Source organism: Apus apus, chromosome 4, assembly GCF_020740795.1.
Source record: "Apus apus isolate bApuApu2 chromosome 4, bApuApu2.pri.cur, whole genome shotgun sequence".
Taxonomy (NCBI): Eukaryota; Metazoa; Chordata; class Aves; order Apodiformes; family Apodidae; genus Apus; species Apus apus.
This window is the reverse complement of record NC_067285.1, coordinates 96,134,899-96,390,753: the sequence shown is the minus strand read 5'-3', so window position 1 is coordinate 96,390,753 and position 255,855 is coordinate 96,134,899. Positions and strand designations below refer to the sequence as shown.

Here is a 255,855-nt window from a genome sequence, read left to right as displayed (position 1 = left end):
GATGACTTATTTTTTTGGTCATTCTACCCCCATACATATTAGGCTCAAAATCACACCATTTTAAGGCATTACCAACCTCCATAAGTTTATTTGTTCATTATACCCATTTGTTTTAGTTATTACATTAGTTCCATTTCCACAGTCATAGTTACACTGGTGTATCAGCATTTTCCACTTCAGTTGTTTCAGTGCATTAAAAATTAGTCATAAATACTATTTCATTATCAAATTTGGCATAACTTGCTTTACAGGTCAAGCAAATATATTTGTCTTTCATAGATTAAAAGCAAAATCTGTTTTATTGTATTCAAGATGTTTTGCTAGTTGAAAAACATTTACATTTATTAATGTAGAAATACTGTGACAAGTTCTGTTGTTATTTATACCACTGTCAATCCAGAGTAACCCAGTGGTATTCAGTAGATTAGTCTGAATTTACACCTGTTTTTATAAACACAGTCAAAAAATGGCCCCTTTTAGCTTCAATAAATGGTGATAGGGAAAAAGATAAAGGAAAGAAAATAAGCAGATGGATTAAAAGAAAAATGTGCCTGCTCACTGAATGGTCAAAATGACTGTATAATGCTTTGTTGCTGCAATACTTGCCCAGGAAAGCAGGCAGGCAACTGCAAATGCAATTCCCACTGATAGTTCTGTATTTCCAGTTCAGCAGGGGCTTTAATTTATTTGTATTGGAATTACTGAATGGCAAGAGGAAACCGGTGTCTCAAGGAGCAAAGCTGCTTTTCCTGAGTAAACATTAACGCCTTTCATGTATGGGAACAGAGAGTTCCTGCACTATTTCCAGTTGCAAACAATTTAGATGAACAGAAAACCTCAAAGATAAGTATTCTGAAGCCTGATAACCTTTCTCTAGTATTAAAAGTACTTTCAAGATCAAGACCTGCCACTGAGATGCCTTCTCAAACAAATCTATGGCTCAAGAATAGTGTTGTAACAGCTACAGTGATGTTTTAGATTATTTTGATCCAGATTGTGTATTTTGGAGTGAAGATTTCTGAAAAAGGTGGATCAAACACATCATGTTGGAATAGCTCCTTTATAAGTTTTTAATGTTGTAAATACTGAAGAGCCATTCCCAGGGAGGTCTCAGTCTATTGCACATTACTCAGAGGATTTCAGGATTCCACAGCTTTATAAATCCTTTAATTAAAATTCCTCTGTGCATGTTTTCAGGTAAGCTATGGTGTTCTTGATGTAGGTGGGCTGGTTCACTGCACTTTCCACCTCCTTCTCAAAACCCAACAGCTTTGCCAGGTGACAGTAGCCACCTCTGCTACTGAGCTGCATTTCTTGGCACCTTTTTGCATTTCTGCATAGTGATACATCTCTCTGACAAGGATATACCTGCTGCCTTCTCCAGCAAGAAAACCCTTCCAACCCAAATGAAGATCAATTGCACCGCACCTGAAGCTTTGATAAATACTTTTGATCATCCAATAATGACTAATTGCTTCATGAGAGCACCGTAATTCTGATGACACTCATTTATTAAACAAGGGAGAAGAGAAACTTGGACCTTTACAGCAAAGTCAGCCATCCCATTTTAGCAACTGTATTTTATTTTATATAGTATAGGTCAGCAAAGAGAGCCTCTCCCAGCCTGTTCAGATTAATAGGTAAGCCTCTCTGAAGTCTAAGAGTGAGCAGTGTGAATGTTACTGCAAATGATGCTCTTTGTCTACACCAGTCTCTGTCCTTATCCAGTTCGTTTCATGTCTGAAGGAGATTATCAATAGACATGGATAAGAAATGGCCAAAGAATGTTGTCAGTTATAGAAATGGTTTATGCATCTGCAAATGGTGAGCTTCTAGGCTTTTTGCTGTCTTCTGAAATCCACCTGGCTAAAATAACCATGAACACTTCATGTTTTCCCTATGGGAAGATGAATCCTGACATGTGGAATACAGAGCCAGTAGCTGCACTTCTCTCATGCACTGCAATGTCTGTGACTCAGATACGGGCCCTCTTGCCAGCTGTCCCTGACTTTGGGAGACCTTGCCAAAGTAAAGCCAGTTATCCCTGCTTTCTGCAGGGAACGTGGGACCCACCTGCTGTTCTAGCCGGTTTTGCCTCACAGTGCAGGTCACCGCTAAATTGCAGTATCCAGGCTGACCTGCGGGTGGAAGTCCTGCAGAAGGGAAAGAGAGTCACAGAGGCAAGTTTCTGAAACACCGAAAAAACCCAGGAAGGGTTACCAACACCCAAATATGGTGCCACTCTGGAGGACTTTCTGGAGAGATTACCATGCTGTCCTCTTCCAGTGACACATGGCAATTGTGCTTCCATCTTCTCTCAAGGTGTTGGTGAACAGAAAGTGAGTATCAGCGGCACTATGGGGGTTGAGGAAAATGTCTGGTACAACTCGTCTCTCCTTCAGATGCAAACAGTGGTGGCTGAAGTTAATCCATCAGTCCATAAGCTACTGCTTTACTTCCAGCTGTAGATTATTGTTTCACAATGAGTTCTAGCTATGGGAGCTAAGAAGTAAATCCACTGCCTTTTCTGCCACATTCATAAAAAATGGTAACTTATTTCCAAAGGGACTGCAGACAGTGAGGTGATAACCTTTTAGTTACCACAGAAAAACTGAGTAGGACTAGATGATCAGAACCTTTGGATATAAAAAGGAACCAGTGATTGTCTCTTTGGTCAGCTCACCACTGAACTTCATGCTGTCTCCTTGCACATCTTTATGTAGCTTTCAGTCAAGAAAGGACTTAGCTGATACCTACAGGATTTCATGCTATGCACAGGCATAGGTAAAATGCTGTAAATTTTAGTGTGATAGAGGTTGGAAGCCTCAGAGACAAACCTACTTTGCTTTGAAGGGAAAAAAGATTGCATTTGACCTCTTTCTTTGCATAGAAACTGCCTCTGGAACCAGCTGGCCATAGTATCCAATACTCCATCTTCATTTAAGCAATCTCCATGGAGTGTTGAACTGACACCTGCACTTAGAAAATCCAGGTCAGAATTCAGATGCTGTGGATTGTTGTTACCCTGGAGGTCAAATGCCTAGAAGAGAGGGGCATCTATAGCAGGGATGCTGTAAAGGTGTGCACATGCATCACATGCAGTGCTATCTTTGTTACATCTTGATAATGTATTGGCCACTTTTACTTTTAGCAGTAGCTGATGGGAACTTAAGTTGTCCCAAAGCAGCTCTCTAATTGAGCTCTGGATTCATAGGTATATAACTATTAGTTATAGCTACCATTAGTGCAAGAGAGCATACTGATAAATGCATTCAGGTTCCAAGACTAGGGTTTTACTTTCTGAGGTTGCGGGTTATTATTCTGGCAAATCTTCATGGCATTAAGAATACTGCTTCTCAAAGGGCAATCTACAAAAAACCAAACCTCACCCCTTGTTAACACGATGTTGATGCTATAGGAAGCATAGTGGGAAACAAAGAAGAAAAAAACACATGCATGCATGTATATTCCTTTTATAATTCTTATATAATTCCCATCTTAATGATAGATAAGTAAATAGATAATACTGATTGAGCTAGCAAGCCAGGAGCTCTAAAGGATTCTTGGTAGAATGGCAACAGCCTCATCTGCTGGCTCAAAGGAACCGAGTGGCTGTTAAGTTCTTGGCCACCCTTGTTCTCTGGACAGAGAGGGAGACAGTACAAACCTGGTTCTTTCTTAGTTTGGCCAACATAAGAAAACCTGCTAAGTCAGACAGCAAGGCTGAGGAAACCAGTTAAAGATTTGGGTGAGAACATGGTGTGAGGGATGTTTCTTTCTTAGGCTGCCCTTGCTTGCTGATGCCAGTTTTACCTTGGAAATCAGCAACTTTCGGGTACTGACAGTTACCACATACTGAAGTGATTAATTCAGTACGTAGGATCTAGACCATCCAGCTCCTTGGATGTGAACAAATATCCTTTGTTTATGACAAATGAAATTACAATGGAAACTATTGTCCCTGCATCATGGTTTAACCTTGGCTAGCAACTAAGCACCACATGGCTGCTCCTCACTGCTCCCACCAGTGGGATGGGGGAAGCATCGGAAGGGGTGAAAGTGAGAAAGAAACTCATGGGTTAAGATAAAAAAACATTTAATAATTTAAAAGATAACATAAACATAATTTTTTAAAGTAAGGAAAAGGGAGGGGAAGTAACAAAGAGAGTAAAATAAACCCCAAGAAAGACAAAAGATGCAAATGAAAACAATTGTTCACCACCAGCCGACCAAAGCCCAGCCAGCCCACAAGCAGCTGTCTCCCCCCTACCCCCCAGCCTTCACCCCCGAGATGACATCGTATGATATGGAATATCCCTCTGGTCAGTTGGGGTCAGCTCTCCTGCTGTGTCCTCTCCCAACTTATTGTGCACCCTCAGCCTACTCACTGGTAGGGTGGTGTGAGGAGCAGAAAAGGCCTTGATTCTGTAAGACCTGCTCAGCAGTAACTCAAACATCCCTGTATTATCAACACTGTTTCTAGCAAAAATCCAAAACACAGCCCCATAACAGCCACTATGAGGAAAAATAACTCTACTCCAGCCAAAACTTGTACCACCCTGGTGCATTTTTTTAGAATGCTTCCCTTCTCTGTACTTCATGACCCTGCTTCATGTACATAAATGTTCCAATATTTCTGCATTCCTATTACCACAAACTTATGGCAATGTGAGCTGCAACTAAAAAAATACAGGTTTTACACTGTACAATGTAATTTTTTTTTTAAATTTATTTTTTTTTACCCCTACAGCACATTAAAACAGTGTTAGTGGACCAAAGCGGATCCATTTGGATACTCTTCTTTGTGGTGGATGTATTAGGAATTTGCACTGGCTGGTACTTCACTGTCTTAATTCACTGTAATCAAGTATACAGAAACTTTTTCTCTTCCCAAACGCCTACAAACAAGAAGCAAGAGTTTAAACTAAGAGAAGTCAGTTAGTGCTCTTTAGGTAGGATAGGGAAGTGGTTAACACTTGGAAGCCGGTTTCATGGTTTTGTGGTAACTTATACTAACATTGCACCTCCTACTAAGAATTTCAGTGTGAAAAGAGGAGGAAAAACTTTGAATAGTGAAGCAAAACTTGTCAGTTATTTGGTTGGGTTTTTTTAAGTGCTGTGTTGGAGTGAAAGAGAAGCAGAAAAGGATTACAGCTGGAGTACTGCATCCAGTTCTGGGCTCCACAGTTCAAGAGAGACAAGGAGCTACTGGAGAGAGTCCAGAGGAGGGTGACGAAGATGATTGGGGGATTGGAGCATCTCTCTTATGAGGAAAGGCTGAAAGAGCTGGGACTCTCTAGCCTGGAGATGAGGAGGCTGAGGGGAGACCTTATCAATATATGTAAGTATCCAAAGGGTGGGTGCAAGGAAGATGGAGACAGGCTCTTCTCAGTAGTTCCCAGTGTCAGAAGGAGGAGCAACGGGTACAAATTGGAACATAGGAAGTTCCATTTAAATATGAGGAAAAACTTATTTACAGTGAGGATGATGGAGCATTGGAACAGGCTGCCGAGGGAGGTTGTGGAGTCTCCATCTCTGGAGATATTCAAAATCCATCTGGATACAGTCCTGTGTAAAGTGCTCTAGGTTATCCTACTTCAGTGGGAGAGTTGAACTAGATGATCTCTAGAGGTCACTTCCAACTCCAGCAATTCTGTTATTAGCTGGACCCTACCTAAAAGTGCCCAATGTTTTTTGCTAGCATTGTGGTAGTTTGCTCCCTTTCTGCAACAGTGCTTTCCTGTTGCAGTAGCAGCTGTAGCTGTCATGTGTCTGTAATACAGTGACCAGCAGGTAACAGTGTAAGGAGCTATGAGAGAAGCAGAGGGATTTCTGACTCTGTCAGGCTGCTAACACCAATCCCAAACAGCTAGTCTGTGCCAAGATACCATACCAGGAACACGACAGTTCAGTACAGTCACTGAAGGGTTGCTCATCTTTATCTCTCCCTCTTCCAAAGGGAAAGGACAAAGTATAGACTGTGGGGCGCCATACCTTATATTCCCAGTTTGTGAGTCAGTTTGCCCAGTCATTGCATTGTTCTTCTCACTCTTTCCTTGTAAAGATGTCAGGGTCTTCCATACCTTCTGATCCTGGGATTCTGCACCCAAATCCCTCTCCTCCTCTGAAGGCATTTCCTCTTCATTTTATTAGTCTGTTCAGGCTTGAAAACAAAAACACAACTTCAAAAAAACCCACCCAAGAGACACTTTTTCACCTATATTTACTCTGATATTAATATGTATATTGTCTGCCACAGCACAGACTGTAGCTTGTGCTTTGTGGTTCCTGTGTTTTATGTGTGCTTCCTTCTAGTGTTTAAAAGACTCCACAACTGCCTGTTTTTAGCTTCAACAGGCAGGTTTTTTGGTGATGACCTTTCTATTAAACACTACTTCCTGCAGGTGACAGCTCTGCATGCAAGGGTATAACATTCGTTAGTTTTTTATTTAAAACATTATTTTAACCATATCAGTGTTACCTCCAGTGGAACCGTTGGCTGTTCTGGTCTCAGAGGAGAGTGCTTTTTTCTGTTCTGTGTTCTTCTGATACATATTTTAAACACGTAACTATCAAGTTACATCTCACTATTTCCTGCTACAAGTGGTTTCTGGCAATGCGCTGGACATTACCCATTTTGTAGCTGCCTTCACAAACAATGTAACCCTGGCCAATGATGGCAATAATCCAAACCAAATATTTATTTGTCTGCAGTGCAAAGAAACAAATCTGTGCCAACTTTAGACCACAGTCTTCCAATTTTGGGAACTGTCCTTCCAGATTTTTGATTCAGCTATTTTTGATATTTATTTTTTTTTTAATCTGTTGATTTTTTTTTTTCTACTTGGGTCAATTTATTCCTGCATAGCACGGTTCTGATCTGTGATCTAGATTTTTCTATATCTAGGTATCCCATATAGTAGATGTAACACTTCTTGCTTCAAGGATTTAGGAACAATCGGCCCATTCCATCCCATCAGAACTCCAACAAGATTATTACAGGTATGATATATATGTAGCATAGAACAACCAGTATTAAAGGTGGTGTTACTTTTGGAACGTCTCTTTACATTGTGGTGTTAGCAATGACTGGCCACCTGTTCCTAAAGGCTGAAAACCTCCTCTTGAACACTGGTGCAGAGAAATGGCTGCACTGAGCCAGATTACAAGACAAAACAGTCAGCATCCTCTGCTGATGATGGCTGGTAGCATATGAGTAAGGAGAAATTGCAAGAATAGGATAAATATGGCAGCCAACATTCCTGAAAATACCCTCAAAGCCTTCTGCAGTCAACAGCCTGTTTCCTGAGACAACCACAGAGCTTGCATTCTCCACATTTTATTTGATCATGCACCACAGGAACCAGATTCACCACGCAGTCTGATGCAGTCTCACAGAGCTGCCAGTGCAGTTGTCTTTGTGCAGCACATGCTCTCCAGGCTACGCAGAGTTGGGCTTTCTACCGTTTCATTGCCCTCACCAGCAAACTCCTGCGAAATGGATTTTCTTCTCCCAGTTATGGCTATGGGTGGAAGAGCACTGCTTAGAACTCTGTGTGTCCCCAGTCTGCACATAATCATTCAGCTCCTGGCATACTCAGAAAGTTTACATTTTATGCGCTTTTCTTTGTTGTGCTTTTTTTCCCCCCAGATACTGCATGTTTCCATGAGTTCAAGACTTCAATACCATCATCTACTGTGGCACTCAGGCTTCTCTTCCAAATGTGCAGCTGCTTTGATGACAGGTTCTGCCAGCTTTTTTTAAAGACTGTTTTCCTATGATTTGGCTCTCTGATGGATGGAAGTAAAGGCCTTGAGAACAAATTTTCAAGGTATGCTCCTATGCCAAGACTCTTATAGACACTGCTAATGACAAATAAACAATAACTCTGGATCTTGATACTTCAGGGAAATTGCTGCACTCTGAATCACATCCCTTCAAGGGCCATGCATCCTCTCCATCATCACTTTCTGCCTATTCTGCAGCTACTCCTACTTCTGCCTGTAACATAATGTACAAATAAACAAGAATTGAAAAAAATTATTCAGGAAGATATATTGCACCTCTGTCCTGGTTTGAGCCAGGATGAAACCAATTTTTGTTTTACTGATTTTTTTTTTCTCCAGTATATTATTGTCATTTGTTTAATTGCCACCTGTGCGTTAAACTGTGGCGACTTCAGAATACTTTATTTTTTAAATAAAGCTATATAATCTGCCATCTCCATACATATCTAATGCTAATCCCTGTCAGCAACATTTGCCATTAGCTAACATATTGGTATTGCTATACAAAAAAAAAAACCCAAAACCACAGAAAAAGCAGCTCAGTATTGAGCTGTAGACCAGGAAGAAAAGTCTCATGTAACCTATGTGTGCCTTGGCTTTCCTTCCTGCAAAATGTGGATTGCAAAACTGAACCCTACTTGAAAATTATGAGTTTATATGCTATAAAAATATACATATTATTATTTATATTTGTATTGTGTTTAATTAATTCAGAGTAATTTACCAATAGTAATACAAAAAAGGGGAAATAGGGTGACAACACTATATAATCTACATTGTTATTAACATTATATTTATATTATCTTATTAATTGTTGTGCTTATTCAGATAGCACCCTTAGCAGAAGATAATCTCTGACAGTCAGTATATAAATGCATGATAAAAAGGGAGTCCAAGCTTCTCTAGAGCTGTTGCTCTCAATTGGAGCAGGGCTCCTTTATCCTCTCTGTCACCAGCTCCTACCAGCCTGGGTGACAGGCTTTCCCATGAAACTCCTTTCTTCCTTCCCCCTCCTCTGCCCATAATACAGCTCTTTATATATTTTACTGTTGCTATAGTTATTCAAAAGACCAATTCTTAAGGTTTCTGTGACCCAGTTATGGTTGAAGTCCACTTGTCTACTCACCAAAGGAACATGCTGAGAAGTCAGTCTACAGGATGCAAACATTTGTTTTAAAGAAGACCCTGCATGGGTGCAGTTAGAGACCGCCAAGGCAAAAGCAAAGACAAAACTCCCTCTGTTCAGTATTTTGATACAGAAAAGCTTAGGGAGAGTGACACGCGGGAGAGAGCTATGATAAATTGTCTTTAAGTTTGCACTCTCACTCTGCATGCTGCATAGCCCTCAGGAGCATAAGTTAATGTTCCAGTAAGATGAAAAAGAGATAAGAGTTTTGGGAGCTGGTGCCACCTATATACACACTGAGTATCAATGTCATTTATTTCACCTGACATGCTTACACAAATATGTTAAACTTCAGGAAAATTAGCTTTTCATCTTACTCTACAAAGCTGAATTTAAAGCTTTGGAAAGAAACGACAGAGCAATTCTTTATTTGTTAGAAAGCTAGCTGCTTTCCAAAATAAGACACTTCTGAGAATAGATGCATTGATCAAAGTTGTTTTGATCAAGGGGGCTGAGCGCTTCAGTTTTTGCATGGGTTTCCTGCTTGTGTTTGTTCTTTCAGATTTTATTAGTTTGTTTCCCCCAGTCTTTTTCCTTCCCCTCCCTCTCACCTAGGTTTTTGGGGTTTATTTTAATGCTGATGGGAGACAGCAGACCCTCCCTCCCTTTCCCTTCCCAACCCGAGCCCCGCACTGCTGCTCGGCCTGCGCCTTCCAGCCACGTGCCAGGACAGCCGCCACACGTAGCACGGAGGACGTGCGGTGCCTGAGCCTCCATCTCGGGCGGCTGCTCTGAGTGGAAGCAGAATCGGGGCCTTCATTCTCTGGGAACTGGGCTGTGGTTTCCAGTCTGATTTAGCATGGCCCACACCAGCCAGCAAACAGCCGGGGCCGTGCAGCCCTCGCCAGCCTCAGCCGTGTGCCTCACCGATGAAGCGTCCGCAGCCCCAGCCCCTGGGCCATCCCATCCCCAGCTAGACGGCCTTTCAAAATTCAAGCACTTTTTCCCCTCAGCAGCAGGTGAGATGCCAGATCAAACAGCCGCTTTAAAGCCGCCTTTCAAATAACTGGAGAAATCTCTGGCGGTTAATCCTCCTTCTCCCTCCCCTCACACTTCTGCAATTAGTTGCCAAGTCCCTCTAGTCCCACCTGTCGCGCTCCGAGCCCTGGCAGCTGGTTGGGCCGGGGCCGGTGCCACCGCCGTGTCCCCCGGGCGGGGCAGCAGGACGGGCCCCGCGCCCAGGCCTGCCGACCGCGCAGCAAGGCGGGAGTCTGGGAGACCCGGAAAGCTCCCGGGAACTGCCGCCCGGCCCCGCAGGCTGTGGCGAGGGAGAAGCCCTGCTTCTGAGAAACGGGCAACTTGGTCCCCAGGTGGAAATTTTGTCCCAGGAACAGAAACAGGATCAAAAGCCAGAGGCAGGGACAGTTGTTAGTGGGATGTGGGGTTTGGCACAGCTGGCCTCTTGGCACCGGATTGTGGAACTGTCCAGAAAAATTAAAGCAGGCCTTCCCTGGCCATGACGGAGGGATGTTGAGCTGCGTCTGCCTTTGGACACTAAGCAGTTAATACAAAGTGTTCATAATTAGACTTCATATTAGCTCTCAATTAAGGTGAACGAGGAGCGTTCACACCTCTCTCAGTGCTATTATTTCAGCCTTGCTGGCTGGCAGACTCCACAAGACAGCAATGTATCCTTGTCATAGGGACCAGCTGTCCCTGCTTAGGCGAAACAGTCCCTTTTTTGTCATTCTGTCCCATTAAAATAATTCATCAACTCCGATGCATTTTAGCAGGGGCTAATGCTGCGACCCTGTTTTCCCTTCAAATGTCCCTATTAATTACTTCTACATATTGTTGTTTGTCTTATATGGTAAAATACTTTGCAACTTTTCTTTTTTCTTAATTTTTGCAAATTGAGAGTAAAACAGCTGAAAAAAATCCACAATAAACAACAAGTCCGTTTCTGATACAAACCCTTTCTGGAGGCAGTATATTACCATTGGATTATTATGTCTCTCCAAATACCTTGCAGTTAATGGTTTTTGGGGCAGATGTCTATCACCACCCTCCACTGGATGGAATCCAAACAATCCAGTCATATATCACAGACCCTATGTTCTGAGCACCCTGCCTCCATCTTTTTGGACAGCAGGTAAAGAGACAAAAAAGGAAGGTTAGGAATCAGTAACTTTAAAATAAATCCCATAGAGTTGAATAACACATGTTGAAAATAATTTAAGGTATAGAATACAGCAATGTAGGTAATTTGTGGAAGGGTACACAATTATACCAAGCCAGGTTGCATGAAGGATTGTACAAAGTTTTCAGATCACTGAAATACAGTATTTTTTTTCAAAAGTTAGCAAGCTAAATTTGGAGAGATTTTTTTTTTTGTGTATGGCCCTGGATCCTCTCCTACAGGTCTGTATCTTTCCTGTGCTGTTTATTATGGATAGATATTTACATTACTCTCCTCTTACCACCTTCTCCTCTCTTGGAAAGTGCCTTTATCAAATATAAGGACCTGGAAAGATATGATGAGTGGGACATTTACATCAGGACAGGAGTTTCAAGCAGATACTCACTAAAAAAAGGACGCAGAACAGATTCCTTAGCCCAGCCAGCATTAATCTCTGTTGGACAAGTACTGAAGCTTCCTGTGGCATTCCTCTTGATAAAAGGGGAGCAGACATCAAGGAGTGCAAGACTCACTAAGTCTGTGCTTACTTTAACTGAATACCAAGGCTTCCTCCAACCAGCTTTCCTCAAAAGGCAGCAATTTCCCGCCTCCAGCAGAGGGGACGGCAAGCAAGAGAGACATGGCTGGGTCTCCAGCTGATTTCTTCACATCCCATATGTTTCTCAGCAAAAGGGAAGGACTGGCTCATTATTCAGAAAAATTGAAAGATGCCCAAATTCATCAGTCAGTTCTTCATGAAAGGCTTTATTATCACTGCTGCTAAGGGGGCTGAGCTCTAGCGTGGTTCTTCTGTTTCTTTCAAAGGGATAGTTCTCTCATCCTCCCTTCATTTCTTTTAAGTTCACATGAGTGAGTCCAGCCAGCTTGGTAACAATGGTACTAGATCTACACCTACGGGAGGTCTCCGGAATTTGCCTTTCATATGACCTCTTGTGCCATATCCTTACATAAGTCTAATGCTTAGAAACTTTGGTGTGAAACTACTCAGCTAAGATGCAGGCTCAATGAACAAGAGCCTGGCTTTCACTTGGTTGATAAGCATTCACCCAGGCTCATATCAAACTAAAGGCATAGCTATAATATCTCAAGTGATAAAAAATCATCAGGATTATACAAAAGAAGCTGAAAATTGAGATGGACTTCCTGAAGTGAATCACACGTGTACAGGCTAGGGCAACAAATTTTTCCTGGCATTATTATTTTCTGATTTTCTCCAAGCTGTTTCTTCTTGGAAGTTACACATGTAGATGTGCATGTCTACTTATTAAGCATAATAAGTAGGCACATGCAAACATATATGATTTGTTCTTTTTGACCACAATTTTTGTTAATGATGAGAATGAAGCACTTTTCTGTGTTGTACATTCCCAAAATCCCAAGGTTCTTTTGAAGTCCAACAGTCATACTGTGACCTTGCTCTCACTAAAACAAGAGAACTTTCCCCATTTTCCTCATGGATAGGAAAACTGTAATTTTGCTTTATGACATTCAACTCATACACAGCCTTGACTACTTTAATTTTTAAATTTATTGTATTTATTTACAGGGAAAGTAATACCATTTGGGGTTGGATATTTTCTGTGGTTGGTTTTAGTGAAATGCCACAGTCTTTAACTTCCACCTGGACAGCCACCAGAGACAAACAGAAAGGACCTTGGGTTTAATGTCTCATCTAAAGGATATTATAATGTGTTGGCCTCATTATTCACAGCAGAAAAGGCCTTTGTCATGGTCAGATGGCTTTAATGTGTTTCGTATGCTACATAAATTCAAACTTGATGGCTCATTTATTTGTTGGATTGCAGCGTTATTCAACCTAAATGAAGCCTTGGTATTTACTAATAATTTGGGTTATGGCTGTTGTTTACTTAAGCAAGCAGTGTCCACTGTCTCCTCTGTTGTCTGCATTACGTTTGGACTCTACTAATTCAAAGAATATTATAGAAGGGGCCAAAAAACTGCAGAGAAAATAGCTTTTCATTTGTGGACAATTATTTATCTAAGCCTCGAATGATTAGTATTCCAATATTGCAATTTCTGACATCAATTTTCTCAGGGTCAGAAACAACTTCTCAGACTTCATCTAAGCCTCAAAGTACCCCCATGAGGAAGTGAGTCATCATTAGCAACATTCTGAAGAAGGGCAAATTGGAGGCAAGAGGAGGTTAAATGGCTTATTCTGTGTCAAGAAAAAGACATTGACTAAAATGCATCCGGAATCCAAACCTGCCTTTTAATCTTAGGACCGTATTTCCTGTTGTGATGTGGCAATATACTTTGATGAAGCTAAATACAGCAATTATCATACTACGTGGTCACACCACACCAGAAGTGTTCAGAACACAGAGATGCTCTTCTATTGTTTGAAAAATGAGGCTATATGGCTATAATGAGGAACTATGTTACTATGTAGTTACATATATTGTGCATCCTCCATCTTACAGAGAAATTCACCTTTAGATGTGATGTTTTTTAAAATCTGACTTTCACAGTGGAATTGTAGCTGAAGTATCCCAAAGCTGATTTGAAAATCCTCACTCGGATAATGTGAGAGCAATCTTGAAATTAAAAATGTTCCATTAAATCAAAAGAATCCTACTGTGCCATCTTAGATCTAGTCAGAAACACAAGTAAATATCCATAACCATGGCAAAAGATACTTATTCTTCCTGCAGAAACATACAACTGGATTTTAATAAACTGAATAACCACAACAATTTAAAATGATTACTAGATTCAGAGTGGGACAGGGTCTGTATGACTAATTCACAGCTAGGACATACAGAAATATAGTGTAAATACCAAACATTAATTTATGTCACTAATTACACTTTTAACTTACATATATGGATCCAAATTTTCCCTTTCCCTGTGGATACAAGTGGGGAATAACTTTGAAATTTAAAACATCATGGTGCTAGCACTGAACTTGGGTATTCTTGGGCCAGTTCTTGCAGACAAGTTTCTAGTATGAAACAGCTGCTGCTTGCTGGTTCTCCAGCCAGTTAATAATTTGCCACTCCACCAAATAACTTTTCAAGTGATTTATTAAGTGATGAGGAGTGTGCTCAGAGAAATCCAGCGGACTTTATTGTCACAGCAGCAGAAATTCAGCCCTATAGCATTAGGACCAATAATTTTGCTTAAGGACCTAGTGCCAGGTACTAGGGATATGTAATACAATACAAAAAGTGTTTATTACTATATTTAAAACTAATATTGAAGGACAAATCTCACATGTTGATTTTATTTTGTTGCCTATAATGTGTTCCAGCACTGGAAATGGATTCTAAAGTGAACAAGACACTGGGATAGATGGCATTTTATGGTATGTGAGATATTTTCTGCCGTGGCCACTATTTTTGTTTTCCTGTGAAAAATGTATTATACATTATTTACAATGATCCAGCTTTACACATCACAACCATGACCTATCCTCAGCATGGTTAGAAAACTGGACCTTGCTGAGGTGCAGCTCTGCTTCCAGATCAGATGTTTCATAACAAGCACAGCAGAGCTTCCAGTGGAATTACTTGGGCACACTCCTGTTAACAAAATATGGTAATCCTCCAGTAAAAACATCCAGCCTGTATCTGGCTTCTACCACCAACTACATAACCTTATAATCCACAGTTTTAATAACATCTGCAGGTTTTGGGAATAAAGTCTTGCAAGTGACAAAAGAGATGACAGCTCATGGGAGGGAAACCTGGAGGCTGAAGATGGAAAGGTTTGTAACAAAATAAAAGGACAAAGAAAATAGATTTTTCTCTTGCCACCCCCCTGCTGCCATCTATTAAAACAATTTCTGATGCATTCAAAGGATTGATTTCCCTTCAAGAAGGCCACAGTGAAATATTTCTGTGTTTTTATTCTTTTTTTAGCAGGCATCCTAATGCTGAGAGTAGGAACAATAACCGATCCAAGGATTTCTCCATATGCCCTAGAAAAAGGCTAGTTATCCTATTTAACCAGAACTGAAAGACTCCACATTCATAAAACACCCCAGCAGGAGCCTTAGTTTCTACAAATGTGTACTAACCTCATGGGGAAAACCTGCACCAGCACACCTCATTCTATCTAATGGGATATTATTAAGAACTCCATGCCCTGTGAGTAGAAAACCTTTTTGTAAGCAGGTGGCATTCTCAGCCTTGCTTATTAATGCATACATCAGAGCAGGTAAAAAACACAGCCCCTTCATGTGTTTTGCCTCCTATCTATCCTGTTTTACTAGAGCCAAACACTTGGATTCAGAGATGCTCAAATCCTTTGTGCTGCTGGGTTGGAACTAATGGGATTCACCTGGTCTGAAATCAGAATCAGCAGAACCACACTGCATTCCCATGGAGATCCTAAAACCTGACACTATCTGGGGAAACTTTGCTCCACTGTACAGTTACATGAAAAAAACCAAACCAAAACACCACCGAAAAACAGAAAGCAAATGCAAATGTAAACAATACTAAGAGTGTCTTCAGACAGAGGCAGTCATTCCTACTTTCTCTCCCTCAGATGGCCCCTGATTTTAATTATTTTCTTAATTGGGAATTAATCTTATTAAACTTCACAGGTGAAAATATTTACCTCAGATAGAAACTTCAGTGTGCAAAATATTCATGTTAAAATTCTTACAGGCAAGTAATTTAGAAATTAAAATGTTTTTATTGAATCTTCCTAAAAATGGTTCACCCATGCTGTGGCCCATTTGACAGTTCAAGAAAACAATCTTAATGACTTACACTAAAATGTCATTTTTTTTTTAACATGGTAAGAAACAATTTTGATCCTAATCCCCAAACACCTGATCTCCAAAACCATTCTCCGGGGCGGGGGAGGGGAACTTAAAAATGTACACAGGCTTACAAAAGCTGCGTGAAACTAAGAAATGTTAAGGTCAGATGAGGGGCTGGAACTTCTGAAATTTCAGATTGTAAATAGGATTTAGGATCCTGTGTTTTCACTTAGGCAGCAAAGGTGGATATAATTAACACACATTGTTACACTTCATTAGCCTCCCAGGGTTTCAGTCCTGCTAGCAAAAATCAACCCACTAGAATAAATATGGCAGAAAAGGTGAGGAGCCACTATACTATGAAAACAACTTTTACTCTACAAAAGCATGTTTATTTTTTTTTTCTCCTTTCTCTGCTGTTCTAAAAGGTACCAATACAGTGGTTTAAACCACAACCTGCTTTGAAAGCTATTCAGAGGGTCAGGCTCTGAACTACTCCACGCAATTTTCAAAGGAGATGGGTATCCAACAGTCAGCCATACATTATTAATTATTTTTTTTCTTTCAGTAGTGGTGATGTCAGTTGTTAATTGAAAGAAGTAAAATTTGGGGAAAAATCACATTTGGGAAAAAAAAAAATCACATAAAAGAGAACATAAAGGACACACAGAGTGAAAACGGGGCCTAGATAACAGTGAAACAGTGGGAATTGGACAAACCCAAAATTCCAATTAGAGAAAAACACTCCCCAAGTAGTGAACAGCCTGGCCTTGAGACAGGCCTGCCAGACAGATGAAAGGGATGGAATGCAGCACTCCCCACAGCTTATCTTGGTTACAGCCTTGAGCACTGGAGAAAAACACACTGAGTAACTGAAATCACCATATTGATATCTTAATGAGCCATTAGCATACTAAAATTCACACCCACAGGTTAGGACCCCTACTAACAACAAGCCCCCACTCTTTGAGCATGTACAGTGAAATTCCTGAACATTGCCACTTTAAATGGAAGCAAGGGATGTTAACAAATCGTGTGCAGGAGTGACAGAACATTAGAGATAAAGTTCTTTCTCACATTTTTGGTTTGGGCCCAACACGACAACAAAGTAACAGCCCCATGGCCGCTCACTCAACTCCCCCCCAACCCCCCTAGTCCCACTGGGATGAGGAGGACAAAGCTCATGGGCCGAGACAAGGACAAGGAGGGTTCTTCACCGATTAAGGTCCTGGGCAAAACAGACTCAACTTGGGGAAAAAATAGTAATATAATTTCACACTAATCAAACACACAGAGGACACAGACAACACAAAGAGCAGGGCTTGCATATGTTATCCCACCCTCCCTTCTTCCCAGGCCCAAATCACTTTGTTCCCGGTTTCTCTCCCTCCTTCCCCCCAGCAGCACAGGGGGACAGGGGATGGGGTTTGGAGTCAGTTCACAGGCTGGTGGTTCCTGCTGCTCCATCCTTCTCAGGAAGAAAGATTCCTTACAGTCCTGCCCTGTTTTCCCACGGGGTCCCTCCCATGGGAGAGAGTCCTCCACGGGTCCATCCCACGAGGTCCGGAGCTGCTCCAGCCTGGGGTCCCACAGAGTCACGGGCTGCTTCGGGAACAAACTCCCCTGGCGCTGGGGTCTTCCAAAGCTCCGTAATCAGAGCCTACAGGCAGCAAATCCTCTGGCCACAAAATCCAAGTCCAGTGGCCAAGTTCACCCCTCCTGGTGCCTTCAGGGAATGTTCCACCACGTTCCTCCATGAGTGCAGGGGGACAGCTGCCATCTCGCCATGGGTTGCAGGGAAACTTCTGCTAGGGCACCTTCTTCCCCACCAACCACCAGCACCACTCTCCTTCCCCAGCACTTCTCCCCCAGATCAGCTCTTCTCCCCCAAGCCCCTCTCTGCTCAGGTGTTACATCGGTTCTTTTGTATGTTAATCACTGAGGCGCACCTATTGTCCTTCTAATGGCTCTTTGGCTGGTTTTGGAGCTGGGGGAGCTTCTCATCTTCTTACTGGAACCACTCCTGGGGCCCTTGCCCCACTATCAAAAAACACACCAAACCAAACCAGCACAGGTATAAGCATAGCACTTGCATTTCAGGAAGCTGAGCTCGCTTTGTGGAATAGCCCCCTGCTCCTTTTCTGCTCAGAACTGGATATTAAAGCATTATCTCAAGTCTGTGTGGATCAGCTTCTTGCACACCGTGTAACAGACCCCAACTTTGGGACAACAGCAACACAACATCTGTGGTGAAATACCTGCTTTGAGAAAGCCTCTGGGAACTCAATCAGCTCTCCTGCATCCTGCAGCATTCAAGGTGAAGGAACCTCCTCAGGAGCATCCCAGATGCTGCTGAGCATTGACTTCAGCAAAAGCCCAGGGCTGTTGCCTTTCATAGCTGCTGGTCAGGAGTACCTGCCTCCACATCCAATGTTTGCAGTTGGGCCCTTGTCCAAGGGGAGAAGGAGCTGCTGTCTGCAATCAAAGCCAGGTGGGCTTTCATCTTCAGAAAACATGATTGCCCCCAGCTTCTGCTGAGCTCTAGCTTGCTCTTGTGCAAAGCAGAGCCTTTGGTGCCTACCCCTGTCAGCAAGAATTTAAGTGCTAATGGGAAGTTTCTTGCCTGTGGCCTGGTAGTACCAAGATCCTCCTGAGTTTGTAAATTTTCATCAATTTCCATTTTATTTACTAACTTGACATGCACATATGACTCTTATGTTAAAATGGGCACAGTCTTCCTGGTTTTGGAGGAGTGTGACTTACAGTATTGGCAACTGTAATGAAGGTGGTGGGGAACATGGACAAACTGGGAGATTTTACAAACAGGTGCTGCTTGCAAGAAGTAAGAGAGCCAGAAATGTGAATCTTTGAACATGTATTTTAATCTAGGTAGCATGAATTAACCTCATCTTTGATGTCACATAAATCTCATCAACTGGTGTAACATTAAAATACAATGGGTCCTCTCAACACTTTTAGCAGAAGAGGAGATAGAGCAATGTGGGGATGTGCACATAAAAGGTGGCTTTTAATTGGTTTTCAGATGCCTAAGGATTTGGACACCACTTAAGTGTCAGGCAGCACTTGAAAGACACTTTGCCTCTCCCAGAGAGAGCTAAGATAGGGACAGTAAATTATTTTGGTTTCTATGAAGTCTGAGGATTCAGGGAGGATCTGTGAGGCTCAATCCAGGAGTCACAGCTACAGAGAAACCACTTAAAATGGCAAACTTTTTGCTTTCACCTGAAAGCAAGAAAGGGAAATAAAATACATAAGGAACCTTTTCTTTCTATGAGGGAAAACAAGTCTTGCATATAGAGAAGTAGATGTTTATCTTACCTTTACTAAATATCTTAACTAATATCTTACATGACATTCCTGCACACAAGCTGAGGAAAAAAATGGTCTTCATCATACTCCTATAAAGCAGGTACAGAGAAATCTGTAAACCAGTCTGTAAACCAGTCAGTTGCCAGAGGGGAGGACAGCCTGCCCCGAGTGCAGAAGTTTGTCTGTGATTTGTTTTATTCAGCCCTTCTGTTAATGACTTGGATGATGGAACAAAAAATAAACTGATTAAATTCACAGCTGACGCCAAGCTGGAAGGGCTGTAAACACACTGTGGGAAATAATTAGAATTCAAAATGTTCGGGACAAGCTAGAGAGACAATAAGGGGGGGGAGTTAAATAAAAAAAGGAGGTAGCTCCAGTTAAGACAAAGGTAAAATCCTATACTTAGCAGGAATAGCCAACTAAAGAAATATAAAATGGAAACAATTACATAGACAACAGTTCTGCAGGAAAGAATTGGGAAAAGATCACATCATGGTATAGAGAGTAATACTGGGCAGCAGTAATCCATGCTGGTCAGCTGATGTGCTGAGATTTTGCACACTTCTCTTCCACAAAGAGGTGTGCAGTCCAAAGGAAAAGGCAATCTACTCAACATGGGAGCCTACAAAATTTAGAAGGAAGGCTTAAAAGAATTGGGACTGTTTAACTGAAAGAGGGAAGAGTCATTGGTGCAGTTAAGTTTTCAAGAGGTTGCAAAGAAGAGAATAATCTGTCCCCCATGTCTGTAGTGGGAACAACCAAAACAATGGGTCTGCTCTGCAGCAAGAACCAGGCTGGAGAGCAGGGAAGCCTGTAAGATAAAGGACAGTCAAGCCAGGGTGATGGTAGATTCAAGTTTTACAAACAGTTTTACAGCAGGATAGACAAGCTTAAGCCATGATTTATATTGGTATGGTTGGGTATAGTGTCTCTAAATCCCTCTCAGACTTTAGCACGGATGCAAAACAAGGGGTCACAAGTGGACACACTACCACTTCCCTAGTGCTCTTTTAAACAACTTGTATTTTACAGGTTTTTTTCCTCCTACTCTTTAACTGCACAGGGTATCCATGACAGCCCATAGCCTTTCAAATACATTTTGCAGGTTATTTAAAGAGTGCTAGGTTATGTTTTGTTGAAATGAAGCAAAGTGTATCTGTATTGCAATATGTAAATAAAAAGAACTTAAACTCTCTTACTTGAAATACCGTCTGCTGCTTAAGTGAAATTGGACCAATCCTTTTCATATAAACATAACAGAAGTAAAACTGAAATGTGTGAAGAAGGATAAGGCCAGTTTTGGGACTCTCCAACTTTCTGCCTGTAGAAGTACGTGTAATTCCTCCTTTCCTGCCTGCTTCCATCCCTAATTCTGGCAGTAGCTGTTACCTGTCCTCTCACCTTGCTGACATGCTCCTATTGACAGGCACAAGCCTGGCCCAGGACTGGGCTTAATCCTCTAGGAAGGGACCAAGCTTCCCGTTTTGGTCCTGGGAAGTTCTGCTGCTCCTACTTCAGTAGGAGGCCTCAAGTCCACCACTCCTGAGAAGCACCTGGCAGTGGTCAGTACCCACAAAGCCCCAACAGTTGACAAGAGACATGTGGCAGCATACACAAGCAAAATGCAGGGATTAATCTGTTATCACCAGTTCTGTTTCTTTAGTACACTAGAGGATAGAAGTAACTTAAATCATGCTCAGTTCATTTGTGATGATCATTAGACTCCCGAGACATCTGCTATTAACTGCCAGAAAACCAGACCATTTTGTATTTAGTTATTTTTGTGTAACTGCTGCTCATACATCTGACCTACTGGCCCAACCTTCCTGCAGCTCCTGAGCTTTGGCTTGAAGCTACACACACTGTTGGTTGTGTAAATATGCACAATGTGTGCAATGCATGCTTTGAAATTAAAAAAATAATCAAGATATTTCCATTTATGGCCATTGGACACTGATCTTGAGGGAAGTCTGGTGTTTATTTCTTGTCTCCTCTCGAACAGCAAACCGCTCGTCAGATTAATGCTACAGAGCAGAAAGGATAAACATTAAACAAAGGATCAGGGAATTAATGCAAACACAAATAATAACCTAAATTATCTAATAGCTGGGTTCCATCCCTACTTTTTACACTACATATTTGTATTTTATATCCACATCTGAAAATGAAATTCTGTTAAATTGGGTTGACAGACCTAAAATGAGTTTCTGAAGGCAGCTTTTTCAAGAAGCTTACTTACAGTTCATCCCTCCCTCATAAAATGATTTCTTCTCAAGTTATTAAAGAGAAGGAATTTAAAGAATTTTTCAAATTGGCTGATGTTTGACAGTTGCATGGTCTTCTATTTTCTAGAGAAATTATTCCCCAGAAAGAACAGTGTGGTTTGCCTTTGTACATTTGTTTAACTTGTTTTTTTACGGGCAATGCCCTGAAAAGTTTGAAATGCATATAGCTCTTTGGCAAGACTATTATAAATGGATGCTTATCGCAGGCACTAAATATCTTTATTTCTTTAAATGGAAACACCAAGTCAAGGAACACATACAAACAGGAAGAGTAAGCCTAGATCAGTGGCAGATTTTCCATTTGCTACAGCAAGATTTTTCATTTTCTTTTATTTTTTTTTTCTCCTGAGAGCAATTGCATGATTTCCACCATGATTTCTGCAGGCTGAGGTGCTGCTTGCAGCTCAGTGCCAGCCCCGTGCTCACCATGGAGGCCAACATCGCTCAGTCCAGGACAAATCCCCTCCCTCAGGAGCGCTGGAGCTCCACTGGGCATTAACAGCCTGTGCTGGTCACAAGCAGTAAATAGCCAAAGCCATTGCACCGTGCAGACACCCTGACAGCATTTCTGCTTTCTAAATCCTTCCTAACTTGGCAGCGCTGCTTGTCGCCCTGCAGATGAAAATCCACACTGCAGGCTCTACCCACAGACCCACAGGAAGGTACTGGGACACTCCAGATGTCACGCAAGGCTGGTGCTGTGCTCACAGGCCTTTGCTGTGCAGGGAACACCACACCAAACTGAACATCGGGAAGTTCTGGTGCCCTGCAGTCTCTGTACAGCAAGCAGGTAACTCTCACACACCAACAACTGCCAGAAGGCCCTGCTGCTACCTGATGACCCACCAGCGTAACTGGCTCCCAGGATGGGACCATGACTCAGAAATGGCAGAGAGTGCCCTGACTGAAGGAGCAGATTAGGTTCCAAAAGATCCTGACTCTGCTTTCCTCAGGCTGCACACAACCCCCTCTTTTAGTGGCTCCAGCCTCAGCCATACATAGAGGAAAGCAGTCAGTTCCATCACCCACTGCAGAAGATGTAAAACCTGCCTTCTCTGGATGTCATTTTTATGGAGAATCATTCTACCATAAAATCACTGAGAGAAGATCCAACTGCTGGAGACACAAAAAAATCCTCTTTCTTCAAAAGGATGCTCTCCTATGCAGCATTTCTTCATCACATTTAACTCCATGCTGGACAAACCAAAAGATGTTAAGCTGAACAACAGGGTGATGCAATGGGATGATGTCATGACAAACCAAACCCACCAAGCAACCAACCCTGAAGGTTATACCATGGACTAAGGACTTGTGAGCAGAGCTGCATATAAGTCCCTTGTAATGCCCATGAGTAAAGCTAAGCCTGGTTTTTCCATGTGGTCTAGAGAGACTTGCAGAAGTTTGTTTCGATTCATATGTCTTGTATAGCCCAGGAGATTGCAGGAAATTCAGGATAAGATAGATTCTGTACAACTGGGACAGAAGCAGAGGTCTCTTTTTTAAACAGGGATTGTAATGCAAGTACAAGTGCATGGTTAGGTCACTGTGGGCTTTCCTCCCATTAACCACTATTTGCTTCAAGGACTGTTAGCTCATTGTTCAGCACCTCTTTTTAACCAGAAAACTAAACCATAAGCCGTGGGTTACAATAGACTTTAACGATACACCTGGTTAGAACTTAGCAGCTTCCATCTTTCAGACCCAGACTGAATGCCAAATCACCCTGGCAATTGCATTTCTTGTAGTTATCAGCTCTTCTCCTTTTTCAAATACATCTTTCTGACAGCAGCCCACAGCTAGTATTTCCTTCTCACTCTCTGAAGTGCAGAGCACTACAAATACATGATTTAGTTTTGCTGCAGTCCTTTCTGTCCCTTTGATCATCTCCTTTACACCCTTCTGCATTTCTGCTTCATTCCCACATGTGCAGCACATAAATAAAGAGCTTTGCAGCAACCATCTTCAGTTTTTCAGGGTGTTTTTTTGGGGGGTACAGAATTCCAGCTGATTTAAAACACCACAGATGCCACTGAAGTCAGCAGCATTATTGTATTTAAATGAGCTAAAATTCTGATCCTAGTTCCTGCTTCAAAATGCCTTATAATTCAACTAAAGCTTTAAAATTCTTCTCTCAGAGCACTGACTGCTGGCTTGGAAATTTCCTTGCAGAAATGTTAAACTCAATTGCAGTCCATTACTTTGTGACTCAAGGAGTAAACCATGAGCAATGTTCCTTTTTTCCTTCCATTCATCATGTCCCCTTAAAAAATGGTTTATGATGCCAGGAAATAGTTTTCCTAATAGTACCTAGACTGGACAGTTGCTTCTTGCATTTTACAAACTTAAACCATTCCCCTTTGCATTTGGCTAGTTGTTAGCTGAATATTTTTTGCTAAGATTTATAAAACCTGATTATAAAATACTTCTTTTAAATGCATTAAACATTATCATGTTGCAAATGTGGATTTCCCCAGCTCAGAGACTGTGGATTTCCTCACTTTCCACTGAGCACTGGATGGTTCCCATGAGGACAGTGATCTGAACAACTCATAAATACCCTGAATAAAAGAAATACTAGTTGTGCTAAGTCACAGATTAGGAACTGAAGCTCAGAGCTAAAGTCACACGTTCAATATCCCAAGCAGAAGTTAACTCTGTACTACCAGTCCCTGACTAATGATGCAAGCAGTGGACACCCCTTTAGCTCTACTCTCCTTCATATAGGAAGAAAATCAGGTCTCAGATACCAGAGTATCTCAGATCTGATGTAGAATATGACAGCGTAAGATTCACACACACAGTTTTGCCATTCCAGAAACTGTCACCTTCCTTATCCAGCTGGCAGTAGATGTGAACCGAGAAAAAGGATTTTCTTTTGCAATATTCTTGCGTTGAGAATTGTTCGAGTAATAAGAGCTCCCCTTTTCTCTCTACAGAAATCTCAGCCTGAGTAATTGCTCTTGTGAGGGCTGAATCCACATTTCAGCTACTGCAGTGGAACTGTTGCAGGCAGGGCAATGCCCCCAAGGAGGAGGGCATTCCTCAGTTCACTCGATGATGAAACACTTATGAACTCTCCCTGCTCCAGACAGCTTCTGGGAAACAATTTCTCTCTGCTTCAGTCTGATGTTGCACTGCCTCACTACTGCTTACCTCTTTCTTTGGAAAGCAACCACTGCTGTCCCAAAAAAAGAAGAAAAAAATCACTGTGTTGGAGCAGATACATTTGCAAGTAAAGTAGCAGACAGTAGCCCTAAAACTTTACAGAGAAGCGTTGCTGCGATGTAGTTCAGTATCTGCCAGTTTGAATCATGCTTCAGGTTTTAAAACCACAGCAACATGTCCATGTGGAACAGTCTGTGTTGCTTAAGCATCACTTCAATTTGGTCTAATAAAGAAATAAAAATGTAAACCAGCTCCATGACAACCAGCACGTAAGTGAGCAAACTGCCCAACTGTGCCCTAATAAAGTTCCTTCCTCTCCCCTCACTGCATGTTGATGGTTGCTTGTTTTAGATAAGCACATGAAGTAATCAAAAGGAAGATTAATTTAAAAGCCTGATAACATTTTTTCCTTTTTTCTGGAATGTCAGCAAGGACTGAGAGCCAGACTAACTAACCGAGAAAAGACAAAGTGTTCACCCTGCCCAGAATTAAAATGCCTAAAACTTTTTCCCCCTCCCTCCCCTGCTCCCCTCCCACGGGAGGCGGTGACGCCTCCCCTGAGCCAGTGTTACCTAACTTTTACACAAACACGCAGTTCCCGAAAACATCAACTTCCAACAGCTCGGGGATTCTGTCTGATCACATCTTGGATTAGGGGAGCAGAGGCAAGGAGCTATTTCTGAAGGGTTCTGCAGCAACTCTGCAAGGTAATCGACTTGCTGGATTTTTACTTCTAATTTGTAATGCCTAATTACTGGTTAAGTAGATGGACCAAAAAAAGCCTGCTGGAAAACTGCCTTGCTGGAATTTGTAGTAGGAGAAAACTCTTGATTCAAACTCAAGAAAGCTCCAAAAAGCTTATTTGCTTCCTGCAGGGAAAACAGGGCAGTTTTTAAGATCAAGATCTAGTGTAAAATACAAAATCACAAGTATTTATTTTAGTCATGGGTGTCAGCTGTGTTTATAAACATGCTTATACATTCTGATTTACTTTCAATTCATCACAAGACAGATTCAGAAAGGAGCAGTCCACCAGGACCATGCTCCAGCTCTTTTGCTCAGCCTGCCACAGGCTGCCTGCCTTTCTCTCCAGCTATGCTGCTGCAAAACGCCCTTAATTCTTTCTAGCTTCTTGTACCTTTTGCAGGCTCTGAATTGCGAAGATGCTTCTGCTTCTTTCCCTGGTCAGTGGGGTTGCCCTATTTGCCCCTTGTGTCATGACAGACAAAGAGCTGGATCCAAGCCAAGAGCCAATTCCTGACATACAGAAAAAAGTTAATGACCTCTGGCAGAATTTGCTCTATCCAGTAGTACCTGGTAATGAGACTGATGGGATGATTTATGCCACTTGTGAAATGAAACCCAGCTCCAAAATAGATGCTGACAAGCCACAAGTGACTGGACAAGTCTTATTCAGGCAGTACTACCCATATGGAAGATTAGAAGCCATTTTTTACTTGGATGGGTTTCTGTTGGATAATAATCAATCTGCTAGAGCTATACACATCCACGAGCTTGGGGACCTCAGCAACGGGTGTGATTCTACAGGAGGACACTATAACCCTTTCAGAGTGAATCACCCCCGTCACCCAGGGGACTTTGGCAACTTTTCTCCTAAGGAAGGCAAAATCAGAAAATACAAGACCAATCTCTTTGCCACTATGTTTGGTCCGTATTCCATCATGGGTAGATCGGTTGTGATCCATGAGCAGGAAGATGATATGGGCAAGGGCAACAATAAGGCCAGTTTGGAAAATGGAAATGCTGGGAAACGTCTGGCTTGCTGTGTGATTGGGATATGCAACAAGAACTTGTGGGAAGAGAAACTGTCTGAGGTTACAGACAAGAAGAAGAGAGGGCTCAACAAACGAACATAGAACCAGGCTTAAGTGAAGAACAAGAGGCCAGGAGGCCAGCCATGGCCTGGGCAGCACAAAGTACCTTAGGCTGTGCCCCAGGCCACGAAGATACACACCTAAAGAACTGTCATTTCCATTTGCTTGCTCCTCTAAGAAATGCATAGCACTCTCTAGAGTCTTCTTTCTGTAAGCCCATCAATAAAACCAGCATCAACTCAACACTGTGATGTATTTTCTTGAAGATAAAGGATTCCCTTTTATGCAGTTGGGGAGTTGAATGCATGCAAGTAAGAGGGGTAACAGATACAGCAGATAGTCTGTAAAAAAACTGTGTGCTGTAGAGGGCTCTTAAGGGATCATAGGTTTGATAATAATAACAATAATTAATACAAATAAGTAAGAAATTACCACTCACTAAATGCTATCCTGCATTTAGCTGCAAATCTGAAAGGTAAAAAGATCTCTGTGCTTTCAACAGTGTTGGGAGTTGTGTTGCAAGACCTGGATAATGGACTTCCCCTAAAAATAAGGGAAAGTACAGACATTTCTGTTTTAAACTTCAGATTCATTACATTCTTCTACTTGTTATTTCAGGTTGCCTCTTAACTATTTTAAATTGACCACATGGATATGGCTGACTCATACTGTTAACATCAGAAAGCAGACCATCACTCCCCAGCAAAATTTCCCTGAAGCCACTGGTTTGTGCCTGTTAGAAATTAGGTTGTGGATAAAAGTTTTTATGCTGGTTAGACCATGATGATAAAGATAGCAGATCAGAGATAAATATTCTTTTCAATGCCAAAAAATACTGAGTGTTTCTTCATACAATAAATGTAGGCAGTAAATCAGACAATTTAGACTGGGAGAAGAGATAGTGAAAAGACATAAATCAGATAATTTTCAAACCTATGACTCTCCCTCAGTAAAGCTTTACTTCTTAAATTTAACACAACTCACTGAAAATACTAAAATACAACCTTTGTGACTGTCATTCATCTGATACTGAGAAGAGAAAAGGCAACAAGCAGGTGGAACAAGCGTATCAGGACATGTTTTTATTAAAGATGACAAAATGTATTAATATAGTTGAACTATGTTGTGCAGTTAATCCAGGAGGCAACAAGAGAGGTTTGCAAATAAATTAAACTGCATAATTTAGGAAGTAAAACTACAAAACAGAAGCTGATAAACAAAATCCTATATTTTAGAAACATAGCAGACTTTCAACTTTATCTCAGTTAAGATTTTGAAATACATTCCTGAGCTCATATGGATTTAAGAAATTCCACTCTTTATTATACAAATTCCCATATCCTTAAAAATAGTCTCACTTAGAAAAGAAGCAGCATTCTAAAAGATGCTTCTTCATCTGTCATTTTCACACACTTATTTTACAAATTCAGTGAACATTTTTTTTCAAATAACCACAACATTGTACTTTCAAATGAAATCCTCCCCACAGACAATGCATGAATTCACTTTTAGACGAGACAACTTCCTTAAAATCAGTTTGTGAAATGCATCTTCTCCACACCCCTGCCACAACATTCCCTTCCCACTTTGCTTCCCCAGAGCCCAAAACCAAAAAGGCTCATATGTCTGGACGTGATATCTGAATTTCTAATTTTCTAGATAAGGGAACTCAAGTCTAAAGAAAAAAACCCACCAAAACCAACACCCCCCTGCCTTCCCCAGGCCCCAGAAAAACCTACAGTAGTTTTGATTCCAGAACAAAACACTAGTTAATTTACTGGGGGGGGGAATAAATATCAATTAAAGCAATATCCAAGGAAGATACTGACAAGCATATTCAATTAATTACCACATAGTGCAGCAAAGATGCCTTACTTTTACAAGTCTCCTGATTTTGAAGTCCTGTGTTCCTGGGAGAAGGCTAAAAACGTAGCTAGAATACACATTCACTAGGGCAGAAAGAAGAGGGGCAGTATTGCAGCAGTGATATAGCACTAAAAATTAGGCTTCCAGAGATCTAGATATCTCACTGGAATTTAGTAATTGCAAAGATATAACATTGGCATCTAAGAGGGAGAGGGTGTGAGGATAATTACCAAGATGTCCTAATTGTTGGGTTGTACATCACTATGATCTCAAAGAACAAACATATTAAAAAGAATCAACAAATGAGGTCCAGTGCTGCTTCTACCTGCTCGAATTTTCGCACCAAGCTCTTAATTAATAGCATTAAGTGACTATTAAAGGACCAGGAGCAAAATGCTAATTTACACAACTGTGGCTTAGGAAAGACACAGGGCAGGGAAACAATATAAACACCCCCAACATTTCTGAGCTCAGCTGTGTGAAATCCTGACCTTCTTATTTGCTTGCCTCAGTTCTGACTGCATTGATATTTAGCTCTGCGCAGGATTAGTCTGTGAAAGATGGAAAAGAATACATCTTGAATAAAATGCTGCTTCATGTGACATTCAAGCATTAAAGGAAAAAATCTTGCCACAATCTCCCAGAGATGCCAGTTTCTGCAGCTATTTCTCTTCCGACTTGTCAGTACTGTCATATAAATGAGTCAATAATGCAGTTGGTTACAATTAATGAGAACAGCCTAACAATCACTCAAATACTTAAGACTCTTCCTGGTTTTTCAGGTGATGACGAACTTAAATGGTGATCACGATAATTAAAGAAAACTTTTTACTGCTTCATGTCCTTAATATGCTTAAATATACAGATGTTGTTTTGTTCCTAAGGGCTGCTGCTTAATATCAGTGAAATCTGCAATGCCAAATTACCTTTAAAGAGGGAGGAAATACACTTGAGGAGCTCTGTGAGTATGGCTTTATTGCCTCCAGATAAGACACTGAATGGGTTACACGAATGCACCTGCTGGGGAAAACACATGAGAACAGAGACAAGCCACATTTTTCACCTTCCCCCTATCGTTCTTATATTTATATGTAATCATTTACATACAGCCTTTCTTCTGCTGAATACCAACTGTTCATGGACTCTGACACCTTGATTATGGCAGCACCTGCTAGCTCATCTTCCATATACAGAAGAGTTTGTCAGTATTGCTAATATAAGCTCTGTTTATTCAGTAGCTGACAAGTGGGCTGTAAAAATTTGCAGCTGGCAGTTATTTTTCAAAGAAGGACTCAATCTGGGAGGGATTTTCCTTTTTATTAGTAGTATTTTATTAAATTTACTTTAATTCTCTCTGATTGGTTTCAAGTTCTAGGAGTGAGAAATGAACATTTACAGACAATTAGGTCCCAGGCCAGCAGAAAAATTGCCTTAATGGCTGCTGGCCCATAGAAGCTCCACAGCTGCAGGGACTATTCCTCATGTTACAAGCAGGAGAGGAAGGACGTGCCTCCTCTTCTCCAACAGCTGCTAACTTAAATGTTAAGTATTCCCTTGTTGCTGCCTTCTTAGGAGCAGAGTGGCACAGCTCCAGCATCAGGAGTGAGCTAGGGAATGACACAGCAGCCTCCCTTTTCCTCAGTTATTATAGGAATGTTTTCCTATGACTAAACATCACCAAGGGAAGAAGTTTAAGAAAGAAGCAGCAATGCAAGTAAACCTTCACTACACCACAGATGGGTGAAATGAGGAGAAAAGGAAGAGTTACCCTGAATTCCAAAACATACGAAAATAAAAAAGACAGATTCCTTTAAAAAGGAGGGCACAGATGCATTAGGCTGCCATCTACCACCAGTTATTCAGCCTGAGGGCTGTTACATCTCCTGTAGGTTGAGGAATGCAATTCCAGCAACTGAGAATACCAAGCAGGTGGACAGCACATCACTGGTTCTTCTCTTGCTGTTCTCCTTGCTTTGGAACAGCATTGCCACTTCTCACAGAAAGACTTCTGGCTTCTCTGACGATATGCTTCCTTCAGAGCTTCATTAAATTAGGTTCTCAGGATGTGGTGAAACAACTCCCTGCATTTTCATGAGATGAGCTGGGAGAGGCAAGGAAAAATTTCATACAGTTGAGAAGATATAGAGGTTTCTAATCAGAGAACTGTATACATGCAGGGATGGTTTTCAGAAAGTAGCTATATGGGAATGGTGATTTCCTTCTAAGGATGTCCTTACAGTCACTATATGTAAAGAGAAATAGAATGCAGTCTGAGAAACAAGCAAAAGTTTGCAGATGCTTCTCAATTTATCACTCCAAATTTTTCGTCCTAGGAAGATATTTCTAATCATTTAAATACAGTCCAGTAGTAGGACCATACAAATTACAGAAGCCTAGTGATAATCATTATCACTAGTCTCTTTGCTACACTAATGTAAATTACACCAATCTATGTAGAAACTTAAAACAATTACAGATAAGACTCAAAATTATTAAACCTCTCCTAAGGTAATTTATATTTTTGGTACACTATAGCCAAAACTAACAGAGAAACACCTTTCTTAGACACATATTAGCAGATGGATGTAAAAATCAACCCTATGGCACACTGTTTCACCAGTCATGTTTGCAGCAGCAGTATCACTGCAAAACTAAAAACAGTAAAAGGATTACAATGAGATGTCTGAGAGCCTGGATTTCATACCTCAAGCCAAACTGTTATCCAAATATTCAGAGTTTTCAGCAGAATCAGATGACTTCTTGTTGTCAGATTCAGGGAGCTCCTCAAAGCTGTTACTTGTGTGTGCATCAAGCCCTCTGTGCCTTCCAGGGTCCTCAGTATGCACCACATCCACGATGCTGCTATTCTGATCCCCTCCTTCATTTGTAATTTCACAGTCACTCTCTGAGGTTTGGTCATTGTCTTTCAGGGCCTCAGTTTCAGCTGTCTGTTCGTTCTCTGAGTTTGAGGGATCTGTGGGGTCAAATGGGTCGGGGCTGGAAAGTGGGAACTCTCCCTCAGATGAACCATTAAGGTCTGTTCCATTGACTGTGTTCTGCTCCTCTGTGGAAGCGCCTGCTCTTTTCCCTTCCAGTTCTGCAACTGCCTGCTCTGTCAGTTTAATTATCTGACTTCCAAGCTTGTTTATTTCTTCTTTCTCAGAAGGTAACTGGGGTAACGAAGAATAAAAATGTTTATTTTGGTTTCTATTATTTAAGCTTGTTGCTTCTGGAGCCAGGAGTTCACTTGAAACAGCACAAGTTTCATCATGTTTTCCCTTCTGTTCTGCTGGAAGAGAAATGGAAAAGCAAAATGCTCTAGTCAGTCACAGGTATTTATTACATAACCGACCTGAAGACCATCACTACCACTACCAGATCACAGAGATGTTCACCTTGGTAAGGAGTTTTAAGAGTGATCCCCTATCCCATCTCAGGCCCATTTCTTAGATAGAAAGAAATCAACACTAAGTTTCTTGCTGCTTTTGCCACCTTTTGGAGCCTGTCTTACCCTAATACAAACAACTCCAAAAGAGACATAGTTGATATCATACAGGAGAACAAACAGCAGGGTGAGGCAAACTTTTTCAAAGGAATATCAAGTCTAAGCAAGGCACTCAGCTACAGAAACTTCTGGCACAGCTTAACATTAATCCCCACATCACTACCACTTTCAGTGGTTAACACAAGCTTCATTAATTTTGAGCTTTTCACAGGCTTTCATCCAATCATGAAGTTTTGGTTTTGGCCCTGTAACATTTCTCCTAACACAAAAAATTATTCTAATTTGGGTAACAGCATAACACAAAGCAGCAGTGAAAAAAATTTAAATAATACCATTATACCAAAAGGCAAACAACGAACAAAGTGTCACAATAGCAAAAACAGCAATGTGTAAACAAACGGCTTTATGAAAGAGAGAATCTGTCCTCATCTCAGTTAAGGACAAAAAGCCTCATTGAAAAGAAGCTTGCAAAGTCAAGTAAGAAAAATCAGGAAATGCTGGCTGCATCGACAGCTTAAAATGACTCCTGTCGTGCATATGCATCACCTTTCAGTGTATGAGCACTTACTCTATTTCTCTCACAGGAATCTAGCCTCACACACTGCACAGGCCAGCCTGGCTGCAGAGATTAGAGCTACACAACAGAGGAGCTTACTGTCTCTGTCAGACCCACCTCATTTGTAATTTGGGAGCCAACGAGTGAGTGAGACAAGGGGTTGGCATGAAGGGAACAACACTCTTATTACTATTAAGGATGCTAAGAATGCTACCCAGAAGAGCTGGAATTTAAGTCAGTGGAAAGGGCAGGGATAAATTAACTTTCAAAGACGTGATCACCCACTGGATCTAATCCTCATTATCTGAGTACTCAACTGGAAACCTGGGAGCTTGATTCACAGTACTGCAGTGCTCTTGTTGTGTATCTGAACATATACACTCAAAGTGCTCCAAAAAGAGCCAAAACTTACGTACCTCAAATTTGCACTCAAAATTAACAGAATCATAGAATCCTAGGGGTTGGAAGGGACCTCGAAAGATCATCCAGTCCAACCCACCTGCCAGAGCAGGGTCACCTAGAGTACATCACACAGGAAGGCGTCCAGGCGGGTTTTGAATGTCTCCAGTGAAGGAGACTCCACAACCTCTCTGGGCAGCCTGTTCCAGTGCTCTGTCACTCTCACAGTAAAAAATTTTTTTCTGATATTCACCTTGAACCTCCCATGCTCCAATTTGCACCCATTACTCCTTGTCCTATCACTGGTCATCACTGAAAAAAGCTTAACTCCATCTTCCTGACACAAACCCTTTATGTACTTGTAAACATTGATGAGGTCACCCCTCAGTCTCCTTTTCTCCAAACTAAAGAGACCCAGCTCCCTCAGCCTTTCCTCATAAGGGAGATGTTCCACTCCATCATCTTTGTGGCTCTGCGCTGGACTCTTTCAAGCAGTTCCCTGTCCTTCCTGAACTGAGGGGCCCAGAACTGGACACAATACTCCAGATGCGGCCTCACCAATGCAGAATAGAGGGGGAGGAGAACCTCTCTTGACCTACTAACCACACCCTTTCTAATACACCCCAGGATGCCATTGGCCTTCTTAGCCACAAGGGCACACTGCTGGCTCATGGTCATTCTCCTGTCCACCAGGACCCCCAGGTCCCTTTCACCTACACTGCTCTCCAGCAGGTCAGCCCCCGACCTGTACTGGTGCATGACATTTTTCTTCCCCAAATGCAAAACTCTACACTTGCCCTTGTTGAACTTCATCAGGTTTCTCCTCGCCCAAGTCTCCAGCCTGTCTAAGTCTCTCTGAATGGCAGCACAGCCTTCTGGTGTGTCAGCCACTCCTCCCAGCTTGGTGTCATCAGCAAACTTGCTGAGGGTACATTCTGTACCCTCATCCAGGTTGTTGATGAAGATGTTGAACAACATCGGTCCCAGTACTGACCCCTGAGGGACTCCACTAGTCGCAGACGTCCAACTAGATTCTGCCCCATTGACTACAACTCTCTGACTTCTTCCTTTCAACCAGTTCTTGATCCGTCTCACTGCCTTATTCTTTGCGTGCCTCAGTTTACTCCTTCTCCAGTGGGACAGTGATCCTGCCACCTTGCTGCAATTTTCTAAAGATACATTGTTTCAAAGCACTAGGACACCAGAGAAAAGTGCACTGAAAAACAGTACTTTTGTCTTCAGGAAATGCTTATAATAGCACACAGGCCATACAGCAGGAACAATGCACTCAACAATGAGGAGGAAAAAAACCTGAATTAGCAGCTGTTAAGCTCAAGTACAATCTATCCCATGACACTATCTATCCTGTGCACTGGATAAAGTGAGATTTGGTGGCACAAGACAGTCTTTAATTCATGTAATTGTACTGTGTCATTGTGCGTTTTCACACAGGAACTGCACAGTATATCCTACAGACTTCTAGCATGCAGCTAAACTGAAAGAACGATAACAAGTACAGACTAAAGCAGGCCTTGATGAGATCAGAGTAAGCAGATAGATTAGATTTTAAAAGCCAAAAAAAAGCCCTCCGATTATCTGTAGATCTAGTTAGACCAACATTCAGTATATTACAGGAAGTTCTGATAAAGAATGTACGTGAGTGCAAAAGCTAAAAATGTTTTCCTGGCCAAACAGGCTCCAAATACCAGTAGTACTATTTAAAGGACCACAGCTGACTGATGTGACATCAAGCCTAGTATTTAAATCTATATAAGAATTGCTATTCTGCTTATCAAATGTTTTAACTCAACTGATCATACAACTAATAGGATAATAAAAGTGGGTTTGGTTTTCTTTCTATGACACTTTTAAATTAAGGGCATACTTGCTTGGTAAGTGAAGGCAGAGGGTACACATTCCTGTGTTCTACCCAGCTACTAAGTTCCCCCTGATTTTGGAGGAACACTGTGTACATGAAAAATTGCAATACGTACCAAGCTCTTAAGATAGTCATTCCCTATGCAGAGGGCCACAAAAGGTGACTCAGGAGCTGTATGACTTCAAGCACAGGGACATGCCCTACAGCTGAAAACACACTGCTTCCTTTCCAGGCTTCAGAAGGTGGATGGCAGCTCCAAAATGTCCATGACTTTGGAGTCCTGATCTCAGCCTTCCTTTCCTCTCTGCTTTTTCCAACTGTTTTACATTATCTTGAAGGAATGGTGCATGCAGAGTGTTAACAGCATTGGCGGCATGAAGAAAGCTCATCAGAGTAACTGGTTTGTTTTTCATTGTTTTTAGCACATGGTATTTCATAGAATCACAGAACTATTCAGGTTGGAAAAGACCCTGGGGATCACCAAGTCCAACCATCATCCCTACTCTGCAAAGTTCTCCCCTAAACCATATCCACCAACACCACATCCAAACGACCCTTAAACACATGCAGGGATGGTGACTCAACCACCTCCCTGGGCAGCCTATTCCAGTGTCTTACCACTCTTTCTGTGAAAAAAATTTTCCTAATGTCCAGTCTAAACCTGCCCTGTTGCAGCTTGAAGTCATTCCCTCTTGTTCTGTCACTAATTACCTGTGAAAAGAGACCAGCACCAACCTCTCTACAATGACCTTGCAGGTAGTTGTAGAGACTGATGAGGTCTCCCTTCAGCCTCCTCTTCCTCATGCTAAACATTTCCAGCTCCTTCAAGCATTCTTCATGATTTATTCTCTAGGCCCTTCACCAGCTTCGTTGCCCTCCTCTGCTCCAGCACCTCAATATCTCTCTTGAATTGAGGTGCCCAAAACTGGACACAATACTCCAGGTGTGGCCTCACCAGTGCTGAGTACAGGGGGACAATCACCTCTCTACTTCTGCTGGTCACACTATTTCTAATACAAGCCAGGATGCCATTGGCTTTCTTGGCCACCTGGGCACACTGCTGGCTCATATTTAGCCACTTGCCAATTAGAACCCCAGGTCCTTTTCTGCCAGACACCTTCCAGCCACACTTTCCCAAACCTGTAGTGTTGCCTGGGGTTGTTGTGGCCCAAGTGCAGGACCACATTTGAAAGTGAATGGTTTAGAATGGGGTAAAAACTCCAGCCTGTTTTCTCAGGATGGAAGCCTTTTCCCCAGATTTCAAATTCCTTTCAATTACAGATATACTAAATGCTTGCATATTTAAAAAACAAGCCAAAACAAAACGACAAAGAAAGAAAGCCACAAAAAACCTGTGGTCATCAACATTTAACACAAAAAAGTTATTTGGCTGACATTAAAAAAGTCAGCTGAAGTAGAAAACCCAGCATGGAAAGCTTCAGCCCGGAGATGAAGTTTGGCAGTGTTACAAAGCAACAGTAACAGGGTCTGATGAGATTTGATAGGCAGGCTTTAATCAAAACTATACTACCAACCTCACCTAGAACAGGTAAAGGAAAGAGCATAATACCACCAAGCACAGACTTTCAGTAACTGCAGATTTAATAAAAAAATCAATGATTAAGCAGGCAAAAAAAATAATATTTATGAGTTATTATTACTCACTGGAGAACCATTCACTATAGTTTCACTTATTTTTAGCAAAAAACCCAGCTGATCAAGATTATAAAAATAATCAGTCTGGCTGTCAAGTTTTATCAGATGATGACATGGATAATAAAGTCAAAATTAAGCCACAATCTTTTTAGTTTCAGGACTAACAAATAAATTGTTTATGATGCTTCATGGTTAGCTGAGTAAGATCTGGGCATACCAAAATGTTTTACCCATTAAAGAGCTTATCCAAATGCCAATAGGCAAGCATAATAATCCATCTACCATCCACTATGAAAAACTAACAAAAAAAAAATCAAGGTTATCAGCAAAACACTATCTTTCTGCTACTGTCAAATAAAGTTAAGCTTGACTCTGGAGATGTTAAAGCTTGCTAGTGGGGAAGGATTTTTAATGAAACACATGCAAGACTATAAAAAAATCAGTAAATTTCTCTGGGAAAATGAGTAAGGTATTTCAATGTATTGGACACAATCAGGAACCCTTTCATCTAGATATCAGCTACCATGCAGGAATGTGCTCAGCCAGTTCCACAGACTGCTTTCCTACTGTGCATTTTAACTGAGGGAGAAAGGGCAAGAGGCAGTTAACTGTAACATAGATGGCATGAATAACTTTTCACAGAACCAAGTTATCTGGCAGGAGAATTCTTTGAGGTGTAAGACCCTATCCCTAGCCCTGTGCAATCTATTTAACAGCCATTTTTCAGTTGTTTTTTTGCTATTTGTACTGGGACCATCTATTTTACTTGTGGATGTTTCATTCAATTCCTGTGACCACTGAAACTTTGCCTTCTGCTATCCCAGCATGACAATTTATTACTTTTTATTTGGAAAGAAATGAGTGCTCAGCTCTCACCAAGTTGCTTACGTTCCAGGTGCTCACCTTGTACTTCTGTTTTCTCTGTCTTATCAGTAAATGCTAACAGAGGTGACCTGGACCGCTGTGTAACAGGCAAGGGTGGGTCACTGAATGTTATGGTATCCTTTCCACCTGAAACAATCAAAGTGTTAGAACTATTAACCCACCAATTACATCCATTGTGGACTAATGATATTAAAACATATCTTTAATTTTTTTTGCAATGCTATTGATTAGTACAGAACAGGAAAAGCATCTCAAATGATCCTTCTACAGCATGGAAAAAGATACACTGTACTGTAGCAGGAAGATGTAAGTAAAATAAAGAAAAGGCATATGTTTTTACGCACAGTATTGAGTAAAGGACAGATTTTGAAGGAAGACCATGTGCTGTATGCAGCAAATTCTATTCACAATTAGCTTTCAATTCAGAGTATTAATAATCAGATCATACCAAAAGCTTTACAAAGAGTAATGGATCATTTGCACGCTATTACCAGCAAGTGCTCAGCACTGACTCTTTATTCTCTACTACTCTGTCTCAGTGATGAAGCTGCTCGTACCATGTATGTAGTTTTACACTACAGACTCACACACGTATTATCCTACAATGCTCCCTTAAAAAAAAGCACAAGATTACTGTAACTAAGGACTGAGGGAGCACAAAAGCATACCTCCTGAAGAACAGGAGGGATTTTAATCTGAAAATTCCAGAAACATTTCTGAGCTTTTATTTTAAGCCAGATGGAAAAGGGCAATTTTCCAGCTCTTTGTAGATAAAATAGTGCAAGAAACTCTTCAACTGAGGACTCTGCTGTAGATGCCTAGTCTTTCCCATTTTACAAATGTTAGCAATACAGAAAGCAACACCTGCAGATCCTTTAGGAAGTCCTCCACTGTTCAGGATGCTCATGTTTTTAGTGACTGACACTACCTTAAACCTAGAAGGGAAATGGCAGGAAATGTGCAAGATCAGCTAAGCGTGATGTTTCTGTGGCCTCCAGAACAACTGCCAACTGGTAAGTAATGGCTGGGGAGGCAGCACGGTGCTGCTCTATTTATCTCCATAAGAATGGACATTTATGTAACAACCACTTCTCCCCTCTAAATCTGTTTGTACGTTTCACCTTAAGGCAACATCCTAAATCTAATCACCCATCCAAGACAAAGACTTTCAAAAGAGCACCAGGTCAGAAGATACCTGGAATAAATCCAGCTCTGAGAAAGTTCTGGTACAGACTAAGAAATAATGAAAGTCAAGCTGTTCCCATGGAGTCTAAGTGGACTATCCCAATCCCTAACTCATTTTGAAAGTACTGTCTGTAAGTACCTTGATCCTGAAAGTACTAATGACAGTTTTATATCCTTAACAGGCTGAGGTATATACTGCAGCAACACAAATGCATTAATACTTTTGAAACATGGATCTTGTCAACTTTTGATCCCCCTGTCAAGTATGTATCTGAACTCTGCCTTCAGCATAGCAAGTAATAAAAAAATAATATTAATTAACAGAAAAGTGGAGAACTCCTCCACTGTAAGGCAATATTAATTAAAATTAAAAAAAAAAAAAAAGGCAAAACCAATCTAATGGCTATTTCAAAATGCAAATCCCTTAGGAAGAATGCACTTTCCTGTAACAGGGAAGGAATTTTGTATTGGAAGAAGAACTAAATCATACAGGGAGCTAGCAGTACAAAAACATCCAATCAATATTAATACACAGCCAAAAGTAGCCACATATCAAAAAAGATACAAAAGAATCCAACAGAGGATGTAAAATTAAAAAATATTATGAATAAAGAAAGGGGGGTAGGGGGAGGGCTTTAACTGTAGAAAGCAAAGTTTTTTTTCTTTTTTCTTTTTTTTTGGAACAGAAAAAGTAAAGCCTGAGCTAAAATCCCTGAAGATTGCAAGACAAGCTTCAAAAAAGAAACTTCTTGACTTGCAGCCAGCATTCACACAGTAAACACATTCACTTTGACATTTTTCTCTGAAAATCAACTTGGTTACAGAAAATAGAGCTAAGCTCAGTATCCACACATCTAAGCAACAGAAGTGGCCCACAGGGTCTGATGCATAATTATTTATTAAGAATGACTCACATTACACTCATGAAGGAGGGCCATGGGGGTATTGCTGCACCATATTCTGTGAATCATGATCCAAAGCTGGATTGCACAGATGGAATTTCAATTAGCTGCCATGTACAGTCAATTTCATAACTTAAATAGATTTGTATTCCTCTGTTTAATGAATTTATGCAAGGACTTAGTGAAAAGTATACAGATCTCAAAATAACCAGACAAATAAGTTTTCAATAGTAGTAAATTCTTCATTTTCTACTCCAGGGTTAGGTATCCCTGCTGCACCCCACACTGCTGTAACTGGCTGTATTCACAGCAGCTGCTGAGCCCATTAATTCTACCTTGCCTCTGCTCCACACTCATTACTGCAGAGCAAGAGGCTGCACCGAAACTATATCATCCCAGACAAAAAAAGGCTGAGTCACGGTTAGCTCTCTTCTTAGGCTTTTTTTTTTTTTTCCAATGGAAACCTGGAATTTTCAGGAAATGACATTAAAAAAAAACCACAGAATTACTTATCTGAATGTCTAGTGACATCAGATTGTGAGAGGAGTAAGGTGGTGTTTACTATGTATTATTACTTAATTCCCTCAACATATGCATGCAGATTTGAATCACAATGTACCTAAGACAAAGAAAAGAACTAAATGCTTCTGTGAACATTACACTCTCTGTTGCCTTTTCAAGGCAAGTAGGCTCATAGAAAGAAAATCAAGAGCCAAATCTATGCCCAAGCTTGCTTTTTTCCCAGCAATGATCCTTGCAACAGGGTAGTTTAATTAAAGCCCATCTTCCAAACAGGGGAAGCTAAAGTTTGAGGCAGGCAAACTTCTACAGAAAACGAAGTATCCTACCAGTTTCACCTTTTCAGAAATTAAATGTTTCCTCTTGATTTAGATTACTATATTTAATTCGTACATTGCTCAAAAAGTAGATGACAAATGTCACCCAACCAAAAATTTGAAGTGGTTGAGCTCTTTCTTCAACAGGATAAAGTGTATTAACATCATTTATTAACACCATTAGGAAGATATTAATATCATGGTCACAACAGATGTTATTACATGGACAATAATGCCTAAGTAGGAACATTGACTTCAGATTAAAAATGTGCAATTCATAATGTGCATTTATTTCAGTGCTACAGTGAACACTAGTTTTCATGTACGTATTTTTTCCAAAGAAGAGAAGTTCAGCTCACAGCCAAATAGTAATTTTTCTCTCTGGATTTAAGACTGACTAGATGAGATACTCTCCATGTTCTGCCCCTTCACCCAAGCCAACATTCAGCTGGAAAGTCACTGTGATAGTTCCCACACTACTTGTTACACGCTGCTGTTTTATGGAGTGGAAGCTTTCTACATTCTGAAAAGAAAATTGGTGACCCACCAGGTGTTGCAAGGTTCCTTCTGACCACCTTGGGACTAGAGTGCACTTGGAAGCAAAACTGCACTCTTGATTTAAAAGGCAAGCAGCAAATCAAGAAGCCTTGGGGCTCAACTGAACTAGCAATCCAGTGTGAAATTCCTTTACAACTATTTAAGATCATATTTTCCTACTATTTTCCTCAATTAAAGCAATTCTCTTGTAGAGCAGTCTCTATTCTCTTACGGTCATTTAACTTGCTTGACCGAACATCCTTATCTGTCGGATATAAAAATGTTAAATAACATTTCCATTTATTTTCATGCAGTGACAATATTTAACATACTGCTAAAATCAGTTACTAAAAATATACATCAAGTAGAACCTACTCCCAAATCCCACTGAGACATTGTAGCTCAGGCCTTCAGGCAGCAAAAGAAAGGAAGGAAAGAGACAGTTGTTATTGTATACACATTAGTTTGATGTCTTACCTACACAGACCAACAATGGTGCAAGAAGTTCCCACCATTCCATTTCTTAAAATACATTTTGCAAAGATTAGAAATGCTGCATTTATTAGTGTATTAATTTCATGGAACACTGTTTCTGAAAAAAACCCTACAGTACTTCAAACTGGTGAGTTTATGATACATATTTGTACTAATGCACAAAAACGCATCAGTAGGGCCTTAGACAAGTATTTCACCTGCATCTTTTGGAGAATGTGGAGAGGGACAAATGCACTACGTATACTCTGTATGTTAGGTGACTAACCAAGCAGTAACACAGGGAAACAAATTTGGCACCTTCATTTCTGGAAAGCGTCAATAGGAGAGCTAGCTCCAGAAAGGTGACTGAGAATGCCAGCAACAGGCAAGCCAAAGTGGAAACACACCACATCAGGCCAAATGGCTGAACAGCATACATGTGTCAGGAGGTCCGGTCAGGTTTGTCATATTTTATTCTAGATGGAAAGGTTAGGCAGAAAAAACACAGAGCCAAAAAACTAGAAGCCTAAACCACGCTACATCCCCACCCCTAGCAGTACTGACAGGAAGCTTTAAACAACAAAGCCTAATGATGCGAACACCAACAATGGAGCAGCTTAATTTACAGCGGTTAAAGAAAACACAATTAGGTGCAGTGGGAAGAAAAGTAGGAAAAAGTAAATGTAAATTTTACATTGCATATTTTCCTAACAGTGAGGTCTATTAAGAAGCAGATTAGTCTGCCATTACTTGAGTAATTCAAAACCAAATAAAATACTTAAGATGCTACAGGGAGTAAGCCTGTTCTGGGAGATGAATTAGAAAATTCAAGATAATTTACATTTCCAATTTCTCAGAATTTATGATTCTACAGAAAAACATTAAAAATACAGCAATAAAAAAAAATGGAAGTTACAAGTACAAAACAAATAAATAAAACTTCTTGAAAAACAGAATGGCTAATATTTTGCGTATCCTTTTATACAACTGTTAAAATAAAATACTTCCTTCTTTTTGCCTCCAGACTATAAAGGCAATTTGATTATTTCCAGTATTTAAAACTTGTTTTTTTCCCCAGTATACATGTTTGACTTCAGAGTCTAGTGATTTTTGTTTTCAGCTTAACATTTATTAGAGGTTTTTAATTTTGCAAATGTGCTGAACAGCAAATTCCCAAAGCACCTGTCGTTAGAAAAATCATACCCAAGCTTTTCTTAAATGCAAATATATCCTTGAAAACTAAATAATGCAAGCTATTCTCTTGAATTTTCACTAACCTGGAAGACTCCACAAGCCAGCAATTTCCAAAGTTCTTAATTTCTTTTCTAGTTCTGCTACTCGGTTACCTAGAATTCTTTGGAAAAAGAAAAAAAAAGCCAGGGACAGTCAGCTGAGATGAGATTGCTTATTAGAGTAAGATAACCAAAGCCCAACTGCTTACATGACTACAGCTGAATTTTTAACTTGTTCCTTACCTAGTAGAGTAAACCTGTATACGGTAATCTCTTTTCACTAATGACAATCTCTCCCAGAGTGAAAAGAAAATTAAATATAGTTGTCTGATCTATCCTATGGTTTAAAAAAAACAAACAAGGTCTAGGGTATACTGGATGTTTAACGTTTGTCCTTCAGGAAAGGCGAAGAATAACAACTCACAGCATTTCTACTTCTTTGCATACAAATCTCTCTCCACAGTTCCTTTTACTTTCTCTGCAGCTAGAACCAAAATCTAAAAGCTATGCAGACAAAATATGGAAAACTCAAGAAAAAAATCGATCTTAAAGTTCTAAGACACAATTGTGGCCTAGTCCTTTATTTAAAGAGATTTCTCTATCACTAAAATTGCTTAAAGCGGCAAGGAGTATCTTTTCTGCTACATCTTTTCTTTCAGTGCTGAACTCTGTTTTCTACTTTGCTAAAAAGCTTCAAGCTCTTCAGCACCTTTATCATCCACTCTTAGTTTTCACTGCATTTCTTGGGTCATCTCTTCTTTTGTATCTGATTCCTACAAATACTATTTGCAGCTAGCTCTCCTGCATGATTAAACTTCTAGTCTTATTTCTCTCCCCAGATCAAACGAGAGATTTCTGTTTTGCAAAGAAAGGTCTTTTTTCCAATGAGTTTTTGAAAGTGTTTTGTCTCACAGGCACAGCAAGACTCCTAGAGTCAGAAGTCTTTAAATAAATCCCAAACAATACTCAGTAGACTGAGAAACCTAGACGAGGCAGCAATTCTAAACATGACAGCAGAGATAATGGCCAGCAAGTTTTACTCATCAAGTTACAGCAACAGGATAAGTCAGTTAAATTTGAACCGAATGCTGAGAAGTAGCATATCACAACACAGCAAGGCAATAGCATCTTACCATGCTCACCAGAGCTGTGTAATACTGCACTGTGTGCTCTCCAGCAAGGATTTTACACTGCAGACATTTGAGCATACTGGGAATGTCATTACTGACAAGATGGCAGAATCTGGGAAGGACATGATGAACAGCAAACCCAGCAAATATCAAAGAGGCTAGAAAAACTGATCAACAAGGACAGTATTTTTTAAATCTCTACTGTGAGAGCTCTGCCCTGACACAATGAAAGCCTGTAAGTATTTTGAAGATTACAAAAATATCAAGATGAGAGAAAGAATGTAAAAGAGAAAGAGAAAGCTTATAATAAATATCAAAGAAAGCACTGAGAGGAAGATTTTGGGAGCAGTTATATTTATTAACCTGTTGAAACTCAGTAACCAAACAGGTTACCATGGTTATGATGGGTCTATTACTGTCTTCTCCAATTACAATCAAAATTGTTCAAGTCCAGATTCCATTTTCAGAATGCTTCTGTCTGGTATAAGACTCAGACTCTATTTTAATTTCCCAGCGTATGGCCTGACATCCAACAGCTGTGCTCTGCAGTACAAAGCAATAGGTGATGGAGAAAGGCACAGAGCAACCTTCAAGAAGCTCTACCTCGCACACTCTCGTCACCCTAAATAAGGCCTCACCAAGTGTCAGATGAAGGATGTGGAGTTCCCCTAGCTTAGAGGGGCAGGGAACAAGCAGATACGATGCAAGACTTCTTCCACATCATGTTAGCTTGGCCAGGAAGATAACATAAAATTGATGTGACTAATGATTGTTACCACAAATGGGTCACAAGTTTAGCAATTCTGCCAGGAAAAGAAAAAGTCCTTACTATTTTCTTAAGTAGTTCACCAGTAGTTCCAGGACAGAAAAGGGGAGAAGGATAGTGCTCTCCCTGTTAGCTAACCTTACCACAGAAAGAAACTCAACCCTCCGCATCAAGTTCAGTTATTGCTACTGCTTTTGTTACTCAGTCAACAACAGCAGAGTCATTTCCTCTTGCTTCTCTTAAAATTTATAGTTCATTTATCAGCTGTACCACACTATTTCTAAAGGTTTTGTAGCAAATATATCCTGATAATTCCTACTCAATCCTCAGAAGAGGTGCTGAGCTATTTTGTAACCTTTGTTGCAGATTCTCACACAGAAGGATCATTCTACAGCTCAGAACAATGGCTGGCAAAAAGAGAAGACAATACTGAACCCTGCTCCTTTCATTTAGAAAGAGAGCAAAATACATTCAGTGAGGAGTGTGATTCTGGTAGCTCCAAACCACATTATCTGAAGACAGGTATGGGAGAAATGAACCTCACATAAAGCTGCGAATTATTATAGAAACATTTTTTGGAAAAGATATGTATAAACAATCCTGAACACAGCGTGGTTTATCACATTTCCTTCCTTCCCCCTGTGACCTCCAGATAATCTGCAACCTCTGCATGTGCTGTGGGAAGACTGAGTTGTGGAGGTCTGGAACTGCAGGTATTTTTAAAGGGGCCGCATGGGTTGGTAGCACCAAATTTCCTAATACATATTTTTATCTCTAGCCATAACGGACCAGATCCTTTGACTAAAAAAGAAGAATCATGGACAAAGGTGCCAATAGCTATTTTTGTTGTCCTCTGGTCATGTGTCTAATACAACAAGGAAATCAGTTTAAACCTCCCTCCAGCATAAGTTCTTACAGAAAACTGTTGTTCAGGTAACTGCAGCAATGCTCCCACCTGAATGTAGAAGCTCCATAATGTCTGTAGATAGGGTCTGTGAGGGTCACGTATCTAGTTCTATACATCACAAATATTCACTCAGTTACAGACTGACAAAATCCTTTTTGTAATTTTGGTCATGATCAAACTTGCCCAAATTAGAAATCTTAAAAGTAGTGCAACAAGTCTAAGCAGCAGAGCAACTTCTAAACTGATCTGGCTTGCACGGGTGTTGGCAATTTCAGGAACAAATTGCACTAGAAAGAACATCTAATAAACAGTTTATTGCTGGTAGAAGACAAAAAGATTTGTATCCACTTGCTAGGCAGGGTTAGGACTGTTTATTTTAGCATTTATGTAACTATTTAATCTTGCAACACATTACTGCATACAGAATTCATTTCCAGCTGCATTTTCAAATTAAGCTGATCTGCTTGTGAGGAAAAACACAGGACATTATTTAAACTTAGCAGCAGTAGCTACCAATCACCTGGGGAAAATGACCTGTTTTCTTTAAAAAAAAATATTTTTCCTTAAAGTGAGGCTAAAATAATTAAAGACTGGATTTAGCCCACTTGTTCCTAGGCACATAATCCCACAGTCTTTTATCATGCCACATAGGCAGGAAAGTGGCAATAATAATAGTCTGTCTGTTCCAAAAGCAAGTGGCAATGGACATTTTTGACAACAGTGTAACAGCAGAGTCGACTTCAACAGCACATCCAAATTCTGAGCTATGTAAAAAAATCCACTGTCTTGTTTTTGTGTCAGTTAATTGGAAAGCAAATCTACCATTCTTCTATTGTAAAGTTATGTAGCCATATCTCAATCTGCAAGCAACAAAAGAGGCTTTGATTTTAGAGTAGGTTAACCATTTGGAACCAAATAATTTCACATGATCTGAAAAGTCTAATTTAATGAGAACAGAATCACTAATAGGTCAATCATCTATCAAACATCAAAAACAGGACTTCCTCCCTGAATGAAACAACCAGCCCAAAATCTCATGCTCTTTACTCAAAAGAATCTCACCTTCTGCAAACAACAATCTGAAAGAGTAACTGTGTTCTCCAAACATGCTCTTTGCACAGAGAAAGACAGGCAAACAGGATGGAGGGGTGAAGGAGAAAACTTCTACCTTCTGATTTACATTAAACCCTTGTCTTTACAATTCTCTCTAGCCCCACATACTGCTCAACTTGGAATGTCTTCAACAGAAGAAGGCATTTTCAACAATCACCAGTTTATGGACCTGTCCATTTTACTTGTGCAGTGATCTCACTCTCACCTCTAACCTTCTCTGACAGGTGGGGTTTCTTCCCCATCTTTTGAAGTCAGCAGTCTTTACTTGTAACTTTTTCCATGGCAAATAAGTGCCCCCAACAACCAGCTAATGCATCTCAAATAAAGGATGTTTTTCCCTGATGTCCTGCCTGCATTCCCCTTTTTAATTTTAACCCTCTGTCTCTTCAGTGTTTCTATTTGAAGTAGCTCCCATCCCTCCTAGCTCCATAAGGACTTCTTATATCCAACCAAAGCCAAAGGTGACAAAAAGAATGAGCATACCACATAGGAGTCTTGCTGAGGCCCTTTAGTCAACTTGCCTAGGAGTTGTCTGTCTTTTTTTATCCCTGAAGCATTCTGAACTCAACACAATTCTTCAGCTCTGCGCACACTCATGACCTGGGAGAGACGTGGACTGTCACCTCCCTCTAAGATCTGATCTTCTATTAGGCACAGAATATGAGTTTGTGCGAACATCCCATCTCTACTCCTGTGGCTATATAAGACCAGTTGGGCAGGAAGGTAAGAGAATCGTATCTCTTTGTGAAGGCCTATCTCAAGAAAACCCATCTTCAGTAGTTGAAAGCAGAGACCGTGGTATCAGAAAGTAAGGCCACCATTGCAATGATACATTTGAGAGATGCCAAGAGAATGATGTGATCAAAGAGAGACACAAAATTATGCAAGAAGTTTGTTACAGCTATAGGCAAGTGTATGCAAATTAGAACATCAGGTAATTACACAGTACGAGGACGTAAAAGGCAAAGGTGGGTTATACCTGGAATAACAAAAGTTTTTTCTCTAGATGTTCTCCTTCTGATGTTGCATTAGCAGTAAGAGGGGAGTAAGCAGGTGTAAGCCCTTCACTAGCACTGCTCAGTGCAGGAACGCCTCTCGCACTACATGGCACACTTACAGGCACAAATTGGCTGAGCTGCCACCAGTTAGATCTGGGATACATTTGCACAGCTTTAGTCTCCCTTTAGCTGATTAGGCATTTGCTTTCTCAAGAGTATTAAGAGTGGCTATAAACTGCTCCTCCACTTCTGTTGCTACACCACTAAGAATTATGCAGTGGAGTCTGCCTTGTATCAGAGTTACCCATTTTCAAAATGAAACATCTAGTGCAATACAGTTTGCTTCAGTACTACTCCTTCCTCTCATGAAAGATGTCTGCCTGTTTTTGGCATCTGGTCCTGATGTGCTTTTGAGAAGCCTGAATAACCTCTGATTACCAGTCATGACTCAGTGTTAAGAAAAAAAAAAAAAAAAGAGGAAAAAAAATGGAATCAAGCAACACTCTCTAGCTCTGATTTTCATAGTGTGTAAGGACAATAATACCAGAATGTCAGAAAATGTGTCAAAAAATATTATATTCTGCCATGACAGGAGCTGTGCTAGACACAAAGAATTCTACTGATGAGTAGAACAGCTAAGAGTAAACAAAATCTCCTTGAAAGTTCAGTTCAGATTTAAAACAATAATAATACAGCTGCAATCCAGTGGTGTTTATCTCCTACAACTTTTGGAAAAGTAACTGTAGGAGCAACAGTTATCATTTGTATGACACACAAGCCTTAGCCTGTGAAAAACATTACACTGTATCTTTGTTAGATGCAACATTTACTATTCCCACCAGTGTTCATTAGCAAATTCCTACATTAGCAACCAATTATCACATAGCTTCTCCTTCAGTTCACTGATGTCCTTCCTCTTGGCAGCTCTTCTTTACCCTCCCTACAGACAGTTAACAAACACAGTGGATTTTCTGAGAAAATGAACCTTCCTTCCCATTTCTCTGAAACTCCCCCAAAACGATGACTTTTCCATAGATTGGCAATTTCTATTTTACTTAGAAGTCATGCTACCTACTTGTTGGTTTGTCGTTGGTGTTGTATGACAATGTTTTTTTCATGGATAGTCTCCAGCAATGCAGTGGCCAGTGATTTGAGATCTGAAATGGACTGTGGTGTGGCTGGTAGGCTACATCCATGATCCTCTGACAACAACTCTTGGACTATAATGTTAAAAAAAACAAATGAGTTTTGGTTTCTCACACACAGTAATGTGACACAAGCACTTATTTAGCATTAAAGAACTGTTCTCATTACTTAAATGAATACATATTTTTTTTTCCTTCAATTAACAAACAAAGCCTAAAGACCAGAAATATTATAATACAATAAATACAACATAACATAATATATATAAATATAGCTGGCACAAATACGGTGGCTTTCTCAGCTAGTTGTTACTCTACAGGGGTAGAGAAGATGGACTGTTCCCTACAACAGCAATTGCCAGAACAAGTATAGGCAGACCCATCTGCTAACTTAATTCTGCTTTTGGAAAATTATTTTTGTTCAGAAGGAAAGAAACTCATTATTCTACAGCTAAATCTGTATCTGTATGCAAGTACATGGAGAAGTGGTCAAAAGACAAGTAAAAAAAAAAAAAGTGAGTTTCAACCTGCCGTGACAAATACTACTGATCTCATGGGTGTGTTTGAATACATCAACACCTAACAGTAGAGTGATGGGTATACTGTTTGGCTCAAAGAATTTTCTCCTTACTTTCTGAATCCTGGTATTTTCTTTGGAGGGGGATAAAGAGATTGTTCCATTTTGCAGTTCCATGAAGAAACATGGGACAAAGGGATTTTGTGCAAAACATCTGAATGTAAAAGCTTCCAAGAGCAGACAACCTGACTTAGGGCCCTCTCTTCTACCACACAGTCTATTTTTCATTGTAATATGAATTGTGATTGCCATTGTTAGCAGAGCAAAGAGAGGAATAAAAAAGTGATTTGTCAGGGTCAGAGTTGCAGAGAGGTTTAGAGATTAAAAAAACTTGATAAAACTGATGGGGAAGGGAAAGAATGGCAAAAAGAGTAACAGAAGGAGAAGCATTACACAAGGGGAAATTTTATGTTGTCAAGTCAACTGAGAAAAGGATAAAAATCAGCACATAATAATAAACAAGAAAGAGAAGAAAGATTTTGGCTTGGTTGGCGAGGAAAGGGTTACTGAAATTAAGAGATAAGATGGAAGGAATTCAATGAGATATGCAACACCACGCTGCATTTATGCCTATACACTGCAATACCTTGCTTTGCAGAGAGGACTCCAGTCAGAGCACTGCTACTGGATCTACCATGAGTCTTTGAATTTTTTCGTCTTTCTAGTGCATTCTAAGGAAATAACAAATATCTTATTTAGAAAAACAGTAGCAAACAAATCCTTGCATTAGGAGTAAAGAATTTTGAACTTTGGATTTTGGTCTTAGCACAACTGTACAGGGCCTGGAGCTTATAACCATAGTAACCTATGGAAGTGTGACTCTTCTGTAGTATTATTCTCCACCCCAAACAGTCTTTGTAATGTTACAAAGACTCATTCTGTCTCATTGCAATCACTTTATCAAAGTCTCTCCCACCCACTCGCCCCAATAAGTTTTAAAGATGTGCCTACTTTTTAATGATTTAATGAGTACCGTTGAAGATACTGCAGTATCCTGTAGGGAGTATCAGTTGGGAACAAAATCAGACTTCCCCCAGCATTTCTTTGGATAGGCTTCAAAGCAAAAGCTCAAACTCTTCTGTCAGTTTCTAAAAGCCCTTTTAGCAGCAAATACTGACTTTCAGGAATTAGCAGCAGAACAACCTTGATACAGAATTACAAGTCTTCCAAACCACTTACAGTTCTGTGGAACCCACCAGACCACCAAGGTGCTCAGTTCTCACGCATAAACTAACTAGTGCTGTGAGAGACCCAAGTCATAAGCGTGAACAGACACTGAAATGAACTTGGTACTTTGAGAAGCTTTGCTCATGCACAAAAAGCAATTAGTGCTGTGACTGCTTTATAGTGATCTAAATGGTTAAGAAGTCCTATTGACCACTTTAAGACAACCCTTCTCATGCCCTGACAAACAGCCTTCCCACAGCCCAAAATCACTTGCAGAAGAAAAAAAAGAGTGTTTCACTTCAGGGAACAGCAAAAATATTTTGGTCTCATGATTTAGTCCTGAAGGTTTCATGCAAAACAGTGTATATCTTGACCCAGAAATGGAAGAACAATTAAGACTTAGCAGTCATTAAGACAGATACAGTTCGGCCATTACGGTACAAGGAGACAAGACCTGCTTGTGATGGCAACATAGTTGCAGTCATTCACAACACACAGTGTGACCTGCTCCATTTCACCTACCAGCAGGCTGGAAGGCTCATCACTCCCCTTGCAGAAGGAGGGTTCTCCCACAGAACTTAAAAAAGGTATTTAATTAATTTTTCAAAATACACTTTGTGAGTATCCCTTTGTACGACATCAGCTAAGAAGCCTACAAGTAAGACTAAGCATGTAGTATGTGTACATACTAATACTGTCAGAAAGTTAACGGTGGATTTTTCTTTGGAGACAAAAATTTGTATTTTAAATGCATATGAACATCAGAATGAACAATAACCTCCATGAACAATGAAGCACTGTTTAGATGATACACTGAGAGGATCCTACCTTATATTTAGTAATATTAGACTTAAGAAGGTTGACTTCCTCTTGAAGTTGTTTCAATCTCTCTTGGAGATACCTGAAAAAGAAATGTATTGCTGTACTTCATGTTATCTTCAAGTACTGCCTCAAGTGTCCCTCTTCACTATTTGCAGTGTCCTCTCTCTGAACTACGGAGAGTTCTTTTCCCTCTGCAGTTTTGTGAGGGATAAAATAACAAAATCTTACTGCTCTTGACCCCATAAAACTTTAAATAGGGAAACAAATTGCATCAGAAAAAGAGGCTGCCCTTCTGTTTTACTTGTTAAGCATGTTGTACAACCATTTTATATCGGTCCTCAGGTTTTTGGAGAGGGAAGCTAGAAGGATATATTTATGTCTAGAAGATATAGTAAGGAAGTATTTACTCATGTCCTCTGTACTTGAATGTTTGTGAGATGGACACATGAAGATTTGTAAATATGTCAACACAAGGCTCAACCATGCAGAACTTATGCATTGCAGTATCCATCACTTACATGACACATCTCATTAGCAATCACAAAGTAGAAATTTTAATAGTACACTTGAAAAATGGTACACAGTTAACTGAGATAGTACAGTTCTTCCTAACACAGTTTATGCACTTGGATTAGATGGCTATTTCCACATAGTAAAAATATTTTTCCTGTATAAAGAGTTTATAAAATATTCTCTTTCATGTAGTGCAATTGCAACTGTATTAGGGTTTGTGACAATTTAACTATCCTAGAGAAAAAAAAATGTATCACTGTCAGAGGAGCAGAGGGCTTAAATTGATACAGAACTCAGTAGGCCACACAAAACAGAAAAAAACCTGGAGCTGCTGGGAGGAAATAATGCCTTTGGTATTACACTTTGCTAGATGAAGCATAAGTCTCTGTAAATGGGAAGTGTCTTACAGGATCTATTTTTGTTGACATTAAGGGTGGTACCTGCTATAGCTCTGTCAGTGACTCCTCTCTGTCCATCTTAGCAGAGACCATAAACCACATTATTTTCCCAAGAAGTGGCAAGAATATCTACATGGGTGATTTCACCAGCAACTTTTTTTGGCAAATCACTCCATGTTGACAGCCTCTCCCTGTGGTGAGAATTATATCCAAAACTGTTAACTCAGGGTACTCAAAGTCCCTGTTTCCAATCCAAGATTAGCCTGTTACAGCTCACTATGGATTTCTGAAGACACCCATTTTTAATATTCTTGCTTTTTGTGTCATACTATGATGGGAATAAAAAGGTCTGCACTTCTCCTCTTTCTTGTTTAGCTCTATTTGGGAAGATCACTGACATCTCTGTAGCCAAATAAAACACTGGTAATGTCCTGCAGCCTAACTTTCTCAATATTATTTGATGGTTAGCTACAGTAGGAGCTAAACAGACAAAACAAATTACCTAAAGCTCTTGGACATCTTCTCTTTAAACTTTTGTTGTGACTGGCTTCCTGATGTCCTGTTAAAGCAATACACAGCTTGTTCTGGGGAAAGATTTGCAATGTACTCACCTGTTCTCCATACACAGAGCATCTATGTCAATTATACGGTTTTCATTCCCTCCTAAGACATGATTAAGTTCTTGGTTTAGTCTGTCAGCCTTATCTTGGTAAAAAGAGCGCTCCTCTTTCACATCCTGCAACTCATCCAGTGCAGCCTGAAGATCATATCTCAGAGTCTCTATCTGAGAAGAAAGAAGAGCTGTATGACAATTTTGAAGTTTAAACAAAATATTAGATATAGCACCCAAACTGACAACAGCAACAAGCACTGCATGTCTAAACAGGACTGATTTTGGACAGTCAAAAGTCTTCCCAAAGTTCATAACCCCCAGTACTTTTACTGTATTTTGGCATTAATTCATTAACTTGAAGTCAAGTAAACTTAGCAGCTAGACTTGTTTTACAAAATTTCTAGAAAATAACTCCAATGTTATGAACGTAAAAAAACCTTAATGCATTCTGTAATTCTGCTACAAACATATTAAGCTGGATTTAGCATATAATTTCTTGGACTGCAGGAATTAATTCAACTGAATAAGAATTTTGCAAATTTGGAGGATGAAGAAAAAGTCTGTAAGGGGGAATTTATACTAAATACAGGACTTAGAGCAATGAAGTTCCACAGAACAGGAACAACTGAGAAAGGTACAAAACAAGACAGTATGGAGTTGACAGGGTGAGCTGTGCTATTAAGCAGAAGGATGAAGGAGTCCAGTATGAAAGACACTAAAGTGCAAAGAGCTTCAAACTTCCAAGGAGAGAAAATAGAGTGTGACAGAAAAGTCTGCAATGTGTTGAGAAGTCTCCACTGGTTCCTCAGAAAATGCTAATAAGCCAGGAAGGATATTAGAAGACATTGTGAAAAGAGGCCAGGTGATGAAGAGAGAGAATATGAGCTTGGAAACAGAGATACCAGATACATTAGAGGAAGACCAAGTGCAGTCATCAGTCCTTCCAGTAAGCTAAAGTAGCACTACACCTGTGCTGAGACTGAAAAACAAGAAAACCACACTTCCTCCTGGATCACAGGGTGGAACTGTAGGAATGAGTGTGGGAACAAGAGAGAACACAAACCCCAAAAACTGTCCAGAAATCTATGTATCAGTATTAGGGGAAAAGTCTGATGAATTGGATGCTGCATGGTACATAGTATTAATGCAGAGCTGAGATAGGGAAAAGAGATCTGATGTAGCAATTTTTCAAAAGATAGGAACAAGTATCTAAGAGTCAGGAGGAAGAAGAGACTAACACCACTTCTACAGAAAACATGATTCAGATATTATCTGTAGGAAAAGCATCAGCTACCACATATTGTGTTAAATACTTGTAACAGCTTTCACTAATGCGTCTCTCTCACTGACATTCACTGACAATATTAAATTGTCACAAGTTGTGGCTCCACACTATAAAAAGAGAAGAATCAATAATCTAGAGAAGGAATTCCTGAGATTAGGAAAGTCACTCTAACCATGTATGTGTGTTTAAGTTAGTGCTCAATAAGAAATATTTCAGTAAAAATCCCAACACCTTCACAACTATTTGCAATATTAATCAGCTACCAGCCCTCCAAACACAACTGAAGCAGTCATTTACTTGCTACTGCATTAGCTCTGTAAAACATGACAGCATATGCCCATTTATTTATTACTTGTTCTCGAGCCTTCTCCAGTTGTTGAACAAGGTCCTCCCGTTCATGCGCTGCAAAGTGGCGAGCCCCAACTTCATCATCTCCAAGTCTTTGCTTTGCTATTGTCATTCGAAGGAGCTGCAATTACGAAAAGAGTCAGTAAGCAAGGGAACACAGGCTGTAGCATCATGTAGAAAACATCTGCATTATAAAGAGTAAAGCTGTCATAGATCTCATCTCTTCCATGCCAAAAAGCTGGTACTATTTAAGCCAGAGGGAATTTTCTGAGCTGAGGGCTCAGTCTTGTTCTCAGTGAAAAATTCCAGCCAAACACTCAGAGCACCAACAGGAGCTGAATGAGATCCTGCAACAAGCCACCAGAGTATACAATGACTAAAGACCAAGTAAACACAGACATGTGCTCATGTTTTTTAGGAGTGACAGGAACTAATTCCTAAAATGACAGAATTCTCAGAAAGCCATTTTTATATATAAAACTTACAATTCTCTGCAGCAGAGAACTCTTCCTACTTATGAATAAAAAGGCACAAAGTGGCTTGCCCAGATTAATTTTATTGATACCACTTAATATCCCAATGTGCAGAATTTGCATTAACTGCTGCTAATACATTTGCTTGTGCATTACTTTTTTCATCTGCTCACAAAAGTTAGGTGATGTTAAAAATTCAGGGCAACAACAAAAAGACTTGGTTAAAATGCTCAAACAGCTAATGAACTCATGAGCACTGTAACTGCTGAAAACAGTCTGACTTGAATTAATACACAGGTTTATTCAATATTGAAAGCACAAAGCAACTACCTTTCAAAAATCATGGAATATTAAAATAACAGTCAACAAGGCATTCATCATTTACACTGTTTATACTGAGTACAACTAGGCAAAAGTGTTGACTCCCCACAGCCTCATTGGTAGGAGTTCCACAGAGACTCAAGACACCCATTGCAATAACCAGCCTGATTTTCCCCATATCTTTTTACTGCACCAAGGAATTAACGTTCATCATTGTTCAGAGTTAGAAAAAATCAATCTTCTGAAGCAGAAGACTGTACATTAAAATGTATCTTTGGTATTTATGGGTTGCCAGTCACTATAGCTGCAATGTGCCAATTAAAATCCTGCTGATGCAAGACAGACTACCACAATCATCCTCCCCACTTATTTCAGCTCCAATTCAGTGCAAATCACTGAAGCTAATACAACTTGTTCTGATAAGCAGTTCACTTGTCGAGGGGAAGCTGTGCCCCCAAAAGTAACTGATTTTGGTGAACTACATTTCCCTATTCCCACAGGGAAAGTACAAACCACTGCACAGTTAGTCAGGCTGAATGGATCCTAGGATATATAATTCCTACTAATATCTTTGTCCAAACAAATAAGTCAAAAAGGCAACTAGCAAATCCCAGAATGGCTTCATAGCTATGGGACTTTTTTTTTTTTTTTTTTTTTAATAATGTTAAAAGGCATTGTAATGTGATTTAATTCAGTCAGAATAATTTAATTTCTAGAATCTCTCACTAGTGAGAAAGGCAGTAAGAAACAAATGAAATAATGTTTTGAGGACTCAGTTTTGTTTAGAAAAACTGGTAATGGGGAAATCACACTTTACCAATGTCTTCAATACCTGCAGCAGAGCAGAACTCCTGTGTAATGCTCAGTACCCGAATGGGAAGTGGATCAGAGCTTTGACTCATGCACTGTGACCAACCCTTCTCCAGCCCAGGAGGGGGTGAGGCATAAGATGTAATTATAACTGCCAGCAATTATTACTTGCAAGGGCAAACAGTCTGCCAAGAAAAGCAGCACTATTTACTACTAATTTTGAGGCAAAAAACCCCCCCAAAACATGAAGTCTTATAAAAAGAATGCTTCAGAAATCCAAATTCAGCCATTAAATGCAGCACTATAAACATATATAAAATAAATACCAATCCATGAAATGACAGAATGCTTCTTCCAGACAGCTGGCCAATCAGAGAGCTGACAGGGCAGAACAGGCCAAGTCCTTTAATTCTGCATTCCGAATGTCTCATGAGGCAGCACCACCTGCTATAAAATTCTTCCCCAAAAATGCTGTGACCCAAAGAGACACTAAGTGTTATGCCAGAGGGATAAGGGTTTACTTCGTATACTAGTACTTTGCAATAAACTTTATTTTGCAGCCACAGAACAGGTTAAGACTTCAGGATTCTGTAAACAACATTCACAGCAGTGTAGATTTAAATTAAAAGCATCTTACCAGAGATTACTGTTGGTCAAAAACCAATAGACTGTTAACCAATGTAATTCAGTGCTGCAAGCCACTAGCCTGTATTAACTTAATATCACAGATTTTTCTTAATAAGGGTTAGCTAAAACAATTATTCATAAAGTAGCAACTCTGTAGCAGCCTCACAATGCCCCAAACAGGCTTCACTGCGATAGCTGCTGCACAGGCTAGCAGTCCACAGACAATGCCTGCACCAAAGCTGAACACTCCTGATTACTGATAAAAGATATAGAAGAAAAAGAGAAACCAGCACAACCAGAAATTCTTAGTGGAAGGCAGAAACAATCATGTTTAGCCACAGTCACTGACAGTCTTCACCACATCGCCTACTATACTAAAAATACTAGAAAGCAGACCAGAACAACGCAAATTTGCTACCTCAAGTCCCAGTTCTGCCAAAACACATGCACCACGTTTAACATTTCGTACTGTTGCTGCATGACTGATTGTCTGCCTGTGAGAAACAGTCCATCTTCTCTCCCCCCACATAAGACTAAACAAAACGCCCCCGATACTGGCCCGCAACACTGCCTTACAACAACCAACTGTCATATTGCAGCCATTGTTTTCCATGCATCTTCCTCTAACTTAGCATTGCCTTTGATAGCTTACAAAACCATTTATTTGCATGGGTAGAAACTCAAGTGAATGCAACTAAGTCATCTAGTCTTCCAGAAGGCTCCAGTTTCTCTTATGCTTTACATTTTCACCCCTTTATACGAGAGAACTGTATTTCCTAACTATCCTCCTCAAAGTTTCAGTAATTGTTCTCCAAGCATTGCTGCAAGAAGGAAGGAAAAAACATTTACAAATTACTATCATAAGCATAGAAGAGTTTTCTTTTATCAGAGCTGGTAAGAATTTGTGATCAATCATAAAAATAGTCTTAGGTATCTGTTGCTGGAATGCTGCAGTCTAACTGTTGCTGTGTTTCAGAAACTGCAGCAACAAATCCTTCTAGAGACTGCCCGAAGACGTTTTATTATTTGTGCCAACAGAATTCTACCTGGAATTAAAGGAAAAAATTCGTCCAGTTAAACCAAATGCAATTCATTTGTTATTGCCTAACTAATGACATACCTAACATTATTTCAGCAACAAGTAAAATGTCACCAGTTGAAGGTGTTCTTGCTAATCCCAGTGACAGTATCTGACTAGCAGCAAACATTAAAGCTGTGAAAAACAAGTCAAGCCATCAAAACATTTATTTATCAATAGAGCTAATGTGTTATATTTAAAGAGGTTTTTTTCTTTTTTAGTCCTACAAAGCTCTTGCCACTGAGTGACAAAGCCTGAGTGAGTCACCCCTGCTCAGACACAGGCAGAATTGTTCATCCATAAGCAGCTTCACTTGCTGCAAAAGCAGCTGTTTGTTCGTCTCTTGCCAGAAGTAAGGTTGACGTAGACCAGCTGGGCAGGATGCCCTCCCTCACTTTGGAAAAAGCAGAGAGAAGAATGCAGGGGAAAAATGTAAGAACAAGCAAATTATTATAGTTCTTTGTTTTTGTATGTACCATGCATTATTTGGACTCCAGTGCCTGAAGGAACCCAGCTGCCAGTACAGGAGAACTGATGAGCAGAAAAAAATGACTTCAGGAACAAGCCTAGAATTTTATCACCAAAGCTACAAGGAAGCAAAATCTGACACAGGAGAGTGTTAAATCCCTCAGAGATATGGCAATGCTTTTTTAGGCACTTCAAAACCAGCAAACTGATTCTAAAATAAGCTCTATTTCTCATTTACTAGGAAAGTGAAGAATGTGTTCTAAAAATGAAAATCCTAGTCTAAATTAATCCCTGTCTGATGCAGTTCTTTCCTCCCCCTCTTTATTTAGTGATGCACTATTTTGCACCTTTTGGAGAGAAGCATGGTGGGCAGAACCACTCTTTTTTAAAATTATTTTTCCATTCATTATGAGGATCCTGACTTTAAATTAATGCTGAGAAAACAGACAACTACCTATTACGAAGTTAACCCACAAAGACAAATCTAAACAAAGCCAGCTCAAGCACAAAGAAGTTTTACTAAGATCATATTGTTCTAAGAAATTAAAATAGGTACATAACATTGATATTTAAATGCATTGCAGCTGTACTACTCTTGTGTTCTGTTTGTACTAACAAACCCTTGTCATCTGCTCAGGACTGGCTTGCGAAAGGCTGTATGGCATAATATTGGTACTGGAGAACTGCAAGGCAATACCTTCCATTCTGTAATATAGTTCAAACAATAACATGCCAATGAAAGAAACACTGGCAAAGCTGGTCTTTGAAGACTTGATCAAGTTATAATGAATGCAATGCATGCTGTAAGTTCAGGTCTCACTTGACCATTTCCCAGTCCCTCGCACACCTTCAGGGAAGTCCTTTGTGATAACAATGATAGAAACTTAATTATCACAATATATTTATGTTTAAAATAAAATAGGTAAAATCACATGAAACTAAAAGGAAAGAAAAAACCCGCATGAACGTAATTTTTATTCAAATTTTTAAATCCTGTAACTTTAAAACTGTAGTTGAGAGGGAAGTTATCATTCATTATCTGTTTCATTTTTTACTTCGTTAACCGCCCTCTCAAATTCCAACTCTCACTAGTTTGATCTCTGAATGTACTTCTGCATACAGCTCCAGCTGTGAATGTTACACACATTTGGCTTGAGTTTAAATATTTCAATTAACAGAGACAACAGGAGTTTGATTAATACCAAACGGCAGATTTTGAGCAATGTTCCATATAACTTGCTAAGTTTAGCAATAAAATAAATTGGTTATGTAAGAGTAGCAGGATAATAGCTTAATACAAAGCTCAATATATATATATATTTGTGATCAATGGCTCCATACTTTCGAAGAGAAAAATTATGCCTTGCCTGGTTTTATCATCTTCTAAAATTTTGCATTTTCATTGCAAAAAAATTGAAAATCACCACACAATGAAGATGACATGCTTATCCATACCTAATTGTAGGAAATACTACTACTAATACTATTTTTTTAAAATGAAATCTGACATGTTAAAGTAAAGCCAGGTGCAAAATACATAGTTGTCCTGGTTTGAGCCACGATGAGGCCGATTTTCTTTTCACCGATTTTTTTTTTTTTCTTCAGTGAACTCTCTTTTAAGCAGCACATTTGCTGAAAGTAGCAGCAAGTTTTCCAGTCACTTTGCTCTGCTTGTTGAATTTGCTGCTTTGGATACTAAAGGTGCAGCAGAGTCGTATCTACAAGCTTCCCATAGTGAGAAGCAGACTAGACAGGTGGGAAAATTGGTGAAACAATGTATTTAATCTTTATTATTCCACATTTACATGGCACTCGGTATAAATTCAGGGATCATGAAAGTCAAGCCCTTCTTTCTTTTTCCTTCTCTTCCGTCCATGGCCAGTACCCAGGGAGGACTCCATCTATCTATCTCCTTTGATCCCTAGGCCCGTGTATTCCTGACCCTCATAGCTCTCCCCTCAGCTCCCATCTGCTCTGCCGCTCTCTCCAGCAGCTCCGGGACATTTCAGAACTGCTCACAGCTCAGGAGATGCCCTGGGAGTTGCTGGGTGTGGGGGGAAGCAACAGGATTTTGCATATTCCTGTACATGCTTGTATATATTTGTACATATTTTCTTTTATCATTAGTGTTTAATTAAAGCTATCTAGTTTAGTTTTCAATTGGGAAAGTCTCTCTCTCTCCTTTCCCTACCTGGGTGGGGATCAAGAGCATTGTCGTCATTGGTTTAATTGCTGATCCCAAGTCAAACTGTGACAAAAGAGTTAAGGACAATAGATCAAAAGCAGCATACAAAAATATATCATACACTTTACTTCCTGGTACCAAGTACAAGCTTCTTTTGTTCTACTGTTTTGAGCATTTATTGTAATCCAAGTATTGTAGAAGTTCTGTAACCCACTGTTTTATTTGTTTTCTTAATACGTACATGGAAAACTCTGGCCTAGCTTTCACATTCCATGCTATTTAATGATAAGAAAAATTATAATACCTTATTGTCCCCTTGTACTTCTCCCAGTCTCTGTTGAAGCTCTCTAATTTCTTCTCCAAGATGTTTATTTCTATCTTGAGCCTCACTCAGTAGCTGAACAAGATTTGCCTAGAAAAGCAGCAAACAGTAACCAAAAGTTAGTGCCTATGGAGAGAAGTGTAAGTGGTTATTGAAAAGAAACCCTAGACTTACTCCTTACCTGCCAACAATCTTTACTTTTATTGTTGTGGATACCCAGACTTCATGCTTTATCAGAGAGACAACAACACAAGTCACTGGAGTTTCTTTAATAGCAGAAAATAAACGAAGCATGTGTGAACACACTCCCAAAGCAGCACACAAACCCCTAACAAGACAAACTGAAAACATCTGCTCTAGTTTTGCTATCTTAGCTGATGTGAAGAGCAAAATCCAGAGTACTTTGACAATATTTATACGAAGTTGCCAAGATTATAGTTTTAAAGTTGTATATAATTACATGATAGGTCCAGCTGAGGAATAATTATGATTTAACAGTGTTTAGAGTGGATTCCTAGTCAGTAAAGATAATGCCAGAGGCCCTGCCCCTATACGGAGCTGTACCACAGATATCTACTAGCACCAAATTTCAAATGTGACCTGACTTGTGGTGTTCACTAGTATACAGACTTCAAGAAAAATGGAGGTGAAAGCTAGAGATTAAAAACAAACACACACCTTCACCCAAATCATTCAGGTAAAAAGGTATAATTCATCTTCGCCAAAGAAATCAGCAGGGTGAGCAGTCAGGTCTATAATTATAAAATTAAATTCCATCAGCTTGATCACTAACCAAAAAATAATGCCATCTCCTCCTTTGCTATCTATGATATCTGAAAATAAGAAAATACTACAGATAACTTCATTTTATTTTTTCCACTATCACACAAATGCTGACCCAGCTCAGGAAAAGCCTACCAGTCTTCTGAGAGAGTTGTATTCATAGTGGATAATGTGCAGCCTTTCATGACATTGCTTTGGACAGCTAAGTGTGTCATCCATGGCCATAAATCTGAAGGGTATCAGAAGAAATGGAAAAAGAATTTTCAGACCTTCTAAGCACGACTTGGTAAAGTCCCATGAGTCAGTATTTCTAAACAACCCTTATATGTACTTGACAGGCATGAGGCCAAGCCATCAACTGACCATTCTAGTTCTCTCGTTATTTTAGATTTAGTTTCTGTTTCCCTACTTACTGTGGTTCTCTTCCAACTCCACAATTTCTCTATTTTGATGTTTTTCTCTTCCAGTCCTGCTCTTTTCCCCAGTCTCACTACCACCTGACATCCCACAGGATGTTTTTTTTGGGTTTTATCTTTAAAACTCATACATTACCAGACCAACAAGGCATCTGACAGCCATTCCAGCAATATTTCCCCTTGTTTACTAACAACTGCTATTTCCACACATCTTGTTTAATATTTAAGAGAACTATTAACACGAATATAGCTATGCATGCATCTGACCACCTGCTAGGTTAGACCACTTAACTATAATAATGTGGAACTTTTGTACACTACTGTATGAAGAAGCTGGCTCCAAACTCCAACTGGTCTAAAACAGCAACAGCTTCAAACTTTTAAACAGGAAAAATAATTTGAGAAACTGATTTATCTTCCTTGTTGAACAACAAGCCTGATTCACTACTACAGCTTCTGTACTTCTGCTGCTCTGAGATCATAGGTTCAGAAGAAGGTAAGTTTCCCACAGTTTTCAAAGAGATTAAAGCATTTTTTAGAACTACTGATAAATGTGAAGACTACAAATAAATATTTTGGGAAAAGAGTGTAACAGCAAAAACATAAATAGACTATTTTAGGGCCAAAATTAAGCTGACTCTTAATTTTATTTTCAAGACAGCAACCATTCAAGCAATGAAAAAAGTTCTTCAAGGATGCTTTGGTAAAATGATCTTTTTTTTTAAATACATGTTAAACAAATGTGAAATTCTCATTCATATATTAAATGAATCAAGGAGCTTCAGAATATATTCAGTTGACGTGTTGAGAGGTACCTAATGGCTGCTTCAAGGAAAGAAAACAAAGAACCTACGTTTGCAGGAAATTGCATTTAAACTGAAGTATCTATGGCTACTGCTCAGATGGCTTTTTTTCTTTTAAGAAAGCTGACTGTCAATAAAGGCTACCCAATCACCTAACTGCATTAGTTAAATGGAACATGATTTGCACAAACCTCTCTGAAACACTTATTTATAAAGCCCCTTTTTTATGATGAATTTGAACAACTTGTAATACTGTACAATAGCACATATAATTTCAACACCTGGGAAGAACTCAGTTTCACTAATCAGTGTTTACAGCCACACCACCAGGATTCTAGCAGTCTGCAGTCAAACCCCTGCTTCCAGTAACTGCAGGGAAGGCATTACTATGCCTATACTAAATTGTCCCGCTCAGATTTATTTCCTTTAAAACCATTTCTCTGGGATTGCAATTCTATGTTGAATTTTATTTGTCAGTCTTATAAACGACTTAATGTGACAAAATCCTTTATACTTCAGGCAGGGATCTTGGAAGACAATTTAAACAAATAATTTTAGACACCAAAATAAAACAGCCTCATTTAAGCATGCTAAAAGCATTACAATGAGCTAAGCATAGACTTGCTCCTTACTGCAAAGTTTCTATTATACCTCCCTCAAACTAAAACAACCAAGCTATGTCACAGATGTAGTCTCCCGTGATTATTCAGTTCCCTGGCTGACAGGTTTCACACGACATATAATTTGAATTTTTTCCAGTTTTAAAGGTTTTGGCAAGACCTCATCAAAGCTCTTGGTTAAATGTGGAGAGAAGGAGAAATCCCTGATTTTCAAAAGTGCTCTATTGGGCATAAAGACAGCCAGCCAAATAGGACACTTTGAGTGACAACATGGACTGCTACCACTTCTTTGGCATGTGTAAGAAAACGTACCATATGGTTGAAAGATGATAAAACTAACAATGGATGACTGGCTTTGTGAACCTGCAGGTATGTATTTTTTTAAGAAAGAAGAAGAAATCTATGCAAGGAGAAAAGTGATTCATTTTTCCACCTGGCAACTTCCTTTCAATATTCATAGAACAAACACAGAATTCACTTAGAAATTCAAGAGAAGTCACTTCAGCAGACAATAAAGCCCAATTTGTTCACCTGTGCAACACAGAAAAACTCTCTGAAAATTAGCCAAATTCAGCTTCTCTAGACTCAATTTCTTCAACAGTTTCTTCTGATTCTAGGTGAAGCCTTAAAAAGGCTCCTGTCACTGCCAGAGACTTTATTTCCTTTGCTCACACTATTTAAAACTGACTCCAAAGTGCTGATGAAGAGAGAATTCTGAGCCATGGGTAACAGGAGAGAAAGACGCAGAGGTCTATATATTTCTGCTGCCTCATCTTGTCTCACCTCTGCTACAACACGCAGCAAACTGTTTGTTTCTCCTACTCTCTCTCAATGGAACCATTTGTAACACTAAATAACATATAGTGCTTCCTTCAAGTCTTTAATTGACTGCCAACTATCAGACTCAAGAAGGGAAAAAGTAACTCCAAACAGTTATCCCTGGCATTATGCACAACACCTGAATTTGGCTCCTTTAACGATTTTGCAAATCTAGCCACATATACACACAGCGGTATTTTTCTTCACACTACTTAAAAAATGATGGATAGTAACATAGCCTTTAATATAGCTCTCAATTCTTATGCACATAAATCTTAGCCGACACTTAAATTTATTTTTTTTTAAAAAGGACTTTCTGCCTTTAGATACTGCTTGAGAAATAAATTTGGCAAAGAGGAAGAGGGGAAAACTTCCAAAATACCTTTACAGTTTACAAGTACTTTTAAATATAAACAAGCAATTTACAGTTTACAATCTTCTATGTTTCTTTCAGCCACACCTTCAAACAAAGAACACTGAACTATAGGGCTAACAGAAAAAAAGTTTGATGAAACATTAAGCACACTTGATTGGTGTGATTTATAGCAAATTTAATTGTAGCTTCTCCTCCAATACAATTGCAATGTCTGAATTGACAGAGAAAAACCTGCTTTGCTTACCAACTATCACTGTTCACTCCAAAGTAGAAGAGCTGATGACTTTCCTTAGCACTAGCTTTCTTATGATAAAAATGCAAAAATTTTTGTATTTTTATTGTTAAGTTGAAAAAACATGTAGGGGGAAGACTTTTAGAATTATAGGTCCCAGGCATTCTAAACACTACACACTTAGTATGGGTCATAACTCCCCACAGTAAAACAACAGCAAAAATCAAAGCCTTGCCAAGCAGTCATCTGACATAAAACAAGAGGAAAATCCTCTTCTCCTCTGAGTGTCTGCTACTCTGAGAATCAGACAGAAATCCCACCACAGAAGAACACCAGTTAAAATTTTACAAGGCTCTGCAAAACAAGAAAGACTTGCTCATGCTTACATACCTTCAAGACACTCAGCAGCAGGGATTTTTATGAAGCTGATTAGTAGAACCAAAAAGCCATTTTAGCAGTAGACGTGTAAAATTATTACTTTTCCCCTCCTTTTCAACCAGTCTTCTGTGTGTTAGCTTAGCATAGTGCTGTAAAGGACCAAACACCACCCAGCTGGACCTGACAAGAAGGCTGACAAAGTAAGTTCAGCATCAACTCTAGATTCCTTTATGAGATCAGTTTTTCCAAAGCAACTTACTAACATACATCATAAGCAGCAAATGAGGGTGTCAGTATGAACTACCAGTATCATGTGAAGTTACTTGGCAGGAATTCCTTCATTGTGAAGATTCAATAACATACTTCATACCCCCACTGTTCCATGTAGGTATCAAGTTTTCATTGAGAACAGATTAACACAATCAAAGAGAAATTATTAATCTGTACTTAGACAAACACACACTACACTAGAACAGAAGAAAAGATTGTCTCATTGGCTTGTATACTCAGAAATATTTTAGCTGCTTTGAGATTTTAAGGTCAAATTAACCTTTGAAATAACGCAGAAAAAGAATGAATCAAAATCTCATTTTGATCACATTTTGAGGATTGTGACTAATCAGCAGAATATTTATTGAGAGTATTCAGGTGCAGGAGTGTGAACAAGTGTCTATTTTCCATCAAGGTAAGACATGACAACCGGAGCAGGGGATGCTGTACACGTCAGAGGATGCTGTATACATCAGATATGAGCAGCACTCCGAATTTTAAAAAGAGATGGTCACATCTATTAGAATTAGCATTTCATCTGTCCTAACTTCATATCTATTAGAATTAGCATTTCATCTGTCCTAACTTCATGTTTACTTCAGAACCTACATGTTGAAGAAACAACAGTGTCACTTTACAAAGCATGATTCACAGTGCAGCTAGGAAGTTCTACCTTTCTGCATACTGCCACTTGCACCTATCAATGGAACAGCAGATTTCCGTGTGCAGAAGCGAAAATCTCTCCACTGGCTATGCTCTCAGTGCAGATACATTTTGAAATCCATAGGAATATTGTTCTCTGATGCATTGCAAGGGCAAATGATCTCACTGTTTTCCATCTGCTACCACACACTATGGGAGTAAGACGCACCTACAAAGCAGAACAGGGTACACAGCTCTCTATTTGGCACATACATCATGTTTTTCATCTTAAAAACCCTCTGAAGAGGGAAGGAAATCACAATATTCACTGCACCTTTGTGAGATAAATACAAAATTATTTCTGACCCTGTAGCGTACTTTACCTGAAGATTTTATCTCCCAGGACTCAGCATGCTGCTTTTGCAATTCAGCACAAGACCAGCAAAACTTCCCAAATTCGTTAGTTAACAAGAAACAGTCACACTCGTAATTGTTTCCAATTACGTCAAAAACAGTAAGGAAACCCATGAGATTTGTTTCAAAAGTGAATTGTGACAGCTTGACAGCTGAGTACATTTAGCTAGAAGCTGGAAGTGAAAGGGATCAAAACAGGTCAATTTGTAGCATGTCACGACATACCCTGTCTGGAACCTTCAGGACTTCTGATGTTCTGCTTGCCCCAAAATGCTATGCTCATTAACTTATTCATTAGCAGAAGACAAGCTGTCTGACCAATGTGTCAGTGACTGGGTAGCATGCTGCTGTGATGTCAATTAGCACTGAAGCAGTCAGAATCTTGGCTTGAATGAACCACCTTGAAACACATACAGACAACCACAACAGACTTAATGATCACAGCCTTCAGGAAAGATGCACACAGGTTCTCTGATGAGACTTTTTGCCTGGCAAAAACAGAAACTACCAAGCTGTGCCCTATACTAGGACTACGTCACCATTATTTTATGAGGTTCATCATTAGGAGCCTCAAAGAAGGTTCAGTGACCATGGGATCCTCTCTCAGGCTCAACAGCTGCAGGGAAGACACAGGATGCACTAGACTACATGAGGCAGAAGTATCTTTGCCAGCTGGACAGCCTCATAAAGACAGCTTTAAACTAGAAATTATGGAGGAGGGAAAAAGGACGTTTGGGATAGGGTAGACAAGCCTGGGATGATAGGAAGAGAAAGGGTGTAACAATTCACAAAACAACACAGCTGAAGTGTCATCCCTTTGAGCATAGGCAAGTAAAGAAGTTCCTTCAGAACAGCCTTGTAGGGAAAGCTCTCAAGCCTGTAGTGTGGAACTACCACTCTCCATCATTTTTGAAAGATCATGGAAAACAGGAGAGGTGCCTGAGGACTGGAGGAAAGCAAATGCCACTCCAGTCTTCAAAAAGGGCAAGAAGGATGATTCAGGAAACTATAGACCAGTCAGCCTCACCTTCATGCCTGGAAAAATGAGGAAGCAGCTCATTCTGGAGGTCATCTCTGAGCACATGAAGAGAAGAAGGTTATCAGGAGTAGCTAGTATGGATTTACCAAGGAGAAATCATGTTTGACTAACCTGATAGCCTTCTATTATAACGTGACTGAATGGGTAGATGCAGGGAGACCAGTGGATATTACCTACCTTGACCTTAGCAAGGTTTTTGACCCTGTCTCCTGTAAATTTCACATAAGCAAGCTCAGGAAGCGTGGGGTAGAAGAGTGGACACTGAGATGGATTAAGAACTGACTAAACAACAGAGCTCAGACGGTGGTGATCAATGGTGTGGATTCTAGCTGAGACATGTAACCAGTGGAGTTCCCCAGAGATCAATGCTGGGTCCGATCTTGTTTATCTTCATTGACCTGCATGAGGAGACAGAGTGTATCCTCAGCAAGTTTGCTGATGACACAAAGCTGGGAGGATTGGCTGATTCACTGGAAGGCTGTGCAGCCACTCAGTGAGATTTGGACAGTCTGGAGAGCTGGGCAAAGAGGAACCTAATCAGATTCAACAAGAGCAAGTGCAGAGTCCTGCACCTGGGAAGGAACACCAAAACGCACCAGTACAGGCTAGGAGGTGATCTGCTAGAGAGCAGCTCTGTGGAGAAGGACCTTGCAGTCCTGGTAGACAACAAGTTCTCCATGGGACAACAATGTGCCCTGTGGCCAAGAAGGCAAACGGTATCTTGGGGTGCATGAAGAGGAGTGTCTCCAGCAGACTTAGGGAGGTTCTCCTCCCCCTCTGCTCTGCTCTGCCCTGGTGAGACCTCACATGGAGTATTGTGCCTAGTTTTGGGCTCCCCAGTTCAAGAGGGAGGGGGATTTACTTAAAATAGTCCAACGGCGGACTATGAGGATGATTAAGGGACTGAAACACCTGTCTTACGAGGAAAGGCTGGAGCTGTTTAGTCTAGAGAAGACTGAGAGGGGATCTTATTAATGTCTACAAATACCTGAATGGTGGGGTATCAAGAAGGAGGGGACAATCTCTTTTCAGTCATGCCCTGTGACAGGATGAGGGGAAATGGATGCAAAGTAAAACATAGGAAGTTCCACCTCAACCTAAGAAAAAACTTCTTTACTGCCAGGGTTACAGAGCACTGGAAGAGGTTGCCAAGAGAGGTTGTGGAGTCCCCTTCTCTGGAGACTTTCAAGACCCATCTGGATACGTTTCTGTGTGACCTGCCTTAGGTGGTCCTACTCTGGCAAGAAGGCTGGACTCTCTGAGCTCCAGAGGTCCCTTCCAACCCCTAACATTCTGTGACTCTATGATTAGCAGGCAGACCAATGTGGATGGTCTTTTAAGTATCTGCTATAGATTATCTGATCTTCACACAACTTCATGTTCACAGGAAATTATTTTCATAAGGGACTTTAGATACCGCAACACCTACAGGTATCTGAACATCAAAAAAAAAATCCCACAATGCTTTTTTTACTGTGAGAGTGGTCAAATGCAGGAACAGGTTGACCAGAGAGGTTGTGAAGTCTACATGCTTGCAGATGGTCACAATCTGACAGGACAAGGTCCTAAGCAACCTGTTCCAGATGGCCCTGCTTGAACAGTGGGATAGGACTATGTGATCCCAGAGCTACCTTCCCACTTTAAACCTCCTGTGATCCTGTGATGTTTAACTCCATGTAATTTGATTCCTCATAAATTTAAAATACAAATATAAGCTCTCACCAGTGAACATATGCATTGCAGCTTTATTCTTGACACACAGCCCCACTGCAAACCCATTATCTCCAACTGAGTAGCCTCACTGAGATCAAATTAAGCAAAGCATATTTAGGACTGTGGCCCAGCACAGTAATTTTCCTAACTATGACTTTCACTTCACCTTTCTTTATTCAAAGGATCTAATTTGTATTAAAAGAACTTCCATTTCAGATAGAAAGTCAGAGGATTCACTGATCTGTTGTTCCAGTAACAAAGATTCTCCCAAACTGAAGTTACACTGAAAATTTAAGCAATGTACATGACAGTAATAGTATAAATCAAGCCAGAAATCCCATAAATGTTTTTTTCTTTAGGTTTCCCAGCATGGCAACACTGTCCAACAGCTATCCAGTATTTGCTTGCCAATGTCATAAACACATTCTGTATCACAGCAAATGCATATAAATGCACACCACTGTGGAATGGTAGAATTTCTATTTATAGAGGATGCACAACAGAGGCTCTGTAGACAGAACAACATTTTAACATGCCTTTCAAACTGGAGAGTGTCTATTGTTTACCATCTCTGGTGAATTTTAACATCAAAATCAGATCTTCATTATTCCTATCCTCTTTAAACATTTCACCCCTCCATTACTTCCCCAAAAATTACTCTCCTGACACCACATGACATTACAAAACTACCTTCAGTTGCAGCATTTCATTGTGAATGTTTGATAAGAGGGGCCAGGAAAGCACTTGACAGCTCACAGGCTGTGACAACAACACTAACATTAAAATACCTACTGCAGGAAAAGATATTTCACTTGCACAGTTTCTCATTTCCTGCCTTTGTTGGTTGTCCGAAGGTGACACACATGGAACAATCTTTGGATTATGTCAGAGATGTGTACCACTGCACACACAGCTGAGAGGGAAAACACTGCAGAGCACTGCACATTACAGCACCTTTAAGTAACACAAATTTTACAGAAACATATTCCAAGCTAACTACTTGCTGATAGAAATTGCCTGGTTACATGATATTTCCATACAAAACATGAAAAATTTGTGTTGTAAAACAGGGACAGAAATCATGGTGTGGCAAATATGATATTTTAAGAAGTTACTAAGTTTATTTGAGAATAATGGTGAAAAAATATGAGGGGGAGGAGAAAAAAGCAGCAATTTCAACTCATCTATTAAACTTCAGGTTCTAGATTGCAATTTCAACAATAAATTCTCAGTTGTAATAAAGAAACGTAACAGATAGCAAATTGTTCAGCACATCATGTTTTAATCCCATTTCTGCCCATGAGAACAGCATATACTACTGTGTCACACAAAATTTATTATACGATCAGGGTCTCTGTTTTTATAAAGTAACTAAGGTCACAAATTTCTCCCAGCAGGCAACCAGGCTTCTGGGCAAAAAGGGGATGGAAAAAGTCCAAAAGAGCAGAGAACCTGACTCTTTCTTAGATGAGAAAATGCTAATAAATATATGGACAGTAATAATAGAAAAATATTAATAACTATTTTTTTACTCTTTGATGCATTTCTCAGAGCAAAACTACACTATTCTTCAGAAAGGTTGCCCTAACTACTTGAGATTATCCACCTAGTATGCTACAGACACACTTCTCATGAAAATGAAGTCAAGAAGTACACTAACAGCCTATTACTGTACAACCTGAAGAATATATTGTCTTTGGGGGACTCCATTTGAGAACTAAATTTTCTTTCTTTTACTGCTACCTAGCATGAATACATAACTTCCTCAGACAAAATCTCCTAGCTAGATTATTAAATGGCTTTGCACCCACCTACCATGGTAAGATTAGCTAAAACTTAATACAATTGCAGCTTCTGAATTTATACTAAATTTTGCTAGATCTTAGAAACAAGTGTCAGATTTATTTGTTTTGAAAGATGGAAGGGGAATTAGAACAACACCCATGGAATGGCAAATCTTCCTTCCTACTTATCTCTGTACCCCATGTACTACATTGCTTTTTTTCCTTATAATTGTATATTCTTCAGCTCCCATTTTAATATTAAGAATACACAAACCTTTACGGTTACGAACTTTTATCTGTTGAAATAACAGAATTTCAAATACATTATGCTAAATAATGAGGAATTTGAAAGATTCTGTACTGAGCCACTGACTTCTTGGCAGCTATTTGCTTAAGTGCCTGAAAGAGTAATTTTATTGCTCCTGAAAGTTTAAAACAACAAAAATCCTAAGCCCCTAAGATTTTAGGAAAATAGCAAGAACTACATGCAGACTCCTAGAGAAAAGATCATTAGTAAAACTTCTGACCCATTAAGAGAATGCAATAACCATGTTTCAAACAGCCCAAGTCTGAGACTTTCAGGACTAGCAATTACAACAACAGTTTTTGGTCTTTTGGGTTCTCCTCTCTCTACTCACACACTTTGCTATGGGTGCCATTTTTCTTTAAAAATTAAGATAATTTTAAGACGTAACAACCAACACTCCACAATAGGAACACAATATGTGGATCTCTGGGGGCTGGGAGGGGAAAAGTGAACAGGCAAAAAGATTTTTCAGGGAAACCATACAATGCAATTTCCATTGTTCTTACAATTTATAACTCATAGAGCCCAAGTGACCTGGGAGAGTACCTAATGGCAAATAGTACTCACAACAATAAATTAACAATTGTGAGATGCAGACAACAGACTCCCAAATTGCTGCTGTGTGAGAAATCCTGTCACAAAACCATTTTATGACTAAATCCTAGAAGGATAAACAACAAGGAGAACGGTCTCATAACTCTGTACACTGACCAATTTCAGTCTCAGCTGAACATAAATGCAATAGCTATATATTCTAATTAACGTTAGTTGAGAGTGAAACACGTTTAGACAAAAGCACATGAAGCCACAGCTTGAAGACTGAACTTTTCAATATACAGACACCACAGAATCATGGAAATCTTTTAATCACAGAATGGTTTGGGTTGTAAGGGACCTACAAGAACATCTCGTTCCAACCCCCCTGTAAGGGCAGGGACACCTTCCACTAGACCAGACTGCACAAAGCCCTGTCCAACCTGGCCTTGAACACCTCCAGGAATAGGGTATCCACAACCTCCCTGGGCAACCTGTTCCAGTGTCTCACCATCCTAACAGTAAAGAATTTCTTCCTAACATCTAACCTAAATCTCCCCTCTTCCAGTTTAAAACCATTACCCCTTGTCCTATCACTACACACCCTGGTAAAAAATCCCTCCCCAAAAATACTTGTTTTTTACCATATTTATTAGTATTTTCACACTTTTGCAATGTACTTTTGTAGCAGGTAAACAATGTCAACTGAAAAATAAATCTTACCTGTTTCCTCTTCTCAGGTGGAAGAGATGGATCCCCATCCTGCAAATAAACAAACATACTTTATTGGCAACTCACTTCTGAAGCCATCAACTACATTAACTTAGTGGATCACATTTTAAAACACGTATTTAAACTTAAATATTATCAAAATTGTTTATAAAATATTGCAGCTTGATTAATACCAGAAATATTAGTTTCATCTCAAAAATCATCAAAGGCTGAATATTTGTTTACGTTCCTAGAACAGCAGGTCATTACAAATTTATGTTGCATTATTTTTCATAACGGTACATTAAGTTGCTGTGGAATACTAATATTGCAGTCAGTTTTTAAATGGAATTATGACTGAAACTAATTTCCTCAGAGCATGCATTGTCTTTCTGTGTCTTATATAACAGGCACTACCTCATCAACACAGAACAAATGAGTAATAATATAATAAGGGCTGTACAACTGCAGGACTACTGTAAACATGTCCCTAAATATTTTTACAGCATTGATTATGGACTTCGTTCCTTTTTCTTTTTTTTTTTTTTTTTTTTTTGAGGTTGATTCTTGCTCCCCAATTATACAGTATTAATAAAGAACAACCTACAATCAGCTCTCGGTACTTCTTTTTCAGAGACTGGTGTCGTTCCCGCAACTGGTTGGCCATAAGCTTGTACTGGTCTCTTTCTTGTTGACAAGTGTCCAGCTCTTTGGAAAGGATTAGCAATGCCTCCTTTTTACTTTCAAGCTTCCTTTTGCACACCAGATACTGCAGAAGAGAAAAACAGCATAATTGTAACAAGCCATTTCAACCACAGCCAGTCTGGATTCAAGAGATTCTAAGTTTTTCTCTGAGAAGATGGAAGAAGACTGCACAAGACCAAAGCCTACCAGAAGTAATCTTAGCTTATTAATAACAACCATGAGAAGGAAATCCATTGAATTAGAAACCTGACATTCATGTGTAAGGCCACACGCTCACCTGGCCACCATGAGTTGGAAAAAATCAGTAATTGTAGCTTCTCTTCTTTTTCCTAATAAACAACAGTATGAGAAGGTGCAAATTTTGACTTGCAGCCCTCAGAAGGCTGCTAGAAGGCAGAGCCTTTGCAAACTCCCTTTTCTACTTGTGTCCCCAATACACAGCCTACAGTTAGCAATTAGCATTTCCCACCTCATTCCCCCTTTCCTCCTCACTGCTACCAGCAATGTCCTCTGGGCTCAGCTGACAGTGAAAGAACACAATATTACTGCAAAAAGGGTAGCAGCATGAGCAGCAACCAGAGTCCAAAACAACTCCAGCGTGATACCCTATTGGCGCAAGTAAAATAAACTAATTCAGCTGTGATACTATACACACATGCTTGTTGAGTCAAAGAACAAGGAATAATCCAGGAATGCTGCAAACACCTGAATGGGGAGGGAAGGCAGAGGTGAACCTTCACCTCCAGCCACCACCTCTTAATCTAAGGGCTCATGCACAAAGCAAAGCAAAACTTGAAAATCTTTGCTATTCTGCATTAGTCTGATCTCCCTCATTGCCTTTCCCCCCTGAGAGGGAGAGAGAGCCACCTGTATGCCTTTTCCTGCAGTGGCTGAATGTTACCCATTAAAGTTTCAGGCAACTTTTCTCATTTAATGGGATATTTAATCAGCAGATTCTCCTTAACCATCACTTGACACTGCTCATGCTAAAGCATGTATTTCTAGTTCTGATGTTACTCACATAAGACGTGACACTAAATACTTTCTGAATGTGCTCTGCAAGAGACCAAATATCACAGCAGTCATGAAAACAATTTATAGTTTCATTATATACTCTGACAAGAATACTTTGTCATTATGGGCTCTTGCACAAAGCAAGAGCATCAGCACTTCCATCCTGTTCAAGTCAGTGCTGTTCTTTGGGACAAAAATCGTTACTCGTATGTACTAGTTGCTTGGAATTGACTTTGTTAACCTCAATTTCAAGTCAATGAGAAAGGGAAAACTAAGTTTGGTATATTAGTACAGCTAACATTTTCCAAAAATGGTAAATGCTTAGTTGCAAAAAAGTGGGAAGGGAATGAGAAAAGCAATTCCAAGAAGGATTTGGACTTTCAAAAAGGACACTTCCACCTTGGATTAATTTTATTTCTGGCAATACTGAAGTTGAAATCCTGCCATATATTTTCTGGATTATGATGCCTTGGCACCTACAAAGGCAACTGTACCTATGTACTTACGTCCTTACTGATACCTTACACAAATGTCAAGTTCCCAGATAAAGCACTGAAAGGTTTCAGAAGCTAAACTTCAATATTGTCAGCAAGTGATCACAGTGACATGGTAAATTGCTTCAAACTTGAGAAAATAATTCCTTCCCTTACAGTGAAATATTTGCCTCTGACAAGCTCTCTTCTTTTTTATTTTCCAGCTTCATCTCCTGTCTTAGTCAACTCTAAAATGCTTTCACTACATTGTTTTTAAATACTACCTATCTGATACAGTAATTGTAAATAAAAACACATAAAAGAAAACCTCACAATCACTTTAAAAAATCACAAGAAAAACAACAGCCCAAAACCAAGTAGCCTTTCCTGTTCCTTTAAACATTGGAAAGAATTAAGCTGACCCATCCAGCCAAGTCCTGCATGGACCAGAACAGCCTTTACAACATTCACAGTGGGCAGGGAGGAAAGATAAACATCTCGCCTCAGGAGACTCACACCATCACCAGGTCCCTTCAAGCTTTGCCACTAGTGTTGGTGTATGAAAACAGTGTACAAGACTCAGAAGCTAACTGGAGTATCTGGATAACTCTATGAAAAATACTTATTAAGCAGAAAATGCAGACCTAGGGCTAAAAAAATCTTGCTTCTGCCATGACTCACAGCTGTCGACAAAGGACACAGACAAAGCACAAAAAAAGGCTTCACCTTTCAAAGCAGCATTGCTAGGGGCAAGGGAATTCTCTACTATCTATTAGGTATAGAATATAGTAATTAAGGTTGGAAAAGATCTCTAAGATCATCAAGTCCAACCGTCAACCCAGCATCACCATGACTGCTATGTACCAAAGTGCCACATCTACACATTTTTTTAACAACTCCAGGGATGGTGACTCCACCAATTCCCTAGGCAGCCTGTTACAATGCTTGACCACTCTTTCAGTAAAGAATTTTTTCCTAATATCCAATCTGAACCTTCACTGGTGCAACTTGAGGCCACTTCCTCTCATCCCATCACTAAGTTACCTTAGGGAAGAGATCAACATCCGCCTCACTACAACCTCCTTTCAAGTAGTTGTAGAGAGCAATAAGGTCTCCCCTCGGCCTCTTCTTCTCCAGACTAAACAATTCCAGTTCCCTCAGCCTCTCCTCATAAGACTTGCTCTCCAGACCCTTCATCAACTTTGCTGCCCTTCTCTGAACATGCTCCGGCATCTCAATGTCCTTCTTATAGTGAAAGGCCCAGAACTGAACACAGTACTGGAGGTGCAGCCTCACCAGTGCCAAGTACAGGGGCACGATCACTTCCCTGCTCCTGCTGGCCATGCTACTTCTGATAAGAATAGGTTGAGGATAATGAAAAAAAAATAGATTGTGAGGACAGTTTGTTAGGGTCTAACTGAAAAGGAATAATGATCTCCTTGATTAAAGTATATTTTAACTTTATGAATTATATACTGATTATATATTTCCAGACAGAAGGAAGGGGCTTGGCATCTCTCATCAATGTACTGTTTTGATTTTACTATAAAAATGAACACCTAGAAGACTTTTTAAAGCCACTGTTAATTTTCCATATATTGACTTTTCCAAATAAATGGGATAAATATTGTAATAATGTATAATAATTGGTTTCCACGGGCTTATGATACAATAAACTAGAGCATTTCAGTGGAATTTGATTATTTGACACAGATGTTTCCAATTCCTACTAACATTTTTGAAGAAAAAAGAAATAATACAAAGACAGACCACAAAGAGGTTATTCAATATAGATGCATATCAGTATTAAAAAGAAGTATGAATAATGACCATAAACTGACCTAACAACTGTATACCATGAATGGATTCTACTCAGGGAAACTGAACTGAATCCCACTAACAATTTCCCCTATATGGATAAATTCAGTGCAGCAAAATTGGTATGCTGTTAAAAGCAACATGAGAGTTTAACAGTCTTTTTGGAGCAATGCATGCAATAAGGAAAATGTTCCGATATCATCTGAGGAGGAGCATTCAATAGATGCTTCTGGCATTCACAGAGATTTCTTGCTATGCAACTGAAGGAAAGCCTACACCTTACAGTTGTGTCTATCAGTGACAAACAAGTGAATTATGTTATGCACTGTAGTTACTATAAAATATTTTGTCTTTTGGTTTTTTTTAATTGATATTCCAAAGTATTTTTTGAGTTTAAAAAAGAAAGATCACTAAGAGCCATCTGCTAGACTTTGAATCTAACAGTTACAATGTGCAACTTTTCATATCTGTGTAGTGACTTTTATCTATCAATTTGCTGTTATCTGCAATAAAGCAAATTATAATTGCTACAAGGAAGATCATAATAATTAAAGGAATATATATGACATCCTACGTTACTGCCTGAATTGCTTTACAGCCAGATAACTACTTTAGTGAAATTGAGTAAAAAGACACTGACATTACAGGGAAGTGTAACTGCCTCAAGGTGACCCTCTACATCGAACACTTACTATTTGTCCGTTGCTATTTTTAGTGACAAATCCGGGTAGATCTCATTAACGATGTCGTAGCCATGGTCTAATAATCTGATGAAGCTGGGACACCGTCAAGGTTTTAGACTTTCCTTTTTTAAAACCAATAACACACCAAATTTCTATCACAAAATAATTTCTTTTTGATTTGTACAAATTACTGGCCTATACTTGGATATTTAATGGCAGTTAGTGCCAAAAAGGAAAACACCTAATTTTCCGAGGATAAAAGGATACTACCTCCAAACTGTGCTTTGGAATCTGTGGATCATATTCTGTGGCCTGTCAACACCCCAGGACCTAGTGTCCTCCTAAATGCTGATGGGTCATCACATTGTATGTGGGTCTGGAAACCTTTTGTCCACAATGCTCTCTCAGAGAAAACATGAACTTCACTCACCATCTTTTGGACAAGAGATCCAGCTGCTATTAAACTCCCTGAAGTTTTATTAAATTTCTCCTCACTGTACTCTTGGAGACAATTTTGCTGTGAAAACAACAAACTGCTGAGTCCCAAAATGCATTGCAACATCACTATTCAGGGTGCTTGTTGACTGTTTCAGTCTGTTCAACTGTTCAGCTTATCTGAAAGTCAAGCTCTCAAACCCAGAGAACTACACAGTTATTGGCCATTTGCCTGCCACCTCATATCATGTCCTCATCTCTGATAAAACCTGAGACAAAGCAGTGTCCTTTGTTTTATCCCACAATATCAACTCTGGTTCTTCTGCTGCCCAGCACTTCCTTCACTAGCTATCTCCTGTGCCTAAACACAAAGCAGGCTGGTACCACTCACATCATATAAGGGATATATGTAGCTCCCCAGAACACCAAGCCTTGACTTGATGGCAGTATTACAGCACATCATCTTCACCGGTCATTTAAGAATTACCATAGTTTGATTAGTCAAAATAACACTAACTTGCAATGTGGCCCAGCCCTTATAAATTTTGTATGGCATGCATCAGATTATTAATTTTTCCATGTTGGTTACTCAAAATCCCTGTGGGCATCTTAGTCCAACCTGGAACGTGGAAATACAAGAATCAACCACTTGAGTTTTATTACCTGAAAGCCCAGCAAGCAACTCTCCATAGCAGCTCTCCAATAGCTCCTGAGAACTCTGGAGAGCAGTAAGTCATAGCACCAGCTCTTTTACTGGCTCCACTTCCTTTTCCAAATGACAGAACTATTATGATGCTAACCCACTCACCTAGGGACCTCAGAGCATCCGCTCCACTTTGCTGTTCCCTACAGCCACTGGCATTCGCCTGGGTTTAGAAAAGCTCTGAACTTAGTGGCTCCAAAGCCTGTCAGGTCCCCTCGTATGGCTTTAGTGAATTACCTTCCATGCTCCGTTTGAAAAGGCAATGTGACTGAAAGTTAGATACTATAAACATGAACATGTCACTATTTTTCCTTCCTCTTCTCTTTTGTCCACGTTAAAAAAAAAAGTGCAACCAATAGAAAATATAAGCTTTGCCAAATACAAGCAGCTTATGATTCCGAAGCAGCTAAGGTTTATTCAGAATTCATGACTATTTCAACTAGAACTACTGCTCGGTAGTTGTGTGATAAATAATTCTCCAAAACTCTTTGTCAGAGTTTTAAGTTGGCAATGACTAGGCAAAGGAGTTCAAGAGCACAGGCACATCACTTCCTTCTCTGGTGAAAAGACCATACACAGTTAATAAACAAGAAATAGCCTCTTGAGAATGCAAAATTACATGGAGACTAAATTTCTTTAAATTGAGGTGGCACAGTCACATATGAGTAGCTGTAAACAGCATACAGTAAATGCTCTAATGTGTGGAAGGTGACAACCTCTCTAGTCTCACGGGTTTCCCAGGAAATCTTTCTTGCTTCCAGTGGAAAACACTGCCAAAAGTAGTGTTCTCCAAGCAGTATTAAATTAGGACTAGTGCCAACTCTCAATGAAGTCAGCACACCCACTGACTTCAGCAGAAAGGAGACTCAACCTGTGGGAGTCAGCTCTCTAAAGCAAGGACGGAAGTGGTCTTGCAGATTATGTTAAAGTTCTTTTTCCCTACCACACATGATCTCCCAGTACTGTTCAACTCATCTCACCACCCCAAGATCATGCTACCACCTACTCCTTTATCTGTCACTGATTCCATCATCATCATCCTTAGATCAAATTATTCCAAGAGAGATTACATGACATTCAGGCAAAACCTGAAATCACAGCCTTCTCCACAGCAGAACAGAGTTGGAAGCTTCTATAACCTTTCAAAAAGTCCTCAACTACCCTCAATCAAAGTTCATATATCAAGGTTTTTTCTTTCACATTAATGGGATTTACTTATGCTTCATCTTTCTTACGGAAGCAGCAAAACTGAGCCACTAGGGAGTTGACTCACATGAGCTTGTCAGTAGCTTAGCATCTCCATAAACATGGCTTGTCAGACTGAGAAGTAAGCATGGACATTGAAAAAAATGTAAAAGCAATCAAACAAAACTCTGCAACCAGTTACAGTTGCTTTGATGACTATTTCAATTACTCCTAGTTTTCAAAATTGGAGAACCAAGCTTGTGGAAATTAAAGCCAATGTGACCACAGATGTGAACCCACAAGCTTCTAGTCTTCAGAACACTAAGGTACTGAATCCCATTTAATGTTTTAACTGTCCAACATCAGCAATGTGAGAGTAATTGTGTAGAGCTACCATGTATTTTTCTGTTTTGTTATCTTGCATACGGAAAGACCTTAAAAATGTTTACAGAATGCTTAGGGAACAAAACTTAAACTACCTAGCACTGAAGCTAAGAAGTGTGGAGAAGTTCCATACCACTGAGAGATACAATAAACTGGAAAAAGGTATTGCAAGTAACTTCAGAAGCTAGAGACATTTTCTCACAGACCCATTAGGATCTTGGAGTTAATGGGCAAATTGCACAAAGTTAATTACAACCACCAAAGGAAGAGGAAGGAAGAAGAAGGAAGCCTATACCCTGACAGGGTGTGTTACGGGTGTGTTACGGAGTTCACACAGAAAAACAGGCTGTAAGCCTGCTGTGGGAACAGAGAGAAAGGAAGGAAAATTGGAATATAAATCACTAGGCCTCTAATTGTTCCTGAAAAAAATAAATTATCTGTATGCTTAAGTATTTTCAAGAATGTAGCTTAGCACATTAACTAAACCTTGCTACAATCAAGAATCCTCTAAACCAGAAATAAAGGTTTGATTTCAGGATTGAGCTTTTAGGTTCAATTATATCAAAAGTGGAAAAGTTGCAAAGTAATTCTGCATTATTTTTAAAGTTGAGAACAGGGAAATTTACTTTGAACACACAACATGAACTGTCTCTCTCACCCTTCCCTGCCACGCAGCACCACCCCTGCCCCCAAGTAAACTCCATTTTTTTATGAGATATATAATGAGATGTCAGATGCAACACTGCACATCAAGTAGTACTAAAAGTAAACTTTCAACTTTCTTCTGGGCTGTTTTGTGTGTTTGCAAGCACCATGTGCAGAGGTGGACTCCAATTCTGGAAGTCCTCTACTAGCATAGATATGGGGCCATACAAACTCCCACTGAAATGACCAGGAGATGTGACAGGTTCAGGACCCTGAACTCACACACCTTTTCCACAGGTCTGGGCCTTAAGCCATGCTCATGTAACACAACAGAGGCAAAGCCCTCCTGACCATACTCTGAGGTGGCAGACTCACTCCAGTTTATCTAGGCCCATGCCATTTGCACAGAAGTCTTGTTTGCTAGCTGTAAATATAACAATTTATTCTCTTACAGATATGCAAACTGTAAGATACAATGCAAAATGCAATGCAAAAATCAGCATGGCAACCTACTTCAAACTTCATGGTTCTGCCTACTAAAGAGACTTGCCTTTAAAGAAATTATACTGACCTCAAGTTGTTTTTGAGTTTGGTAACTTATCCTACATGAAAATGGGTATCTGTAAACACCGTGCATCTTTTAATATGGCCATACTACACAATAAGCTTTTTTACTCTTGTATTCTGAAAATCCTCACCTGTTGAAGCTTGCGGCCACGGTGCCGTTATAGATTTTCCTCCCATTTTACAAATGACACCGTGGGTCTCAAAACCCTTTCACCTGTGATTCAAGCGAAGCAAGAAAACAAAGCCTACACCGGAGAAGGCAACTCGGAGGGGCAGCCCCGGCCCGCACGCCGGCAGGGCTGCTGGGCCTCCCTCCCTCCCTCCCCGCCGCCAGCAGCGCCAGGCCGCACCGGCCACCGCCACAGGGGAGGCGCTGCCGGTTCCAAACCAGCAGCAGGCTCAGCCTCTCAAACCCCGCTTCCCGGCAGCAGTTACCACACGCCGGAGATTCGCAAACACTCCTCCGCCGTTTTAAGCCCCCGCGGGCCCGGGCCCGGCGGCGTGAGGCCGGGCCGCGACAGGGCTGCGCACACGGCAGACGCGGCCCCACAGCCCGGCTCCGCCAGGCTGCGGTTCAGCGGCCCCGCCCGCTCCACCTGCTGCCGCCCCAGCCGCGGGGCTCGGCTCCCTCCCGGGCCCGGGGGTCCCTCCCGGCGGCTGTGCCCACGCCCCGGCAGGCCTCCCCGGGGGAGCGGGCAGCCGCCGGGCGCGGCGGCAGGGCTGGCCCGCCCGTCTCCCCGGGCGACCCCGAAGCACCCGCGCCAGCCTGCAGGCCGCGCCGGGAGGGGCAGGGGCCCCGGCCGGGGGCTGCTCCCGCCCCGCCGCCTCACCTCGCTCACCAGCCCCTGCCAGTCGCTCTCGCTGCGGTGGGAGCTCATGGCTCCGGCGGGCCGCGGCAGCCAGCGGCTCCGCCCGCCCTCGCCCTCCGCCGAGGAACCTGCGGGGAGAGGCGGGGCCTGCGGCCGCCTCTCGCCTGCCGGCCGGGCCGCCCAGTGCCTTCCCGGGCACGGGCCTGCGGGGCCTGGGCCGCGGCCTGCCCGGACCTCCGCACCTCCAGGCACCAGCGGAGTCGGGCAGGGCCGCGGTGCCCGGGCAGGAGGGCCGGTCCCGCAGGGGTCACGCCACAGACACCTGCCTTCGCCTGTACAGAAGCGTCTGAGATGCGGTGCCCAGAGAAGAGTTCTTCTCTCGTTATATAGTCCTAAGTAACAGCAGAGCTCTGCTGCCGTCCCAGGCACCGAGCAGCCAGACATCTCTGCAGAGCAGTCAATGAGCTGGTGGGCACCAGGATACTGTGCTGCCATAGAGACTTTATAATACAGAACCCCAGAATGGTTTGGTGTAGAAGGGACCTTTGAAGACCATTCAGTCCAACCCCTATGCCAGGGGCAGGGACATCTTCAGCTGGACCAGGTAGCTCAAAGCCCCAAACCTGGGGAGCCCCAAACTTCCAGGGAGGGGGCAGCCACAACTTCAATGGGCAACCTGTGCCAGTGTCTCACCATCCTCATTGTAAAAAATTTCTTACTTAAGTCCAATGTAAATCTGCCCTCTGCTAGTTTGAAACTATTGCCCCTTGTCACTGCAGGCCTTGGGGAAAAGTCTTTCATGTAAGCCCCTCTTTATATGCTGAAAGGCTGCAATAAGGTCTCCCTTCTGAATGAACACCCCAACACACTTAGTCTTTCTTAACAGAAGCAGTGTTCTAGCCCCCTAATAATTTTCATGGCCCTCCTCTGGACTCACTTCAACAGCTCCACGTCCTTCTTAGGTTGAGGGTGGCCCAGAGCTGGACACACTACTCAAGGCAGGGTCTTAGGAGGGTGGAGTAGAAGGGGTCATCCTTCTTTTGATGCAGCCCAGGATATGATTGGCTTTCTGGGCTGCAAGCACACATTGCTGGGTCATGTCCAGTTATTCATCCACTGTAGATAATATTTGTACATAACAATACCCCTGCAAATTAGGAACACATATCTTATGTGTAAAGTAAGACACAGCAGGATGACAAAGAGGTAGAAAGCCATCTTCTCAAAACGTGATACTGGAACACTGCCCACTTTGGGCACAGGTCTCTAGTGTCACTCAGTTCACGGAAGTGTAAATAATGTAACAACCCATTACTTGATCTGTCTGCTTTTCTCCTTGCTAGTGCAGACCCTTCTCCATCAACACTGAAACCCAAGCACACTACTCACACAGTGCTCCATACCCTGTCAGATGCCTCTGCTCCAGCTGTACCCTCCACAGCCCTGCAGGCAGAGCCACTGCATGGTACATCCCCATGGGCCAGGTCTACTTTGAGGGACTTTGTTGTTGTACCCCTAACTCAGCGAGTGCTCCTGGGACATAGTTTTCCAGGCAGAGTCCCAGTGTAATTGATTGGAGTATTTGAGCAGCTTAACCCACAATTACTCTTTGTTTTAAATAACACAACAAACAGTACAAAACAACACATTAAAATATGCGTGCCTCATTCCTTACCGCAATTTCCTTACTGTTAAGATTTGTTTGTGATTTGGCATCTAGGCACAGTGTCATTCTGTTTTCTAAAATGGCTTAGAGATCCTCCTTCAACAACTTCACATCCCTTTGAGTGGGTCCCCTCAACCTTGCCACTGTTCCAGCTCCTTAATTAATGGCATATATAGGAAGAAACATGGGCCACATCTAAACCCAGCAGGAGCTCTCTTTGAATGTAAGATTATCAAGTTTAATAAATGCCTCTGGTTATCTCTGTATAAAAAGAAGTCCAGGAGAGCAGCAAGCTTCATCACGGAACTTTAGTTTGATAAATGCAGAGTATTTATACATATTAACTGTAAATTATAAATAAGACTTAGACATTTTCTCCAAATTATAGCCCATTTTGTCCTAAATTAGCTGTTCCTCATCTCTAGGCATTCTGTAACTTTAGTGCTCTAGTGGGTACATTTGTCTTTCCTCTTTGTTTCTATTTTTCTGTTTCCATTGTCTTTGTGTGATATATCACAGTCCTGCATTTCCTCGCAGGCTTCTCACAAACCATTGCTGAAAACAGCATTCTGTTTGCACAGGCAAAGAGCAAATAATGAAAATTAAATTAACAAGTACTAGAATTTAAATCCACTTATTAAAATAATCATTAACAATATTAGAAACTCCATCATTTTCATAGTGTTGTTAATAGTTGAAGCTGTACAACTACTGGCGTAGATGAACCAAACAATCTTTTTGCCAGTTCTGCTTCTAATTTGCAGAATTTCTGTCCTTTGTTATCTTACTCTTACAGTATTCCAGACTCAGAATGCTCTTGCAAAAAGAGCTCCACTTGTAAGAAAGATAACCCTGTAACAGCTCTCATTTTTGAGGGATGTCACTCATTTTAATCCCAAAGCTGCTCACAGTCCCCACAAACATAAGGTTTTAATTTATATTGATGATAAAATATTAAAATAAGAAGTAAATATTAATTAAAGAGAGGTTATTAAAACAAAAGGAACTCTCAATGTTTCCAGCTCTTACGATTTTATCAGATGTCACAAGAGAGCTGGTCTTTTTCAGAAAGCCCAAGCTCTTGGATGCAAAAAACCCAATTTATTTTAAAAGAAAAGAAAGATTAAAGGGAATAAATAAAAAATAAGCTGAAATGTGCCTTGAGTACACTTGATAGGATCAGAAAGGAAAAAAAAGGAACATGAATATGTATGTTAAGTAATCACTTCTAGTGCCTGATACCAAGCCTTTTGGCAGCTTCTTCAGATTTCCTGATCCTCTCTGCCTTACTTACCTGTGGTTAGTGTGACACTCCTGTGCCACAGTCCTAGCTGGGACAGGGTTACTCTGCTTGCTTCTAGGAAGACATATATTGAGATACAGCTCCTGCCTTTACTCAGACAAACAAGTCACGAAGGTGACAGAAAAAAAGTACAATCACCCTAGTTTATAAATAGGAAACCGAAGAGAGAAGTAGTTGCCTTGTCCAAGAATACTGAAGTTTCAAACATAACAAGGAAGTGAAACTGCAGGTTTCAGGAATGCCAATATGCTGTTTTAATTGCAAAACTAACAACCTGTCTTGGTTCTTCTCTTACATGTTGCAGGAACTGCTTCTGCACCATCACCTTGCCAACATCAGAAGAATACAGTATTGTCATTGAGCGCCTGAGGGGAAAAAAAATCTCTCAACCTTCCTCTTCAACTACCATACCATTTTCTTTGTCCTTAGATCTGTTATCTTCTTTTCTTTCTTCCTCTATACATTCACTAGATAAACTTATCTGCTTCTACTGTTTCATCTCCCTTCTCTGCAATTCTGCTTTGTGATCAATCTTTCCCTTGGTATCTTGAGTTCATCTGTCTTTTCACCAGATTACCCTCCACTTCTCTAAGCGTTTTCTACATTTCATTAGGAAAGCTCCAGACTTTCTAAAAAAACCTTATTTTATGCCTGGACAAGTTACACATTAAAAGTCAGATCTGAGCTACCGTGGCTCTTTGATGCAAGTATTCAGGTAAACATATGTAGGAGATTTAACCAACAGTTTTCACTTGTAGGAGATTTAATCAACAGTTCTAAACTACGGCTTTCAGAAATCAGAGTCCTTGTCTGAAAGAAAACAGCCCATATTTTATATCCATAGGTAAGCCAACAAATGGATTGCTTCAAATGCTGCTGCTTTTTTTTGTCAAGATTTGTTTACTGCTCTAACATCATAATTACATCCATGTCCAACTCTAAAGAAATGTATTATTAAAAACACAGTGTAAATCCTTAAGATCTGGACAGGCGACATAATTGAAATGTAATTAAAACATGTAGTGCCTGTCCCCTGAAGGATGATTCAGTCTGACTCTCCACAGATGTTTCATGTTTCCATTTAATCAGGGTTTAAATACCTCTGAATGAGGAGATAACCTATCATAGATAAAACATCCATTTTAGTACCTTTAGTAATTTATATCAGCATTATTTTATTTCATGTTCTTGCTAATTTAATGATAGATAAGTACATGCTCAAACCCTCATGCACACATTTTGAAGGAAGCATCCTATGTTTGTGGGGGTACTATGACTTTTAGCATTTATCTGTTCCTCTGTTTCTTTTCTTTCTTTTGCATTTGCCTTTCCTTTTTAAGGCTGCTTTTTGTCCATTTATATTCCAGCTGTGCGTTCTCAATTTTCTCAGGTTCATTGCTGGTTTCACTATCCTGTATCAGCTCTTCTACTTCACATGCATGATCTGTCAGCAGGACAATATGATCTGCAGATCAGAAGCAGTTTAGCAGTTATTAATTTATGTTGAATCCTTTTGTGCCCAGTCAGGTCCGTGAAGGACACATCTTAACAAACAACAAAGATCTTTAAAGTGATGGTGTTTCTTTTCTCCTCTTCAACAGTTTTGGACCTTCAATGTATTACACTCCTTGTGTATTAGGTGCTCCATGTAGCACGAAAATTTGAGACAGTCTTATTTTTTTTTAAGCTATTGTATAACTGTTAGCTGGTGTGACTAGATACTGTAGTTCAGAGTAGAGTAGTTCTCTCCTCTAGAGAGATAGTGTAAAAAGAAGATTTGAGGGAAAAGATCTGTGATCTGCACAAACCAGCTCTGGGAAGGAACTAGGTGTTAAGGTCTGGAAGATGGAGGGAAGGGAAAATGACACAAAGCAGCAACCAAGAGGGAGGAGTGCAGGTAGTGGGTGGGATACTCATGGTAAGAATTGAGTAGAAAGTTGTAAGTGGGTGGGGGAAAGGAGATAGTGCAAGTTTGAAAACAAACTGATTTTGAAAATGAATGAACACATATAAGCAAGAGAACTATCCTAGTGCCGAGATTTTCTGAGTAATTGAAAATCCGAAGTCAAGAGTGTTCTGTTGTATAGATTTTCTAGGAGACATATGTATATCTTTCTATGCAAGTGCTTTGAACAACTTTGTTTTAAAGGCTGGTTTCTGCAAGGCTAAGATGTTGCAGCATCTCTCATTCTTAGGCATTCTTGGGGATTGGGTCTCCTTTAAAGTTTGATGGCAATAGGGTGTGCTGTGCACTGCTGTTCACTAGAATCTTATAGTCCTTAATTTCTCGAGTTTCAGGGAATCAACCTCATCCTCCAACTGCTCACTTTCATCTGTCCAAGTCTTTCTCCTCCAAGATTTGTCATAGCATGTAGATTTCTTCTCCTTGTTGCACTGCTGCTGGCTGCTCTCCAGAGCTGACTCAGTCTCCATTGGGCACTCAGGATCCGGCTCAGCCCCGATGCTGGCGTTGAACCAGGTGGCTTCGGGCTTCTCTGCTCACCACCGGCCCCCTGTGCCATGCTGCTGCCACTGCTGTCTGCTATTTTGCTTAGCACCTTGCCCACTACTGTTCCAAAGTGATAAAAAATTACAGAAAAATTAATAACACCATACACTAGCACCAAACAACATAGCAAAGCATTACCTTTAACCCCGTGCCCAGAAGTGATACACTGCACAAAACCAAAACCAGATATCTATAAAGCATCCCACAGCTCCAAAAGCAACTCTGGAAAGAAATACCAGAGAACTCCACTCAGAGATCATTCTGCCCACACCAACATAATGAATGCTCATAATGAATCTGGTCACATCTGTTAAAGCTTCAGCCCTTTAAGACTCTCAAGTTAAAAGTGGTTCTCCCAGACAAGCTATTTGAGTTGGGTGCCAAATAATTGTTGGGCACCAAATAAACTGTCTTCATTTAGTCAGCTGTTCTATCACCCACTGACCCCTCTCCACCCAAGAAGGGGAACTGGGAAAAGGAAAGGAGACCTATGGGTTGAAATGAAAATGGATCTAAAATAATAATAAAACCCCTAAGATTAATATTAATGCTAATACTAATATAAAGCACACAAGGTTATACTCAGTGGTCATGAGCCACGCACTCCCAGCAGTGAATGCTGAGTATCAAGCACTGCGAGCACCACAGCTCCAGTGACCGCACGATAGTCACAACAAATGGGAAAGTAGGCCTTGGGAGCAGGATGATGGACAAGTCCTTCCAGACATGGTGACCACTGAGGAAAGTTCCATCCCCAGCAAACTTTCCAATTTATACTGAGTGTGACTTTTATGGCATGGAATGCTTCTGTTGGCCAGCTTGATTCAGCTGCCCTGGGTTTCACTTCTAGCCCTAACACCTGGCTAACTCAAAGCTGCTAAAGACCTAGATTTCTCTGGAAACCTGCATACCATGGCTGGCCATGAACTGAAACAAAGTCTCTTATCAAGTTTGTTCCCATTGAATCAGGTGCTGCAGTCTTCTCAAAAATGCAGCTTTTCTGAATAGAAATGTGGTTCTATGATTCTATCCCAGTGAAACCAGGACAACAACTGGGTTCAAACATGGTTTTGTGGGCATACTTAGCCTATGACACCAAGCATAGACTTCAGTGAATTCCCCCAAAAACACCAGGCTGTGGGTGAGGCTCTGGAAGGTGCTGGGGGCAGCTCAAATCCAACTCAGACAAGAAAGCTCTAAGTTCTTCAAAAGCATCTGTAAAATTAATTAGTTTGATCTAGGCTGTATTGGAAAAGTTTGGTAGTGTTGTCTGTGCTAGTGATAGTTGATAACTGTATAGGGATTATTAATAAGTTACCTTACTTTAACCAGTAGAATTCTTTCCTGCTTTTCTTTCCCTCATCCTAAGAATAAAGACACCTCAGTAGGAACTAGAAGACAGCAGTAAACAAAACCAGTATAAAATCTCAGATTTTGTTTTAAGGCCTTGTCATTACAGGTGAATATAGAGTTAGGATAAATGAATTCTGTTTTCCCAGACGCATCGAACTCCTCCTGTCAAGATAGTCTCTCAAGAGAGACTGGAAAGTCTCTACCTGCCCTCCTGCATTATTATTATTTCCCTTAGAATTTCTTGCTATTGATGTACCTAAAAATGCAATATAAGATCACAGAAAAATATTTTGTCAAGTGACTCAAACAGGCTCAACTGATGGGTACTAAGGAAACGTGCACTGCATTTTATGTTCCTCTGAGTGCACTTGAAAAATATAAGAAATAGTTCATTTTACTAAGAAATCCAGGTGGGGAATTCAGAATACTTTCTGCTACAATTAAATTGAAGAGTGGCCTAGTACTGTCATCAGATCGGACATATGAGTGGCTTCTCAGACTTGTAAGTTCATGTTTTGACTGGTGGGGTATATCAAATCCCTGAAAGCTGCCTGACCATTGCAAAGACATTTATTGTTGTGACCACACCAGACTCTTTGGCATGAATACCATCACTTTACATATGTGGTCAGTACTCAGCAGACTGTAAGTAAAGAAGGAGGCAGGGAACATAAAGGACAGCCAGCCTGATCCCGTGCTTTCGAGACAATTTAGAGGGAATAAAGTAAGAAAGCCCACTGACAAAGAGCACAAAAATTCAAGTGAAAGATAACTTGTTGAGAATACCACAGCAAAATAATTTTCCATTTGAAAATATCTGCCTGGAAAAAACAATGGTGAGCATTCTTCAATCTCCCTAGAAGTTTCTCCGCTTAGTATAAGCAGTTAAATGAAGGAACTGAAGCTTAGGTTTCTACATCCCAGATAAGACCACAACTGGAAGGATATAACCTCCTTCTCTTGACATAAATACTTAGTTATAGAAGTGCAACAATTTCAACAGAGGAGATTAAGAGATCTGTTTCTATGCTCCAGGTTTGAATCAGATGGAAATAAATTTAACCTTGTAATTATCACAGGAACCATTGGAGTAGATGCTATGCTACAGTGACCATCTCTTTTCTTCATAGAATCATAGAATCATAGAATGGTTTGGGTTGGAAGGGACCTTTAAGACCATCTAGTTCCAAACCCCCTGCATGGGCAGGGACACCTCCCACTAGAACAGGTTTCTCAAAGCCCCGTTCAACCTGGCCTTGAACATTTCCAGGGATGGGGCATCCACAACCTCCCTGGGCAGCCTGTTCTAGTGTCTCACCGACCTCACAGTAAAAAATTTCTACCTAATGTCTAACCTTCTTTGCCCCTGTTCCTTTCTTGTGTTGGTGAGATACCTGCTTCATTTCCTGTATGACTTATACTTGCTCAATGTTAACTTCTAATTGCTTGATGTATAACTTAATCTTATACCTTGTACTACCAGGGTTGTTAGGAGCTCATTTTAAGTATATGTCTCACCTTAAACTATTCTGAACAAGATGTAGGTATTACATAAAAGTTGCAAAATTATTCCAGAGTTTCACTTGGCGTATACATTTAACTGATGAGATTGTGATCCTATTAAATTATTATTATTTCAGGGAAAGCAGATCTATACCTTTATTTATTGCTTTTTGTTTTACCTTTGAGTTTCATACCTTTTTCTTGTTACTCTTGATTCCTGTTTATTTTAAAAATAAACTCTTTCCTTTCACCAAGAAAGTTTGGGGTTTTTTTCTTCATGCTTCTTGTTCATTGAATCAATTTAAAATATAATCTCCTGGTCCCAATGAGAGGTCATATGTGGATGGTATGTTTATTTATAGCCTTTGAAAATGGTGGAGGCACCAGTCAGTACCAAGCAGAGCTCCGTATAACCAGGGAAGATAAGGGCTGAGTGCTCTGACTTGGATTCAGCAATGGGCAGAAGTCACAGGCTGATGTGGGTACTCTTCCTGGCCCTTGGCTTGACCCCCAGAGGAAGCTTGTAGGGACAAATTAAAACAGCTTATGAATCACAAATTTAAGCCAAGTGTACTGAAATGAATGAAACTGGATTTTGATTACTTTGTGTATGCCATGTGTATCTGTAGTACTTTAGCCATCTGTTTTACATCAGTTTTCTTTTGCAAGTCAGATTTCTGAAACCTGCCAACAGAGCACAAGGGCTAGTTCTGAAGGTGTGTATTAGCAATTTGGTGTGGTTAGCTGTATCGAGAGATAAGGAGCCAAAGTTACACAGACCTCAGCTGAGTAGGTCAGATGCTATATATTTTTGCCAGAATTATTTCCTCCATGAAGGGACTTAAATGTTTTATATTAAGGTTTTTGTTAAGTAAAATCATCTTTGCTTTACAGAAGTACATCCATTAGTGTTTTAACCACCAGAGGTGTGGTCCAAGAGGATCACTATTTAAGCAACTTTAGGGCTAGAAGCTCTGAAGAGACCCATGAGACCCATCATGGAACTTTAAATGCTATGAGGAGCCTAATTCCCATGATGTCTGTCCCTTCTGCTTTAAAAGAAGCAATAACACTGTCTTCTAACAGAATGCTCTGAGTAATGTGGCTCCTTGGTGTTTCCACGTTTGAGTAGGATGGCAGCCAATTTGCATACACAAGGAATGAGACTTTGGTGGAACAAAGCTAGTTTTTAGGACCCTCCTATAAGCTTGCTATGCTCAGTCATAGCTCTGCTCAGTTCTAGACTGTTTATTGGTCTGTTCCTAAAATAAAGATGAAAAATCCACACAGTGAGAAAAAAGAAGTCAAAGCATGGCTAAGGCACCTCCTGGGACATTTTGCAGGTGGAGAGCACACTGTGCTCTCCAGCTCAGTGGGTTTTGCTAACACCACAATGTCATTTTTCTCAAATTTAGTGGTTGGGCAGGTCCTGACACACCAGGAAAATGTATCTGTTTCAATTTGGTATTTAACAAGGTGCACAGATGGTGTTAAAAAGCAGGTAGAAGTGGTTAATCACCTGTGAATTTGGGGCATTTTTCCGCTGTCCTTAGAGGACTTTAGAAGTGCATTTAGTGCATGGGTTTCTCCACAATGATTTGCATTTTCATGGTTGTTTTCAATCAATCACCCCAAAGAGGCTTGCAAATATTTTCATTCCAAAGCAGTGAAGACCTGCCCATGTCCACATTCCTACTGCAACAAATGATTAAAGACCTGAATCATGTGGTACTTAGTATTTGTGTTCAGGCATATCCATACTTCCTCGTACCCTGAATTGTTTCATTTTACTGACACCATCTGTTTCTTGTGCCTAAACCAATTTGTATTCCATTTCAAGAGTTGTCCCCTATGCTCAGCTTTCTGACCTTGTAAATCGATCTCCTGTACAGTCTGTAACAAATACTTTCCTGAAATCTGGATGAATTATGTCAACATTTTCATCTTTATCAATTCAGCAATGCATTGAAATGACCCTAATACATTTGTCATATGTGATCTTTTAACAGAACCATGCAGGTTTCCCTTTACTAAATCACATCTCTAACTGAATTGTAATCTCCCTTATAAATGTTTCCATTATCTTGCTCACTAGTACAGTCAGTCTTACAAGTCTGTATTTCATTGGGTCTTCCCAGTGTCTCTTTTTGGCATCTACTGAAGCCATTCAACTGTGAAGTGCATTTCAGGTAAATATCATTGATGGGCTCCTTAAAAGAAGAAGAAAAAAATTAAAATCTAGTAAAATATAACTTCTGGTGTTCAATTGCAGTTTTAAAAATTCACTGAAATGAATGGAGAATAAAGAAGGATTTCTTTATTGCTAGCAGTTGGTGGCATTGATGGATCGTGCCGCAGCCATTCTCAACATGGCCAAACAATTTCACTGTATAGAATTTTATATAGTTACAGCTAAAATTCAATTAACTGATTCAGAAGGTTCAGGATAAACTATAACAATAAGTTAAGCCCTTAAATCAATTGGGTATTTTAAAAGGACAGGGAGCAGCAAGATGTCATCTTCCTTCTCAGATGTAACTTTAACTGAAATTGTAAATTCAAAGCAGAGTACTGGGGGATAAGGGCATATAATGTGTGATTTAAGGCCCATCCTGGAAATCAGTGAGGATTTGAGTACACCAACTCTAAAACATAATTGGAGTGTTATAAGAGTCCATCCAGAAAGTTAGGAGGATATATTTTTTTAAGAATAAAGATAAGTTTCCTATCTTAAAGAGGCTATTTTTGAAGAGTGCTGGGCAAGATGAGAAAAGAAAATGACTGTGAAAAAAGCAGAGCAGCAGAGGCATAGATAACCACTCATTCTACTATCCTCTCCAGATATGAGCTGGGGATGATTTCTATCAACAACATTATTCAGCTTTCATTATATTGTCAATCTAATTTGAATGTAAGCTATTCAGAGCACATGGCTGTTTTGCCTTTGTGTTTGCCTATAAAGCACTTGCACCTCAAGCCAGGAAAAAAAAAAGAATTCTCGGATTAGAGGAGATAAGGTCCTCACTGAAAGTCCTGTGTGCAAATGCTTGTTTTCTAATCATCTTTGTGAAACCTATTCCTGCTACACCGCACAGCAATTCTTCTTCAAAGTAAGAATATATTTTTATACAGCTTATTTTATACTAACCCTGGGACAGCCTCTCCACTTACGTGGAATGGGAGAAACTCCAGCCAATTTACAGTAGTTTCAAGTGAAAAAACACCCGAACTCCCAAGATCTGGCTTTGGTGATAACCTGAAGTTCACAGGGCTCTCAGTATTGAACAAAATCTATGTTTGAGATGAAATCCTGAATTCACTCTGAAGTGAAATAGGGATTTTTTATTTATGTTAGAAAGGCCAAGGTTTCGATCTTTCCTTTTGAGATGGGAGTTGCTGAAGTTTTTGCATGCTGTGGCATGGTTACATCAGAATTAAGTGCTGTGGAGATAGCCCACAAGTAATACAGAAAATATTATCCCTAGGGCTGCAAGATCTAAGATAGTGACCTAAAATAGTAGCTCATTATGTGCTGTCAAGACCGTCTTCCATCTCTTAACTCTAAATAAAAGCATAAAAGTTCAACTGAAGAGACAATTAGAACCTGAGAATGTGCATCCACCTGCCCTTTATTAGCCTACTGGGTAATTTTCTAGCTTTCAGCTTCCTGTTCCCATTTTTTCCCTCTTTGCAATAAATCTATTCTAAATTTCCCTATTTTTGTTACATGGGTTCTTTTTCCTCCTTTTTGTATTTTATTATTTATCTCTTTTCTGCTCTTCAGCTCTAGATGGGCCCTTTTTCTCTCTGACTTCATTTTTTGCATGTCTTTGAGCATCTGTGCATGCTCTCCACCTCTGGACCCAGCTGAAGGTCTAGTTCACAATTAAAGAAGTCCAGATCAGAGGGGCTGTCCTCTCCTGAATCCTCAGATCTGTCACTGGCCCATTCATGGCTCCCATCTAATTCTCAGACAAGGCCAGAGCAAGGACTGCTGTCTCTGCTGTAACTCTGTCAGTTTAACTCCGTCAGTTACTTTGGAGCATGAAGTGCATTTGCAGTTTGATCAGAAGCCACTGCAGAGCATCATCAAGAAAGCACTTGCAAGGTCTTGCAGCACATCCTACCTAAGCCTCCAGTGAAGTGAGCCAAGGATAGTCAGCCCATTAGAGTAACTACCAGCAGCAGACTGAGCAGCACACTCATACCAGGCTGTGTGTGACAAACCTGGGTCTGTCAGTGTGCTGTTGGACTATTGCCTTGCCCAGGAGAACTTCAAACAATACACAAGAGCTGGGTCCAGTAGATGAGTCCGTACCTCTCACAGAGAGTTCACTCCACTGCCTGCGATGATGGGCTGGGTATGTGAGGCAGGACTTTGAAATATGCCAGCTAATGATGGAAAGCACAAGAATTAACCAAACAAGATGAATACCTACCATATAAAGCTAGGGATATAAAAGGCATGGGCTTAAGCTAAGCCAAGTGCATTGGATATTCAGCTGAGAGTATAATGGGAACAGTTTAGCATGTAAAGACAATACTGTTTTCATCTCAACAGCCGAAAAATAGAGAATGAATCACACAAAAAACAAACAAACAAACAAACAAAAGAGGCTGTTACTTGGGAAAAAGCTAGAGGCTGGTTCTTGCCTTCCTACAGGATGTACATACTGGTGGTGTGCTCTATTCCAGTTCTGGGAGCTGAGACACCCTTTGTTCACTGTGGTGAGAGGTATCTCCAGGCATGCAAAGCGTGGCAAATCTGAGTGTGGAGCAGGTCAGTGGGGAACATTTTCCTGCCAAGCAGCACAGGGAGTCAGCAGGAAAGACTGCCAAGGGATGAAGGACAGTCACAAGACAGAGGAAGAGGACTAGCAATGATGGGTTGCCACTGTGCTCCTTTCTGTGAAGGTAGAACCAGCACCTGAACAAAGGGCACAGGAACAACCTGGGCCACACTGAGCTGGGCTGAAAGTGCGTTCCCACAGCAGAGTCAAAGCCCTAGGCTGCCATGCACCAGGGAGGGAGTCTGGTTGCAGGGACTAAACACCCCCCAAAGGAACAGCAGAAGGTAGTACAGTAAAGCTGAGGAGAGGCAGATTCTCGGGAGAGCAATGGAGACTAAACTGCTCAGCTCCCAGCTGAAGAGGGTCCCCAGCACAGAAGAGTGAGCTGCACACTGTGCAAACTACACAGAAAATCAGCTGTGTTACATGATCCTACATGCAGGTAAGAATGGCATGATATTGTGACTTTTGGGTCTGACTTGTGATTTTTTTTGTCTTTGGGTGAGCAGCAGTAGCATAAGCAGTTCCATAATACATTCTCTGCTGCACGTACCATGCTTCTACTGAATTTTACAATAACTAGGCATATTTACAAACGATTCTGAAAAAAGTGAACAATGGTGAAAGGAGGGAAAAAATTCAGGAGTTTGAGCAGCCCATGGAATAGTGTTACCCTGTGGCTTATCTACGTAAGATGCAAAGAGCTGTCCATGCAGGCTGTACCAGAGGTGTCTCCCCACAGCCTCTTGTTGCCAACAGGGCTGTGGAGCTGCTTCTGTCACCTGGACCTCATGTATCGTGCCAGGAAGAGCCGACATGGGAGTGACCCCCCCACACTGCATTGCTGCCACTATAGCTACCATTTTTCTCTTTTGTTAAGAGAAGGATTTAAACCAGCTCCAAAGTTTTACAGGGATAAAATGTTAGGATGAAAGCAGTTAGTAACCAATGGCAAAAAAACCACTACACAAAAAATAAATAGAAATTAAGAAACAAGAACCAACAGTCTTAAAACCCCAGATAAAATCAAACAACACAAATCAGATCCCATGATAGATCTCAGGACCATGCTCCAGATCAGAGAGCATTTGATTCCATAAATAAAGTTGTTAAAGGTGAGCCCATATTACGATGAGAGTTTTGAACTTACCTCCCAAAATGTCTGAGGTGTTTGGAGAACAGGTTTCTTTTGGATTGTGCCCATCACTACATAAAGATGAAAGGTCTGCAAATACATTTTATTTGGAGAGCATGTAAAGGTTTGATTGATCCCAGAGCTCTATTGGCATAGAGAATTACCCAAGTTTGCTTTTAGGAAAACATAGTTGACTGTTCAATGCTACCACCATACAGGCTGCCATCATGCCCCACAAAAACTAACAGCACTTCTTCTGCTTAGCTGTGACCCCAAACAACATATAAAGTTGAACAATGAGAGGCAATACTTCCCGTAATTCCATTCTGAAAACATGTGAATCACCAAATACTGTAAAAAATAACAAAATTTAGACTAGTACAGAAGTAAGTAAATAGATAGATAAAAATCAAAGCTTCAGTTATAGAGAAAGCAATTGCAACAAAGATAAATCACTCTTGATAGCAACACCATTGGCAATCCAAATATCTGGTGCCTTGTCATCTGCTCACTGAATTATTTTCAGTCTCTTTGTCTCTGAACACTGTTTCCACTAGCTCAGACTTTCTAACTGTTTAGAGACATTATGAAAGGGAGGTGATGAAAAGAAAGAAGATTTTTCCTTGGTTACTTGAACCTTGGATTTGGAGATGTAATTTACCTATGTAATGGGAGTAAGCTACAAAGTTTAGTTGGAACCAGAATGGCTCTCAGTCTGTGAAAAGCATGCTTTGCACCTCACAGGGGATGTACAGTTCTATAGCAGAGGAATTCAGATTCAGCTCCTATCTGCAATAGCCATATTGGGACCTAGGTATCTTACCTTGCTTATCTGTCTTTAGAGGTCTTTGTTGAGCAAAAGAGCATCACTTTAGTCTTTCTGCAGGTTGTTAAGTTGTTTACGATCCTGCTCAGGCTGCTGTTGAAAACGTTTTTTTCCTCTTCCCAGGGTGAAGGTACAACATGCTGTTACTGTTTACAGCAAACAGGCCTAGTTCCAGAATATGTCTGTATATGTGTGTGAATTAAAATATGTTGCCCCCTCTTGGTGATATAAAATAACTTGTCAATTAACATACCAAAAGGACTTTGGAATCTGTCATAAAATCATATAATCATTGAGGCTAAAGGGACCTCTGGAGGTCATTTGGTCCAACATCTTTCTCAAAGCAGGGCAAACATCAAAGTTAGGTCAGGTTACTGAGGCTCTGTGCAGTCAAGTTCTGAGCATCTCCAAGGATGGAAATCCCACAACGTCCCTGGGTAACATGCTGCAGTGTTTGACTACACTCACTGTGATGAGTTTCTTTTCTTCTATCTAACCAGAATGTCCATTGCAGCAGCTTGTGTCTGTTGCCTCTTGTCCTTTTTCCTGTGCTATACTTAAACTTAGAAGAAAAATTGTTCTCTGTTCCATCTAACTCTGCCCAGACCTACCCATATTACAAGACAGGGAGAATGAAGGTATTTTCTGGCTATTACAGTTTCTTTTTGCAGACTGTCCTAAATTGAATTATACAGTCAATTCTCCATTATGAGAAGGTAATGGCTGAATTCAATGCTTTTATTGATGAATTGCATTGGTGTTCAGATATGGGATTTCCCATGCCTCAAGGCTGTCTTTACAAGGATCAACAAATCTTCATTTCTCTAGTGAATTACACTAGATTTTTCATGTTTATGAGAAATATGAGGAACTAGTGACATTCACTCACTCTTCTACTTTGTCCTTAAAACATATGTGGCAGACCTGTAAACACTGAAGCAGCTAGTTAACAGTTACAAATGTATTTATATTAGTGAACATCTGGATAGACCGTGTGGAAGGGAGATTACTGTACATCCTTAATCTAGATTGCTTTGCTTATTTTTTGTTTAATGGAGATAAAAAGAGAGTCTGACTTACAATCTTTTATTTGAAAATTAAGAATTCTATTCATCGTAATGATTTTTATACCCACAGGTAAATAATAAATTAGGTGGCGACCTCCAAGTTTTGGTCCAAATGTTGTGGACTGAGGTCAAATAGCACAAAACCAGCAGCTGGCCACATGTTGCCTTAAACATCACCGTGACCACGAGCACACTGCAATGATAACATGTTCAGAGATTCTTCTACGCCTTGAGGCTGAGGGCCCAAATCCCATTTAGAGTGGTGCAATGAGGAGATGAACTCCTCCCCAGGCTCCTGTGTCATGCTGGCTAGAGAAGCGTTCAGTCCACCAGTGGAGGTGTGGATTCACCATGGAAAGCAATTGGCACAGATCTTAACCAGGGGTACCACTGGTGGAGTGCACAGTTTAAAGGATTATGCGAGATGTGAAATGCTGTGTGGCCTTGTTTTTCTTCTCTTCTTTGTCCCACTGCTGCTGTCACTTCTGGTGTCTGAGGAAACACAGCCAGAGGTGCTGCAATGTAGGGAGATAAACAAGAGCTGGGGAACCACGGAGTGAGGCATCCTGTTAACTAGAAGGAAGAACAGGGTATAAATATCTTAATCTTAACATGGGTCACCATGCAAGTGGCTTGAATGCCATGGGATTCCCCTCCCCAGGGGCAGGGTGTACCTCTGCTGCATGGGTCAGGCATGGGAGAACATGACAAACTGGAGGTTCCTTGGGGGCTCAGGGCTGCCATCACTGCGTAAGCCTCCCATTAGTGCTGTTGGCCTGTTTCACTCATTTGCTGGGGCTCTTGCTATGCTTCCCTTTCCTGTTTGAAGAAGTTGTTTAATTTTGCTAATAACTCTGAATGAAGATAAGGCCCATGTGTATAATAACAGACTAAAATTAAACTTCAAACAAATTATCTGTTAGGATTTAGGAAAATCTTATCTGGGGAGGAATTAATCCCTACTGCTTGTTTTGGGGCTTTAGAAGCCCACTGGGAATTTGAGAGAACACTTTTCCATCTGGCGCATCCACAGCAACTAGAGCAATGTGCATAATTTTCTGCGTACGCTAAAAAAAACCCCAAACCCAACGACCAAAACAAAACAAAACAAAACACACAAAAAAACAAACCCCAAAAGACATCTAAATATCTGAAGTGTAGCCTGAACTGATTGCAAACCAAATGCAGGTGCTGTACATCATCAGCTGTCAATGTCAAAGCCTTAGTATCTTGTGACTAATGTCCCTGCTTCCTTCGTCATCACTTATCAGGACAATTCCATGAGCCATCTCTTAAGCCCTAGTGCTCCATGCTGCGTGGTTTGGAATCTAGCCATTGTACCCTCCTGCTGATGTGAGGTTGTTCTGAGAAGATGCTGCTCAATCCAGCCTATTAATCAAATTAACAGAGAGGGGGTAAGAAGTGCTTGTCAGGTTTACTTTGCTGAAAAATGCTGATTGGATGTGGCGCAGAGTGATGCTGGGATTGGGACTACATGTGGGGCTGGTGGAGGCTGGGCAAAGCCAGCCCCATTTGAATGCTACCACCCAATGACAATTCAAGCGATTTAGTACCAGGGACAATTTCACACTGACACTTCAGTTCTGCTTCTCTGACCTGAAAGTAATACCCATGGCAGACAATAAAGACAAAGACAGGAAGACCTCTGGAAACACCTTACCCTCTTAAAACAGAGATACCTCAAATTTCCATCAGCAAGATTCCTGGTGGAGGTCTTTCATCTGTTTCTATGCTGCCCATTTTTCTGTCTTTCAGCTCAGCTGCCCACACCAGCTGTAGGGTGAAAGAGCAGTACAAAGAGGGAACAAAAGGGAGAAGAAGGTTTAACAGCCAGGAGGAGATAAATGGGTGCTCTTTGGAAGCATTAACTAGACTGATAGTCAGGAAAATAATGTGGGAAAATCTCCAATATTTACTAAGTTTTGTGGTTTTCTTAAGCATTTTTTTCTTGCAATTCTGGGGGCACAGGTTTTGGAGGGTTCAGAGTAAAAAGCCCTCTCAGGACTGCACAACAGTACAAGAGGAGAAGCTGTCTAAAAACAGTCTCACATTTCCATTATCCTCAACCATACAATGGGGTAAGATGCAAGTCTTACGTGGAAATATTAGGTGCTTGAACTCTGTAGAGATTTCCACTGAATCTATTGTGTATTCCACTACTGTCTTGGGAACATTTGACCACAGTGCCATCCTATCAGATGGTTGTGGTTCAGGGTACTTAAAGCAATCTAATGAGTACTCGAATGGGCTAAACCTGCATCCTGAAACCCCAGAAGACTGAATGCACCCACTGTGGGTATCCAGAACATCTGACTGCATTCTCTGAAGCTGTGTACAAAGTGGGATATCTTGCCTCAGGGAAGTGAAAGCAGTCAGAAGCTCAGAACCCAGTAGGAAAGGTACAAATAAAGAGCAAAACATCCTTCCCCCCTCTTTGATAGCTGGGTTCAGGTCCTTCTCTCCCAGGTAGAAAATACTCTGGCCATTCTGTCTCCCCATCCACTCTTGTCTATGTGCAATTTACAGCACTAGTCCTTTGGTATTTGCAGGTCTGTTTCCTGTTTCAAGGGCACCAAGTCACTACTTTGTCTACTGTAATGATGCAATTTATTAAGAAGTTGAAGACATGACCACTCTGCTCTGCTACCCTCCTCCATCAGCACCATCTCTCACTGCAGAGGCACACTGCTGTGCCTGTATCATTGCTCCATACCATCTCTGGCTGTAGACTGCAGCAAGGAGACATGCTAAGAAGGCTCAGTTCAAGATGTGGTTTTCCTGGTTGAGAATCACCTCCCTCTCCAGAGCAGAGCTCTTTTCACTCACCGAGCTGCTCATAACCCCATACCCCTTACTATAAATCGCAGGTGTCAACAGAGAAATTGAGGATAGGTTGACTATACCAAGAAAGATCTTTGAAATACCCTTTTCCCCTTCATCATAAAGAGCCACAAGCAAAAAAGAGGACCTCCTCTTTACCTCTGAAGCTTCTGGCAAGGACACCAAATTTACAGCCACTGGAGCACATGGCAAACCTTCAGCAGTGCAGAGAGCAACAATGCCCAGTGCAATAAACCCATGCACAGTACAGAGACCTGAGGACCCACCAGACCAGAAGTGCGTGTTTGTGCAGGACTTTGCCTCAGCTATCCCCTGCTGTTGGATGGACAAACTTCCCTGCCCTCCTGTTCCTCCTGGTCCCCAGAGGTTCCGCAATTACACAGACGAAACACTGTGCTCTTGGTGTTTCTCTCACCTATGTAGCCATCTGCTAAGGAGCAAACCAAACAGAACTTGCAACAACTGAAGTCATTCCTCCATACCGTTTCTTGAAAGGCATCTGACAACCTGCTGGTAATCACTAACTGCACAATCTTTCTCAGCATTTGGCCAAGTAGGACGAGGCAGAAATCCCTAGAGACACATGGTCTTTTTTCAGTCCAGCCTCTCCGTGGGCAGAGGGGTCACTACTGAGTAATCTCTAGCCCATGCAAAAGGAGTATGTTATCTTGGCAACACTTCAGATGTCTGCTGACCTGAAGAGTGAAAGACTGGAGACTAGAGGTTAAGAAGTCTGCTGTGCTGAACACATGGCATAATAGCTCTTTTTGCACCTTTCTTCATTTTCCATCTTTATTTTCTGTACAGCTCTTGACAAGAAATGTCATATGTTTTATTGTAACAGCTATTACTAGCAAATGGCAAATATATTACCAAATAATAATAATTTGGAGTTAAACACAAAGAGACAAAAGAAAGCTCTTTTGTTAAAGTAAATACAATCTCATTGCTTTACATTCAGTTTTAGAAGGTTCATTAATATCCTTGTTTTCTGTAACCTTGCATGTTATTGAAAAAGATCTTTCATTTGCTTCTACTCTTTGCTGTTTCCTTAGATATTCTATTTCCTTGCATCTGCAGAAACTGAGCTGTTTTTGTTTGCTTGACAAGCCATCACCATCTGCAGGTGAAGGATTTCAGAGAGACAAGAAATAGTAGGGAAAAAAAAAAGATAGAAACCTTTTCTAATCATTTTTACTTTGATTTTCATACACTTGTGTAATAGGATGTATCAAACAGTGGATTTTTCTGAAAATACACTTAAATGGAGCAAATTCAGATTTGTTGACACTAGAGAACAAACTCAGTGAAAGAGATAAGTCTGTCTTGCTCAAAAGCTGCCTCAGACTGAAGCTCTGTACTCCTCTGAGAAGTATATTTGTATCTTCATAGACAACCCAGTTGGAAGACTGGTCTTGATTTGAGAACATGAAACAAAAATATTAGGCAGGTTTGCTACCTACTAGAGGTAGCACCTGTAACTGGAGGGTCACCAGCCAGCACACCAAGGTGGCACATTTGAGTACCTACTCACACGGCAAGAAGGGAGAGCTGAAAGCTGGCGTAAGCATCCAGATGTCCTTTCTGCTCTCCCACACAAGAGGGTTTGTAACTCTGAGCTGTGCCTTGTTTTCTTCATGACAACAATTATCAGTTTTTACCAAATGAGAGAAGGTCCAAACTCCACCCTTATGCAGTGGAGCAAACCTACTCCCAGCCTCTCTTGCTGAATTGTTCATATAAATCAGGTGCTTCTGACTGAAGCTTGCTTTGTACAAAGTAAGCTGTGGGAACAATTGCTACATGCTGTGCCCTCTCCAGGATCTCTGAGGAGCTCCCATCCCTATTTTCTGTTACTCAAAGAAATTCAAAGCCACTGCTTATAGCACTGTCTTTTGGCCAAAGATTCACACACCCTCCAATGATGTTGCTTATCTATACTTATTTCCAACAGCAGGCTCTTGTGAGACCTAGAACTGAGATACCAAACCCTGTCTCCCTCAGGATAGGGGAGGGTTGAGCTCTCCTACCACCAAAGCTCTTACAAATAAGAGAGGACCCAATAACCATTCTTCTCCTTAGCCAACCCGTGGGGAGACCCTGGGAGCAACTCCTGACCACAGAGTTTGCAGAAGACCATTTTATGACTTTAGATAATTTTTACAGTGTTACCCAAATGTCTCAGTATTCATGGATAACGACAGATGGTTTGTCTTCTTAGATTAAAAGAGAAGATCCGGAGCCAGTTGTCAGTGCAGACAAGTAAAGGTGAGGCACAGCAGGAAAGAAACCCTTGGATGAGCCTGTAGTGTTTTTAGTGCAGACAGACTTAAAGCCTTGGGCTGCAGTTGGGAGCAGTGGGAGCGACTCACTCTCTTCCCTAAATTATACCACTGTGTGGGGCATGCATCAGACATTAGCAAGCTCCCAGTTATTCCAGAAGTTAGTATGCTGTGCCAACTCATTACTTCCTAAATAGCTTCAGTGTCAGTGCTAAGTGGCAACTTAACTGACTGCTGACATTCACTACAAGGTCACTAAACTAAGTCTATACTTAGGAACACTTTGGTGCCATGAATGATATGGAAGTGATTTCATCTATACACATTTTGACAAGGATAAGAGGAATAGAGAATTAAATATTCTTAGAATGGCTGGATTTTCTGTTCCAAACAGTTATAAGTGGTATATTCTTTGCTTCCCTTCTATAGGAAGAACTTGGAACATAAGGAAAAAGAAAATATCAAAAGGAAAAACTTTCACTCTGAGGGTGACCAAGCACTGGCACAGGTTTCCCAGAGAGTTTGTAGAGTCTTCATCCTTGGACATACTCAAAAGCTGTCTGGACATGTTCCTGAGCAACTGGCGCTAGGTGACCCTGCTTAAGCAGGGGAGTTGGACTAGACAACATCCAGGGGTCCTTTCCAAACTCAATTGTTCTGTGATTCTGTGATTTTTTTCTCTTTTGGCTCAGGTCATGATCTGACGGCCTTTCCAATACCTGAATGTCTTGTCTCTGCTGATCTTCTCCTATCACAGGCCTGACCTACATGGACAGAATAGAAAAGAAGGTAGAAAATACAATTAATATTCAGCTCACTAAATAAAACCTGGAGGACTCTCAGGAAAGCAAACACTAAAGACAACACCAATAAGGAACTGAACAACAGCTGAAAAAGTGAGTATTTCTACAATGTTTCCTAAGGAGTCTAGCAGGTCTCTCCTGATGACTGCAGTAAACATGTATCATTTCTCAATGCAGAAAGCTCTTTTTGAATTGCACACCTCTCTTTACAGTCTGCAATGGATTCTTTCCTCCCAGTGCTCACTGAAGACAATCTCACCAAAAGGCCCAGTGCCTATGGTCAGACATCCACAACTCCACCCAGCAGCCTGGAGCTTTCAGCAACTTTATGAACACCAAAATTCAAAGGGTAATGCAGCAAGTAACATATTCCCATCTGCATCCCTCTCCTGTCCCTTACTACTAAATCTCTGCCTAACCCAAAGTTCCAGGTATTTTAGAAATAACTCCTGCATCTCCTGTGCCAAGCAACATCACAGTGGCTTCCAGTCCTAAGTTCAAAGTCCTGGTCACATTTGCCAAAATATTCCTGAGTAGAGCAGGACACTGAGGTAAATCTCTTTTTACAAGACATTTTTCTATTTAATTACTTTAATGGATAGGTAGTTCAGAATTTCCTTCCATACTTCCCATGGGGAAAAAAAAGGGTCCCACAGCTGCCTGATACCAAGCTACAACAACCTGTCTTTCTCTGCCCACCACACCAAAGGGCCTGAATTTGCACCAGCTGGCCCTCATTGACAGTCCATCAAATATATCAAATGATCCTCACCTGACCTGCAGGTGTTGGTATGAGTCTCCCTACAACAATAAAGATAAATATCTCAGCTTTCATTTAAGGGAAAATGGCACCTGGTTCTTCACATCTGATGATTCAGACATAATAATCTCTGAGCAATTAGGAAGACAGAAGAAAATAAATTGGGGGCAAAGGGAGAAGAAAGAAAGAAAATTGAAGGCAGATAAACTCTCTATTACCTTCCATTCTACCCCCAAATCTGTCTTGATCTGTATCTGAGAAAAGTAAAGGAACCAATCACTATTTGTTACTAGTGGGGTCTCATGGTATCAGTAAGTGTATCTGCACACGTGTGTGCTCTCTTTCAAGCCAAAGGTGCCAAGAAGGCATTAAAGTGCCAGTCAGTTTCATATTCCACTTTATTCTTGTGGCTTAGGTCAGGTACATCCTTAGTGCACATTGGGATAAACCAACTGGGAGCAGTGGAGCTTCCAAAGTGCTGGAGCAGGCTGGCTCAGGCATGCCAGATGCCTGCACTGCTGTATGGATTGGGACTGGGATTCACCATGGCCAGGAGCACAGCCATCTCCACACCACTGTCACCCAGGATTGCCTTATCATTTTCAAGCCCCAAAAGCAGAGAATGTTGGGTGTTTTTTTTTCCTGCCTGCACCCACTTTCAGCTAGTAGTGTGCTCCTGGCTTGTCCAGCCTGTGTAATGATGGGAAAGAAGAGCTACCCAGGCTCCGAGTCCCAATTGTGGGATTTTATAGGACAAACTCAGAATGTGAGATTTCATTTTTTAAAAATTGTAAAGATCAGGTGGTAGCTATTCCTATAATAGAAGCAGATGTCGTAAGTTGATGGAAAGTAACTGCAGGACTCTGTAGTTACTCAACTTCATTAAGTCTTAATTGTAACGATTTCAAGGTGTAACCCCAGCACTGTAATCAGATCTCCAGGTGACAGAAGCATAGATAATTGTAATGAGCCTTCCTCCAAAATGACAGGCCTGCAGTTTTCTCCCCAGCCACTACTGGTACACAGCAGAGCCAGAAAAAATGTTGTCAGCAGGAACCATGAGAAGCTGGGGATCCAAGGAGACCCCTGGGTTACAGAGTTTACAAACAAATAGTAGGCAGATGCCATTACCTAGAGTTGCTGATTTAACTTCTGTTTCCCCTTTTTATTTCTAGCTTGTACTTAGAAGCATCCTAAGTAAATCTGCACCATCCTGGCCTCACTGGCACCTTGGTTTCTGTTAAACTTTGGCAAAACCATTTGCCATACTGGCAAGAGCAGAAGATAGAGAATGAATAATCAACATGCAGAGAGCAGTGCTGCTCCCTCCTTCCATGTGCCAGCCCAGGCTCCATTCACACTTAACCCACCAGCTGTGGGTGGTGAGTACTTTCTTGACCCACTGGCCTTTCATTCACAGGACTAAAATGGAGAATTAATTGTCAGGGCACACCTGCAGCTGGAGGATGAGTCAGCCCCAAGGGGTTGCTGAATCAGAACTGAAACAGCCACTGAAGTTGGAAAATGAGCATTCTTGTACAATCCAGTGCTAATGTCCATGCAGAAAATAGACATGAACTTTGGAGTAAAAGTCAACAATAGCAAATGAATAAAAATGAGAGCAATGCTACCAGAAGCGCTTAATTCTGGTGATGTCACAGTTCCCAAATGTCCTTCAGAAATGCAAATTGCCTACAATGTAATAAAAAGGGCATTTTTTTAGAGTGTGCAGAGCTTGCATAGTTTAATTAAGCATAAGCTAGGGTGACTCTGGAAAGGAAAATGATGTGAATTGCATTCTCTGAATGACCTTGGAAAGGCACTTAAGATACTTTCTCTACACAGCAATTAAGTAAACTCACTCTTCATGTGCTGTCACTCCTATACCTTTCCTTTATTTAGAAACATAATTTTTGTTTTCCTTGATTCCCTGATCTCACATTGATTTATCTCTGTGCTGAGAAAATGTGATTTGTTTCCCTCAAGGTAACTAAACATTTGTCTACAGCCTCATCATCTCTAGTTTTCTAATTTATAATTCAGCATTACTTATATTAAACTTCTGCCACCTGCTTTCCTTGTTTTCCACCAAAGTCTGGCTAGGGGGATGGATTAAGTTTCTGAAGCTAACAGCTGAAGTGCTCTCACAGTATCAGTCACTTGTTTTGTGGAGTCTCTAACATGATGTGGCCAGTTTTTGTCAGATTTCAAAGGCCAATTTTTAAGCCCACTGGATCATCTAGCCTAGAATTTCTCAAAAAGGAGGCTGTGACTGTATGGAGAATGCAAGAGGGGTTAAGGGGCTGGTGCCTAGATACTGGGGTGGGGCAAGGAAATGGTGTTAGCAGCTTGTCTCCATTTCTTCTAGGCTAGGCTGTGGAAAAAAGTTGTGGTGTTCCTTGCTGGGAGTATTTGTGCCAAGAGGAAGCAGCAGTAGCACCTCAGGTCTGCGGGATATGGGGACAGCAGGATTTAGATGGGGTGTGTGCAGCTCTTATAGCTGTTTCTTACACACTTGCCTTCAGCTTGACCTTTCAGAGAGACCCTGCTCTTTCTTCCCTTTGAAATTTGCAGGAGTGACCATTCCCACTTTGCTCTTTGGATATGCTTTTCTTTTGGCATTGTACTGTGACTTTCCAGGAGGAACAAACTTTCTGAGGAAGGTTTGAAGAAGGGCAAAGACATTGGGGGAGGGCAGGTGGGGAAATGGTGCTGATTTGATGTTTGAGCTGTGATGGGGTTTTAGTGAACCACGCCACAAGGGCTGCCGACTCTTAAAAGGTGGAATACCCAAAAGGAAAGCAATGATCCTGGAGCAACTGCATCATTAAGGTATGTCAGAAGTGTCTTTGATTGCAGAAGCCTATAATTAGTTACAAAGGATTGCACTGTGTCTGAAGAAAGAAAACAAAAAAAGAATTATTCCCTGCATTAGTGACTAGCAGGATCAGTGAATAATGCTCCGGGATTGCTTTAAATAGAATGTATTCACTGTTGAATGCATCTGAATATAGATTTATATTTATTTTTACAACTTCAGAGTAAACGTAAATTATTCAGTAAAACTGAAGAAATCTTTTAAGACCCCACAGCAAAGATTTGAAAGTCTAAGGATTCATTTTAGGGCCTAGTTCGTGTCCACTCTGCTTGTAAGAAATCTGCTTGAGTATCTTTTGAAAACTTAAGATCCCTTTGGTTTTGTGGTAAGAAGGAACGAAAGGAAAAAATGGAGCAAATGCAGCAATAGCTGCATTACATACTTGCTAACACTAGATGGGGTGTAAGGAAAGAGTGAAGGGGAAAGTCGGGGAAAAGCGAGGGGGAAAGCAAAACCTTGGCGGTTCCAGATAACTCGGGCACAGAAACTGAGTTTAACTAAGCTGAGCACGGCTTCCTCCACGTTAAAGAAAGCCAAACGGGATCATAAATGGACAAGGGCCCGTTTGCCTACCTCTCTGGCAATGTGGATCATCACAGAATGGATCTTTTAACACACACAACCAACCGCTATTAGACTCATTAATTGCATTTTATTTGTACATGGAAAGAGTACATACAGGTGTCAGTAGCACAGACTGCATCAGCTCCTCTTTACTAAAAAAAGCTCAATATATATACAGGCTTAAAATGCTCCCCCTGTATCTAGTACACTGTATTAAAACTATGCTTATATAAACTACAGTTCTTTACATAGTTGTATGTATTTTAGAATATAATAAAAATTACCAGGTGGCATGTTCTGTTATCCTTTCTCACTGTCCTGATGATCTAACTGCTGTAGTAAACTACAGATATGCATATTTTATTTATTACTCAAAACAATTTCTATTAGAGAATATAGGCCATGGAGACAAAACTGTTGTGTTTGGAGAAGCAGGAAGTATTTTCGATGCTTAGTGATTTCTGTTGTTATGGCTGCATCCTGCAGCTTTTCCTTGGGAACAGCAAGAGCAAAAAAAGGCTCTTTTTGAGACACTGCCTGTTTAAACCTGAGAAATGTTCCATAACCCCTTTTGTTTATCAGCTGGGGCTTTTTTGCTCTGCCTCTTAGCTGCCTTGACCTCCTGTGCACTAACTCAGCAGGACAGGTGAGCTGGCCTCCCTGAGCCTCCGACTCCGGGCTCCTCCTGAAGCTGGGAGCAGTGCTGAGCTGGGCTTTCTGACCAATCAACATAGATACTCAGCAGAAGCAGCAGCCTGCACACAGAGTTAATTTCACTCACTTTCTTCTTCTTGTCCTGTATGAATGAGTTAGACTCCTGTGGATCACTTTATCCTCTTTATTAAGCCTGTCTCTGCAGAGACCACTTTAATTTATTTCAACTTGATAGCCAAGTCTCAAAATCCCCTTGGCTCTTGAAACAGTACAATCCACAGGTACTGGATACATAAGCTCTTTTCCTTCACCAGACAAATGAGAGGAAAAAAAATAGACTTCCCACAACACAGTTTAAAGAACCATCACTTGCCAGCCATACCCACTTCAAAAGTAAACTGGGAACGCTGTAGGACATTGCATTTGCTGGTAGACATAGGAAACATACCTTCATTTTTGTCAGATTTGTTAGCTTAATCCTAGGAGAGGTATTGCTAAAACATGCTGCAGAGGGTTGGTTTGCATTTACTGGTCTGATTGAACCAATGGGACTGACACAGCTTTGGGATTTGGAAGGCAGTGTGTAGTAATTCAGATGGCTGGCTGGGCTAAACTGCCAAAGTAACTAAAAATGAAACCAGGATGAGCACCTCTAGCAAAAAAAATCCCGTCATTTAAAAGCAGAATAAGATCAGTTATGTCTCTGACAGTAATCATTTTATTTCATAGCAGTGAAGCAAACACTGGGTAAGGCTGTGATGTTCCAGGTCACTGATGGGTTGACTCCTCAAGGGAGTCTTTATGAATAATTGTCTTCTGCAGCACTGTTCACACCTTGGATGTTGGAAAGCCTGTGGGAACATCTCTGTTTGTGACAAGAGACTGTGTTTCACATGTCCAAGGTAAAACCACAAAGCTCACTTGGCACAAAGACGGTGAGCTAGCCCTGAGTATGAAGTAATAAAGGACAGTTTCCTTTGTTTCGCCTGCTTTATGCAAAGCCTCCCTATTATCCAAGGCAGCAATGCAGCAACAAGACATGATAAAACAACCCAATACACTAAGTGGTATGAAAACTTACCAAAAAATACCATTTAAGTGAACAAACGGACCCTCTGATAGACAACTATGTTGGACAAGGACAGTGGAGAGCCTTTGCAGGAAAAAAGTCCCTGTTACCCTGACAGAGGCTCTGCATGCCAGGACTGCCCTATTTAGAATGACTGAATGCCTTAGTCTGTAGCCACCCAAAACATTAAGGCAGCACCCTCTGCTCATATCCTCCTGTTTAACCTTCAATGGCTTGGCAACTTGGCAAATGCCTGGAGCTACCAAGAGGAAACCCTTCTTGAAGCAAGGGCTGGCTGCAGCCTGAAACAGCTCCAGCTGCTTTGGTTCCAGAAGGTTCACTGGCACTGAGGTCATATTTAAACCTCAGCCCAAAAGGATTCTGCAGATTCAGCCTGTGGTGACCAAAACTGGAACTTACTGCTTGTGAGCTGTGCTGAGGGAAGAACACTGGAGGATAAATCATCTTATGGTGTACAGATGTGCTACAGCATATAACCCTTCTTGTGGGCTGGGCTATTTGGTAAGCACAATTTGTTGCTGAAATAGTGATTAATGTGAAAAAATGGCAATAGATGTTGACTTTCCCTTTAATCTGCAATAAATTAAAATTATGCCTCAGTCTTGCAGTAAACCACAAAGACAGATTTTTACAGACAGGCCTCAAGAAACCAAAATAAAGTGTATTCTGGAATGCCACTGGTCACCTTTACAATTCATCAGCAACCATGAAGAAGTAGCTGTAATCTTAAATAAACTACTAACATGTTAGTTTAAGAGTCAAGATAATTTCTATGCTTTGTATGGCTTACTCTTTGCTTTCTTTATGAGATGTTCAATTCAAGGTAGGTTTCTGGGTAAAACTTAGCTCATTCTCTTAGATGTCAACATTAATCCTAATGCAGTGCACTCTCATCTGAATGACTTCAAATTGAAGAGTCTCTTTGAAAAAGGATGAAATAGACATGTCATGCAGTAAGCAAGTAAATGCAATCCCTGATTAATATGCAAGTTTGAAAAGTTCAGAAAATGTCATCATACTTCATAGGTGCACCCTGTTTTTTGAAAGGTCTTTTCCTGTTTTGTTTGTATATAAATGCCATTCTACATGAATTTCACTCCAGCAGCTTTTCATAAACTCAAGTCGATGATGATATGTTCAAATATCTGAGTGTTTCCTTTAAAACTAGAGGCAAAGAAAAAATCTCTTCGATCGGTTGACACAGCTGTGAAAGACCGTGGTGCTTGCACATAGATTTCTTTAAATAATCTGAAGATCTTCTTTTCACCATCCCACTGGTAAATCTGGGAAAAGGTATAGTCACTGCCCAAGGCTAGGTAGTAGTTGTTCTTGAAGGAGAAAGGCTGCAGCGTCATGGCTCCTCGGGATGGAAGAGCCTGTATCTCCACAAACTGTTTGCTATTCCATTTCATAACTCTGGAGTCACCAATGTATCTTGTCAGCGTGAGGTACAGGTTGTCTTGCATCCTGAAACTCTTCACAGACAAGACATCTTCCATGCTGGGGATTTCACTGTGTGGGACAAACTTTTTGGAACTCTTGTTCCACTGCAGTATGATAGGAACCTGCGAGCGGCTAGAGAGGATTAAATGTGATTTCCCATCTATATCAAGAAACTCAGCATCGGTGTCCCTGAACCACTCGTGAAGGGACTGGTATGAGTAAAATCCTTTGTTATTCCACTTGTACACTGTTGACAAACCTGCTTTAGAACTATCTGCTATGACAAAAAACATTTCACTGTCTATCTCAAAAAACTCAATATCATTTGGCTTGGAAATGCGAGATACTTCGATGTCCTGGAATTTGACAAACTTTGTCCAGCTTTCATCATACTTGTAAATGTGTGAGCCACCAAAGAGCTGTGCCACCACCACAAAGACTTGCTCACCAACAAGAATGGCTTTACATCCCACTATGGACTGACCTATTGCCCAAAGGAAAAAGAAAAAAATAAAAGCACATATATTACAAAGTACTCTTTAAACCACAGAGAGATTATCAAATCACCCCTCCTTTTTTAAAAAGTCTGAACCATATTTTAATCTTGTCTTCTGCTACATGCCATCAGAGCTGCTTTTCATGCTTTTTTCCCCCCAATAACTGGCAAGATGACTTCAAATGTCGGAAATTACACACCCCTCAAGGTGTGCAAGTATGATAGACCCTAAAATGTTCATTCCTTTTAATCTGAAATACTTTTTCTTTCTCTATATGTTCAAACACATGCCCCATAATATACAAACCAATTATTTAAGCCAAACTTTATTATTCAAAAATAGCAAGAGCTGTTATGACTCAGCAGGAATCTGAAATTCTCTTACTCCTGGACCATCTGTCTTTCCAGCTTAACTAGAAAAATGAAATACAGTCTATTTTTCTTGCTCCGAAAGGGCCAGAGTCAGCTTTTTGCTACTGTAAATAGAAATATTGATATATCTTGTGGATGTATCACCTGACAGCAGGATAAAAAAGATAAATCTGTTGTTTCTGTTAAGTGTTCTTTAGATTATGTTAAACTAGAAATATTTAGGAATATTGCAGTTACCAGATTATATCAGATCGGTTTATGGTCCATTTTGAGAATGTCAAGTCACTATACAAGAAAGACATTAAAAAAATAGCAACCAGACTATTTATGCAATGTTTTGTTGGAAGAAGGGAGGAATTCCTCTCTGAAGCACATAGCTTAAGTAGAACTGTAACTGCAAAGCCTCCCCTGTGCGTGCTGGGTCACAGTCACTACAGGAGACTCACCCTGGCACCTCTGCTGCTCCCCTACCCGTAGTTGTTTCACAGCCAGCCTGGGATCATCTACCACCCTTCTGGTGTAGGAGGGGTGAGATTCATCTCAAGTACCAAAAGGTATCTGCAGCGTACACGTGATTGCTTGAGCTGATCATCCAGCCTCTTTCTGGTCTAATTTAGTCAAAAAGCACTCTGGAAGAGATTTCATCTGGCCTGTGGATGCCTCCTGTTGCAGAGGACAGTAATGCCTGGATGTTGACTGTAAAGGCAATCTTGACAACTAGCTCAGCTCCATGAGCCCATGAGGGCTAAACTCAGGCATTCAGATGCCAAGCACAGTTAGTAATGAAACTCCCCATTGAGCCCATAGCTGGCTCCTGAGCTCTACAAAACACTCCTTAGGCTGTGCAAGAGGCTCTTTCTGTGCCTGTGTCCCCTGGCAAACGTCTCTCACTCACGTACATTTCAGAATCCAGAATTCAAGCTCAGGCCTTCCAGGAACACAGGATGGCTGTTCACGAAACAAGTCTGGGCATGTAGGCAGGGTGTGGAGCTAGGACACAAGACCCCAGCAGAACTGTCTCCTAACCATGGAATTCACAGGAAGGTGAAATACATCCAGAAGACAGCTGTCTTTGGAAATGACCCAAACTCTCAACTTCATTTCCAGAGCTCTTCTAGACATCAACTTCTCAATTTACATCCACTGGTACATATTTCCCTCTAATCTAAACCACTATGAAACCTAAAAAAGCAAAAATTTTCATATCCAAAATTTCTTGATGGAGGAGTAGCATCTGGTAAACTTTCATTAGTGACACACACAGAGCTCATCTGAGGAGGTAGGTGCTTGCAGCCTTTGTGGACTTCAACACCAAATGAGAATGCAGAATCCTCTTTGTTTCCCAAAATGCAAGGTAAAAAATAATCCATCACATGTAGCAAAGAACAGGGTGCTCCACAGATAAATTTAGAACCAGTAGCTTGAAGTAGCTGGGAAAGCAGGAAGCATATAACAGCTCTGAAAACTGTCTCTGCTCTCATGGTGTGACTGAGCACCAGGAGTGTCCATCAGGGACAGAACAGTTGTTAGCATAGAAAATCCCCTGGTTTCCACATGGGGTTTTTGTTTGATGAGTAATCTGGCCAGCAAGCTAATTCAGCATGTTTGTAAATGGAAAGTAAACATGAAAGCTCTATGGCACATCTCTTTAGGTTACAACTATGGTTTTAATATTTCTGTGTCATCTTCAGCTGTGAAACACACCCTAGAAACATCCTTCAGACTTATTTCCTTCTACATGCAGTACAGTATTTTTATACTCTTTTGCAGGCAATTTGGCAAGAGCAAGGGCTCCTTCAACTTACACTTTAACTTGCAATGTAATCCAGGTAGTGAGTGCTAAGTTGGGCCACAACATGACACTGACAGCAAGTGTTTGTGCCTTCAGAACACAGGATCAGACAAAAAAAAAAAGCCTAGTTTGTGTGCTACAGCGAGGTTAAATATGCATGTACTAACAAGATGTACTACTCCATGAAGTCACTTATGTCAAAACATTACACAGTTTGATCTGCCAAATTCAACAGAGATTTGGGACAAAACCCACCAGCTGCTCCCACCTATGAATCTCATCCTTGTGAAATGCCAACAGTTCATCAACAACTGGAATTCCAGTATTCATATACCTGTGATATTGTCATAACTCCTGAAATTCATTTCAATGTGGTCCCACTCCAGCACCATGCAGTTCTCCATGCTGGGCTGTGCAATGGCTACAAACACATCATTCTTTGAGTTGAAAGTATCCACTGAAACGGACTGGTAGGGCAAAATCTGGTGAACAACAAAATCTAGAAACATACATTTACAACAGTTAGGATACATCCTTTCTGGAAACACAGGGTAAGTGACGGCTGATTATAATGATCTACACTGAAAAATGAGTGAAATACTCTGGATTTTGTATAACACTAGCATGGAAATGTCAGTGCTCAAGTCAGGCATGCAGCAACAAGGGAAACCATCTCCTGCTTGGGGCATCATAAACTGTCCTCTGGAAATACAGTTGCCAAGGAGATCAAGTAGGTAAATAGTAGCAGAAATCAGATTTTCCAGTTAGGCTGGCTGGTATCAATTAAATGAGGATATTGACAGCTAAGTCTCTTTCCCTTCAGCTGGGAGTTGTTTTCCCATCAAGTGAAATGGCCTTGCTAGAATCTCGTTCAAGCTGAGAGATACCAACTTCCAGCTGAAGTCCAATAGCTTCTTAAGACACGCAAATTTAATCACTAGCAATTTGTGTTATGCTAAACCAGGCAGAAAGTGAAATGGTGTCTGAAGTTAGCCTGGGGATAACCCCATTTCAAGCTAGTCCGTAGACAACATGGTGTAATCAAAAACTCAGTTAACATAACATTTTATGGGGCATTGTAAAGTAGTTTAGGCATAAAATACAACCAGCCTGCAAATTACTACCAGTGGAAAACTTATTCTAGAAAGTAAGACTGAGGAGTTGGAGCAATCTGTGAAGACTAGGAATGTAATTCCAAAAGTCAAGATTTCTTCTCAAAATCTAAAGTGCCTTTGTCAATTTAACTCTAAAATTCACTCTGGGCTAAGGCAGCAGTCAGCACAGAGCCAATATAGGGCAAAGTGACTTGGGTTTGACCTGGGATGGCTTGGGTCTGAATTTGATCTTCGGCCTGACAGGCAGGCAAGGTCATTACTACGAGAAAAAGAAACCAGTGTAGCAGAGATGCAAAAGAAATGCCAGGCCTTGGGTCTAGAACGTGGGAGAAGGCCTGTGCTGAAGTGATGTGTGGATATAGATATACAGAAAAAGAAATGCATCTTCCACTGCGACGGCACTTCTCTGTGGAAGCACTCAGTGCTCTGTTTCCAGCTCCATTTGCTCCATGCCTTCACCATGCGCTCCTATGCTGGAAGGGCCTGAGCATCCAGCGATTTTGGTGAAATGGTAATTAAGTCCTCACTCGAGTTCCTCATTTTGGTGCATTATGAAATAATTGTTTCTGAATGGAGAAGTCTCTGTCTCCGCGTGCTCGAAAGCTATGCCCTTGAGGAGTTACACTTCTGGAGAATAAAGACAGATGACTACCATTAAACAAACAGGGCAGATTCTACAGCTGCGAAAGAAATTACAGTTTCCATTCTTCCAAGGACTATTATAATAAGAGTTTGGGTTTGATTCATAAATGCTGGTAGGAAAACAAGAAAGTTATCTTCATTCTCACTGGGAAAATGAAAGGACTGGAGAAAACTGACACTTACTACGCAGAAAGTAGAAGTAAGTGATAAATCATGATAGGTAGCCGAGGATGGAACAATAGCAGATACAGTCACAGAAAATAAAACTGTTTTTTAAATCTTGAGAAAAAAAAACACAACAAAACAAATGCTGAAAAAGACATCCCTTGAAATCTGAACAGTTGTGAAACACCATGAGGGAATCTGTGAATTAAAACAAACCAGCCTGTGTGTTACAAGCTACTGCTCATTTAGAAATGATTCAGCATTAACACAGCTATTTTTATGTGTCCCTGTAATTGGACTCTTTATGTCACTGGATGAGTAGAAATGGGTAACAAAATCAGTCATACTCAGTAAAAAGCAAAAAACGTTGTTTTTAGCACCAGTTGGAAATACCAGATGCTAATGTGGAACAGGGCTTCACAGAAGAGACACTGCCACATCTGGCTTGAAAAAAATTTAGGTCTTGGGGGCTTGATTTAGTTTTACAAGGAGGTCCACATACCTTGCTTTAATGCTAGAAAGAGTTTGTACAGTAAATACAGGACTGGGGGTGGAGTGCTTCCCAACATTTTTCCCTTTTAAGCTGGATCAGCCTGCATGAGAGAGGACATGGCCTTCACTTCCCCCATCCCCACCCCTCCCACTGGCTGCACAGGCTGTCACTCTCTCCTTCTCACACTGATGCACAGTTTTACTCTCTCTGTCCCAAGACACATGGTTTTAACACTGTCTTCTGCAGGCTGAGGGCTGGGGTGGTTCCCCTGTCCTCTAGTCCTCCGCTCTGCCTCTGGTACTTTGGCTGTTGAACTGGCACGAGCCATTGTGGATGAAGGACCCAACACCTTTATTGCTGGGCTGATTCCCCTCCTGGCAGCCCTCACTCTGGCTGATCCCAGCACACAGAAGCTCTGATGCTGGCAGAGCTCAGGGAGAGTGTGGGGAATGCTGGAGGACACTCAAGAGAAAGAGGAGCGATGATCTGTTTGGACAGCAGCTCCTAAACTGCATCCTGTGACTGAGTCCCTCTCTCTTCATGTGTCTTCTTCCCCACAGTGGAGACTTTTGATCAGGTGAGGCTATCTGGGGATGCTAAGAGGGAGCATTAGCCAACCCACACTGGCACAGGATCTGCAGCACAGGAGCAAGTATGAAGCAAGTAACTTAATTTGCAAACTACTTTCCTTCAATCCAGCAGGGAAAGAGAGGAGGACCACCTCCAGAAGATAATCCCAGCTAGGTAAAGAAAGGGAAAACCAAGCTTCAAAGCTCAGTGAGATGATCCCTGCAGCTTTAGGCAAAGACCAGAGAGGTACTATCATAAAAAGAGTTAAAAGTGCAGATCACTGATACTGTGAACTGCTTATTCTGTGAAGAAGCAACAGGACCATTTTGTTCTTTGGCATTTTTTTTTTTTTAATTCGGCAGCACGTCTTCCCATCTCTCCTCCTGTTACCATTGTAGCATTTCAGTGGATGCAATGAACTGATAAAGCCACCCCAAGATGCACATTTTACCAAGCAAACTGCTTTGTTACCACATCCTACATCCAGTCATGCTCAACAGAGAGAGAGTACCAGTGACCACAAGTGATGGGAAGTCTGATCACAATTAGCAAAAGACAGAAATAGAACACTAGATGGGTTGGAACTAGAAGATCCAACCCAAATCATTCAGTGATACTAAAGACTAATATGAATGAAAGGGTATACTGCTTTACTTCAGAACATGGTATAAACCTAAGCCTGTGACTCATCAATCCTCAAGGAATGAACACGGGCATATTTACTCTCCCTTTGGATCCCTTTGGATCTGGGGAAGGCAATGGCAGAGGAAAAAGCAGCTGTGGCCTGATGCCACAGATCACCAAGGCCACCAGAGCATTACAGCTTGAGCAAGGCAGCTTGCAGCTCAATGCAGGAGACATGATGCCATCTCAAGGGTGATACATTTCTGAAGATTTGGATTTCTACTCATCACTGGTTTGTCTCTTATAGGTCATTTCGAGATACAGTTTGTCCCTCTCAGACACTCTCTAAGGATGCCAAAGCTCCAGTGTTTCTGCACCCTTCACCTTCTCTATGCACTGGAGCTCTGGGAAGCCTGCTGCCACCTGCCCCCCAGCCAGGGAGGTGAGGCACATAGCCTTCCCTCACAACAGGCAGAGAATGACTGCTTTGGAAATGTCCTTTACCATCAGAAAAGTCTATTAAAGCTACATGCTGTGCTCAAAGAGCACTTCTCTGATGGCATTTGAACAAACACTCAGCTGGGCAATGCTTGTACCATGTAACGTCTTAGCTTCCCAGCAAACTCTACAGCCTATGAAATTAGATTTATGCTTGGTGTAGTTTCACTTACAGCTGACAAAGGGTGAATTTTGCCTGTAGCAACTTTATAGTTAGCTTTCTAGATAACCAAGAGATGACAGAGAGCGGGTAGGTCAATACAGGCCTCAGGACCAGGTAGGCAGAGCTTGTTCTCACACACTGTTAGTACTGTGCAATTGCTTACATCAGATTGAGATGAAATGAAGCCTGCTTTTACTTGGTACTTTTGCATTTCTGTGGATTTGCAGACAGAGGAACTTAACTTTGATACCGTTCTAAGCTACACTGCTCTCCTGTTTCTGACATCCTTTTATGTAACAGATGATCATGCTTTACCTCAGCTGCTCTTCTGAGTAAATTCTCTTGTCGTTCGTATACTGCCCTTGGATTACCTTTCACATCTTGTCCTGAAACTTTCTTTTACATTCCTAGTAATCAACTTTTCTATTGCCTTTTAATAGTTATGACTGGCTTGATGACAGATGAGAACTTGAACACCTCTGATATTATGGTACAGAAAGAAGGCAGAGTGCTGACATTGTATCCATGAAAGATGAAAAACAAAACTTGCAGCTCGTACTCTCAGTTATATGATGTGACTACATTTAGAGATAGGTAACTGCGGCTGTTCGGTCATAAAATAAAAGCATAACCACATGCAAGTTTCTCTTCACTTCCTTCAGCATGCTTTATATTACCTAAAATAAAAATCAAGATGCTAAACAAGACAGTAGTCAGAATATTATTGGACATTTCTCTCCAACTTAATGGAGTTCCATGAGGAACTGCTGGCAGTATTGCTGCTACATTTGATGCTATTAAATCCTGGCCTATTGAATAAAGATAACAGATATAGCCACATTATTTGAACTTCTTTTCATTGCTTTCTGTGAAATACAGAGATTTTGGGAAGCTCATCTGCCATAACTATACGGCCTTATTTCAGATAATAGAAAGCATTCTGTGATGGAAATTAAGTCACAAAGTGAGTCATAATCAAATATTTTGGAATATGAACAGTCAGAGCTCTTCTCCCATTATCCCTTAATCCAAATAAAAACGCGGTACTTACTTTGCCTTCAAAATGCAATTTTCACATTTTATGCTTGCTCTACTACTCAGAAGTGCTCTGTATGTAACCCTTTCCTCCCCCCAGGTCATGCTTACAGAAGTGAAAGGGTAGAGTCTAAACTTCTGATATTTAACCATTTGTAGTGTGCTTAGAAATATACATTCTGAATACCTGTAGTGGTGCATTCATAATCAAAACTTGTCACATCATTTAACTTCTTATCCTGATATTCTGCTGGACCAATACACAGGACATCAGAAACAGTGGAATTTGTCATCTTTAACCACAAAAACAACCACTTGGCTTTGCAGTCACACTCAAATTTATTTCCCCTTAAATCTCTAAAAAAACACACAGAAATAAACATATTTGAAAAGACTGATAGCAATATGAATACTACAGAACTGTTATCACCTTGACATGCTGAATTTAAAAATATCTGAGTGGCCTCGAATTGCTTCTGAACTGAGAACAGGGAAGTTTCTTAGGCTTCTTTACTTGGACTCTTACTATTGACTCTCCTTCACTGAGCATTGCCCTTGGAAAAACTGTTTCAATCTAGGAAATATGCTCACATGTAATGGTGGCAATAGAGCACTTTGATTCACATGTAAAGTCACTCATGTTTATAAGGTTTCAAAGGATTAGGACTGTAACATAAGAAATGCTGACAGTCTGGTCTTCTGCTGCAAACCTCCATCCCACCACCTACTGCTGACACAGATAAATCGCATTTCTTAACTAAACAACTCCAGTACCACTGGCCTTGCTGGTATAATATCTGTGTTACATTAAAATACAGGTGTAAGGCTTGTATTTTTAGAGTCACTGCTAATGTGGAGTCAATTTAACTACGCCCTACTAATATATGCACAATTTCAAAACTGTACCTGGTCGATCCCTTGGCAATTTTTGTGGCTTACAGTTACACTTTGCTGTTTGGCAAAGCCAAGCCAAAAATAGGACTAGCAGGTCAGTTATACAAGAAACGACTGGCAGTAAATCAGCAATGTGCTACAACTGCACACAAGCAAAGAAAAAAAAGCTTTTTTTTTTTAATTAATGGCTTTTACTTAAATAATCTCAGAGAATACATGCAACAACAACAACAGGAAAGATATTTAGAGAAACTGTAGTTTTTAAATTAATTGTCTCCCTTTCACTACAAAGATAATTTATATGAAACACCAGAAAAAAGTACAATAAAGCAAACTACATACAGCATCATGAGAAGCAACAGTCATTTGAGAAATAGCAGTTATTTTAGACGAATCTACCAAGTCAACAATTTTAAAATGAGAAAAGCTAGAACAATAAAATGCACATTTCTTTTCTGTGCAGGTATCGGACACAGCTCCACACAAACCCAGAACATAAAACTCAGGAGTATCAGAGTGACAGAAGCAGGCAGTCAATAGAAAGATTCTCATTACTTACAGTTCAATTAAAGAATCTAAATCACTGAAGACATCCCTTGGCAGAGCTTTGAGATGGTTATTGGCCAAAGAACTAGAAAAGAAAGTTAGAGAGCTTAGTATCATTGCTGTCTCTTGTCTGGCTGACTCTAATTATGTCTGAGCTCACTTACAGGTTATTCATTATCTGGTACAGTCCAGCCACTGGCATTGTTAACAGTTATGAGGAATTATTCTAATTCAAGAATGGAGATTGCTTGAAGCTCATGTAAAAGTAAAAATACATAAAGCTTTTTTATTGCTCAGGTGCCAGTGTAACACACCAAGCAATCACTGAGCACACTGAGAAGAAACAGGAGCACGTTGTGTGTCGGTGCAGCGTCCGTGGGTCAGAGCTGCCGGTGTGCGCAGGCAGCCCAACAGGCCGCAGGGCTGCAGAGCAGGCACGTATTTAAGGCCAGTTTTTAATTTGTGGAAGGCACGTGGTTGACAGCAGGAGGAAGCTGATGCACAGAGGGAAAGAGAGGTTTTCTCTGCAGCAGGAAAAACAGTGGTCCCCCAGAAGAGGTTTATTCAGGTACAAATTACTCTGTAACTTACAGGTGAGTCAGGTCTCGAAGGCCACGAAACGCATTTCTTGAAATGGTTTCAATTTTGTTTCCTTCAATGAATCTAGGGAAAATAAAAAAAATAAAGTATTTTAAAATACTTCAGCTAACATTATTATTTGCATCACCGGTGCTTTAAGTTATTTCAGCAGGTTCCTGGGCAGCTCCTTCAGACTTACAGGTGGGGAAGTCTCGGTACCTCTGCTCACGTTCCCTCTTGCCCTTTCCTTGGGTGGATGGCAAGGAAGGATGCAGGTACCAGGCAGCACGAGGAACAGCATGTGACACAAACATCCAGCAGGAAAGGAACAAAGTGCACAAGCAAAACCCGTTATTCCTCTGTCAGTTAATCCTCCTGGGGTGTGTTGTGTGAGGCAAGAGACGTGCATGGAAGAGGCTTCAGAGATGGACTTTAGAAGCTAATGTCCTATCTTTCTCTCACAAACTATCTGCATTTTAAACCCCCAGGGCAGTACCATGGTGCCAGGGCTGCTCTGGCTGCAGACAAATACACTGATGGGGAGCAAGCTCCCATGGCTGCACACCACCTCTGCACCCACAGAGCCCTGACATGAACTGCAGACACCTGAAGGAACGGCAAGACTGCTGTCTTGTTTTCCTTTCTGCTGCTGCAGCTTCACTCTCTCCAGCCAGGACGCCACCTCTGCAGGGTGCCCAGCTGCACACAAGTCACAACCCCCAGCACTGGGGGAAGAATGACAGGCACGTATCGATTCCAGCTGGGTGCTGCTCATCCTGACTGCATGTCAGCATTTAAAGAAAGAGCTGATATTTGAGCATCCTGACCCCTGAGCACTTGAGGACGTATCCCTAAATACAACATCAGCCCTGCAAAGCAATTGCAGCCAGGTGGCCATCAAGATATTGCATGGTACAGCTGTATCTGGATGAAGACAACTGCATGCTGACTTTATAAAAGGCTTTATGAGATAAAAGTGTCTCACTTCCTCCTACACATCAGTGTTTGTCTTCAGGGAAAGAGAGGAAAAATGCTAGGAGCAAAGGTCTCTTTGAGATGGAGTCAGGATGGGGATGCAGATGACAAGTTCTCTGGGTTCTGCAGTTTAGACATAGCCAAAACTGCTCACAAAGTGACCAGCACCCTGGCTGCATGCAAAGGGTGCAGATTAGAAAGTCCACATGGAATATGTCAGAAGAGGGTCAGCTGTTATAAGGCTGCCTGCAGATACGAATTCAACCTGCAAAGCAGAGAGCCAAACAGCCTCCCGACACCCTCACCAGCACCTGGCATCCCTGCACAGTGCCAGCTCACTGGTCCATGCAAATAAAGACTGCTTCACTGCACACACTGCAGCAAGATGATGCAAATTTGGGCTGGGACTCAGGAATTTGCCAGACTCCTTAGTCACCAAACCTGGCCTCAAAGGGATGCTACCCTGAGAACGTCTCTGTTCACCAGCAAAGCTCCTGTCTTGATCAGACCTGTCTTATCCAGACACTGTACATGGAGCCAGTTAGTTTAAGGGTCCATTGAATGACATTTTCAGTGCTGCAAATGCAGTAGGACACAACTGCAGATATATGTATATACACATATATGTATGTATAGGTACAGGTATCTGCTGTGTGTCCTCCCCACCTGCTCTTCATCCAGAGGCTTTGCTTTGTACACAAATAAACTTGTCATTCTTGTTTGTCAGTGAAGTTTTCTTATTCTCTGTAAGGTCTGATGACTGGTAATTGAGAGACACGAGTTACTGAGTCTCTAACAGTGTTACTAGCTGTTTGGTGTAATGGTGTTTGGCTTGGCCATAAAAAGCCCCAGAAAAAGATCACTTGCAGCCAGTTCCCAAAAGGTGGAGATGTCTTTTGCTGGGAAGACGAAGAGCTCTGTGGACATGGCACAGAAGGCAACCACAACCATTAATCAAGACCGCTTTTTCAGCTGCTCTAAAGGAAATGGAATTTGTAAGGCATTCCCAGTCTTCATTGCTTTCCCTGGCTTGCAGCTGGCAACCAGGGACAGAGATTTTCCCTTTAACCAGCTGAGGAGGGGCAGGACTTGCTTCTTTCAGACAGAGGTCTGGCTGCAGTCCCCAGAGCAACTGCTATGACTGCATGTGCTGCTGGCACAAGCTCATCAGCACTTCAAAGCAAATAATTAATGAAAAACATTACATTTTTTGTCTTCTTTTTTACAAACATATCATATATTACATTTTTACTGTAGACACACAGCAGAAAGAACAATTACATAACTTGCTATCTCTGAAAAATCCAGATGCAGCCAAATAATGGATTTTAGCATATACCATTTACCATCCTCTGCTTTTTGGTCTGCAAATTCCATTGTTGGCTGCTCCACACGTAAGAGACTATTTATCCTGAATATACTCCACATTAGTATCTATTTGTTTGCAAGACTTAAGCAAGAGGCAGTTGTCTGAGCATTGGTCTTCCTTTAGACAAAGATAAAAAATGTTTTCCACAGCTACCTTTCAGCACAGGAAGGTGAGTGGAAAGAGGAATTTTTTTGAGATCATATTCAGAGTTTCAAACATACCAGCTCATGTCCAGAAATACAGTCTTTTGGAGTATGGAGGGAGTACAACCTGGTAACAGGGCTAATACTTTTTTTTATAAAGACAAAAGAGTGACCTAAAAAAAATAATCAGGAAATTAAAATAATGTAAAAATCAATTAAGTGAACTAAGAAAAGGAAAGTTGTTTTTTTTTAACAATAATATAAATAATTGAAATAATTAATAGCATAGGATACATATATTCATATATTAATTTATTTATAATTATTTATAATATAAATATAAAAGCTATGGGCATTAAACGAGATATCAGAAAAGAGGAGAAGGTGGAGAAGACAGCTGGGGGAAGAGACCAGTCTAGTAATCAGGGTTGTTCTGGGCAGTAGACGGACACTCTGCAACTCCTCCTTCAGACTGTCAGCAGGCCAGGAGAGGCTTTCCCACCTCTTTCCTGAGGTTCAAAGCCCCTTGATAGTGATAGCAGTGTTCTGGAAAGCCAGGACAAGCTCTTGCTAAGCAATGCCTTTTTGGTGTACTGTAATTGCAGAGAGCCACCTTGTATTCATGGCACATTTAAAAAACCCACTGCAACTTCTGAAAAAGGGTGAGCCACCATAAAGAACATTTGCACAGGAGTGGAACATAAATCCTCCATCTCCCCTGCTGGTGGGGATCACAGTAAAGACTAAGACTTCACAGCAGAAGTCTTGCCAACTTATCAAAACATCTTGATTTATTAAGGACAAGGAAGACATAAAATACCAAACTTACAGATACTCTAGATGGAAGAGACCAGCAAAGGCATCATCTCGTATAACAGTGAAGGAGTTGGAGTTCAGCAAGCTGAAAAATGGAGAGCAGGCATTAGGAAAGAGCATTAAAACTTGACACACTGGATGATGCCCGTTGTGTTTATTGCCCATGACCAAACTAATCTTACTGACTCAAGCCCATATTGCCCCATCAATGCAGCACACATAAAATACTGTGGAATGGTCTATTAAAAAAAATAAATCAAAGGCATAATGTGATGCTAGTTGATGCCCACCACTCCCCAGGAAAAAATGCTTCCTGTGTCATTCACCTTGTTTAAATGCAACCCAGCCCTTGACTCTCTGGTCCCCTGAGCAGGACAAGCCATCTTTAAAGAGGCAGGTCTGCTGAGTGAGGAACCCAGTTGCGTACCACCCCTCCAGCCACACTAACACTTTTAAAGTGACCATCTCAGCACCACTCCTGAGCCCTCAAGCACCAGCACCAGCTCTCCTTTATGCACTTGCAGTGGGTCAGGGCTTGCTCATTCTGCATTCCCAGAGGGATGCTCCAAGCTTGACCTGCAGATGGGCTACGGCCTATGGCATCGGAGAACAGCATGTGGCTCATGCAGCTGATTCACCAGCTGGATACACAGACATGTCCAAGCAACCAGAGAGAGTCCTGCTATCCTTGCAAAGCAAAGCCCTGTGTCCACAGGCAGTGAGTGGACAGTGGTTCACTGCCTGCAGTGCTGCCTGCTCCAGGCACTGCCTTGCCCTTCCATATGAACTTCAGGGACAAAAAGATTCACAGTTGTCACCTGAATGGCTGTCACCTGAGCCAGTACAGGACAGTCAGGAAGAAGGGCGCTAAGGAAGGGCTCTGCCAGCAAAACTCTTTCTTTGCTGTACCAAAGCACAACAGCAAACGATCTCCAATGTTGATGTTCAAAGGCACAGAGAGTGATGTCCTTTTAAGAAAACAGCAAAATTTCTTATTTGTTCTGAAAATCAAATGTACCCCAAAATAAATAAATTTTGGAAAATCTGAGAATTTTCCGCTACAAGTGAGTATGTCTGCAGTATTCCATTTATCAGAGTAATTTATTAATCCTCTTTTTGTATGGTTTCAGGCATTTTACTAAAATTAATTTAGAAGACTAACCAACATGAAATGCAAAGTTTCCCTGTGATTATCAGTTACTATGCTAATGCTAGACAAATGCTCCTTTGATTACCCCAAAGAAATCTTACAAAGATGCAGACCATCATCAAAAGTAAATCCTTGCATTACTATTTTACCACAGCTACCGCTACTGAAGACATAGTCCTGAGGCACCCAAGTGCTCAATTATGCATGTATCTCTTTTATTCTTTAATGACTCTTTTCCCTCATGTTTGAAGGGAAAAATCCCAAATTACACTAACCAACAAAATTTGTCAGGGCCCAAGGTGGTGGTAGTGACTAACCTCTCTCACTCCTACATTTGATCTACCACATAAACTGACATAGTCAACTTCTGACTTTCTCAACAACTGACCTCTGCCCCACCACCCCGTAGTATCTCCTCCTGGAAATCTGCTACAGCTAAGGAAATGGGATAACGTTCATCTGCTCTTTCTCCCTCTTCCCAGTACCACTATTCAAAACAAGACAGATTCCCCCCGTCTTCTCCCCATGGGGTGCTGCTTCCCACAGACAGTGAGACAGGCCTTTGAGGATGAGGTGGGGGTGCACGAGGAGACGAGCCTGGCCATCATGCTACCAAATGCTTTTAGAGACTATCTCTCGCTAAGACTAATTTTAACATCTAGCCCTGTGGCAACTCCTTAGCCTGGCGCACCTCGCATCTTTTTGCTGAACTTTCCATTGCAGTGTCTTTGCTTTGGGGGTAACCCCACCCTTACAGGGGGAGGCAAGGGAGTGCACCTGGTACTGGGTGTTACAGGCAGGCTGCACTGGGCCAGTCAGGGTACAGGCAGCAGCACAGCTTCCCTGCAGGCTCCCCAGGGACGGGAAGCGCACGCCGTACCTCTGTGCCTTCCCTGCTGCTGCCTCCCAGGACAGCTGTACTAAAGCAACTTTGGCTACAGGAGCTGCAGGCACACACCTGACTGCAACACCGGCACGACCAAGTGATTTGCCCGAGGTCAGGAAGAGGAGAGGATTGCAGAGTGCCCGTGGTTGGATCACTGTTCCCTGGGACAGAAGTCCATCCCACCTGGAGGTCCATCACCATCACATCAGGAGGCATCCAAGGGGCTGCCCTCCAAGTGGGATGCTGAAGCACAGCGTCATGCTGCAGACACCAATGCTTCACAAGCAGAGGTTTTCCTCCCAGGTGTGTCCTGGCAACCTCTGCTCGCCCATCATGCCTGCAACATCCCAAAGCCAACGTGAGACTCACGGGCACACAGTGAATGCAAGTGAGATCCAACCAGCACATGACTCCAGGGGAAAAACTGGAGTCATTAACTAAACTCATTAAAGCTGAAATCTTAAAAAAAAAGGAACTTAAGAATACCAGAAATCATTTGTTCTCCTTCAGTAACTCCATACACGGTTTATGGAGTGGTTTATGAGTGGGAAATGCATCCCCCTGTTACGAAACAGCAGCTCCAGCAGCAGGGCTGCCCAAGCTGGGGATTTATCCCTTAGCTCCCTTCTTCCAAGGGCAGCCGCAACTCTAGAAGGAACTGGCAAAGTGCTAATTGGCTTTTTTTTAATTATTATTATTATGTTAGTGCCATACTTACAGCAGCTGCAGGGAGGGCAGGTGAGAAAACATCCTGTCCTTCACTTCGGAGAAGGTCCCGTTCACCAGGCTCCTGGAAAAAAAAGAGAAGCCACCCGTCAAGCGGGACTGCCCCGCATCACACACACCCGCACACCGGCACACTCACACACACACACCCCCTCCCTCCTCCCCGGGGCCGGCCCCGCGCACCCCTCGCACTCACAGGGAGCCCAGGCCGGCGGGCAGGCTGCGCGGTGCTCCCGCCGCGCCCACGCACAGCGCCGACTCCCGCCAGCAGCTGCAGGGCGGCCCGCAGCGCGGCGGCCGGCGCGGGGCGGCGGGGGCGGGCGGCGGCAGGAGCAGCAGGATGGCGGCGGCGCCGCACAGCGCCAGCAGCCGCGCCGGGCCCGCCATGCCGCCGCTCCCCGCCGCTCCCCGCCGGCCGCTGCCCGCCGCCCCGCGCCCTGACATCAGCACCGCGGCGCCGCCCCGACGCGGGGCCGGCCCCGGGGAGGACGGGCGGGGGGGGTCCCGCCGGAGCCGGAGCCGGAGCCGGGCGGTGCGAGGGGCGGTGGCCCCCGGTCCCGACTCACCAGGGATGGTGCCCCGGGACGTGCTTATTTTCTCGCTAGATTGAATTCATAGCATCACAGAATGGTTTGGGTTGGAAGGGACCTTAAAGATCGGGTAGGTCCAGCCCCCCGGCATGGGCAGGGACACCTCCCGCTAGACCAGGGTGCTCAGAGCCCCGTCCAGCCTGCCTCGCACACTTCCAGGGAGGGGGCATCCATAACTCCCCTGGGCGACCTCCTTCCAGTGTCTCACCACCCTCGTAGTAACTAATTTCCTCCTAATGTTTACATCTTCCCTCTTCAAGTTTTAAACCATTACCCCTTGTCCTCTCGCTACATGCCCCTGTAAAAAGCCCCTCCCCAGCTTTCCTCTAGCCCCTTCAGGCACTGGAAGGCTGCTATAAGGCCTCCCCAGAGCCTTCTCTTCTCCGGGATGAACAGCCCCAACTTTCTCAGCCTGTCTTCATAGCAGAGATGCTCCAGCCTTCTGATCATCGCTGTGACCCTCCTATGGACTTGCTCCAACAGCTTTATGTCCTGCCTGTGTTAGGGGCCTCAGAACTCTAAACCTCCCCTGGCACAACTGGAGGCCATTACATGGGAGAAGGGACTGACCCCTACAACTACCTGAGAGAAGGCTGTAGCAAGGCATGTGGTGGTCTCTTCTCCCAAGTAAAAAGTGATAGAACAAGAGGAAATGGCCTTGAGTTATGCCAGGGGAGGCTTAGATTGGATATTAGGAAAAATGTCTTCACCAAAAGGGTTATCAAACATTGGAACAGGCTTCCCAGGAAGTGGTGGAGTTACCATCTCTGGAGGTATTGAAAAGATGGGTAGATTTTGTGCTTAGGCATGTGGTTTAATGGTGGACTTGGCAATGCTAATGGTTTGACTAGATGATCTTTTCCAACCAAAATGGTTCTATAATTCTGTTATTAGGGCCGTTTATGATAGGGCAAGGGGTAATGGTTTCAAACTAAAAGAGACTAGATTTAGACTAGATATAAGGGAGAATTTTTTTACAGTGAAACACTGGAACAGATTTCCCAGAGAGGTGGTAGATGCCGCATTCCTGGAAACATTCAAGGTCAGGTTGGACAGTGCTCTGGGCAACCTCACCTAGCTGAACATGTTCCTGCTCATTGCAGGGGGGTTGGACTAGATGACTAGATGACTAAAACAGCATTGGAGTGCTCCAATTTGATTGGGTTACCTCATGCACATGACTAAAAATCACTTTTGTCATTGTATACTCTGCATCCTTGCCTCTCTCCTTGGTTGAGACATGCCAGTTGTGAAATTGTTGTGACAATTTCCACTACTGTGACTTGTGTCTGCTGCCTCTCACCTTTGACTCCACAGCTCCAGCATAACCTCCCAGTAGGTACTTGACAGCAGTGAGACTCTTATTCTTCATGCTGAGCAGACCCATGTCTCATCATCTCCACCAATACAAAATTCAGGAAGCATGAACAACACCGGAATTAGTGGGCTAATTTTTTTCCATCTGATTAGGTAGAAACAAGACAGATAAATTATTGGAGGCCGGTGTAATTCCCTGTTTGCTTTGCTCGGTTTTATCTTTTCAGTGATTGTAACAATTCATGTAATACCCCTCTTCGCAGCTGCTATTATGCACCACATCTGCATCTTAATTCAACAGCCACAATAATCTCAGGATGCTTATTTCATTGGCAAGCTGACAGAAATGTGAATTGTGAGCCCTGCTGGATTTTCCTGTCATCCTCTTCCAGCTGGGTCACAGATGCTTTATCTTGAGATTCCCAAAACTCAACACAAGAAAGCTACCAGAAATCAAGAGCTTTTGACACTTTCACAGTATCCTTCTGGACAAAATGTCCAGCACACAGCTAGACAAGTCCATAACGTGGTGGGTGAGCAATTGGCTGATGGGTTGGGCTCAAAGTTATAGTACATGGGGTTATGTCAGGCTGGCAGCCAGTGGGGTTCCCTAGGACTCAGTTTCAGGGCCAGTGCTCTTTTATGTTTTTGTAAAGTATCTGGACATTGGAATTGAATGTAGATTAAGTCCGTTTGTTAATAATACCTAGGAGGAGTTATGGACTCCCTTGAGGGTAACAAGGCTTTACAGAGAGATCCAGATAGACTAGAGAGCTGGACAATCACCAACCGTGTGAATCACAGAATCACAGAATCTTAGGGGTTGGAAGGGACCTTGACAGATCATCTAGTCCAACTCCCCTGCCAGAGCAGGGTCACCTAGAGTACATCACACAGGAACACATCCAGGCAGGTTTTGAATGTCTCCAGTGAAGGAGACTCCACAACCTCTCTGGGCAGCCTGTTCCAGTGCTCTGTCACTCTCACAGGAAAGAAGTTTTTTCTGATGTTCACGTGGAACCTCCTGTGTTCCAGTTTGCACCCATTGCCCCTTGTCCTGTTACTGGACGTCACTGAAAAAAGCCTGGCTCAATCCTCCAGACACTTGCCCTTAACATATTTATAAACATTGATGGGGTCGCCCCTCAGTCTCCTCTTTTCCAATCTAAAGAGACCCAGCTCCCTCAGCCTTTCCTCATAAGGGAGATGTTCCACTCCCTTCATCATCTTTGTGGCTCTGTGCTGGACTCTTTCAAGCACTTCCCTGTCCTTCTTGAACTGAGGGGCCCAGAACTGGACACAATACTCCAGATGCAGCCTCAGCAAAGCAGAATAGAGGGGGAGGAGAACCTCCCTTGACCTACTAACCACCCCCTTTCTAATACACCCCAGGATGCCATTGGCCTTCTTGGCCACAAGGGCACATTGCTGGCTCATGGTCATCCTCCTGTCTACCAGGACCCCCAGGTCCCTTTCTCCTACACTGCTCTCCAGCAGGTCAGCCCCCAACCTGTACTGGTACATGGGGTTGTTCTTCCCCAGATGCAAGACTCTACACTTGCCCTTGTTGAGTTTCATGAAGTTTCTCCCCGCCCAACTCTCCAGCCTGTCCAGGTCTCACTGAGTGGCAGCACAGCCTTCTGGTGTGTCAGCCACTCCTCCCAGTTTAGTGTCATGAAGTACAACAAGACCAGGTGCCAGAGGTAATCCTGGTTATGGGTACAAACTGGAGAGGCTGGAGAGCAGCCCCACAGAAAGAGATCTGGGTGTCTGGGTTAATGGCAAGTTGAATATGAGTTACCAGTGTGCCCTGGCAGCCAAAAAGGCCAACCATGTCCTGGGGGACATCAAGCACCCCTAGCTAGCTGGTCAAGGGAGGTGATTTTCCCACCCTGCGCTGCACTGGCATAGTCCTACTTTGAGTACTGTGTGCCTCAATATAAGCAGGACATCAAACTATTAGAGTGTGTCCAGAGGTGACCAAGATGTTGAAAGGCCTCAAGGGCAAGACTTACTAGGAGCACTTTGTTCAGCTCACAGAAGAGAAGGCTGAGGTGTGTCCTTGCCTCACTCTACAACTTCCTCACAGGGGACAGAGGAGGGGCAGGTGCTGGTGACCAGTCATAGAACACAAGGAAATGGAATGAAGCCTTGTCAGAGGAAGTTGAGACTGGACATTAGGAAAAGGTTCTTTACTGAGAGAGTGGTTGGTCACTGGACCAGGATCCCCAGGGAAGTGGTCATGGCACCAACCTGTTAGAATTCAACGAATGTCCGGATGACACTCTTAGTCATATGGTTTAGTTTTAGGTAGTCCTGTGAGGAACAGGGAGCTGGACCCAATGCTCCTTATGGGTCCCTTTTAACTTGACATATTCTATGATTCTGTAAAATAAAAAAGGCACAATAATTTCCCAAAACGCTAGCAAAGTGGTGATATTCCCATCAACCAGACAAAACATTTCTCCATGAAGCCCAGCCACTGTGGCTATGCAGGGCCTCTTCAGAAAGCCTTTGGTGTGCCTGCCCTTTCCACACTGTCAGAAAACACAGTTTGGGGTCTTGGTATTGCAACAAGGTTTTGAATGTCTACAAATGCCATATTGGTATGTAAAGCAACTTCACTAAAAGATCCACACCTATTTCACCCCAAAGCCTTTAGATTTCCCAGTTCTGTGGCTCAGTTCTGTGGTACTGAGCCAGTTCATGCAGACATCTAAAAACCCCATGACACTTCTGAAGAGAAGCCTATTTACCTGCTGTCAGTGTCCACAATTAATTTTGCAGCCAAGGTGTTTCCTGATTTAACTGCCATTTATTTGGAGATTGTCTCCCTCTTCATGGAGAACAGGAAGGAGGATTTTATCCCCTTCCCCCCTTCTCCTGCTAAGCTGTTTTGTGCAGCTTTACCTGCAGTGACTCTGCTCCACTCAGCAAAGGGCTGGCCAGGCACAGACTGTAAGCTCTGGGGGTCTCAGAGACATCAAGGAGCCTTCCTGGAGAGCTAGAGGAGTATGAGGTGGAAGGGGAGGCAGGTGCAGCTGGCACTGCATGGGAGGAAGGCTGTGCAGAGAGCGAGGGCTTTGTGGGAGGCCAAGGAGAGAGCCTGAAGCACCAGCAGGACACAGTGAACAGCCTTGTCTTGCTGAAACTAAAAATGAATTATTGTTTCAGAACATTCAAATGACAGAAAACAGGTGTGTGGAGTGTTAAAAATATAAATATGCATAGGCATAGGCACATGTACACACCGCATATATACATTTCCTTAACAGAATATTTAAAATAATCTTGTTTTAAAAAGTGATGTCTATTGTGCCCATACCATACCCCTGCATAAAAACGAAATCCTCTCTCTTCTTTGAGAAGAAAAACAGCATTGAAATAGAGCTCCAAAGAAGGAGAAATAACAATGAAATGTGCGATCTGTTGCTTTGCTTCAAATTCCAGTTCATAGACTCAGGTGATTTTTTAAGTAGACTTCCAGGTACATCCTTTTAAATCATGCCACAACTAAATGCATTCAACTGCATATGAGTGATTGTGCTATCAGATACCCACAGATAAAATGGCATTTCAGATGGGTAACACAATCAAAGAAGCACTCAGACAGCATGTCAATGGGCACGATATAAAAATTGAAACAGGTAAGTGAGGTGCAAAGGATATGCCATGTCTTTAAACAGGCACAAAGGTGACTGCACCGAGTGTGCAGGGAAACACGTGGGTCCCATGTCACCACATGTACCCCGGGGCAGACATGTACAATGGTGCAGTGATCCTCCATGTGGACATTACATGGAAAACATTCTGATTCCCAAGTGAGTACAGCTCAGACATCTTGTCACTTTGATGTATTACATTAAGACCATAATTTCTGCTAACACAATGACTCTTTTCCAAAATTTCAGATATTTATCTTGAATTGCAAAGAGAAATGGAATCAGAAGAACATTTAGGAACACATAAATATTAAAATAAATACCCTGATATGAAAGTTGTCAGCTCTGTTTCTTTAAGATTAGGAATGTGTGTCTCACATGGTCTCATTATTGCTTCTTAAACCTTTTTTTTCATAAAACCCGTGCTTTGTTGAATATAATGTCAATGTAAAAGCAATGTAATTCAATGTATTAATGTATTTTTACAGTAGCTTGACAGAAGTGAACAGTAGTGGGCAGAAAGCTGCTAATTGGCTCAGCTCATACAAAATGAGAAGTATAGAAGGGAAGAACACTTCAGATTTTTGTTAGAGAAAATTTAATATCTAGGTTAATTTGCAAATAAAAAAGTTTTGTTGGATCACAACCGACCACCTGCCCAAAGTAAGAAATTTGAAAAAAATGGTGGGTGAGAGGAAATATGTCAGTAGAAGTGTTCTCGCTATGAGGAATCTTAATTGCTTGTGACCCTGCTGTGGAGGAAGGTATGGGAAAATTAATGCTCTGAGCAATATTCATCTTGCTGAGTGTTTTTCTTTCCTTCTGCACTCATGGTTGATGTGACCTTTTTGGACTCCAACTGCTAGAGGAGATGTACTGCAACATGCCGAGTACATTATTATTATCTTGAATATTCTCCAGCTTTCATACCAAATGTTTAGTCTGCTTGGTCAGGATTAAATGTCCTTTGCATTTGACTTCTGAAGATTCCTATTCCAGATTGCACACCTGGTATTTTACTGCAGTTTTCCTTTAAAGAAGCACAAAAGCAGTTTTCTTTGCTGGAATGCAGCACTACAAGATAGGCTTTTACAAAAACTATATATAAAAAAAATATTCTCAGAAACCAAACAATAGTACAGGTTGCCAAATCCTACTTTGGGAGAGCTGGCAAATCTTCTGCGATGACACCCTGCTCACCAGCCCTGATCTCGTACACCAGAGGTGTGCTGCGTGCCTTGTGTGGCAGAGGTGGCTATTCACATTACACCAGAGAAAGACTTGGTTACACATACTGTCCTTGCTTTCATGTTTTCCAAAAGACTCCTAGACAGGGATTCACAGTGGCTCCAAACCCCTAGATCTGGACAAGACTCACTATGGAAAAGAGGAACATGTAGAGCAAGTTTGGAGTGTCCCAGAGGTTTTCACATGTAGCTTCACCTCTGGTCCTACCCTGCAGTAACTCTTCTTGAGAAAAGGCATTAGTAGTATATAAGCACCTTGTATGGAATAAAAACTTAAAAGACTTAACCATCCACATGCCTTTCTCTTTCTTCACTTGTAAATGCCTAAGACACTAACAGAGATGCAAGTTGCTTCCTGAAGAGCAAAATAAATGGGTCTGACCTAGGGCTGTATATCTGCATCCCCCTGCACCTCCCTCCCTGCAGCACCCTCACCCACCTGGAATCTGCATTTCCCCACTACCTCAGTTCCAGCAGCCTTGGGCAATGGTTGCCCTCCTTCCTAAGAGCTCTGTGCCCCAGCACTGTGACTGCCAGGTGGGCAAGAAATTTGAAGCACCTCCAGCTGGCACAGTGCTCTGGGTGTGCCAGACCCAGCTGCTGCTGAGCAATGGGTGCTGCAAAGCGTGAGCAGAACAGGGAGCGGCTGAGTGCTCCTTACCTACCGCTCCTCTCTTCTCCACTGAGTGGGATCTCTGCGTCCTCTGTCCCCTTCTCCAAACTGGTTCAAGCCCAATGAGCTCAAAGTTATCAAAGGGTTCTGGTAAAAAGACAGTGCAGTAAAAAAACTCCATTTATTTAAGATGCTGGGCAAAAGAAAAACCCCAGAGAGAGGTTGATCTATGAGAAAAAGAGGTTTTCATATTTGCAGGATGACTACAACTCACTATTTCACTATGAGAAATTTGGTGTGCTTATTTGACCATCTAGGCCCCCAAGAAATGAATAAGAAGTTTTAATTTTTCTCTTTCCACCTTAAACTCTGAAAAAGATATTTATCAATTAGACTTGTAAATAGAAGTAAAATTTATAATCTTAAGGACAGAATATCTATAGAACTAGCTAAAGAAAAAATGGTCCACTCCTGGGCGGATTAAGTCTTTTGAAATAAATGGAAGGAAATTACTGCATTTTTTTCCATGTGTGGCCAAAGTGTGGATAACCTGAAGTCCCTCAAAAGCATAGAGACTTGAAAATAAGTCCTCAGATCATTACAGGTAACCCACAAAAATAGACAGGGAGGCTGTGGGAGAAAGAAAGCAGGTTTTGTGAGAATCATGTCAGGGGACTACTAAGACAAAGAAGGGTAGATTTTACCTTGTATATACATGTTTACTGACAAATTCTACCATCAGCTAATAAATTTTAATGCCATTTGATCAACTGCAGTTCCCTGACCATTTCACCCCAATTCCACTTATTGATTTTGTGTGCACTGAACTACGCCAAGCCTTGCCATTCAAAACAGGATTGCTGGGTATGGCAATCCTTTTCTTACAGAAAAAAACACAACAGTTAAAACAGTCACTAGGTTTTAGAAGAGGACTGGTTCTCTACAGTGCCAATTTCCCTGACCCCACACTTGCTTCTGCACATTTCAGATGAAGCTAAATACGATGTCCACCACACAACGGACTTTGTAGGTTGTAAGCACCAAGTTTATTCAAAGCAGTCAGACTTAATCTGACACAGCTTTATTTATGCTGGAAATTGCTATGGTATTTTCTTAATTTCAAGAAAGTCAAACCCCATTTTCTCAGCAAAGGAGAACATGCAGAACAGTTCAACACTACCCAAAGAAATGTGGAGCAGCTTGGGTATATTGGCAGCATTTGGTGCCATCTTTGCTAGATTTTTCTCATTTTACTTCTGATTTCTCTGTGGTCTCTGTCCATTGTGAGGCGCGGGCATGCTAAATGCTGCTGGAAGCATGAAGTGGGAGCACTGACTGAAGGGGAAGGGACTTTGTGAAGTCCTGCCTACTTCGTCTCCCTTGTAAGTCTGTCCTGCTACATTTCCACCCTGGTATTTATATGCTGGAATACTTGCAGATGTTTCTGCCCCTGCGCCAGCTCTTTCTTCATAAAACAGCTACCTGAAGGTGGTTTGCTCAGTGCTGGACAGCCTTCCACTTGCATTGCCCTCATGGAGGGCAACAGGATGGAAGGAGGCTCCTGTGACACTTTTTATACTAATTTCCATGTGAGAGCCCAGTAATTTTTTTTTATCCCCGTCCCATGAAAATCATGCATGGTAACCACTGAGCTACAGTGTAAGCAGTATTTTTACTAAGTGTGTTCTGTGTTAAAAAAATTACATTAAAATATGGTTATTAAAAAAGTGTATTTTACTGCAACATACAACCTAATCCAGTGGACTGAAAAGCTTATTCCAATATATGATAGACAGCAAATAAGGCAGGTTTAAAACTGCAAGAATGAAGTAGGTGGAAAAAATTATATGGAGACCACTAGCTTACAATAATCATAACATCATTTTGCATAATTTCACCAAGTATGTAACAGACTCTGTAATGTAATGTAAGCAAAGGATAAAATTGCAACTCTAGCTATATTACCTGTGTCAAACAGCTGAGCGAGACTCATTTAAATTGATTTGAGACAGTACAAATATTCGCCTGTCACAAGATCAGGCATATCCGTGTTTGTATTTTAGCAATCAAAGAAGTGGCACACACACAGGAAGGGCTGAGGAGCTCACAGCTTACACTGCTGTTCCCCTATGAAGGCAACACAAGGTCCCTGCTTGGGCTTTGAGTGAGGAAAAGCTAAAACTGAGTGATAACTTGGGTGATGACCAGGTGTATAACTCCAAGTGCACTTCTCCCACTGCTGCTCTGCCATGCCTAATTACCCAGCTTGGGGAAAGCTTCATGCTGTGGTTCAAAAAGTTTTTTAACTGTCCAGGCTTTTCACCCAAAATGTTCTTGACAAGACGTAAAGTTTTCCTCTTGGCTCTCCTAGCCTGTTCCCTTACCAGCAAAGGGAGCCTGCCTTCTCCATTCATCCCTATGCCGGAATGAGCCAGGAGTTACTTTTACCTTCTCCCTTTGCTCTAACAGTCTTCAGACCAGTCCTGGCACTTCCCAGCTACTACCATCACACTAGGCCTCAGAGCCAAGCAGTAGGGTTGGAGGAAGATATGAACAGCAGTGGGTGACAGTCAAGCCAGGGACCTTGAGAGAACTCAACCTGCAGATGTCTGTGGGACCTGATGGGCTGCATCCAGGGCTGCTCACAGTGCTGGCTGCTGCCCTTGTAAGGCCACCCTGTCCCCTTTGAAAGGTCTTTGAGGAGGTCATCAAGGAGGCAGGGCCAGGGTTTTCACTCACAGAGATGCATGCTAGGAGAATGAGAGACAACAGATGATGAAACAGGAGAGATTCAGACTGGGTATATGAAAAGTGGATACCTCAGGAGGACAATCAGACATCGGGACAGCTGCCCTGAGAGGCTGGGCAGTCTCCATCCTTGGGGGTTTCAAGAAACAACTGTATCAAGCCCTGAGAAATCTGGTCTGACCTTAGAGTTGGCCCTGCTCTGAGCAAACTTTGGACTAGTAACTTCCTGAGGTATCTTCCAACCTGAATCCATCCTGTGATCACATGGGTGTATGGCAATGAAGCCTTATTTATAGACTCCATAAAAAAGGATCCTGGTTGTAGGTGATGTCACTGAGAATAAGAAACACAACTTTAAATTTTGTTTCCTTCTCTATATTTAAATTCTCATTTAAAATTATGGATTTTTTCAGGGTTTGGTGTTTTTTTTTACATCTCCCAGATACATTAAAATACATGCACATCCATATATATAGAAACAGAGAGTGTCTATGCATTTTCCTCTGTGTATTTATCCACTAAATGCATGTTTTATAATCTTCAGTGTTTTGCAAGGCTATAGGGTAATCTGCTTCACTCAGTAGTTACTCTTGCTCAGGAAATGCACAACAGTCACAAATGCTCCACAGCTTGGTTGCTGGGTAAACCATAGCTCATTTGTATTCAGCACCCTGTGCAAAAGTGATAAGAAGCCAAATACTCCTAGGAAACAGCACAAATGAAATACAGCACACAGGAGGCAAAGTATTTATAGAAACAAAATATCAGCATTTTCCACACATTTACACAAAGCAATTTCAGTCTTTTCATTGGAAAAAAAAGAACATCTCTGGCACTCATTTACTCATTTCCCTGCAGTCATATCTTTTGGCCAAAAAGCACTGACTACATAGAAAACCTTCAGGTCACAGAAAATTAAAGATCAATGACAACCCAAAATAGATGCTGTCATATTGTCTCTCTTAACATGTCTTTGTAGTAAGAGCATTGTTTTAGTAGGTAAATAACGTGACATTTCTGCTTGAATGGGATCTTAGCGTTGTGGTTGAATCCTGCCCACAGATCCCCAGCCTGCTATGACAGAAAGAGTTATTCCTGCATTTAAGTCCTTGGGACCTCTGGATTGATTAGCTGAAGTCTGTTAAAGTGCAGGACAGAGGCTCGCTGATGAGAAAAGCAGCCGAGCACATCCTCCTCAGTGCGTGTTCATCAGCTGTGGCTCTGCTCAGGATGGTGAGGCCTTGCTGCCTTCAGGTGCGATGCCCACCTGCACCCCTGGGGACAAGGTCCCTGCAACCCAGCAGGCACCAGACCTGCTCCAGGCACGGGAGGTCCCGGCAGTTTGGCCAAAATGTTTCAGCCTTGCTCAACAGAAGCAAGGAGAGGACCACGACAGCCTTTTAAAGGACTAAAGACTAAACATTTGCAGCCCACTCAAGTCAAACCAGCTGCACTGGCATAGGGAGAAGTGGATTAGGCCAAGCCCCCATCACCTACTGGTACTTGTCCACCCATCCTATCCCATCCCAAGGCACCAAGAACAGCACCTGTGCCATTGCCTCTGCCACCCAGGTGACTGAGCAGCCTGCCCTCGGTCTTTGAATGAATAGGTAGGAATAGAGGACTATTTTTAAAATGTAGGTGGTCCATTCTGATGTCAAACAGTGGCATTTTCGGACTCTGATGTTGTTACATATACTCAGCCCTCCTTGTGTCTGTGTCTCATATAGGCTCATGGGTAGCATTAAGCCTATGCAATAGCACTTCTGGACTGGAGCAAAACCACGGTTGTTTAGTCATTCCACAGTAAAGTAACCAAATAGACAACAATTTTTGCAGCAAGTGTGGAAAATAAGCACCTACTCAGCTAATTCCAAGTGATATTCCCATTTGGCTAAGATGTGTGTAAAGGTTGGGAGATAAGATCAGCTGTACCTTCTACTATGATCCCTTGGCTTAAATAACAATTTCTTATTTGTGGATTTTGGGGTTGGGGATTTGGGAGTGCATGAAAAAGATATGATAAAATCCCAGACAAAGTGTACATGTATCTTTTATTGCTGGAGTATTTGTTAGGAACATTAAGAAACAGGAAAATTGAGAGAAAACATTGGAACTGTCTAATACAATGTAAATAAATAAAACAGTGAATAAAAGAAAGCGTCTAAACTGGGTAAGACCAGAAAGACATAAAAATGTCTTTTTTTTCTTTTTCTGCCATAGCTTTCAAGTGATTAAAAATATTTTAGACAGAAATTGTCTTGTCTATAGTAGAAAAGACTGTAAATATACTGCTACTACGTAATCTTATACACATCTGCATTTTAACCTTCATTCTCTTCAGTCTCTACCAAGGTTAAATAAGCGATGGAACATGTGGTGCTGTTGGTTGCACATAGTTTGACAAGGTATTTTCTTGAGATCTGTTTTCTGTCTGTATCTACATACACAGTGTGTGCAGGTAAAGCAAAGAAATTAAATAAAAAAATCAGAAAATTCTGCAGCACAGGTTTCTTGCTCAACAGGACAGCAACCCGCAAAGCTTCTCATCTGTTCCTGCCTGGCAGAGGAGTGATGGTATGTACCAGTCCTCCACCAACCTGATAAAATGGAATAAATTGGGGGGGAAAAAAGGATGCAATTATAAAATGTCTAAAAACCTGGTCCCACAGCAGCTGCAAAACAGTAAATCCAAGACTCTTTCTGGCCAAAAATGTGGAAGTTTTGCAAGCTGCTCTGCTTGGGACAAATGGATGCAATGCTGTTCCTCACAAAATTTCTGAGCCCTGGAGGGATTAAGAAAACAAAGACCGTTTCTGTGCTTCTACCAAGTCTTTCCCAGACAGTGTGTTTCCAAGTCTGCTCCTCTGGGCTTTTTCTCAGGGCCATGCTTATTTACAGTAGGTCTGACTTTCTGCTCAGTTCTGTGCTTTTCTTTTCCCTTGCCTGTATCCTGTGTCAGAAAATTTCCTCTTCTTAGATGAATCTGTTTCTTAAGTTAATTTACAGATGTCATATAGTGTGTCTGCTGCTGATACTAAGTGAAAGATGGTTGCTTCACCAACTTCTGTAACACTAGCTAGGCTAGTATAAAACCTATTGGAGACAAAGATGAATACTCAATCTCAGGACATCTGTTTCACGTTTCAAGATGCTGATTTAGTGAGGTCTTCAAAATTAATGTGCACACTCCATTATGTCTTGGATCATATGGTTAACCTGGTCCAGTTTCTCCAGAGCTGTAACAAGGATCTCAGCATTTCCAATTTGTGTACCCAAACAGCATATCTTTTCCTTGTATCAGGTTTCTATTTCCCCTGCTAGGATCTTTGTCCATGTTTCAATACTCATGAATCATACTGATTCAACAAAATAATTCCTTCTTTTGTAAAGTCTCTTCCAGGGTCAGCAAGATCTTATCGAGAGCGACGCACACATGTTAGAAGCTGCAGTTCAGGAGTTGTACCTTTCAGTAAAAGAAAAAAAAAGGAGGGGAAAAAAAAAAAGACAGACAGGCTGTGAAAGTAAGCTAATTGCTCTCTGTACAGGGTCCAGAAGCAGAAAACTGACACCTCAGCAAAGCATCAGACTGACATTGAAGGCCACATGAGGAAGGGCACAAGATTCTGCCCTTCCACAGGCAGGAGGATGGACCAGTAACAACAACTAACTCAGGGCAGGCTGAAGGCCCAAAAAAAGAAGAAAATCTGATGTAGAGGTGCTAGATTAAATGCTTGAGGCATGCCTTCTTGTGCTTTGACCCTTACAGAGAAAACTGACCATGTCTTAAGTCTAGCAGGCTGCATAGCTTGGGAATTTGGGCATCACCTACATAATATGTTTCTCGGTAGTGAAGTGGCCACCTCTCAAATGGCTTGATTTGTTGCTTCTCTCTGGTGCTACCAAGCTCAAAAGGTGCCCATAGCCAAAACTGCCCAAAATTTAGGGATACAGATCTGAGGTGCTTAAATTCAAAGGAGATGCCGAAGTGGGATATTCCTTTGCCTCTGTCCCCATAAAAGTCTTGAGCCGCTGTGTTTTCTTACAGCACATTAACACAGCATGGGATCAAGGCCCTCAAGAAATGCAGTCCCAGCCAAGAACTTTTAAAATACAATTTTAAGCACCACCTTCCCTCCACAGCTTTCTGATTACCATTCATCACAGAAATGACATGTCTATTCTCAGTTTTGCCCCAGGCGATTATGTAAGCTTCGAGGGAAGAGTCTTAGCCCAAGGCTTACTGTCTCCTCTGGAGAAAGGTGGGACAAGGAGCGGAAAAAACCCAGTCCCCTAAACATTCATAAAACTGAGCAGGAGGAACAAACAGGTTGATGACCTGTGGCCTCCTGACTCAGGAAGGAGGTGGCAATGCTCCAAGGATGCCACTGCTCTGTGAGTGAGTGATGTAGGTCCTCCAGCTGAGGCGCAGCAGGGAGTTCTCTGGGCTGCCCTCACCTCCCAGCCAGGCGCTCTGGTTCTTCAAATATGTCAGAGGCCTAAGAGTTTCAGTATTTTTAGGTCAAAAAAGGCTTTTGGAAGCTTCTTTATAAAGACTCTGGGGCTGTGGATGCCCTTCAAAGGCATTAGGGAGCACAACATTACACTTTGAGGCACCCATGGCTTTTTTTTGTTTCTGATTATTAGGAAATAGGCCTCCAAGGAGGCAGTGTCTTACCAAAAGTGTTCTGGTGTCATGGTTTGGGCCTAGCAAGACAACAAAGAACCAGCCATGTGGCTGCTCACACACCACCTCTCTCTCTCTCACACACACACACACACACACACTGTGGGGAGGACAAAGGCCAACTTGAAGCTCGTGGGTCAAGACAAGGAGGGTTCACTCACCGATTATGGTCACAGGCAAAACAGACTCAACTTGGGGAAAAAAAAAATTAATTTACCACTAATCAAATGTACACAGGACACAGTCAAAACAAAGAGCAGTGCTTAAGTACCTTATCCCCACCCCTCCCTTCTTTCCCCGGGACCAAATCACTTTGTTCCCGGTTTCTCTCCCTCCTTCCCCCCAGCAGCACAGGGGGCAGGGGATGGGGTTTAGAGTCAGTTCACAAGCTGGTGGTTCCTGCCGCTCCTTCCTCCTCGGGAAGAAGGATTCCTCACAGTTCTTCCCTGCTTCCCCACGGGGTCCTTCCCATGGGAGAGAGTCCTTCACGAACCTCTCCTTCATGAGTCCTTCCCACGAGGTCTGGAGCTGCTCCAGCCTGGGCCTCCCACAGGGTCACGGGCTCCTTCGGGAAAGGCCAACTCCCTTGGCACAGGGTCCTCCACAGCTGCAGATCCAAGTTCACAGGCTGCAAATCCACATTTGTCCCTCCTGGAGTCTTCAGGTAACGTTCCACTGTGCTCCTCCATGAGTGCAGGGGGCCAGCCTGCCATCTTGCCATGGGCTGCAGGGGAACTTCTACTCGGGCACCTCCTTTCTTCCCCTTCTTCCTCACCAGCCTCAGGATCTCAACCCCAGCACTGCTCTCACCTCTCCCGCACAGCTCTTTCTCCCCTGCTTGCTCTCTCCTCAGGTCTTATATCAGTTCTTTCATATGTTAATCGCGGAGGCGCATCTCTTGTCCTTCTAAAGGACCCGGCCTTGGCCACCTGAGCCGGGGGAGCTTTTAGTGGCTTCTTGGAGGAGCCACCCCTGGGGCCCCTCCCCGCTACCAAAACCAGGCGAGAACCAAACCAGCACAGCTGTCCTAGACATACCCCCTAGCAGGAATCAAGAGGGACCTGAAGCCATGAACTGGCCATGCTGTATGGCAGGGGTGCTGGAGATGGCAGCTGTGCTCTTCCTACAGTTTATGCCCCGCTCCAGGCCCAGGCTCCCAGACACAACCCAGAAGTTTCCCACTTAGCATATCCTCAGTGTTAAGTGTATTTTTATAAGCAGCACTGGAGAAGAAAAGAGGCTCAAAAAAGCTGTTACAAATGCAAATATGCACCCTGAGTATCACAGCTACATGAGGAGGGACTTGATCTTCAGCATGGAGCCTTGGCTCATGCAGCCCTGCTCTGGTCCAGGGCTCATTGGTACTTCTCAGCTCCCGCACAGGGCTTAGGACAACGTAGTCTGCAACGGTGACAGCTGAGTAGCCACAAGCCTGGTTCTCCCCACTGATGTAAATCTAACGTCATGACTTGCATCAGGGGAATTAGCACTGTCTGCTACTAGATATTAACAATATCTGCTGGCTGGAATAATGAGATGCTGCTCTGAACCAGACAGTCACTGAAAACAGAAAATACCCATCAGTTAGAATTCTGAAATCAATTGAGCTAAAAGAATATCCTTGCTTAAGATAAAAGACTGAAGTCACCAGAATAAGTCTATACCATTCAACTGACTTTGCTTTATATTTATATGACCTTTTCCTTTCTTTACATTTTCCCTTTTGCTTTCAAAAGCAGAATTTTAAATAAGTTCTACTAAAGATGAGTTTGAGTGTAATGAATTATTTGTTTTGAAGCAATGTTAAGTCCCATTTCCAGAAAGAATGGAAAAATACAGTAAAGATGAAAGAACTTTGAACAAAGACAAAGGTAAGCTCTTTGGGAGCGGAGCCAAAGTTCTGGGCCCAGGAATCATGCTCCTAAAAGTTTCTGATTCAGAGTTGGCTGCAACCAAGTGGAGCACAGGGAAAACCTAAAGACTAGCATACAAGAGCAACTAAAGGTCAAGGCAGCAAATAAGAAACATGAAAAGATGAGATTAATCTGTTGGGAATTGCATATTTATCAAGAATAGGCTTTGAGGAAGACTTGCGGGCAAGATGAGGCAGAAGAACTTGCTTGTGCAACAAAGGGGAAGAACTTTGTATTGAATTTGGAAATAGTTAGCACCACCTCTTGGTGACCATTTTAGATGGGAAGATTCTGGTGTATTCACCAAGCATGCTTATGCAGATAAAAAAGTGTTAGTTTTTATCCACTTGAAATATTTATAAAGATAGGATTCTTAGTCGCACTTCTTTTGACATACTTTACGTTGATTCTCCATAATGCACCAAGTGCTTGGAAAAATTCATATTATTGAGCTTAACAAGATATTATTAGGCCAGTGTTATTTCTGACCTCATTTCAATTAAACTAAGAGAAATTCCACTGTAAAGTCTTTCCTGTGTCTCTCACACTTATTAGTATTTAAAAATACATGAAAAAGAATCCATACACACTAACAACCAGCAGAGTGGAAAAGACTACAAGATAAATATCTGTAATAAAGAACTAGGTGCCTTCCCTCCAAAGCCAGTCTAATCAATCAAAATGTATTTTGCTCTGCATATTTGCCTATTACATTTGCTGACCTGTGCGAGTAAAGCTTACAAATATTGGCAGTCTTGTACTTTTCGGGAAAGGAGATGGGTAAGGTGCCATCCATCATAGCATTGGCACTCTTTGGAGCTGTTTAGAAATGAGCTAGGACTTCTAGGGTTAAGTGTTCTGGGGGCTTTCAGTTACAAATTGTCATTGCTGTAGGAATGGTTACTGAATGGTTACCAACAAGAAAGGCGTTTCTATAATGGCACATGTAACTTGGACACAGTTAAGAGTTGCTGCCCTAGTAAGCCTACAGTTTAACTGTACAAATCTGTGTATTCCCTGCCACCCATCTTCTTTTAATTGCCCTTTTTTAAGTTTGGGTTGTTTTGTTTGTTTTATCCTGTTTTTAGTTTTCAAGCCTGTTGGCTAGAAACCTCTACTCAGAGGAATCGGACTGATCTGGAGTTCAGACAGGTTAAACATTAGCAGGAAAAGCCTATGTGGAGAGACTCAATTAAGCTCCACCAGGAGCTGCGGTTGTTGCCCAGGCTGGTGCCAACTACCAGCAAGAGCCTCAGCTTTCCCTGAAGTTCACTTGGTGGTTGTCAGCAGCTGGCAGGATCAGGCAGCACTCCTGCAAGCTCTATTAACATCTAATTGGGTTTATCAAAGGCATTCCCAAACAGCATCATTTTATCTTGTGCCTTGGTTATCTTTCTTGCATTTAACTATCAGTTAAATAAAGGGCACAGGCAAGAGTGAAGAATTGTGATGGGACCTGCCTGTGCTTGGCCCACCCCATCAATAACCTACTGATGTTCCTGCCCTCGTACAAACACAAGCTGGTCTGAAACACAGAGTGCACAGCCTATGTCTCTCTCTACTGCACATGCCTATTACTTAATTATTTAATGTCTGACATTTCTGAATGCAGTCGTTCTTTCCATTAACTATTAAAAGTATTGGGATTTCACAAACGTCTTGGTAAGGAGTTTGTGTACTGAAAGCTTTCATGTAAAATGTGAACTCATGAGGAAAATTTGGTGTAGGTATGGATTAAGTGTGGCTAAGGTGAGCAGGATTTATGGCACTTATTTTTTATTAAGAGAACAGTTTAAATTAAACTATTAGGATTTTTAAAAATATATCTCAGAAATGACTGGTTTTGTTAATTTCTGCTTTTAATTTTAGGTATTTTTGTATGCCTTCTGTATATTTTATTGTTAAGACTTTGCAGTAAAATTGAAACCAGAGCTCAGTAATGCCCTAAATTTGGACAGAAATTATAAACTCATTGGAAAACAAAGCAAATCTCTATGTATAGTTGCAACATATGCTGCTGCTGTTCTGCCCTCTCTGCCTGTTAAAAATCAAAGAAAGATCTGCTCTGAGATAGAAGCAGAAAGAAAATGAATGTTTCCAACTAACTGATGGTGCTGAAATTTTTGCTGTCAAAATCTTACTTTAGACATATTGTTTTCTGGAAAGCTACACACAACAGCTTAAAAAAAAACCCCAACAAACGTTTTTTATAAAATGAATGGACTTCTATTGCATGGGGATAAGTTATTGGCTTAACTTTAAGGAAGCTGTATTAAACTTTCCTAAAACCAGACTTGAAAGGTAGGATTGGCAGCGTGCAAGAGGCTTTGTAAATATCATTGCTGAGGTACTTCAAATACTTAAGAAAAATATCTGTTGACAGGCCTGAAAACTGGCATTTTCTGGCAGTGCATATTCATTGAACTGAGAGCTATAGAAACAGTGATAGCTCAGTGTCACTTCCCTGCTCCTCCACTGTACCTCTGGAAGGAAATGAGAGGTCTTTCTTTTCTAAGCTCCTTTTATCTTAGGCCTTTTGAAATTATCAAAGGAGTCAGCTAGTCAAAGCCACCGCCCTGGAAAATGGGAGCTGCTGATTTTACCCCCATATATCCCATAATGCAGTATTTGGTCTCGTGAATCCCATAGCAAACCTTATTCAGGCAAAAATGTATTTATCCTTGTTTAAGTAGAAAACAGTTGAAAAGGGAAGAGGTCAACTAACCTGCACTTTAAAGACACAAGGACAGGGACATTACATGTCCTGAGCTACCTGTCATAGGCATCAGACTTTGACCTGCTATTCCAAGATAGAACCTAAGGGCACAACCAGCATCAACTAGCACAGCTACATGAAAGGCAATTAGCACTTGGAAGTGATCCTTCTGTCTTTACTTTCTCACCTATAAAATGGGAATGACACTTACTTGGCTCTATCTCACAGAATGATGGAGAAATAAATGCTTGCAATTTCAAGCTTTGTAGACCTCATACAAAACTGAAAAATACATACAAGTGTTGTACAACCAAGATCATAAAAAAAAGAATGAAATTACATTTTAAAATGAAAAGATTTAGGATTTGGTTGTGGTTTTTTTTTTATACATGTAAACGTTTCTCAGAGATCAGCTTTTCCTCTTTTTATGCCAGCTGCTAGTTTCTGCTGGTCTTTTTGAAAGGCCTTGAAGCAAGTCCTTAATGATGTATGTGCTCTTAGTCTGGATGAGTGACACAATCAATCTTCTGAGCCACTGTCGTCCCCTTCACTTCCATGACACAATGCTTACACTGCTATATTTTACTGAGGAAATGAGGTCACTCAAGACTCTCAGCTTCCTAAACACAAATAAATGCCTGTTACTGTAGAGCAAGGCAGAAGCACAGGAGCAACCTTAACCCCAGCATGACTGGATAGCAGAGCAGCCTGAACAGTCCTGTCATGTAGGACATATGATCAGGATATAGTTGTGCATGGGAACACATAGAAAGTCCCACAGCACAGGATTTGTGCCAAGGAAATCTGTTTATCTACACCCAACACAGGAGTGAGGAAGAGAGAAGAGCTTCAGGATCGCCCCTTACATGCAAATAACATCAGAATTCCTGTAGTGGAACAACAAAACTGGAGCAAACAATGTAGAGAGGAAAGGTGAAGCCACCTTATCATTTAATAAACTTATGCCTGATGAACAAAGAAGCAAAAGGAAATACAAAAACCATAGAGTCCTTCCTGTGCAAAGGACTGGGGTATGGCTTGAATTAGAAGCTCAGGAGTTAAAGCTCCTCTACTCCTCTCCGAGTTTCAAATCTATTTAAACCTTTTCTGAGCAATTCCCATCAGCACTTTAAGGACACCAGCTGCAGCCATGGCCCTGCCTGGAAGGCAGCACCATCTGTGTCTCCTCCATGGACAGGACCTACCTTGACCAAAGGATGCAGCAGGAGGTGGGATGCAGCAGGAGGTGGGATGCAGCAGGAGGTGGGATGCAGCAGGAGGTGAGATGCTGCCGCTGACATACAAGGCAGCAGCATGCAGAAAAACAAACCCACAAGGTAAAAGGCAAAAGGAGAACACACAGCCACTGCAAGAAAAGAGGCAAGGGGTGACAGCAACCTGGTAAATCAACAAAGGAGGGGGAAGGAGGAATTGTTAGCAGGGCAAGAGGATTTATCATTAAAAAATACCCTGCTCTTCCCAATGTGTTTATTTTGGGAGCACGTTCATTGTGCATGTGCAGCTTATCTCTGTAGCTCAGAGAGGAGTATAGATCAGCTCTCCGCTGTCACCTCGACTGACAGACAGCTGCTGCAGCAGCAGAGTGACAGCTGAAAGGCTGCACAATTGATTCCAATACTGTCTTGCTCCATTGCCTCTAAGGAGAGGCTTGTGTTCATTCTGCTTTTATTGAAGTGATTTCTCCTAATTGCCTATTTAACGCCTTAAAAAATACCGGGAGATACAGGTCAGTGCTCTGGTAAGCTGATGGTTGGGCAGTGTTTTCCAGGTAGAAATGAAGATTTGCTTACGCTCAACACAAAGGCTGCAGAGAAAAAAATTAATGATCTTATCAGGTAAAGCAGGTGTTGTGGTCACACCACCAAGGTCACTAGCATTAACAAAACACTCTGAAAACAGAACTGTGGCATGTTCCCAGCAAGGTGCTGGCATGTTGTAGAGATAATGTGCTCAGCCTCAAGGGGAAAAAAATATGATGCACCAACACTCACTAACAGCTGTTAATGGCAGAGCACTGTGGACAAGGAGAAGGATGTTTGACCCACCAGCCCTTTGGAGGAAGATGTAAACAACTGGCTTGATTCCCCACTGCCTTGCCCCTGCTATGGCCTTCTATGCTTGTGCCAAGTAAACACAGCATATGTGCTAAATGCTATCACATAAAAAGAGCTGAGTTTTACCACCACTCACACAGATGTAAAAACCTAACAGAAAATGCAAGGTAGGGGAAAATTAGGGCCTGTAAATGCAGGAAGAGGGGATTATGTAAGAACAAAGTGAACAGAGACTCAGAAATGTAGTCATATAGCAACTAAATGAAAACAGCATCTTTTAACTCTGCTAAATGGTGCCCCAGGAGCCTTGTGAGTCACAGCTACTTGCGTCCCTGACAAAAATATATTGTTATTGCCTCTTCTTTCTGAGCCCACTGCAGAGCCATCACATCTAGAAAAACTACAAACCCCTTCTGGATCAGCAGGCCAAACAACTCAAGGCCAGCTGCACAGTTCACTTCTGCCCAGCTCACACCCACAGAAGGGCCACCACATTACCTGCCACACTCAGTGGTGCAACAGTATTTCATTATTGGTAGCAGAAAGCTACCATAGCTGAGACACCCCCTGCCCGCCTTCGCTCCATTAGCAAACCCACACATGCCTGACAGTCTCGCTGATGGTGCCAGTAGTATTTCACTCACCACTACTTTTAATGGTAAGGGTGTAGGAGTAATAAAGTTTTCCAGCCCATCTCATTGTGAAAAGAGATCAGAAACTGTAAATGAGACCATGGATCCAGAAGTCACCGCATGAAGTCACAGCAAGGCACTGTGAACAGTGTATGTAGCCTACAAAGGCACAACAGACTCTGAAGACACAAAGTCAGTGAGGAATACCTCACTTCAAAAGCACTTGGAGCCAATGAGGCTGAAATTCCTAACCATGCCTTCAGAGAGAGAGAGAGGAACTGTGTGGTGTCGGTCAACAAGACTATCTATGGCTAGAAGATCAATATGGTGTGCAACTCTTCTGAAACCTCACACGCCCTGACACAGATTTAATACTCAGCTGAAATTTTTAGAAACAAAACTGAAGGGAAAACCAGAGCGTGACGGTTTGTGCCATCTGCATGGAATACGAGCTTGAGCTTTAATAGCATCAGTTATATCATTATTAAAATTTTTTTATATTCAAATCCATTTACTGATGATAAACCCTTCAACAAAAAAAGCCAATGGCATGTGTACTTGCACCTGCTGCCTTTGTGTGCTCCAGTCAACTTCTTGCATGTGAAGTTCTGCATCAGTGGGGATGGCAACACTGTGGTAGGCAATCCTTCCCCCTCCTCAGCCTTTTGCTGATGCATTAGCACAGTCTCCTTAAAAAACACCCAAAATACTCAGCAGGGTGAGGGAAGAACAGTGCACTGGAAATGATTACTATTAGAGGGCAGCCTACTATTGCGATGCCATGGAGCTGTATTTTGACAGTATTCTCTATCCTTGCACTGTGCAGTGGGCCAAGACTTTACTATGCCTACGCAGATTCTGCTGGACTCACTACCCCCCCAACTGCACAGCAAGCATCTCAAGCTATTTCTATTTTTATAAACTTCCTAGACTCTTTCCCTACCTTCCATTAAAAAAATGTGTATTGCACTGTATCCCAAGTCCTCCCACCCACTAAGCCAATGTCTCTACTGCTAATGAAATAAATGCTGTATAAAATCAGAAGCCAGAATCTGCATTATAGCTTAATTAGAGGGAGAACCAGAAGAAAACACAGAGTAGTATGACAACTTGTCTTTAAATCAAGAGTTTATACAATCTGTTGCAGGTTTTTGCTCTGTAGTTACACTTGAAAATTCTTCTTCTCTGAATAGCTACATTCCTTACTTGACATACTACAGATCAAACTAAGCACTCCTATCTGCAGTTCCTCAGGCTCCAGAAAACTGCTCAACAGTATTGGTGTCTGCAAGCTGGTTCTAGTTGTCACATCTACTTGGCAGTCCAGCATCCAAGCAAAGCAGGAATGCTTTCCCCCACTTGGGCATCACATTCTCCTCCTGCAGCCAGACCTTATTGCTACCTGAGAGTGGTGGGTCAGGTGCAGTGTTGGAGCAGCACACCCTGCCCCAGCACCTCCAGGGGTGGCCCTGCACTGAATTCAGTTCAGAAGCACCTTAGGTAAGGGATGGGAATGGCTGCAAACATTTTTTCAAGAGTTTACATAGCAATATAAGCTTCATACATAGCAAAAGCCAGACATGTATAGCCAAGCTAGAAACCTTCCAAAATGTTCCTTGTTCCTTTTCCCTGTATTTTGGCTATGTGCTCCTTGGGTACCCTTCAATCACAAGAAATGAGCCTGAGAAACAGCTTTTGGAGAGAAAGAATCAGTAGCAACACTACATGTTGGTCTTGAATTCCCATTGAAGTGGTGTATTCCTACCTGGGATGTCTAAAGACTAATAATGCACACAGCTCTGTTGCTATCATGTTATTTTTACAAGACTAACATCCTCCCCCCACAACTCACAGCAAGTGTCAGATGGTAGGTGGCCTAATGTTTGCAGCTCTTAGAAAATAAGTAACAGGAAAGGCAGCATCCAGCTGAAAGTACTGCATTTCTATTCATATTAGGTAAAAAAAATAGCAGTTATAATTTTGCTATAGCTGACTCAGCCTGTGTTTGAATCCAGGATCTAAAGGCAAATTAAATTTCCCCATCCATGTTAAGAAAGCAATTCAGCATCTGAACTGGATCAGCTTTGATGCCACACTAAAGAATTTAGTTGAAATGTGGTATGATGAAAGACTCCTGTTCAACAGCAGATATAATTATCACATCGATCTTAATTAGATAATGAATGTGACTTTAGGATCCCCAAAGGAGAACTGAAAGCTTGATCCAGTTACACTGAACTTAGTCCAGAACACTGAAGTTTATCCATCAAGATAAACATATTACTAGTACTTTGATATGACAGATGCTTGATGAGTGACAGAGTAAATGCCTTTTAACTATGATTTTAAAAAGAATTACTAAACTGCACTAAAGTGTATGCTGTTACCTTTGAAGGAAAAAGTATAATACATGAAGATCAATTATTACAGAGCACATAGAGCACAATTTTTCCAGCACTGGTTTCAGAATTCAAACTGTTTGAACTAAGGTTCTCTCTGTGGAGTGTCACTTTGTAACCCAACTGAAACATTTAAATAGCTATTGTTTAAAAAATTTGTCAGCTACAGAAAATGTTTCTCCTTCAGATTCCAAATCCTGTCAGGCCAGGTTGGTTAAAATGTTACATTTTTTTAAAAAGGCAATCTAATCACCCCTTATAAAAATCAAAAGAGGAACTCAGTTTTTAAAGCATCACAAACAAAAGGCTATAGCCCATCTATCATTCACATATGGATTAATGTAATGATTCTTCAATTAGAATTATTATCTACACAGCAGCTGAAGACTGAGAAGTGCTGATACACTGCAGATGAGAACATTTGCTAGTCTCTGGGCTCCAGCCTTTCTTAAAAAATGATGATAACACAATATAGATTGCTCGGTTTATATGTGTATTAAGCTGCAATGCCAGCATTTACATTTGCAACATTACAATTTTGCTTTCTTAGGCTCAAGAGAATTTGCTGCATCTGGTAGATTTTATTTGCTTTGTATCTTAGGCAATCATTATGAACAAAGTGTGGGTAGGCAGTATTATGCTCAAACAGTCCTCAGTTTTGCTCATTATCTCAGATACTACAAAAGAAGTAAACTAAGAGTGAGCCTGTGAGATGGGTCATTCTGTGTCAGTTTGCTTGCACTATATTATTCCAGTGCTATTTTTAAAGGCATGCTCATCTGCTCCTTCATTTCTTCCACATATATAGATCCAGATAACATAAGATCCAACATCAGAGGGACAGAAAAGCTCACCAAGCAGAGCAGTTACAGGCACCATAAGGGAGGAAAGTCACTTGGGTGATTCAGACTGAAGCAATTTGAGCAAGTATCTGTCGAATGCATGTTTTGCAGAAGCAGAGTGGGAAATGTCCTAGCTCTACAGCCACTGCTTCTCATACTTGCAATGCTCAAACAGACCCCAGTTTCAGTATCTGTCAATACTGTATTAACTGCAGTAGCTGCCACGCAAACAGGTCACTTTGCTACCTGTGCTATAGGGCGTTAACTTCAAGTAGCAGACCAGGCAGCAAGAATGGTAACCTCTTAAAACTTCTCTTTCTGTACCCTCAGCTCTTGCGGAATATTTGAAGTGCTTGCTTTTTCCTGTTTGCGACTGGTAACTACGTGCTGTGACCTAAAAGATGATGGAGACAGGTAGCTACATAAATAGCAGCTGTGAGATAGCCTTACTAAATGGGCATCTGTTCCTGGTGTTTCTACTAAGGATCCTTGCTGTATAAACCCCAAGGATGCTCTGAAGCCCAGGCAGCCTTCCTCCATGTCTCACTAATAATGTGAATGCTGGAGATGGCAAGTTGTCTCTTGCAGATTTCTGAGCTATGTGGAAGCCTTTAGTGACATGTGCTTATGTAGAGATTAGGAAAAGGGCTGCACAGTTAATTAAGATTCTTACTTCACTGTACAATCTTAGAACTTCATAGTAGGCAAATATTGTTGATATATTTGTTTTACTCTGCATTTTGTCAAATTTATGCCCATTACCATCTTGCAAATTACTGTTAGTGGGCAAGACCTGCTGTAGCCATGACATCTCCCCTTATCTGCTATACAAAGGAAATGAAAACTCTGCTCATAAGCTCTAGGTTCCGGTATTCTTTCACTACTTTATTATAGATATTAGTGAACAGAGAATAAGTGGTTTATACTTTTCCTTGAAAAATACTGTTAATCATCTACTGAATCTCCCATGTCATATATACCACAGATAACCAAGTCTCCATTTACTTGAAAGTATATTGCCATTTGAATTACTTAATGTCATTTTATTTATAGTGACATTATATAATGCTTCTGTCTCTAAAAAATTTGTATTAATTACAACTGAAGACATTTATGGGGACAAAGCAAGCAAATAAAACAGCAAACTGGCACAACAGCTGACTAAAGCAACATAACGAGAGTTCAAGAGTTTATACATCATGATTGGGAACATGTCTCAGACTATTTTAAATTTCCATACGTCAGGTGGCATCACCAAGATTTGTGGAGAACTTTAAAGACACAAATTTTTTTTTATTTTTTTTTTAAACTAAAGCCATCATCTTAAATTATTTTGTTCCATTTTTTGGGAGGTTTGTGGTTTTTATTAAGAAAATGTCAAAATCAAAGCAAACCACTTAATTCTTTCCCCGGATACTGGTTTGCAGAGACATTTCAAAGACAGACAAAACACTACCTGAGAAAGCAGTTCAGTCTACAGTAGAAGTGAGTGAATTATTTGCAGCAGACAATTTATTATGAGACCATAAAAAGCAGAGGCTTCTTCCTCTCAGGGAAGGCAACTGCGCTTTTCTTTATTCAGTTTCAAGTTATTATTCATCAAATGCTTATTTTAGTTGCTACCAGGCACCTCCCTAAACTCTCGTAACAATAGTTCTAATGTTCACATAATGTGACTAGTCATCTAAATCAGTAATTTATAGTCATCCAGGCACAGAACAGCAGTATTGAAAACCAGGAAGGAAGGTATCACTAAGGACTTTGTGGTTTTCACTGGCTGCTCCAATATACTGAATACTGAGGCAGTGAGCTGCAGAGCTTTGGCTCCCAAGCTTGGGGAAAAGCTTTACTGGCTGGAAAAACTGGTGAGGGGGAAAAAAAAAAAAAAAAAAAAAGGAGAGAAATTTACATATCCTTATAGCCACAAGGACTCAGTGGCCAAGTTAAATTACATTTCTCCTAGAATGTGTTTGTACAGCAAGAAACAACTGTGACTGTAGCCCAGGGGCCATACCTTGTCAAGCTTTAATCTCACGTGTCACTGTGGCAATACCAATGTAGAAGCAGCAATTCAATTTAAGCTTAAGATATAATGGACCTCACTAAGTGAGAGCAGCTTAATGATAATTAGCATTCTATTAACTTCTACATATTAACATCACCCCTTGTAACAACTAATTTGAACATGTTGGATAGACAATCCTTTCAAAAGCAGCACTATTTTGATTAAGCAATTTACAGAGGGCTCTGAAGGATAGATGTCTCAGATCCCACCAAAGTAGCTTGAATATTTCCTGACATTTAGAACTCATTAATTGTGGTGTCCCAAGTATTACTACATTAGAGAGAGACAAAGACAATGTCTTGGAACATTAAGCTCACTTTGAATAGTAAATGACATAAAAACTACATCCAATGTAGTAACTGGATTTAAGAGTAACTAAAAGTTTTGCAACCTATAGCACTGTCACTCCAGTGACACAGAACCTTTGTTTCAGGAACAGACTGAATCTATTGTTTGCTTAATGAACTCAAATCAGCAACTGCACACACAGCGACAGAAGCAACAGTGCCAATGGCAAGAGACATTTCAGAAATGGAAGTCTATAAATTTTAACAATGGACTAAAAATGCCAAAATACCCTCGGGTCTCACTGGCTCTTGAAAATACTGCATTAATCCCACAAGGCATTCCTCCTTTCAGTGGGTCTCTGACCTGATCACTCTATCACAGAAAAGATGAAATGGAAAAAAGGGGAGAACAAAAATAAGGAACAAAAAAAGATGATTGTACCTTTCCACTCCACAACTCCTTACTTTAATTATTAAAATTCCTTTGGGTTGCTCAACTATACAAATGTTTCCAAAAGCTGAGAACTGACAGGACATGAGGCATTCTGTTTTCCTTTGCCACTGAGGGCTGCTTTGTTCTAGGCAGTTCATCAGGGGTGAGAACACTACTGGTGAAAAGAAGTAGTGAAAACCACCACTATTCCATCTCTATCATTTCCTTGTGCAGTTTTAACATAGTATTTAGTAAGGGCTATTCCAACATTTATATAGATCTTTGAAAATAAATTAAAAGTGGCAAGTATGCTGGTGAGAAGCAAGAGAGGTTTTGAGAGCTGTGAAACATTTCTTGCTGGATAGTCTATACCCAGGAAAGAATGAAATCCCAGCCATGGGAAACCTTGTTAATCAAAAACACGTGAAAAAGCATTCTGTGATTTGCTGAACACTGGTCCACGTAGTCACCCACAGACTGAAAGGCCAGCTCAAGGTCTTTGTAAATGTTAAGCATCACTTTGGCAGATATTAAGTCAGATATTTATATACTGCAAAAACTTACGTCTGGCCCTGTCTTGGGGAGAGTATCACCTACTTTATTTAAAGCTGAGTTTCACCCAACTAATTTTTTGTTATTGTTTGCAGATCAGGAATAAATTTTCTGCACTGCAGATTCACAATGCTAACACAATACAAACCTGAGATACTTAAAAGCATTTCTTCCTGCATTACTGAAATGGTATCTTCTAGTCTTCAAGTTGTTCTGTGTCTGTGTTAGAATGACTTATTTCATTTACACTTTTTTCTTTCTTTGCTTCTTTTCTAGTAGTCTTCAAACACTTGTCGAGTCTTTTTAGGAATATATCTACATCTTGCTTTTTAATTCCAATTGCTGAAGCAGCATTAAGGTAAGCACAGGGATAGTCATTTGCATGTGACATAAAGCCTTTAAAAGTATAGTTATTCACTGTTTGCACAGATCCACACGGAACAACCCTGAAACAAACAATATTGTGATTCAGTTAAGGATGCCTTGGATGTTTAATGTGATACGCTATGATTAAGACATTTATACAAGTTCCTATACAGTGCAGTATCTGCTAACTCTTAACAAATTAATGTAAGGAGGCTTAACTAAGGCACTTTCCAGGTTATTGCCCAAGCATCACAATGAGTGACAGGAGTAGCAGACCCTGAATTAGATCAAGTCTGTCTGCATATGTGCATGTCCCTTCCTCTACTCAACGAAATGATGAAGGTCTTCACTACTGGTATTGATGAACTCTCCAGTGTGCGTGTGGGAAAAAATCTGCAGAAAAGTTTCCTATTCCATAACAAGCCCTAACTATCTGACCTAGCTAAGTTCACCCCTCCTTCAGCAACCTGGTGACCCTGACCTCCCTAGGATCACCCATCTTATTGACATCAGTGCAGACACCTTCTTGTCATAGTGTACTGCAGTCCAAAACATCTGGGTTCCAGTGATTCAGAAGGCTCTAGATCCCAACATCCTCCCACCCATTCCTCTCTACTGCATCTCCATTTTCCCCAATCCTATGACGTTAATCTCATACTCATTCCCTCCTTGTATTGGATACATTTTGCCACTGCTTTTATCTCTTCCTCATGCTAAGAACCTCTATCAATTGCACCCTATTTATTTCTCAGCACTTCCAGTACATATATATTCCCTGATGATAAATCAAGACCCTGATCCACATCCTTACTTGTTAAAGGAACAGCTCACCTGGTGGCTATAGTTAAAGCCCACACAAGCAGTTAACACCAATCTTTTGATAATAATTTAATACGACTATAGAGACATTCCCTGCAGTTCATGAAAGCAACTGTATTCAGACAAACACCACCAGGATGAGCAGATCCTTCCACTGCCCCAGTGCTCTCACCACAGGTCATGCAGAAGCCTGTATGCTAGTGAAGTGGGAAGTTGCTATTCCTACCACTGACACTCAGCACAAGCATAAAATTCAAAATCTGTTGAAACGCTGGGTAAAACAGTGTATATACTGCAAAAAGAACTACTCACATTAAAAAAAAATATGAAAAAACCTGAAACCTTTGTATCAGGCAAAGAACTGGAGAGTTTTAACTTTTCAAATATTGAACCTCTTGCGTATTTTCAGCCAGAGATGCTGAAATTGCAGGACAAACCAAGGTTAGGACAGACAAATTAAGAAGAGCATCTAACTACAGTACATATAGATTTACTGTCATTCATCTGTGCAAGAAGTGGAATAATCCAAGCTAATGAAGCATACCTTCTGATGGGGAAAAAATTATATTAAGTCTATGGCAGAAATTAACATGGCAGCAGTAATATTCAGATTAAGGAATCCTGTCAAAACAAATTTTAAATCGTTCTCTTCTTCTAAAAGGTTTAAACCAAAATCATTAAGAAGTATTTGGCATGTATTTCCATGTACCAATGGCTCTAAGAATAAATTAAAATCAGGTTGGCTGAGATTGTAGATTTTCACAATTAAAATAAATTTTTTTTAAACACAGTTCCAGAAAGCAGGATTTTGTTCTGTATGACAAAAAACTATGTAGAGTATTAAAAGCTTACGCCCTGGACACCAAGCACAGCCATATTTGTGCTGCAATAAACAAAACAAATATATTCCCTAAGCAGCTTACAACTTAACTGTAAGATGAGACAACAGCTGGAAACTAAATTAAGCCAAGGGGTACTATGGAATAATGCCACTATATCAAACAGGCACAGATTATGTTTAGCCTACCAAAGCTAACAAAGAAGGCCTCATTACTAACTCAGGTAGATAGACACTATTAGTAGATAATAGTGATGAAGAAGGGTACATTACTCTCTGACTTATTAATCTGTAATGATGAGACAAATGGTACAAAACAAATACTAGAGGATTCCATAAAGTATATGCTGTTACAACCCATCATTTTTTTCAAATTCATAGCATCCTCACCTTGCTCCAGAAACTTGTCTTGTGAAAAGCATAGATCCAAGCTCTGTAACAGCAGCACCATTATTTTCATCTAGATTCTTCAGTGACATGGCTAAAATAACAAAAGGTCAGGTTAAAACTACTAAAAACCTTCTTTTACTCCAAAGAACCCCCACAGAGGACAAGCTGTGGTTGTTTCCTAATTTATTTTAAAATCTACTTATTTATAAAATATTACTACATGCTAACATCTTGTGACTGTCTTGATTACAACAAACTAGTATGTTGGACAGGAGTAATTTCATAAAAAAAATAAAAGGCCTGAGTTATTACTCTACTTTTATAGCAGTTTACCTTATTATGTTAAATAATTTAATCTCAGCCTACGAACAATTTAATGGAATGTAGTGAACAAGGTAAATAAATAGGAACTGTATGTAGAAGTGCATTATGAATGCACAGTGTATTAAGAAAAAATTAAGACAAAAATCCGTGGTTACCTAAGGAAATGGGATTATGTGGTGTGTCTAACAGTCTCTCATTGTAGGTATCTGCCAGCTTCTTCAGCTCACTTGAAAGATAGGAAAACATCTCCTGGAAAAAAGGATGCAGTATTTTTAATAGCTATCAAACAGAGAAACTAACACCCATTTCACAAAGCCGCTAGGTCTTCATAATATCCTAAAGGTGCCCAGCTGATCATCTTTCCACGTGTACCAACTAAGTGGACCACACAATTCTCTGAAATCTATAAAGGAACAGACGCATTTCCTGAGCACTGTTCAGAATGCACAGTGCTTCTGTTCTCCCCCCTCAACCTGGTACAAAGCTGGGAGTCCTCCTCTCTGTGGCCCTGAAACCTAGGGAGTCAAAATCTTGAAGAGATTCCCACTGCACAGCAGGTCTTATCCCATCCCACTCCTGCAAGAGTTTCCCCCCACCCTAGCCCCCTGAGCCACAGAGAAGGAACTGTTCCAGTCACAGATGGCCATGTCATGGCAAACTGCTCCTTACTTTATTTTCTCTCTATTAATACAGTCCAGATTGAAAGCAGTGCATTTTGTTACCCTGCATCACACTACCACATTTACCACTAGTGCACAAACTTCTTTTTCTGTATGAGAATGGCAATACAGTCTCATAAAGAGACAGCTATGAGTACACATCTGAATGCATTTTGTTTCACACAACATACTCTTCTGAATACTCAGCTTGATTGTGTAGCTAGTCCTCTGCCTGGGACTAATCCCTCTTGCTCAACACTACTAAAAGAACGGAGATACCTGAATTTCTGCTATTAACTAGACTGCACCTTAATTAGATTGCACTTAATGAGATTGCACCTTTATTGTGAAAATTTAAAAAAACTGAGATTCATAAAGATTTTGGCTCAGATGCAAGTCACACTGCATATAAAAGGCTGCTTTTCTTACTTCATCCCTATTTTATTTCCTCCCTCTTCCCCAGTAGTAACCTACGATACTAGCTCATGTTCTTCCTCAGTGTAGTACTTCCCTCTTCACATTTCGGCACAAAACACTTAGGGTAAACACCATGCTTATTATTGTATCTTTTGGCTTATTTTCCATTATTTTTAATGCTTAGGCTCCTAAAAAGAGCTAAAAGATGCATACTGGGTAGTCTTTTTAAAAGGTACTAAACACCAGATTTTTCCTCTTTCTGGCCTTAAAGACTGTGCTGCTCATCTGCTTCAATGTGACTGCCTGTTTAAGCATCCTCATCAATTTCTGGACCTGACAAGTGATTTTTCATTCTTTAAATAGAGTTGCCTCTTCTGTTTGTAGACCAGTATCCTGTTCTAACCTGTGCACTCTGACAGATACAAATTATAGCTCGTGATCAAAATTATGTTTTTGAGCAGAACTTCCCAAAGGTCTTAACAAACCAAATGAGCTTTATGGTAGCTAAGTTAAAAGAATGTTACATCTGCTTTTCTTAAGCCACTGCAGTGAACCCCATCTCACTCCATGAGTGATCAAATCAACACAGCTTCTGTACCATATTACAGTCTAAAGGGATTATGCTATCAACAGGAGCATAAAGCTTCTGTCGTACTTGGAAAAACAACAAAAAGGTTATATTATTAAAACTTGAAATTTGTGATAAACAACTCTTATTTTTCAGATACATTTATAAAGCAAGTGACTTTATGGTTTCAATTAAGAGTTTATTTACAGTTCACTTGAAAAAGTTGAAAAACATTTATATTTCAAATGTTCAGCCACTTTTGCCTTCCTTCTGGTCCCTCACTGAATATAAACACATTACTCATTTGTTATTTGCTGTCCACAATGAGCATTACCAGTGTGTTAGTAATTTTATTAGTATTTTTTCGGAATACAAATAATAAATTAATTTGTGCTCCCTCTGCTGGCTATTTACTTTTACAACTGAAGCCAAGTATTATAGAAGTATACATAAATTGTGTCTACTGTGGAGATATTATTGGTGAATTTAAAACTGAGAAAAACCTGTCCTGGAACAGGAAGAAATTCCCAAGTAATTACTTTTGGTGTGTTGTAACTAGGCAATTCTCTGCACCTCTTCCAGTATTTATTGCTGAAAGGACTGCAAGCTGGTATAACCAGTTACTCACTACATAAATATATTAAATTAAATTAAGATTAAATACTTACGTTACTAGATAAGCCTTCAGACACACAGTTTTGTTAAAACAAGGGAGAGTGGAAAGATGGAAAAATACAGTAAGTCGAAGTACATATTTTCATCTGTTTGACTGAAACTACCTGAACACAAATTCAGGACTTTGTATTTTTATAAATGACATTATTTTACATCTTTCCATTTGAAGTCATCTAGATATTTTATAGTTTCCAAAGTTTAAGCATTTTGTTGCAAAATAGATTAATGGTCTTTACAAAAAAAAGAGGAAAAAGCAATATTTTTATAAGATCAAATCTATAATTAACCTCTATTACAAAATATTTGTTATGTGGAAAGTTTATAAGCCCCCTAAGCAATTATATACAAATGAGATCTTACATAATTGATTTTTGTGGTAGGCACTCATGTTTTCTCCAATGAAACTTTTAGGCTAAAGTTGCATTGAACAACACAAGCACTAAATGTCAGTTAAGTTTTATTATTTAATTAACTCTTTCCCTTTAGAAACTTATCTCAAGCCTCATTAAGCTAGTGAAATGAATGCTAAATTATTTGAAAATGTCTTTCATGTCTGGTCTTTCTAGCACCTAAAACATTAAAATACCTCAAAAAATATGAAGAACAAGTCAGCAATGGTGCATGTGTCAAATGTGCCAAATGACTCAATTGGTTGAACAAAATGGCCTAATTCCACATAAGTATGCAAAAATGCTTTCAAGAATTTTTGTAACAATTATTAAAAATATTTGAATCATACTGTATTTACATGACAAGACTATTTTTAATAGAACCTACACTAATATGAGTGACTCTGCATTTGTTGTTCCATTGTAATAGGCACTGTACTTCCAAATGAAAATAACTAGAGGAAAAATCCAGTAACTCCAGAGAAAAAGCAGAAGATGGGGGTACTAAATATGCCACTAGTCCCATATCAGGTGACAGAGAGACAACTGAAGGCCAGAAAACATTTTGTGCATGGTTGAACCTACCCCAGCTGGCTCTAACCACCCAGCTTGCTTATGCTCCGAGTCTGTAACACTCTGACTTCCTGTTTCACCCTCATCTGAAAAGATGAGTTGTCCTCAGAGAACAGCCATACAGCTGAAGATGGAACTGAAGCAAACACTGCAGAAGAGTAATTTTACAATCTCTTTGCACCAGATACAGACTGCCAACTCTCATATGCTGTCCCTGTGACTGATCTGGTCCCATCTTACATTACTCTGCAGCAGCACAGCCTCTCTTCTGCTTTGTTATCAGACTGACCAGCTGCATCTGATCTGTGATCTGATCAGACCGCTTGGCATGTCACCTCATGCAGACAAAGACAGGCTGCAGGGCTGCACATGAAGTTAGTACACACCCCAGAGAGCCCCAGTTCTGAATTTATAATATACTGGAATTTTTTAAAAATATGAAATTAATTACAGAACCTTTAAATCCTTATAGCATATAAAAGTAATCTAACAGAAACTGCTAATACATCTTGCCAGTCTGGTATGGTAACACTAATGTTGATAATCACCACAATTTTTTATTTATTTTTTTTTAAAGCTTTTCTTAACAACATCAACTGACACATTTTCTCTTCAGCACTTCCAAGACCTTGAGATCAGGCTCCCTGTGGGCCATACCTCTCAAATACATGCTTTGAGTAAGTATGCCTCTTAGAAGTCTACATTAATACTTGTTTAACTACACAACGCTATTTAAGAAAATTATTACATTCCAGTCAAATTGTCTTGCTTCCAGCCAGTCTACAATTTGAATATGGTCCCACACATTTCACACACAGAAAATCCTGCAACTTTCCCACATTTGACAAACCACAGTGTAGCAAAGGGACTAGAAAAAAAAAAGTAAGAGGAGTAACAGTCATCTGTCTGGTTGTAAGAATGTTTGATTTTTTACATTTTTAATATCCATCATTAAATGGCTTTTTTCTTATTCTTAAATTCAATCATAAGCAGAGCAGCAATATAAACTCACACTGAACTGTGCAAGTAATTTATTCCTATCAGAATAATTACATCAATGATAAACCATGAAACATAAAGCCAGTATTTTACTGAATTGTAAAACCCAAACAGTTTCTCCCAACTCAGTGTGATTTTAAATATTTTAGATACATACCCCATAAGGACATAAAAATTATTCCAGTTAACCACTCTTAGAAAATATACAGACAGATGGATACAGATATAAAAAAACTAAGTAACACACATACATTTAAGAAAATCAGAATGATCTTGATTGTTAGATTGTTAAGGAGAAGTCTAATGAGGAAATCCACAACTGCTGAAAACAAAAAGGAAACCATCACCTCTTCAATAATACCAGTATAATAATTAGTTAAATTAATTAAATGGACCATATTGGAAAATAGTTAACAAGTATTAAACCTAGTATTTAGGGTCCTTGCTCTCCATCAATTTTAAGGTGACAGCTGAAGTCTACTGTCCATGCTATTACACAGTGTAACCACTCTATTTGCTACATGTGGCCTTACGTGGTTCAAACACACAAGTACTTACATGAAAACAGTTTTACAACCTGGCAAAGCAGAATATGGGACACAACATAACCTGTACTGAGGAAACCAAAGGAGTTGCTACAAAAATATAACCTTTACATAATGAGTTCTGTAAAAGCAAAGATACTAACAGACAAGAAGTCATTATCTGCATTACAAAAGGACCTAAAATCCCCTACTGAGAGGTGAAAAATCACTGTTCTAAACAATACATACAGAGGAAAAAAAAAACAGTTGTCTTTTTCTACCTTTTCTCTGGAAACATCAAGGCTAAATACAACTGTTGAAAACACTAAGCTTTCCTACATGGCCAGCTTTATTCAGACACTTGGACAGCATGGGTATGTTACATGCTTGCTCTTCCATCCTCAGATCCATTGCATCATTTCACTCATCCATATTGTAACATATAAACTCATGCTCTTGGACAACTGCACAATCCACAAGGGCTAGCTTGTCAGAAAATCCCACTCCATGTATCTGTTCTGCTCACTCACACTCTCTTCCCTTCCTAATATTAATTAATCCATGTAAAAGAAAAACTGGGTAGATTATTTCTTTCCTTGGTTGTATGAGATTAATCTCTTCTGAGTAACATTTATTCTTTTCTGGCTTGAGCTCAAATAAGCTGAAGTAACACTCAAGTGAATAAGGATAAGGTAAAAAGGGAAAGAAAAAATTACCTGAAGTTTTTTATAGCTGACTTTTTGTGTGAGTAGGTGTAGCTGCACTGATATAGAAAGGAGTACTCAATGTCAAGCTATAAATAGCTCCTGCTGGGAGCCTAACAGCTCTGCCTCTGCTTTCACAAAGCACAGGCAATAAACTATCACTATTACATTTTTACAATTCAGGAACAAACAGATTTAAGCAAAAAAATATTTCTATTTCTACAGCAAATCCAATAAAAGAAACATATTTATGCTATATATAAAGATGTGTTTATAGAGTACACTCACATTTGAAATAAAAATACCTGAAATAGTGAAAACATAGTGCTCTATTCACTTAAAAATTCTGCTTCCAAGAAAAAAAGACATGATTCGAAACATACAGCTATTCATTAAGACATTTTATTTATGAAAGAATTCTTATTTATGACTTGAAGAATCTTTATACTGTCCGTTATGTATCTGCTCCCAGTGTAAATCTAACATAAAACTCAGGTTTGCAGAAGGCATGATAAATTCACTTGAGATTCTCTTGGAGACAAGAGGGAAAAAAATACAATTTGTTTTAAATAAAACCACAAACCATACAGACCAAAACATACAAAACCAAACAAGTGGTAACTGCTTTCAGTGTTTTACATGCCATGTTTTCACTACAATTGCACAGATCACTTAGTTGTCACAAGGCCACTAAGCTGGTTTAGTTTTCTGCAGTCTAGCTATTCCTATAGGATTTCAGCTGCAGTACAGAATTTCTGGATGCCTCTAAAGGCAGCTAGAAACTAGTCACAGTACCCAGCACTACTGCCCTGCCAGGTAATCAGAGGCATCAGGGAGCTGTCAGCAAGAAAATATTGGAACATAGTTTCTAAATAAAATAATGGAAAAGAACATGCATGATTCAGAACTATTAGCAGTACTTAATTCACAGCATTTCCTTACCTAAAATCCTTATGAAAAGAACCTTCTGTGTTAGTACATAAAGATAGCAAAATCAGGCCTGTGTCATGCCCAGAATTAAGGACAACTCAAGATGTACAGGTACCAACCTTAGACCAACTGAATGTTTGTGCAGTTCTACCCCACATAAAGCATATATTCTATGAGAGGCAGAGAAGAAACTTAGATGTATACCTTAAATGACAGTATTTTTTCTCTTTCTGTGGCAATCCACAGTATTTATAACCTAACCAGAAGCTGTGATTCTCCAGAGAATGTGGTACACAAACAATTAATTAAACACTATCATAGCACAAAGGCCTAACAGAGCCAAATAAAGAAGAGTAGAGACCCCTGGGTTACCTCTGAGTGTCCAACCTCATGCTTTAGGTGTGGAAGCAGTGTGACCACAGTAACACAGCACAGTACTCTCTGAGCTTTTGTGGGCAAAATTCTACTGTATTAGTCACACTTGAGAAAAACAAATATGAATACTACACAAGATAGCACAGGACGTCAGTTTAGCTTTCTGTTAGGAAATCATGCTTACTCATAATCACCATTTGGCCAAGAAGTGGTAACATCATACTACCTCTCCAGATTCAGAGCTGAAATTGAAGGGCTTCCTAGACAGAAACTGGATTTTACTACACAAAGCAGTTTTGCAAGAAGATTTTGTAAGCAGCTGACTTCAAGAAAGTGCACCTTGCCAAAAAGCTTACCTTTCTCTCTTTCAGTAACTGTTTGTAGCCACTGGTACCTAGAGACAGAAGTGTAATGAGGACATCTAAGGAAGGAGACGCAGATGCTCTTCCTGAAAAAAAAAGACAAAACTCAACACGATTAAAATGGCAAATTTATGTGAATGAAAGCTGATAATCAAGTTTTCTACATTTATTTCGTATGGATGAAATGTAGTTAATGAACTACTTACCTGGATACATTTTGCTGATCTCCTGAATGAAGGACTCATTGAAGCCAGCAATGATAGCACCACCTACTGGAACCATAAAGTTTTTGTCCAAGCTCTGAACAAAAGCATCTATTCTGCCAACTCGAGCACCCTTTATCAAAAAGGATAAATAAAAACAAAATCCAAAGCATATATTAGGAAAAAGGAAACACGTGATAGCCTCTTAATTACACAGCAATGTATATTGTATATGAAATAAATACAATTCCTGAAACTCTGTCAGATACTGTATTTGTGAGGGAAAGTTAAAAATACTTGTATTTTTTCTTAGCATTGCTCAGTATTATTACCATTGTCTGCTTACACAGTGCCTTTCAAATTTCTATTTAGCTGTGATTTAAAATAGTGATCTTAGTTCCTGCAAGTCTAACTGCATCTTATTTTCAACAACAACCAAAAAGAAAAAACCCTTGGAATTTCATGGAAATTATACAGTTAAAACTGCACAACCCCAAAACATTTAACAGATTCTCACAGTAAAGGGCTAGAGGTTAATGCTTCATCAGAAAACATTTTTCTCGATACAGATATAAATTTGGATTAAAAAAGAGTGCTGTGGTGGTACTCATTATAAGGCTGCTTGCCTTATAGCTTCCTACAGATTTCCCCACTTCCCAGAGAACAAAAAGTCCTTATACCTAGTCACTCAGATATTCTTAGGGGGAAAAAAAATGTAGAATCTGCAGTACATTTTCAATTTGAGTAATATGGTACTGTGAACTGTACAATTAAAAAGTATGCAGCGTAACAGAACCTGAAAAGTATATAAAAGAACATATATTAAAATATACAAATAGATACATATGAAAGTACAACAAAATAAAACCAAGAAATGGAAGAGTTAACAGCTATAGCAGAAAAAAAAGTGAAAAAAGCAGATCCAGCTAAACCACAGTTATTGCTTCTATGTTTTAATAGCTTAGTCCATGGGAGATAGGGAGAAGCACTCCGAGTTGGTCACTTTTTTATGGGAAGATGAGTGCCAGCAGCTATAATTTGATTTAATTGACAGGAGACGATCAGAGGAAAAGCAAGAAAAATGAGTCTCAAAAGCTCTTTCCTGTGATACTCTTTTCAAGCTCTGTTCACACTGTGCTCAGCATGTACACATTCTTAAGTATTCACTAATAACAATTTCTTCATAGACAGTACATTTTCTATTGTAGGAAACATATTTTTGTAAAAAAATTTAAAACAGAGCTCAAAGGTATAAATTTGCATAACTAAAGAAACAAAAAGACCCAGACAATCTATCAAGAAAGCCAAGAAAAAACACAGAAACCAACACAATGACAGTTCCATTTGTAGCTCTGTAGTCTCAAAAGATTATAATCAGATAGATTTCATGCAGTAAAACTCAGCAATTGCACAGCCCCCTTTATTTTAGAATTTCACTAAACTGTGCAAGTGAAATACAATAAACACATACCAAGTGCATTCCAAATAGAGCATATGCCATTTCCTACTTCACATATCACTGAGGTTTTTTTAAAATTCCTTCAGTTTCTCAAGATCTAGAAAAGTTGACATGATGTTCCTGTCATAATTCTGTATCAAACTGGGCTGTGCCCAGTTAATCATGTAAGTGTTTATATAAATAAAAAATGACCAGTGTATTTTAAATTCACAGTAGCTCAGGATTCCCTTGATCCTGTTAAAAAATATCCCCATATATTTTTTTATATGGACAACAGAGAGAAAAGAAAGACATTAAACAAACAGTGCATGTCCACTTTAATGAGAAAAAAATGTAAGAAATTAAACCTTTTTAACATAACCTTTTGAAATTAACCCAGTTTCCTCAGCTGTTCCCTGTGCCAACAATACTTGAACAGTGCCAGCTTCTATGAAATGTTGCTGTAGAATCTTGTGCCTTCAATGGAAAATCTGTAACTCACATTGTGTTGAAGGCCTAATCCCTATTCAAGCCTATATCCCAATCCATTATTTTACTTTTAGTCAACCAGTTTAGGAAGTATTTTAAGAAAGCTTATTAAGGACATTCTTCCATTATGAAAGAGACTTGAACATAAACAAACCTAATCAGGGTTATTACGTAAAAAGCACATAATAGAAATAACAGATATTATTTTTAAGTTCTATTTCCCTCTGCCCCGCTTTGTCAGAAAATTGTTCAAATATCTAACACGCACAGGATTAGTCTCATAGCTGTGAGACATCTGATAAAATTTGCTAGTGTTTGCTCCAATCAGACATTTACTTATACTTGTTAAAAAAAACTATTATTTGAAATACACAGTTCCTACCTGCTGGATAAGATGCATACACTTTGAAGACTGAACGCCATACGCATTGTTGACAATATGGGGAATGTCATAATTAGCACAAATCACAGCCAGTTCCTCCAGTCTATGAGCATAAAATTGTAATTTAGAGAAGCACTGGTAACTGTAACTCATGTTACAAATCAGACCACTGAAAGGTCTACAAGGAGGTCAGAATAAGAAAAGAAACCTTTTAAGATTAGCACCTCCAGGCAACACTTGTCATCTTAAGATAAAAAGGTTAAGAGGAAAAATCTGTTTGTTTTTATATATACTACAAATTGTTGACCTGAGCTGAAATTTGTCATGCTTCACTGAAAGTTTTGTCTCGAAGACAGTAAATAGATCCCAAATTATTCTGTTTCAGATAATAGAATTTTTTATACTATTTTAATGATAACTAACAGAGCTTTAGCTATTCCCTTTTCTTCTAATATTAAGCTTAAAAGTGGCCTAATGGAAATTTCAAGATGTGTCTCGTGTCATGTAACAGTAAGTCTTTACACACCTCTGTCATTTCAAAGAACTAGTATTTCAACGCTTTGGCTAAAATCTCACTTGCATATTTCAAGATTAACAAAAAATATATTCTTCAAAGGAATGGAGAGCCCTAAAAAGTCTGAATGTGGAAATCAACAAATTAAAACTTAATTCATCTGTTTACTCAGAAATAAATTCAACTCTTCACTTGCCTTTAGTAATCCCCCAAATCACAGTGAGCTCAGCCTGGATTTATTTCTCAGTCAAACTAGGACTTATGAGGGTGCCTAGGTCATTTTGGGTAAGGGCCTTCTGCATTTTAAATGTACATGTCTAAGTACCCTTTTTTAAAGCACTCCAACCATGATCTATTTTGTTTTTAGAAAGTTCTTGACTTCCCCCAAATTTGTGAATCTATTTTAGGAACAAAATCTATTGGAAAAAAGAATGTAATATACAAATCTGAAGTTATGATAAGGTAGTGTTTTTTTCTAAATCAGGCAACTCTAAATCTTCTATGCATTCTTACTCTCCTTCTGTACAGCCTCTCACTGTAATTTACTGACATTCATATAAAATGTGAGAGTACAAAGCTGTTTTCCAAGAGGTGACATTCCTTTGCATTCTATTTCTATTACATTGCCTAGTGTTGTTTTGTAATGCAAAATTCAGCTGCAAACCTCTGACTAAATTTTCTAAACCTCAGTTCTTCGGAAAACATCATGATCACTGTATCATCCCTAAAGAAATCACATGTATTTAATGACCAGGAAACACCAGTACTATAATGTTCTTATTGATCTTTTACAGCCAAGATACTCAGCAGGAGATGCATGTCCAATAATTTTTCACAATTATCAACATTCTGAATCCTAAACTACGTAATATTAACGGAATACTTCAGAAAACAACACTAGACAGGGCAAAGATTTTGCCTTGTGACCTGCTGACCTTAATCAATTCCTTAACTTCCACAGAGACTCAAAGGAAAACAGTTCCGCTCTTAGCAGCTTCTTTTCAAGTGCAGGTATAGAATTTTACCAAGCTGGAAACACAGAGGGTGTATTGCTATGTGTGTTTGCCTTTCTCACCTCCTGAGACTTAAAGGAGCAATAAGCTAGCTTCCACAAGTACTGAAAACAGAGAAGTCCCTTTACTTTTCTTAAAAATATTCTATTGCACAATTTGATCCATATTACAATACAGGATGAGAGTGCTACATTGTTAAAAGAATATGTGATTATGCAAGGGAAACAAACAATTATGCACACCACTTGTCTGCTTCCAAGGCTTAAAATGAACCATTGAAAGAGCTGCTAGTCACATCAGAAAAATAAAACATTAATCTAAGTTTGGCTACTCCTTGAGTTCTTAAAAATCACAAACAGGACTTACAGAAATATTTTCCAGCTCATTCTTTCTCTCCTGCTAGTGAGAGTTCATAAAAAAGTAAGCTTGCTCTTCCTTCTAATATTAATTAAAGTAACAAGATACAGTGCTCTACTGAGTATAAAAACTGAAAAAGACACTTATTTTTACCTTTAGTTCTCTTGCATACAGTAGTTTTATAGACAACTCACAACAACAGCAGGTAAAAGACTGTCTCAGAACTGATGTCTCCACGGAAGGGGGTATATCCACTAGTGCATTATTCCCATCAAGTTAAATAGTATTTCAGAAGAAAGCTATAGGTACACAGGCATGAAACTCTTACCCTGGTCTTTTAACAACCCTAAGCCACTTAAAATTTTCAAACACCACCACTACAACTAAGCAAAGCCTCACAAATGCAAGATATTAAAAACCAGACATTTAAAATGGTATCATCCAGATACGCTGTACAGGCTATTCCTTCCTGTAGGAAGATGAATGTTATGGCCTTCCATAGTTGACGGTATCCTTTAAATAGAAAGCATGCTCAAATACTCCTGTATCTGTGGTATATCATAACACAGTGCCACTACCAAATAATTAATCTCTTAGCTGCAGAGAACAAAACAATCGCATGTCAAATAGAGGAAGCAGATAAGGAAAAGATTAATTTACCCAAGCTATAAGATAGACCATTCAACTTTGATAGCTGTGATTTAAGTTAGCCAATAAATCTGCAAGTCAACTTCGTGCAATGTTCATAGTATTCTGACAGAATAATGTGGTTTCAACTTCCCTCCAGCAACGGGGTTAACCTGTGATAAACACTGGCTTTTTCAAAACTTAGGAAAAGAGAGCTTAAACATATCTTTACTTGCCATGTTTCAGAGTCAATAATGTTTATTTCATACACTTGCAAATATGAAACTAAATTTTCCAGATACAGTAATTAACAAAAAAAGCATGCACTGCAGAGCAACTCTAAAACATAAGCCTTTGCAATTTTGTGATAAATTAAAAACAATTGAAGTGAAACAACTGAGACACTACATTTAAAACCGTGTAAAAAAGAGACATCTTACTAATACCTCATACTTCAGTGTACTACATACAAGCCCATAAAAAGATACCTGTTCAATTGTAAAACCTAATTAATTGGCTTCCTGACATTTATTTTCATATGGAGTCAGAGAAAGGTTTTGCAAGTAGCAATGGCACTCATTTTGGACAAATTACTCAATACAGAGTCCTTTAGCCACCTCTACTCCAACACATCATTTTCAGATTGAGAAGCTTTTCAAGTATTTTATCACCATGCTACAAGTTGAAATAATGTATCAGACACTGTTTCCCATCCATAACCATAATGTTCACCTCAGCTTCAGCTAGTGCTTGAATGACATCTTCTAGCAACTATAGGAGTCATGTATATGGACACTTACTATTTAGGAAAGAATGCAATGAATTTTAAGCTTATTTTAAAGGTGATTTAACAGCTGGAAATTGTAAGTAGCAGCATCATGCAATCAGGCAGCAAATGTTCAAACCAAGATAAGTTCAGCAGGGCAAACCACATGTTATACTCATATAGCATATCTGCCCTAAATGCTTCCAAGATTTTCCTTACACCAGTATATCTTAATTAGCTCTATACACATCAGTATAATACAGGAAAGAGTAACTCAAGCAAAGGTTTTACATTTAGCTGTAGTTTTTTGGGTTTTTTTTAACTGTATCAACAGCCTAGTAAAATCCATCATTGGCTAGAGAAGAATAGAAAAGGCAACAGTAATATTAAAATGTGGCATTAGCTATGGAACTATATTTCCTGTACTATGTTTCTATGAAAGTCTATCTTTACTACTTCCATGAAATTATAAGAAAATCACTGTCAAAATTACATTCATCTCACCACAAGAGATTATAATTAACTTCAGCTATATGACATAAGGGAAACCTTCTGCATTGTTCTCACTTCTTTTTAAATATACTCTTCTGAAAGTGGAACATTGTTTCAATCTGTGATTTTCCTTAAGCAAGGGGATTAAAGTAATTGTTGGCAGCAATTAAGCAATCTTAGGAAGATGGACAATCTAAACATAGTGGTTTGGTTTTCTTGGGCTTTTTTGGTTGGGCTTTTTTGGTTGGTTGGCTTGTTTTTTCTACACTAACAAAAAACATACTTCTTACAAAGACTATTTACCTGTCAGGTACCCTTGGAGCAAAGCAAGATGTTGTAGAATGCACACAAAGAATATTTTCAGCACCAAGAGTCTTGATTTTAGCCTCCACTGCTTCAATGTCTGTCCGTAGCTCATCACCTTCCAATACATTTTCTATCACCACAGGCTCAAAACCTGACCAAAAAGAGCAACACCTAAGAGTGTATCATCAAAGCTCTGACTAATTGCAAGTTTTCAGTTCCAGTATAAATCTGAAAAAGCTTTGGCTTCTGTTGTTTAAATAGTCTTTCAAACTTGGATTAAGAACACATACATAAACTTTTCTATTGTATAATAACCATCTAGCCAAAACCAACAATAACAGTCCTATTTAATACTGGACTCCAGACAAAAGCTTACTTTATGTTCTTTGCATGCAACAATAAGAAGTTTAAGATTGTTTTAAAAACAGATTAACCTCTTCCCTCCCAATTAAAAATGAAGTGTTTGCACGGCATTCTTGTAAAATATTTGCATACTAAAACAGGTGTGGCATGGCAGCAACATCACGCTAGCTGGAGTGACTGCTACTTTCTTAAAAAACATTAGGTGTTCACTTAACTGAATGAAAGTTAAGGAGGAGGGCAAAAAGGGGAAGAGTGATTTCCAAAGCAGTGTAACATGGCAGCAACAATGTGAATTTTCCCTTTGTGGCTCAACACCATGCCTTAACAGTGATATGTAGGTCTCAAATTCTACAGAAGAACTTGTACTAGAACAATTTATTGAAATTGTTAGCTCTAGTCTGGTTTTTAGTTAGCAATCCAAAAGACAGAGATTGCATTTATTAGATAGTTGTTAGATATCTAATACCCATTTCTCTCATTTTTAGTTGACAATTCTTTTAATGAATTTTGTGATAGCTATCTGAGCTATTCAAAATTAACAGATCAATTGTATTTTCTCACAACATTCTCCATTATAAACGTAATCTCCTTAGTTTTGATGTTCTAAATTGAGCATAATATTCCAAAAACACTTCCATTTTTCTCATAGACATGTTCTATTTGTTATTATCTGATTCCCTTTAAAATCCTCTCTGTCTTACCTGGATATAATCCAGTACTTGCTTCCAACTGTTTAGTCATTTTTATCAAATGAGTCCTTTATGCAAAAACTAAATGTGTCCTAGGAACTGGGACCAGCATTTATGCCATCACCTGCAGGTATGTGTGCACTGAGCTGGAAAATTGTGCTCTCCCTTACATGCCCTTTCCTTGATCCCATGCATCTGCTGCAGGAGGGGACAGCTTCAGTGCAGGGACAGACTTCTACCCTTAGCTTACTTATAGTCTGATAAACAAGGAGATCTATTTGCAAGAAATTAAGGTTTAAACTAAGAAAAGCACCAAGCTCATTTCCTGAATGAGGTGGGTGACACCACAAGATTAAAAATAGGGCAGCTAACACTTCCCACATTCTAAATGAAAAGAATATGCGTATCAGACAGCATGTCACCTTTTGATCACAATTCCTAAGACACACAGGCTTTTTGCATAAATCTGAGACAGAAATTTGAACCCTGAACCTTGGTTTTACGTAATTGTCAGGAGAGCAAATTAGGCAACTACAACAGTGAACTGTAACTACCTTAGTATTGTGTTCTCACTGACTACTTTATATACCTCTCTATCTCAGCATATGCCTGCACTTTACAAGGCACTAAGAAGACAACTCATACCTGTGATTGCATGTTAGAAATCAGAAATGTAAAACAAAGCACTTAAACCTCTCCACATTAGGCCTTTTTCAGATCTTACTGCAAGCATATGAATTAATATCACTCATGTTAGGTGAAGTCTTGTATCTGTCAGAAGAACACACAGCATAATCAGTCAGCTCCTTCTTACCTGCAGTTATCATTGATTTAAAGCAAGATTTCTGGTCTATACGTGGCCAGATAATGTATTTGGCCTTTGGTCTCTTGTGCCGCAATGTTAAAAAACACAGAGTTAGACTCATGCCAGTTGCCATAGGAACCACAAAGCAATTGGTCACTGTCCGGACACCTGCACACAAAAAACAAGTCAGAAATTTACACGAAGAACCCTTTACATGCCCCCAGAAATAAGAGATAGTCATAGATTTACACCTACCAGCCAGCTTTATAATATCCAGAACTACTGAATTAGTAAGTTTGTTCAAAAGGCTAGACCCTGCAGCTTTGGGCTGGACTGCAGAAATATCACCCGACCTTCCAATTCCATGGATCAACCTAAACAAAAAAGGTTGAAAACATACATCAAGTTGTCAGTTTTTAGTTTTGCTTTGGCTTGTTTTTTTTTGCATCCCTAAGCAACAATTCTTGCTGGCAGTGATTAGTACCTGTAATGCCTTCGGGCAACGAGTCCTGATGCCACTCTTCCTTCCCTCTCACCCACACCACAGTTGCCCAGAAAGTTATTGCTATCCATGATAGCGAGCTCATGAAGAAACAGTTCAATGGTGCTTTCATCCCATCCATCTTCAGGACATTTTCCCTTAATAATAACAAGATAAAGGTAACTACAAAACTCGGAAATCAAATACAAACAAAACTTTATGCAACTTGTTTGATTAATGTTACCCTTCTTTCCCATGCTGAGCATTGGTTTGTATTTTCATTATACTGTTTTATACTATCTAATGTTACTAACTTGTATTCAGAGAAAAGCTAAGTAATGATTTTCCAATCCATTAATACATGCAATGCTACTTACATTAGTATATCCTGATATTAAAATATGCATTTTTTTCTTAACTTTCAAGTGTTAAGGTACACTAAAAACCACTGCAGGCCACACATGCTAATTACTCCCTAGAAAACTACAGATTGCAAGAATCTACTACTATAGAAATTCAACAAAGAAAACTGCATGGAAGACAGATAATTAGGTATTACAGAACCAAAGATATTCACTATGAGCGGAGGGGAAACAGTTTTACTTATGACCTATCTTCCTATCTGCGTATTTTCCTCTCCAGTTATTATCTAACAGGCAAGGAAACCACCTACAGAACATAACGTGTGCAAATCTGCAGTCAGCTCTTTCGGCATTAAGAACTACGCTTAATCTTTGCAAACTGCAGAAGAGATCCTTAGAGGAAAGGTTCCCGTAACGCCACAAAGCATTACTGCAGCAGCTCAACAGTCCAGAGGCTTTCTTGGTGCATCCCTAACAGTAAAACAGCTCAGTAAAACTAATTCATCCCTGCAGTGTGGTATGAAAATTAAGTCTGAAATAGTGGACGACGGGACTAAGGATTTTCAGGAACTGAAATATTGAGAATTCGCTGATAGTTATTTCTGTACATTGGAAACAAAGAAATACGCTGTTTTGGCAGCTTGCAAGGGTTTGGGGTTTTTTTACTTCGCATAACAAGATGTTAACATCTTATTCCTTTATAGAATTCTTCGGCTGTTTCTCGGGCCCGTCTCACCACACGCTCTCTTGTTCACTCCTAACGGGACCTTCCAACACGGGGCTCCCCAGGCTCCCCGGAGCTCCCGGGCCACCTCGCCCGGGCTGTGTCCGGCCCGGCGGAGCTCGGCGCCGCTGCCCCGGGCACGGCGGGTCACACAGGCCCGAAAGAGCCCTGCGGGCCCGGCAGGCCTGCGTGCTGCCGGGGCTGTGCGGGGAGCCCCTGGCCGCGCCCCAGCCAGGCAGAGAACAGGCGGGGGAGGCTCCGTGGCGGGGCCCCGGGGCAGCCCCGCAGCCAGGGGCGGCCCAGCGCTGCCCTCCGCGGGGCCGCGGTTACCTGCTCCAGCAGGGCCCGCAGCCGCAGCTCGTGGCCGCGGCGGCCCTGCGCCCCCTGCCGCACGTAGGCCGCCGTCACCAGCCGCTCGCCGGAGGCGAAGTTCTCGGCGTTCATGGCCGCGGCGCGGGCGGCCCCCGCGGGCTCCTGCCGCCGCTACCCCTCAGCGCGGGCACGGCGCGGGGCGGCGTGCGGGGCGGCCGAACGGACCCCGGCTCAGCTCCCGCCGGGGAGAGACGCGCGGGGCATGCGCCGCAGCGGCCCCTCCCCTCCCGGCGGCTGCGGCGCGGGCTGCCGGGCTGAGGGCGGGTCACCGCGGGACCGTCCGCCTGCTGCCCCGCAAGGCCTCTGCCTGCGGGCGGAGCTCCGGGCGGGCCGCGGGAGGCGGAGGGGCTGCGCGGGGCCGCCGGTACCCGCGCTCGGGTCGGCCCGCTGCGGGCAGCGCGGGCTTCGCAGGCCGGGGCGGCTCCCGGGCCGGGGGGGAAGCCCACCGGGAACTCGGCTTCGTGCCTGCCGAGAGCCCCTTCCGGGGCTGTTCCCCCCACACCCCGACGTGTGTCGTGAGGCTGGTGAGAGCTGCGCGGAACTGCCCGTCAGGTTCCCGTGGCGGCAGGAGCCTGTTGTGCCTCACATCCCCTCCCAGCGCAGGGCTCCGCAGCAGGCAGCAGCAGCCTGGTGCCCCTGCAGCCTGGCCCGCCTGCCGGGCAGTGCCCGACTGCCTTACAGCTAGCGAGACTAGAAGAGATGTAGTTTTCTTTCCTTTCACGTTATGGTGATGGGAAAGCTGGGACGGGCTTTGCACCTTTGCTAGGAGCTGCCGGGGAAGCCCTAGAGCTGCCCGCTGCCCCCCCGGCCCGTGCGCGGGCAGCCCCGGGAGCGGGCGCATCTTCCTAGGACACCCGCTGGCAAGAGGGCAGGAACTGAAGAGGTCCGCTCAGTACACGCTTTGTTTGCTCAATGTTTAGCTTTCACCAGTCTGCACCCAGGCAACTGAATTCGTTTATGAAGTCTGATCCGATTCTTCCGTTTTGCAGCTTTAAGCTCAGGTGGTTTAATTGGGAAAAGGACACAGTGACCGTCCTGCTTCTGTAGGTTTAATAACCCTGATCAGGATCTTTCAGGTGTTTTGACAGAGTAATCTTGCACACCTGATTGAATTGTTGCCTCAGAATAATAAACACGGCTTCTTAGGCCTTTTGAATGGAAAATCGCTTTGCAAGTTAATTGTCCTGTTTCTTAGCTCCCGTAGTCACGCTGCATCTGGACTGTTAGGGTGTGTATGTTGCTGTTATTTTAGAAATACTGAGCATCTTGTTCTTTACGTTAAAGTATCACAAGAGGGCGCTCACCTAAAGCTAGAAGTGCACGATTGTGCATATATTCCCTTTTTTCCCGTTTTTTGTTTTTTTTTTTTTTTTTCTCTGACTCCAATGTTTCAACATAGTGCTCAGGTATATATCACAAACAGATGACAAAGTATGCTCTATGGATTAAAAGGATAGAGACAAAAAGTGTTAGCGTGAGTAAAATAAGCCAATTTATTTGCATGATTTTAAATGTTAGTAATTTTAATCCAGGTGGCTAATGGAGAGTATCAATTACTCAGAATGAAAATAAATAGCTTCTTAATAGCGATGATGGTGATGTGTATTTTGTTTAATTATGAGCTGCCATAGTGTTTGAACTCCATACCACTGAAGACTGAGGCAACATAAAGACTTTATCAGATCAAAACCTGTGAGCAAGTTACAGAATTCTCATTGCAGCAGAAGATGAAAACTAATAGTTAACTACATTTAGACATAAAATAGCAAGAGTAGATGAATCTCTAAACCAGAAGAAATAACTAATGAGTTCTTTCTTGTTTAGCTTATTCAAAAGGAAGAACTTTCAAACTTTTTAGAAACCCATGGATGAAGTGTTTGACAGAAAGTCATTTAAACAGTCTAAACTCACTCATAACTAATGTAACTAAAAGAAGATGCAGTCTTTCTTGATGGTCTGCTGGGCAAAGTGGCAGATTTCTCCCATTTTAGTCTGATTTCTTTGTTTGCTTCACACAGGAATTAACATGGGTATAATTTTCTGCACAGCAAATTACATCCCGTTGCTGTAGCCTTCATGCACTTGTTTACTGTGCATAAAATGGTTATTCATCTGGAGTCACAGTTGACTGAGTAAGTTCACTTTTAATAGAAAAGAATGGAAACAGAAATGGAAACAGATTTTATCAAACATTACAGATATTAATAGTTACATAAGTAAATGACACTCAGCTTAGTTCCAAAGTCCACTGCCTGACAGGTAACCTGAAACAAAACAAACACAAGTCAAGCATTTCACTTTTAAGATTTTGTTTTGTCAGTAACCAAGCAAAATAATTTTCTTTCCATGATCCAAGTAATGTACAGAATGAATCCTTATATAACAAATTATTATGAGAATGATGAATACTAAACGTATGTAAATACTGTTTTAACTGAGGTCTGATTTGCTCTCCGTACAATCCAGAATCCCAGTTCTATACAAGTACTTGATGTGTGTGTTTTTCTCCCATAATTCACCAAAATCCTTGAGTACTGTACTGCGTAACACCTCTCTTCTGTCGGGAGGTGCAGGAATAGGCATTCACATCACCGCCTGAGGCAAGGTGCTGGGGCTATAGTTGTATCTTCTTTCTTCCTATCAATAACACAAGCATTGTTGTGGGAACATGGAAATAATGGCAATATGGTCACGTTGTTTTCACTTCTACCGTTTTTAGGCTTCCTTTTGGAAATTACCATGATGGTGTAGAGCAATGTCTTTTAAAGCATGGTGAGGGAGAGCAGCTGGCTAATGGCAAGTGGTGGCCAGGAGCCAAGCTTGTTTCAGATGCAGAAATAAAGCAAGTTGTGGGGTTGCTCTTGGTAAATGAGCAGTGAAGATGACGCACACGTGGGAGCCTGTAGCTGTGATTTCCCAGGGGAACGGTGAGCAGATCACGCCGCTCTTGGGCTGCCTTAGACGACCCGCAGACTAATGCCAGCTGCCCCCAGCACCTGCAGCCACCCCCAGACCCCCGCCCGGCCCCACCCGAGCGCCCTGGCCCCTCCCGCACCCAGGCGGGGCCGCGGCGCCTTTAAGGCAGGTAGCGCGGGGGCGGGGCTGGGGCCGCGCGCATGCGCAGGGCGCCGGCAGGAGGCGCGGGGCGGCCGGGAGCGCCATGGGCTGCGGCGGAGGGGCCTGAGCCCGCCCGGCCGCGCCTCCCGCCGTGCGCAGCCTCTGGCCGCCCATGGCGGAGCCGGCCGTGCAGGAGCCCCATGAGCGGCTGCTGCTCCTCGCTGAGCCGGCGCCCCAGGGCGGGCCGCCCTGGCAGGGCTCGCAAGGGGCGAAAGGAGCTCCCGGCGGGGCCGTGAGGCTGTACGGGGAGCTGGGGCTCGAGGAGGAGGACTCGGGCGAGGAGGACTCGGGGCCTGAGGGGGATGGAGAGGACGAGCCTCTCCTGCGGGCGTCGGGCACCGGCCGCCGAGCCGGCGCCGCCTGGGACAAGGAGCCCCGCAGCGCCGCAGGTGGGTCTGGGGCCGCCGCCCGGGCGGCTGCGGGAGCGGCCTGGGGCAGGGGGGCTCGGCCCGGGGCAGGGGGGCTCGGCCCGGGGCAGGGGGGCTCGGCCCGGGGCAGGGGGGCTCGGCCCGGGGGGTCTGCTGGGTCAGGCTGCCCGGCTGTCTCCGGGGAGGGGTACCTGTGCCCTGTCCTGCCAGCGAGGCGGGAGAGGTACCTGCAGGGGCTGAAGTACGCTTGGTGTGCTGTGCCCGATGCCCTCTCGGGCTGTCCCCGGGTCGCAGGGCGCTTGTTCCGAGTTCGCACCGGCAGGCGTGGGATCAGCAGAGGTGCCTGGCCCGGGCCCGGCGAGCGCGGTGGTCTTTGAAGGGATCGAAGTGCTGTGAACGGCTGGGAATTGAAATGCTTTATGTGCAGGGCTGCACGAACTCATTTACATCTTCATGAGTGTCTCCACTGTTACTTCTCCTTGTTCTCTGTCTTCTGTTTTGCTGGGCTTTGCTGTGTTTATTTCTTGTCGTGTTTTCTTAAACTTGTCTTTGCATGCTTTGCAGGCTGTGTTCTGTGCTGGGGTTGGGTGTTGCTTCCTCAGCACTCAGCGAACTCTGTCAGGTCTTATTGTCTCGCCTATTCCAGCAGTTACTTGCTTGTGACCCCCGTCATTTTCGTCCTGTAAAAGAAGTCTTGTGCTGCTTCTGTTCTTTGCTCCAATCGTCTGTTCATTTCTTTGTGCCATCACATGTTAAAGAGTTTTAGGTATGCAATCTTCTGTCGTATTTTTGGTTTTCATAAAAAATTACCTGCTTTCTGTGTGTTGAAGAGGGAAAGAAATGCAATAAATTATTTATAATTTTGAAAATAATTATGAGTGTGGCCACTGTCTAATTCTAAATACACAGGCAAGGTGATAAACTACACAATATTTATTGCTTACTTTTTCTCTTTAGACTTTCAAGCTTCCTGAGTCTGTGCGACTTTGTAAGTAGATGTACATCTAGGAAAGGAAAATCTGTGGACTTCTACCACGTAATACTGTTTGATGTTGTAATTACACTGTAGTTCTTGGCAAAGACTGGTGTAAATTGTTCCTCTTGCAACAATAATGTATTTAAAAAAATTAAAATCCCAACCAAAGCCTGATGAATTGGAGCAAAATAAGTTATGCTGGTAACTTCTTTTTAGTAGCTATAGAGAGCTTTTGCTAGTGTATAGTGTTTAAGTATAAGAAAAAAAAAATCTAACCCAACCATTGGTCCCAGTGTAAGCCACACCTGTAATGTGAACATGGTGTCAAAATGTTAGAGTTCTCCTCTCTTGTTCCCACAAGACTTAAGATGTGTTAATGAGACAGTGCTTCTAGCAAAACATAGTTAATGCTTCAGAGTGGAGGCTAAAGCTGTGGGTCTTGCACCACTGGGGCAGATCTGGGATGCTGAATGCAGAAATCTGCCCCAAGAGTATGTAAGAAAATCTCAGACCTGTGACTGATCTCATCTCTTGCACTTGTTTTCTGGTCCTTACCTTTTCTGTGTGTCTAAAACTTGAAGGCACAGGATTTTTTCATGTGTCAGGTGGAGCAAGCATGCAATGGATTTTATTAATCCATGTTATTGCAACACAGAGTGTTTTCATAAAGGAATTATGGTCAGAATATGAGATTCTATAGGAAAAGGTGGAATTGCTTGAAGGGACTACCTTTAATTATGTTAATGTTAAAATAGTGTAAAGCTGGTTTGAAGGAGTTCATACATGTGACTCTTGCAAAGCGTATTAGTTTATTTTCTGTTATGTTAACTTGATGGAAGAACAGGTTGAGGTGTGCGCAGGGATGACAGCATTTGTATCTTCTTCAGCGTGTTCTCATCATTCAAGTGGAGCAGCTTCACAGCCTTAGGACTTGTCCAAATTCTTTTGAATAAAGTTATTGAGCTTGGTAGCTAGACTGTGTGTATGTGAGCCCTGGTCTCCTGAGTGGGAGTTTAATGAGAAGGGTAGTTTTCAAGAGCAAGTGCAAGAAAAAAACTATGATTAGTTATAATTGTAAGCTGAGACACTGTACTGGGAGTAAGTTGTGATCATAATGTGCTTCCAGAATGGAAAGCTTACTTAAAATAATTTCTGAAGAAACCAACACAGAAAACCTTGCTACATCAACAAATACTAGTTTCAATTAAAATGGCTTATTTTCGTATGGAGAGTGTTGATAAACTGAATGGAAACTTCTCAAAACTGCCAGTTTTCTTGTTTTCAGCCTAAATGGTTTTGTACAGCCACATCATTGTGGTAGCATATCATGCATGTTGCATTCTGTTTGGTAAAAGTATAGTGCACAACCCTGATTCTGCTTTCACTGACAAAAATATGTAGTAATCACAGCTTAGCATTATGATGTTCTGTGTTCTCATGTGTCAATAGTGGAGGCTTGAATAAGGAATAAGAGCCACTGATTCAAGGTGAGTTTTTCCATAGAAACAGGTGTATTGTGGGTTTTTTTGGTTTATTTCCCTAACATGCAAGTACTTTGTGACAAGGAAATCTTAGAATCCTTTCCTTCTCTCCTAGTGGCTGACTCTATGAAATACAGTTTACTAATTATCCCTGACAGTCCCAGTAAAAGTCTTAAACTTTTTTGCAGAAGTACTGGCCAAGTAGCCCAACAGATTTGGATCCAGTGGATTGTATTTATTGGTCCTTAAGAATGTGCTGTTATTAGATTTACGTCTTCTCTTCCTGCTCCAATTTAGACTAAGGTTTTCATGTGTTTTATGCTTTTCAGTTGTTTTTGTGTGGAAGCTATGTTGTGTTTTCCTGAGTAGCTCATACAAGCAAGAGGTAAGGTTCTAGGAAACCTCAAAGAATGTCCTGTATGTGTTCCAAATAATTTAGTGATTTTTGTTATTTTTTTATTTGGCTATCCACAAACTGTTAAGGAGTATCTTTTCTGGATGGATTTTCTGTTGGTTGTCACTTCACAAGAATGTATGTGCTTTATTTTATCTTGTATTTCTTCAAGTGCTGAAATGGGAGCAAGGCAACTTTATCTGTGAATGTTTTATTATAATGTCACAGTTTCTTAATGCAGAAATGAGCCCTAATGCACAGACTCATTAAAGTGCACTCAGTAAGAATGTAGAATAATCCTAGACTTTAAGGTACAAAAATACACAGTTTCAGAACTTGCAAAGAAATAGTTTGAAAAGGTTTAAATAGGAGTATTAAGTCATAGTAACTCATTTTCTAATTATCTTTGTAAATGTTTGCATAGAGTCATAGAGTTTGCATACATGCCTGCATGGAGCTGATCTTTTGGTCAGTATGCAAAAAACTTCCAGAAGTTGTTGATGGTGTTTTTTTGGTTGGACTGCTGATGGCATGCAGTACTTCACTGGCATATTTGTGCCACTTGTTAGTGGTACATGTAATGGAACAGCGCTGTGAATAACATCCTTGGGTCTTGGCAGGTGATGAACATGTTAGCCAAGCTGTTACATGAATGGTACAATACCATTTTGATAGTGGTAGTGGACAGTTTAGTTTCAGGTAGCTTGCCCGACATCAGGACACAAAAATCTTAATTAAAAAAATTATATGTAAAATCTTCAGTATTTTTTTTTACAGATAGGATTTTGAAGGGATTTTTTTTTTCCCTAATAGGCTTCCTTGTATAAATAATTAAAAGAAAATCTTTAAAAGTATAAGCATTTTGCCATGGTAGTCTCTACAGATTCAGCTGATTTACTTTGAACAAAAGGTTGATTAGGTATGTGTAAATCAGTGGGAAAGCTTGCACTGATTTAATGGACCAGGTTTTTCAGCCTGTTATTGAAGGACATGAACAAGAAAGGCTGCTAGCTTTTCAGTGTGTTTACTTACGTTGTTAATTCCTAGTACAAATGACACTTAAGATTGCTTGTTTTCTTATTTTTCAGGACATACTGCTGATATGAATGTATTTTTAGATGATCCAGAATTTGCAGAAATTATTCTGAGAGCAGAGCAAGCTATAGAGTGTGGAGTTTTTCCAGAAAGAATCTCTCAAGGATCCAGTGGGAGTTACTTCGCCAAGGATCCCAAAGGGGTGAGCATGTTACTGCGAAGTCAGAGCCACTATCAGCAATGAGTTTAAAATGGAAGCTGAAAAATTCTATTTAAATATAAGTTTATTTAAAGAAGTTGTCTGATAACTTATGGTGTGCCAGAATCTATGTTGGAAAAATTGATGTAAGCAATATTTAGATTTCTAGTTAAGTCCTGCAGCATCAGCTAAGCCAAACTAGCTATTATTTCTCTGTTGCAGTTTTACCGTGTTTTGAATGATCCTCACCAAAGAAATGCGGAGAAAATTAAGGGGCCTCTTTAATGTCTGAAAACAATTCAGGCATTTGTTTGTGCAGAATCTAACATTTTGTTCCTTGTGTGTCTTAATTGATTTCTGACACACCTGAGCTTCTATTTTGGGTACTGTTTAGGTTTCTTTAGACAAGCCTTCTATATTTTTATCTCTTTTTATATAGTCTTGTATTTGGATTGTGTTCTTGCTCTTATATGATTGGTAGGTATGCAAGAAGAATGATATAAACAAATCTACCTTCTTACTTGTGTTTGTCTGCTGAATCTTAACTTGAAGATTTGGTTTCTTCCCCCTTAGTGGTAAATGGTAGCTTGACTAGTGATCATCAAGAGATGTCCTAAGGTTACTTTGAGACAGAGATGTAACAGTTACCTGAACATCTTGCTTGAAAAGTAACATTTGGTTAGCGTTAATTAGTAAGATAAAATGTTTCAGATGCGTTTTCACATTGTTTTCTTCATCTGCTTACTGGCCTTACTCCCAACACCCACGCCTTTGTTGATTTGTCATATCTGATTTTATTTTAAGTTCAATCAGCAGTCTTCTGGTCTTGGATAGATGTAGGTGTTAATTAATCCTGAAGATCCCAGCGGTGGTAGACATGGAAGTTGTAATATTTTAAGTGCCTATGTTTTCAGAACATATTCAAGTTCTTCCCTGCATTCCCCAAACTGTGATTTCCCATGTCTTTAGAAAGTTTTTTTTGTTTATTTAGCTTTTATTCATATTGGTCATTACTGAATTAATGTTGGTTTGCCACATAATTTTCATAGATGTTTGTTTAATGCCACTTTTCTGGTGATAATTTTTTACACTTTATTGAATGAGGGATGTTTAGAGTAGTTACCTGACTTAATAGAAATAAATGTGTGAATTGATTTGTGATCCTATACTATATTTATTTCTGAGATGGAAAGTGGCAGAACTACCCACTTAAAATCAAAGACCTTCACATCGCTGTTCATACTCTGATGTTCCAGGAATATTTGTTGTAATGACCCCCTTCATTCTGGTGGAGGAGAGCTGAAGTAGGCTGGGAAGGAGGGCCTCCCTCTTTGTGAAACTGGGAGGAAAATAAAGTCTTTCTTTAATTGCCTTCTGGGATTCTTGCTGTCAGGTACAATGCTGTTAATGTGAAAACCTGTTCAAAGTTTCAGCAGACTTCTTAAAATTCAGGTCACTTCCCTATTCAGCAGTTTAGTTCTTAGTTGGTTTTCAGGTTGTATTCTTACATATACATATTTAAACTTCGTACTGTTTTTAAGAAGAAATTTTAGATTGGGATTGTATCTTATTTAATATGCAATAGGAACAAATCTGAGTAAGTAACCAAATACTCGTTTAAATCAATACTTTTGGATAAGGCAATGCATGGAGTATCTAAAGAGTATTTTACAGCTAAACAGGCTTTAAAACTGATTAAATGTTTTTCTTGATCTTGTGCAGTTGAGATCTTTTATTCTTAGAAAGTTAGTAGAGAAATTACTAGGAAAAAAAAATCATGCTTATTCTGGATTTCTATATGTGCAAATCTCTTTTGTTTGAAGCCTCTCTGGACTGATTTTGCAGGTTTTTTTATTGACTAGCACGTTCCTGAGAGACTCACTGTGTCCTGGGGCTAATGAGAGAATACTTGCACATAATTTTTGTATCCGCAGTATTTCAGATTGATCACCTTATTTCCATGTTTCTTACATGGTGACTTTCATGTTGGTTTTAGCTCTGCTTTACAGTGAAGTGCTGTTTTTGTTAATATTTAAGCTGCTAGTAGTGACTTGCCCGTCCCCTTCATGCAGGTCATTGATTTGAATATAAGTATTTAAGATAAATTAAGACTAGAAAAAACACCTTTTTTTATGTGGGCCAGAAAAAGTTTCTTGCAAAATGACAATATTTGCCAACATGGGACTGTGAGAATATTGGTAGAGTCCCTAGCTGACTTTCAGTTTTGCTTTTATTCTTTGCACTACATTTACAGCTTATCTATATTTGTTATCCATACTAAAATTCTGATAAAACTTCATTTTGTCAAAAGTGAAACTCCCGTTTGTAGAGTGGATTCACATCCTGTTTGATGGAGTATTGCATCATGTTGTTCAGACCAGTTTTGTGACTTGCTTTCTCCTATTCTTCTTGAGTAATCTGCTCTTCCTTAAGCTGGGAAAGAGCTTATTAAAAGCATGCTGAGCCTTCTTACTGGTCACCTGAAGTGTTTTCCCATACTAATATAAATGTATACGTGATATAACTCGTTTCCCTTTGGCTATGTTTGGGTAGTTGTTTTATCACCCAATAAGCCCTCCCTAACTGAGAAGGGGAATTGGGGAAAAAGAAAGGAGACCAATGGGTTGAAATGAAAACAGATTTAATAAAAAAATAGCAAAAAACTACTGTTAATCTGAATACTAATTTTGACATAAAGTTATATTCAGCCCAAGCAGTGGCTATGAGCCATGCACTCCCAGCAGCGAATGCTGAGTGTCGAGCACTGTGAGCACCACGACTCCAGCAGGAGTGAGATGATCACAGCAAATGGGAGAGCAGGCCTTGGGGGCAGAATAATGGACAAGGTCCTCCAGGCATGGTGGCCACTGAAGAGCCCTGTCCCCAGCAAACTTTCCAATCTCTAGTGAGCGTGATGTCTATGGCATGGAATACTTCTCTTGGCCACCTTCGGTCAGCTGCCCTCCAAGCCCTAGCACCCAGCTAGCTCAAAACTGCTAGAGACCTGGATTGTTATGGAAACCCACATACCATGGCTGGCCATGAAATAAAACCAAGTGTCTAATCAACTTTGTTCCCACTGAATCAGGTGCTCAAGTTGTCTCGAAAATTGCAGCTTCTCTGAACAGAAAGCTGATTCTACAATTTTATCCCAGTGAAACCAGGACACCATTAGTTCATCTTATTTGCTGATTTGGATCTATCAAAAAGAGAAAACTAAAGTTGTCTAATTAAAATTATTAACTTTTTTGATTTCTTAGTAGTTTTTTACTGACATGAAGAAGTTCAATACTTAAGCAGCACTATTGCTGAAATGTTTAATATTCCTGCACTTGTTTTTCATTGTGTAACTCATAAAGTAAAAGACATTGTGTCTGTTACAAACTGTTCTACATGTTTTTGGCGGTTTAGCTGTTGGCTAATTGGTAATGCCAATGGAGTCAGTCTAGAAATTAATCTTGACTTGCAGAATTAAGACTGCTCTTGGTAGGTTGTCTACAAACTGAGCTTTCTGGTCTTCAATAGCAGTGGCTCTTCTAAATTTAGCAAGGTTTTAACTTTCAATGAAACCTTGAAAACCATATTGAGATTTGATGCTACAGCACAATATGTTCTAGGCCAGTAATGCAAACAAACTTACTCATGACTTTTGTCTCTAATCTGTCCTAAGTGTAAATCAGCTATGAATGTTGGTGCCACAACAAGCAGTGCTTATCTTACTGAGATATTAACTTTTTTTTTTAATAAAGATTCAGGAAAGTACTAATATGTGAAAATGCATCTTGAACAGTTGTTCCTAACTGTTTATTAGATAATAATTTGATTTCCTTACCATGGTCCTGTGAGAAGGAATGAAGCCATAGCATTTGAACAACGTTCCCTTGAGCTATAGAAGAGTCATTACATGGACTTTATGCACTAGGCTAAAGTTTATTAAAGACAATGGTAAGGTTATAAATTTTAGTGTGGTAGTAATTTTGTGGTTTGAAGTTAACAAATACAGAGTTACATGTACGAGGCACCTTGTGTAATGATCTATTTATTGCCTGTGTCATGGAGCAGGAGTGTATTAACCTGAATCCTGATGATAACCTGCTGTTAGCAGCATCCTGTTTTGGAGACTCCACAACCCGGCAGCCAGTTCTAGTATAGAGCTGCTCTTAAGGTTTTTCTTTGCAACTTATCTGCTGGGATTTAAGCCCATCATTTATTGGCTTGTTAACAGTAAAAGTGTTGTTCCTTTTTTCTGTAAAGGAATCTATTGCATAGTTCATTGTGCTCCCTCCTTTTTCTGTTAGGCTAAACAATCCCTGTTCATACAGTCATTATTTGCTTTTTTTGTGCTTATTACTTCAGCTTCCTCCAGTTTAACAAATTACTTGAAGCATAGTGTCCAAAAGTGGACATAGTACTCAGTAATTTTAAGCTTTACTATGTCTCCAATGTAAATGGGGGCTGACAGTGTGAACCACTGTCAGCTTTTATTTGAGGAATCTACAGCAGTGGTAAACGACACCACTCTTTGGAATTGCAGTGCTGAACATTTTGATCCATTCTAACTTAATAATTAAAATAGATAGGAAAGGTATAAGTTAACATTATTATTAGTATTCTGTATATTTGTCACTTTCTTGGAACCATTGTGTCTCTGTCTGAAATACCTTGTTAATGAGTTATTTGATGGGCTGAAAATTACTTTAAAAATTGCTTTTAAAACCTCCTTTTTGAAAAACTTTGAATATGAAAAAAGTATGTTCAAAAATGCAGTAGTCTGTAATTTTGAAAACAGCTAGTAAATGTTAGCTGGTTTTGATTTTGTCTTATGAAGACCTTATTTTGAATTTGTGCCACTTCTAGACAAGCATTTGATGACATTTACTTGAAGTACCATTTTATTTGTTTTTTTATTTCATCATCTGAAAAGACCAACTGTCAAAAGTGGTGTATAGTATGTAACAATACTTACAAGTAACTAATTTTCAAAATCATTTTAGCTTTGCAACTCAAAGCATTCATACTTGAATTTTATATTATTTATCCTAGAAAACTATCGGAGTGTTCAAACCAAAATCTGAAGAGCCTTATGGACATCTAAATCCAAAATGGACCAAATATTTTCACAAAGTTTGTTGTCCTTGCTGCTTTGGCAGAGGCTGCCTTGTTCCAAATCAGGGATACCTCTCTGAAGCTGGTGCCTATCTTGTGGATGACAAGCTGGGACTAGGAGTTGTACCTAAAACTAAGGTAAAAGTTAAAATCTGTAAACTGTTAAAAGCAAAAAAAAAAAGAGATCTGTCAAGTCTCTGGACTGTAGTTGTGGAGACATCCTTGTATATTGTGCATTATTCTTAAGTAATTTATAAACTATTGCAAGTCTGAAGGCACAGTCATTTGTTGTAGAAGTAGCAACTGTGATTTTTGCTCTGAAGGATACGTTTGCCATCTGATTTGAATCTCTTCTTGTAACAACTTCAGTTTCTAGCATTTTCTGGCACTTTTGTGCCTTTTGTTTTGGTAAGATGTGTCAGAACTGCAAAAAGTAGCATATAAAAATTCCCACTTGTAAGTCTTTTACAGCTTTTTTTTGAGATACGTAAAGTAGCAAATATAAGCCTTTTAGTTTAACATTTGTTGGAAATGCCTGTTTCCTTTTTGCCTTTTTGACAACTAAGCATTAAATTTACTGTAAACTTCTAATTGAAATAATAAGGAATTCTGAGCTGAGTTTTTACTTTTGTATTTTAAGGTTGTCTGGCTTGTCAGTGAGACCTTTAATTACAGTGCAATAGATCGTGCAAAGTCAAGAGGAAAAAAATATGCTTTAGAGAAAGTGCCAAAAGTTGCTAAAAAATTTAATCGAATTGGACTACCTCCTAAGGTAAGATAAAAAGTATTCTTGTGCTTTTCCAGACTCTTACACAAAACTTCAAATTAAAATAAAAATATATCAATAAATTCGACAATAGAAGAAAAACTTTGCTGCTTGTTGAAAAACAGCTGAGTGACTGAAGTTTGGTAAATACGCCTGTTTCTAGTAAAGATCTGTCCAATCTGTTACATTGTTCCTTCATTGAAACTGCTTTCATATCTTGCCACTTTTGGCATCAATGTGCAGTCTAGCTTTTTGCTGGAGGAGTAACATGTTAAAATATTATACATCTCTCACGTTTTTCTTGACTGTTTGGTACATTTCTCTTCAGTGTGATGTTTTCATATTGTCTAGTTGTTTCTTCTATGCAATTTATCTAGTTGTTTCATTTTTCCTAAATCTTTTTTTCCTCCTTCTATTTGTTACTCTTTTAGCTGTCCTATTATTGTGTTCATCCTACCTTCCTTTAATCTTATGGGCAGTTCTCCACTGATTAAAACCTCGCATCTCTCTTGCCTAATGAGCCTTATTGTATCCCCAGGATATCACCACAGTGTTCTACTCCTAAACTTTTAAAGCACAAGCCACGTACAGCTTGGGTAATCCACTTATGTCAGTTCTCAGCAATTTGTCACCTTTGGCTGAAAAGTAAAATTACTAGAAAGAAAATTGGTTCTATTCTGGCTCAAACCAGGACATGAATGCAAGCTTGTATCAGCATGGTTATTCCACATGCTGTGTGTTTATCCATGTCTCTGCATGTGTGTATCTATCTGCATTTTACTTGTTGAATATGTCATCTTCTGAATTCTAACCTTGGGCACTTTTCCTGTTGCCCACACATACGGAGCTGATGTCATCTCTAGTTTTCTTCCTTGAACTCTCTTGGGAAAGGTATTTCAGCCATTTTCATGCAAAAAGTGTCTTTCTTGGGAAAAAATAATTAATGCTGCTGTTCTCATCAATGAAGCATATAAGCTTTTCAGAGAGGAAGATTTTGTCCTTGTAACTTTTTCAGGAGTCTCCTATGAGTTATTGAACAAAGTGTTTTCAATGAAAAGTATGTTATTTCTTTGTCTCAAATATTGCTGGTAATACTGAGTGTTCATTTATATTAAGCTCTCTGGCTATATTTTATTCCTGGTACACTCAGTGCTTAAACAATTTCTTTTTTTTTACAAAGCAAAAACCCAGAAATTAATAATTAAAAACCTAGAAAAACCCCTCATGATTTGAGTCATACTTCAGTATAATTTACTGTTTAGAATTCCCATGTTCTGAACTTTGAAAGTGTAGAATCAGTTTTTCTGCTGATGTTAACATTCTGTGACCTACCCAAGTGCATTTTCAAATTACAATTTCTTAATGTTTCAGGTTGGCTCCTTCCAGCTGTTTGTTGAAGGTTATAAGGAAGCTGACTACTGGCTCAGGAAGTTTGAAACTGATCCTTTACCTGAGAACATAAGGAAAGAATTTCAGTCACAGTTTGAAAGATTGGTTATCTTAGATTATGTCATCAGAAATACAGGTATTTGTCTACTTTTGTGAGGCAGAAATGGTAAGCAATGCTGGCTGAAAGCTGTTGATGAAGGCTTTTAATACATTTCAGATGCTTTTCTCACAACTGAAGGCCAGAATGTTGCATTTTAAACTTTAAAAAAATGTACTTGGAATTCATATATTAAATACTGCAATATGACAAAATCCAAACAATGTGGTTTTGACTGTTACTTAATATTTTTAAGCAGTGAAAGAATATTAGAACAAGTTCTTAATTTATAATATTGGTCATTGTATGTAACGTTAGATGATGATTTCTTTATAAATTATATGTTGTGACATGCATTTTCCTGTTTAAAGACAGAGGTAATGATAACTGGTTAATCAAGTATGAAAAACAAGATGAAGGACTTGATCTGTCAGATAAGGTAAGAAAATTGTACTCTGAAACTCATGGTTTTTAAATTGTGTAGTTTTATTACTTGGTCTTTCTGGGGATTAAGTGCATGGCTTTAATCCTGGTGCATAGTCTCAAGAAATATGACAGTTACAAATTATTCTAGACAAAATGAATGAAAAGGATGTTTGGATTAGACTAGTCTAGATAGAAAAGTGCTAGAAGTTACTTTTATTGTTCTGTATTTTTTTCTTTACTAGCTTGGGCTATAATAATAATAAAACTGCCTACTGTTGCTCAAGCATGTTTTTTCAGCTATTTATGTGCTCTGCTCATCTTGTATTTGTGGGAAGGGCCCCTTTTTAATGGTGGTAGGGTACGTATTGTATGTTCTGGAGTTTATTTGGGATACTTGTTCATATTGCTTAAGTTGAATTTAAGCAGTGAAGCTAAAAAGTATATTTAGTATTTTTAATGTTTCACTAACTTTGTAAGCACATAGGTATCACTTATTTTTAAAATATTCCTTCCTTAGGATGGCCAGTGGACTATAGCTGAAGAATCTACTATTAAAATTGCTGCGATTGACAATGGTTTAGCATTTCCTTTTAAGCATCCTGATGAGTGGAGGGCATGTAAGTATTGCATTCTTCAATCATCTTCCTTTTTGGGAAGATACTTGAATGATCCTTTAGAATTATTTTGCAGTTGGAAAAGTGTGTGACAATTCTGTAAAGGTGCTTGTACAGAATCAGAGAATTAGCATAAAGATCAGAGTCAAATCATCAACCATGATATCCACTGTAGCATAATGTTGTTTAAAATTGCAGGCTCTTGAGGGGTAGAGCATGTTTTCTTGATGACTAAAGCTTTCAAGAGTAACTTCCTCAAAGCCAGAGAACGGCCTTTCCAAAAGGCAGGAAGTTGGTCCAGCATGGATGAACAGGGAGTTTGTGACTGAAGTGGGACACAAAAATTAAGTACATAAAAATCAGGATGTGGAGACTCCTCTGAAAATACAGAGACATTGTCCAAAAGTGCAAGAATGGAGTCTGGAAAGTGAAAGCTCAGCTGGAGTAAAGCTAGCAGAGGACATGAAGGGCAACCAGAAAGGCTTAAGTAAATTACAGATGAGAGTGGGACTGAAGAGAATTGCAGCAAGGACCTAAACACAAAAGGCCCAAGAAAGAACAAGTTATTCAATGCTGACTTTGCCTCAGTTTTCTCCTGCTAGATTTGTTCTTGGGCTTCTACGTCTCAGAGCTCATAAGCAGAACCTCTGGGAATAAATCATTACCCAAAGCAGAAGAAAAGGAGCACTTAAACAAAATGGACATTAAAAAGTTCATAGTAGATGGGGATGCACTGGGAACTGATACTGTTGTGAGGCTTGTCAGTCTTGAAAGACACTAGTAATGTGGGAGGTTGCTTATGAACTAGAAAAAGGTAATCCACCTTCAAGAAGGTCAAGATGTAGAATACAAAGAGTGACGGGTTTCCTGCCTAACCTCAGTCCCTGTGAAGACTGGAATGAATCCTCCTGGAAGCCATAGTCAAGTGTGTGAAGGACAAGCAGGTGATGGGGAAGCCAGCCTGGATTTACCAAGGACAAACAGTGCTTGACTGCCTAGACAGCTTTTCATGATAAGAGGACTGGTGCAGTGGATGAGGCGAGGGCAGTGAATACTTACTTTCCTTGACTATTGCAAGGCCATCTCTGTGGTCTCACAGCACTCTTGTAGCCAATTCAAGCTATAAACTGGACAGGCAGGCTGTGAGGTGGGTGGAAAACTGACTGGTCTGTTGGACTCAAAAGGGCTGTGAGCAGTGTCAGGAAGTTCAGTGGGTGTCCTGCTGTTAGTGATTTTCCTCAGTTCCTGAAGCTCATGCTGTTTGGTGTCTTGTTTAACATCTGATACTAGTTAATTGCTCTTAAAGTATCTTCAGAAAAAGCTGTTTAATAGCAACTATGTTGTGATAAGGTAAGAATATTTTTCTTGGCATACTTAGAAGAAGGCATTTTAATTAAAAAAATTGTATTAAAAACAGTAGCTACTTCTTTGTTAATTCTTAAGTATGAGTCAAACATCTGAAATATTTCTGTTTAATGGCAGCCATTATTTTACTTCAAAAGAAACTGTATTACTAAACTAGGAGAAGGCCTTTACTGTTGCTTACACTATTTAATTCACATACCTGTTTTACTTATTGCTTCAACTAAATATTAGTTAAAATGCATTTTCGCAGTTTGCAAAAAAGGCTAAGTTGCTGAACAGCTGCATTTATAACTGTAGGTAAAAGAGGCATATGGGGTAACAATGTTGTGAAAAATGGCATTACTGAAAAGTCCCAGTAGGCTGCAGGTATTGGTGGTAAGCAATTCAGAATTTTATTTTTGCCTGTTAATCACAAAATGTTCTGTTTCTGTGCATTAGATCCCTTTCACTGGGCTTGGCTTTCTCAAGCAAAAGTTCCTTTCTCTCAGGAGACCAGAGACTTAGTTCTTCCTCGCATTTCTGACATGAACTTCGTGCAGGATCTTTGTGAAGATCTTTATGAGCTATTTAAGGTGAATTGAGAGCTGCTTTGAATTGAACATTACTGAAATAGCTAATACCTGTAATGGAGCAGTTAGTTGTTTTTCTGACTTTGACTTCTCTGTCATGATACTGTGCTATTTTAGCTTTAACACTGGCATGGTAGAAAGGGTTTATATAATTAAGAGGAAGCTATGTCACTAAGGTAACTAATTTATGGTAATCACGCTGAAAACTTAATTACCTTTTGTATATCTAAGTTTCATAATTAATTAAAACTAGTTAACTTTTATTTCACAAATTTATGTAAACTCTGTTAACATACCTGTGTACTATGTATGTACACTTAGGATAAACTGTAGCAACCAGAGGAAACAATGTATTTAATGTAATTTAAAATACCTGCATACCTTTCATATACTTGATTTTACATACATATAGTGTGTGAAGTTGATCCTGAAATCTTGAGTGTTTGAAGTAAATCAAACTTATTTTAAAGATATTGACACTGTGCTACAGTATTGACATGTAAATAAGTGTCCTTCTTTGAAGCATTCCATCAGCTGTTAAATGCTCAAGTAATACAAATTGAAGTAATACAAATGATCAGGATGGAAAGAAATGGGAACATTAAACTTTTAATTAAAATGCAGTGGTAACATCAAAACTACATCTTGAAACACATTTACAATGTTTAAATCTGAGTGAGTTGTACTTGGTGACTCTGGGATTTTTGTTAAACCCAATGGAGGTTGAAGTATTTAATAAACCTGAAGGAGAAAGTACTGTTTTGCCAGAATGAAGGTGAGAGACAGCAGTAGTAGCAGTAATATTGGTAGGTAGGCTTAACTGATGTATTTTACTTTTCTGATGTGGAACCTCCTTCATTTTCACATATGTAAACTAACTGCAGTAAATAGACCTTTTTGTGGGTCATACTCTGACTATTTTGAGCTTCCAAAAATTATTTTAATGTTGGTAAATATGACTAAGCATATTATGAAATTACCTGCTAAATATATAGCTAAAAATAAATTGGTCATTTCCTATAATAACTTTGTTTTCTTTTATAAAGACTGATAAGGGATTTGACAAGGCTACTTTTGAAAACCAAATGTCCGTTATGAGGGGGCAGGTAAGACTGCTTTATTACATTTTAATTTATATATTTAATTTATCATGACTTCTCAACTGTTGTTTTTTTAGAGCTACAAAAACTGACTCCCATTGAAAGACATTTGAGGTATTTTTATCTGAGAAGACTAAATTTCTTTTTAGAGTTTCTTCTTGTTTGCATATGGATGAGACAGCAGAAAGTGAACTCTATTGTTTTTATAGAAGATTTTTATTAAATAATGTAACTGGGTTGTTTTTTTGTGGTGGATAGAGGAGGACTTAATAGCTATATACCTATATATAATTTTCTTAGGAGGTATTTTAAAAATGAAAGACTGGAGACAGGTTATAAATTTGGATGGAAGATTTGATGGGTAACTCTCTTATGATTTTAAAAGAAAGGCAACTCTATTTTGGAGTGTTAACTTGATAACTGAAATACCTCTCACAATAAAGCAATATTAGGTAATAAAATTTCTTCCCCTAAGCAAATGGCAGAACCATACTTGGAACCAATACAGATATTTTGAGACTAGAACTTTGATAATTAGGTCTTGAGGGCTTTTAACACTGAAATGAGAGAAGGGTTTTTCCGTCTTCTTGCTTTTTTAGAATTTAAGACTGGTGTGATACACTGGAAAGCAAGTTTTAGCTGAGAACAAATGATTTAGTTCATTGTAGACATAAAACAGTGATTTGTGATAATGTCAGTGAATTAGAATTAGATAATCCAGTAGTTGCATTTGCTCTGAATTTATTGAAATTTGCTTCTGTGTTCATAAATTCCGTGTGGATAGTTTAAAACCGGACACTCACAATTCCTAGAGTGGCTCAATGTGACCTTTCTCTGTAGAGTTTCCTATACCAAGTACCTTGCACGAGACTGCAGCTCTGCTAAGTCAAACAGTTAACATCAGTTGTGTGTAGTGGCTAAAAGCCAGCAAACCTTGCTTATTAGATTGAATTATAGGTGTTATTTCACAAAAAAACTTTTCTGAGAAGCTTGTGCAGTCACTGGAAGGTGGTCACTTCTGGAGTATTCATCCATCTTATACTGTGCTAATTTTTTTTTGTTTGTTTTTGGTTTTTTTGTGATGAGACAATTAGCTACAGGGGATCTGTTACTTAACAAAAAGCTTAAGGAAAAGACCTGTTCTATGTAATGGAGAGAGATCTATCTAAGATTGTCTAAATTAATTTCCCACCATAAGGACTGTTTTGGATCCATTCTTTGCACCCTTACCTTGAGGTGGATTTCAGAAGAGTTGGGTTTTGGGGGTTTTGTTTGGTTGGTTTTAGTTGTTTTGGCTTTGTTGGGTTTTTTTACATCTCTCCCTATGTAAGTGTTTCACTGGAGGAGACATCAGGTTTTTAGGCATGGATTTAGGGTGAAAATGCAGATAATTATTCTTGGATGTGATCGAAAATACATCAGCAAATTATGCCTTTTAGCACTGATGGTGAACTTGCTTTTGGTGTAAAACCAAAGTATGTTACAAGGGCATTATAGACGAGTCAGATGACTACATCACATGCTAATGGATTTATTCAGTTAAGATGAATTTACAGTACAGCTAAAATGTGTAAATGCATCCCAAAAAAATGAAAAGTTTAATACTTAAAAACCAAAGAATCTAGTTGACAAATATAAGGAGGCTGAAGAGGAATATATCTTGCGTGTAAGGAGTGAGATCTTTAAAGCACCAAAAGCATTTAAAGCATATTATTGTGAAGCAAAGGGAAAAAGATGCTGAGAAGGGCTTCAAACGAGAGCAAAAGAGTTCTATTGAGAATATAGAGACTAAGCAACCAGGTAGCACAGACCTACAAAAGGTTGTCTTAGAACTTAAAAACTGTGGTTGTCAGGAGTTGCTCAAAGAGTCAAATCGCAGTAGACCAAGCAGAGGACTTTTTTGACCAGGGTTTTGCAGCCATGAAAGTGCAGAACAAGGACGGGATCTGGAAGTTGTACAAGTAAGGAAGGGGCATTGTGCAGGGGGAAAAAAGGCTTAATATAAATTGTACCCTTTCCTCAGTTTTCAGGAGGATGATGTTGAATGTGGAGTAAATTATCAGGACAGTTAATGAGCACGCCTGGGAGCTGAGGGCTGAATTTGGATCTTGGCACTGGGTTTGGTGTTCATTAATAATATGGCTTTGTATCTTCTGATATGAGAACAACTTGTAGCTAAACTGGTAGATCCTATGTTAAGTACGTGTTGATTGCATTCTAGTAGGTTTTTTTCATTAAAGATTAAATGCTTTTAGGACATGTTAAATTTAAAACGTTCTTAGATTTTTGTCTCTAACACTTTCTGAAAATTTGGAGAGGATTGCATGAAATATTAAAAAAAAGAAGTGTAATCAGATAACAGCAGTAAGTAATGTTACCAAATTAATGTCAAGTAGAGGTATATAATTTGAGTATCTTTCAAAAATGTATTTGACAATGCAGGCTTTTACAGAATTGATTTAAGAGCGACATTTAAATTTCTAAGCCCGTTAGCCACAGTTTCATCTGTGTGCCCCTCACCTTACCTGCTTTTGCTCTTTTAGATACTAAACCTTACTCAGGCGTTGAAGGATGAGAAAAGTCCCCTTCAGCTTGTTCAGATGCCCCGTGTGGTCGTGGAGCGCAGCAGCACCGGGAGCCAGGGCCGGATTGTTCAGCTGAGCAACGCGTTCACACAGACCTTTCATAGCAGGAAGCCTTTCTTTTCCTCCTGGTAGCAACAAAATTAGGTGGGAAGAGTAAGTTTCTTTTAAGTTCAGAAAGCTATTTCTGCGTGAAGGCTCTGCAATAACTTCTGCTGTATACCAAGAGCTCTGACTGCTGACACCTCAGAACTTAAATTCTAAAGACTTAAGACATGTATTTTGAATGTAATAAAAGTTTACAATTTTTGTGTCAAAATTGTGAATACTTATGTCAGGGAATGAGAAAAACTTGTCCATATTGTATTTTTATAGGCTAAATTAATGTATTCTGAATAAGGGAAGATACACGGTTTGCATATGCTGAGAAACTACTTTTGAATACAATGGGAATTCTTTTTGTTTAATACTGAGAACCTGTACACTATCAATTTCTTTTTATATTGTCTTCAAAAAATTGCAGAATATTATCTTTGTGAAAATGGTTTTTCTTTAAATGTCTTCTTGATATTTTAAGCTGTTTATAGATTTTCATAGGCTAGTTACTTGAAAAGTCATGCACTAAGAAGAAAATAATAATAATTTAAAAAATCTATTATTGACAAACAGGGGAAAGGGAAAGGGGGAAAAATGCTCCAAGTAGGTTTTTTTGCATGTAGGGACCAAAAATAATTGAACAGTTGAATTATAGCAAAATTCAACCCAAGTAAGTACACACAGTGCCTACTGTGACAAAATAAACTGAGTGTACATTTCAGAGGTTGAAATTTCACCTGTAGTGTTTAGAACTTGTGTATTTTAAACACATGCATGGAAAATGGTGATATTTCTGTGTAGATCATCACAATGAAAGAATTGCACCATCTTGGTACAGGGTTGTTCTGCCACGTGTATAAACATGTTCATCAGGAGTCACCAAAGTGGTTCTGCACTAGTAGCGACAGAAGCACTGATGTGTTGTTCATCCCAAAGCCAGACTGCCTTCTAAGTTTCTGTCTAAATACAGTTCTTTCTTTTTTGGCCAGAAAAAAACCCCACCTGTATCACACAGAGCACAAACTTCCTCTGGTGCCCTGAGCAACGTTGTGCTCACCTGCCAGTTGTCATTTGCTTTGATGTTTAAGTTACATGGTTGAAGCCTTGGTGGTCATGTTCCTGGATCTGTGGCTAATGTGATATGGTAAATATTTTTATTTTAGTAATTTTCTGGACAGTTAAGATTAAATGGGAGAAAAATTGCTGCTTTTTATGAAGCCTTCAGTATTTCAGACATGGCTGTATTTTGTATTTCTAAGCAATACTGTTGAACTCAAAAATAATAAAACGCTTGTATTTTCTATAATTTCTAGTGGATGTAAATCTTAATGTAGCACGTCAGCAATTCACACGATTAACTGAAACGTTTAAGCCTTAAAGATGGAGCTCAGAAACGGGGGGTCAAAAGAAGATCGAAATCCGCACCTTGATCAACTTCCCCTGATTACTTTTATCCCGTTTACTAAAAAAGTTGAAGATGATGTACCAGCCCCGCCTCTCGAAGAAAATAAATGTCCTAATCCGAAAAAGCAGGGCCCCGGCCTCAGCTGTCCGTCCGTCCGTCCGTCCGTCCGTCCGTCCGTCCCTCGCCCAGCCCGCCCGCCGCGGGTCCCGCAGCGCTACCTGCCGGCGCTGCCGCTCCTCCCGCCGCTGGGGGCGCTGCCGCCGCTGGGGCGCGGGGCCGGGCTGCGGGCCGCAGGCGGTGCCATGGCGGCCGGCGGCGCGGGGCGGCCCGGGGCGGGCGGGCTGGCCCTGCTCGGGCTGGGGCCCGGCGCTCCCCGCTGCCCGCACGGTGAGCCAGGGCTGCTCGGGAGGGAGGAGCTGCGGCCGGGAGCTCTGACGGGGGCGGGGGGTCCCGGCTTCCCTGTTGGTTTGCGCCTTGCAGCCGCCGCTGCGCAGGCCCCGTTCCGGCGTCCGGCGCCTGCGGAGGCGGCGCGGGAACCGGCCTGTTGGGGTCCTGTGCGTAGCCGGGTTGCGACTTGGGCTTCTCCTTCAGGGCCGACTCTTCTGTTTGTGAAGGCCAGCCAAGGGAAAGAGGAGGGAAGGAGATTTTACGCTTGTTCGGCTTGCAGAGACAGGAAAGACTGCAGCTTTTTCCAGTGGGAAGATGAGAAGGTAAGGAAGCACCGCGTGATACTATGGCTCATAGTCGGGATGTCTTTCTCTGTTTAACTTAATTTTTATGTAATTATTAAACCAGTATATTTTTAAAATCTCTGGTACTTGCTGTTTTGTAAACTTTATCAAATAGCTTGTGCTTAGTGGAGCCCTTATTCCTGTCAGGAGAAGGTGTCTCCAGCACAACTTTCAAGGAAGGCTGTGTATGTTTTAACAAAACTGGCGTTTGTTACTGCATTGCCAAAACACTTAGGAAGTCAAGTTGTGAAGTTTGCCAATACTATGCAATGCTGAAAGAAATAGGATAGTTCTGATCCCAAGATGTTCTCATCTTCTGTGGTTAAGATAAAGAAAAGCTGGTGCATACTGGCAAACAGTGGGATGCAGAAAACAGTGAGATGGTGGGAATCAGTGTGACCTCTCAGTAGTCTCAGTATCCACAGCAATTTTATCTTTTTGTGAAGACTTTTGGTCACGTAATTGTAGGGTAACACAACTGGGACTGATGTGTATTCATGGAGAGCTTGCCGTTGTTTTTTGTTCATTACTTTTTGTGTTACTTTTTCTCTTTCCTATATGAGTATCTTGTGTGGTAGATGTTCTCAGCAGGTTGGCAGGATGGGATTTAATCAGGCTCATAAGCATTTAATTGCTGTGCTGGTTGCTACTGAAAAGTTATATGAAGAGAAAATGAGGTGGTTAGTCACTTGTTTCTGTAGATTTTTAATGGTATTCCTAGTGAAATTTCTTTTTTAATGTCACTTGTATCATGGGGTCTGTTGTTCTACTGAATTGTAGTATCTCCCCCTTTAAACAAATAAATTCTGTAATGTTACACCAATGTCTTGAAACTCTGTTGGCTGTGAAATCACAAAGTATGTTTTGTGGGAACAAAGCAGAAGACTCAGAGAAGACCTGTCATGCTCACACAGAAAAAAAAAAACCACCTTGGGACACATTTTGACTGTCATCAGTTGTGCAGGATCAGTTCATAGTCCTTCAGATGGAGCACAACTGCTGGCATGCATGAATGGAAAGTATATGTCTTTCTGTCTTCATCATAATCCTGTTTGGAGTTTTTTCCTGAGTTTTACATGGAGTAGAAGAATGGAATGTTTCTGTCTATTTTGTTCAGTTTAAATTCACAGCAAGAGGCTCCTGCTGTTATGCTGCATGCCTCTGTACTGCAGTCATGCTGCAACCCAGAGAGTGTGATCATTTTTTCGTGCAGAGAAACTAAAGCATGAGACCTTTGACACACCCTTTTTGCTTAATATTGAGATTTAATCTGCAATGCAGAGTGTTGCTATTTGCTTTGTGCCTTTATATATGCCTCCATTTTGCAGGTGTCAGGAACTAGGCTTGCAGCACGGGAAGAATATAATAGAAATCATCAGCCTTCGTTTACGCACAGACAGAATGTGGAAAGGTATTGCTGTGTGCATTTTCTTCAGTGAAAATCATGCTTGAGTACTCTGAATGCAGAGATCATGTTCCAGGATTCTTTGAAATATGAAAACCTGACAGGGATTTAGAAAAATCAGAACTGGTTGACTGCAACAGGAAAATACCATGAAACACCTAATTAGAGCACAGTATTTTCCACACAGGAACTGTATCTTTTGGGGGATTTTTTGTATGTGTAATTCTTCTTATGTTAGTGCTCATAACACGCTAACAACAGTTCAGTAGCAGTTACAGTTAAAAAAATTATTCCTGACTTGAATGTGCAAACATAACAGAATAAACACTGTGAAAAAAAGCAAAGGTAATACCGGAGCAAGTAACATCTGTATTTTGTGTGTAAACGTACAGGCCTGCTTGCTGGTAATGATACAGAGTCTTCACTCTGTAATCCAGTTTTTTTATGTAGTCAGTATATTTGGCCAGTGTCCTATATGCTTGCTTTCAGGGAAGGGTTTTTCAAAGTATCCTTTGAATATTTTTTTCATAAATATTACTTTATTCAAATGTAGATAGTGGAGTTTTGCAAGAGCAGCTTAAACTACATTCGTCTGCTTAAACATCTGAACCCTCACAAAATAAGAAACCTCCTTCATAGATTTTATAGAGCCTTTTTCAAAGTTCGTTCCTTAATGTCTTTTGTTTTTAAAGGTACAAGAATTTTGTTCTGTTGCCGTTATCAAAGAGGAGGTTTTGCCAGGAATGCCAGCAATTGCTATTGCCAGCTGAATGGGAAAAGCACTTGGATCACCAGTTCCTGTCTGGTATCTCCACTGCACAGTTAAAAAGTCCCAGTCAACTTCTACATCCACTGGAGAATAAAAAAACAAATGCACAGTATTTATTTACAGACAGAAGTTGCCAGTTCCTACTGGATCTAATTGTTCATTTAGGATTCAGAAGAGTGCTCTCTGTTGGAACACCCAGGTATGTCAGTGAGAACTGTTACACTTTCAGGTATTTCTGTCTCAAAACTTTTCAGCTTACTAATATTTAAATTATCAAGGATTCTCCCATAATAAGAGGCTCACTGTACTTTAACTGATTGGCATTCTCCAAACATCTAGTAAGGTCTTGCTTTGAGTGTGTAAGAATGCAAATAAGACACAGGCACACATGTATTTTAAATGTCCTGCTTTGTTTCTTACAGAAGGTATGAGTTTCTTTGCTTATGTTTGGGGTTTTTTGTCCATGGTGATCCAGTAGGCTCCACTGACTTTTCATTTTTTTAAGACTAACGTATTTTTATTACTCTGAATATTAGCCAAATGGAATTGTCTAAATTCAGATTACTCCATTTTCTCTATCTGTTTGGTTTTAGGTTTAGTAAAGTACCAGGCTTTCTTGTCTTGCAAGATAATTTCTGAAGCCAGTGACTGTGTGTTAAATTTCTTTGCTCCAATTATACTTCAGGCTTCATGAAATGATCCAGTCTAAAGCATCACAAGAAGATGATTTCAGGGTTAGAAGCCTTCTCCTAGATATTGATTTCAGGTAGGTTTTGATAAACGTTTATCTGTCTGAAGAATATGTACAAAGATTTGTGGTTTTACTGCTTTAAAATATTAATTGGTGGTTGTTTTCCCTTTTGTGTCTCCACATCTCTGTTCCTGCACACATACACAAATGACATCAAATTTATGAAAAAAGTAATTATACTTAATAATTCCCAGTATTGGTATGTGGTGTCAGTAATGAGAACTCAAAGATGTCATTTTTCTTAAGGCCTTGTTTTCACTGTAAATGCCCCTTAGGGCAGGCAATAAGTTATTTGTATTTTTCTACTACTATTAAAACTTGTTTTACAGGTATTCACAGTTTTACACAGAGGATGAATTCTGCCACTACAACATGTTTAATCATTATTTTTTTGGTGGAGAGGTAAGGCAAAGTCTTTCTCAAGCACTTTGTAAAGAAATACATGTTGTTGATGCAGAATTTCGTAAGAAAGTTGTGGCTAGTCTAATAGAAAACAACTATCAAGAGATTAACATGGTCAACTACTGGAAATCAAAGAATAATAGTGCCTCTTCAGTAATTATCTCCCACTTGATTCAAATATAAAGTCGACTATTAAGTTTATGCTAACTAATGTTGCTTACACACTGAACTGCTGCTTTTATTAAAACAACAGTTTGGTGTGAGTTATTGCCTTATGTAAGTAATCATTAGCCCTGTTCTTGTGTTGCTACAGAAGAATGAATTGGTTTATTCCCAGCCTTTACCAGCCAAGTTGATGCTGTGGGGCTTGTTCACTGGTACTTGAGTTGGGAGGGAAAAGGATGTTCTTCTGCTTTATTTCAGGCAGGCAAGGTCAACAGGTTAATCTTGTTGTCATAAAATGAAGTTGAATTAGTGTCACAGTTTAAAAAAATGCTAAATGTCTTGTTTCTTTTAAAATGTCACATTAATTGCTTTAATTTGAGTTAATTAGGAAACCTGCAGCTCCAGTAGGACACTTACTGTAACTTCGTGCAGAGAATCACAGTGTAATTCAATTCCAAACATTAATTTAAGTGTTTTGTCCCAGTACTATAATCACTCTCTGCTCTTCCTCTGCCATTGTTAATAAGCCACCATTGATTTCTGTAAACATGTTTTTTGCAGTACCTTTCACAACATATATATAATTTTCAGGTTTTTTCCATTCTAAAGCCTAGTTTTGAGTGGGATCTTGAAAATAAAAAGAATTGTCTAGAATGAAATGGGAGGCTTGTCTGAAAGCCTTACCTTTGAATTTTTTTAAGCCATTACTGTATTCAAGTTTTGTATTTTTCAATTAAGAGACTCTTAATTTGCATTAAAAACACTGTATTGTCCTTTTCAAGGTGCAAAAAGGTGACACCTGTAGTAACGCTGTATTGCAGTGTATTCAAGGACTGACTTGCAGCACTTTTGAATGCATATCAGTGTTAAAAATCTGGTTTTGGAATGCAATAAAATCTAAATAATAGATGAGAGAATACTGCAAGACAGCAGTATGTATTTTTTTTACATTTCCTTGAATAATAAAGTACAGATTGGATTGCTAAAATTTGAACACAATCATAGAGTCATTTGGGTTGGAATGGACCTTAAAGGTCATCTAGTTCCAACCCCCCTGCATGGGCAGGGACACCTCCCACTAGATCAGGTTGCTCAAAGCCCCATCCAACCTGGCCATGAACACTTCCAGGGAGGAGGGCATTCACAACCTCCCTGGGCAACCTGTTCCAGTGTCTCACCACTCTTACACTGCAGAATTTCTTCCTAATGTCTAACCTAAATCTCCCCTCTTCCAGCTTAAAACCATTATCCCTTATCCTATCACTGCCTGCTCTGGTGAAAAGCCCCTCCCCAGCTTTCCTGTAGCCCCTTCAGGTACTGGAAGGCTGCTATAAGGTCTCCCCGGAGCCTTCTCTTCTCCAGCCCGAACTCTCTCAGCCTGTCTTTGTAGGAGAGGTGCTCTACAATGTATTTTTATAACCAGTATGTCTGGAATCAGTTTTCAGTGGAGTGTTTTTTTCCCTTGACTTTGATAATGCTTTACAGAAATAAACTAAGGGGCATGAATAAAAAGTATTCTGAGCCTGAGCTTTGCTTCCTTGCTAGGAATAAAATTTTTTTCCTAAGTTAAATTTAATACCCTTGGGAAGTAGACTATCTTAGGAAGCTTGAACTGCATTACATTACATTATCTGTAACTGAACAGGATACTGCTTTTCAGTGCTTCGAATCTACTTCTGCTTTTTTTAAATGCTACACAAGGGGAGATTCACCTCCACAAGAGGAAATAACTTCCATCTTCAAAGTTGAAATATGTAAAATAATTATTTTATTGCTGAAGACAGTATTTTTGCAGTTCTTGGATCTGTGTTTCTCAGAATTAATCCCTTGTTTCTTACAGGCTGCACAGGAAACATGTAGGAAATTCTTGCATGAAGACAATAGTGAAAGAGTCATTATGGTAACTGATCCCCCATTTGGAGGTTTAGTGGAAGCACTGGCTTCTAGTTTTAAAAAACTGATGGCAATGTGGGAGGAGACAGGAAAGGAAGGTATGTGTTAGAATCAGGTGGGTTAAGCTATAACTTCACTGTAAGGAAAAGTACCTGTTCAAAAGTCTTTGATTCTTGCTACTCAGGTAAATGTGAACACATTCATGTTATAATTTATAAAGATTAACTATGTTATGTCTAATTTACTCTGCTGATACTCTTAGTTTAGTAATACACAATTCTGTGAGTACTTCTTGATTTTTTTTTTTACAAATCTACTTTGTAACTAAATGGACTTTAAAGGTAGAGAAGAATAAGCTATTAAACCAGTATGATTTCTTACCAACCTAGGCAGCTTCACATACATAAAATAGGATGAAGCTTGCTGTCAAAAGGAACAAGTTCTTAGGCATAACATGATGTACATACATGTGTTTATGTATTCAGAACATTTACTGTTGATTTTTCACAGTTCATGTACCTTGTTTTTCTTCAATGTGCATCTAAACCTTTTTATTACTAGGTCATAACAACCAAGAGATGCCCGTGTTCTGGATATTTCCATACTTCTTTGAGTCTCGTATTCTTGAATTTTTCCCAAGCTTCAGTATGATGGATTACCAGGTATGACTGAACACCGTGAATCTGCTAAATTTCAGTCGTGTGTAATGTGGACATAAATATGAATGAAAGCAGGTACAGTGGTAGCACTTGTCTATAAGTGGGCCACCTTCCTGAACTTTAATTTTGACTGCATTAGAGGTACTGCTTATCATATGAACCCCAGATTTGGTATGTGTCTTAGTCATACCTTTTTATAACTTTATCACACTCCTGCAGTTTATTATGTACCTTTAACTGTTATCTCTCCATCACCTAATTTTTTCTGCCAGGTTTTCAGTATGACAGAATTTGCAGTAATTTTGACAGGTGCAGATTGCAGAGGGGAGAGGTAACTTGAAGAAGAGTGTTTCATTTTTTCCAGATGTTGAAATGTCAGTAGCTTGGTGGGTAATGCTCAGCCCTGGTAAAAATAAAAATAATTAAGGCTTTTCATCTCCAAAACTGTTGGCACTAGAGTAGAATTACAACAATAGAAATATATGAAATTATGTAATAAATTATCAGGGATAGAGCAGTAATCTGGCATCAGCTTCTCCAGTATTGTATCCATTCTGTAAGTTGCTTAATAATGAGGACATCAGTGACTTTGAGACCAGTCATGGGTCTGCATAATGTTTGATATAGGTGTTCCAAACAACATATTTGTGTTTTGTAGAATGGAAGTTTGTGGAAGAAAACTGGAAGCTTGTGCTAGGCTGGACTCTGCATTCCTGCTAGATGAGAATTTTTGTGACAAGTCTCTGAAGGGAGTGGTGGAATAAGCATTGCTAATTGGATTTGCAACTTTGTAATTATTCTGAGATAGGTTAAGATGCTCATCAACTCTTGCACTGCCAGCTAGACCGAACAGTAGAGTTTTGTTTCTTTTAATGGGTTGTTCTTTTGTAAAACAAGTAGTTGCCACATTATCTCAGATATCCATGCAAAAGATCAAAAAGGGCTAAGTCAGATAGGATTCTTGTAGTGTTGAGAATTTAGTTTCTTGAGTTTAGCCTGATACTTGGGTTGCACAAATGTAAAAAAGAAATGAGACAAAATACTAGCTATAGAATTTGTAACGTAATTCGGAGTTAGAGTCTTATATATGGCACATATAAAGATAATTATGATGTAAGTAGTTCTGTCTGTGCTTAGCATTCAGTTTAACACTCTCTTTTTTGTGGTTTTATTTTTCTAGGTAGACTATGATAATCATGCACTTTATAAACATGGCAAGACAGGTCGTAGACAGTCCCCTGTCCGTATCTTCACAAACCTCACCCCAAGTATGATTGTACTTCCTGTAGAAGAGGGCTATAGGTAAGATCTGTTAATACCAAAGTGACTGAAAGAATGTGCTTGTTCTTAATTCAGGTATAAAGTCTCTAAAGGACTTGGGGATGGTGCTGTTCAGTATTGTCAGGCTTAACTTTTGGATCCCGGGCTCAAGAGCGCATTTCTCTGTCTCATTCTAAGGTTGCATGTTCTATATATGATGCAGGAGAACGAGGTCCCTAAAAAGAAGTTTACATTTTTCAGTGTGGAATGATGAGATTCCTCAGTCCATGGGAAATGTTTTATATGGCTACGAGAGTCAGAGATTTACAGCAGTCCTTGATAATCAGCTTGGTTGAAACAGTAGTTAATAAAATGAACACTAAGCGAAGCACCAGTGACAAAGGAATGCATTTGGTGTGATTTCCTGATGATAGTGTTGCTAATTGGAATTACCTGAATCTTCCTTTTGGATGTACTGTGTCTAACTGATTATGAGGCTCTGGGCCTAAGTGGTGATTTTATGCATCAAACCCATCATCTTTAATTTATCAAAGTGATTTTGCAATCCTTGTATTTATTGTTGAACTTGTAAGAAAATAATTTATATTGCTTCTTGAGCAAGTAGTGAACCCATACTTTTTTTTTTTCCAGATTTTGTGCTGTATGTCAGCGATACGTTAGTTCCAGTAACCAGCACTGTGAGATCTGCGATTCATGTACATCAAAAGTAAGTATTGTGACTTTTTCTGGACAGAAGTTTTAGCAGTAGTCAAATAACTTGCATAATTTTTGCTCTGGTAAAATCGTGTTTGATATGGATTTCCTTGGGAAACCCCAGACAATTCAGTTTTGTAGATTCATTATTAACTTCACAGGACATAACTCATAACCCACGGGGAATGAATTTCTGTTTCCTTGATTCCTTTGCATTGGAAATAGGACAAGAAAAGTTTGCTTCTTGACACTTACCCCATATCTTATTAATCAGTGGTTTGTTGACACATTTTTTATTATTCTTGCCAGCTTCAGAATGCAGCCATTTTGCTGCTGTTGTCATGGATTCTTAGGACTGTTGTTTTTAATGTATAGTCCTTCCTACAGAGGATCAGTTTCTCTAAACAGCGGGGACCACACATCAGTAGTTCAGTTTTAAGATAGAATCAGTGTTTTTTTAAAACAAACAAACAATGCATTTATTCATCTTTTGTAGGATGGTAGACAATGGAAACATTGTGTTCTTTGCAAAAAGTGTGTAAAACCATGTGAGTACATAAAAAAATACTTTTCTAAATAATAGTACATTTACTGTTTAAGCTATGGTCTAAGGAAACTGAGAAGACAAACGAGAAAATATTCTGTAAAAGAAATAAAAAGTAATAATTCTAAATACGTAAAGGGAAAAAATCTCACTTTCTTGAGTTGCCATTCAATAGTCTGGTATATTTGCACTGTGTGGAATTTTGATAATTCTTGTCAAGGACTACTAAATCCCTCTTACATTTGTTATAGGAAAACTTAAATGTTTTGATTTTTCATATGTTTCCTGATTTTGTTAGCTTCTTCATTAGAATTTTATAAATACAAAGGCAATTAATTAAATGTTTGTGAGGACGTGATCAAGTTAGGTTTCATACATAAATGCAGTTGTATTTATAGCTGTGTTTAAGTAGCTGAAGCAATCATTTTTGTTACTGATAGAGAAATTGCAATATGAAGGTCCATTTTAACATCTGGACTATTTTTCATGTGAAGAGTGCATACAGGATAATAGTTTTAATGGTAAAATAATTAGTTAAACTGAAATAGTTACACAGAATGTCTAATGAAGAAGTACCTGGCTGCAGTATGAGATGTGGTAAGGGACAAGAAATCTCTGTAAAAATAAAGCAAAACTAAAAACTGGTAATACAGCCTATATTTAAAGCTTAATTTCAGAATGATCGTTCTAAACCTTTTCAAGTTCATAAGTCATATTGCTTATTTTGCAGCTTGGTTTCACTGCAACAGTTGCAACTGCTGTGCTCTTCAAAACCACACTTGTGGGAAGGCTGATGCTGGCTGCTTTGTCTGTGGCAGGGCAGGTCACAAACGCAGCACCTGTCCCAGTCTCTCCCGCACCAGAACAGCTTGCCAGTAAGTGTAATATTTCATTAATGTAATAAAAGATAGCACTAAGATGGGATTAGATTTTATTTCATGGAGATTGTTTAGAAATAGATGATTTTTGAGTTAGCGTGCTGATGTCGGCTTTCACTGTTGTCCACTTGGGGATGCTGGATTGCCAAGTGTATAAAGTTGGTGCATACAACAGAGAACAAGCAGGTGACTTACTCTTGCTCCCAGTCCCTTCACTGTGGCTTTTCTTTCAAAATGGATTAATGTGTATCCCAAACGTGGTGAATGGTGCATGGGCTAGCTCTGTCAAGAAGATTAGAAATTAATACCCTTCAGATTCCTCTTGAAAGGACAGAGAGGAGAGTCACTGCACTGTTTTTATTGCCTCCTGTGACTTATTTTGTTGTGGTATCTTTTTTCCTTCTGGTATTTCTGGTGCTCTGTGTAGTATGGTCTAAATCTCCACCATGTAAGATCTGGATTAGTGAGACTCATATTAAGTTAAGTACTTTTATTCTGCCATGATTGTGCTTCTCTAACATATATAAGCACATACCTTGTATGTGTCAGAAGACCAAAAAAAAGTGTGATTGAACTAACTGAAAAGCAGAAAGGGGATTTGCTAAGAGATGATCCAGTAGGTTGGCTCAGTCTTTCCAGTTCAGGATAGTTGGCCCACACTTCTGTAACTTCCTCTCCAGAGTGCCTGGTTTTGTTTGTGACTCTTGAGTGTCTGTAGCAGTGGAAAGGCAAATCTTCCCTCCCAGAAGATGTACCTCTGTTGCATAGCGAGATTCAGATAGTTCACTTCAGATTCAGATAGTATCAAGAGATTCATCAGATGTCTGTTGTGCCTACACTACAGGTGTATTGCTTCATGTCCTGCTGTGATGCTAGTATGGACTATTAGAGCTAAGTGGTAGCAGTATTTCATTTTACATGTCTCTCTTTAAAAATTTCCCCTTCAATGTTTTTTTCTTTGCTTAAAAAATTAAGAAATATAATAAATTAATGAAACCTCATCAGTTTCTTCTTTCAAGTATGTATTGTGCTGGAATGGTTTAGCCCTTTCAGGCCATCAGTTATTTCTTTTGCTGATTTATTGCAGAAGATAATTTAGGTTTCTTTTTCTGATACAAACATCTGTATGAATTACTAGTTATTCATTTTTTTGTGTTATGAAATACATCTTTTGTCAGAGACAGAAAATAATGTACTTGCTAGTTATATTTAGGTTTTGTATTATTTGCAGGAGTGTTCATAGTATTAAACTTTATGTACTTTTCTTCTAAGCCTTTCTATTACATATTTATGCTTTATATATGAAGCACTAAAGTCTGTGCTTTTTTGTACTTGGTGAGTGGCATTTATAAACTTCTCTACATCCGTTTGAAAGTAAATGCTGAATAAGTACATAAATGAAAAATAATTAATGGCAATAAAGTGGATAAACAGTTTTAAGAAGATGAAAACGTTGTAAGGTGGTATGTTATTTTTACTTTTTGTGACAGAACTTCTGAGTTCGTATACTCACATGGACAGATTATTTAAAATACCGGTAAATGTAGAAGTACATTCTCCATTTTATTCTAATCTGTATGTTCCTTTTTTGCTTTACAGAGCAGACAAAAAGCAAAGGCACAAAACTGTAAAGAGGGTAAGGAAGAGCATCTGTAAAAGACCAGCTATGAAGCGTGTCGTCTGTCCAGAGAGAAAGAATAAGAAAAAAAAAAAGTGACTTTGCTTGCCGATACATAGTTCTTAGTGTATTTTGTGGCCAGCCCTTGATTCCATTTTCTAAAAATACTAATGTTAACATCCAAAATAAAACATAATTGAATTAAAAGTGTCAGGTATTTTACATCATTGCTGGTGCACGCGCACACGAAGCTGAACGAGCCGGACACTTGTCTTTGTGTCATGTAACAACTTGTATGTTTAGAATTAGCAGTTTGATGACGTGCGAGTCTGAAGTCACGGGAGGGTTACTGCCCGGAGCTGAGGCCGGGGCGGGTGCCGCAGGTTTGCGGTGGAACTGGAGGGCTAGGGGCAAGGGAGAGAGGTTGTGTTTGCGTCGCGGCGGGAGCGCGGACCCTGCCGAGCAGCCACCGCGGGGGCCGGGCCCTCGCGGCCCGGGCGTGTCTCAGCCCCGTGGGGCAGGAGGGGCGGGACCCACCGCCCGCCGGGCGACAGCCCTTCCCGCGGCGGGGCTCGGGGCGGGAAGAACCTGAGGCGGGCCCGGCGCTGCCGCCGCGCTGCTCCCTGGGCCCGGCGCTGCGGTCCCGCTTCCCGCGGGGCCCAATCGGGGCCGCGGCGGCAGGCACCGCCTCCGGAAGCGGGAGCCGGGCGGGAGGCGCCGGGCCCGGGTCGGGGGCCGCGCGCTGCGACGGGCGGGACGCGGCGGCCGGGGCAGCCGGGCCGGGGCAGCCCGGCACCATGCCGCCCTTCCGGCAGGTGGGGCAGAAGCAGCTGCCGCAGGAGGTCGTCTTCATGGCCTGGTCCCCGAAAAGGGACCTTATCGCCCTGGCCAACAGAGCGGGGGAGGTGAGTGCGGGGTCCCGCGGCGCCGGGGCTGGGCTGGGCCGGGCCGGAGGCCGCGTCCGTGGGCGGGCGTGGAGACTGAGGCGGGAAGGGCAGGAACACGCTGCCTGTTCTGTGGCCGAGATGCCTTTGCTGTTGTCCGTGGTGCGATTCTCGTAAGCTTAGCCAAGCATTTAGGAATAGCAATTTTTTAATGACGCTCCTCAATGCTTCTTGCCCCTTCCCTTTTTACTTTGCAGTTTCCAAATAAATTCGCTGATGATTCTCTCAGTGGCTGCATTTGGAATTTTAAAACACATGAAATTTCCTATTAAATGTATTTTCAAACGGTTTTTTTTCGTGGAACGACTGCAGGCGACCATGCATGAAGACAGACTGCTGTGCTTCCAGGCCGTCTTTGCTGGAGAAGCGTGGGTAGCCCCTGTTGGTTACAGGTTTCTAGGCTTGTGCAAGGCACAGCTTATTTCTCAGTGTTGTTGTGTAGTAAACAGATTCTTGTCCTTTAAAATGGCATAGGAGTGAATCATCTACTAGAGGAGATTATATTTAAAATGCAGAAGTTATTGAAGAACAGTAAAAACGGTTCTTCTTGGCTGGATTTGCAAACTGGTATTAACGGGAGAACGTGGTTTATTTTTGTCTTCAATGTGTTTGCTTTGTAGGTTTTACTTCATCGGCTTGCAAATTTCCAACGAGTGTGGAGTTTGCCTCCAAATGAAAATACAGGGAAAGAAGTGACTGCTCTTGCTTGGAGACCAGATGGCAAAAGTAATGTCAAATATATGAGGTGATATTGTGCAATAAAGTTCCCATTCAAAAATAGGGAAAGGTGTGGTGATGGTACCTGTTACTTGTGAAGGAAATTTTCCAGTAAACTGTTTGAAAAGAAGTGTGGCTCAATTTTATGTAGGCTTACTAAAAGTAATAGAGAGGTCTACACTGTTGATAGCAGTTGTAAGAAAGGTTTGCAAGGTGGATTTATGTCCAAAATACTGCTTTTCAAGGTATAGCCAAACATCAAGTTTCTGATTATGCAGAATATTTTCGTATGAACTGCAAAATGTATTGGGAGAGAAAGAGGCTGTCTGATCAGGATTAACTGAAGAGCTTACATTATGTAGCACAGGCTGAACTTTAGAGGCTAAAATTACTGTAATAATGCAGCAGAGAAGAAAAAAATACAGAACCTTTCCCTTCACTCATTAGAGGTGGGAGAATGGGCACAATCTTTTTCCATGATCTGTGGGTAAAAGGTACCTAGGTAGTTATATGATAGAGTCTGAGGAATTTAAGAAAATTCTTTTTGAGCTGGTTGCCTGTGATTAAAAGGCACAGAAACGTGCCTGCCACATGCTTTTATAGATGCATCAAGTTAAAAACAAGGTGATGCAAAAGTTGCTCAGCCAGTCTGAAATTGTATTTTGTTGTAATAAACCCCAAACCTTCCTGGTGGGCAGTCTTTACGTATGACTTTGGCTTCAAATTTGCAAAAACTGAAGTCTTTGCTTTACCAGAGCTATTGTTGGAAGTGTTAGAAGCATATGCAGTTGAGTATCTAGATAAATAATTGTGAAACCAGGAGCTTTACTGAAATTTATCACCTAAAATATGATAGCGGTTCAAACTTTCATTCTAATAAGTAGGTTTCAAATGAGAATCTGGAAGGACTGCAAACAGACAAAGAGAAAATTCTGTCTGGTAGCTGGCTTTGAGGACGTTATTTTGTAGTTTAGTATCAAGTACAAAGTTTTTTGCACATGGGTTATTTATACATGTTACTCATCTTTCTCTAGTTTTGGCTTTTGGCCTCACTGATACCAAGCGGATTATTTTGTGTGATGTAGAAAAGCCTGAAAGTTTGCACTCCTTCTCTGTGGACTCATCTATTACATACATGCATTGGATGGAGGTAACTGAGGAAAGCAGGTGAGTCGGAAAAACTCTGTAAGTAAATTATGGGCTACGTAGTGTCACCTTACTAATTGTTATAGTCGGTATGTTACAAGCTGTCATATAAAATAATATGTGTAGCTGTTGCTTTTTTATTTACCACTTGGCTAAAATTTTCCTTTTAGTTAGGATAGACACTTTTTGTATTCTTATTTTAGTGCTGATATTGTAGTCTTGTGATACAAAACATGATCTTGAGATCTCTTATGAGCTGTTTAATCTAGTGTTAGCTTGTACAGCTTGTCTCCTGATGCAGTTCACTTCAATACCAGTTAACTAAACTAATTATAATAATGTTTCTATGTTCATCTATTTTATTAGTCAGAGTAAGTATTATATTTAAATCTTCACCTTAGTTTTCAAGATCTTTAGTGCTTACATCTTTCCTGATGTGCCTTTGGAGTAACATCCAACCCTGGTGGCAATTCTGTTGTGGCTATGCCTGCTTTGGGGTTCAGATTGCCCCTTAGTGACCATGAGTTCTGTGGCAGTGGACAATTTGCAGTAGCACTTGTGAGCTGAAGGGCATCATGGTCCCTATTTCTGTGGTCTTACAAAAGGCTCTCATATGCATCTTATTGCAGTGCAAGACAACAGTTAAATAAAACATATTTAAAAAAGGGAGGTGGTGTAAGCCTGACTTGAGGATTTCCCCCCCACCTCCAGAGAACACCAATCTTAAAGCAGCAAGAAAATAACTACATCTTAAATCAGCATTCTGCTGATGGGTATAGACTTATCTCCATATGGGGAATCTCATCCTCCAATATATCTAAGGTGTGGTATTTAATATTGCACTTTAGTCTTCCTCTCACTGTAATGTGTCTCTAGAGTGGAGCTTTTTTGAGGTGTAGGTAGGTTGTACTGCAGGGCTGTTCAGGGTTTAAACAGAAAGCCTCAGTCAGTAACTGTATTACAGATTAGGAGAGATTTGGTGGCAAGCTACTGAGCCAGCAGATACAAACTTTATATTCTCCTTTGCTGGAAATAAGAAAATATTTTCAGACTTTCATTAATTTGATAATTTGTTAAGTTATTAAATATCTCATAAGGGATTACCTGCTGATATTTGTAAACTCTTTATATATAATTTATCAAGAACATGCTGTAACTTTGAAGTTAGAAAGAAATTCTCTTTCCCCCTATTTTCACAGCTGGGTAAACACAGTCTTGTTTCTTTTTCAGTGTTCTCACTTCCTTTTACAATGCTGAGGATGAATCTAATGTCCTGTTGCCTAAATTGCCAGCACTACCAAAAAAGTAAGCATTATGCTAGGGAGCTTGAGAAGATAGAATTTGTCATTTGTAGTCATTGTTTTGATTATTCATCTTTATTGCTCTACAAATGCTTTGGATAAGATGTCTTCTCATTGTTATTGAGAATAATTATTTTTCTTTCAGTTACAGTACCACTGCAAAAATTTTCAGGTAAGAAATTGTCATATCTCTCGTTTTCTTTTTTGGCATTGAGACAAGCCTCAGAAACCCCAATCATATGTTTTTGTATTTTCAGTGAAGAAAAGTCAGATGAGATTATGAAGCTTCTGGGTGATGTCAGGTAAATTCTGTGTGTTGGATTGTTGTGTGTTTTGTTTTTTTGTTGTTTGGTTCGTTTTTTTAAGGCTATAAAATACTGGGCAAGTGGGTTGACTTTTAAGTTATTCATAGTCTGTTTTTAAGGGTCCTGGAGAAAGGATACGGAATGTCTCTTTTTTCGTGTACAAATATGAAGTTCAAAGAATGTATTGTAAACTGATGGAGACTTTTTTTACCTCTTCTTAATTTAGCTGGTTTATAAAGCATTTTAGCAGCAACTGCTGTTGGTGCTGTATCTTCTTTGCACTAGAAGATGATTTCTTGGGGTGTATTGAAAGCAATGTTGTATGTGTTACTTAAGCTGGTCTTGGAAGACCTCTGTGAATGCTGGTTATCAATGGGGAGTTCCTGTGGGTTTGCATGAGTGTGACAAAGCTAAACTTTCAATTAGATCTGAAATCAGCTGTAGTAGGGTTTCTTTAAAATAAACATTCACCAGTTATTCCTTTTTAAGACTTGATATCTCATCTGACAGTAGAACTTCCTTGCTAGAAAGATAGTTGTGGTGGCTGTCTGTGGAATAGGAGCTTTCTGGCTTCTGTCTTGGTTTTAACAGAAACCTTTAACATAAATTTAAGTGTGTAATGGACAGAAGCTGCAGTTAATTTTCTTATATTTGTATGGGGACATGTAAAACATTCTAATTTTTTATGTTGGAGAGCATGACTGCTCACTGTAATGTATACAAATATGTGTAGTTGAAGGTGTATGTGTGTATGCCTGTCCAAAGTTTAATGTTCTCAACACAGATAAAAAGGAACGGGTCATAGAGAAGCGTTTTCCCAAGTCATTGTAGCAAGTTGATTTGAAAACGTGAGCAAAACCCAGACCTGTCTGTCCCAGACCATATTCTTTGAACTGGATTTCTGTTTCTGATGGTTTTGTTACTTGTGGCTGTTCTTTACTGCCACATCATTTTCAAATGTTTAATGCTTTGAGGTTTGCCTGATGAGTGCCTGAGTGACTGCAACAAACTTACTCAGCATGTAGTTAGGATAACTCAGGGAAATACAAAAGTAGCTGTGTAAGAATAGTTGGCACCTGTATTGGTAGGTGGGCTGCTTCTAGAAACTACATTTTTTTCTTCTAGAAGGTATAAAGCTAGTGAAGAAGGACTTCTATGCCAATTGTTTTATTTTTTCCCTATTCTCAGTAAATTTAGTAGTTGATACTTGCTCTGTAACTGTTGGAGGCAGATCTTACCAATTAAATCCAAACTAAGATTTTTTTTTTAATTATTATTTTCTTGCATTGTAGACAGTAGCACAGTGTTTCTTTTTGTTTGGGGATTCTTTAGAGCATCTTTACTAAAGGAATGTAGTTTAAGTATTAAGAATTATATTTGTGTACACTAGAATTTGTTTCAATATGCTCATCAACACACATCCTTCTATTTGTATAGGCTTAATGCGCTTGTCCTTGGTGGCAGCTCGGGATTTATTGAGATTTATGCTTATGGAATGTTCAAGATTGCTACAGTAACTGAAGTATGTTCCATTCCTTTCCATATTTTTTTCTTCTTAATAGAACAAATCACAACTTAATTGAATGAAAAAAAAAAAAAGTATGCTTACACGTAAGTGAAACTGGGTTGTTGAAATTTAAAGAAAAAGGAATAGCTGTTTCTCTCAGTTGGGTTGCATGGTTATTGTTGGAAAGACATTCTAACTCCAGCAGTTTTGACATCTTGTTTCAAATGAAGCGAACTTCATTACTAATCCACAGTAAAAAGGTGCTTTGTTTCCTGAGCAGTAGCTGAAAATTCCACTTCATTTTCAAATGTCATTGACTGTGATATTCTTTGTATGTGAATGTGTTAGAGCAGTAAATGCCTCTCAGGGGAAATGCAATATTTCATTAACTTCTAAACTGGAATCCTTCAGGTGGCAGGTTCTTGTCGTGGACTATGTTTGTCTAGTGATTTGAAATCACTGTCAGTTATTACAGAGATACGAGACTCTTCAGACAGCGAAGCAGAGATAAAATATTTTCAGGCAAGTAATTTTAAAATGTTCTTCAAAAATAAAACTGCTTTTTAAATTAATTTCTGGTAGCTTTATTGCTTTCCAATTATTTGCATAAAACCCACAAACTACTATTTCCAGCCTTTCTGAAATTCAGCTTTTGGATTTATCACGTTAACATGCAGTTTGGCTGATGAGACTTATGATGATTATCTGAGGCATTAATTTAAAATACTACTTTAAATATAGCATTAATTTATTCAATTACAGTTACAGTTAAATTTTCTTCATTCTACACACAAAGGCAGAGTAGCAATGCTGTTGATTATCCAGTCTATCCGGAAAAGTCATCCTTAAAACTTTTACTGTTAGAACTCTAAAATGAGAATTGAGAGTATTTATAGATTTATTAAAAATATTTATTGTCCCCTTAAATTAAATGTATTTCCCTCTTAAAGTAAACTGTAAGGAAGTGAGAAATGATGGTTTTTCTGTGGGTCCTCCTAATCTGTCTTTTCATTTCTGCCCTCTAAAATTTCTTGAAAGACACATCATCTGTTAACTGTTGCTTTTTTCATTTGTTATAGCTGGACACTAGTCTGTTATCAAGTTACTTACCTGAGGTAACTCGAATGGCCCGGAAGTTTACTCACATTTCAACTCTGTTACAGGTACAGTTGTGTTATGGCATCTTGTAATGTCATGATTCTTACAGGCTTCAGTATTCTTAATGCAAGTAAAATAAATGTTTTCTGGTAGGAAGCTTAAGTTGATTTTAAGTAAATCTAGAGCTCTAACTTAGAATTTGATATTGTATCTACAGTATATTTTCTCTTTGTATTGTAGCATCCAGTCCCTGTGTGTGTTTTGAAGGGGGGGAAGGGAATAGTGCTGATGTCTGTGTCTGTGTTACAGTATATAAAGTTGTCTTTGACGTGCATGTGTGAAGCGTGGGAGGAAATACTGATGCAGATGGACTCACGGCTAACAAAGTTTGTACAGGTACTGCAGTATTAACTGTTCTTTTGGAAAAACATTTTTTTGCCATAGTTCTGTTGTTCACGTTAACCTACTGCATATCTTAGTGTTGTTTAAGCATAATGCCTCCAGATAACAATCTCTAAGTTCAGAGACTACCTGGAAACTGTTGTGTGTCAAGTGCTCTGATGCTGAATATATCAGTGCAATCAAGCACGATTGTGTTGAGATACTTCAGTATTTTATTTTTTCTAAGTTAATCAAAAGTGATAGTTTTCAGTTGGCACAGCTGTTGATCTCTTTCTTTTTAAGCCTGTGCTCTTTGTGCTTTAGTCATTGATAAACTGAATACAGAATTCAGTATTCCTGAGTGAGTAGCAGCCCACTGGCACTCACAGCCTAGTTTAATAGAGCATATATAACAGCCATGATTAAGATGCTCTTCAGTTTGCTTAGAGTTTGTGTTCATTGGCCATGGCTAGAAGTTAGTGAAATCAAATAGTTGTTTGGGTTTTGTTTGTTTGTGCTGTTATTTTTTTAAAGATTCTTGGTGGTGAGAAACTGCTTAGAATTTTTACAGTGTACTACAATTGATAATAACTTAAAATACTAGAAAATTTCCAGTGATTGGTAGTCTCATTTCAGCATTTAGGGGTTTGGGTGGGGTTTCCAATATACTTGAATTGAAGTGTTTGTGAGATTATTTGGTAGCCTGGATTTAATCTCTTTACCAATTTATGTCAATCATTTTGACTGACAGGAAAAGAATACAACCACTTCTGTTCAGGATGAGTTTATGCAGCTGTTGTTATGGGGCAAAGCAAGGTAGTTACTGTTATTTTATCTGAGTATGCATTTGCATTTGGTATTGAAATACAAAATGAACCCATATTTGGTTCTCTCCCCCACCCCTTTTAGTCTGGAACTTCAGGCATTACTAATGAACCAATTGACGGTTAAGGTATGTTAATGTTTCTAACATATTAAAATAATCTATTTCAGTATCTTTTAATCACTCTTCTGTTAACAGCACATTATTATATCTTTGCGTTTCTTTTTCAACAGGGTTTAAAAAAACTTGGTCAGTCCATAGAGTCTTCTTATTCCAGTATACAAAAGTTGGTTATAAGTCATTTGCAGAGGTAAGTTGCAGAATGAAGTATTATATGCTTTGCTGAAAGACAGTATGCTGTGTCAGTGGCTCTTGGTATGAAGGTGTGCTGGTGCAGAGACCTTGATCTTGGCAAAATGTGCTATTTTACTTTTGAGTAAAGGAGATCTATTGAAGTATTTTGAATAATCTCCATTATTTTATATTGCTGCCTCTTGTGCTTATAGGATATATGTGAAATTTTCACACCAACTTCGTGTGGTGCTTAAAATCATTAGGACAATATCTGCTTTTCTGTGAAGTGATATGTTAACCCTTACATGCCAGACCACCCTATAATGCACTCCACTTTGCACATTAAATGATAAAAATGTAGCTTGCGGTCAAGCAGTGAATTTCCAAAGGATGACTGGAAGTTTGTACCTTCCTCTTCCTTCCTAGTGGCTCTGAGGCACTGTTATACCACTTGAGTGAATTGAAAGGAATGGCTTTATGGAAACAAAAATATGAATCTCTGGGTTTAGATGCGTCTGGAATCGAAGGTACAGTAGTGTGTGTACTGTGTACCCACTCTGATGTCACTTTTGAAAGCTTAATAGTAATGTTTAGCTCTTTTCGCAGAGGCTATTACTGCTGTTGGGTCTTTCATCCTGAAAGCAAATGAGCTGCTTCAGTAAGTATGGAGAGCTGAAAAAACATGCCTGTTGAGTCTTGTGTCAAAGGGGGAGCATGTGGCTGGGAACAGAGGGGGTTGGGAGAGCAAGACTCCTCTGTTGATGGTGAGCTTTTATCTTGTCTCACTGCATCTCATAAACTCATACCCCAAGAACAGTCTTACTTGAAATATTGTATTGGGTGTTTAAAAAAAAAATGGATAGTGCTTGCAGGCCTTTCTCTAATAAGGATGGGATTTAAGCTTGGAGCAGCTTGTAACATTTAGATCTGGTAATTTTTTCTTTCTTGCTCAGAGTTATCGACAGCAGTATGAAAAACTTCAAGGCATTTTTTCGATGGCTGTATGTTGGTAAGCTTGATGACATAGTAAGAATCCAGTGTCTGTTTTGTATTGTAAGCATTGAAGTATCTGCAAGTGATTAAGCCAATCTTAGTTATAACCAGCTATCTATTTCTGTCACAGAGCATTTCTGGACATCTAAAAAGTTACAGTTTATGAGGGAAGAATAGGTATTGTATACACTTATCCTGTAATGTTACTCCGAACTCTTGTCTGCTTCATGGGCAATTTCTGGGTCTTGACTTGGAGAAATTAAAGGACTCGTTTAGTTTACACCAAATTTGAAGTGTAGTCTAACTGTTCTTTACTCTGTCACTTGCTGTTTCCTTCTTTGGAGACCTAATAAGGTTATGCACAGATGTAAACCGTCTCTTAATGTCCAGATGCGTTCAGTAGCCACCTCCATTTGTAGCTGGGTAGCTGCAGGTAAAACCTTAGAGGGAAATCCAGAATGCTGTATTTTATCCTGATTGTTTTTATAAAGTGGTTAGGAATACGTTTATAATTTTTAATTGATCTTTTTAGAACCACTTTAGAAAAAACTAAGAAGTCTTACCGGATACTGTGAAAGCACAAGAAGTGCAGTGTTAGCACTTACTGGCAGGAATATAATAATTTTAATATTAAAAATTGGAGAAAACAGAACAGATTTCTCTGTCATAATGTTAGAACTCCCATTATTTAGATGTTCACTGTGTTTGCTTGTGTTGAAACCAAACACAGAAGTGTTTTTGTAGGCCTCGCCGATTTAAAATGACTTTTGTGCAATTCTCTTAAAACATGTTTCTGGACATGACAGCATTAATATATTTTTATATGCCCATTTTACTATTCTTAGTTTGTACATGAATAAGTTCTTATGAACCCTTTTAATAATAATCTTATCTCAATTTTGTACAGGATACAGTGTAGTTGGAAAAGATGAAAGATAAACCTTTTCCAAGATTTGTATTGTAAGCTAGTGTATTGTAAGCAAGTGAGGTTCAATTTCAGTTTCAATTCATAATTCTTCATTCCAGACTCTTGTGCTTCTGATAAATTAATCTTTTTATCAGCAGTATGTTATTAAATAGGCGTGGAAAATTAAGAATATTAAGAAAACATGTTAATATTGATGCAGTAAGGATATATTTTTTTCCCTCAGGCATGCTGAGGATGTCAGAAGATCATGTGCTTCCTGAGCTGAACAAGGTAGTAGTAACATTTTCTACTAAATGATGGTATCCTCTGTATTCTGCTTGGTTTGAGTGCAAGGTTAAAGGTTTATTTTTTGTTCTAAAACTTAAAGGTTGGTGTCTGTAATTTATTTGAGAAAGCTGATGCCTGCAGAGTCACACTAATATGCTGTCTTGCATGCACTTCTTTTTTTGTTTTCTTTGTTAATTCTACTGCTCTCTTTGGTGAATGCTCTTTATGTAACCTAAATGACCAAGTTAACCAGAATGGGATTGTAACATCTTCACCAATGCCCTGGTAAAGAAGATGGAGTACACCTGCATCAGATTTGCAGACCCTGTCACCCTGATGAACCAGTTAATACACTTGAGGACATGTCTGTGCCTCCTGGAGGGAAATAGGCTAGAGGAATGAACAGGTAGGGACCTCCTGGAGTTCAACAAGGACACATGCACGGTTCTGTTCTGGGGAAGAGCAGCCGTGCTGAGATGCATCTGGGGATGTCTGCAGATGCAAACTGGGCATGAGCCAGCAATGCACTCTGGCAGCAAAGGTAGCCAAGAGTAACCAGGGCTGTACTAATAGGAGCATGGGAAGGAGGTTAAGAGAGGTAGTTACTCCCCTTACTTGGCACTCATCAGATCACTTCTAGAATACTGGCAACTGTTGGGGGTGCTGCTATTCAAGACAGACATGAATAAATGACTAAGTTCAGCAGAGGGCTTCTAAGCAGGTTGGAGGCTGCAGCACTTGCCCTGTGAGGACAGGCTGAAGGAGCTGCACTTGTTCAGCCTGCAAAGCATGTGTTCTGTGCTCACTGAAATGTCTTTCTTATCCTTTGCTTTTCCGACAGTCTTTTTTTTTTTTTCCCTAGATGACTCAAAAAGATATCACATTTGTTGCTGATTTTCTTACTGAACACTTCAATGAGGTAAGTTATATTGGTTTGCTAAGTACAGCGTCTGACTTTTTTCTCTGCCAAGAACTGTGTCTGAAAAATCCTGTAACTAAATAATTTAATCATCTTTTTGTACACTACTTCTCCTTAACTTTAATATAAATAATGGGGGATTTTTGGAATTATTTTTCAGGCACCAGAACTTTACAATCGTAAAGGAAAATACTTCAATGTGGAGAGAGTTGGCCAGGTAAAGAACTAAGGAATTAATCAAAAAAGAATAAATGAGAAAATCCTTAAATGGAAAAGCTTTTAAAGCTGTGCTCACTTTTCTTCCCTGTCCCTTTTGCTCTGTATTGCACATTACAGTAACGGTAAAGGACAGTATTTAAAAAAAATTTGTAAGTGCTGTATTTGTAGAAAAAGGCTCAAATTTCTTTATAGCCAGCAGTAGTGATGTAAAACTGAAATTTGTTTGTCTCTATACCATTGATCACTGGATTTCAAAACATCTGTCCTCAAATTTGTTTTAAAAATCAGTTTCTTATGAAAATATTACTATATAATCTTGGACAATAGTTGATTTTTCTTACTGTTTCAAGAAGAGATAGAATACTTAGTTTTAAGACTAGGCCATATTAATTTAAGAAGTGTTTAACAGACTTGGGAGGGGCCAATGTTGGATGTGAATTCTACTGTCCCATATTCTTAAAGTGCAATCTTACAAGTGTCTGTTTCTTTTTTAGTACTTAAAAGATGAAGATGATGACCTTGTATCTCCACCTAATACAGAGGGAAACCAGTGGTTTAACTTTCTCAAGAATAGTACTCATCTTAAAGGTCATGTGTGCTTTAGGCGAAAGGAAAAATGAATTAAATACTTAAGTAGACTGTAACAACTGTACAAGAATAATCTGTTTCTACAGGCTTATGAGTTACTTTATAGGGTTAGTCATGAGTCCCCATCTGAGTAAACTAAAATAAATAGGCCTTGTTAGTTTACCCAGTTTTTATGTAGCTGCTTGCCCAGTCAGTTACCTTTTCCTGGGCATTGGGAGTTTCCTACCTTTTATGTACCAGTTTCAGAAATGTTGGCTTGGAAGGAATCCCAGGAGATGTCTGTTTTAGGAGATCTTAATTCCAGTTCCTGCAAGTATTAATTATGCTTAGGTCATACCTGAGGGAAGCGTTCTAACTTGTTCTCTTTGACTGGAGTCAGACTGTTTTGTTAATGAGTGATGAAGTAAGAGACTGTAACAAGCTGATGGTTCTTGTTTAACTTTAGAAACTACAGACTGTAAAACTTCTACAGCATAAGCTGTCTTGTAGTGCAATTTGCTGTGGCTGCCTTTTTTTCTGCCAATTTAGTTCAACGAAAGGGGAGAAGTGGTAGCATTTTTGTTTGGCAAAGTAGTGTTTAGAAATATATTTTTTAATCTACTTGGAAAATAGGTTTGATGCTTTAAAGGTGTACACTAGTTGACTGGTCATTGCTGTTGCTACCCAAGATTCATGATCATTTGCAGAGATAGCTTGTTAGTGGTTTCCTAGGTATTAATTTGGCAAGTATTGAGATGTTTGTCTCTCTCTCAGAACTGTAAGGTTTATAGGGAAAGTAATGCTTCTGTCATTGACACTTTCTACCCTTTGGTGTTTTATATTGCTTTGTTGGCTGATGTAATTTTTATAATTTTTCTGTCTAAACATTGAGAAAGAAACAGGTTATGTACTTAAAATAAGCAGTGACATTTATCCCAAAGCTAAATGTTTTCTTATGAAGTAGTTAATTTCATAAGAACAAATCAGTCCTATTGAAGCCAAATCATAGTTTCTGTAGGTATGGAACTTATTTTACGTAAGGTGTTTTATGACAACTGTGTTTGTATCTCTTGAGAAAATGCCCTTCCATCTTTTTGCAGTTTTGAATGGGCTATGGCCGTTTCTTATTAATTTATCTAGTTTCCTATTGTAATCCAGTGTTTACTTCTGTTAGAATGTATAATCGGGGAGTAATTTAGGCAGTCACCTCATCCAACCAAAGCAGGGCCAATTTTGAAGCTAGACTGGGTTGCTCAAGGCTTTGTGCAGTCGAGTCCTCTGCACCTGCAAGGATAGAGACCCCGCAAGCCCTTCTGGCACCTTGATCTAGTGACTTAACCAGACCTTGCGAAAACTTTTTCCTTGTATCTAATTGGAATTTTCCTTGCTGGTGCTTATGACTGTTACATCCCTTCTCCCTGTGTGCAGATTTGAAAATTATGTCTTCTTTAACTCCTATCTTAGGCTACTGAAGGGACTGTTGGGTTCCTCCTTGTTAGCCCTTGCTTCTCTAGGCTGAACAAACCCAGCCTCTTCAACTTCTCTAGCCCTGTGACCATCTCACTGACTGTCCACTGTACTCATTCCAATTTGTCGTGTTAATAACAGCACAGTATGTTTTCATAGAGATAAAGTAATTTAAAAATGCTTGTATGTGTTTACAGAGAGTCCACTTTTGTTTCCCTACTATCCTGAGAAATCACTGCATTTTGTCAAAAGGCAGATGGAAGGGGTCATTGACCGGTGTTTACAAAAGCCAGCAGTAAGTTCAGTTTATATAGATGTTAACTTTCTTTTAGGGGTAGCAGTCAACTGAAGATAACAGCCATGCTTAGTAAGGCCTGAAGTTTTAATATTTGCCTTCAAGTACCTACAGCTTAGGTGGTAGCATGTAGCCCAGCTTCACCATGTCAGGATAACTTCAGGCCTTTGCCTGAGGAGAGCACAGTGTGGGGGGTTTTTTTTGTTTCACATCTTCTGTTCCCAGATTATTGGGATCTATTTTTAATGTTAATTAGCTTGGTGTATGTACTGTGTACTAGGTAGACTGTGCTAGTTGGCAATACATTAGTTTATGTATTATGAAGAAGTGTGAAACAAATGTATCAAATGGTAGTAGTGTTTGCAATTGGGATGTTTATTCCAGCATAAATATTGGTGGATTATTCTTTGGGATGTACTCAGGTGTTTTTTGTTTGTTGTTGTTTCTTAAGCTAAAATTATTAATAACTGCCTGCATTTTGGCCCTGTTTTCATTGTATTTGTCAGGACATAATTGGTAAATCAGTGCATCAAGCAGTCTGCGTGTCTCTTTACAAAACTTCTCAAAGGTATTTCTTTACATTATTTCTAAAGATCAGTTGCACAAAATTACAGCAGCATTTTATAAACTGGTTTGTTTTTTTCTTTTCAGTGAAGACTCGACACCTCAATTATTTAAACTACCATTTTTGTAAGTATGCTGTTATTCCTTGCTCTAAGTTATTTACCAATTGTTAAAAATTGACCTAAATTTTCATTTCCTCCTCCCACATTACAGGTGGAATGACAAAACAACCAATATACATTATGTTCTCTTCACCATATTAGAAAATTCTATTTCTAAAATATACATTTTGAGGAGACATTCTGATACTTCCAGGTAAGACCAAAGGGGGAAACGTGGTTTGTGAGCTTTGGCACATGTGTACAAAGACAATTACAATTTGAATATTTTTGAAGAAAGAATTAATGAGCAGCATGAATACAATCTTTCTTGTATACTAGAGAAAATGAGGAGGACAGTAGGAAGAAGAAATCAAAAGGATCACATCCACCAGTTACATCATCTTAGGATGTAGCTGTGAATTGTGCTAAGCTTAGACAGGTTTACATCATCTGTTAACACAGTTGCCATTAGATGTTTTGGATTCTATATGAATGGAAAAGAAATTAGTAACTGAGATAATGAACTCTGTTCTTCTAGGTCTGTCAGTAATGGAATTCTTGCAGTAGAGTTTGGAAACTTCTTGAACAACAGTATAAATGAGAGCTCAGACTCCAAGTAAGTATATTTGATTTTTCTTCCAGAATTGCAGATTGCTAAATTGAAGACCATGATTTCTAGTGTTTATTTTGCATTAAGTTAACTTCTCAGACATTATAGTTTGGCTTTCATCCTACAAGTTATGGCTTCACATGCTGGACCAACTTGTCGTCCATAAGTGAGTCAGGCTGTAAGAAATGTCATAGGTGCATGAAGCTACAGGATTGTGGGAGTCTTACTTTGCATTTCATCTCAAAGTCAAGTAATCTGTAGTTTTCTAACTGAAGCTTCAGCACATGCTCAAGAAATAAAACTAGCTGGAAACAGATGCTCCTCATATCTGTGATGTTCCTTAAGTAAGATGGAATGAGGCTTGATATACCTGAATGAAGGTGTTTTAGAAGGCATAGCAGACTAAGCTCATCCTTTTCATGTAAAAAGGTCAGATGCGATTGCCTTCAAGTACATTCAGGCAGGTTTCTAAATTTTCTTTGATGTTTGTGTTCACTGTTTCTTTCATTTCACATTAAATAGGGAAAAATAAGGTTGCTAGTAAGTTGTGTTTTTTTCCCTTCAGAATAATTTTTCCTGCATGATAAAGGAGTCTGCTGTGGTTGTGGTGTTCTTTTTAGTCTTAGCTGAATGACTGACCTTTTTATCATTTACAGTAAAGCTCACTGCTAACTATTGGATACTTTTTAACATGAATGCTGTGCAACCTAGAAGTATGTTAGTTCTGTATTCACTTTTATTCCTTGCTGCTTTCTACATTTTTTTCCTGTAGATGCTACAGTTGTTTAGATGCACACTTCTATGATGATGAAACCATAACTGTAGTTCTGAAGGAGAGTGTGGAACAAGAGGGGAAGGAGAGAATCTTGGCTCAGCTGCCTTTATCTTCAGTATATACAGATGAGGACCCAGACAGGGAATTCATTTGGGATTCTACTAAAAGGTACTGAAAAACTTCCAGCAAGTCTGAAAATGCAGAACTGAAAAGCAGATTAAGCAGATATTCTAATTATGTACAGTTACTCATCTTTTGTGTGTGTAAATATTTTGAAGACAAAGACTCTTTTTGAGCCAGGGAGGGTGGGGGATGGAAGCTTCCTAAACAGTTTGCTTTTTGGTTTTGGGAGCCTGAGTTAGGGTTGATTTTGCTTTTTTTGAGGCTGAATGCTACCTGTGCACATGACTCATTTGAAAATGGAGGACCAGTTGGAGACACCCTGTTGAATCAGAAATCCTCTTTTCTTTAGAGGATGCTAACTTTGCTGGTCAGAATACTTGAATTTAGGATGCTTTCAGCATACTTGCTTGTACACCTCTGTCTTGTAATAAGGATACAAAGATATTTCTTCATCTTCTTCTTGGTAGTCACACATAAAACTATTGTCAACTTAACCTTGAAATATCAGAATTGGTGCCACTCTCTCTGTTAGCAAAGGGATAGAAGAGCATCTGGGGGAAGTGAGTGCACACACATACAGAAAAATGGTTGGCTTTCTGGGCTGCAAGTGCACATTGCCAGTGGATGTTAAGCTTCTCATCAGCTGATACCCCCAAATCCTTCTCCTTAGGACTGCTCTCAATCCATTCTATATCCAGCCTGTGTTTGTGCTTGGGATTGCCCATGCCTTCATGCAGGATCTTGCACTTGTCTTTGTTGAACTTCATGCAGTTCAATGGGCCCACTGCTCAAGGTCCCTCTGGATGGCATCCCTTCCCTCCAGTGTGTTGACCTCACCACACACTTTGGTGTTACCGGCAAACTTGCTGCGGGTGCCCTCAACCCCACCATTCATGTTGCTGATGAAGATGTTAAACAGCACTTTTCACTGATTTCCACTTGGACATTGAGCCTTTGCCTGCAGCTCCTTAAGTGTGACTATCCAGTCAAGTCCTTAACCACCAAGTGGTCCAGCCATCCAGTCCCTGTCTCTCCAGTTTGGAGACAGGGATGTCATTGACACAGGCACAGTGTCAAATGCTTTGCATAAGTCCAGGTAGATGAAGAATTAACAAGTATTGAAGAGTGAAAAAAAAGTATAAAAAACAAGTTCAAACTAATCCTGGCCAATGTAATAGGCAGAGGGTTCCTTCATACAAACCTCATGAGTGGGAGTGGAGTGATACATCTTTGAAAGGTCATGGAGGCCAAATTTCTGTGTTAGTGGAGGCAGGACTTTGTTCAGAAATTTCTGTTCTTGGAGAGGAGAAGTCTGAAGGAAGGCCATCCTCCTCATCCTGCTCTGGCTGTTACTTGTGGGAAAATTGGGCTTTACAGCTCTTCTCTCACCTGCTCTAATATTTTACCTCAGTTGAAACATGCTGTCTCTACAGTTGGATCCCCTGCTCTAGGATACCCTGTCTGTAACAGAGTTATGATGGTTTCAGATGCTTATCTGCTCATTGCATATCATATGAAACTTAGACATAAAAAACAGGACTGTGTTTTTTCTTAGTACTAGAATTCTTTCTTATGTACTAGTATTGTGCTTTTCTTCTTGCTTATGGGCAGGCTGGATGAGCAAAGTGGTGAGATAACCACACGTACTGTCTTTTTGGAGAATCAGTGGAGAGTGCTGGAGAATATGAAAGCTCAGTATGTTGCTGTAAATGGTATTAGAAAAGTTTCCTGTGTGGTAAGTACAGTATCTATGAACAAGCCTATAAACTCTTAAAAGAAAACAGACCATTTATGGAGAGAGTGACAAACTGTTTCTGCTAATTTAGTTAAATTTATCAAAACTTGTTGTTTTTTTTTAAACAAGTAGTTTATTCTCTCATACTCCGTTAGAAGTGTGTCAGGATACAGTCACACCTCTCGTAACTCAACACAGAAAAACTTTAAGAGGAGTAATAGATCTGCTTGCTTTACTTTTCAGCCTGCAGAACATTAAAGAAGTTGCTAATTTCCTTGATACCTCCATTTTGAAGATAAAGGCTATTTTCAAAGCTATTGGCTGACATTTAAAATGGTGTTGGTGCATGCATTTATTTATTTATTAAGAGAAACTTCTGATGTCTCTATAGCTAAGTTCGAATCTCCGTCATGTGAGGGTGTTTGAGATGGATGTAGAGGATGATGGGGAAGAAGAGGAAGAAGAAACAACTCAGGTTGCAGCTGGGGAACCAGATGAACTAAATCAGACTGCGTATAACCAGGACAATGTGTGTGGTGCATCTGCTGAAGAACTACCTGATGAAACAGAAGAACATGAACCTAGTTTGGATCCTTGATGTAGGCTTTTATACTGGTAAAGAACAAGACTATAATTTAACTGCATGCTGCTGAGATGACAGATCCTGTACCTACTCAAGCAGCTGTAGTAGGATGTTGTGTGTCAGCATTCTGTACTGCTTCTCACCTCAGATTGTTCTAGAGTATGTTTATTTGCCCCTTTTTTTTGACTGACACATTATTTGATAACTTTTTCATTTGCAATTTTTAATAGGTATGGAGAAAAAAAATATCTACTGATGTTTATGTGGTTCAGCCCTGTTCAGCCCTGAATTCTGTTATTAAGATAAAATGAACTTGTATGTGACAACAACAAAACTTGGAACTGAATTGTTTTATTCTCAGATTTTGTGTTCTAGTCATGGGTACAGAAGCTTCCTGTAGAGCCAACATTTAAGAGTATGTTTGGCCAATAAGAAGCTTGTGGTTTCAGCATAAGACTAGTTAGAAGACAAAATTTAACAGTATTTACTTAAATACATGCTTCTAAATACTCTTTAAGTAACATCTATACTCAGTGACAGAGTATTTCAATCTGTGTGGTTCTTTAGTCCTCAGTGCAACATTTGTGGATGTTTTCTCAAATGTTTGCATCTCTCAGCCAGCCTAGTTTCTGTGAGATTGTTCCTGAAAGTCTGTCTTCTCTATCTGATAGTTTTGTAATTAAAAGTTACAACAGACTGTGTATAATTTATTTAATTATTCTGATGTGGCATTGTGTACCACCCATTGGTTTCAGTGTAATCATGTTCCTTGCTAATTTTTATGTTGCTCCAGGAATGGCATAGTGCTAAGCAGTAGAAGCTAGAAACAGTGCTTAGAAATCTAAAATATTTATTCTTCCCTACTAGCTGTCAGAGTCTTTACTGACTTAAAACTCAGCTCTTTGAATGAACAATGTTGCTAAATGTGTAATTTTCCTTCAGAACAGTGAGCGTACCTTGTAATTGTGAAGAGGACCAGGTCTTATGCATGTGCTCCATTCTGTACAAAACTAAACAAATTTTTTGTAATTGCTAATTGGCATTGCAAAAATCAAATAGTAGATTTATCCTTTTTTTTTTTTAATATATATGCCATTTTTAAGTAACTGGTTTTTAAAGTGGACTTTTGAAGGTTTTGGACTGTTTGGGGGAGACTGTTGTAAACAAATTTGTTTAATTTTGAGACTGATTTTTTCCCTTCCTTACTAACTTCCTTGAAAACTGCTTGCTGTTAAGCATTCTCATCTAACATGCTAAGGGTTGAAGGCAAAATGAAGCTGTAGGAGATATGGGGCAGAAATGCCCATTCAGAAGTGCTTTGGATTTTCTGTGTAGAGCAGTTACACTTCATGAGAAATTGCTGCTATAAGAGAACCTATTCAGCTTAAGCTTGGCCTTCTGTTCTTCCAGGAAGCTTTTGCTTCTGACCTAACTTTAAGAATTGTCACACTAGAATACTTCGAAACAGTTGATTTGCTGTGCTTTCTGCTGAGTAGTTTTAGACCATGTGTATGTGGAAATCTGATCTCTCCTGTCCATAATTGTTTGTATATTTGTGTTAGTATCAGGTGTGCCCCGTGCCACAGGGGCATGCCCTGCAGAAATCTCCCTTGCGGTTATTCTGTGTGTCTTTTGAGTCAGTGGGAGTTCTGTTTCTGGTGTGGATAAGTACATGTGCACATTCTACATTTCACAATGACATATATAAAGGCACTAGTTTAGGTCAGTGCTTCTGAATGCATTGCTGATTCCTTCTGTCAAACTTATTTTTATTTTGCTACCAGATTTCTGTAGTAATAAAGGTATCAGTAATGTGCTTATACATCTGTTTTCTAAAGGGTGATAGGAAGTACTTGATTTAGAAGCTTTTCAGGATTTTGGTGGAGTCTGGACATGATCTTGCTTGTCATTTTGATCCCTCCATTGCCCTTTTTAATGCTGAGGGCATATTCAACCTTTTTTCTGCTGTGTTCTCATTGTTCTTATTCTTTCTTGATAGTTTTGTAGTCAAAAAGAACTCTTATATTCTCAGCAAGTGTGCACACAATCCACTCTTCGTAATACTAATCTTTAGGTCTCTGAGAATAATGTACTGCTGCCTTTTTTTTTTTTAATACCTACCTGTTTTGTATGTGGGATTTCTAGGTTTTTTTTTTAAATATCTTGGGCAGCTTTTTTTTTTTTTCTGCTGTTTGCCTTGTTTAATCCCTTTAACAGACTTTTTGTCCATGCCTTTTCTGCCTGACCTGCATAACTTAAACACTTGTCACATTGCCACGTTTCTGCCTCGGTTTGTCACGAGTGAGTGCTGCTTTGCTTTCCAACCTGGGCATGCTGTGCTATCATTGCCTCCCACTTACATGGATTTCATTGCATGCTCACATCTGCCTTCATAAACGACCACTTCAGCTGCTCAGAAAGATATGACATAGATGAAGAGGAAGAGGGAATAAAAGCTTGCTTTAGGTAGCTGTTTGTTTTTTGCAGAGGGGAGAGGAGATGTGTATTTTTGTAACAATACCTACAGTTGGTTCTAATGCTCCACTTTGAAAAACCTACTTAAAAATCTTTAAGCCTACATGTGAACCCTGACAGAATGGGAAAGCCATCTACATAATAAAGTTATTTCAGTAGTCTGTTTTAATATCTGTAGTCAGAGTTGCATCATGTGTCCTGTTACATACTGCAGTAATATCTGCAAACATCTTTCTTGCTACCTAAAACTAGCTGTTGCTCTTGGAGTTGAGGCTCTAATTTCTTGCTTGACAAGCTGGTTTAGCAGAAGAGCTGGCTTAGCTTGTGCTGTGGAGCAATGGTAGCAGTCTAAAAATGATATTTTGGAGAGGGGAAGGAAGACTTCACTATGGATCACTTCATAATAAGGATGTATGGAATTGTAATGGGGTGAGTTTCAAGGAGAGAGATGCAAAATGACATAGGGATCTCTATGGAGAATGTCAGCGTGTAGGAATTCTAAGAAAAAAACCCACCCCACCTTGTGAAGTGGAAGAGATGCCACTTGTAGGTGAATAAAATGCATTTGACTATACTTCTATGTTGAGTAGTAGAGCTGCTATTAAATCAATCTGGAGACCATTTGTGCCAGCAAAATCCAGGGTTTGAAGTTAGCTATAATGAGATATAAATGTAGCGTGGGTGTTCCGACATTCTTCCCCAGGGAGTATTACACAGCTACTGCTTCAGGCTGCCAGTTTTACAGCTCTGCTGGCACCTCTGTGCAAATTCTGTAATCCTACCTGCTCCTGTGAATCCGAAGACCTTGGGTGGTTTTATGCAGTTCTTGCTGTTAACCTAGAGGTTAAATTAAAGAATCATATCAGGTTTAGTTCTTCAATTCTCACCAGGAGCTCTACCTCCTAAGGTGAACCTATTCTTACTAAGAAAAAAAGAAAAGAACCACTTAGGGTCTAGTATAGGAAATAAAAGACTGTTTTCAAATCTATGCTCTTATTATCATACAAAAGGAATTCAGTCCTGTCCCAGCAGAGCTGTTGCATGATGGATCTGGTGTTGAAGTTTTCTTGGTAAGTCATTGGGTCTGTTTTGAAAAAAGTCAATTAAATGTTTGCTTGACTGAAAAAGGTTTGATTCTGAAGTCTGGAGATTAGGGTATATGCTAGTCACCTGAGAATGTGAGGTTCAAGGCCTTCTTTCAAATTAACCAGAAAATAGGATTTGAAAAACCCCTTCTTTTTCTCACCCTAGTGATTTAGAGGTGCGATCATTTTTCCCTAGACATTTTTTCTTAAATTAGTTATTAAAATAAAGTCCTCAGAGATTGATTTTTGTTCCTGTAATTCTCAAGAGAATATGTAAATTCTGTAAAGAAGATGAGGACCTGGCCTCAGGTGTACTGCACTGCAATAATCTCAAGAAGAAGAAACTTTTTATTTCCATATGTTGAGTTAACCGTATTCCCTTCATAGTGGAATCCGACTGGACTAGAAGCAAACGGACAAAGCTTTTTGCTTTCCCCTTTAGAAATGTGTGGTATTTGTGATGTCTCCTCTCTTGCAGCTGATCTATACTAGGCTCAGTGCTCCCAACTATTTAGCCAATGTTCAGAATATTGAAATGTAGAAGGAGGATGGAAAGCATCAGTGGGCACTGTGGTTTCCAGATAGCATATATGAATTTTGAGGTGATGTTATTTTGATCAGTTGCATGGAAAACAACATGCTATTTGCACTAATTTCTAGTTTGTTGGTTTTTTTTTTTTAAAGTATTATTAAGGTAGGAAGATGAACTAGTGAGCAAAGTAGATGAGAATTCTGTATTTTTTTTTTTTGTGGTTCCTAGAGGTAGATCTCTTCCAAATTAGTTTATTTGTGCTCCCTTGAGAGAGACAACATGCAATGCATATGGTCTTACTAGAACACTATTAAAGAAACTAGTATTGGAAGATAACTTGTTTATAACCTATGACCAAATTATGGTTAGTTCACTGTGCAGTTCTGCTATACACTGAAATAGTGGCTTGCTTTGTTCTGCATTTCCCTTTCATGACTGGTGATCACGGAAATCTTGGAGAATTGTGACAGACAGATTAAGACTGGTATGAATGAAAATGTCTGGGAGTGGAGGTACTAGAAGGAATAAGAGCAACAGAAGAGCTATAAGAATAGCATGTGTTGAACTCACTTAGATTAGCAGGTCAAAATGCTAGCATGTGTCTACATGTAGATGATCAGGAGGCAAAGGACTTGAGCAAATGGGCAAATATCTGATGACTCTTGGAAGCAGGACAAGATGGATAGATTGATTATTGACAGTTCCTAAGGGATACAAAAAGGCCTGTCCAAAACCACCACATGGTTGCCAGCCTAGGAAGAGCCCAAAGTGGTAGGAACTCAATAGCTGGTGTCCTGTTTTCCTCTGTTGTCACAAGGAGTCCTAGACAGACCTCCTGGATACAGGAGACTTGACACCTGAATTTTGCACAGACTGCCTGGACACGCACATTGAGGTGCTTGTGAGTATGTGGAGATGAGGGTGTGAATGATTGAAACCAGTTTTGTTTCCAAATAAAATAAGCTTCCCTTCTTATACTGCCTGGCTTTATGGTTTGCTGTGTTGATTACATAAGAAATAATGCCAAAGAGGAGGGGGTGGATGTAGCCAGGTGTTTGTTTTTTTTTAAAGTTTGAAAGGATGCATTCAGTCTGAAGAGAGTAAGAACTGGATCTGAATTTTTTCAGCAATATACCTGATGAGATAATTTTGAAAGACTTAGAATACCAGTCCAGAGTTTAGGGGCATGTTGATTTCTCTGTGGTATCTGTTAGTCATCTTGATGTTTGAATGCAACTTAAAAGCAAATTGATCTGGGCCAAATTCCACCTTTGATTATCCTTGTAAAAGGTCACTGAAGGCTCCTGGACAGAATTAAAAGCAGATCTAAAAAAAACCCCAAATTCCTGCTTAGACCTACTTCTTGGTCTAATGTCTTACAAGAACTTATGACAGAGATTGGTGGTCATTCAGGGTCAAGGGTATCATGACTTAGAATAAACAGATAAAAAGAGTTCCTCACACTTGCTATTGGTGTCCAAACTACAGTAAAAAGAGATAAAAACCAGCAGACTTCGGTGCTTCCTAGGACTTTAAAAAGACACTGATGTTCCTGAATGTTCCTACAAGTAAGAAGTGACAGTGGCTTTCAGTTTCCCAACGACATGTTTCACTTCTACCTATGTTGTAAGTTGAAGCTCCCTGCTTATTAGATAAGTCTCAGGGTTGATCCCTTCTTCTAATAAAAGTAGCCACTAATCTGAAATCAGAAGTGACTATATACTGGATCTTCACTTTTCAGTTACTTGACACCCAGATGACATTCTTCCTTGAAAATTTTGAGTAGTATTTCAACTGCAGAGATCTAAAACGCTGGGTGTGCTGTGCTCCCAAATAAGAAGACATGGTTTGTCCCTGGGAGAGAAGTGTTCAAGGACTTTTGCTGGTGATCCATAAATACATGGCTGATTACAATATGCCTTGATTTTCTCCTTTTTTCTAGCTATTACATTTTTAAATACTTTTAAAAATAGAATATATATTTTTTTTTTAATGTGAAGAATCACTGTAGTTGGCAGAAGTATAGAAATGATCACATGACAAATAATGGATGTGATATCCTCTTATAAAGATGCAGTCCATATTTTGGAGAAGTTTGAGGTTACTGAAGGTTGAGAGAAAGTAGGATCTGATTTAAATTAAGGGATCTGATGGCTCACTCCTGGAGAATGACACTAAGAGTTGGGTTGGGTTCGTTTTTGAGAGGCGATAGAGATGACAAAAATGTAAGGGATTTTAAACAAACTGCAGCTGGAGGAGAGTCAAGAGATACTCTGTCCCCTCTTCCCTGTCACCTCAGTATATTTTATCTTTGTAGATTACTGGTAATTTCCTAACCTGAAGCTGGATTGCTCAGTACTAAGTGAAGGAACAACCTTATCTGTCATGATCAATTATATTGACATTTTATTGGCATGATACTGGCTCTAGCCAAAGTCCTGTGCCACCCTGTCCTTAATCCAGCAAAAGTGATCCAGGGTCAGCCTTTGGTTCTGAAAGCCTGGTTGAAGATCTTCAGCAAGGGGAGATGCTTCTCCCCTCTCCTCCCTCAGGGCTTAATACTCAACGACTACAGAAGCAAAGTTTAGAAGATGTCAATGATTCATTTCATAACATTAACATCAGGAGAAATCTACAATTCTTTACAGTCAATAGGAGTCAAAAAGGATTAATAAAGAACTACAAGAAAAATGTTTATTATTTGTTGAAATAAAGTACATTAACAAAAGCATCAATTACATGTTCTGTAGAACACAATCTATCAGGAACTCTGATTGCAAAAATTGTCTCTTACTGAAGAGAAGCTGTGCCAGAGTCCCTGTAGGCATGTTGGAATTGTGTTGTCTCAAAGTGGACCAAGGCAGAACTTGAATACAAGTGCATCCCTGGACGTTAAAATCTGGGGGAGCACAGGGGGCTCCTGAAAAAGTGTAGGTGAAATGTACACATTCCATTTTCCTATGATATTTATTGACACTATTATGTTTTCTGTGTTACAGCAAGAGACTTCCAAATGTAAGGTTCTGCTGATAGTTCTCAGTGCAGTCATCTGGCTGAAAGTAGCATTACTTACTTGTTAGGTCATACTGTTCTCCCTGTTGTGCAAGGTGAAGCCTATTTTAAATGAACAGCTTGTATCTCAGTTGATGTTTCTCTTGTTCATCTGTGTTCACCTTATACAGTGTGGTCCTAAGTTCTTGTTCGTGGATGGGACTTTGTTCTCTCTGCAGCTATTCTGCTGTCCTCTGCTCTGCATCTCCAAAGTTGTGCTAGTGACTGCCTGAACTCACAAGGGAGCTCTTACATCCTCAGACTCTTCCTGAGTTGTAAGACTTTGATCATCTGAGAAGCTTCAGGACACTGTTAGTGAATGAAGTAAGTAGCCCGTTTGCACACACCTGCAAATGCTTTTAACAGAAACCTGTCTTCACTGTTCAAATTAAGAACTCTCAGGCTGGGATCTTCCACAGCTTGAGACTGGACACATACTTCCCTTCCTACACATTTTGTGCCTTGGGGGAGGTAACCATAAGTTGTAGTCAAGTGGTGATATTTTAAAACAAGCTATTGAATTGAGATCAGAAAAAGGTTTAAACTTGGAAACTCCACTTGCCTCCTTCCCACAAGGCTTCAAGGAGAACATGCACATTCAGACTGAATCAGCTTGAATTTTGCAAAATTAGCACTTGATGGGTGTTCTGTCAGCTCCAGACTCATGCCTTGATTTGAGTATTAACCAATTACAATAGTTTTTCTTACCTTTGGATGTTATGGTTTTGAACATCTTAAGATGTTTGAGGTGCAGAATGAAAGTGACAACTTCATGGAGCTATTCTGTGAATGTTGGGGTAGGGGGTTTGGTTTTGGTGTGTGTTTGGGTGTTGTTGTTTTTTTAAACTCACTTTTTTGGTAGCCATTATAGGTTCATTTGTGCTCCAGGCCTATGGATTTTAAAATACATGTGTGTTATCAGGTAATTTCACAACTTCATAATCAAATCTAATTAAAGAAGTTGAACAAATTCAAAGCTCTAACAATCCTTAAGAGGCTTTTGTGTGGCATTTTATAGCAAACTGCTGTAACTATCTCAGAAATTAAGTATGCCTGAGCTGAGGCAGGAGTCAAACAAGAGACTAAGGCATTACACAGAGAACCATGGGTGTTTTAAGGGGATAGCATTTTCCCTGAGTCCTTGCTAAATGTTGAACGCATGTTTGCCTTGGTAACTATAGTATCTTTCCAAGCTCTTCTTTATAGCCCCCTTGTATGTTACCATCACTTCTGGGATGGATTTTGTGACTGTTCCTCAGCTGATCTATTGCAAAGTCAATGTTGCTTACACCACTTTCTATCCAGCATAAGCTGATCTGGATGTCTTTGCTCACAGGAACTTTTCTGCTGCCTGTGCTTGAAGAGTAGTAGTAAGCATGCAGGGAAGATGACCTCCTTACTCAATTTAGATTTACAAGAGGATACCAGACTTGGCAGTAAAATATAGCTTCATCGTGGTATTATGTCACTTGAGTGAGTGCTGGGAAGTGATGTCAGTTGAAATTGTTTCCTGAAGCTCCCTCTCCCAAGAGAGAGTTTTGTTTTAAATTCAGTATCTTGGCCAAATACAGTTTGATTAACTAGTGTATCAGCACTTCAGCAGTATATGAAAATACCATCACTCTGCCACATGTTGAGGTCAGGAAGCATTATTGTCAGTTTTGCAGAATGATAAACAACTGTGACAAAACATGGATCATGCCATACATTACCCTCCTTATCTTTTATTCTTCCAGCTGTTGCTTTGATATAGTTGAATTTTACAGTGAGTTTGCTTCTCAAGCCAAATCTTTATATGAGGTGGGGATTCATCTTCTCTAAGGGCCTGAGATTTGCCCATAGGGAAGCAGCAGTGGTGGAAATCCTGAACTGGTTTCTGCATTCAGGGCACTGGTTTTCTGTTTTCTGGTCTAATTTTTGGAGACTGCTTCTACTGTGTTATTTAATCCTAATGAAAACATTATAGTTATTTACAATAATGTTTCTAAATACCACACATCATTATTTTTAATGCTTTAGGTTGTGGCCTGTGATTTATTCTGTTTGTTTTAGAGAAGGAAGTCCTTTCATTAATTTAAAAGTTCAGTATTCCTCCTACATATCTAGAAACCCTTGGAAAATGTGGGGCTGACACAAGGTGCTGTAGCTCTATGGTAGCTGGGGGTCTGTTTGAGGTGTAAGGGAATGTATTAGAGGAAACCAGCAAAAATTTCAGGCATCGACTTTGAAATACAGTGTTGCAGATGGCTGTGTAAGCTGCATAGGTGACACTCTTGTTTCAGCTTTGTTCACTAGCTCTGTGGAAAACAGAGAAAATGTCATATTGTAAAAATAATTAAATGGTATTTTTGTAATCTAATAGGCTCCTTGGTTAACTTAAACTTATGGTTGGAGGTAAAAGGGACTTCTGATTTTTTTCTGCATGCTCCATACAAACATTCTCCAACTTTAACCTATGTAACATTAAGGGCATGCTTATTTAACTGTGTTCTTAAGAAAACTCCTAATTCTTAATTTTAAACACTTGCTGTTCTAAAATACAAGATTTTGAAGGAGCTGATCATTAGTGTGAGAGAGACTACATTTGTGTTTTCAAAGGACTACATATCAATCAGAATTGTGAGTTACTTTAATTATTTCCAGGATCTTGTTTTCTCAGTTTTTGGAAGCGTTTCAAATAAAATGGGAAATATTTGATAATGCAAGTTATACTAAGCTGAGGGGGGAGGAAAAAATGACTTTTTTATTCTGGTAGGCTTTTCAAGTGTTATTTTAAAACACTTTTCCAGAGTTGAGAAATTCTCTAAAAATAGTTTTGTTTTGTCAAAGCAGGAAATAATTTGGAAGCATTGAGAAGAATAGATAAGTGAGAACACTCATGAGGAATGAAAGTGAGTACAAAGTCTCTCTTCCTACACAGACATTATCTACATTATGTTGAAAGAGTTTTTGTTCTAGATGTTGTGATCCTCCCTGTGTCTTTCATTTCTCACTGCAATACCTGATTAGGAATACCTGAATAGGATTGCTTTTAGACATTTACTGGAGTAACTATGTAAGGGAGGCACTATTTCTGTTACTCATTGCTGGAAGTTGCTTCATTGTTTGGATGGAATTTACCTAATATTTGCTCAGTAATGTAAACATTTGGAGAAATATTCATAGTTTCAAATAACTCAAAATCATTTAGCTAATAGAAGAAAAACTTATTACCAGAAGAAGTTGATTCTTTTCCAGAAGCTTGCAGCAAGGAATGTTACGGATTCCTGAAGCACAGCATTTGAGTTGCATGATCTTCACTGCACCCTGGCATTACTCGTGTTGCAGAGGCCTTCTGGAGACTGAAATTAGTAGACAAAGTCCTTTTTGTTTGTGTTTCCACACTTTGGATTATAAGTTGTTTAGTTTCAGGAAGAGTAGGAAATATTTGTTCCTCATGCAATACCTATTTCAAATACATGTTTTTGAAGTTGTTATAATTTTATAAAATATAAAACACAGACCATCAACAAAGGCAAGATTGATGGAAGAACTGTTTTTCCAATCAGGAAAATTCCATTTAACTTGATATTCAAATAGGGAAAGAAAAATAAAAAACCCACATGCATCAAGTGTACCAAATTTTCACTTTTATTGAAAAACTAGGACCACCTTTGTCACTTGGGGAAAAAAAAAAGCAAAACAAGAAAATTATTTCAGTAGTTTCCTTTCATTATAATATTTACATATAATATTAAAAAAAAAAAAAAAATATATATATATAGTCTGTTTTTAAACAAACATATCCCAGACAAAGGGTCAAACACAAGATACGGTATGTATTGTTTCATGTGTTCTGCATATCCCTCTAATCCTTAACAATGGAGTGTTTTTTCTGTACAGGAGTTTTCTGGGGCCTCTTGATGGAGAGAAAATATTTGGTAGATACTGGCTGAGAGGTTGTTACAGGTTAGCATGTGTGAGATATAAGAAGGTCCAGAGTTGTGAGTGGATAAAGAATACAAAAGCATCAGTCATCAGTAATTTGTGCAGAGCATGGAGAGTGGGAGGTGAGTGTGAGAAGAAATGGGAGAGACAAAGGTGGAGGCAATATTGGACAAAGCTGATGGCATGAGACCTTGTGCCTTGACTGTGGGAGACAGCTAAGATGTCTAGAGCAGCCCCTACTTGACAGATGCAGAACATTATGTCAGAGCAATTTGGCTCCAGTATGGAGTGTACCCAGAGAGCGGCTACTTTTTCTGCTTTATTTCAACATACAAAAATGGCACTTAACAAAGGAAAGAAAGGAGGAAAAGGAAAAAAAAAAAGGTTCAGTAATTTTCTTTAGAAGACTTCCATCAAGTTGGAGATCCAAGCACATTGCTGTTCTTATCAATGTTGATACAATTTTGTCAGCAATTCTACAGAATTTGTTTATCTAATGGAACGTGTTAGCCCTTACTAAGGTGCACAACTTGCTATATAGGAGTGGTAGGAGTATTAAAGGAGTATAATGTTGCCCTGCATCTAAAAATAGAAGTTTCTGGCAGAAAGCAGATGTAAATCTGTGTCATACATTTTTATTTGAAGGACGTTAACTGTAAATCAGACCTAGACATAAGAAAGGATTTGTCTTAAAATTAGCAGTGTTTCTGATTGAAGAAGTATATCTGTAAATCATATCTGGGTGTAGTGAAAGGTTTATTTTCAAAGTGATGTAGGCAAATGTTGATAATATTAATGCAATGACATAAATGTAATGCCTCTTAAAATTCTAACTGAAGTTTGCTACATATCTGGAAAAATGTGAATTAAAATAGAGCACAACTTTTTGGTGTCTCCCAGTACCAGCCCAGTACCGTTTCTGCAGGCTAATAAGGCTATGTTGTTCCTAGTAACTCAAGAGGTTCACATGCACAGGTGGGACTGTGCTTGGAAAGGTCCTGTGCTGCATCTTTTAATTAAAAAATAAAATCTGGACAGTTGTCCTTTATGTAGTATGTACAGCGACTCAACCTAGACTTGCTTTGTGCCAATCCATTAAATGCCTAATGGCCAAGTTAAATGCCTAAGTTCCTTAAAAAGTCTAGATGTGGGTCCATAAAGAAGGTACAGTGTAGTGGTGGAAGTCTTTGGATTTATAAAAATCTGTGAAATAGAATTGGTTTTGGAAAAAGACAACCTGAACCTTCTTTTTGATATCTCTATGTGCTTATTAGAATTATGTTTTGTTGGATTATGTAAATCTACATTGATTCTGGTTATTCCTGGATTCACCAGCACTAACTGGATGTTTTGTGTGTCTGTGAGAGGTTCTGCACACCAGGCAAGTACCTCTGAAAATCTGGGCTTTAGTCAGGAATGTTTTCCTGAGAATGGGAGTACAACTTTGGGCATGCTCCTAATATTATGAGCACATCTGAAAGACACATGGACCTGATACATGCTCACAAGAGATTGGTGTAGATTTTGGTGAAAGACATGATTTTTATTTTTACTGCCTCTGGATAAAAAATTGCCAGCCTTCAACCTTCTTGCTGCAGTGGCTCTGCACACGTGGGAGGTTGGTATATGCAGAGTGGCCCTTTGTGAAGGATTTCTAGATAGTTGATAGCCTCATTAGAGTAGCAGCTACTTAACATCCAGAAAACACAGAGAAATGGCCAAACAAAATACCTAGCAGGGAATAAGAGGGTCTGTGTGGAAGAAACCCTTAGAAGTTTGGTGGTACTACTTCCTGACTGCTGGATAATTTGCATGATTTAGTACATAAAGAACTACAACTATTTTAGAGGTCCAGATGTTTGGCACATTCATTGCTTTCTCACAGTCAGCTTTTACTTTGTACCAGGCTTTTGACACTGTCCTTTTTCATTTAAATTATTTATTTTTCAGCTGAAGATAGTATTTATGACTTAAGATATCTGATTAAACCTGTACTTCCCATTTCTGACTATTTGTGATGCTAAAGGAATATTAGCATGCCTTCTTGGCTAGTCCTTCAGTTGTTAGATCCAGCTAGGAATAGATCTGGGATGGTCAAGACCATGAGAGCCCAACTGGAGAAGAGAGACAAACATTTTTCTCTTTTAGTAGATGCTGTTTAAAAAGAAGCCTTGAGATCCACTGTTTTGTATGAAAAAGAAGGAATTACATAGTGAAGTTTAATTTAAGAAACCTGTGGGTTTACTGTGCTACTGAGACTAGGAGCTGGGGGAGCATGTGACTGGAGTGAACATGGGTCTTAGGAAGCCACCCTTTGTCTCTATTGCACGTATTTTGACTACACAGAATTGCTTTTTCCTTTTTTCCTCTGCTCGTTTAGGCTACATTTGTTCACACTGTCTTCAGTTTGTATATTTACTATCCTGAGTTCAAAGTGATTGCTTTGTAATAATTGCTTAGAAGTTAGTTTCTAAGATTATTCCACCCATTCAAACTGTTTGCGATAATTAGAACACAGCAAATGCAGAAAATGAGAACACAGATTATGTGGATTTGTTTTTAAATTAAATGATTGGAAAATATTTAGAGGATTCATTGAGCTATAATTGTAAAAGCTGCTATTGAATTCCTGATTGCCTTCATCTTAAGTAAAGATTTATTTTGGGAAGCCTTCAGGCAATGTTTTACTTCGTATCAGATGCGCACTTCAAATGCCAGTGTCTTTTGCTTAATGACCTGCCACAGGCTTCCTTAGGCTTTCTCCATTGACCTAATCTTTATGTTTGGAAATCTTCACAATGAAATTTGATGTTTGGGGTGGATTAATTATTTCCTCTATTATAAATGCCTAAATTAAAAATTTGAGCAGCCTTTCCATAATCAGGAAATACAGGCTAGTTGCCAGAACTGTTTCACTGGGAAGGATTTGATTGCCCATTGTTCTAATAGCTTTAGCTCTTTAAAATAATTTTGAAACCTCTCAGCTGACTTTCTAAACTTTTAAGATTTATATATATTAGGTTACTCTATTATCTTATATATAAAATATATTTCAAAATAAGTCAATGAAATAACCTTTTTCCTCCTTTCCTGATAGAAACAATAGGGGACCTCGGCCTCCTTGTAAAGCTTGTTTTGAAAACATCTAATGATTATAGGTTGAATAAGTGATTTGTATTGCTTATTTATGATGCCTCATCTGGATTTCCCCTTGTCTGCAAAGCTTCATTTGGACCTAAATTAATTAGATTGCTCTAATTAAAGGAAGACCTTGGATTTGAGAGCAGGAAAGTATGTTTGCATGGAGGCTACACCCTCTTCTTTATCTGACAGCATCTGTGGATGTTAGCAACATATAATAATTAGGTGTTGTCAAGTTATGTGTTGATTCATCTTCTTTAAGTGGTCCCAGAGGAAGAGGTGGAGTATGACTGTTCTTTAGAGGAGGCTGAAGACACTAAGATGCGTAGTGTTTGAGTGAATATCCTCAATTCCTGATACTTCCATAGAAAATGTAAATGCTAATATTTAAGTTCTTAAGCTCTGCAACATCCTTGAAGTGCAGACACAAAGGAGGCAAATGCTGCTCAAGTAAAAGGTAGGAGAGTGAGCAGAAACACAGCATATGCATGAAAGCAGTGTAGCTGTGTTGGAGAAGCAGACCAAAATTATTTCATTTTATAGAAGTAAAACCAAAATCTTCTGCATAAGTCAGCACAGCACTTGTGTCCCTTCTGCCTGCTTGGTGGAGTTTACAGTGTGTGTTTCACTAAGTGTACACACTTAGTCCTTCCTGTAACTGATAAAAGTAATTAGTGTCTTTTGATTATGGAGCTCCAAACATCACAAGCTTTAGGAATTATTTGTTTTAGGGATGATTTTCCAGAGTGGCTAAGCACTGCTCACCCAGCGTTGAATTCATGGTTGAAGCTAACAATGTTCTTTAGCTCTGTTTTTGGGTTGCAAGCCACCTACATATGGGTGCAAGTGCAGCCTGAAAAGAAGTTGCCATTAAATATAAACCACATTCAAAATACAAAATCATGTCCTTGGTTTTGTTAGACTCTGTAGTAGCATCCAGAAGTGGCTAACCTCTCTTAAAATGTTTTAGCAACTTTCTGGTGCATTTCAAATGGACAGCCTGGGCACAAAACTTTGTTCAGATTCCTGTGTCTAAGTCAATGCTCCATGGTCTTCTCCTTACACCTAATTTGATTTCAGCAGCTTCTATACCAGAGAAAGAGTGAGGCCTTCAGGTGTGTTGGCGTAATGATGGCAAGGTCCTACCTACAAGGTAGAAGAGCTTTGTTTCTGAAGAAAAGGGTGCTGCAAATAGGAGGGGAATGAACAACTGAGTAATTTCTTTCTTTCTTTCTGTTTTCTGTGGAGGAAGGCACTATGCATCATCCCGTACTTCAAGGCCTCAGCCTGAAAGAACTTTACTGGAGTGAGGGACGTCACAGGGAGGAAGCTGAAATGGAAATTTGAACCAGTAATTTATATTAGTTTTATTTGCTTTTACGAGAATCTGCTGCTGGAATATCCATTCTAACCCAGGTATTTCCCTTGAAGGAAAAAATATTTTTAAATGGTTTATTATTATGAAAGCTTTCACAATATTGCTGCAATTTAATAAGTAAGTAATTAAAAGCTTGAAAACATCATTAGTGGGAAGAAGATGGTTACACATGGAAAAATTCACAGGTAATTTTCCTGATGTGAACCCATAACTGCTGTGCGATATCAAATGGTGTAGAATGAAGCCATGTATCTAGGATATAAATTTTTGCCACTGAATAAGAAGACCAGACATCAGAACAGGAGCTAATTCCAATAATATCTTCTACATGAGGTCAGGGTTCAGTCTTCAGATAATACAGTGTGTTGATAAGGCACAGGCATTAGTTAACAGTCATCAAGTAGAGATAGGGTGTTGTCTAGGGAGTTTCTTTCTGCTCACAAAGCAAAACTAGTAAGTTGTTTATCTTATTGGTAAAACGTTAACCCCAAACACACTGAGAGATCACTGGAAGCTGACATAAAATTAATCTTCAAGAAGCTTTATCAATATTAAGTTCACTTACACTGAGAAGAAGGTACTAAATGAAATTTCAATTGTAATGCTAGTTGTAAAATTGATGGAGGGAGGAGAAGATGGGACCCAACCTTCCATCCTCCTGGAACTCACCTTAGAAAATTTCAGAACTTGGCCCACACCTGGCTGACACGTTTGTGCTGTAAAACTTGTGTTCCCAGCTCCAGGTAATGGGATACACCTGGGAGCGCTCAGGCAAAGGAGACGAAAGACTCTCGGCAGGTTTCCATCTAAATATCAGCTGAATTGTGTTCTATACTTGTGATACTTTTGGTTTCAGTCTCCTACCCTGACTCGAAATAAGCTTTTGTTTGTTTTGTCTGTAAGATCACTTGGCACCATAGGGGGCAAGAACTCTTAGGGTGATATCAACAAACTTTGGGGACAGCAGATCTGGCAAGGAGGGGGGAAGGGGAATCCAGACACCTGTGTGGGAGGGCTATGGTCAGGTGAGCAGGGAGAATGCAAGACCTGAGGCAGTTTTAGATCATACAAAAAAGAACAGCACTGGAGTAGACCAAAACCGAATGCCTCTCCTGCAGACGACAGACAGGAGGGTGATTTCCCATTGCTCTGCAGGAAACCTTAAACCACCACCTGAGGGGATTTGCTCAAGGAAAGACATTGTAAATATTGGGGTAAGTAGGGAGGGATGGGAAAGTCCATGAAGATGAGGTAGGAAATACAACTTGAAATCTTACAAACATCCTGAAATAATGAATGCCTTCTTTGAGGGGAGTGCATGATCCTCATCTGATTTGGGCATAAACATATCAGTGCAGGTTAGTGAGAAAATACCTTTTTATGGTTGCTGTAGGTTCTGTTTGCTTTGTCCTTCCTGAAAGATAACAATCTGGATGTGCAGCTATCAAGCTGTCTTTTGCAAGAATACTTGCACGTGTATATGTAAGCATATGTGTAGCAAAAAGAAATTTGATTCACATAAATATATCACTTTTTCAACACTGTTTCTTTTGTATCTGCTTGCCAGATATGTTATATATCCCGAGAAAAACAGAAAAACTGGATCCTCAAATTGTCAGTGTATTATCTTTTAAAAGGCTGATTTTTTTTCCTGAAATGCAAGTGCAAAGGTTTCTTCTGCACATGAAACCTTTTTAATGTAATATGCGCTCTCTCAAACACAAGCAAGAGTAAATTGGAATACTGGTCTACAGTCAGTTGATGTATTCAAAGGGGTCAGTCCTCATTGCTGAGGTAAACGGATCTGGGAATTGGTTGTCACCAAGGTGCAGCCCAGTCCTGCTCCCTCTGCACTGGCTCCTTGTTCTTACCCTATAGCTAGATGTTGATAGCTGCTGGGAGCCTGACCAGAAAGACAAATCAACACATTCACCAATCTAATGTTTAATTGTCTGGTTTCAGATGATCTTTTTTGAGCTCAACTTCATTTCGGTTGATAAGCAGTGATTTAGAAGTGTTTTCCAGCTCTGATAATGGTATTTAATTAATTACTGCAGTAAAGAAACTCATAAAGAGATTTGATTAATTATACTTTTCTGTAACTAATATTTTACTAAGATTAAAACAATGAGGAAAAAATGTTCCTTGTAGAAGTCAACTCTCTGGCATTATCTCTCATGGCAAACTAACTCTTGAAAATACACTTAATGAGTTCTACAGCTTCCTTAACCAGCCTAGATGAATCATTAGATAATGTTGATGGTTCTTGTTTACAATTTTTCAAGTTCCGTATTCTTGCTTGCTATAATAAACAGCATTAGACTTAGATTAAAACCCATCACTCCAACTCAAACATCAGAAAATGATGTACAGAAAACCTCAAGTTTCTTGTAACAGATCTGTAACTGCTTCTGGGCTAGGTGGTGGCTAATAACATGACACGAACTCCTAATTCCTGCAGACACTCCCATTCAAAGCAAATGTGCTGCTGTTTCAAGTAGAAAGTAGCACTGAAGCTTGGACACAGGGAGGGCTGAAAAAGCTCTTAAGGGCTTCATTGTATTGACTGAAAAAAGTGTGTACTTGGTGGCACAGACTCAACAGTTCTTTTATCTCTTCCCTCTCCCCAGTCTGTCATGTCTCTCCCCGCCTCTCCAATCTGAGCATGACCTAGCCCTGTCCCTTGTGCACCCTGGTTGCTTTCCCCCGGAGCTCACTCCAGAAATCACTACCCAAGCTCTTTAAGCTTCCTACTTGTAAACCTAACTGCTTAATTGCTGATTCCTATTGCACCTAATTGCCCTTTTTTCTAATCTTTCTCTGCCTCTCAAGCAGAATGTCTTTCCCCAGTCTACTTCTCCATTCAGAGCTTCCAAGTTTCCTGCCTCTGTCTCACACTCTTTACCAGCCTTACCAGTGCTCCTCCTCAGATTTGTCTCCTTTCTTGCTCATCCTAGACAATTAATTAAATTCTAATCCCTAATCTTCTTATCTATCCAACCCCAATGACCAACTATGACTGCAACTCCTCACTATTAGATAATCGATTCTTGCTTGACTCTAGTTTGTTTCCTCTCCCAGTCTGTTGTTTCTACACACCTGTGTTCATCTTAAATGACACTCCCTGCCCAGGTGTGCGATGTCACCAAGGCCACCACAGGTGTAAGAGACCAGGATTCCCCAGTCCTAGCTCCAGCGCTGATTTTACCTGCTGTCAGCTCCTGCCCTTTGAGCTGATGTCTGATTTGCTGTGCTGGAGGCCACAGAGTTCAGAGCTGTGCTGAGACAGGGCCACCTCTTATGACTTAAAAGTATAAAACCCTTAACTTCTTTTTATTGTTGATATTTTTAAGGGCTTTTGTGGTGTATTTCTTTGGGAGTGCTTACAGTTACTGTAAGCATAGCAATACTCATCTAGTGCAGACTCTATGTATTCTATCAGACTTCGAGAAGAGACTACATTTGTTTTAGACTCGAGGACAAAAAGCTAGCTGGAGTTGTCACTGAGGTTGTGACACCTGTTTCAGAAGGGTCACGATGTGTTTCACAGCCCTCATAGCACTTAATTCCCATGCTTGTACTGCTCCAAGCACAGCACGCTGCAGGTACCTCTGCGGGCAACCTCGGGGTGTGCTTCTCAAGGAATTAACATACAAACCCTGTAGCAAGTACTCGGAAGTCAAAACACAGCCATGTAAGTCTGCATGTGTAAAACTGCTGCTGCTTGTTATTTGTAAACCTTTGTTTTGTAGCACATCATTTCTTGAATAATATGCTCTTATGTCAGGGCTTTTTGCCTGGGTGTTTTGGGAGTTGTACTCGATGATCCTTATGGGTTCCTTCCACCCTGAGATATTCTGTGAAATTGAAGTGCATCTTGTAAGACTGAACGTTAATTCAGCTCTGTAGTAGCTCTGGCTTGATTAATTTTTTATACTGTATATAAAGTTTTAGGGAAGTCACATAAAAAATTAGTAATCAAAGCCTTGGGGAAGCTTTCTAACATGAGACACATTTTATTTTATGAATGACTAACTAAAAAAAAAAATTATAAGACCTTCTCTAACCCTAGCACTTCAGTGGCATGGAAATGGTAGCTATACTTTGTATTTGAGACTCTGGGGGGAATTTTCGAAGGTGAAGGGAAAAAAACCAAGGTCAAAGACCTTTAGGACCCTAATAGCAAGTGGAAGAGAGTGGCAGAGGACCTGGGTGAACAGCTTTTGTCAGAAGGTGAAGCTGGCAGTGAACAAAAGGAAGACAACGTCTTATGCAGAAGAGTGCAAGCACCTGTGCCAAAGGAAGGTGAGGATGCAGCACCTAGGCTGAGGTCATTGTAAACTTCAGCAAGACATGTTTCATGAAATTAAATATTGCATTATATCTGAATGTCACCTAGCATGAGACAGGGTGTGGCCCAGTACTATTTGTTTAGTAAGTATAGACATAATAGCATCAAGTTTGAGAAATTCTGCTTGTGAAGTAGCCAGCCTTTCACAAACCTGGGCTGGTGTGGGCTGGTGTGGGCTGGCAGTATGGGACTTCCTTGGCAAACCCTTGGCCTGTTCACCCCTCACAAGGGTTAGAAGTGGATGGCTGCTCTGCAGTATGTGGGGCTGCATCAAAAGAAGTGTGACCAGCAGGTTGAGGGAGGTGATTCTCCACCTCTACTCTGCTCTCATGAGACCCCACTTGCAGTACTATGTCCAGTTCTGGAGCCTTCAAAATGAGAAAGACATGGAGCTGTTGAAGAGAGTCCAGAGGAGGGCCACAAAGATGATCAGAGGGCTGGAGCACCTTTCCTATGAAGACAGGTCGAAAGAGTTGGGCTTATTGAGCCTGGAGAAGAAAGGCTCTGGGGAGACCTTATAGTGGTCTTCGGGTACCTGAAGGGGGCCTACAGAAAAGCTGGGGAGGAGCTTTTTGCAAGGGCTTGTAGTGAGAGGACAAGAAATAATGGATCAAAACTGGAAGAGGGGAGATTTAGGTTAGACATTATGAGGAAATTCTTTAGTGTGAGGGTGGTGAGACACTGGAACAGGTTGCCCAGGGAAGTTGTGGCTGTCCCCTCCCTGGAAGTGTTCAAGGCCAGGTTGGGTAAGATTTTGAGCAACCTGGTCTAGTGGGAGGTGTCCCTTCCCATGGCAGGGGGCTTGATCTTTTAAGGTCCCTTCCAACCCTAACCATTCTATGATTCTGTAATTTTTTGGTCTCTCCTACTGTGATGTCTGGAGGTGCATGGTCCTTGGCAGGTTCCACAGAGGGGAGCCCATGTACCTGCCTCTGTGCTGGTAGGTGCAGACCTGCAGCACCCATGGGCCTCCAGCCACACCACACTTGTCCATGGGGGCAGAGGAGGAGCCTCTCACATCCTTTATCTCTTCTGGGGCATCTGTGCATACCCCAGCACTCATTATTATTAAACTCCCTTTTGTTTCTATATCTGTAAATATATAACAAACAAAACTAATAACAAAACAAATATAGTAACAAAAAAGATGCTTGGTTGTCACCTATGGATTTACAGAAATTTGTTGTTAGACAGAGGGACTGCGCCATCTCTATGGCCTTAATGTTGATCTGCTGTCTCTGAAAGGAACTACTTTTGTAGGTGAGGAATGATTTAGACTTTTGGTGCATCTCTGGTGACATTATAGCTGAGGAATGGTGAACAGAGCTGAATGTGAATAAGGTTTGTGTGATTTGGCTGCTTGCTCACTGGGAAGTGAGTCCATTGACCAAGAGGCAGCACAGCTGGTGTCAGTCAGTGCCTGGTGATGCAGTTTCCAATGTAAATACATGATGGAGATTAAAGCTTTACCAGCTATGAAAAAAACATGTTTGTACACACAGCAATTTTCAGCCACTGCTGTTGTTGTCTTCATTGTAAATACCAAGATTAATTCAAATTTTACTTGGTGTAGGAAAGGTCTGGTAGTAGGAATGTGCATGGTAAATAATGGAGGAGAAACCACAGAACAAAATAGATATAGAAAGTTTTCTTTAATTTTTACAGTTTTTTATGATGTGGGTTTTTTTTCCATGTGATAACATAATTTATATTTTTTATCTGTGAATATCTAAGTTAAATTTATCTTCTAATTATAAGCATGCTAGGATGAAAACAGAAAATGAAAAATGGATTTGTGGATGGATTTGACGATAATATTCAGTTCTGAAGTAAGAAATTTATCTTGGAAAAATTACATGCTCTGTTCTTAAAATCCTTTTTTTTTTTTTTTTTTTTTTTTTGGTATGAAACTCCTATGTGATTTTTTCAGTTTGACAGGTTGGCAATCTTAAGAATGCTCACACTAAAATTTGAATAGTACCAGATATTTTATTTCATTGCATCAAGTAAAATATTCAAGATTTTATGGATGACAGAGATACGCTTGGAATGCAGTTCACATTTTGAGCTGTGAGGATCATTTACCACAGAAACAGTTAATTCAGGGACATATTGGCTTTCTCATAATTCAGCCTGTTTAAACCAAGACTAAGTATTTTCTCTAAGCTAAATGCTTCAGCTTAATCTAAAATTGTGGATTTGATGCAAAGTCATTTGGTCAGATTCAGAAACTGTAATTGAGAAAGCTTTTCTATAGGCAAGGTGATTTTAAAAAGCCTACTGCAGTGAGAAAGTGCTGCTTACTATGAGTGAGGACATGAAAATACAGCCCTTTACTTGCCCCTGCAATATGTGTTATGCAAACCAGTGCTCACTGGTTTGTACCCTGTCAACTGTCTCAGTTTTCCAAAATAAGACCTATTTTTTAGACATCCTGAGCATGTGGTGCTAAACTGGTCATCTTTGTGGATACCTGCATTTTTGGGTGTTAGGCAACTGTAAAAGTTGGCATTTGTCTGTTGCTTCAGCTCTTCCCAGAGAAGTCCGTGGGTGGTGAGCCTGCCTTGCTGACAGGAAACACACATTTTGATCACTGGGCCAGGAATCTAGAGACCTGGGTCCTATTATATGCCATCTTGTGCCTGGACATGTTTGGTCAAACTTCACAGGGGGTGTTATTAATTTACTTGAACTTACTCTTTCTGTAGCCCGTAGTCTTCCTAGAACTAGGCTGAGGTGCTCTGTTGTCTGTTTGACTTTCATTGTAGGAATGTGACTCTGCTTGTTCTGTTAATATTCAGAAAAGCACCTTGAGCCTAAAAATAGTAATGAATAATCATTACTACAAAGCCAAAGAAAACAAAGAGAGAGTCTGGGAACTCCTGAGTATGTAAATCTTCAGGTTTGGCTGGTATTTATTTGGCCTTTTTATTTGGATTTTTTTCTTTGTAATCAACTGAAACTTTGACAGATAGATTTGCAGCCAGACTGACTTCATCTGAAAGGCTAACAAGCTCTTGAAACAAAACACTTTTTATTAAACAGGATCACGAAGCTGTTCTGTGTGATACTTTGCAGGCATGAAGCAATGTTAAATGTCCAAGAGAGGCTTAGCCCACAGAATTTGACTTCTTCAGGGGCCAGAAAAAATGTCTAGGCTTCTCAGCTTCTTTGTCTGTCTTTTTCTGAAATTCATTGCCATTCCAGCTTTAGGCATTTAATCATTCAGATACTGCAAAGTAGAAAAGTAGAACTGGTGTAAAAAAAAATTATTCTGGCAGACCTTTTGCATGTTCTTCTCCCATTCTGTGAAATCAGCATCACTTTTCTACTTACATACATCTGTATTTCAGCTTCATCTGCTTTGTTGGGTATGAGGCACAGAGGATAAAATACAAAGCAAAACAAGTAGCTCTTAGGGAAAGCCTATATATGTGAGTATTATAAATGATGGAAAAAACTCATTGTCTGTTTGGTAAAAAGCTCAGCAAGTGAATAGCTGGGCCCTGGGGCCACAGAAAAGGAGAGGAATGGTTCTGCACTTTGTACTGAAGGGCAAGCAAATGTATGGAACCCAGTTATTAGGATTTAACACCACCTATGCCTCAAAGGTTAAGCCTCTCATCAGCTAATTATGAGCATCTTCTTTCAGGTCCCCTGAAAACTGCACAGCTGCAAAGTATGACTCTGAAGTCCTCCTGCCCATATGACAGAGGAGTAGAGAGCTGTACCTCACAGCCTGCAATCCCATCCATTCCTCTCCTCTTGCAAGGCTAGCTTCTGTTTTTATTCATTTTTAAAAATGGAACTATTTTTCTTATGCTGTATGTACATTATTGTTATTGTACTGCTTTATTATAAATTTTTTGTTATATGCAGTGACGTGAAGACTGTTGATCAACCATATGAAGAGCTGTGTGATTAAGAGACACTGAAATACCCTGAAATGTGGGATGTTGTGGCTCCTCATGTGTGCCTGTAACTTGACTGTTTTGGCCAGAGGAGAAATGTTTGTCATGGTAAAATGAAGCCCTTGGTAATGTCAAACCTGGTCTCATTAGATATCTGTAGAATTTGGGCTTCTAATTCACAGAGGACAGGTCAGCACCAGCCACTGCAAGGTGGCACAAGAAGTAGGGCCACCACAAGCTCATCTATTCATATACAGAACTATGTGCTTGGATCCAAAATCAAAGCAGTTGCATTAAAGAAACGCTGCACCCTGTCGCTTACCGGGGTAGCTCAGACACTGCTTAGCACTGGTGTGGCATCACCACTTAACCCCTCTGAATTCTGCTTCCCCAGAGGTGTCTGTGCCCTTTTTTCAGCAGTTCACAGAGACCAATGAATGGAAGCAAGGGGCCTGAGGCACACACTGCTATTCAAAAAGCTGTGCTCGCTGGCCCTTTCACTATAACCTCATGATGCAATTTTTCTTAGTCCTCCTAGCTTTAGGTAGAACGCTAGTTCTGTGAAAGTCAGGGAGTCCATTTGAAAAGTCTGAGCAGGATGAAGCTTTTAATGAATAAACTTCAATTAAAAAATGGGGGTCTGGCATTAATTATTGTTAACACTGAAAACGACAGATACATAACATTTGCTCATTTCCTTCCCCACTCTTGTGGGTGAAAATGAGTCTTATGCTTGTATTTAATTCTCTCAAGTTCCTATCAAACACTGGCCAGCACTTGCTCATCCAGAAGCTGTTAACACCCTGTCCCCACCTGGCACCACCTCCAGAGCAGGTACAATGTCCTCTCTGCAGCACTCTTCAGTGATGCAGTCATGCTGTTTTAGCTCTGGAGCTGGTTTGGCAGTAGGTCAGAAAACCTAAGTACTGATTCGATGGGGCACATAAATATATCTCAGACCTTTGTAAAGGTCACTGATTACAAGCTCAGACTGTGGTCCAGCCCACATAATAACTGGAGACATGGTGAGAGTTTTCTCCCACATTTTCTTCTTCCTGAGGGACCATCTCTGAATTTTCTTAGTGCTTTACTTTTCCTCTCTTCTGACCTTACCTCACTGCCATAAGGGTGGGCTTGTCCTGTTCAGTCTGCTTCTCTCAGGAAGCCTCATCCTTCTAAGGATACAGTCATTGAGTCCTTCAGCCTGGTGCAGTGGACAGGAAAGATGCCTATCACTACCTTCTGGGAACTCAGGATACCGAGTTTTCCCCTGACATAACCCATCAGTCACCAGGAGTCACAGTGTACTGATTTAGTTTGGAAAATGAATTTAGGAAAGAATTCAAATTACCAAACATTTGTACACTGCCTCTTCAATTAGCAGAGAAAAAAGCTGTTTTTGCAGGAGTACTGTGGCATGTTGCTACCTCTGAAGGCTTTCTGGAAGAGCAGATGTCTCACCATTTATTGTGATTGGCTGAAAACTAGCAAGAGGAGGCCTGCAAGGTTAAGCAGGCTATCTCAGTGCCTCTCTTGGTTACAAGTTCTCAGGTTTTTTACATAATTTGTCTAATAATAATTTTAACACAAGCATTCAGCTATGTGCTCTTCTTCAATTCCCAACTGTTTCTCCTTTGTGGATGCCAATTATTCTTGCTGTGCCTTTCCATCTGCTGCATCTTCCAAATTACCTTCAAGACTTTCTGCAATGAAGGTAGATGTTGTCTGAACAAACCCCTCATGAGAATAAACCTGTAGCTCTTTGTGCTTGAGTATGTTCAACGTAAAGCTTTATAAAGAACTGGCCTAATACCTGTACCTGAGGGTAGACTGGCCCGCGCTGATGCCAGGCTGATGCAGATGGACTGCCTCCAGTACCTTCATGTATTGGTTAGTGTTTTTATAGTTTTCTTATCCATAGGTTGAAGGGAGTCCTTCTGTGGAGGTAAGTGAAATATAGATGTCAGGTACTTGCAAGGATATTTCATTTTTTTTAAGACTGATGGGGCAGTGACCATTATGCTGGTATTAATTTCACTGAGCTTATCCTCTGAAGAGACCAGTGGCAGTCCATGCTGCCTACAGTTAACTGAGAGCAGATTAATTTGTTTTAAGTGTTTTATGAAGGGGAATAAAACAGCTTTTGGAGGT

The 255,855-nt window shown here is 40.1% G+C and overlaps 7 protein-coding genes across 23 annotated transcripts; 4 read left to right on the top strand and 3 right to left on the bottom strand.

Moving 5' to 3' along the window:
• Positions 1-25,210: 25,210 nt before the first annotated feature.
• On the top strand, positions 25,211-26,710 carry SOD3 (superoxide dismutase 3). 2 transcript variants are annotated; one of them, XM_051617806.1, is made up of 2 exons: positions 25,211-25,339; positions 25,780-26,710. In XM_051617806.1, exon 2 carries the CDS (start codon positions 25,796-25,798, stop codon positions 26,507-26,509), a length of 714 nt encoding a protein of 237 aa, XP_051473766.1. In that variant the 5' UTR covers positions 25,211-25,339; positions 25,780-25,795; the 3' UTR covers positions 26,510-26,710. The 2 variants fall into 2 exon arrangements, with proteins under 2 accessions (XP_051473766.1, XP_051473767.1); XM_051617807.1 differs by having other exon boundaries at positions 25,761-26,710.
• An 824-nt stretch (positions 26,711-27,534) lies between these two features.
• Positions 27,535-99,428, bottom strand: CCDC149 (coiled-coil domain containing 149). Of its 14 annotated transcripts, none has more exons than XM_051616667.1 (17): positions 96,790-99,426; positions 95,982-96,056; positions 94,360-94,433; positions 87,004-87,245; positions 72,894-73,055; positions 72,299-72,337; positions 60,428-60,535; positions 54,166-54,282; positions 52,527-52,699; positions 51,011-51,083; positions 49,602-49,686; positions 48,369-48,513; positions 42,425-42,501; positions 41,049-41,081; positions 37,205-37,339; positions 31,038-31,619; positions 27,535-30,434 (listed from the first exon to the last, which is right to left on the bottom strand). In XM_051616667.1, exons 4-16 carry the CDS (start codon positions 87,196-87,198, stop codon positions 31,039-31,041), a joined length of 1,923 nt encoding a protein of 640 aa, XP_051472627.1. In that variant the 5' UTR covers positions 87,199-87,245; positions 94,360-94,433; positions 95,982-96,056; positions 96,790-99,426; the 3' UTR covers positions 27,535-30,434; position 31,038. The 14 variants fall into 14 exon arrangements, with proteins under 14 accessions (XP_051472627.1, XP_051472630.1, XP_051472629.1 ...); XM_051616670.1 differs by having other exon boundaries at positions 37,232-37,339; positions 96,790-99,425; XM_051616669.1 differs by having other exon boundaries at positions 31,038-31,622; positions 37,232-37,339; positions 96,790-99,424.
• An 8,648-nt stretch (positions 99,429-108,076) lies between these two features.
• On the bottom strand, positions 108,077-127,703 carry LGI2 (leucine rich repeat LGI family member 2). The gene is made up of 8 exons (XM_051616682.1): positions 127,441-127,703; positions 127,237-127,308; positions 124,496-124,567; positions 121,192-121,263; positions 120,614-120,685; positions 119,348-119,517; positions 114,190-114,354; positions 108,077-111,679 (listed from the first exon to the last, which is right to left on the bottom strand). Exons 1-8 carry the CDS (start codon positions 127,686-127,688, stop codon positions 110,862-110,864), a joined length of 1,689 nt encoding a protein of 562 aa, XP_051472642.1. The 5' UTR covers positions 127,689-127,703; the 3' UTR covers positions 108,077-110,861.
• Positions 127,704-139,461: 11,758 nt separating this feature from the next.
• On the bottom strand, positions 139,462-176,556 carry SEPSECS (Sep (O-phosphoserine) tRNA:Sec (selenocysteine) tRNA synthase). Of its 3 annotated transcripts, none has more exons than XM_051616806.1 (12): positions 176,276-176,556; positions 174,863-175,017; positions 174,634-174,752; positions 174,388-174,546; positions 172,519-172,672; positions 168,447-168,549; positions 166,141-166,270; positions 165,929-166,020; positions 158,915-159,008; positions 158,436-158,526; positions 156,171-156,468; positions 139,462-143,668 (listed from the first exon to the last, which is right to left on the bottom strand). In XM_051616806.1, the coding sequence occupies exons 1-11, from the start codon at positions 176,387-176,389 to the stop codon at positions 156,219-156,221; spliced, it is 1,461 nt and encodes a 486-aa protein (XP_051472766.1). In that variant the 5' UTR covers positions 176,390-176,556; the 3' UTR covers positions 139,462-143,668; positions 156,171-156,218. The 3 variants fall into 3 exon arrangements, with proteins under 3 accessions (XP_051472766.1, XP_051472765.1, XP_051472764.1); XM_051616805.1 differs by having other exon boundaries at positions 139,462-140,887; XM_051616804.1 differs by having other exon boundaries at positions 139,462-156,468.
• Positions 176,557-179,452: 2,896 nt separating this feature from the next.
• PI4K2B (phosphatidylinositol 4-kinase type 2 beta) lies at positions 179,453-199,303 on the top strand. The gene is made up of 10 exons (XM_051618591.1): positions 179,453-179,823; positions 183,742-183,890; positions 188,931-189,131; positions 189,634-189,765; positions 191,131-191,284; positions 191,617-191,684; positions 192,189-192,288; positions 194,089-194,222; positions 195,266-195,325; positions 197,863-199,303. Exons 1-10 carry the CDS (start codon positions 179,547-179,549, stop codon positions 198,034-198,036), a joined length of 1,449 nt encoding a protein of 482 aa, XP_051474551.1. The 5' UTR covers positions 179,453-179,546; the 3' UTR covers positions 198,037-199,303.
• Positions 199,304-199,680: 377 nt separating this feature from the next.
• ZCCHC4 (zinc finger CCHC-type containing 4) lies at positions 199,681-211,398 on the top strand. The gene is made up of 13 exons (XM_051619081.1): positions 199,681-199,789; positions 199,994-200,112; positions 201,462-201,544; positions 202,231-202,506; positions 202,993-203,073; positions 203,388-203,460; positions 205,466-205,616; positions 206,080-206,180; positions 207,358-207,479; positions 208,089-208,164; positions 208,648-208,699; positions 209,426-209,570; positions 211,173-211,398. Exons 1-13 carry the CDS (start codon positions 199,705-199,707, stop codon positions 211,288-211,290), a joined length of 1,482 nt encoding a protein of 493 aa, XP_051475041.1. The 5' UTR covers positions 199,681-199,704; the 3' UTR covers positions 211,291-211,398.
• Positions 211,399-211,913: 515 nt separating this feature from the next.
• ANAPC4 (anaphase promoting complex subunit 4) lies at positions 211,914-232,497 on the top strand. Its single transcript, XM_051617954.1, has 28 exons — positions 211,914-212,096; positions 212,756-212,861; positions 213,887-214,019; positions 215,229-215,303; positions 215,445-215,471; positions 215,557-215,601; positions 217,042-217,126; positions 217,523-217,633; positions 218,191-218,274; positions 218,519-218,605; positions 219,342-219,406; positions 219,500-219,542; positions 219,647-219,723; positions 220,134-220,234; positions 220,314-220,365; positions 220,661-220,716; positions 221,852-221,898; positions 222,758-222,814; positions 222,975-223,031; positions 223,528-223,621; positions 225,265-225,362; positions 225,869-225,930; positions 226,014-226,052; positions 226,140-226,241; positions 226,566-226,643; positions 227,410-227,580; positions 229,147-229,270; positions 229,662-232,497. The coding sequence occupies exons 1-28, from the start codon at positions 211,989-211,991 to the stop codon at positions 229,866-229,868; spliced, it is 2,391 nt and encodes a 796-aa protein (XP_051473914.1). The 5' UTR covers positions 211,914-211,988; the 3' UTR covers positions 229,869-232,497.
• Positions 232,498-255,855: the final 23,358 nt, after the last annotated feature.

Bases quoted from the DNA above. Each gene is read 5' to 3' on its own strand.
- SEPSECS (XM_051616804.1), bottom strand. From the start codon at position 176,389: ATGAACGCCGAGAACTTCGCCTCCGGCGAGCGGCTGGTGACGGCGGCC. The intron at 175,018-176,275 runs GTAACCGCGGCC...GTTATTATTAAG, and splicing joins TGCGGGCCCTGCTGGAGCAG to GGAAAATGTCCTGAAGATGG. The intron at 166,271-168,446 runs GTAGGAACTGTG...TTTTTGATAAAG, and splicing joins GTATGCATCTTATCCAGCAG to GGTGCTCGAGTTGGCAGAAT.
- ANAPC4 (XM_051617954.1), top strand. From the start codon at position 211,989: ATGCCGCCCTTCCGGCAGGTGGGGCAGAAGCAGCTGCCGCAGGAGGTC. The intron at 219,543-219,646 runs GTATGTTAATGT...CTTTTTCAACAG, and splicing joins TGAACCAATTGACGGTTAAG to GGTTTAAAAAAACTTGGTCA. The intron at 225,931-226,013 runs GTATTTCTTTAC...TTTTCTTTTCAG, and splicing joins CTTTACAAAACTTCTCAAAG to TGAAGACTCGACACCTCAAT.
- PI4K2B (XM_051618591.1), top strand. From the start codon at position 179,547: ATGGCGGAGCCGGCCGTGCAGGAGCCCCATGAGCGGCTGCTGCTCCTC. The intron at 179,824-183,741 runs GTGGGTCTGGGG...CTTATTTTTCAG, and splicing joins GGAGCCCCGCAGCGCCGCAG to GACATACTGCTGATATGAAT. The intron at 191,685-192,188 runs GTAAGAAAATTG...TTCCTTCCTTAG, and splicing joins GACTTGATCTGTCAGATAAG to GATGGCCAGTGGACTATAGC.
- SOD3 (XM_051617806.1), top strand. From the start codon at position 25,796: ATGCTTCTGCTTCTTTCCCTGGTCAGTGGGGTTGCCCTATTTGCCCCT.
- ZCCHC4 (XM_051619081.1), top strand. From the start codon at position 199,705: ATGGCGGCCGGCGGCGCGGGGCGGCCCGGGGCGGGCGGGCTGGCCCTG. The intron at 202,507-202,992 runs GTATGTCAGTGA...ATTATACTTCAG, and splicing joins CTCTCTGTTGGAACACCCAG to GCTTCATGAAATGATCCAGT. The intron at 203,074-203,387 runs GTAGGTTTTGAT...CTTGTTTTACAG, and splicing joins CTCCTAGATATTGATTTCAG to GTATTCACAGTTTTACACAG.
- LGI2 (XM_051616682.1), bottom strand. From the start codon at position 127,688: ATGTCAGGGCGCGGGGCGGCGGGCAGCGGCCGGCGGGGAGCGGCGGGG. The intron at 120,686-121,191 runs GTAAGTTACAGA...TTTCTTTTCTAG, and splicing joins CTTCGAGACCTGACTCACCT to TTCTTTGGCCAATAACCATC. The intron at 114,355-119,347 runs GTATTCAGAATG...GTATGTTTCTAG, and splicing joins TTATGAATGCACCACTACAG to ATTTTGTTGTTCACCAGATT.
- CCDC149 (XM_051616667.1), bottom strand. From the start codon at position 87,198: ATGGCACAGGGGGCCGGTGGTGAGCAGAGAAGCCCGAAGCCACCTGGT. The intron at 49,687-51,010 runs GTAGGATCCTCT...TTATTTCCTTAG, and splicing joins CTAATATTACTAAATATAAG to AATGCACTAGAAAGACGAAA. The intron at 37,340-41,048 runs GTAGGTTCTACT...TGATTGTTTCAG, and splicing joins TGTCTCAGTGGGATTTGGGA to GTGGAAAGGATACCATAACA.